This window comes from Anabrus simplex, chromosome 1 (genome assembly GCF_040414725.1).
Source record: "Anabrus simplex isolate iqAnaSimp1 chromosome 1, ASM4041472v1, whole genome shotgun sequence".
In the NCBI taxonomy this organism is placed as follows: domain Eukaryota; kingdom Metazoa; phylum Arthropoda; class Insecta; order Orthoptera; family Tettigoniidae; genus Anabrus; species Anabrus simplex.
This window is the reverse complement of record NC_090265.1, coordinates 1127258947-1127547304: the sequence shown is the minus strand read 5'-3', so window position 1 is coordinate 1127547304 and position 288358 is coordinate 1127258947. Positions and strand designations below refer to the sequence as shown.

General features: G+C 39.8%; 1 protein-coding gene across 1 annotated transcript; it reads right to left on the bottom strand.

Moving 5' to 3' along the window:
- Nucleotides 1-76044: 76044 nt before the first annotated feature.
- Toll-6 (Toll-like receptor 6) lies at nt 76045-262830 on the bottom strand. The gene is made up of 2 exons (XM_067150600.2): nt 258867-262830; nt 76045-76406 (listed from the first exon to the last, which is right to left on the bottom strand). Exon 1 carries the CDS (start codon nt 262751-262753, stop codon nt 258884-258886), a length of 3870 nt encoding a protein of 1289 aa, XP_067006701.2. The 5' UTR covers nt 262754-262830; the 3' UTR covers nt 76045-76406; nt 258867-258883.
- Between the last annotated feature and the right edge of the window lie 25528 nt (nt 262831-288358).

Here is a 288358-nt window from a genome sequence, read left to right as displayed (position 1 = left end):
ATAGCCGAATATTTGCCCCAATTTGTCTCCTTGAATTCCAACTTTATCTTCATATTATGATCTTTTCTACTTTCAAAGACACCACTAAAACTTATTCGTTTACTAATGTAATTACACGCCATCTCCCCTCTTACAGCTCGGAACATACCACTTAGTCGAGCAGCTCGTCTCCTTTCTCCTAAGTCTTCCCAGCCCAAACTTTGCGACATTTTTGTAACGCTACTCTGTTGTCGGAAATCTCTCAGAACAAATCGATCTGCTTTTCTTTGACATTATTCCAGTTCTAGAATCAAGTAATCCTGGTGAGGGAACCATACACTGGAACCATACTCTAGTTGAGGTCTTACCAGAGACTTATATGCCATCTCCTTTACATTCTTACTACAACCTTTTAACACCCTCATAACCATGTGCAGAGATCTGTACCCTTTAATTACAATCCCATTTATGTGATTACCCCAATGAAGATCTTTCCTTATATTAACACCTAGTACTTACAGTGATCCCCATAAGGAACTTTCACCCCATCAACGCAGTAATTAAAACTGAGAGGACATTTCCTATTTGTGAAACTCACAACCTGACTTTTAATGCCGTTTATCATCATACCATTGCCTACTGCCCATCTCACAACATTATCGAAGTCATTTTGCAGTTGCTCACAATCTTGTAACTGATTTACTAATCTATATAGAATGACATTATCTGTAAAAGGCCCTATCTCTGATTCCACTTCTTTACTCTATCATTTATATTATATATATAATTTATATACTCTAATTCCCTGAGATCTATTTTCTAGAAATATAGCAAGCCATTCAGACACTCTTTTGTCTAGTCCAATTGCTTTACGTCCCACTAACACCTTTTACGGTTTTCGGAGACGCCGAGGTGCCGGAATATAGTCCCTGGGAGTAAATCTACCGACTCGAAGCTGACAGATTTGAGCACCTTCAAATACCACCGGACTGAGCCAGGATCGAAATCGAAGAATCCATTCTGTTTTTCCCCTGATTAGGATTTCTTTTTTTGTTTTTGAAAATTGCTTTAGGTCGCACCGACACGGATAGGTCTTATGAAGATGATAGGACAGGAAAAGAGCTAGGAATGAGAAGAAGTGGCCGTGGCCTTATTTAAGGTACAGCCCCAGCATTTGTTTGGTGTTAAAATAGGACACCACGAAAAACAATCATGAGGGCTACTGACAGTAGGATTCGAACCCACTATCCCCCGAATACTGGATACTGGCCGCACTTCAGCGACTGCAGCCAGATAGCTCGGTTTGATTAAGCTTAAAAGTAGAGGGCTGCCAAATTGTACTTCTTAAAACAATTTTAACGACCATTTCACAGTGTGAACAACCATACTACAAGATTTAAGAGCATAATGAAGTCATTAGACGATGGTGATGGTTGTTACAAGGGGAAGAGTAAATGTGATAATCAGCCGCTGTTTTAATGAACAATACAAGCTCATTTTAATACTTCTATGCTTAATTTTATCTGGTTCTGCGTTTAAAAGAAATATATCAGTCCCGTCAACTAAATATATTTCTATAAGTTAAACAATCAGAACAATATAAACAAAACTGTACTAAAATTACCATCGAAATACACTAAATAAATTCACCAAATAAATTAGAAATATATTGAGTACGCCAGAGAAATATTTTCACCTACGCCGAAGTACTTTCTCAGCACTGGTCTTGTATACCTGCTACATGAAAGGGGAAACAATGGTATAAGGTGAATATTTCCATCTTTACTCCTAGATCTGTCTTGTAAATTTTCTCACTGTTTACTGTTATAGGTCTCCATGGTTTTTTGCAAGCGTATAAGAACCAAATTTTACTAGATGTAATGATTTTTTTCGGCAGCCCCATTATCCAATCAAACGGTGTCTTCTGGTATGTGCTAAAGAAATTTTCATTGATCTTTCACAGTCTTATCCTTCGCTTTGACAATATGAAAGTGACTGAGGTATGAGTGATAGTAGTAATGCTATTCTTTACCCAGCAACTTCCTCCTATGAATGATGTGAAAATGTTGCTCATAGGCTCGGTTGGTGCATGCATTTCATTGACCTTGGCAGAGTGGTGTATAATAGCAACTTATGGTTTATTGAGGAGAGCAACGGGAAACTACCTCACCTCTAACTTTCCTAGTGCGCCTCTTCGGTGATGCCTCGGTCACCTATGACAGCTAATGGTGAGGATCCAACCAGCCTTCGGACAGAGGCCTGAACGATGTTATTCTTCTTCTTCTCCTTATTATTATTATTATTATTATTATTATTATTATTATTATTATTATTATTATTATTATTATTATTATTATTATAGCTACGAGCCAACTATACAATTTTACAGGAAAGAAATACCAACCCGATTATGTGAAAGTATAGGTCTAATGGTTGGAGCTCGTGGTAATTTAGAAATTCTTGTGAAAGGAGATAACTTCTGTAAGGAATTTCGTCTATTCATGAAGAGCACTGAGAAGTTAGAAATCGCTGCCACTCGAGGATGTGTAACCAAATTAATAACTCACTTCTTCAGACTGACATAATTCTGATCTTGTTGTTGTTTGTCTTAACGGAACCTAGTAGGCTAATGTGGGGAAGTTACTGATTCAATCAATAAAATATTGTTATTATTTACTTCCGGAGGGGCTGCCTGGCCGAGGCGGTAATGGCGTGCTCGGTTCACCCGGAAGGACGTGGGTTCGAATCCCCGTCGAGAAGTCGTAAAATTTATGAAACGAGATTTCCAATTCCGGACATGCATATGGCCCTGAGGTTCACTCAGCCTATACCAAAAAAATTACTATCTTAATTCCTGGGGGTAAAGGCGGCCGGAAGTAGAACTAACCACTCTACCTCATCAAGTGCCGAGGTTTTGGATAGGAAGCCTTTACCTTCCACCCCTCCAAGGGCCTTCATGGCCTGTACGGAGATGACTTTGCTTTGGTTTGTTTTGCTTATTATTTACTTACATGTTTGTGAACATCTGAGGTCACTTTCTTGATGATTAGTGCTATTATAATGGCTGTAATTACTTATGACTGCGGAACGATTATATTTAACACAAACGTTGCTGTACTATTTTTGTTTTCTAGGACAGTCGTTGCAATTATCTGTAGTTCATCACTAACACTGGCTTCGCTATTCAAATTTTCCTTACTGAAATTCCTCGTAAAGCAACAGAGAAGCTTGGTTATTCTTTCCAACACAAATTTGACACTCGATAACACATATTCATTAGAAAGTGAGAATTGAGTATTCAGTTTACTTTTTAGGTACATTCATCCTTTATTCGACGCGTTCGTGAGGTCTTGATTATCACATGCATGAGAGCATACCATCCCTTTTTGTACCAGAGGCTTTAATTTACCTCAAACTGCGGTATTAAATTAAATAAACTTTCACAGTTTATATTAAAGTAGCACGCGGTACCTTGTTCAGGCAGGCTGTATGGATTGTTGTGCGTGCTTCCATTCTCCCAGGGGTAAAGAGCGTATACACGATCCGTTCCAACAGAGTAAAAATATATCAACACAACACGAAGTACATTAATGAGGCGAATGGATGATACACCTAACTATGGATAGTGCTGGTGCGCCGTGCAAAGTTATTGGTAAAACCTAACCTATAGGGGGAGAGATTGATTAAATAAGTATTAAATCGTCCGACCTGCAATGACAGTGACTATTCGGGACCTGAATACCGTCAAGGTTACAACTTAATTGAATTGAAAAGGGTGCACAGCTGTGAGCATGCACCCGGGAGATAGTGGATTTGAATCCCATTGTTGGCAGCCTTGAAGTTGATTTTCCGTTGTTTCCCATTTTCTCACCAGGCAAATGCTTGGGCTGTACCTTAGTTAAGGCCCCAGCCGCTTCCTTCCAACTCTTAGGCCTTCCCTATCCCATCGTGGCCATATGACCTATCTGTGTCGGTGTGACGTAAAGCCAATAGCAATAAGTAGACCTATCTGTGTCGGTGCGACGTAAAACAAATTGTAAAATAACACGTCAGAAAGTGGAAAATATATTAATAATTAATGCTGTTATTGCCTTCCTTTTTCGTAGGCGGATGGGTGAATAATGTGAATCACGTTCTAAGGTATAGATGGAAATGAGTCATGTGTATAGAGTCCCTTAGAATTTGTATTACTATTTTTTATTTCGTAGAATGGAATTTTCGATGCATAATTAGAACAAATCTCAGCAAATAAATCAAATAATTTTGCTAACTTTTATATAACAAATAGGACTATTAGAAAATTAAAGGATACATATAATAGGATAAACACAATAGCAGGTGATTGTGGAAATAGGAAGCAAGAAAAAGAGGAGACAAATCTAAACGTGTTTCGAGGTCACAGCTGAAAGTTTCAACGTTAAATATATGCCATGTGATATGTATTGTCAATATGAAATACCTAGTCAGTGTGGGTTTGATTATTTTCATTGATATTTATTTATTAATTTAAACAAATTTATACATCTTCAAGCCTGTGAGTACTAAATCACTTTTCACCACTGGAGAAGTATCTGGGTCTACGTCAGAGCGGGAATCGCCTCGTGACTTTCAGGCACCTTAATTTGAGACGCTCCAGAAAAGCCTTTTCATGCTATACATGTGTATGTTTTAAACATTTGGAAATACGTCTTCCAACACATTGAGGTCATTTATGTCCATATATTGCGAGATTTTAGAAAACAAAGAATATTTCAATATTTCTTTGCACAAAAAATTGTATCAAATTTTTACTATTTGAATTATTTTTGCTGTATACATGTAGAACTCACTGAGACAAATCAAAGGTACCTCACACGACGACGCGCTACCCCGCCGGAATCCAGAGCTACACTAATCGTTAGCCATACTGCATGGTGATCTTAGTACCACAATATTGTAGCACTATTGCATTACCCGATGATGTTATACGGAAGTCAGACTCTTGTCACTGGATACAAGAGCCTTCCTCTTTAAATTGAGGAATCGAACACTGTCATCATATATGTATTTCATATTCGTTTAACATTCACCGGATCAAGTACAGTTCCGAAACTACAGACGTATTGTACAAGAAAATGAAAAGGGCAACCTCCACATCTTCATATAGTGTCCTCCTGAAGTATAAGGGAGAGTAAAATGAAAGCCGAAGACCCGCCTTAACACACATTCCGCGCGAAAGATGGGAGCACGTTGTTACGTATCGATACTGCCATCGCTGTGGTAGGAGAACTGCTTAGTGACAACTGACAGATGCACGCAGTTGTTAAGTTATGTCTTTGTTGGTGAGTGGACTGGTCTAGTGTGTTGGTCCAGCTGTATAAATGGAAGCAAGCAAAGTAGAGCAGAGAAGTATGGTTCGTTTCCTGGTGCCTGACGGTGCTGAAGTACGCGAAATTGATCGTCGCCTGTCTACCGTGTATGGCGAACACTGCATGTCCATGACGAGTGTGCACGGGTGGCATAGGAGATTCCTAGAATGACGAACACCACTTCTCCTATACTTCCAATCAGCGATTTGGTTGGGAAACCCTTCAACAACCTCCGTACAGCCTGGATCTTTCACCTTGTGATTTTCACGTTTTCGACACCTTAAATAATACATTCGTCGACGTCGGATTCCTTCAGACGAGTAAATTCAAGAGTGGGTATGGTTGTGGATCCGTCAGCGACCTACCTCTTTCTACAAAACTGGAACTGATCGTCTCGTCTCCCAGTGGGATAAACGTATTAACAATTTGGTAATTACTTTTGAATAAAACCATTGCATGATCACGTTGTAGTGGGTATTCGGTTTTCCTTTCTTGCTCCTTATAATTAGGCTCTCTTCTCATCAAACCCAGTCACTCTACATACATTTCCTTTCAGCCCACGAAAAGCTTCTCAGTTTCATCAGGAGGGTGACCTTCGACAGACTGCATCACTGATTTTGACTGATCGCCAGTATTGGTATGGGGAGTGTAGGACAAGAAGACGACTGGATAAACAACGGAAAAGGGAAGACTGAAGATCTATTAAGATATCCTCTCAGTGGGTGTTGAAGTCCATCGTACCGGGTGAGTTGGCCGCGCGGTTAGGGGCACGCAGCTGTAAGCTTGCATCCAGAAGATAATGGGTTCGAACCCCACTGTCGGGCAGCCCTGAAGATGGTTTACCGTGGTTTCCCATTTTCACACCAGGCAAATGCAGGGGCTGTACCTTAGTGAAGGCCACGGCCGATTCCTTCCCATTCCTAGGTCTTTCCTATCCCATCGTCGCCATAAGACCTATCTGTGTCCGTGCGACGTAAAGCAAATAACAAAAAAAGAAATCCACCGTACTGCTGAAGCTGGGAAGCAGAAACGCTCTCGGCTGGGGTTAAAAGGAAATGGATGCGGGAGAAAGCATTGATGGGAAGAGGGTATACCTTTTTTAAGACGGCAGTATGTTATGAAGATGTGGTGATTTCCTTTATTCCTTTTTGTTTTCATGTCTGTCGTTGCCTCCTGTTCCTGGTTTCCTTTTCCCACACTGAACTGTCAATGTGTTTATCCAGTCAGTAGCGTGTGCCCGCGGCTTCGCCCACGTTTATTAATTCAAACGCGTTAGATGTTTCTAATCAAATGCAAAATAATAATAATAATAATAATAATAATAATAATAATAATAATAATAATAATAATAATACGGTTTTCGGAAACGCCGAGGTGCGGTAATTTTGTCCCGCAGATGTTCTTTTACGTGCCAGTAAATCTACCGACACGAGTCTGAAGTATTTGAGCACCTTCAAATACCACCGGACTGAGCCAGGATTGAACCTGCCAAGTTGGGATCAGAAAGCCAGCGCCTCGACCGTCTGAGCCACTCAGCCCGGCAAATGCAAAAGAAAAACTATATTTATGAACATACATCGTTTTCACTTTTAATATTGGTCGTTTTCTATTATTTTTACATTTCACCCCCTCCTTTAGGGATGCTAGGGGTTTCTCGCGCCTGCAGTAATTTTTTCCAGATAGTAAGTTATATGTGTGCGCGTCGGCCTCTCACCGCTGGATACCGTGGTTCAAATCCCGGTGACTCCATGTGAGATTTGTGCTGGACAAACCGTAGGCGGGACAGGTTTTTCTCCGGGTACTCCGGTTTTCCCTGTCATCTTTCATTCCAGCAACACTCTCCATTATCATTTCATAGCATTTTTATCACTCATTAATATAAATCACTTTGGGAGTGGCGACCCTATTGTAATAACAGCCTATATATGTTTCATTCATTACATCCCTGACCCGGTCAATGACTGGAAACCAGGTTGTAGGTTTTCATTTTCAGTAAGTTATATGTGTATCTACTTTGGTTGAGAGGTATGCAGAAACATACACGCACATTCACCCGTAAACTGTGTCATTTTCTACATGTTCTTTCTTCGCACCTTCTTACCCTGTATGCCATAGGGACTGAACCTGGACTTTTTATTTTTCTATACTGCATGCAGAAGAAGAAGAAGAAGAAGAAGAAGAAGAAGAATTTCAGAAACACATCATAATCTCCAAATACTGATGGTTATGCAACCCACTGATCAGACTGGTCATGCAGTTTACTTACCTTCCACTATTTTATTTTTTCTCACTCTTCTCACCTCCCCACCCCCCCCCCCCCCCATGCGGAACTACCCTTCACATTTTGTTCAAATCACTTCATGAAGCCTCCCAGGAGTAATAAGAACAAATTGTGGAATTTTCAGCCTGATCGCTCCAATAGGTTTTGAGTCCATTCGAGACATACACAAACATTAATTTTTATATGCTATCAACCTCTTCTTTCTCCTATAGGCCTAAATCTATTCTCTCGACGAGTGCACTAGGACAATCGATATATGAAAAAATCGTGTTCATTTCTTTCAATTTCAATTCTGTTTCAATAGGGATAATGCAAGACAAGAACTTATTCTATATCAATCCCCTTGATAAGCACGAATACTTCCCCAGCCATGTCACAATTTGGATATATGATTTGATAAATTGCCTTTGTAGCTGTTGTTGCTGATGATCAAGATTACCATTAATTATTATTTTTTTAACCGCTGGGGCCATCGAGGACCACATTAAGTCTTGTTACATTTGGCAGTGAACTTTGATTTCTTCTGAGCTCAGAATTCCCTATTCTTTCTGAGTTGGCCTGCTTGCGTCCAAGGGACACCGTGCCTTCTTTTCGGTTGTTCTTCTCGGTTTAGCCCGTTCGTCACGAACTTTTTTCTGAAAAGACCTCTGTCAAAGGCGTCTTCTGATTTAATCTGTAGCACATGAAGGTCTTCTTTGGTGTTTATAAACCTGGCTTTATTATTATTGTTATTGTTATTGTTATTATTATTATTATTATTATTATTATTATTATTATTATTATTATTATTATTATTATTATTATTATGATTATTATTACTGGCCGCGCGATCTAGCGGTAGTGTGCTTAGAGGCTCCGGGTTCAAATCGCAGCCTGGTTAGGGAATTTTACCTGGATTTATGGGCTAGTGGGAGGTCCACTCAGCCTACGTGATTATGATCTCACGGTGAGATAGCTGCGCTGGTCTAGAAAGTCCAGAATAACATCCCGAAGGGATCCGTGACATTGACCACGCGGTACCTAATCTGCAGGTCTTCGGGCCCAGCAGCGGAGTCACTATATCGTCCTACGCCCATTATGGCTGCAACGTTACGGGTTCTCGGCTGGGCAGAGTTTATTCTCCTTACTTGGGAATGCTGGGGCTGTACCTTAATTCAGGCCACGGCCACTTCCTTCCCACTCCTAGGCCTTCCCTCGCCCATCGTCACCATAAGACCTACCTGTGTCGGTTGCGACGTATAGCAAAATAGCAAAAATAGCCTTACTTGGATACTGGGTATTTTTTTCGGTCTCAGTGCAAATACACACACAATTGCAGACACCATCGCAATGTCTCGACATAGGGTTGGCGTTCGGAAGGGCATCAAGGCCAAGTCAGCATCATGTGCGAGGTATTTCGCAACCACGACCCCACTCCGTTGTGAGTAAAGTGGCGGAAGAAACGAACATCATCTTTTTTTATATGTGTTTAGAGAAAATATAAAGTAATCACTTCAGTAATGTATCTATGATGCCAGGAGAGAAATTATTCCTCTTACAAATTACCATAGTCTTTTCGTCGTTTGCTATGATTTTGTTATATGCCCATCATACGTAGTATACAGTTATATCATTCTCCGTCGTGTTTCGTTAGTAATAAGCCTTTCTTCTTTCTCTTCTTAGAAAATTTATTTACATATAGCTACTGCAACCATCAGGCCGTCAGATTTATTTTCACTCGTACGAATTGTTCCATCTCAACCTACTAAGATGACTTTTTTCCCTTGATTTCGATTTCAAAACCTTTTCTAACCAAGAAATCCCCCGACACTGGAATCCCCGTGCTTTTAATGCAGATTATTCGAGTAGTACTTGTTATACTTCCTATCCCTCCTCCTCTTCAGATATAGCCGCAGAATCAAGTTGTATTTATCTTCTATAGTATATTGCTTACTGAGTGGCACAGCTGGTAAAGCGAAGACTTACTTACAGCGTAGCAACTCAGCGGATTTTCCGCTAAATTTGGCGGAATTTTATATGAAACAGCGGATAAAATTTCCTTTTAGCGGACAGCGGAATTTTTTACGGATTTTTAAACCTCTGTTAACAGAGTTAAGCGGTAACAATATCATATTATATCGTAAGAAGACACAGTAATAACCCTCTTTGTCAAAACTTTGGAGAATCAATAAATAATTCCGGTCGTGTAGACCATATCGCCAGAAGAATTATTCCGAGATACTACGGTGATATTTTGACAGTAGGTATTAGTATATATAAATTTGATTAAACATATCTTGGCTATAACAACAATGAAATCTGTGATGAAAATGAAAAGAACTTTCGCAATGTATACCAGAAAATCTCCTTATCTGCCTTTCTGGTGAGCTACAAAGTTGACGTTTGCCTGCTCTGAAAGAGATAGGATTTTGGTCTAATGCTGTTGTTGAAGGAGCTCTCAGCCAGTTGTATTAGGTAAAAAATCTTGAATGCCTACCGCTATTGCTTACCATACGAGCAGGATTGAAACAAGTGAACAAGAGTTGCAGTGATCAAAAATTGGCATTAGATATTTGCAAAAGGCATGATACCATGGCTTCATATGAAACTATCAAGAGAGGAGAAGATGATGAAACACTGTACAAATACTTGTGAGTAACGAGTTAATTTCCTCTATAAAAAGCCGGTAGATGCTATTTTGATTTCTTTCGAAATTTAGTGGAATATAGCGGATTTTTAATGAAAATTATCAGACACAATATTTTTTGTGTTGGCAACTGCTTACTGAGCCTAAATTCGATCACGACATAAATTGCGGCATTCGAAGGTACTCAGGTACGCTAGCCTCGTGTTGGTTGATTTACATTACAGAAGAAATATATAGACTAAAGGTTTCATCGCCGCACTAACACAGGTAGGTTTTCGGCAATGTTAGGATAAGACAGGAAAGGAGTTATCGTAGTCTTAATTAAGATTCAGTCCAAGCATTGAATGGTGTGGAGATGGGTCTATGCTAGGTATGTATCTGATACCTTCTTTATATTCGGTACTTATTTTCTTTCGACTTGGTGTTTATAATCAGGTGTAACCTTCCTTCGGTTTTAGTTCTAGGCTTCCTAGTAATTTTGTATATTTAAAATGTATTGCTATACAAGTAAATGTACCCGTGCTTCGCTGCGATATTCGACATTGTATACGGTTATCGAAGTAAATTACTGTACATGCAATGAATAAGATATTTTTAAACTGCATGCCTCTTAGCGTTATTCAGAAAGAGCAGGGGGAGATTCCCATACGTTGTTTCCAATGTAAGGTCTGAGTTGCGGAGTTGTAATGATAACGACTGGCTTACTTGCCTACCGCCATTCACAATCGAGTAGGAAACCTTTTATTGTAATGGGAGGCCCCATTACCTACTGCGCCGTCACAATCGATTTGGAAAGTTTTCGTTACAACGGCAGGCGAATTTTTCTACTTCCAGAGAGTTTACATCTGAGGAGTTTTTATTATAACAGCAGGCACCTAACTTACTGCCAGTCAAAATTGAGTTGTGCTGTTATCGTTTTAATGTCAGGCCCCTTTTCGTAATGGCACCACACCGCGTTAGTAAGCTTCTATTACAGTAGCAGGGCAACTATGCCTAATGCCAGCGACAGTTCAGATGGGTAAATTTGTTTATAATCGCAGACACACTTGCGTACTCCCAAACACATAATTACAGAGCAAATGCAACACCAAGAAGGAGTGGTCAGAACTTTATGCCAATTGCAGGGTAGACTGACGTCACTGAGGTATGCTCATGATGTGAAATGCGCCGCTGTGCTGCGCACGTAGCGAACGATAAATGGGACACGGCGTTGGCGAATGGCCCACTTCGTACCGTGATTTCTCAGCCGAAAGTCATTGTAGAACGTGTTGTCGTGTGCCACAGGACACGTGTATAGCTAAGAATGCCAGGCCGCCGTCAACGGAGGCATTTCCAGCAGACAGACAACTTTACGAGGGGTATGGTGATCGGGCTGAGAAGGGCAGGTTGGTCGCTTCGTCAAATTGCAGCCGATACCCATAGGGATGTGTCCACGGTGCAGCGCCTGTGGCGAAGATGGTTGGCGCAGGGACATGTGGCACGTGCGAGGGGTCCAGGCGCAGCCCGAGTGACGTCAGCACGCGAGGATCGAGCCCCGCACGCCACGTCAACCGCCATTCTTCAGCATGTGCAAGACACACTGGCTGTTCCAATATCGACCAGAACAATTTCCCGTCGATTGGTTGAAGGAGGCCTGCACTCCCGGCGTCCGCTCAGAAGACTACCATTGACTCCACAGCATAGGCGTGCACGCCTGGCATGGTGCCGGGCTAGAGCGATTTGGATGAGGGAATGGCGGAACGTCGTGTTCTCCGATGAGTCACGCTTCTGTTCTGTCAGTGATAGTCACCGCAGACGAGTGTGGCGTCGGCGTGGAGAAAGGTCAAATCCGGCAGTAACTGTGGAGCGCCCTACCGCTAGACAACGCGGCATCATGGTTTGGGGAGCTATTGCGTATGATTCCACGTCACCTCTAGTGCGTATTCAAGGCACGTTAAATGCCCACCGCTACGTGCAGCATGTGCTGCGGCCGGTGGCACTCCCGTACCTTCAGGGGCTGCCCAATGCTCTGTTTCAGCAGGATAATGCCCGCCCACACACTGCTCGCATCTCCCAACAGGCTCTACGAGGTGTACAGATGCTTCCGTGGCCAGCGTACTCTCCGGATCTCTCACCAATCGAACACGTGTGGGATCTCATTGGACGCCGTTTGCAAACTCTGCCCAGCCTCGTACGGACGACCAACTGTGGCAAATGGTTGACAGAGAATGGAGAACCATCCCTCAGGACACCATCCGCACTCTTATTGACTCTGTACCTCGACGTGTTTCTGCGTGCATCGCCGCTCGCGGTGGTCCTACATCCTACTGAGTCGATGCCGTGCGCATTGTGTAACCTGCATATCGGTTTGAAATAAACATCAATTATTCGTCCGTGCCGTCTCTGTTTTTTCCCCAACTTTCATCCCTTTCGAACCACTCCTCCTTGGTGTTGCATTGTCACTGTCAGTCAGTGTATATGAATGCCTAGCTAAAAACATTCCGAGCCACTTGGCAGTGCAGGCGCGCAGCTGTGATCATACATCCTGTAGATAAAAGGTTCGAACCCCACTGTCGGTAGCACAGAAGGTTGTTTTACATGTTTTCCCAGTTACACACCAGGCAAATTAATTAAGGCCACGGTCGCTTTCTTCCTATTCCTACTCTATTGCCGCCATAAAGCCTATCTGTGTCGGTGCGACGTAAAACAACTTCTAAACAAGCTAAAAAGTAAGTAGACATTTTCTTCATTATTTGAGCTATAGTTTAGTTTGTTCCAAATTTGCCCTATATATATATTTCTTTTCATGATTGCAGGCACTATAGTAGTAGTTTTCATTTTTAAAGTTCTACTGTAATATCTTGAAGTCATTCGAGTTTGACACTTGTATATAATGCACATGTCCAGTGTATAAAGTCCCTTACAATGGATTTTTCTCGTTGGAACATTTCTCGAATACATTTGAAAAAATACGGTATTATTACACTGTATTATTATTAAGCGTATGGAAGTTACATAATATTATTATACAATATTATACAAAAAAACTGCAAAGAATACATGGTACTAAGTTGGGAACAATTACACATGGATATCTAAATTATTTATCCACTGCACTAGGGATACTGAGACATCAGCAAAGTCTTTCCTGTCTCCACCATAAGCACGCAGAGGGCATTCGTCCTTTATATGATGCATGGTTTGGACCAATGCACCACAATCACACGCTGGAGAGTCCCTGAAGCCCCACTGGTGAAGGGAGAATGCAGACCTTCCACAATTTTAGTGCGAATGTTTCACTGTGACAGCGTTAGATCTCTCTATGTCTGTATGTCATAAACTATGCTGTTCTACAGCGCCATGGGTTATGATTGCCTAAAAGCGTCTTGAGGGGGTGATTTTTAAAATCTATATATTGCGAGATCGAAATGTTACCCCTTTTGAGTGAATTCGAGAGGTGTAACAAGCGGTGCAATACTGCTATGTAGGAAATCAAACTTTTCTCGGGTCCGCATGACGTAAAGCACTCTGCTCTTTATCCTGAAATTTACCTGACAATAGTCGTTGGTCAAGTCCATACAGGTTCCAGTGCACTATTAATATAAGGTCTAAGCCTCAGATTCCTACCCCATCCTTGCAGAAACATATCGATGGCCTAGAATGAAAACCTCGTATCTCACAAAGTTCTTCATATCCAATATTTCCCTCAAGACTGGTTACGCCTCCCAGACACACATGAATATGCAGTCCATCAGAGCGATGTTCGTTGTGTTCTTTATTCCTATGCTGACGTGTGAAGGAAAATGAACCTTACCGTACCGTGCTATAGGAAAGTATGTCTGCGTGACATATTTACTAACTCCTAGAGTATAATTTTCATAAGGTTCATTTTCCTTTACTCATATGCATAGGAAAATAAACCCAACGAACATTGTTCTGATGGACTGCATATCCAAATGTGGCTGGGAGGCGTGACCAGTCTTAAGGGAAATATTGGATAGGAAGAACTTTTTGAGATACGAGGTATTCATTCTAGGCCATCTATATGTTAAGTGTTGACGTTAGACACTTAATGAGGAAAATGTATTCTAACTTGCAACTATTATTCAACCATTTATGTTAAAGTTATACGATTTCATTAGAGAAAATTAAGTACGTTAATATTTAGAAACTTTTGATCATAATTAGTAGCACATAATTACTAATTTTCATATTTATTTATTTATTTATTTATTTATTTATTTATTTATTTATTTATTTATTTATTTATTTATTTATGCATTTATTTTATCACGAGAAATAGGTAAATTTTCACTTCTACTGCCAGCAGATGAATAAACAAACCAGGCTGAGTAGTTCAAGCAGTAGTACGCTGAAGTCAAGTTGGTGTATTCTATTCCGGTTCAGTCCGGCGGTATTTGAAGGTGCTCAAATACGCAAACCTCGTATCGGTAGATTTACTAGCATGCAAAAGAAAACCTGTGGGACAAAATTCCAGTAACTGTAGGTCTCCAGAAACCAGAAATGCAGTTTTATTTGCAAGCTGTTTTGCGTCGCACCGACACAGGTAGGTCTTATTGCGACGATGGGACAGGAAAGGGCTAGGAAAGGGAAGGAAGCGGCCATGGCCTGAATTAAGGTACCTAGTGTGAAAATGGGAAACCACGTAAAACCATCTTCAGGGCCGCCGACAGTGGGGTTCGAACCCACTATCTCCCGAATACTGGATACTGGGTACACTTAAGCGACTGCAGCAATCAAGCTCGGTATAAATGCAGTTAAGGACCCGTAAATCCAATGACATTATTATTATTATTATTATTATTATTATTATTATTATTATTATTGATAATATTTGTTGCTTAAATGGCTCTAACATCTCGGTCATCGGCTGTTAATAATAAGATTTTTTAAATTGCATTAAACTTATGTTACATTATATATTATACATATATTAAATTGTATTGTATTGTATTATATTTATTTATTTATTTATTTATTTATTTATTTATTTATTTATTTATTTATTTATTTATTTATTTATTTATTTATTTATTTATTTATTTATTGTGCTTCAGACAGGTACAAACCTAATGATGTGAAACACATATACATATACATATACCATTACATTAGATAGTAAAAGTAAGTAAGATATGAGCGATGCCATGAACAGTATGGAAGTATCATTCAAATCTTCGGCTGAAAGTGCCTTCGGTGAGCTTGTCAGACTAATTAGGTAATAGTATAATCTGGCTCAGTAAGGAAAGCAATGGGAAACTATGTTTCTCCTCATTTCCCAAGTAATCTTCATCAATGATACGTAGGCTGTCTGTGATAGCTAATTTTTTAGATGTTTGGCATCCAATCGACCTTCGGGCGTTATTTCAGTATACGTACATTCATCAGTCAGTGAGTTATTCATCACTGCAGAGAAGACGGATATTCAATCACTTTGTAACTCGAGATGCGAAATAAACTTTTGTGCGTTTAATCACGTGAGTAGGGCACAGACACTGAGAAATTTGCTACATTATGTAGTTTATACCTTGTGAGACCAATCTGAGCGATAGGGAGTACTACAAACTCTGTAACAAGCTCTGATTCTCTCTCCGTCTCTCTCCCGTACCAATCATGTCCCCAGGAGAAGTTCCACTGAACTAAGTCCGCCCTAATGTAGCTGATATACAAAGCCAACTCCCGTGTCGTTCTCATAGTGTTTCCAATCCTCCAGAGTTTGTGTTAGGTGATGTTCGAAATAACGAGATATCAGTTAAGGGTGAACTCTGTCGGAATGAGTTTTATTTAGCTCGTCTAGAATATTGTAGGCATGTCATTCGTACAGTCAATCACAGAATTAAGGTACTAGTGTTGAATGCTATTCTAATCAGAAAATTAACGAAATTATCAGCCGTTTTTAATATGACACACGAATAATTTTGGCCCTTCGAAGAATGAGCGTATTAATGTGGGAAATTTAATGGAAATTTAAGCTTCCTGTAGATTCCATTTTAATACACGGGAAAACTGAATATCCTTATAGGCCTCACATTATCCAATGTCTACAAGAATGTAATTTGTAAGTATAACTCAGGAACACAATTTCACCAATTAAAACCTTCATAATATATTTCTCAGCATATAAACAGTCGTAAAAGCAATTTACTAGTTTTATCTACTCATGATTACTAGACTAGAACAACTGTACAATCCACCACATATCTCTAGTAATGTATAATAGAATGTAAATTACCATGTTGTGTTATTTATTAATTCATTAGTTCATCACTGAATTTTAAAGTGAAATGAAATGTAATTCTATCACTTATGTATATGCAACTGTAGAACGTATTCATTATTATTGTTTGTTTATTACTAGTATTAATAAAACATTACTACGTAAAGCTGTACAGTGATTCAGAGGCTACATATAATGCAATAAACAACAGGTACAGTATGAACCAGATAGTTGCTGACGTAAGGGCCTTGACTAAAAAAAATTATCTACGTTTTTCTGTCCTGGGTTCGTGGACACACGGGGTCTACCGGAAATGAAAAGGTACATTTCTAAGCAGAACAAGCTGCAAAATCTACGTTGGGATTTTCGGACAACAAAGCTCCATTATGTTCCTCGAAGAGGAAGATTAAAGGATATACTGTACCAGTCACAATCGTAGCTTATGAGAACGAAAGGATACTTGGCTTAATGTATATTTATTCATGCAATACGCACGGACGAGCTGACAGCTGGTAGCCAGGCTGTCCCATTGAAGCAAGCACGCCGTAATTTGGTCGACTGGTCAAGAACACATGGGCTACGTCACAGCGGTATGCTAACGTCATGCGAGAATAATGGAAAAGGGGGTGTCAGAATTATAGAAATATCCTTGTTCTCGTAAAAGGGAACAAATCAAAGTTAATCTGCAATGTCGAACAATATTAACTCTAATCGGGAGATTACATCATTTAACCAGACGTAACGAGAGGTGTAATGTTAAGGAGATGAGATGGAACGAATATTCTGAAACAGTTTTTGATAGCATAAATTCGTCTTTTCTACAACATCTGGAAACTTCGAATACGTCTACATAATCTTATGGACTTTGTCTTTAAGTGCCTTATGAGTTCGTATTCCAAATTCGAGTTAGAATTTTATTCTACGATTTCGTGAGGATTACTTCCTTACAAACCTCATTTGGGAAGCTCTCACTAATACATTTTCTAAAGTCAAATTCATGGGAGAACTTTCGGCTACTTTTGAGATCAAAATTGGTGTCCGACAGGGTGACGGACTGTCCCCCGTACTGTTCAATTGTGCCTTGGAGAAGGTATTTATAGAATGGGATAAGACAAACAGTGGTGGAATTCGATTGGGATCGGTAAACGAGGATATCAAGATCAAATGTTTAGCTATCGCAGACGGCATGGCCTTACTGGCTGAGACGTGGGAGGAAGCCAAGGAGCAGTCCTTTGAATTGCTGAAGCAAGCGGATAAGATGGGTCTAAAAATCGGCTTTGGAAAGACCAAAATATTATAACCAATATTAAGAATCCTCCAAAATATTTGAAAGTGGGAGGAACAAAAATTTGAGATCGTCGCGGATTTGAAATACCTTGGTGAAGAAGAAAGTAATGGAATATCGACGAACCAAAATATAAACAGCCTTCCAGCTTACGAAAGACACCTATAACAATTCCAAGATCAGATATTATAATACAGTAGTCAAGCCTGAAGCCCTTAATGCTGCAGAAACACTGTCTAAAACCACATATGGCCCAATGGAAAAGTTGGAGATAAAGGAAGGGAAGATACTACGAAAAATTCTAGGCCCGAAATTCCACAATAACGAACTTTCACACATCAGCAATGAAACCCTGTATAGAAAAATAGAAAGGATTTCCGATACAATAAGGAAAAGGAGAATTGACTTCAATGATCACATCCTAAGAATGGACCCAAAAAGGATAACTAAAAGAATCTTCGACTATTTCTCCTATAAAAAAACCAAGCCGAATTGGTTTAAGGAAACTGAGAAGGACCTACGAGAATTCGAAATTACTGACGGGATGCTTGTAGATGGAACCGTGAAGAAAACAACCAAAGATAAAATAAAGAGGTTTCAGGACAGGGTGAAGCCCAAACGACTACACAGAATTTCAGAAGAACAGAGGAAGGCAAGATCTGAAAGGATGAAAAAGTGATAGGAGAACAGGAAAACACCACTCACTAAACATTTATTGATCTACTAGCAAATGTACCCGTGCTTCGCTACGGTATTCTGCATTGTATACGAATATCGAAGTAAATACTGTACATGCAGTAAATAAGATTGTTTTAAAATAGCATGTCTCTTAGCGATATCCGAGAAACAGCATGGAGAGGTCCCCATACGTTGTTTCCAATGTAATGTGCTTGTTACGGATTTGTGATGATAATGACAGACTCACTTGCCTACTGCCATTCACAATCGACGTATAATTGCAGGCCCCATTGTCTACTGCGCGATCACAATCGATTTGGGGAGTTTCCGTTAAAAATGGCAGCCCCCTTTCCTACTTCCAGACATATTACAAATTGAGGAGTTTTTATTATAATGGCAGGAAACTTCCCTACAACCAGTCAAAATTGAGTTGTGCAGTTATCATTATAATGACAGGCCCATTTTCTAACTGCCAGCCAGCTTACTGCCAGTCACACCAAGTTGGTGAGTTTCCATCAAAATAGCAGGCCAGTATGCCTAATGCCAGTCACATTTTAGATGCGTATATCTGTTTATAACTGCGAGAACGCTTGCCTACAGCCAAACACAATCGGGTAAGGGGAGTATTGAACAAAACTGTATGCTCCCTTGCCTTCTGCAAGTTAAATTGAGAAGTGAATTATTCATTACAATGGTAGGCCTGCCTTATTAATGCCAGTTACACAGGAATTTGAGAAGGACCCCATTCCTACTGCCAGTCAAAGTCGGTGTGGGGAGTACTGATTACAATAGCAGACACACCCTTTCTCGATCGCTACAAAATAGACATCATTGAATATATATAGTTCGACATACGAAAGTATGTGCTTGTTTACAATATTGCAGACCGTCATTTACAGATTAACTGCTGCTAAACGGTACATCATATCGAGAAAGGAATGTACCATAAGACGCCGGATTTAGCAGCCTGAATTACTGGTCTTATGATATCTCATCTATTCGTGGGTCAGATTGAGTTAGAAACGTTGAATAGGGTAAAATTTGTGTAAGATTATCTCACATTGCATTGCTTTTCGGATAATTAAGTGACAGCTACATACATAGCATTTGGCTCATATATGGCTACTGGTGGACCAATTTTCGTGTTGAGTTTGATGATTCTATCTTTCCTATAAGTGATGGAAGGTATTAATTATGTATGTGAAAAGTCCAAATTTACTTAACATCGAGAAATAGAGAAAAATCAAACGTATAAGGGATAGAAATACGACAAAATGCCGTAAGACCAAGGTTGTAGATAACTCCAAATTGAACGGGGATTGTGCCATCCTTTATGTGATAATACTTCCCGAAGGTCTGCACCATCATTAAAATTGCCTCCATATTTCGATATTTTTCGGGATAAAAAGGGAGAAATTTAAAGATCTTGGAAGTGTTCCGTCCGTTACAGGCTAAAACGTATAATTTTGCCAAATTTCAATATCCTTCTTCGACTGGCAGATTATGCCGCAATCTGGGTTTTCGGTGAGGAGTGTAAAAATTAGGACTTTCAATAAACTAAACCAAAAAATATGCAGATGGACATTATTACCCCTTAAACGTGTAGCTGTACGAAAATTTCGACCAAACAGACAATGTACAGGCACACAGTCGTTACGATTTTACTTACATAGATAGATAAGGAACCTGCTCCACGTACAACACCTTTTGGGCTATATCCGCTGGACTTAACCTGAAAAACGGACCGTTTATGATATCTCCCTTATTAATTCTCCTGTCGAAAAAATGCTCATGAAAAAAGTTTTAGAGATGGAATTCCATCACGTTTGGTCGATTTCCAGTCAGATTGATCTTGTACTGTATACATTGTGTAAGAGTAAAATCACCATTTCGGTTCCCTATAAACCGCCAGTCCATTCCGGGAACATGAAATGTCATTGACGATTAACACCTACAGTTGGACAGGTGGATGTTAATGTAAGGTTTGACTCAAATATCTTCAGTAGTTTTCAAGTTGTAAAAAATACGCTTTACACGCACCCGCTCTTGAGTTATGTCCGGTGGGACTTATACCGGAAAACGTGTCCGTTAATGATATCTCCTTTATTAATCCTAGTATTGAAATGATGAACATGAGGAAAAAGGCTTAGAAATTAATTTCCATTAAGGCAGGTAAATTTACATTAAGTTTGGTTGTGAATATTTAGTGGGAATGCAAAATCACGGTTTCGGTTTCGTATAATCCCCCAGTCAGTTCAGGGATTTAGAAACATTATTTGCCCTGAAACCTACCAAAGGACAGGTGGATTCTAAATATCAAGTTTGGTGGAAATATATCCAGCAGTTTCCAAGTTATAGACAAACAGACAGACACCAAAACTGATTATCTGCAGATGGTCATTATTACACCTGAAACGGATAACTGTACGGAAATTTCGCCAAAATTGTCAATGTACAGACACACACTAGAAGTGCAGACCTTTATTTCGATAGTTACTACTTTGAAACTGTGCGACGTATCTACAAACGGACTTTACCATCAGACGCCCCTTTCAGTGCTCTACATGGTTGGTCCTATGACATCTTCTCGTATCTCCTATATTTATGGGTTAGGTTGAGTTAGAGTCATTGAAGGGTGAAATTTTGTACAGTTTTCACATACTACTTCATATTTTTGATACTCATGTGACAGCTAGAATCATAAAATTTGGCTATAACATGGCCAATGGTCATGTCAATGTGCGTGCCGAATGTCATGATTCTACCTTTCCCATAAGTGTGCCAAATGATAACATATACGGGTAAAAGTACAAAACCAACTTGAAATCGAGAAATACAGCTGTATTTAACGTATTAGTGATAGAAATATGACGAAAAGTCATAGAACAAAAGTTGTAGATCTCTCCAAAATGAAACTCCATTTGCTTTCTGACTTGTGATACGACTTACTGATTAGCCACCAATTACCCCCGAAACGAAGGTCCGCACCGTCGTTAAAACTGCATCCATATTTCGGAATTTTCCTGGGCCAAAAGTTATACATTTGCATAGCTTAGAATATTTCCTCAAAGAAAAGAGTGTCCAACATTCGGGATTAGCACTCGCATACATACGTGGTAATTAAGGAAGAAAATAATATAGTTTAGTACATTGAAATTAATAGAAAATGGTTTATAACTGAGGACATCCGGATGACGACAAATATGTAAATACCAAGTGAATGTATTGGAAAATCAAATGCTCCTCAATAAATCATGTCGGTGTGAGTTATGGATATAAGAAAGCGGTAATCGGAGAGAAATTTAGGCGCAGGGATTCTTAGGTAATCAGATAAGAAGATGAATATTTGTGTTATTACTTAAGCTATTCGAGGACGGTTATAACCTCCAATGATATTCCGCCAATATCCAGCAGAATGGCCGATTGACGACTCTCTTGCTTTCTACCCAACTAACAACCACGAATTTAAAGGAATGATGAGGAAAATGGCAATACGTTACTTCCCTGCTGGCAAGCAGTCAGAGACGTTGCCATGGTAACCCATATATTCGTTGTCGGTCTGTCGGTCACTCAATGCAGAGCATGGTATCGGCAGAAAATAGTAAATTTCTCCGTCATTTGAAGAGTAAGGTAAATTATGAACATAACAAAAGTTGTTTGTAATGAAGAGACCTTTCACATACGGTCCACAGAGTTTAGAGAAAATCAATAGTATAAGAGAAAATGGAGGAAAACCGTTGTGGTTTTCCTATAATACCCCCGTCTTTTCAAAGATTTTAAAATGATATGCAGATTGAAACCTTCCCCGGGATGAGTACACTCTAAATATGAAGTTTGGTTGAGATCTATCCAGCCGTTTCGACGTGATGGTAGAACAGACAAACAGACAAATAAACAAACAAACACGAAAAGTAAAAACCACCGATTCGGTCTTGAGTTGACCTAAACGGGATAGATATTTAAAAATTTGGCAAAACAAAAGGAATTACAGACAGGGGACCCCCTACAACTTTATTTATAAGATTGTACTCCAAAGTGGGTGAAACGGACAACAATAATAATAATAATAATAATAATAATAATAATAATAATAATAATAATAATAATAATAATAATAATAATAATAATAATAATATATTCGGATGCTGACAGTAAAGCAATTAAATTGGAATATCGATTGAAGCTGAGACGTACCCTAACCATTTAAATAAGATCGTAACATTGATTTTATTCCTTGGCAGCCCGCTTGATATTTATATTTTCTGAGTACTTTCTCATGAGATAGGGAATAATAATCAGAAGGTAATGGCCAAGTAAAGTAGGACGGGATAATTAAACAGACGTTGTTGAGAGTTAAAATGTGTTGTAAGATGATTGTTGAAATGCGAAGGATGCACAACTCGACTGAAGTGATATGGAATGGAATTCATGCACGAATTGTGTGCATGAGTGGACTAATTGCAATGGTGGATTAAATTATAACCCCTTGGTAGCCACTAGGGTACACGTTGGTCTTCTATGATAATAATAAATTAATTTAAATGAACTCAACAACAATTAAATAAGATATGTATGCTGTGAGTAAGTATTGGTTTGGCACGATTGAGTGTATGTTATTTGAATATACCCCCATTGTACGTGGTGATGACGGAGTGATTTACGTCTGAAACTAGCTGATGTACCCGTGCTTCGCTACGGGGTTCTCAGGAAGACTGTCTTTTTGGTTTTCCTCCCTGAAGACGTTAGTGGGAATGTAGCAATTAAAAGAAATGTTATCATATAAAATACTCGATCAAATGAAAGCCACACATTTTCTCACTTTTAACGAATTCTACTACGGTGCCGATCTAACAGTCCAAAGTTCCAGTGCTGGAATGACTAGACCGCAGACAGCCGTGAACACTCCTCTTCCATTATTCAGTTAAATATGTACACTGCTCATTCCAATCAATGTCTCAGAGTAGGGATTGAATATTTCGAATGCTATGATGAACCAGTTTGTTACGTATCAGTATCAGAAAATTTATGAAGCAGAGGAACGACATGCTAAAGTAGTAAGTTATCTAAATCCCCAGCTACTTCCCGTCCATATTCAGGAGGCTGTTATACTCAGTACGGCCGGGCGAGTTGGCCGTACGGTTAGGGGCCCGCAGCTGTGAGATTGCATCCGGGAGGTAGTGGGTTCGAACCCCACTGTCGACAACCCTGAAGATGGTTTTCCGTGGTCTCCCATTTTCACACCAGGCTGTAAAGTAATTAAGGCCAGAGCCGCTTCCTTCCAACTCCTAGCCCTTTCCTATCCCATCATCACCATGAGTCCTATCTGTGGAGGAGCGACATAAAGCAAATTTTTAAAAAATCTCGGTATACAGCAGTAATCCCATTTATCGGAGATGAGCGGCAACAGAGACACAAAGCACATCATAACAAACAATGGTCAATGTAATGTTATTGTTGATCAATATTATGAGCTTTCTCTATTGGAGGCCTTCATATTCAGTTTTCTTCCGACTGTAATATTAGGGCGTTTTATAAAATTAATTATAGCGTAGACTGTAGTTCCTTATTCCTCGATTTTACATTCCGATTTTCATTAAATTCTGTTTACCCATTTCCTCGTGGCGGCGCTGATATGGACATAGCAACAAAAATCCAAATTTATAAATACCTCCGTTATTATAACCGGTACAGTAAAAATTTATAAGACATAAATGATCGGAAATTTAATAATATATACTTTAGTTACATACTATTCGTCAATAGGGCCGCTAATAAAACAAATATTTGATAATTCAATTTTAGGTCTTCCCCTAAACTGCCATTTTACTCAACATGAGTAAAATTATTTTCGGCCTTGGTTGCAGCGACTTATTCTTCGACCTTGCATACCGATTTTCATTAATATAGGACAAAAATAACAAATATTTCAGAATTAAATTTTAGGCCTTCCCCTAAACTACCATTTTTCTCAGCGTGAATAAGATTACTTATGTCCTAGTTTGTAGCGACTTATTCCCGGACTTTACATACCGAATTTTCATTAAGATAGGACCACTACTAAAATAAATATTTGAGAATTAATTTTTAGGCCTTCGCCTAAACTACCATTCTTCTCAGTGTGAAAAATATTGTATATGGCCTAGATTGTAGCGACTTATTTTAGGACTTTACATACCGATTTTCATTCATATAAGACTAATAATAACATACATATTTAATAATTAAATTTTAGACCTTCCTTGAACTACCATTTTACTCAGCGTGAATAAGATTAGTTATTGCCTAGATTGTAGCGACTTATTCCGGGACTTTACATGCCGCTTTTCATTGAATTCTCTTCAGTCGTTTTCTGATGATGCGTGTACATACATACATACATACATACAGACAGACAGACAGACACACAGACACACAGACAGACAGAAATTGAGGAAAATATAAAAAGTACATTTCCATTGTTGAGCAATGTACACACAAAACTCTTTATTTTTTAGATATGAGATTTTTTCGTCTCAGTCTTTGTTTTGATCCCTTAATAGGAGTTGCGTGTGTTGTCATTGTAGGGTCGTCTACATAATCTGAGGGCTCATCGTCTAAAAATAAGGAATCAATAATAATAAACCTAGATAACAATAAATTAATTCCGTAATGAAACCCTTACCTGATATGATGGTCTGGTTGTGATGTGGTTTGAAATCTTGGGAACATAATTTTGCGTTTATTCACATTTGGATTTTCGGAACTCTGTGCGTGTTCACGTAAGGAGAGATTCTGATCATGTTGAACCCAGCACTATGAATTGTGATGGATTATGCTCTAATATTCCCAACAAATGGTTTAATGCAGTAGATACAATTTTGTTTGATCATGAACTAGATTGAATACATTCGAGCGAGGTCTCAGAAAGGAAGGAATAATGCAATGAATCTTATCAAAATAGAATTTGATTAAAATGAAGGATAGTAAATAATAGAGGGAGGGTCGAATAATTGGAAAACCTGATACAGAATAGAGATGAAAATGTATTGTAAAGAAATTGAGCCATAGGGATATGATATTCACAGTTCCAGTTGACTTACTGATATGAGAGAGAAAATCTCGTATTAAAAATAAATGATACAACTAATGTTAAAGGATAAGTGTCGGGTTAAAATGTGACTTAAATTGACGATAGGATTAAACGTTGCCTATAATTAGTTGATGCCGGCCCCGTGGTGTAGGGGTAGCGTGCCTGCCTCTTACCCGGAGGCCCCGGGTTCGATTCCGGACCAGGTCAGGGATTTTTACCTGGACCTGAGGGCTGGTTCGAGGTACACTCAGCCTACGTGATTAGAATTGAGGAGCTATCTGACGGTGAGATGGCGGCCCCGGTCTAGAAAGCCAAGAATAACGGCCGAGGGGATTCGTCATGCTGACCACACGACACCTCGTAATCTGCAGGCCTTCGGGCTGAGCAGCGGTCGCTTGGTAGGCCAAGGCCCTTAAAGGGCTGTAGTTCCATGCGGTTTGATTTTTTCTATAATTAGTTGAGAAGTAGATATGGTAACTTATGACATAAGAGGAACTTAACTGAGGAACTAAAAAAAAAACTTTCGTAACGAAATACTCTCTAAAATTGGGAGTAAAGGACGGAAAGTTTAATTTAGGCTACTAAACTTAAAAAAATAGAGCCTAAATCAATTAAATAATTACAGATGTAAATGGAATATTTTGGGTATAAAATATACAGTAGGATAGGTATTAAAACATAGAAATAAAAATAATAATATAATTTCTTAAAGGGTGTAAACATAATAATAAGGAGGTATATGTGTTGAATTCCACATGGTTCAATGCATTACTGAGTAAGTGGGATGCTCAGTTGCTCAGGAAATAAAGTGTCAATTGAAACAAAAGAAGTTACATTGAGGAGTAGCATTGTTAATTGAGAGATGGTAGAATTTTCACTAATGCTGAAATGTTTTGTGGATATGCAGTCATTACGATTAGCCTGGAAGAAGAGTATAAGTTAACAATGAACTTTTCTGATTTATGTATGAATCCCAGTGAAGTTCAAAAGTTGATAGTATTTGTAAATTTTTTCTCTTTCGAGAGTAAAATTTTCAAAATTTAATTCATGAGAATGATGTCAAATCTTCTTTCCGTTCAATAAATGTTCACTTTCTTTGTCTATGTGTGAAGTTCTTGTGCTAGCCGTCACCTATCCTGCCACCAATGCCCCAGTAAAATTTAAATTTTATTAAATGTCCCAATACAGCACGTTTTCGGCATTTTCGAACATTACACCCTTGGAACTCTTGTGCAGCCGGCTGAGTGACCCCGCAAAATGGGAAAATAGTATTTCGCAGTGGAATGATATCTGGACCGCTACGTCGAAAGGATCCGTTACGAGAGAATGATCTTCTTCTGAAATCCAGCATCGACTCCAATGTAAAAATCGTATACCGAAATTTGTGCTTACTCATTTCCTATCTGGTCAGGTTTAATTTAAGTCATACTTCGAGCGATTTAAGATTGAGACTGCAGATGGTTACTCTTGCTTTTGTAGATCATCTGAAACTGTGCATCATCTTCTATTTGTCTGTCCTCTTTTTGGAAGAGCAAGAGTTACTCTAGAATGACATTTAAACTCGTGGAACAATGAACTGGCTAAACCTCTGTACTCTATGTTTAAAAGACGGTGTTGTTATTCTCATGTTCACACATTCATTCATTACATCTTCAGTAAGGTTTCACGATATTACTCTATGTGTGTAAATATTGTATATTCAGATTTGTTCATCTATAACGCTAATATACCATGTAAAACAGGGTTCTTTTCTGTATGGGAAATTCAATAATGATAATAATACTACTACAATGAAGGGTATTATTAATTGTTATGATACCGAGCTCGGTAGCTGCATCGCTGCAGCGAAAATTGAAAAGAAATCCTTTTACAATTCATTCGTAATGTACTTGAGGAAAGATACAACATTTCATTCATCTGAGAAGAAAAACCTCAAATAATTTTAAAGTGCCTGTTTTAATCAGTTCTTATTATTATTATTATTATTATTATTATTATTATTATTATTATTATTATTATTATTATTATTATTATTATTATTATTATTATTATTATTATTATCCGCGGCCTTTGTGGAGAACACTCTGCTAAATACATCGGAAGTCTCCTCGTCTCGTGGTTCCTTAATCCGTAATTTCCTTGGTATATCTTGTATTTTGATTCTATGACGTATGAAAGTGTTTTGTTGTAATGCAACATTTATGAACACCAATGTTGTTTCATCGATCATATCGTACGGAGTAAATGTACGGTAATTTATTTAAAATTGTCCATCAAGAATAATTGAGCACGATAATTAAAATCCAGATCAACTATAAACATATTTCGTTAGGTAACAACTAGGTTGTGTCTGAGCGTATAGAGAAACATTTCTCTGAACAAAAGCTATAATGCAATTCAGGAAAAGGAGATCTTGCAATTCTTGCAATGGTTGAAACAGAAAAGAACGTTTTACTATTCATTTAATAGAGGTGCAATGATCTACATCAGGGCCTCTCAAACGCCCAAAATCTCACGCGTGCAGAGCGAGGCGCAAGAGCTCCGTGCACTGTGCATCGGTGCCGCTCGGTGCCGCTCGGTATGGCTCGGATCAACGCTTCGTTTCTGGGCTACTCGGCTATGCTCGGCTCTACTCGGCTATACTCGGCTCAACTCAGCCCGGATTTGGAGCGCTACGGCGCAAGTGGGGGAGGGGGAGACAGGCGGAGCGAGCAAGACAGGCGTGGGGAAAGAGAGAGTTAGCGCTATTGCTCCAAATCGAGGAGTGGGGGTCTGCACTCTGGTCAACCAAGCGAAGTCATCTTTTGCACCGTGCACAGTGTATGCACCACGCGCATGCACCCTGAGAGGCCCTGATCTACATCATGTGACACTAATTAAGTACTGAGTCAACTGGCTAAGTTCCATCTGCCCCAAAGGTAAAGAAACATGCCGGATTCCTTGATAGGTTACACGCCTTCCTAATGCCCTGAAGAAATCTCAACAGCACCAGCATTTAAGCCCGTGAACATATACAAGATCGACGTGTAACGATCTAACTCAGTGAAAGAATAATTTACGAACCTCTCTGAAACTTCTTGTAAATGAAGAAGTCTGGACTTCACTGTCACTAGATACAGAAGGTATCAAGCAAGTACAATAATTCGAACTTATGTCAACTTGTACATGAGTTCAGTTGTATGTGAGCCTCAGAGCCCAGCGGTACGGGTGAGTAGAGACCCAAGTTGCCAGAGCCGTGACCGACTTCTTGTGGTTTGTGTGCACGGCCTTTGTTGTGCAAAACAGTACTTTGATGTAATAACGCACAGGCAGACCGAGGACTGAATAAAGTTATAGAGTGTCCCTGGTCACAGACCGAATGTACATACAAAACAAGCCGCAAACAAGGTCATATTGGTGTTTCTATAATACGTGGTCAACTTCCAATAGTGCGAGGCAATCTAGTCTATCCTCTTCATCATGACAGCATGTTAATTGTCACATTCCTAGTCTCTGAAAATCGTATATCAACAATCTGTATCGTGTAACTTCCAAAATAATGTCCATTTAGGAAGTTATTGGGAATAGAGATGAGAGTGATTCTCAGATTTTTTACGAACTACGCAGGGAATTTCAGGAAAAACGATCTTCCAATTTCCCTGGAATTCTCTAGCCTGTAAAATCTCACTACATTTTCCTATATTTCTATTCTCCTTCCATACTATTCCAATGAAGGATTGCAAAATCTGACGTAATAATTTTCGTAGATATGATAATTTTTGGTTTTTACATTCTTTCTTAGTTCGTTTATCATCCAGGGATGGTTTTCCCTTCAGACTCAGCGAGGGATCCCAACTCTACCGCCTCATGACCAGTGACCTGGACCGTGATACAACTGTGAAGGAGTCTCAGGACCTCGTCTATGGGTCCCCACCTACTATGAGTTACAGTGGCCTTGCGGGGATGGGAAGATTGTAAGGAAGAGGGAAGTAGGCGGCCTTAAGTTACATACTATCCCTTCATTTGTTTGGATAAAAATTGGGAAACCACAGAGAATCACTTCGAGGATGGCTGAGAGGGGAACCTAACCCCTCCACTCAGTTGACCTCCCGAGGCTGAGTGGCCCCCGTTCCAGTAATCATACCACATTTAAAATTTCGTAACAGAGCCGGATATCGAATCCGAGCCTCCGAGGTACAAGCTAATCACATTAACAACTACACCACAGAGGTGGACTTTTTGGTTTTTGCCGTGTCAAATAAGAAAATTCCGCAGAAATGCATTGGTCCGGCTACTTGGCGGAATGGTCAGCGTAGTCACCTTCAGTTCAGATGGACCTGGGTTCTATTCGCGGAGGGTCGGTGTAGGTGTAGTGTGCCTGCCTCTTACCCGGAGGCCCCTTGTTCTATTCACGGCCAACTCAGGAAATTTTACCTGGATCCGAGGGCTGGTTCGAGGTAAAATCAGCCTACGTGATTACAATTGAGGAGCCATCTGACGGCGATATGGAGGCCCAGGTCTAGAAAGCCCATAATAACGGCCGAGAGGACACAAGACACCTCATAATCTACAGGATTTCGGACTGGCTAGCGGTCGCTTGGTAGGCCTTGGTCCTTCGGAGCTGTTGTGCCACGGGGTTTGACTTATTAGAAATTATTAGAAATTCCGCGAAATGTAAAGAATTTTGATAGTTTTTTGTTTATTTGACTCAGCAATATCTACAGTATTAGTACGGGCCGTCGAAGTCTCAATCTAAATAATTTTAGTAATTTAATTATTTTTATACTGTGAATAGAAATTGCATAACCTGGTTCCAGTCAGGTGCTTCAGCAACTTTTGAGCTGTTATTTGCACAATTTTATCTTCCAACATATCGAGTACTTTCTCAAACTCGAAAGTTTGAAGAACACATCAATTGTAACAGGTTGAAGAATTTTATTTCACAAACTTCTACTCTGTTTTTAAATTCCTTATCTAGTAAGAGTTATTTACTATTAAATTAGTAAATATATGTTAGCAGGTCTACAGTAGACTTACCTAGTACGGATCATAAGGATATTTCCATCCGGAACACTCTCTTTTTTATCTCCGTCCCTTCCAACTCCATCGGATTCAACGTTATTCCCTACATTCTCAACACTCAGACCATATCTATTTTGTAATATTAAATAGAAGCATAAACTTGACTATCACCTAGATATATTCCAAGAGAATTCAGATAAGGTGTTAAAAATAATTAGTGTGCAGTCATTTTTCACCATCTTGACCTACAATGACCTGCTGTGGACATGGACATTCTCACTGTTTTCGATTTAAACGGTTGTTATTAACTAATATTTATACTCGAGTATTGTGTGTGTTGTATTATATTATCAAAATGTAGGTTCGTTAATCCATCTGCTGGCAGTAAAAGTGAAAATTTCAAAGTAACTTTATCTTTTAACTAACTCACTCAATAAATTAATTAATTAATTAATTAATTAATTAATTAATTAAATAAGAGTGTGCTGCAAATTTTGAATGCTAGTTTATAAATGCTAATACTTAACTACTTCATTTTCTCTAATGAGGGATATATCATTTTAAATATAAATATTTGAATACCAGTCGGAAGTTCGAAGCATTCTTGGTTTAGTGCTTACAGTGAACACTGACACATGCAGAGGATGGGATAGAAAGCTGAAGACCATGGCATTAATTAAGATGGCTTGTGTGAAAACGAGAAACCACTGAAAACCATCTTCACTGCCGCAGACGGTGGGGCTGGAATACACCACCTTCGATGAAAGCTTACAGCTGTCCGACCTGCACAGACGAAGACAAGTGCCTTGGGACAATGTGGTCATTAGTTCCGTGAATGATGATAGTGAATCTGACTGCAGTTTCAAGGAACTACGCATGTAAAGTATTGAACTCATGACCTTTGAGTGATAAGTAGGCAGAGTCCTAAATTCATTACATGAGGCCCCATATAAATTACAAGTCATGAGCTCTAGCTGCACTTTTTATCTCTGATCAGAGACGGCATTTGGAGAAACAGGTGGTGATTCTCATTCTCACGCTAGAGGAATTGCGTCACCCGCACGTGTAGAATGTGCAGGGATACGGAGGAACTATTTTTCTAATATAATTACATTTTAGGAAGAATTAGGGACGAAACTGCCGTAGTAACCGTCAGGAAATCGTAAGTGAAACAATTTGGTTGTTAATGGCAAAGACTTTAGACCACTAAAGAGCTCCAGAAGGAAGATTGTCGAAAGACGCGCCAATTAGTTTGAACTCTGTTACATCAACGAATATATAGTGCCTAGCTAATGAAGTAATTTAACAACTCAGTTGGTTAAGAGGAACCCTTAAAAGTTCAACATCAACACCGTTACTAAATTAACCAATTATGTGTTATGTCGTGATCAGCCATAATTACATTTCTATGGGGAAAAAAGTGAATGTAAATTTTTGGCGGTAAATGCAGATGGCATGGGTGTGGGAGTAAATGTTATAAAAGAACGATGCGCCATTTTTCAATCTCGCATTGTGTTCAGTGTATTTGAAGCGACCGCACGCTGCTCAGAATAACATTAAAAATCGGTTGTGCAGACTAAGTCCTGCAAAGAAGGGAAAGCAATTTGGTCAAAAGTAGCTATTGAACGTCATCTCCAAGTGGAAAGAGATCGCCAGTAAAATTAAGGGTATTTCCATGTGAAACCGTCATGTGATTTTACGTCCAGGCAATAGACGGTCATTATGATGCCGAAGACCTGCAGTTAAATTAGCTAGTATCATTCGTCTAACTCTATTGCGTGTGCGGATCGGTGATTTGATGAATGTGTTCGGTTCTTGGGGAAGAGAAAGTGTGAAGGGCAGTTTTTGTTTATGTCATTGTTCTCAGGTGAATGATGTTAAAAGTAAACAAAAAAGAGAGAATACGTTTGTAAAGCCACTATCTGTCGAGATGTCTAGATAAAGAATGAGAGAGGCGCGTGGTCCTGTTTTGATGGGAGATGACGTACGACTAGAGGTATGTAAATTACATTTGTTATAAAGTGCATTTATTTATTTCATGATCTCACCAGTTTAATTGTGTAAATGTGACGCAATTTGCTCACCTTTTTATTTCGTAAAAATGTCAGAGAAATACGCCAGAAGATCATTTGTTTTATGTTTCTTGGATAGTCGGAAAGTCGCGAAAGTAGCGTGTGAATTGTTGTACAGTATTAAATTTGATAGTTGTAAAACGAATATACTGTCTAGAGAAAAAGTATCATTACCGTACGTTTATTTTCTATATTTGTTGTTTGTCAAAGTCAAGACACTAATTTATCAAAAAATTATGTTCAATGTAAAGATGAATTTCCTGTAAGTGTAATCCGTGGTTTACCATTTAGAGCGAGTGCGCGGTAATGATGGAATGTCAGCGGGTGCAGAAGGCACACCGTCGGCGCTGTAAAATTTGCCGAGGGAAGTTACGAGGCGAGACCGGTGTAATTTGTTAAAGGAGAATGCTATTCCAAAAGTCTATTAAAATCTGTGTGGTATTGATAAGAGGAAAATAACGGTAAAAAAGTTTGTAAGTCGAGTTGTGAGTTTCGGTTTAGAAATATTGTGTTGTCAATCTCAGATATGCGAGGAGGAATGTGGATCAGGTTGTTGAAATCCTATATTTTTGAAGAGACTGTATGCCGGGATTTTCACTGTAGGGAAGCCGAGGAATTACTTCGCGTAATGTAATGATATGGGAATAGGGTCAGTCGATAGTTAGGATTCCACGTGAAACCGTAGGACCGTGATGGATCAGAATATTTCAAGTTACGTTTAAAAATATCTTCGCATATACTATGCGGGTCAAGAATTTATGCGAATTGCCAACGTGACGAGGTTTTCATTTGACGCAGGTCAAGATAACATGTGTGTTTTTATTAAGAGATATCTAGGAAGGGTTGTGCTCCCGTTATTCAAGCCAGCTGTTAGGCAGTAGAGCCAGCTTATTCTTAGAAAGAAACTGTAACTCAGATTTGTCATCTGTAGTAAATGTTTGGAATTAGATTTCGTTATTTTAGAAGATAGTCGTTTTAATAGAAACTTGAATTCATTATCGAAGTGACGGAAATGACACGATGGTGCGTAATGTTGGAAATAACCATTATCAGGATGTCAAAATTTGAGAATCGGTGGTGATGTTGTTTGGTGTTGTTGAGAGTTGTCCAAAGATATGCGATTATTTTATTTGAACGTCACGATAGCTTGTAAATCCATAGAGTTCGTGATGAATTATAGTATTGTTGTTGTTGTTTTTTCCCAAGGCAAAATGTAGGTTCCTCTGATATGAGGTCATGCTTGTGGAGCACATGGGGTGCACTAGTCCATCCACCCTAGATTTGGGTAAGGTGCGTTACGGCCCTAGAGTCTCATCGATTTGAAATCATATCGAAGGAGGTGCCGGAATTAGTCCAAGGGACAACCATAGGCGTTATAAGAGATTTGGCATAGGTTGTTTAAATTTGCGTTGTGTGTAAATTTATGCAGATTATAGGATGTAAGATTAGGATTATCCGAGCTAGTCTCATAATTATTATTAGTGTTATAATGTAAACTTGTTGAGTGACGTCATAAATAAATAAGTAGTACTGGTAATTATGACAATGTATTCCGCTTTTTAGCTGCGGTGAAGAAAACTTTGAGAATAAACAATATTGGATCAATATTTTCTTCAAAATAATGTTTCTGATAAACAGATCAGAGTGATAACAATTAAATAGTTAAGGAGTTTAAAGAAACCATTCGTCCGGGATAGATAAAATTTGTTGTTAATTAGGATTATGAGATAATTCATTTATTAATTTAATTCAGTGGAATCGTATTTTGAGAATTAGATTAAAACCAAGTGACTAACTTGAAAATGTGTTCTGGAATCTTTGTTTTATAAGCTGGGAAATTTCAACTTATTACCGTAACGATAAATGGGACATGTCCGATGGCAAGGAACTTTACTGCTACAAGTGTTGTGAGCATTTGTTGTTGTTGTAGTTTCGATTTTGATTTGTTGAGCATCAGATGTGCTTGGAATTTATTAATGTGAAAACCTTGGTCATCAACTATTGTAACTTAATTGTGTTCAGCCTTCAGCTAAGAAGTTTGGATGGTCATGAGGTCATCAATCTTAGTTAATTAGATTAGAGCCATCTGCCATTATAGCATCATTTTCCTTGCGGTTAGCATCCACAATGACTTTAACGTAAATCATTAAGATGGTTGTCAGTCCAGGTCAGTCACATCAATTCAATTAAAGGTCCATGCCGTACAACCACTGTGTGGCATACACCGATTGGACTGCCTTAATTATACCAAGAGTCCAGAGCTCGGGTCCTCACGAATCATTATGGTGGTACATGTAGTCTCACATGGAAACCGATCTTAGGGATCCCCAGACTTTCTTTATTTCATTCTTAAATTAAGACGGTGGTTTCTAACAAGGATGTCCCTCGGGCAGTTGAATTAGAGTCTCCAAAACCAGCGTCTCCCTTCTTCGTTATTATTGTTTTTTACGGACGAGTTTGAGTTCATAATTTAAAGGTGATAAAATATCACAAGGTTCTTCGATTTCAATTATATTATAAATAAAATATCCATTTCTTTTAAATGGAGTCCTCTCACTGTATAAAATAGTTTACCGAGCTCGATAGCTGCAGTCGCTTAAGTGCTGCCAGTATCCAGTATTCGGTAGATAGTAGGTTCGAACCCCACTGTCGGCAGCCCTGAAAATGGTTTTCCGTGTTTTCCCATTTTCACACCAGGCAAATGCTGGGCTGTACCTTAATTAAGGGCACGGCCGCTTTCTTCCCACTCCTGGCCCTTGCCTGTCCCATCGTCGCCATAAGACGTATCTATGTTGGTGCGACGTAAAGTAACTAGCAGTATAAAGTAGTTTAAATAACTGAAACCCGCCTCTTATCTAAGCAAGTGACGATGAACCCATAGACGACCCAAGAGAAAGATCTCATGCCGATTTGCTGATAGGTAAGGAAGGTATACATCCTACGAAGGACCTTAAAGGGTTCAGTATGCCTCGTTACCTGTGTGTCGACAGCTCTGTCGAGAATCGGAGTTGGAATCCTGCATTCCAAACATCAGGACGCTGGCCTTTCAGCCGTGAAATAGAACTTTGACTTTATGATGTGCAAGTAAATATTTCTTTGCAGTATTTCTATCATTCTTAGCAATTTCTGATTATTTAAGAAGATGGAAAAATATTGTTTGTTGATGAACTAAATTGGGATTTCTCGACCTTCTAAAGATTGTAAGCAGCGTGAAATACAATGACTTTTATAAATTAATTAATATATTCTCTGATTATGCCAGTAAAAGTAGACTAGCTTTCTATGATGATGTGGCAACACTGTCTCCCAACGTAGTGACAACCACGTTTTCACCTTTTGGCTAAACAAGAAAGTCCGTCGCGCCTGGCTGACAGAAACTGAAAAGGATATCGTCGTTGTGAGTAAAAAAACCGCTATGTGATAATATTTCAGTTTGGAACTTTGAATAGAAATTTCTGTAATCTGAGGTTCAATATTGCATGAAATATGTTAACGAAATTTCGTTCTGTGTTATGCATGTGCTGCGGGTCAGTATTTCTTCCCTTACTGTAGCATTGCCACCGAACGATATTTCGAGGCGCAACGACGATAGAACAGAGCTGGGTATGACTGACTTAGACAGGCTGAGAGACAGATGCTGAAAAAAAAGTGTCCTTAGTTTCCAGGAAAAACCTGATCATAATAAGGAATGGAGCTACACCGGGGTATATGCGACAATATTGGACAAAACTAGAAGCCCAATTGTTGAAAAAGCACGGTCCATGTAAGTCTCATTCGAAAGAAGATTGAACATGTATTAATAAGATCCTTGGGCTTGAAAGTTACTCAGAATTTCAGCGACACCCGTGAGAAGTCACTTTTAGTTACACGTATATTATAGTATGATTCAGTTAAACGTGATAGCTTTTTCTTTTGGAGGTATTTCGCAATTTTTTTTAGAAGGAAACCATTTGTTGTCGCTGCCGACCCAGTTAATAGAACTTAGAAGATTTTCAGTCTGTCGAAACACGAAATGCAACATTTAGAACATTATAACATGCACATTTCTGCTTATAAATACCCAGTGTGATATTTACTCTCTCGACAGATTGAAAATCTGATAAGTTCTAATTCATAAGTGACAAGCTATGAGTCTAAATATAATGTTAGTGTGTAGCCTCCGGATAGGCTCAGTGCAGGTCTTTCGAGTTGACGCCGTATAGGCCATTTGCATGGCTGTGAGGATGTGGCCCTATCTAAGACAACTCTGAATACTGAAGACGGCATGAACGCCCAGGCCCCGAGCCATGAATATTAAAATTCTGAGCTGGCTGGAAGTCGAACCCTTGAAGCAAAGGCTAACCATTTAGCCACGGAGTCAAGCAAGTCACTAAATGCTATATTATAATGAATGAATATCAACGCCATTAAACAGGTTTGTACAAGAAAGTTTGAACTGAAAAAGGAACTAATGAGCGTTCGTACTATCGAACACTTTTTACTCGCAAGATGAGAACACCACGTGCCACTTAAAGAACGCCATGGTTTTCACCAGCACCAGGTAAAGGACACCTGAAATAGACATGTGAAATAAGAAGCCAAATGTTAGGGAGGGAAATTAGTTTTCGTTTAAATAAATTGCTCCGTCAGTTATACAACCAAATATTGTGAAACAACATTTTCAATAGTTTTACAACTTTTCTGACTGAAAGTCATTTGCAAGCAAATTAATCAGAACTCCCCGTTTAGAAATAATTCATTAAACGTTCGATCGGAAATCTCCTTGGTCATACTGCAAGAGGGCTCCAAGCACAGAAAGTGCCTTATGCTGAGACCACGAGACAGTAGTTTAATTACATTAGTGGACAACCCCTTCGTCTGAGTGAGCGCTCTAACCGCCATGTCCACTTTGCTGATTATTTCCACCAATTTCTTCCCTCGACCTTCCTTTAAACATTTACGAAGCGCGGACCTGCGTGGTGACAATTAGAATAAAGTAACCCTAGCTCTCTCAAATCATGTGTTTTACAATTAATTGATGCTGTCCTTGGATTTAACTGGACATACATTTCACATAGGAGAAACCTTGTGTGAATACAGTGGGAAATTCCAGAAATGACGGTTGATTTTAAAACGAATCAACGAAGACCTATGGAAAAATCAAATCACCATAAGAATGTTATGAAAATGGATGAAGGTTACTATTAATGCAATTCTGAGGAAGTAATGAAAGTTGTTTCCATAGAGGCTCAGTTGTAATCCGGATAGTAAAACGATCGTAAACCACACAATGTGAATTCCACAAAGTATAAATTCAAGAAAGCCAAGTGTTTTCCAGAGGACAAAATATTTTAATCATTCCAGCCAGAAAAAAACAAGAAACAAACCCTATGGTGCAACAACCCTGAAGGGCCATGGAGTATGAATCGACCACTGCTCAGTCCGAAGGCCTGCAGATAATGATGTGTCATGTGGTCAGTACGACGAATCTTCTCCGCCGATAATCTTGGCTTTCTGGATCGGGGCGGCCATCTCGCCGTCAGACATCTCCTCAATTGTTATCACGTAGGCTGAGCGGACCTCGAACGAACCCTAAGATCCAGGTCAAAATTCCTGACCTGGCCGTGAATCAAATCCGGGTACTCCGGGTAAGAGGCAGACACCTTACAGCTACACTGTGGGGCTGGCCTACTCCAGATACATTGTGCACAATTACGCACATCGATTTAGAATCTTATATTTGGCTTTAGAAATCGTTCAGGGACCTCTGCGCCTCAGATAGTAAAATGTTTACACTAGTGCAGCCATCTACACTGTATAATACGAAACATGTTGAAGAAAACATGGCTGGTCATCAGTCAGCCAGTCAAGGTAAGGGTAGCAATTTTAGTGATTTAATAACATACAAAATCATTCAGTTTGGAGTTACTGATTGTTTGTGGTATCTATTGTCTATAATCGTAATATGAAATATTATCACATAAATACTAAAACTCAACCTGAATAATTGATAACTATACAAATCAAGATTATGGATCTCCCATTATACTGTTCAGAAAAATAATACTTTATAAGGAACCCATAATTCTACCTTGCTAAAAAAGTTGCATCTACAAGATGGAGTGCAACCATATTTTTATTGCAAGCTCATCTCGGGTTCTGAGGCGTGAAAACTCACAGCGGGGTGCGGCCCACCAATTCGAACGAGGTCGGAACATTTCGGCAGACCTCGGGTAATTAATGTTGGAATTCTGGATAATAACCCAAATTATGAGAGATTTCGGCACTGTCATTAACAGAGAAATAAGTAATTAACAACGTTGGGAAATATTTGATGAAGCTTAAGTCCATAGGGTGCAAATATATTTTATTAGGCCTTTGGCATCCATAATGGAATAATAGTGCGCACGTGTCAAGGATATGCAGTCAAATTGCGCCGCAAACCTAATGCACGAAATTATTTAATTACGTCCGTTAAAGTAACGGAAAAATCAGCAAACAATGCTATCACGACTGGAAAAATAGGTGGAATCTCTGGAGTGAGTCTCGAAGAAATCGGTCCAGTGGTCTTCAATCCGAATTATTGCACCGCAGTACATAACGCCAAGCAGAGTGTCCCTAGAAAATGTTTTAATAGTCCCTCCTCAACCAGGAGAGTCAGTCGTCATTCTATCTTCCGAGAGTGAGAAACCTACATCAGGCAACATAAGAAGAAGACTTAAAGTGGGTGAAATGAACTTGTAGAATCTCTAACGCCAGTTTAGCTTGAGGGATGAATATTTTACCATGTAGTAAATGGTGATCGAAGACTAAATTAGCTATATGAAACATCGTTGGTACGACATCTACTACGGTCTGGGAAGAAAATTATAAGTTTAATAACTATACGATTCCTGAACTTCTCATACGGAGACAGCAGATAGTTTTTGTGAATTATTGTGGACAATGATATTTTTTTGTAATCGGTAAGGGAGGACGATAGTCTGGCTGAGATAATTTTTTGTCTCACGGTCAATCACACCCGTGAACATCTGGTTAGAAGGGAGTTGGGATGATTCCACAAACAGCATTAGTTGAGTTCTTGATATTAAGCGAGGAGGTTTAGCTGTTATTTGCGTATAGAATAATTTATGGTAACGTGTTGTGCTTCTAGCTAAGTGTAAAGTTTGTGTATGAATAAGGTAATATTTAATTGAAGAATGTATCCTACAATTATTAAGGGCTAAGTTGGAGTTGGCTGGCATAAAATGAAGCTGAGATAACTCCATGCCAAACGACTACACTTACAGGTCTGTCTAATTTAAACATTATGTTTTGTAGTTAGAGATGTAAATGATTGTCCCTCTAAATTAATTAATAAACCAGAACATCGCGTTGTATAAGTGGCGTTTGTAATCAAGTATATTGCGATGATGATGAAGTGTCTTGTCTTCATTCTAGTGCGGAGGCGAATTGTCTACTAATTATATCAGCGCACGAAGACTTTAAAATGAGTTTAAATTTATTTAAAAAATAAAAGTGAAGTTAAATGTTGCAATGAAAATCAATGAAATAATATTCGGGCCAGTAAAAGTTACAGTAATGATAACGATAAAATAACCGTTATGAGTTTGGTAAAGTCAAATAACAATATATCCAATAAAAATAATAATAACAATAAAAATATTCACGTCAGGATAAAATTGAGATGATAAATTATGTGTTCAGCAGTAATGTCAAGCGAGGTTTGCAGCTTATTTCAAAATCCAGTGAAGTATGATAAAGTTAGCAAATTTTGTGACATCGTGTATTTGTGATACAGAAAATCAATGTATGCTATATTTCTCCTCAGGTCAGGCAAATTTTCGAGAAGTTAAATGTGTGATCATTATAAAGTTGGTTGGTCATGGGATCGCTTGTATTTAAAAAGTTTCAAACAAGTAGAAAATTGATTGTAATGGAAATTAAATAATGTGAGAATAATTTGAAAGATGTTAAAGGCAGAGTAAGCCTGTATTTCATGAGTATTTGATGAGGATGCCGAGGATAAGACGTCCTGTATTTCGACGAAGAAGAATTTTTGTGACAAGGTGTATAAGTTGAGGTGTACTATTTCTGAGACAGGCTGTATAAGACGAGCGATGACCTGTAGCAATCCAGAACGGTTTATGAATTCCAAAGGTTGTAAAATCCATATGAGTTTTCAGAGCATAATTTGAACGCAGTTACAATGCATAACGTGAGTGAATATTTAACGAAAATTTTTATATTTGTCTTTCAAAGAATGAGAATGAAGTGTAAATTTTGTGGACAGTAAAATCCAGAATAAATAATAAAAGTACAGGCAAAAACTAGAAACGAGTATTTATAAAGTACTATACGTAAGTCCTGAATCGGCAAGATTGTTCCTCAGAATTGCCACTGAGTGTTAATTATCGCTGTTAAAAGCTTTCTTGCATGCCTTTCTTTACTTTATTCGTCGCACATCAGTTTTAAAAGTATTATACGGCACTCAACGTCTACTAACACAACAAATACCACCAGAAACCTTCTTCAATGCATGCAAAACTGTTACTTATAAATTTACTAGACGGCTACAATGAGTCATGTGAATGAGTTAATAGTTCTATGGACTGATTATTGAATGATATCTATCCTTTCATACATAGCATCGTCTGCTTGAATTCACTATATATATTTTTAAATTTTCTAAAACTCAGGTATTTGTCTGTATAGTATTCCGATGTATTCTCAAAATTCCATCCTCGCCTAACACCTGACATCTCAATTTGTGGGTTAAACCTCACTTTCGGACCTTGTAATTACTTTTGACCCACAATTTCTATTTTTCAATATAGGTTCAGCTTTCAGTTTCTTTAATGCTATTTATCAAGGGACAAAGTATCATTAAAAACTCGATCGATATCTAAGCGTTGAGGAACGAAGTAGTAATTTACTTCTTTGTATATTTGCATACGCTGCAATAAAGACTAGATGAACACCTATTCTGATAACTTCATTTTATTAATACTTCTTTCTGGCTTCTTCTCAATCATTTGGAGTCCGTATATCTTGTTTATTTCGACCTGTCAATGGCCGGATGTCCTTTCTGACGCCAGCTGTACATGAGTGGACATATAAATATACACTATTGTATGTTTCTGTAGTGTGACGTGCTGTATGTATATGAATAGCTATGTAATAAGTCAAACAAAAATTCCGAGTTTTAAGACTAGGGAATTAACTAGACGTGGATAAACGGGAATCGAACCTATGACCGTCTGAACTGTACTTCCGCTACACTAGCCATTCAATCAAATAGGTGAACCCCGTCAACAGTGACCACCAAACAAGAGTTTACGGCAAGGTCAAGCGACGTACACATAGCGAGGTGACGGGAACGACACAGTTTCCCCCCTGAAAACTGTCGATCCTACCCGCTGGCGGCAGTCGCTGTTCTCTTCAACATATTAAAAATTTTAGACATGTATTGGCCGGCGAGCGGATAGCTTTCCTCCGCTTTATCAGTATTACTAGAGGAACATTGGCAGAAACATAACGGGAGGTTTGTTCCGCTCAGATTCAAAAAGTCCGGTCCTGAAAAATTCGAGCAAACGTCCTCTGCCCTGACGGCACATACATGGCTAAGATTTTTATTATGTATACGACGACGAACATATCAATGCAACCTATAAGGGTATTAACTTCAAAGGATGTCAAATTGGACGTTAAGATGGTAGATTCCTAGTGGCAACAACAATACAAGCAGTGACAAGGTACATTTTATCAGTGGCTGACTCAGCTAATGGATCCATCCAGGGTGATGATACACGTTGTAAGAGTGTAAAGGATGGGAGAAATGAGTGGACAACTCAAGAGTGTTTCTAAATATCTTCCATGTCTTACGTGTTTGGTACAACAAGCATTATTATACAAGAACAGCAAAGTGTACATATAGTGACTAGTATTGAGGTTAAATAGGAAAATGCTCAATGTTAATGTGATGAGATGTTGTATCTTGAGACTTGGATAAGGTAGATTTTGATGTAAATACGCTGACGAAGGGAGTTAAGGCTCCCGAGGCATGTACCTATAAATTATTCAAATACTAATAATATATTGACAGGGCGGACCAAACAATCACCCCTTGTACATTATTATTATTACGAGTCAATACCGACCAATTAAGGACCGATATGGTCAAGTTTGTCGACTAGTCCAGGCATGTCAAACAGTGCCCGCAGTAAGAAATCGCACGGCCTAGAAATGACTTCGCACGCGTGCGAGCAGAACTTCTCCTCAGGAGGTGGGAGAGAGGACAGTTGAACTGACAGTACGTTCGCTCACAGCAGGGATGATTAAACCATACCTCTTCGTACATGCAAGCACAGAAATGGTGTCCCGACGTAAACAATCAACACTGCCCCACTCCAGTACTGGAAAGGAGGAGAGTGAGTGAAGGGGTAGTGTTGAAGGCCACTTCAGTACCGAAAAGAAAGGGAAGGGAATGAACGGGTAGTGCTGAAGGCATAGTGTGTGTATTGCTGTACATCCTCCACAGTGCCCATTTCAATCACAACAGCCTTGTAGCGGGCTGTCTCCCTGTAGCAATGCGTTAAGCGAGGAGGTGGGGCGGATACAATGCTTTGTTTATATCGGGACACCATTTCTGTGCTCGGGTGTACCACATGAAACTAAAGGACGATGGGAGACGAGAGTGTTAAGGGGAAGAGTTACGGTAGATTTGACCCGGAACGGTCGCACTGTTTCTTAAGGCGCAAACATGAAGGAGAAGGTCAGTGTGTACAAATCATGTCGCCTGCAAAATGTTCAATGTTAGGCGTCATTATGAGCTGTATCATGCACATCAGTACGGGACATTAGGTTTCAGGACCTTGATATTATGAAAGGAAAGCTGCAGCTCTTTCCCGTACCGTTTATTATTCAACAGGAAGACGCACCCCAGAATTTACAACTGGAACTTACAGAGTTAATACGTGACTCGCTGCTGAAGGAAGAGTACAAAGAAAGGGAAATTACTGACTTCTACCCAACACTTGTCCCATTATGCTTCCCAGAACTCCGAAAGTTTGCGGAATTAATTACAGATGTGAACAGTTATTTTCCAGGATGAAGATCAACAAATCTCGATACAGATCTCGGCGAACAGACTCGATGCAGTAATGAAAATAGTGTCCGCCAGCAACATCAAGCCTAACATTGACAGAATTATTGCAAGCAAACGTCAGCAGGGCTCAGGATAAGGGTGAACATAAAGGGATCGCTTTTAGGCAACTTACATTTTATTTTCACAGGAAGCAAAACCACAATGCCCAGGGTGTAGGCAAGAATTCCCCGGAATGCTTTTATGTTACTGCACTACACCTCTGTTTGTAAACGAGAATGTTCTTAATGTATAAAGTTAATATATCTTGAACATGTCAGAATTTAATTATTCGCTTAATATTTGGTGTGTAGGAATTTTGTAGCCTACAATCCTATTATCTTTTTATATATCAATAATGTATTTATAATGTAAATTAACAACTTACGATGCCTTATTAATTACATTGGTGAAGGACAGCAGTCATTTAGAAGTAGCGCACTCATTAGCAATGAAGAAAGGAATATTGTGAACCCCTAACGATTCTCCTTCGAATTTCTCCTTCGAATCAGCGTGTGCAACGCACGTGAGTAAAGACACCTTGCACGCAACTCGTCTGGCGTGCACTTGACCCTGACATGGCTGGCCAAGCCACTAGGCTCCCGCCTCGAGCATGCCACTTTCGATTTTCGATGACTTCGGCTGGGACTCTGTATAGGACTAGCATGTGTTGACATGAAGAACATCTGGTCATACAACATCAGCCGTGTTCTGAACGGAACCTGGTTGCCCCGTTGATCTTACACACCACAAAATATGAAGTTTTAAAAAAAAGTCACCGGCAATAGTACCAAGTAGTCTGTTAGAATTCAGTGTGTTTATTTTATGTTTCATGCACAGTAATGGGCGTTTCTACACCAGGTTTCTCAAATGTATATTGCAAGCAGCCATTACCAAAGAGTAAATAGCATTTACATCCACAACAATGCCTAAACAGGACTTGTTATGCAGTCCACGGTCATTTATATTTTACCCAGTGAATTATTTTATTCTTACTTAGATAACAAAAAAGCGGCTATTTAGGTGATAAAACCTAATGTTACTACCGTCGTTTATTCATGCAAAACGGTGAAAATTCAATGTAGCAAAAGAGACCAACTCACATTGAATTTTGTCTGGCCGCATTCCATTTTAAAACATTTAAAAAAGTGTGTTACGTGGATAAAATTAACGCCATCGTTGTGGTATTGTGGTGGTGCTGTAGTTAATTCTTGCATTTTGTTTTGTATGTTGGTGGGAATCACGTATGAAGTCTGACGATCCATTATCACATTTGCACACGCGAGTAAGTTTTGTGCTGACCCCGATTTTAGCCGTCACGTATCACGGGTGAGAGAGAGGAGTGGGGGTAGAGTTGGTGGGAGAGGAGGAGGAGGAGGAGGCAGTAGCACAGACATCGATACATGGAGCACGTACTGTGTAATGTGACACCGCTGACCTCCACGCTAAAAGTACGTGTTCGGAATGGGAAGCATCATACTGCATGTTTGGTCCTGCAAAGTGCATCTTAACTGCTGCATGAGGACTTGCCTTGGATTGTGGAACGAAGATCTATCCACAAACTGTAGCTGTTTCGCGTTTTGAAATTTTTTGCCATGCATCCAAGACATCGAATGGAACAAACGAAGAGAGCCTTTGTTTATGCTCTATCACTTTCTGGAAAAAACCTGTGATAAAATTCATAGTATCGAAAGGATCACTTGTCATTTGACACTTTGATTCCTATTGCGCCACTATTGTACGATTTCTGTGTACACACTTGCATCTGTCTTCCCTGAACAACCTGTCTTATTCAGTCCCTGTTCTCTCCAAACTCGAGTGAATGTTTTACCTGTATTATACGAGTTTTGACGTACTCTCTCGTTTTTATCTTCGCTATACGACCTTCCTTCCTCAAATTAGAACATGTGAGAAACAGTGATCCCTGATTTCAAAACTGGTAGATGTGGCGGGTCGGGAAACGTGATGTAGAATGTTATTGCTAGTGATTTAAAACGTAGAAGATTTTCGGGGAAGCAGGGTTAGGAAAGGGCTAGAATTGTGAAGGAAGTGGCCGTAATCTTATTTGAAGACTAGCAAGATACCTGTGCTTCGCTTCGGTATTATAATGAAATTTATAATTTAATGCTTAACGTTTTATACATAATCCGCCGAAATTCGCGATCTAACTAGTTTTTTGAGAGAATCCGCCAAAATTCGTGATCTGACTCGTTTTCTGAGAGATTACGGCAAAGTTCTTCCAATTTTTCAATATTTCTGTCCAGCAATCGATTTCGTACTTCCCGGGCTAGGTCCAGGTATTCCACCCGGCCAGTTGGTTCCCTAAATATTTGCCATCTTTTCCTATAAGCATTTTTAATATGGATCAAATCGTTGAGGAGATCCGGCGTGGTGTCGTCTTGGGTGCCTTGGCGGCACTGAACCCGCGGCCGGACTGCAATCGTAGTCATTAACCGGTCAGGATCCGTTTCCAGCGCGGTCCGCACATTTTGACGACGGTCCAGAACATTATTATTATTATTATTATTATTATTATTATTATTATTATTATTATTATTATTATTATTATTGATGGTCTGGAACCCAAAGTAAGATGCAAAATCGCTACTTGGCGGTAAATTACATCCTCTGCCATTGTCATTGCTGAAAATGTGACCAGCACCCATCGTCGCGCGTGGGCAAGTGCGCGAGATTTCTGGCGACACGAATGATATACTTCCGTGCATTATTGACCTTATTATAGAGGTGAACAATTGTTTCAAGGTCAATGTCATTCCTATCGTTTATTTCAATGTGTTTAAAGTTTTATATGCCAGTAGAATCTACTCTAATCTAACTTTATGTTCTCCAAAGGAAAATATGGTTCTTGAAAACGAACCCAGGAAAGATTAATAATCATCAGTTTATGATTATAATAAGTACATTATGAACAGTAAAATCAATTGGTCTCAACTCCTATTTCACCCCACCGCCGTTAAGTCGATTTAGCCCCCCGCCCCCCCCCCCCCCCAAAAGGGGTATTTCCTTATGTTTAAAGGAGATTTCAAATACCAATGTTTACGTCTGTTACCTTCAGTTCTGAGATATAAGTATCCCCATAAAAAGAATTCACTTTTTCACTTCCTTTCACATTTTCCCCTTAAGTGAATTTCCCGTTAAAAATACTTGTTTCCTTATCAGTAAAAGATCTTCTAAATACCAATTATCACGACCCTAACATTTTCAGGTTTTGAGATATGTGTCCTCATAAGACGGAATTTAACACTTTTCCACCCCCGCCCGAATATGATCCAATTACCAATTTTCACGTCTGTAACAACGTTATTTTTATTAGATGTAAGTATCCTCATACAATTTATTCAATTAATTTTTCAATCCTTTCATCCGCCCCCACTTCATTGGATTTTCCGAGAATACGTGTTTCTTTAATTTTAAAGCAGATTCCAAATACCAATTTTCACGACTGCAAAATCTTTCGTTTTTGAGATAATAGTATCCTCATACAAATAATTTGATTAATTTTTCAATTTCCCCCCCCCCTCCTTTTAGGTGGATTTCCGAAACCAAAAAATACGTATTCCTTTATTTTTAAAGGTAATTCCAAATACCAAATTTCACGTCTGTAAAATCTTCAGCTTTTGAGATATCAGTATCCTAATTAAAATAATTCAACCCCATTTTCAGTTACTATTACCCCTCCACCCAAGTGGTTTTCCAGAAAACAAACAATACATGTTTCTTTATTTTCAATAGAAATAAAAATACTATTTTTCGATTCCATAACATGTTAACTTTTTGAGATATGCTGTAGAAAAATGCTCATTTTAAAATTTCACCCCCCTTTTAGTTCCCCTTAATTGGAGTTTCCAAAAACAAATCACCTATGTTTCTTTACTTTTACAGGAGATTCCAAATACCAGTTTTTACGTCTGTAATATTTTACGTTTTTGAGGTATACTGTAGATATAGTCTTTCTAAAAATTCACCCCACTTTCCCACTCCTGTTAACCCTCATTAATTGGATTTTCCAAAAAAAAAAAGTACGTGTTTCTTTATCTTCAAAGGAGATCCCAAATACCAGTTTTCAGGTCTTTAATATCCTCTGTTTCTGAGATATAAGTATCCTCATTTAAGCCATTGAACTCCTTTTTCACCCCTTCTATTGAGATTTTCGGAAAACAAAAAAATACGTGTTTATTTTTAAATGAGATTCTAAATACCAATTTTTACATCTGTACACATAAAAGTTTTGAGATATATATACACTCATTTTAAAAATTCATCCTCTCTTTTTAACAACCCCCCCCCCCATTAATTGGATTTCCAAAACGTGTTTCTTTATTTTCTAAGGAGATCCCAAATACCAGTTTTCAGGTCTGTAATATCTTCAGTTTCTGAGATATAAGTGTCCTCATTAAAGGTATTCAACCCATTTTTCACCCTTTTCACCCTTCCTATTGGGATTTTACTAAAACAAAAAAAAATACGTGTTTCTTTATCTTTAAAGGAGATCCCAAATACCAACTTTCAGGTTTGTAATATCTTCAGTTTCTGATATATAAGTATCCTCATTAAAGACATTCAACCCCTTTTTCACCCCCTCCTATTAGGATTTTCCGAAAACAAAAAATACGTATTTCCTTATTTTTAAAGAAGATTCTAAATACCAATTTTTTACATCTGTAAACTATTAAAGTAGCGATGGAATATCCATAAATCCTCTCTTAACGAGCACCTACGTGTTAATATGAATGTAGCCCCAAAATGTCATTTCTTTATGTCCAGCAGTTTGGGCTCGCGATGAAGAGTCAGTCAGTCAGTCAGTCAGTCAGGGCAAGTTACTTTATATATATAGATATCTACTATGTTCGACTTCGATAGTTCAATATTGTCTAGGTTTAATAAGAATGTAATTTTTACGCAAGTTTAATTCGCGGACGAGCTTCGTTTGAATTATTATTTATTACTTAAATAAGGGGAATGGCCGTGCATCATGTTTAGTGTGCATATTGGAAGCAATCTGAGGAATAATTTTATTTCTGAATTTCCTTATTTACTTAAATGTTAATGACAAAAGGATTAAGTAATATAGAGCGATAAATATAGTCTCAAAATACTTCTGTTAGCACGCAAAGTTGGAAAAGAAACGATTCATAAGATGAATCCTACTGGTTGATGTAGACTCTCAAAAAGTACTAGTAATCTTAAACTTTAGGTAAGAGTTGCATTTGAAATTTTCTGTTGTATTTGCAAATCTTTCTGATGGATTGCGGGTACTAGCAAATCGTTCATAATGACTGAAAGCTAACATTTTAGTGCAAAAATTACGTTCCTAAAAACAATTCTAGTGGTCAGTCTTGAGTGGACAGTATGTTTACATTTTTCTTTTTACAAGTTGCTTTACGTAGCACCGGCACAGATAGGTCTTATGGCGACGAGAGGACACGAAAGGGATAGGAGTGGGAAGGAAGGAGCTGTGGCCTTAATTAAGGTACAACCCCTGCATTTGCTCGTGTGAAAATGGGAAACCACGGAAAACCATCTTCAGGGGTGCCGACAGTGGGGTTCGGACCCACTAATTTCCGAATACTGGATACTGGCCGCACTTAAGTGACTCTAGCTATCGAGCTCGGTGACAATATGTTTAGTTGTTTATGTTATCAATCTCAATATCTTCTCTCTGTGTCACCCATGCATATTTTGAAACGTAACGTGTCATATACACCACCATTCATGCGAAAACTACTTGTTCAAAGCCTTATATTCCCAAAAATTGACTATGGTTCAGTCGTATACAACGACTTATCTGAAACTTTGGACATAAACTACAGAGGGTAGAAAACGCATGTGTTCGTTACGTGAAAAATGCCGGGCGCGTGATGAACACATAACACCATATTACATACCTGCAGCTGCAATGGTTGAAACTCCAGGAACGACGGGAAATCTCAGTAGCTGTTGCTATGCACAATTTCTCGAACTGAAGACCCCATACTACCTTTATAAAGCATTTAAACCCATGGAGTTGGTTTATAACAGAGATAATACGCTTACAAATCTCCTTCTTCTTCTCCTTCTTAATCTGTTTACACTCCAGGGTCGGTTTTTCCCTCGGACTCGGCGAGGAATTCCACCTCTATCGCCTCAAGTGCAGTGTTCTGGAGCTTCAGACTCTGGGTTGGGGATACAACTGGGGAGAATGACCAGTAACTCACCGAGGCGGCCTCACCTGCTATGCTGAACAGGGGCCTTGTGGAGGGATGGGAAGATTGGATGGGACAGGCAAGGAAGAGGGAAGGAAGTGGCCGTGGCCTTAAGTTAGGTTCCATCCCAGCATTTGCCTGGAGGAGAAGCATGAAACCACGGAAATCCACTTCGAGGATGGCTGAGGTGGGAATCGAACCTAGCTCTACTCAGTTGACTTCCCGAGGCTGAGTGGACCCCATTCCAGCCCTCGTACCACTTTTCAAATTTCGTGGCAGAGCCGGGAATCGAACCCGGGCCTCCGGTGGTGGCAGCTAATTACGCTAACCACTACATCACAGAGGCGGACGGTTTACAAAACTACCCTTCAAATTCCCCTCGCCGTACCATTAAATTTAACAAATCCTTTGTTTGCACTGCATCACGTATCTGTAACGCCTTTAATCTTCACCGTTTCTCAAATAACACTAACTGCACCCAACTAAAGCAGTTCTTAACACCTATCTTCCTGGAGGAGTACGCAAGGGGATGATCTTCTTGCGTCTAACAACCAGAAATATGTATACAGAGTGTTTCAAAAATAGGGGGCATAATTTCAGGTATGTATTTGTTATATGTAGACAATCAAAATAGTTCATTACAACATGTGTCCGGAAATGCTTCATTTCCGAGTTATGGCCTTCACAACACTGAACTTCACTGGAACGTTCTTCTTCCGTAGGTCATTGTCATTACAGAAGATCTTCAAAATGTCCACCTCCTGCTTGAATACAGACCTCACATCGATGTCTCATTGACTTGGATCGAATGTTTCCTGATCGATGGATAGGTAGAGGTGGCCCGATTGCTTGGTCTCCACGCTCACCTGATCTGAACTCTCTCGTTTTCTACTTGTGGGGCCATTTATCGGTGTATTCGTCTCCGATGGCTGATGTGGAAACCCATCGGAATCGAATTGTGGCATCGTGTGAGGACATACGCAATACTCCTGGAGTTTGGGATCGTGTTCGCAGGTCAATGAGACATCGATGTGAGGTCTGTATTCAAGCAGGAGGTGGACATTTTGAACTTCTTCTGTAATGACAATGACCTGCGGAAGAAAAAACGTTCCGGTGAATTTCAGTGTTGTGAACTCCATAACTCGGAAATGAAGCATTTCCGGACACACGTTGTAATGCACTATTTTGTTTGTCTACATGCAACAAATACATACCTGAAATTATGCCCCCTATTTTTGTAACACCCTGTATATCTAGGTATTTTATTTCTTCGTTTCAGCGTTATATTCCTTAGATTCTTGTAGTCTAAGTTTAATCTTGAATTTAATATTTTAATATTATAAAAATGTAGTTGGTGTGATCATAAACGCGTATTGTATTATACGAAGAAGCTATATAAAGAGGCGTTTCAGCCTCAGTGGCATGTTAATCATCAATAAATTCAATTCAATTCTCTGAATTTGGGAAAATTTAAGCGTTAACGAGGGAACTATATTGTACACGACTGGTTTCGTGTTTATTTCTCTACAGACGCTTTCTGCGCTAATCACGTATTAACTTTTACCATCCTACTGCCTCAGAAGTATAGCGTTTGTTTTTCTTCTGGATGTCGAACCATTCTCGAACTTCCCCAGAGTATAGTGCCGTGCAAGGTAGATATGTATTCGCAATATTGTTTCTGTCTCGGAGGGAACATCTCATATGAAGGGGGGAGGATAGGAGAGATGAGAGGAATGTGCTGAGGGTGGGGTCCTGTGTCTGTTTTAATCGGGTTAATTTCAGAAACTTGCTAAAAGTCGAATGCTATCCCGAACAATTTTCCAAGCTTTTGTGTGTAACTGTTATTGCGCTTGGTGTTTAATATTCAGAAACAAGAAGAGAGTATTATCATGGAAATAGCACAGGAGGGGAGGAAAGGTTATTAACATGCTAAGTAGACCAAATGGTCCTGAGCTTAGGAGAACTTTCATTTTGTTTTGGTCTGTTCGGAATTATTTCCTAATGACTACACAATGTGTAAGATTGTATAGGAATTCAAAAATCAGGGTTAATAAAGTCATGCGTTAACATATAAACCATTATCATCAAAAGTATCAACAATATTGATGCAGACGGGACAAAAAAAGTATCTTAAATTTCAATTAACTTTGAAATGGAGATCGACATTTAAAGAAATCAGTATCTCAGCAGACTCTTGAAGGTCCCAGACGTGCCTCAGCAGATGTGGTACGCAGATACTAGGATGTTCAGTGTGACGTATTGCTTGATCATAGTGACTGGCAAACAGGACATTCCTAATTCAGTAGCCGGGCTGAGTGGCTCAGACGGTTGAGGCGCTGGCCTTCTGACCCCAACTTGGCAGGTTCGATCCTGGCTCAGTCCGGTGGTATTTGAAGGTGCTCAAATACGTCAGCCTCGTGTCGGTAGATTTACTGGCACGTAAAAGAACTCCTGCGGGACTAATTTCCGGCACCTCGGCGTCTCCGAAAACCGTCAAAGAAGTTAGTGGGACGTAAAACAAATACCATTATTTATTACCTAATTCAGTATGTTCTTCTTCTTCTGGTGTTGTCTACTCACGGAAATATGACGACCGTAGTGGATTATATCTCTCCTATGTTCTGTTTCCAGTACCCGAGTTGCACTGTCATGAATGTCGAAGCATTGTTCGAAGTTCGGTGCCTAAGTAATATGTTGTTGTATCAGGTTGCATTTGTCATTTCGGAAGATGTGACCGAACTAGGCTGCTTTCCTTCATTTTGCCAAGTTAAGACATCAGATGATTTTTCGGCACGGCGGAGTACTTTTCATTGGTGACGTGAATTCATAATGGGCAACTGATCTTGCAAACCAAGGTGATAAAATGGTGCTTAGTATGCGCGGGAGGTCAAGTTTTCGTAACATCTTATAGAAAAGTTTACAATCTGGGCTTGTACAACTAAGGAAACACGACCCTGAGGTTCACTCCCCATACACTAGAAAATGTGTACCAAGGTAGTTCCGGGGTGAACTTAGAGCGAGCCCCTCAATCTCACTTAGTGCCGAGGGTACAGATAGTACAAGCATTTACCTTCCGCTCCGATATGGGCTTTTATGAGCTGTACGAAGAAGGCGTCTTTGTAATAAGCGTAAATTAGTTGTTTGTTTGTTCGTTGTTTAAAGAGGCCTAAGGGCTAGTTCATCGGCCGCGTAAATGAGAAAAGTGACGTTCACCTGAACTCAAAAATCCCTAATTAGCATGGCTCGGGCTGGATTATAATTTTAATCTGGTAGAAAATTTCCAGTCTAATATTTTGCTATTTGGATTAACTGCAAAATGTACGCAAGGATGATCATGACATCTGTGGAAGACTAAAATAATGTAATATCAGATAGAATACACTAAAGTGAAACAGTATGTATCACTTCAAAAACATGAGTTGGGTACTCCCTCAATACTCAGTGATAAGTGGAACCAAATATTAAGTGAGTTAAAACAAAGCTCTTGCGGCCACAATAACTTGATATTTAGGACACAGACATGCCAAGCAAGCAAGCAAGCAAACAAGTAAACATATATAGTACAGGGTACTTCCCGTTTTTTACGGTTATTTCGAAGCTCAGGGAACTGATTTCCATTTCGCAACTTTTACATACCTTGATCAGGATTACATTCACGACCACCTCGGGGAGAAGTCAGTAACAATGTGTCTCATCTATCACGTCGCAATCAATTTGTCCGGGTGTTACCTTTCGTCTTTAAACATTATTAATCTTTATCAACAGCAATCTTGCTCTCCATAAATCAGCTCATCAGAAAATATGAACCTGACGTCCATTTCAAAAATTGCACATGTATTGATCGGGATTCGATCTGCGGCTATATTGGCGAGAATTCAGTGACGATGTTAGTCAGATATAACTATTCCTTTAATGCAATTTGTTCGGGGCGTCGACCTAGAGAGATATGATATGACCCTGCATGTAATTGGAATTGCGGTAGTGTAGAGTGTTGAATGCGAGGAAAGGAAGTTAAGGACGGCACAAACACCCAGTCCCCAGGCCAGGGATATTAATCATTTACAATTAAAAGCCCCTGACCGGCCGAGAATCGAACCCGGGGCCGCCGGTGACAGGCGGGCGCGTTGCCCCCTACAACGCGGGGCCGAGCAGTGCGATATGATACTGCTGCCATTTGTATCTAGAGCCAGTGAACTGGTTGTTTGACCCCATAAAAGAATGATTATAATCATTATTATAATCTTATATACAATAACAAGAAGAATTTTATTTTACAAGGGCTGTTTAGGATCATGATTTATTTTTCATACGCTGAAGATAACAGACATGATGCAGCAAAAATGATTGTTCATTCAGGCAGTCACTAGGAAGTTATTCGTATTAAAGAGATGGAAGTTAAGTTAAGAACAGACATGTTGGGTGAAGTCATGCGTATAAATTGGATTATGATAATTCTCACTAGTGGTAGATATGTAGGAGGATATTGACATGGTTTGAAGAACTCATAAGAAGTAGAGGGAAAATATAAAACCAGGCTTTTATGATTTCAGAGTATTCTCTAAAGATTAAAACTTCAGAATTGACGTTTTGTGCTGTCTAGTTGTTTTGTGCTGAAACACACACATCCAGTATTTCAACTTGTCTTTAACATCGATTTATATATACAGAGTGTGATCTCGAAACCTAGTTGTCGATTTACTTGTTTACATATACTTCCTAGTTTAGGGTATTGATATTCGGTACGAATCGCGATTTTCAGCAATTATTTAGTCATTTGTATGATTCATATATTTTTAGTCTTTGTCTCTTTAGTCATGACACGAGGAAAGGTGAACTGTTGAAGACCGTGATGGAAAATAAACCATAGTTGCCTCTGTTTGTTATGGACACGAAGTAATGTAATCATTGCCACGTTAATGCAATTGAAAAGATCAGGGTTCAGATTAAGGCTTTGTTGCTGCAAGGAATAAACGTTTTACAGTTTCCAAAGTAGGGAAACTTATTAGAGAAAGCTTTGTCCAGTATTAGTGCAGATACCTGGACTAAAGTTGTGCAACATACTCAAACAGTGATAGTGGGAAAATGAAAGTGCAGTGGAAAACTTTGTTGAAAATTCAGTAATCCCTTTAGGATCTGGCGATAGTGACGGTGATGTATCATTAGAGGGTTACAGTGACTTTGAGATTACTTCAGTATCCCTTTTGTTGGTTATAATGTTCTACTAGTGGCCAGTCATTAGCTGTAAGTTGTTTCTTTCTTCCTCATTCTCTTTTATTCTTATTACTTAACTTGCTTTACAGTTAGGTGAAGTTATTAAGTGCCTACAATGTACTTTCAGAATGTTACGGGTATGAATTTTGTTTTCAACGTTTTTTCGTAACTCGTTATTTTTTCTCGGTTTCACACTTTACGAGGATTATGAGCTGCGGTCGTATTGCAATGGTAGTTCCAGTAGTAGTAGGGCGCTGGTAACATGGATAAAGCGTTGGCCACATGGTTTGCGAAATGTCAGTTTAGAAGCACAACGGACATAGAAGGAAGAGAAATATTAAAGTCCTTTCTGCAGAAAGAAGCTTGTAGAAACATGGATGCGGCAACCCATTGGTGTAGGAATAGCTTCCTTGCCTCATACTCGAAGGCCTCACGTTCGATTCCCAGTGAGTCCAAGGATTTTAATCCCGAAATGTGGGGTTGGAAGGTTCTTTAACCCAAATTCCTGAGACGATTTGAGGAGCTGGCGGATATGCGGGACAGTAAATCTGGCCAAAAAAAGCCAAATCATATAGCTGAGAATGGTATAATTTTGACCATGTGACACTCCGACATGGAAGCGATCTTGATAGGCAGCAGTCGTCTATACAGAAAACACTTCAGGAGCTGTACTTGCTAAAAGCTTTGTTTGTTTATTTCGTTGGTTGGTTGGTTGGTTGGTTGGTTGGTTGGTTGGTTGGTTGGTTGGTTGGTTGGTTGGTTGGTTGGTTGGTTGGTTGGTTGGTTGGTTGGTTGGTCGGTCGGTCGGTCGGTCGGTCGGTCGGTCGGTCGGTCGGTCGGTCGGTCGGTCGGTCGGTCGGTCGGTCGGTCGGTCGGTCGGTCGGTCGGTCGGTTGTATAGCTCCATAATACTATTTGCTAAAATAACATTGCTATCTATAGTTATAAAATGCAATGTCCTGACTTACTGTCAATCAAAGCCCAGGCAAAACTAATGGACATAAATAAATATTGGTGATACATTTCTATTTCAGTTTAGGTGTTCACTAAGAAAGGGGGTGAAACGTGCGGTGGAAGAAACGTTAAAACTCTGAAATAAAAATATTCATTCTTTTGAAGCAATTCACCGGACAAACATGACGTTTCACTCAGTGGTTTCTCCTATGTACCTTACAATTTAAATAAGAAGGGGTCTTAAAATAATACACATGTAAGGAGTTTTAACTGGGTAATAGGGCCTGACGACAAAAATTACAATTTATCTGAAATAATTTGGCATGCGAGGTTGAAATTTCGCATGATGGTTGCTTCTATGGGTCTCAGAAATAAATTTTAATTAACAAGTGGTCTAAAAAAAAAACCCTAAAGGTTTTGACCGGGAGGGTGAGACCTGAAAATATATTAATATATATGTAATCATTTTGACTTATCCAGACCCCATGGTACAGCAGTCCCGAAGAGCCTGCCAAGCGACTGCTGCTCAGCGCCCGAAGGCCTTGATTACTAGGTGTCGTGTAGTCGGCATGGCGACTCCTCTCTGCTGTTATTCCTGGCATTCTAGACCGAACCGTTTGATTTACAAAGTTTCACATGGTGGTTGCTACTATACGCCTTAGGTATTATATATGAACTGATCTGAAAACAATACACCACTAAAGAGTTTTGACTGGGGTGTGAAGTCTAATGACAAAAATAGTAATTTCTCTGATACCATTTGACACACGAGACTGAAATTTCCCATGATGGTTGCTCTTCTATGTTTTATATTTTTTAAATTAGAAATGGTCTTAAAACAATACATCACTAAGTGGTTTTGAAATGGAGGGTTAAGGCCTGTTGATAAAAATATCCTTTTTTGTGAAATAGTTTTGAAATACGGGCAAGAAATTACACATAATGGTTTCTCCAGTATGCTTCAGATTTAAAATAAGAAGTGGTCTTTAAGCAATTCACCCCAAAGGTGTTTTGACTGCGGGGGGGTGGGGGAGGATGAAACCTCGTGACAAAAATATTTATTCTTCCTTAACCGTAGACAAAATGCCAAATGGTGGTATATATTTTCAATCATAGGCGTGAAACGGGAAATATTTTAAAATAATCAACCCCTAAAGGGTTAAATGGAGTTAGTTCTTGAAATTAAATTGTTCATCCCTTCAAAATCGTTTGATGTAAGAAACTGTCATTCTACAACTAGGTTATTCTTTTATGTCCAAGATCAAATATAATATACTTCAAAATATTTCTCCCTTGAGAGTTTAGACGGGGATTGACGCTGAAACTGGTTCACAAATGAACTTAAATATTTTATAAATGTTGGTCTTCTATGCCCTAGATATTAAATGCATTTTTAAACAGTCTACCCCTAAAACAAAACATTTGAAATTTCACGCATGGGCCGCTTCTACGTCCTAGATGTTAATAAGGTAGTGTTTTAAAACATTCCTGTTCTATGGAATTTAAATGTGTGTTAGGTCCGAAAATTAATATTAATTCCTCCAAACCGCTTTTCGTACGAAACAGTTTACATGCTCAGTCAATAGTGGGCTCCAAACTGTAAATCCTTGAAAGATTACATTCAGGTTAACCCTTGCAACGCACGGGTATCTCGCTAGTAAAATATATGACGTAAATGGATTTGTGTATGACAGAGGAAACAGCATGATGGTAACAATAATGTGACACACGTTGTATATACATACGTTCGCAGAGAAGGAAATTGATTTAGATTCAAAAAATAGCAGGAAGAAACACATATTTTATGAATATACTTCCGGGATTGGGAAATTAAGTTTAACCATATAAAGCATTTACTCCACTAGCAGCAAGTAAAAATGCTGATAAATTAAGTTTATAAGAAGTCAAAATTTGAAGGATTTCTTCTGCCGGGCAAACACCATTTACAGAATGAAAGAAATAGTATTGCGAAACCTGAAATGAATACGGTCGTCCCGACAATCACATTTGAAGGATCACCTGCACAACGCATAGATGTCGGCAAAGGGAAGGAAATTATTTGTGATGACAACCAAACTATTCATTTCAGACGCGTACAATTTACAGGCCATCGTAGTGTCAGGACTGTGTTCTGCGTACTGGTCTTTGGTTCTGTGGGCCCCAAGTTCGATTCCTGGCACAATCGACAATTTTAACTGCATGTGGTTAATTGCTGTGACTCGGATACTATAATCACACTAAGCTACCACCCACCACTGAGACACATGAGAGAGCACACATCCCTTCATATAAGGTTGGCGTTAGGAATGGCATCTGACCGTAAGATCGGACCAAATCCACATCAAGTGCTGACCCCAGAAGTCAAAGATGAAGAAAATATTAACAGGACTCTTTTAATGCACACGAATAACTATCAAAATAATTGGTCTCTCCGAAAAGGCACTACAGGCTTATAAAGAAATTTTTGAATGGCTGCATAATCACCATTATAATGCCTTTAGTTGCTGTTTTTTATTATTATTATTATTATTATTATTATTATTATTATTATTATTATTATTATTATTATTATTATTATAGTATACGTGTTACCTAATTAAACGGAAAAAATTATCCTAAGCCCATAATGGACCGGATTTTAATGTAAGTAAACACGAGGTTTGAGTCCGCCTCTGTGGTGTAGTTGTTGGCATGATTAGCTACCATCCTCGGAGGCCCGGGTTCGATTCCCGGCTCTGCCACGATGTACGCGGGCTGGAACAGGGTACACTCAGCCTCAAGAGGTCAACTGAGTAGATAGGGGTTCGATTCCCTCCTCAGCTATCCAGGAATTGTTTTTCCGAGGTTTCCCAGTTATCCTCTAGGCAAATGCTGATATGGTACCTAACTTGAGGCCACGGCCGCTTCCTTCCCTTTTCCTTGTCTATCCTTTCCAGTCTTTCTATCCCCCACAAGGCCCCTGTAAACATATCAGGTGAGGACACCTGGGCGAGGTTCTGGTCCTGCTCCCCAGTTGTATACCCCCGACCCGAAGTTTTACGCTCCAGGACACTGACCTTAAGGCGGTAGAGATGGCATCCTTCTCTGAGTCCGAGGGAAAACCAACCCTGGAGGGTAAACTGATTAAAAAAGAAAGAAACACGAGATTTGAAAGTTAAGCGTTATGATATATACTGAAATATTTAACGAAAGTGAACACCATCAGATGACACAAATAAATCAAATCAAATAATCACTTTGTAAAATATAAGATACATTGATGGTAAATTTATAACAATCCTTGGAAATAGAAACAGGTTGAATAGTTGAAACTCTAAATGTAGGGCTACCTTATAACTATTTAATCAAATATTCATTCTCAGCACAATTTACCGTTTTAAATCCATCTGTATAGAATATTTATACATAATTTCCGGTGTCATTTTATATTTCTTATGTGATTTGTGAAAATAATTATGGGTATCCACTTCATGGTATGAAATGTGTCATCCTTTATTCAATAATGCTCTTTTTCCTTCAGTTCTTATTACTTAACTCCCTGTCATACCTTCAAAACTATGATCGACCGATTGTAAAATGGATCTCATTCTCACTGTTAACAAGTCGACATATAATCTGTACCTGATAGCTAAATCGACGTAAGTCACATTTTTTGAAACTTAGAGCCACAAAACGTAAGTCCACTGTCATTTTATTTTGATGGAAATAAATTAATAATTAAACATTTCGAGTGTAAATTATGTTGATGAATATCTTCAGTGATCAAAATTACACAAAATTTATCAAGAACAATTATGAACATTTATTGGTTAAGTCATAAAGCAGTAAAAATGCTCTTCAACTGACGTTTTTTCTCTCTCCTGTAAAATAACTAAGATGTGACTTACGTTAGTTTAGCTTTCACAGTATAGAATTATAGTAGTAAGAGTGACTATTTCACATTCATTTGCTATACTGCATATTTAAAAAAAAGAACAAACTTTAAATTCCATTCCACATTCCCTTTGTTCGTAAGTGTATTTAGGACCCATAGCTATTATTATTATTATTATTATTATTATTATTATTATTATTATTATTATTATTATTACCGGGCGAGTTGGCCGTGCACGTAGAGGCGCGCGGCTGTGAGCTTGCATCCGGGAGATAGTAGGTTCGAATCCCACTATCGGCAGTCCTGAAAATGGTTATCCGTGGTTTCCCATTTTCACACCAGGCAAATGCTGTACCTTAATTAAGGCCACAGCCGCTTCCTTCCAACTCCTAGGCCTTTTCTATCCCATCGTCGCCATAAGACCTATCTGTGTCGGTGCGACGTAAAGCCCCTAGCAAAAAATATTATTATTATTATTATTATTATTATTATTATTATTATTATTATTATTATTATTATTATTATTATTATTATTATTATTATTATTATTATTATTAAGTTCACTTCTTGTGCATAAGGATATTAAGAGCTCTGTCGACTGTCTCTGAAATGGATCTTTTTTATTCTGCACGTCTCACTGTAACAACACATGGAATTTTATTACATTCAACACAGCCAACGGTCGGTAGAAGGCAAAGCTTACATTTATCCATCACATTAAGTTAGGAGACAAGTTTTTAGACTAGAGTTTAGAACAGGATCACTTCGTCTGTCAAAACAAACGTTTCACCAGGACTTTCTTCCCACACAATTTCGTCCTAATTTTCTCAGAACTGTCTCTAGTTTAACGTAATTTAAATTGTGATTCATGTTCTCTTTTCATTGGACGACAAATAAGCTACATGGCTGCAGTCAGACGTAATTAAAGAATTAAAGCGACGATGAGAAAAACAAAACACGACGGGTCGTATTACGGAGGATAACATGCGAAAGAACTTGAACATCTCGTTACATGTTGCACCATTTATATAACCGTCCTATCAACATGAAGTGGAGAGTGGAATTTCTAAGTAAAGTGATTCAACGACACAAATGGAATGAAAATGTGTTGAACTGTTGCGAAGATAATAATAATAATAATAATAATAATAATAATAATAATAATAATAATAATAATAATAATAATAATAATAATAAAAAGAAGAACATCGTATATATATTTTCATTACTGCCTTTCAGGGTTCAGTCTGCAAGGCGCTGTAAATTAACTAACCATCTTCCCAGTTCTCTATTTGCAACTAGCTATGTTTCTTCGTTTAGTTCCACGCACTTTACCGTCAAATCATTCTGAGTCTGATCTTCGTTGTCTTGTTCTCCCTCTTCTCATACAGTCTATGGCCAAGTCCATTTTTCTCCTAGTTAACCTGTCCATTCAGCACACATGACCCAACCACCGAAGCCGCTTTATGCTCACATCTTCATTAGTCGAGTTTATCTCCTAGTTACGACCACAATAATGCAGTTGTATCCACCAATTGTACCACCAGTCATTCTCGCTACTTTTATGTCTGTGAGCTTCCATTCGGGAGATAGTGGCTTCGAGCCCTACTGTCGGCAGCCCTGAAGACGGTTTTCCGTAGTTTCCCATTTTTACACCAGACGAATGCTGGGGGCTGTACCTTAATTAAGGCCATGGCCGCTTCCTTCCCACTCCTAACCCTATTCCTTCGTCGCCAAAAGACAATAATAATAATGCTGTTTGCTTTACGTCCCACTTACTACTTTTACGGCTTCTGGAGACGCCGAGGTGCCGATATTTAGTCCTGCAGGAGTTCTTTCAAGTGCCAGTAAATCTACCGACACGAGGCTGTCGTATTTGAGCACCTTCAAATATCACCGGACTGAGCCAGGATCGAACCTGCCAAGTTGGGGTCAGAAGATCAACGCCTCAACCGTCTGAGCCACTCAGCCCGGCGCCAAAAGACATATCCTTGTCGGTGCGACATAAAGAAAATCGTGACATTCATGTCTGTTATCTGTAATTTCTAACTTATGAATAAGATATCTTGAACCTAACCAGCTTTCATCCATGTGCAGAAAAGGCAATCTGGAAACTGTCCAACGTAAATATAAGAAGAAGAAGAAGAAGAAGAAGAAGAAGATGATGATGATGATGATGAAAAACGTCCGGTTCCTCTGCTTAGTGGTCAGCTTGAAGGCTTTCGATTCCGACGGTTCCCAGGTACCATTATTTTCTCTCTCGGAGAATTTGGCGCATCTTGTTAATTCTTCTGGTGCGAGGGTAAGGTGTTTATGCTTGTCTTAACACAGCTCTTCATTTATACACAACTGTCCACCACAGAAACCTGTAAACGACGTAGACTACATCCCACCACATAGCGCTGGAGTCAGCGGAGGGTGGAATATCCGGCCGTAACACCGCACCAAATCCACATTTGGGTCACAGATCACACCTGTCATCCCACCAGGGTATGAGAAAAGCTTCATATTATTATTATTATTATTATTATTATTATTGGACCCCCTGTGGCTCATATATTTAGATGTCATTCTTTCGTCTTTGCAACCTAGGATCAAATCTCGGTGAGTCTAATGGAAATATTTCCATAAAATGAAATGTCGTATGGCTTTTAGTGCCGGGAGATCCCAGGACGGGTTCGGCTCGCCAGGTGCAGGTGTTTTGATTTGACTCCCGTAGGGGACCTGCGCGTCGTGATGAGGATGAAATGATGATGAAGACAACACATACATCCAGCCCCCATGCCAGGGAAATTAACCCATGATGGTTAAAATTCCCGACCCTGCCGGGAATCGAACACAGGACCCCTGTGACCAAAGGCCAGCACGCTAACCATTTAGCCATAGAGCCGGACAATATTTCCATATAAACAATGATTTAACATCATTTTTAATTTCTTAATATAATGTCCTGTTGTTTAATATTTTTATGAAATTTACTATTTCCCTTAAACTTAAATCTAGGGGACGCAATATATAATTATCCACGCGAAAAAGCGACACTCTGGAAAGAGCTCATGTTGTTGAAGGATTATCCTCGCGTTTTATTGATGATAACGGAGATGGTGAAGGCATGGCCGGTTCACCTCGAAGGTCTTAGGCACAGTTGAAAAATTTGGACGTAAGATATACTACTTCTGGCGAAACAATGGACCTGCTGTTCACTAAGAAGTGAGAACCGTGTTAATTCCAAAGAGCAAATTGTTTCTTTCAATACATGGTGCCGAAGTTGGAAATTTTAACCTTTACCTTTCACTCCTCCAAGGTCCTTCAGGGATATTGGGAGATGACATTTCTTCACTTTACCGATGGTAATAATTAAAGCCACCATGATGGGGAACTGTCGACTTTCGAACATAGAACGGTAGGATGTCTTGTATTGTTGAATAAACCCCTTTTTTAAGATCCTCGCGGGAAATTCCTGTCAAGTAAGGAAGTGCCTCCATGCAAAATTGAAGATTCGATGCCCTTCTTCTATTTGATATACTTTCGTCTGCGAGAGGAGTACAGCAAAGAAGACACTACGTACTGTATTTTATCACAGGATAAAATGGTAATTTCAAATACACTGAGAATTCATTTTATACTAGAGTTATTTTTCTAGAACATACTTTATTATCATTTGAAAATGATATAACTTTTGGAAGGTATGATCCATCGAGGTACTCATTATGAAATTCCGATTGTAATGATTCTTAGAATACTCATTATTTCCACATAATTGCAGAGAACGTCATCCTATACTTCTATAGTCTCATATAGCGTTAGGGAAAAGTTCAACAGTTGGTCAAAGCCATCAATTTCTGTAAAGTGCAATATTTTCCCTCTGACTCCGTAGACAAGCTGTTCAATTGTCCATTGCCGATATTCGTGGGTCCATGCACTTCGTTGAGCTCTGTGTTAAGGTGTCAGCAAAGGGACACGAGTTGGTCGTCGGCTGGTGAAGCCTATGCTGTGCAGTTGTCTTCTTACAGTCCTGGTAGAAATGGGTTCCCGACTCCCGACATTCAACTGGGCAGTGATCTGACTCTCAGAAGCCCGTCGAGTATGATTCTGCAGAGGCGACGTGATGTCTTCCCCGTGCGGCGGTTTACGCGTGTGGTAACATTCCCTCTGCGATGTTGAAGAACCACCCTTGACACTGTTGACCGCGCAAACACGAATTCGCGTGTAATCTCCGCAATGCTATGACCCATGCGTCGTGCGGCGATGATCATCCCACGTTCAAAGTCGGTTAACTCGCAACGTGCTGCCATCTTCACGACAATGGTGTCTGTGACAGAATGCTCAGTTACGCCGCAGCTAGCCGTAACTCTCAGGGGTCATACACGGCACATTTTCTAAAGTGTTACCCCTTACCGTGACTTCTGGCCACTCAGTGTAATGTCTCCCATAAATATTCATGGCCCTAATTTTAACCTTATTATATTCATTCAACGGTCTGGTATAACATCGTCATTTTCAACCTATATAAATTTTGTCTAATGATTTCTGTCTTTGTAGAGTCCAATAGATCGATGTATGTGTAATTAACGGTGATATAAAGCGGCTGTGTATTTCTAAAGGATAACACCGGGAGTTTATTTGGACTCAAAAATGGAAAGACATCACTTCGATGTTATGCATTATGACATGGACTGTTATTAAGACAGGAAGCTGCAGATTGTGGTTTTGCGGTTCGAGACGGTTGACTGAACGAAGATCACTCATCTGAAGAAATGGACTCAATCCCACTCATCGCAAGCCATGCGGCGTAAATATTGCTGTAAAATATGGGTTTAATATTTCTATACGTTGTTTCACTGTTTGATTTTTTTTTAATGTTAGCTCCAGCGGTATCCCCTGTTACACAGTACATTACCTTCAATTTTATTACAGGAGTGGTGTTCTCCTTCAAGTATGTGGGTCATATTCAACTAACTTCAGACGGAAGTAACCGACTAATGTGAGTTATAGAAGCTGGTCCTCGAGGTACTTTTCTAGATGGGATGTCAAACTGTAAGATTATTAAGGGGGCATACGATAATTCTGACACAGGTACTGTGTACTATATTCGGTCGTACGATAATTTTGAAAACTGTTGATATCATCCATGCTTTCTCATTGTACGATATTTTCTCGTACGCTTATTGTAGTCAGGAGGTCGATAAATATCATGAACTAGACTTTATGAGCATAATTCTACAGCATATCAATCCACGGCTGCAGCGATTGTACTCACGGAGCACAGACTTCAATGATACTGCGAAGCATACCGAAGCTTCCGGTAGAATGGATTCGAACCCGTGAAGGTACTAGCTATAAAGTCTCGTCAAGCACATGTTAGGGAAATTCTTCTTTTAAGATGAATTCAGAAATTTATCGTTTGGTCCTGGCACATCGCTTAGTTTTGGACTTTTACGTGGTAGTTGAGTAGGTAATCGTAACAGTGTCGTAATGGGTTTCTCTGTTTACGTAATTTTGTGAGTTATGTTTGAGATATTGAAGCACTGTCAAATCCTCTCCTCTACAGCACTAAGAATGTTACCAACTATTCGATACCAGAACAACGACATGTAGAGTCTATGAATTACAGAAGGATATTCGGGACATTGCTTCAGTGTATGAAACATTGTCGCATGTTACAAGATAGATATCGTACTCTGTATACCAGTGATCACCAATTTGAACCCGTACTGCGGATATTCGCCCTCCAAACCGGCCAAACAATGAATTAAAATATTTTTAGTAAATTAAGAAGGAATGTATTGAATTATATAAAAGTTACAATTAAATAGACTGTAGCAGTATCGTTATAATGATCACTGATTCACCAATTGTTCAAAAATCAGTAACATAGCACTGGTTTAAAAAAATAAGTCATTACGTCCTTATTACTCAAAACCAAATGCGTCATTGAAACAGAAACAGTTTATAACAGCATTGAAGGAACCCAGAAACCCATTCAGTTCCGAGAAGATGTGGATTTGAAAAATAAATTTAGAAATGTACTCTCAGTCATTATCGAGGAACAACTTAGGTATAAATAATGTCTGTAAAGAACTGCATAGCCTCAGAAATTGGTTCTGAAGTTTTGCATGCTTTTCAGTTGAATATAGAGTACTATTTTTATCTTCCATTTTGAAGACGAATGTTATAAATATAACTAATTAAGATCACGATTAGCTAATAAACAGCTGCTGAAAATAGCATTTACATTTAGTACGTGTTGAAGAGATGTTATGTACAGAACAAAAATGACCAACGATACACCAGTGGGATTCGAACCCACAACCTCATTCCTTTTATCATTAATAACATTTATATGAACAATCTACATCAGTGTTAAAAACACGATTCTGTATCTCGTTAGTAGTTAAAATATGTTTAGTAAAATTTATGTAATTAATTGTTATACATTTTATTGAATAGCCCACCCCCAACATTTAATACCTCAGCTTCATTTAATAATTATAAAATGAAACTCCATGAAATCTAGGTCGTGCCATCCATTATAGACTTTCAATTTTGTATGTGAAAGAGAAGCAAAGCAACAAATCTTCTTGCAGTTTATCTCGTTTTGAGTCCCATTCGGTGTGTATGAAATGGAATGTAATACTCTTGTGATTCGATTTTCACGCATAACTGTACAGCCGGTACCTTATCATCGCGGGATCAGTCGTGTAACAATCCAGGCTTGCTCCTTTCATAATTCTTCGTTGGTATACTAACATCGCATATTGCATATTTTTAAAATCGTGAAGTTAGGTAATCCTTAATTCCTTTCAAGAATATTTTATGCACACACTGATGCGAGGTTTGTAAGCAAAGCAATCTCCTTACATCCATTGAGACCCTTGGAGGTGTGCACAGTAAAGGATTCCATTAACCATAACATGATAATTAAGTGGAATGAAGTGATTAGCACCACGCCCGACACATTTGTACTCAGAAATTTACCTAGTGCTCAATTTTTATGTAGGCTGAACGAACCCTAGGTCTGTTTGCTTCTCCAGAAGCGGAAACAAGGTTTCTACAATTTTCGACCTTGGGGGAAATCGAACCCACGTCCCTCGCGTTAGCCAAGCATGCCTTTAAGGCCTTGGACAGGTAACCCCTTATGCTAGGATAAGTCTTTTCACTTTAAAAAGGCAACCATTGCCATGAATTAGTGATTTGTGGCATTTTAGGTTATCAACTGATTGCATTTCGTCGCTGCCGGGACAAAACCTCCTATGTGAAATATTTTAGCTTAGAACTTTGGCCGGTAAGGTTCTGTCATCTAAGGTGCAATATTGCGTGAATATTGTCATGGCATTCTCGCTCTTCATAATGTATGTGCTGCGGGTTAGTATATCTCCAAAAATATTATCACATAGGAGGTCTTGTCCCGGCAACGACGATTTTTTACCTACAGTAGAACTGATACGTTGATCCTCGCACTTCTCTTTGAAATTATAATAAAGCTTCAGGCTTCAACTGTAATATCGTCTTACCTCTTACTTTCTCTCCCTACCTCTACTAATTCTTACTGGAATCCTTCCTGAACGTTCCATTTATTCTCCATTCAGAAGTGTTCATAATGGCCTCTTGGAAGAGAGCACCACAAAATTGTGCCCTTATAAAAAAGAGGTGGAAAATAACATGTAGAGTTTATGAATTACAGAAGGAAATTCGGGACGTTGCTTTAGTGTATGAAACCGATTACGACTTCCTTAGTGCTAATAATATGTCTCCTCTCCCTCTCTCTCTCTACCAAACATTATTTCTGATTTAGTTCTCATTTGTAATGTACACATAACGACATCATTTTATATTCAACGGGACAGGGAGAGGACAGTACACCTTATTTTTATTTGGTTGGAGTCCCATAAAGTAAGGTTTTCGATGACGTTGGGATAGGAAAGGGATAGTAAAGGTAAAGAAGAGTCCGTGGCAATAAACGAGGTACAACAACAACAAACCGTTTGCTCTATTCTGAGAAATGGTAATCTCCGAGAAGAATATTGTGTAATATTCTCCATCTCTTGCGGTTCTCAGCCAGATATATTGCACCAAATAAATTCAACATTTTTGATTATGTTGAACCAGCGAGTGCGAACCAGCCCACATCTTTCCTCTCGTGAACATTTTCGAGGATGATTAGTTTTTCTACACTATCTTTCGAATGTCACATAGCGGCTGAAAAAAATTGTAAAAATCTTTGTCCACAGTTGGATAATAATCAGATTCTGATGTTGACCTGTTTAACAACGGGGTGAACCCATGATTCCTTAAAATTTTCCTTCTGATTTCAAACGAGTCGAATTCCCTGTAAGAGTCTGCTTTGGAATAACAATAAACAAAGTACTTATTAGACACTTGGTGTTGATGGAGTTGATCTCAGTGGATTTTTTTTCTCGTGGGCAGCTTTACGTGTCCCTTTCGAGTGTAACATCAAAACAAATGGTTCGTATTCATTACTGGCGAAAAACTATTAGAGTCGTAAACAAAGAAATCTTATAATTCCTTGGTTAAAAGTAGCCTAACCCACTGTCGGAAGCCCTCAAGATGGCTTACGTGATCTCCCATTTTCACACCAGGCAAATGCTGGGGCTGTATCTTAATTAAGGCCGCGGCCGCTTCCTTTCCACTCCTGGCCTTTTTCTGTCCCATCGTCGCCATAAGACCTATCTGTGTCGGTAAAACAACTTGTAAAAAGTAGTCTAGCGCCTTAAATTCATAACTGCTCTCGTACGAAACCGGAGCGGGTAGCTAGTCAGTTATAAATGATGGAGCTAGAAATAGGCCGATCCTTTAAGGGTAATTTCCGTGATAAGCTGAATGCTGCAGTTAGGATATGTTTGATTTTCTTTATATAAATAGTGAATTAAATTCAGTTTAATGATGGTGATAAAGGTGGTGTGGCAGTTGAAATGATGATAGGAACAAACCGTTGAACTTGCTATTTTGATCCCGAGTCACCTAGGAGAGATTAAGGTTATGCAGTTTTCCCAGAATTGTTTATCAGGTGGGAGTATCCGTGGTCGTTCTTCTTGTTCTCATTTCGATTATTTTCTTTCGTACGCGGTGTGAGTGAAGAGTGATAGTGTATTCATATCAAATTTTGACGACCAGTTATGACGGATCGTGACTTTTAAAAACACTAGACACCGGAAAACTGGGTGACGCTAGTGAGATCTATAACTACAGATATCCAGCACAAAGAACACTGAGATTTTGATACTAGTAGACACTCCAACCTTTTGAGCACATGATAGGTCCCTTAACACCCCTTCCCATCCCACACATACTTCTTATTTTGAATTTTTAAATTTCCTGCGCATGTCTTTAACTGGGCATACCCAATACAACTTTGCTGTTCTCAAAATAAATTTATTCTGTAATTCAAAATACCTCAGTTAAACCAGATTTAACCTGAGTAGCTTGAAAATTTGCACAAATGTGCACTAATATGTTGCGCTTAATTTATATAATCCATTCTTAAAAGTGTTCAAACCTTTCAAAAATATCTTTGATTAACTCAAAGAAAAATGAATTGCTCACTGTGATGACACTTTTTTTTATATATTTACGTCTCACCGACGCAGATACAGTGGGTCTTATGGGGGTGATGAAACAGGAAACCGCTAAGAGTCGGAAAGAAGTGACTGTAGCCTTAATTAAAGTAGAGCCCCAGCATCTTCCTCGTGTGATGATGTGAAAACACAGAAAACCGTCTTCAGGGCTGCCGACAATGGGGTTCGAATGCGAGCTGACAGCAACGTGATCCAAACCGCACAGCCATTTGCTTGGTATGTCACTCAGTAACAACAAATTAGTTAAAATTTAAGTTGTTAATTATTAATAGACGTAGTATTTCAAAGTACTTCTAACCTTCCTAGGTTTAACAGCCAAGTTTGAAATCAGAAAACAAGAAATGGGGCACCTGGAACATTTTGAACCAAGACAACACTTTAAGAAAAATCCTTCTAAACTGAAACCAAATTTGGTGTTAATATTTTTTTCATGGTAGCACCGTTACACACAGGTCCCATGACGAGTATGGGCTAGGACTGGGAAGGAAGCGATTGTGGTGCGAAAATGGGAAACCATGGAAAACCATCTTCAGTGCAGACGTCAGTTGGGATCTGATCTACTAATTGTTGAATGTTAGCAGCTGACAGCTATGCGACTTTAAGCACGTAGCCAACATGCTCGGTTTAATAAAGTTAAAATTGAGAAAGATAGAAAATTCAGATGAGTGTCCCTTAAGACGTTGTAAAGGCTCCTTGATAGACTTATGATCCCTTTACATCGTTCAAAACGGCATTACGTTTCTTGTCCTATTTGAATCTGGATGAAAATTGTGAGTTTTCCTATCCTCATTTTAACTGTTCGGCTCCAATTTATCACGGCCTGTTACTGCTGGACGGCTCCACGACTAAGTGGCTAGCATTCTTGTCTTGGGCTCAAGGTGTTCGATGTTCGATTCCTGGCAGGGTCGGAGATTTTAACCTTAATTGGTTAATTCGTATGGCTCGGGGGTCGGGTGTTTGGAAGGTCTTCAACATTAGAAATTGCCTTAAGGTAGGGCCCCATCCTCGCAAACAACAAAAGATGGTTACACATTCGTACTTCCTAACACAATAACTACCCCCCCACTAACATCACAACACAGACATGCAGGTCGCCTATATAGCGTCCACTAGCAAAGTACCTCTACCTGATCTCTCCGAGGGCCATACGATATTATTATTATTATTATTAATATTATTATTATTATTATTATTATTATTATTATTATTATTATTATTATTATTATTGGATGTTTTTTGCGTATATCCCGTATACAGAGTATTATGTCATTCGGAGGACGCATATGTCATATACAGAACACTCGCAGAGCACCAGAACGAGTTTTATACTTCAATAAGGAAGAATCTGGAAAGATACCGTTACCACCAATATTTTCCATCATAATTTTAAAGTAAAGAAAAATAACACATTGTACCGGACGAGGAAGCAACTCTGAAGGTGAGAGTAATCAAGTGGTTTAAGGCTATAATCAAATATGCTATAAATTCCTCAACTGCACAGGGACAGATAAATTCACATCTCGTTGACCGGTATTCTCAGATAATGTGTAGGTGTAACAATTCGCATCAATACTGAGTGACTAAAGTGGAGAATACCAACAAGAGTACTATGTGATAGCAAACTGCCCATCAAAGTTAAGAAATATACTCGGGTGTGGTTAGATTCGCAATGCCCTATGGATCGGGATGCTGACTAATGAAGAAACAACAGGCACGAAAATACTTGTTGCAGAAATGAGAATGTTGCGCTGGGCTTTAGTTTCACTAGGAACTTGGATCTTCTAGACGTACTAGTAATCGTAAATAAAATCAATCAATCAATCAATCAATCAATCAATCAATCAATCAATCAATCAATCGAACGGTAGATCAAAACCGAACTCCATTCAGGGCAGCCGCCGAGGTGACAGATTTCCTATCTGTTGTTTACCTAGTTTTTTTTTTAATACTGCAATTGCAGAGAATTTGGAAATTTATTGAACATCTCCCTTGGTATATTATTCCAATCCCTAACCCTCTACTTATAAACGGATATTCGCCCCAATTTGCCCTCTTTAATCCCAACTTTATCTTTATATTGTGATCGTCCCCACTTAAAAAAAAACCTCTCAGACTTATTCGTCTACAAATGTCATTCCACGCCATCACTCCACTGACATCTCGGAACATACCACCTGTAGTCTAGAAGATCATCTCCTTTCTCCGTCCGACTCGTTGGCTGAACGGCCAGCGTACTGGCCTTCGGTTCAGATGGTCCCGGGTTCGATTCCCGGCCGGGTCGGGGATTTTAACCTTAATTGGTAAATTCCAATGGCACTGGGGCTGGGTGTGTGTGCTGTCTTCATCATCATTTCATCCTCATCACGACGCGCAGGTCACCTACGGGTGTCAAATAGAAAGACCTGCACCAGGCGAGCCGAACCCCTCCTGGGATATCCCGGCACTAAAAGCCATACGACATTTCATTTCATCTCCTTTCTCCCAAGTCTTCCCAGCCCATACCTTGAAATATTTTCGTAACGGTACTGTTTTGTTGGAAGTCACCCACAAAAATCGAGCTGTTTCTCTTTGGATTTTTTTTTTCAGATCTTGAATCAAGTACTCCTGGTGAGGGTCCTATACACTGGAACCATACTCTCGTTGGGGTCTTACCAGAAACTTATATGCCCTGTCCTTTACATTCCTACAACAAACCCTACAAACCCTCATAACAAAATGCAGAGATGTGTAGCCTACTCTTTAATTACAGTACAATATTTACAATACCACAATGAACATCATTCCAAATATTAACACCTAGGTACTTACAGTGATCCCCATGAGGAACTTTCACACCATCGACGCAGTAATTATAACCGAGAGGACTTTTCCTATTAGTGACACAACCTGAATTTTAATCCCATTTATCATCATACCATTAACTACTGTCCATCTCACAACATTGTCGAGGTTTTTTTCTGCAGTTGCTCACAATCTTGTAACATATTTATTACTCTATACAACAGAACATCATCTGCAAAAGGCTTTGTCTCTGATTTCAGTTATTTTCTCGTATCATTTATATATATAAGATAACGTAAACGTCCAATATTACTGCCTTGAGAAATTCCCCTGTTAATGATTACAAAATTAGGTAATGATTTACCTAGTTTAATTCTCTGGGTTCTCTTTCCCAGAAATATAACCACCCATTCTGTAAACCAATTATTTAATTCGATGTCCATTTCTCCTGTTCTTTGGATTTATATTCAAAGAATCTCCCGAGCGATTTGGCTGCTGGGTTGCTGTAAGCTTGTATTTCGGAGGTAGTGGGTTCCAGTACTACTGTTGGCATCCCTGAAGATAGTTTTTATGACTACCCATTTTGACACTAGGCAAAACTACTTGTTGCAGGTAATACATTGACGTGACGTCAAATAAAGGGCAAAAAGGGGAAATGCAAATGTAGATAAAAATAGATCTCTATGTGAATCAGTGAATCACGGGTTTGAAGCCGATGAAATTATTATTATTATTATTATTATTATTATTATTATTATTATTATTATTATTATTATTAATGATGTTGTTGTTGTAAGAATTGAAGGGGTTCTTGTGATTTACTTTACCATATTTCCTTGTCTGGCCGTCCATACCGTAATATTTCCTTTATGGAAGTACCTTATCTCACTACTTACCCGTATGGTGATATGCTCAGGCCTCTGCATAATTATTTGAAATCTTGGAAGGTTTAATGTTGAAGATCTCCATTACACATGGTTGTAGAATCTGGGTACTTCTTGTTCTAAAAACCAGGAGACTTACACACAACGATGACTTCAGGTCAGCAGAACTATCTCATGCTCTTCATCAGATACACCTTAAAATTACAACCAGTACCAAAACAATCAATCGTCTAATCATTAGCGTGAACCAATTTTTACTCGTTAAATTATTAGCAGTCTCCATATAGGCCACAATGATCCTCTGGAGGAGTGGTAGGTAAATGCTCTCTTCATCCCTAACCTTGTCACTGTAGGTGTTATACAGTACACCTTTATTTCAAAGAATTAATTCGATCTCTTTTTCGTTGTAGGCTAATTGAACCTCAGGATCAAATTGCTCTCCAGAAATGTAAGCCTTGCTTCCAAATTTCTCTACTCCCTGTTGGGGAACTGAATACATGCACGCCTTTGACACCCGGACTAGACATCTTTCTATTTGAATTATCTGTAATATTAAAACAAATCTCTCTCCTCTACAGAAGCAGGAGCTATATTTATTTTTATTTAGATATTCTTAATAGCATGGAAACGTTGTTCTTCCAGATGTGGCTTTCATGTAGTATTATTTACTCCACTCGGATTCTTTCAGCTATTCGACCATATCAGGAATGGAATGAATGAAGCCCCTATCTAGCTGCGAGGATGAGAATGGTTCCGGCTGCCGAAGCCTGTCGCACTCCTCTGGGGCAATGATTAATTACTGATAGATAAAATGAAAATAATGATATTGGAAAGTTTTGCTGGTATGAAAGATGTCAGGTAAAACCGGAGTACCAGAAGAAAAGCCTGCAGCGCCTCTGCTTTGTCTAGAACAAATTTCACATGGAGTGAGCTAGATTTGAACCACGGAACCCAGTAGTGAGAGACCTCTGCATTAACAATCACTTTTAACCCTTTGAATTGTTTATATATGTCCAAAATGTATGGGTAAGTGGTATGGGTAGTGCTGGCTAGTGATATGCAGAGCACGACCAGTGCGTCTGATTGTTATGAAAAGTATTGCTCACAGGGTTAGTTGTGCTGCAATAGTACTTCCTGGCCCAATGAGGAAAGCAGCTACAAAATACCTCACTCCTCATCTTGTCTAGTACGCCTCATTTTGGCCCTCCCATAGTAAGTTGCGCTTTCCCTATTTTCGAATAGCCTTAGGTGGTGATATTTGAGGCTCCAACCAGCCCCTGGGTTGATGACCTGACAGACAGTCAAGAATGTATTTCATAAATCCTTCTGTATGTATACTGTATGAAGTCATTCCCTTTGAGTGCTATCTTCGTTCGTTGGAGTAGAAAATATCTATGACAATGCCCACCTAAACATGCTCAAACAACAAAATTAATTCATCTTTTTAATCTATATATGCCCTTGCTATCAATATACTCTCATACTTGACTCATTTAGAAGCCAGTAATTTTTTGTGTTGCTTATTTAGATTTAATTTAATAATAGCAAGGTCTCTCAGTCAATCAACGCAAGAATATCTATGGTTAAGTGTTCAATTTAAAAATATATACATATGCCATGAAATTAATTATGTCGATTGTTTAGAGTGCGGATACGATATTAACATGAAGGATATCGATGGCCTAGAATGAAAACCTCGTATCTCACAAAGTTCTTCATATCCAATATTTCCCTCAAGACTGGTTACGCCTCCCAGACACACATGAATATGCAGTCCATCAGAGCGATGTTCGTTGTGTTCTTTATTCCTATGCTGACGTGTGAAGGAAAATGAACCTTACCGTACCGTGCTATAGGAAAGTATGTCTGCGTGACATATTTACTAACTCCTAGAGTATAATTTTCATAAGGTTCATTTTCCTTTACTCATATGCATAGGAAAATAAACCCAACGAACATTGTTCTGATGGACTGCATATCCAAATGTGGCTGGGAGGCGTGACCAGTCTTAAGGGAAATATTGGATAGGAAGAACTTTTTGAGATACGAGGTATTCATTCTAGGCCATCGATATGATACGAAGGCAAAGATTACATTAAAAAACAAACAATGATAAGCACCAAGGAAGAAGAGAATACATATTAGATGATGCACACTTCCTGACACAAAACTGTATGGAAGAATCAGCATCAAACTTTGAATACCTCGTCCTCTACTTTTGTCTATAATAACAAAGCATTTCTTATCTTACTCCTTATCCAATACGCCCTCTCGAAATAAACTTGCGTTGTTCTATCATGTAAGGAAATTCCGAAGCAGTGTTTGCGGTCATTTAAACTCGTTATAAAATGATAGAAGTATACATTTTTATTGATGAAGTGTATATAAACCTCCGTGTGTTAGCTAACCAAGATATCTACTACTTGGGAACTAGATATTTTCAATCGATCACCTTTTGTGTCAGGAAATGTACAATAACGTAAGGTTACAGTGTACATAGTCTGTTCTCTCCGAGGTGCTTATCATTTAGTGTTATTTATTTAATCCCCCGCAATCTTTTGTGTATATTATTAAAGTTTCATATGAGTATTCTATACAATTTATATGATTAAAATCAGGTTTTATTTCTACTTAATTTAAATTTTAACATATTTTAAAATCGATGACCAGCACAATTTTATTTTAAAATTCACCATGTGTTGGTCGCCTGAAATGGCTAAATTATTTCATGTATATTTTTACACAAAAAGTAACAAAAAATAACATAAGTAATGAAAACTGTGGGTAAAAGGCTGTCTAAAAGGAAAGGGGGTTCACAAACATAAAGGAACGCACAGAAATAAAAGACAAATATTCGTGTAGAACAACTGACTGGTATATTTGGTATATATATAAATATGATAAATAAATTACAGGAATGGTACATATTTATTATTTTATTAACATCACAATTTTTTCGATATTTTTCTTTACCCTAGTAGGAATCAAAAGTTCGTATGATCCTTGATAGAGTAGTGAAGAAGATAACTGTCTTTACCCTACTGTTTTCACTTCACAGATTTTTCAACGTTTTTATTTCTTTAATTAAATGAGATCTAAAAGATATATTATACATAGGAACAAGTTTGTAGTGTTTCTAATTTTTATTTATAGATTTTAATTTGACTTAAAATGAAACCTTCACAGAATTCCCGGAACGGACGTCGACTCCAGCCATAAGCTGCCCCTGTAACAAACATACGGATACGTTACACTTGAATCTGCTCGTTTTTTTAACTTTCTACCTAAGAAAGAGAGAGAAAGAAAGAAGGAGGAAAAATGAGAGAGTGCGCAAAGCTTGAAAGTGATGCGTAGGTGGGAAAATTTCAGAAGTGGGACAGAATTATTGAGAATGTTCTTAATGAGAGAATGAAGTCGTCAATTTCCAAAGTTGTTCAAGGGTATTTATTGTTTCGAAATGCTGATTATTATTGTATCGAATGGCGTACTGTTACCGAAACTTTGAACGACTTTGCAGTGGATTACTGTGGGACTGAATCAATGATAGTGTGCTGTGTAATGTATTTCTCATTCAATTTTCAGATGACGCCAACTCCTTAGATTTCTCAGATTTATAGTCTCCAAGTAGAAGGAAACGTAGATTATTCCAAGGCATCACTTCAAAACTTAGACTGTTCTATTATTATTATTATTTCTGAATCCGTCGAAATTCCCACATTGAGTTAATTCATTTCGCTACGTAATCATGTCGATATATCTAACGTCAAGAATTGAAATTTTGAAGCTTGGGGCGTGTATTGTTTATTCCGTTTTGTGTTGGCGAGCGCTGGGACCAGATATTAATCCTTGATCATGGTGACATTTTGACAGTACACTATTTCCGCTTTTCCTCACTCATAGAAAAATACTAGAAACGTCCTCCATTTCGAATTCGAAGTATTATTATTATTATTATTATTATTATTATTATTATTATTATTATTATTATTATTATTATTATTATTGATATTTTTATGTAAATATCTGTGGTATGAATCTGTTTCTTAGTACGCTATATATACTTCCGTGCTGAGTGCTGTGTTCCAGAGATTTTATGAATGAGTGAGAATTCTTGAGCAAGCGGATTAAAGAATGCTGCTGTAGGGTAAATCTTGACAAAACACATTCTGTTCACCACAGCTCATACATAGTCAAGGAAAATCTGTGGTCTAAACGCTTAGCAATTTTTTTCATATTCGTATATTATATTATTTCAACATCCTGTTTCACTTTCAGTTACTATGACAGATTCTAATCAATCAGGGAAACAATTTTGTTCATATATTAATTCATTTGTAAACTTATTGTCACGTACGACTTCTAAAAAGTACTATTTCTGACGGAAAAATATCAATATAATTTATATTTGGTCATTACAGAATTGAAAATATGATACTCTTGACCACAGAGCGTACAATTAACAGTATGCAAGTCTGTTATTCTGAGGAAGTCGATAGCTGACATATTGGCAGTCAGTGACCCAGAGAGTTTGAATGTAAAAATTAAAATTATTTACTTCCACGATAATAAGAACGATAGATTTCTCGACAAATTCAGTTAAGAGAAAACACTGCACGACTGCTGTGGAAGCCATTTAACACAGCAGAAATCCGCATGATGAAGCATCTGTGAAGTAATATCGCCACAGCCTCTAATTCGATTTAAAGCGTACCGAATTTTCAATCATTCATAATCACAATGAAGACAGATAGAAAAGATAATTCCTGCCAAGGGAAAGGAGGAAAGTAAAAAAAAAAAATACATGAATATAAAGAACATAAACAAAATAATTCAAACATAAAGGCAAAAATCAAATAAACATGAAATAATTAAAAATAACAATCTTCACAAGTTTGTCACAAAAACAGAAGTACAACTTCGCGTCCTTTTGTTTGCATTCTTTCAAAGAATTATCAAAACATGAATAATAATCGTTCAGATTATGTCAGAGACCTCACCATACGTATTTGTCTTAATATCAATGGTTAATTACAAAATCATTCCATATTACACTGACACATCTGTATTTACGTTTTCAACATATAAGAAAGAAATACACCAATATAGAATCACATAACTAAGAAAACCATGCAAACATAAAACATATTTAAAAATCAGATTAAACAATCTTAAACAATTTAACAGTTTTTAATTTTTACTATATATTGAGGGTTTTTTTCAATGTTTAAATTTCATTGGAGTAGTAAACAAGAATATACCGTCGCTTCGGGAGCAATACTACGTATCTCACAACGCACTTCCTATCCATTATTTTCCTTAAGACCGGACACGCCTTCCAGCCGGCAGCGACGAAATGCTGCTGTATCTCTCGACAAAACTCATTCTGTTCACCACAGTTTACATATAGTCAAGGAAAATGTGTGGTCTAAACGCTTAGCTATAACTTTTTTTATCCATATTCGTATATTATATTATTTCAACTTTCTGTTTCACTTTCACTTACCATGACAGGTCCTAATACATCAGGGAAACGATTTTGTTCATGTTTAAATTTATTTGTAAACTTACTGTCACGTACAACTTCTAAAAATACTATTTCTGAGGTAAAACAACAATATGATTGAAATATTGCCTAAATGCGTCATGGCAACATACATCACAACATTACGATGAGGTAAGGTTCATTTTCCTTTAGACGTTCGCATAGGAAAATGAACACAACGAAAACTTTTCTAATGGAATGCATATCCATATGTGGCTGGAAGGCGTGACCAGGAAATCCATTGTCAGATACGCGGTATTGTTTCCGCAGCGATGATATTATGTACTTAGTTTATTTGCACTCATCACGTAAGGTGCAGGTTAGAAACGTTTACGTAATATAATGATATATTTTACAAACATCACTTTTGGATAAAGAAACAAGATGTGTTTAATCGGTATTGTTTAAAACAAAAAAGATCATGATAAGAAGAAGGAGAAGAAGGATAAGAAGAAGAAGAAGAAGAAGAAGAAGAATCTTCCCCTTTCAATATATTCAGAGAATGACAAAAACGTTAGGTAACGTTCGAAGAAATAAATTTAATAATAATAATGCTACTTGCTTTACGTCCCACTATCAACTTTTACGGTTTTCGGAGACGCCGAAGTGCCGGAATTTTGTCCCGCAGGAGTTCTTTTACGTGCCAGTAAATCTACCGACAAGAGGCTGACATATATTTGAGCACCTTCAAATATCACTGGAGTGAGCCAGGATCGAACCTGCCAAGCTGCGGTCAGAAGGCCAGCGCCTCAACCGTCTGAGCCACTCAGCCCGGCAGAAATAAAATTAGTAAATAGAATGAATGCTCATGGATTTCCGTTACCTGTATTAATAAACATTTCTAGTTTCAAAAAAGAACTCGAAAAGTGAAAATGTGTTGTACATTTTTTTAATTTCAACATATTCTACAAAACCAGGTTACTTAAAGAACAGAGATTTCAGCACTAACAGAAATCGTAAACACATAACTTTGTTTAAGACGTAAAAGAATAGACCATTAAGGCTCTTGGTTTTCCGAGATGACTGCTGTCCATCCAGATGACCTGTATATATTAGTGTCGCATAATCAGCCTGACGACATCCTCAGATATATTGCTAGGTTTTGGCGACAGGGTCCACTCTCACATGACAGCTTCTCAGTTGGTTTCACGAGGCTGAGTGAAGCTCCTGAGCCCTTTTCCAGCCCGTAAGTCCAGAATATACCTTTGCTGGCAGGACCTAGTGTTTACAGTGCACTATGTCTTCTGGCATGGGCTAGAGCAATTTTGTTACTTTCATTGATCTGTCTCTGTCTTACCCTTGGCTTGGACAATATGAAAGTGACTGAGGTATGAGCGATGGTAGTAATGCCATTCCTCGTGCAGCCAGTCCCTGCTATGGATGGTGTGAAAATGTCGCTCATAGGATCGGTTGGTGCATGCATTTCGGTGGGCTTGGCAGACTGATATGTAATAGCAACTTGGGGCTCGGTGAGGAAAGCAACGGGGAACTACCTTACTCCTCATTTCCCTAGCATGCCTCTTCAGTGATGCCTAGGCCATCTATGACAGCTGATGGCAGAGCTGTTAAGGATCCAACCAGCCTTATGGCTGAAGACTGAACATACATACAAGTCCAGAATCAAAACATTTGAACTGGCAGGAATCGAAACCACGTTTTCTGGGTAAGAGGTAGGTTGATGATTTCGTGTGGCTATTTCTAGCCGGGTGCAACTCTTGTAAGGCAGACTCTCCGATGAGATTGGGTGGCATCTGCCATGTGTAGGTAACTGTATATTATTGTAGTGGAGGAGAGTGTTATGTGTGGTGTGAGAGTTGCAGGGATGTTGGGGACAGCACAAAGTCCCAGTCCCCGAGCCAAGGAAATTATTTTAAATTTAGAATCTCCGATCCGGACCCTGGATCGAAGAGCACTGCGCTGACCATTCATCCAAGGAGCCGGATAGAGGCTGGTTATCATCATCACCATCATCATCTGTTTACCCTCCAGGTTCGGTTTTTCCCTCGGACTCAGCGAGGGATCCCACCTCTACCGCCTCAAGGGCAGTGTCCTGGAGCTTCAGACTCTTGGTCGGGGGATACAACTGGGGAGAATGACCAGGCGGCCTCACCTGCTATGCTGAACAGGGTCCTTGTGGAGGGATGGGAAGATTGGAAGGGATAGGCAAGGAAGAGGGAAGGAAGCGGCCGTGGCCTTAACTTAGGTACCATCCCGGCATTCGCCTGGAGGAGAAGTGGGAAACCAGTATGGCTGAGGTGGGAATCGAACCCACCTCTACTCAGTTGACCTCCCGAGGCTGAGTGGACCCCGTTCCATCCCTCGTACCACTTTTCAAATTTCGTGGCAGAGCCGGGAATCGAACCCGGGCCTCCGGGGGTGGCAGCTAATCACGCTAACCACTACACCACAGAGGCGGACTAGAGGCTGGTTATACGAGCATATATTAGTTTTCTGGTATAAACTGCTTTATCAAGCAGTCAAACCGTTCATAACGCATTTTTTTCTTAGGTCTATACCAAGCGAAGTGGATAATTTGTCAGAGTTTAAAGTCCATAAAGGAAGCATAATAATCCCTCATAGTAGATGTGACAAGTGTTTAATATAAAGGGTTAGGTCAGAGTGCTCGAGCTTACGCCTCTCACAGGTTTATCACCGAAACCATAGGAGGTTGACTGAGGCTATGTATCAAGAAGACTGCCCAGCATGAGAAGTGCATTAGTTTAGACTTATTTGTATCTTGTTAGAGGACAGGAATACTTAATTACTACGACAGTGGAAGGGTTAACCGCCACTTATGTGCGTGAGGTCCCGAATACTGATTGCCCCCTTTCATACCTGAAAAAAAATTAGAATTCCTTTCTTACGAAATAATATCGCTTGAATGACTCATACATTCACCGTCTATCAAAAATAATGTCCTTTTGAATTTCCAATTTTTATTGACCATAAATGTCCTAGAAGGTAATAATTTTTGGTCCCTACATAGATGGTAATGTGAGGGACGGGGTAGTAATGGACGTGTTTATTTGTCTGGACATCGAGAAAGTTTGGGAGATAAACGCATCAATATACATTTTTAAAGCATCCTTAGTATTCACTACACCACCTTAACTCCTAGAAGCTGCCTAAGCTTCATACTTCATCGTCCAGCTCACAGAATATAGTATTATAGATAAGGCTCTAGAGGAGAGATTCTCTTAAAGTTGTCATGATCCTGAGATGAAAGAGAGAAAATATTGTAACTCCCCTAGGGAATTGAATACATCGCTCTTCGAATGGTTGCGCTTACCGGTTTCGCAAGGATAGCCAAAACACGAGAGGTACACTCAGTTCAAAATGTTATATCGTCGTTGTTCGGGCAAAAGGTTATATCCAACAATGCTCTTCTTATCCATTATTTTCCTTAATACTTGTCACGCCTCCCAACCACATATGGATATGCATTCCATCAGAACAATTTTCGTTGTGTTCATTTTCGTATGCTAATTTGTAAAGGAAAATGAATCTTAAGTGCATCGTACTGCAGGGTTGAGTAAATAAGTCATGTAAACACACATTCCTAGAGTGCAGTACAGTAAGGTTCATTTTCCTTTATACGTAAACAAAGGAAAATGAACACAACGAATATTGTTCTGATGGCTTAAAAATCCATATGTGGCTGGGAGGCGTGACCCGTCTTAAGGGAAATAATGGATGGGAAGAGCATTCTGAGATATAACCTTTTGCCCGAACAGCGACGATATATTCGTGTTTGATCAAACATTAAATCCCTAGTAATGTAATAAATGGAGATTGGATGTTTGTGTAACTAAAACTTCCGAATGATTTTTTGGTGTTGAATTAAATGACACACACCATCAGAGTATGACTTGGAATAACATAGGATACTCGCTATCATGCTGTATTTTAAGGAGCCCATGCAGAGAAAGAAAATGAGAAACAAGTTGGAGGAAAATATTCCGTCCACATACATTGCAGTAGCTAAATACTGTCGTATGCCACCATCAATGCAGACGAAAAGATGTTGTCTAATTCCTTAAAAGTTGTACCATACCCGACGTTCCATGTACTTTTTATTGTTCAATTCTTTCCGGTTCCATGGCTAAATGGTTAACGTGCTGGCCTTTTGTCACAGGGGTCCCGGGTTCGATTCTCGGCAGGGTCCGGAATTTTAACCATAATTGGTTAATTTTGCTGGCACGGGGGCTGGGTGTATGTGTCATCTTCATCTTCATTTTATCCTCATCACGACGCCTACGGGCGTCGAATCAAATGACCTGCATCTGGCGAACCGAACTTGTCTTCGGACACTCCCGGCACTAAAAGCCAGTCGCCATTTAATTTCATTTCGTATATTTCTTGAGTTATCCCACAACTTTCTTATGGTGGAAATAGCACCTTTTGAACAGACACTCATAGTCGTTGTGGGGTTCTTTCTAATGTAAAATTGCACATTTCTACAAACGATTAACTTCAAGTAGTTGCCGCTAGTAACATTATGTTATGATGTTTGGTCACAACGTTGGTATGTGCAGTGATGTTCAAATGTGCTCACTAATACGTTGCCTTATGCGTCGAACAATTCATTGAAAATTCCCATCTTCATTTTGGTACTGACAGAAGATGTACGGAGACACATTTCGTCCCAATGGACACTTAGGTATTACACTTGTATTCAGATTCTACATTGGCTGAATGGTCAACATTGAGGGCCTCAGTTCAGAGAGCCCCGGGTTCGATTCCCGTCTCCGATTAATTCTTCTAGCCCGGGGACTGGGTGTTTGTGTTTGTTCCAACAATTTCCTCTTCATATTCACACAACGCACTACACTACCAACCACCACAGAAACACGTAATAGTGATTACATCTCTCCATATAGGGCTGGCGTCAGGAAGGGCATCCGGTCGTAAAACAGGTCAAAATTAACATGTGCGACACAGTTCGCACCCGCGACCCCTAGGTGTGGGAAAAGCGATAGAAAAAGAAGAAGAAGAAGACTTGTATTCAGAGTCTAATATAATTAATTTCTGTATTGTGTTTTCCGGTTATTTTCAACGTTGCGAGCAAGCGTCATAAATGTTACTGATATTACTAACAACTACTTGAAAAAACTTGTTTGATCAAGAACTCTGCAGCTAATTTCAGCGACCATATTTGAGCTTTCCTACCAATTTTCAAGCAATTCGGAGCGTTCCAACACAAATTCGTCCTTCGTAGTTCAGAAGTGCTGTCACATACCAGTCTACCAAGTAGTCCTTCTTCTTCTTCTTCTTCTTCATCTTCATGGTCATTTGTTTTAATTTATTGGCTTCTGCACTAGGTGGATTTAGCCAAGTTTTACGGCTGGATGCCCCTCCTGACGCCAGCCTTATGGGGAGGGATGCATTCAATACGTCGTGTTTCTGTGGTGGTTGGTACTTTGTAGTGGTTTATGTAGATGAGAAGATGTGTATTAAGCCGAATACAAACACTCAGTACACGAGACAAATAAATTAACTACACATAGTTAGAATCCCCGGCCCGGCCAGGAATCGAACCCGGGGCCCACTGAATCAAAGACCAGTGCTGACCATTCCCTAAGGAGCCGGACTTCACACTACAAAGTCCACTGAAACTTATACACCAATCGCTTCTAAAAGCCATATGTTCACACCATTCATCACAGGCATTGACTGCGTAACGGATTGCATTGCTAACATTGCTTCTACCTCAGTCACTTCCATATTTTCAAAACCAAATATCAGTCTGAGAAATTTGAACTTTGTCGTCTTACGAAAACTTCGCTCCGCGTCCTCAGAAGTTAATAATAAATCTGACAATAGTGGTCGGTCCTGGTTCACTGACAGAGCGCACCATAGTCTTCACGAAACGTTAAGTTTACTTCGTTTCACACGGAGTAAAGTCAAAAGAATATCATATCTGATACTTTTCTCCACACTTGTTTTAGCTCATACCAAACGTTTATATTTATGTCACTGCAGGTGAATCTGGTCAAAAAATCAGTCAAATGATTATAATTGTATAAATTATGTCGTAGGAATATTTCTATAAAATAAATATTTTATTATTTTGTTATTGTTTTGCTATTTTAACAGGGGATGTCTGGTCAAGGTGTTAAAGGCTAGCTCGGTATACCCGCGAGGAAGTGGGTTCGATTCCCCATCAGGAAGTAAAAAATTTAACGAGATTTCCACTTCCGGAGTGTACATTTGCGATTCATTCAGTCTATGCCAAAAATGAGTAGCAGATTAATTCCTGGGGAGAAAGGCGGCCGGGCACAGGCCTAACCAGTCTACCCTTTCAAGTGCCAAAGTTACGGAGAGTGGAAGCCTTTACCTTCCACCTCTCCAGGGGCCTTCATTGCCTGTACGGAGATGACTTTGCTTTTGCTTTTGCTTTATTGTTATTTTAAAACTCCTCCTTTCCTGTTGAAATTCTAGTAATTTTGCTGAATATGCTGTTTTTCAAGGACTGCCTACTCGAGGTAGAAAAGGCGTCCTGGGATTCACTCGGTAAGACATGTTCGATTCTTCGACAGGAAACGAAAAATTCGCAAATGGGATTTCCAGTTAATAAAGGCAAATAGCCCTAAGGTTCTCTCAGCACACACTAAAAATATCAGGTTCATTACTGCGAGCAAAGGTTACCGGTCATAGAGCAATCCCCTCCACCTCATCCCAAGGATTAGGTAGAGGAATCTTCTAGTGGCCTTCATGGATTTACTATTATGTTCCTCACATCTGATAATAAACTTCGAGTAAATACCACAAGTTTTTGGCTAGCAATCATATAAATTTAAGATTAAAAAAAGACTTGACAAATCTCTTATTTTTGAGTGCATTTCTGTACGGAAGTAGGAATTGTATCCTATCAAAACAAGATGTTAAACGGATTGAAGCCTACAAAATAAGGATTAGGAGGAGAAAGCAAAAATTGGGTGGGTGGCAAAGAAATCGAATAAAGATATTTTGGAGAAGATTGTAGAAAGACAAAGACAAGGTAAGGATGAATACATTGAGAAAAAAGAAAATATTAATTTATTGGATACATCATCAGACAAGACCTTGACAAATATTTGAAGATATTAACAAATTTTAAATTATGAACGGGTAAAGAGGACAGCAAACAACAGAGGAGACTAGTTGTAGTGACAAGGTAGACTTGTTGATGATGAGGATGATGATAATGATAATGAGCGCAAAGTGAAATCAATAATGTTAGTTCGTTTAAACTGAAGGATTTTCTTATCTGAATTAAATCGCAAACTGTCAACAAATTAAAGTACGGCTTTGGTCTGTTTTAAAGAATAGACTACACCAATTACGCTAATTTCCCTATCCCGGAATTTCTCTTTCATCAAAGAACACAGGGCAATGGATAAACGTCTGCAGAAGATAAAAGAACGGAAAGCCTTTAATCGAGATCTGCCTCTCTCAATATATCGATTCCTTCTTAATCCCGAGAGGCGTACAGAAAGCAGAGAAACTCGACCGCACCCCCTAACCAATCACTAGATGGGCCGATAAAGAAGTACTCTGCTCAACATACAAGGCAGCGAATAACAAAAGTAGGATTTTAATGGTGGACGTGTGAGGTCAGACTTTGAGGTTTAACAAAGACAGTTTGTGGTTAGAAGTAGGACGCCCGAGGGAGTGCGCTGCAGTTTATAAGCCAAGCTTCTAAATCAGTCACAATGTTGCGTGCGTATGTCCGCGCCAACTTCCTTCCATAAGTCTACCCTGCTTCTTTTTTAAAAAATGGCCACCCCCAACTGTCTTGACCACACAGACCGGAGGGAGGAGGAATTAAATATTTAGTACCACAGCTGCCCGCCTCATTCGGTGATTTGTTATCTGTCCTGGCTAACCATTCGTCCCGACCGAGCAAGACGCGTTTCTGCGGCGTAGTGTTATGTTCTAAGTTGTACATTCCAAGACAAAATTAACGATAGAATGGAAATGTTCCTTCTCTCCACGGAACATATATCGAAATGTTAGACTGGGCAATAAATTAACCTCATAATTTATACAACATACGTAGTTATGAATATTGAAAACATACACCTTACGTTTTTCAATCAGGCCAGCGAAAGGTGTTGTTCAACTGAAAAGTACACTATTCTCAATTTTAACTAATACCCACGGATAATATGAATCCTGAAAGACCTAATTGATTGTAATTTGTGTAATATTAATTCATTAACAAAGTTAATTCGTTTTCCCAGAGCGTTGCACTCTACGGTCGGTTTTTGATAGGGAGAGTATACGTGTCACTTGTCTAGATAGTAACTGTTTACGTCATGTTTCTTGACGTTGTTCTTAAGGAATCCATCCGAATCGTAACAAGTTATCCAAAACAATACTGATCCAGACGATTTATCCATTGATTGTTACAACTCATATGAAAATCAAAGTGGTCAGAGAAATGGAAAGGAAGGAGATACTAGGCATACATTGTATTCTACAATCATTAAATTACTTATTCTCAACGTAGATCAAGGAGGAGACTTATTCAAATATACATTCCATTGGAAATCTTGCCTGATGTCCATCGTAAATCATCACACATTACGAAGTAGGACACATAGTTTTAAATTAAAGATAAGCTTGTGAATGGACGCTACCTACCATGCAGTAACTAGAAAACTCTGAGCCAGTCTAGTACAAAGAGATAAAATGTAGAAGTTACATAGTGAAATGTGGTTACACTGAAGGAAGAAGGTGTGACTGCAATGAAATAGAGAGCGCGAAACATCTACCACAGTGTTCTGGTGTGGATGTCATCTGTACGAGTCATGGTGTAGAAATAAGGCAAAGCACACATAAGAATAAAAAATTCCAGACGACGAGTAGCCATTTGTAGCAAATACAGGTTCTATGAATTTAGAAGGTAATACATACCCATTTTTAATCTCCCAACTTACAAACGAACTTTTGTTCATTTCTTCGCGTTATGTAAATGATCAGACCTACTTATATAATAAGAAGGAATTTTTAGCTTTCTCCTCCTTAGCTTGCGCCTCCTAGCAACATATTGATATGTAGTTCATCAGAACAATTTTCCTCGTGTTCATTTTTCTATGAGCATGTGTAAAGGAAAATGAACCTTAAATACGTTATATTTCACACCAGGCAAATGCTGAGGCTGTACCTTAATTAAGGCCACGGCCGCTTCTTTACCATTCCTAGGCCTTTCCTGTCACATCGTCGCCATAAGACCTATCTGTGTCGGTGCGACGTAAATCAACTAACAAAAAAAAGTACGCTGTACTGTAGGAGTGCGTAAATACGTCCCCAAACATACATTCCTATAGTACGGTACGACAAGGTGCATTTTCCTTTACACCGCAACATAGGAAAATGAGCCCAACGAAAATTGTTCTGATGGACTGTGTATCCTTATGTGGCTAGGAGGCCTGACCAGTCTTAAGGGAAATAATGGCTAGGAAGAGCATTGGGAGGTACATTTTTAATAAGCCAACGATATATAGGTATCTGGTGATTCCTGTATGAGCGTACAAATCACTGAATTTTGTGACGACAGAGTGTTCATTTTACACGTATGACGATGTTACTGTACTAGGGTATGCATTGTTCAGTTGGCGATACATTTCGTATCAAAGCAAATTTCACAATATGTCGCTTTTTTCATTTGCGATTACGATATTGGTACCGTCCAAAACGTCCATTCACTTCACATCTATTGTAACTTGGAGCTTTAATAATAATAATAATAATAATAATAATAATAATAATAATAATAATAATAATAATAATAATAATAATAATAATAATAATAATAATAATAATAATAATAATACATTCAGGAATGTTCTGTGAGATCACATGAGGACATTCATACGTATTGGAAATAAAATCAGTTACTACAATTATTACTGCCAAGGTTATTCACAAAATGTATATATCCGTTTGTTCCATCACATGACATTGTAATTTCCGTAGTAGAGTTGTGTACGGTCACGGGAAATGCCTTCTGTTCGCCATGCGCAACGCACTACGTGTGGGTTGGTTGTTGTTCCAAATAATACAGACTTCGTTGATCACAGGAAGAGGAAACTCTAGCTATATTTAGAAAATATGATAATAGCGTGGACTGGGAGCATAAACTCATTAAAATTTGAACAATCTACGCACCTTACACCGAAATACTTCACATAATATGTTCAATCATATTCCATTTTCAATACCTGTTGGGGTTTACTAACTCGTTTACTTCAATACCTTTTAATAAATATATTCAAAAGGTACAGCGTATAACAAACTCGAACAAGTTACCAAATATTAACGTTTCTCTAATATTTTTAGATATTTTAGTTTCGTCATGGTCGTACTAGAAGCATTTCCTGCTTGATTTCAGTTTGAGGCATGAACAAATTCAGAATAGCTTATATGAATGGTAATTTACTCGTTCTTACTCTGTTGTGCTGTAATATTTTAAAGAATAGTGGAAATGTCTTAAAACGAATGGTGTATGGGAAGAAGTGTGATATATTCGAGTAATAATAATAAAGGCGTATGGCCTCCGGAGAAGCTTGGTGCAGGTCTTTTTCTAGTAGACGCCCTATTAGGCGACCTGCATGTCTGTGAAGATGAGGGCCCTACCTAGGAGGATTTGTAATGTTGAATACGCTACACACACCCAGCCCCCGATCCATTGGAATAACCAATTAAGGTTAAAATCCGCGATCCGGCCGGGAATCGAACCCGGGACCCTCTGAACCGAAGGCCAGTACGCTGACCATTCAGCCAACGAGTCGGACTGTTCTGCTGTGTTACAGGAGTAATGCGCATTTTGTATACTCTTTACCATGAACTTACATATCCGAACGAGTACCTTATAGCCTAAGGGTCAAGCAGCTTTAAACTAGCTTCTGGAAACGGGCAAACTTGATGACAATTTTCCGTCGTTTACACATTTTACACAAAGAAAATGCTGGGACTGTACTTCAATAATGGCCGCAGTTGCTTCCTTTACAAGCCTATCCCATCCCCGTAAACCTGCATGAGCTGGTGCGACATTAAACCGTCAACAAAATGCAAAAGTAAACGTTTTATACTGACGTATTATTTTTAAAGAATGGAAAGAAATCTTCATGAAAGTCGATGGAATAAGGAAATTAAAGGCTTCCACTTCTTGTACTTAGCCTCGGCACCACTAAATTGAAAGGAGTGATCGGCTCTACTCCGGCCGTCTTTGTGCCCCAAGAAAGATTAATTCCTATTGTAGGGTTAGTGAACCCCAGAGCCATTTTAGTTCTTCAGAAGTTTTAAGTTCATTCGTCAATGTTTCAACTCGGTGGACGGCAAACCTACTTACATCCTTCTGTGTGAATAAACTTGTTTTTTAAATGCTATTTGTTCTGGGCGTCGACCCGTGTGGATCTTTTTCCCCTACTGGCACCATATTGTATGAAGCTGCGTGTAATTGGAATGGCGGTAGTGTGGAATGTTGTGTGTGAGGAAAGGAAGATTATGGACGTCACAGCACCCGTCTTCAGGACAGGGATATTAGTCATTACAATTAAAACCTCCTGATTCAGCCAGGAATCGAACCCGGGGCCGCCGGGTGACAGGTGGACGCGATGCCCCCTACACCGCGAGGCTGGACTGAATAAACCACACTCGAACTTTCTTGAATTGGAGCTACGTTTATGTCATGAAATGTCGTAATTATTACATCTTTTTGTTTCATAGTATTCATTGCCTTTGCTAGTATTTTCTGGTCAACAACTAAGATAATATACACGTCATGAGCATTGCATTCTCTTTTAAATATTTTATTGTATAGAGTACAGTTCAGTGAGGTGTGGCTGCGAGTAAATAAAAAGGTTGATTTCACCCTCTCTGTTTCAATACTTTTATGTATTAAACAAAGTGGAAGAAAGTTTGATAAAAATGCCACTTAGAGAAAATGAATTGACAAGCTGCAATAGGACTCTTTGAAAAATAAATGTAGATAATTAAACGGAAATCAATGAACAGAGAGTGTATCGACAATTCTCTCATGAAGATAGACTACATGTAATTGCTTTGTAACTAAGGTCATCATTTCTGTTTCTTGCTGCTGTAGTTGGTGCATCCTTTTTAAAGTCATTTACACATGCGTGCATTTGTTTGTCGATTGTTTGGTTAGCATATATATCTGCTATACTTATAGTAAACATTTAGTTCACGGACTGGTTTAGATGACTTAACTAACCCAGTATTTTCCGGAAATGAGTTTCGAATAATCTGATCTGAAGATCCGAACCTGGGATCTCCGAACGGTGCAACTGATTAGGTAGGTTCACAGCAGGATTTAAAATGCCTGTGTAGTAGAGTTATCTGACGAATAATTATTTTGTGGTTCATGGCTATGAGATGACGAAATACATGTTCATTCATTTACGTATTATTAGCTCTGTGAGTTTAGTTCCTTAAAATTTAAGGTAAATCAATAATAATGATTAATAATTAGTAAATAGAGGCGCGCGGCTGTGAGCTTGCATCCGGGAGATAGTAGGTTCGAATCCCACTATCGGCAGCCCTGAAGATGGTTTTCCGTGGTTTCCCATTTTCACACCAGGCAAATGCTGGGGCTGTACCTTAATTAAGGCCACGGCCGCTTCCTTCCAACTCCTAGCCCTTTCCTGTCCCATCGTCGCCATAAGACCTATCTGTGTCGGTGCGACGTAAAGCCCCTAGCAAAAAAAAAAATTAATTAGTAACTTCCGTCCCTACATGAAACGGCCTTAACATACGGCAGGATAGTCAAAATTTTGTGTCACGGGTGTTCTTTATCGTTCTGGAAACCAATAAAATGGAGTTGTCGCATTTAAATATCGTCGTTGCCGGGACAAAACCTCCTATGAGAAAAATTTTAGCTTAGAACTTTGGCCGGTAAGGTTCTGTCATCTAAGGTGCAATATTGTGTGCATATTGTCAAGGCATTCTCGCTCTTCATGATGTATGTGCTGCGGGTCAGTATATCTCCAAAAATATTATCACATAGGAGGTTTGGTCCCGGCAACGACGATATCCTTAAATGCCCCGCCCCCCCCCCCTTCTCAGCTGGAATTGCATTCACAAGCTTAAGTACAATACCCGTGACTATCCGACTGTGTCAATGAAGGGCAAGTATTTTCTAAGTTACCGGTGAGCAATAACGGATAGGACGAATTGAATTTCTTGTCTGTGCGTTTTGTTATGAAAATGATAATATCTTTAAATTTTCTTGCAAATTCCAACGTAGGGTGTTGTGTATATGGATTTAAAGGCTTTGGAGGAGAGATCTAACGAATTTGGTTTCAGAATAATCAAAATTTCCACTGCCATTGTCTTTGAACTTAATATCTGAGAATCTAGTGATGAATTTTGACATCCACGCGAGCGCGCGCGCGCGTGTGTGTGTTTAATATGTTTCTCAGCCTCAGCTTTCGTTATGGCTACAGAGAAATACTTCAGGTTTAATACATTCCTTGTCATGGCACAAGAGAAAGCAAGTTCCTCTTCACTCTCACGAGGCTGGACGACCTTCCAGAGAACAACACGGAATTTTAATTTTTGAGCAGATCTAGTAATCGAACTCAAAAGAAGTCTAGTACTATAACCTTTATACTATGGAGGTGGCTAGAATTTTAACTAGGGACAGCTTCCTGGTATACAATTAATCATAGTGACCGTCATTTAGTAACAATCGTGAGGATGAATATCATTCGTTAAGTATAAAATATAAATGTTTGTATATGTATGGTAGTAAATGCACGAAGAACGATTCATTAGCAAATGCTTTAACGAGCAAATTCTATTTTAATGTATTATTGATTGATCTATCAAATATGAACAGTATCGGTGAACAATTTTATAGTATGTGAGAAATTTATAGGTGTAAATGAACTATACATTTATATATTGTAAATAGCACAAATACGAAATTCACTAGATCATTTCCACTAAATAAGCGGTAATTTACCAATAGGTAGGGAGAAATTAAGCTCCAAATTTTGGAAATATAAATTGATTAGTTCTTCGTCCCCACAGTGGGGGTGGCCTGAACGTGTATGGGTAGTCACGTGCTGTTTTGGACAAGATAAGAGGAAATGGTGTGGCCCCCTACAGCAAGCATATTCCAGCTCGTAATGCCGGATCATTGGTCTTTGCCCAAGCTGGGGATACTGAATACGTTGTCAACGTCCAAGGCACTTGGTTACTATTATATTACAGCATTTTAAGATCGGTCAAATCACTAAGTAAATAATTAGGAAGAGTTGTCATTCACTTAATAATTGAAAACACTGTTGTCTACTGTGGATATATTTTGACGGTAAAAATATATAGAAATTTGCAGCTAAGAATGCACTCTCCAGTCGGCATGTTAGTTATATTGTCACCAACATCTTCAGGTGACATATTTTTCACTCGGTGATACGTTTAATTGGAATACTGGGTAATCCTACCTATAAAGTAATCGGAAAGATGGGCACCGTCGCATTTCGAATACTTGAGGCTCATCATAAATGGAGTCCGAATCGTTGGCTGAATGGTAAGCGTACTGGTCTTCGGTTCAAGGTGTCCCTGGTTCGATTCCCGGCCGGGTCGGGGATTTTAACCTTAATTGGTTAATTCCAATGGCCCGGGGGCTGGGCATTTGTGCTGACCCCAACATCCCTGCTGCAACTCACACACCACACATAACACGCAGTTACCTACATATGGCAGATGCCGCCCACCCTCATCGGAGGGTCTGCCTTACAAGGGCTGCACTCGGCTAGAAATAGCCACATGAAATTATATCATAAATGGAAGTAGGTCAGAGTTCTTTTCAATTGACTACAGATCTATTATTGTGAATTTATAGGAGTAAACTTCTGTTCATTTTTATATAAATACCGTGATCGTTTGCCACTGATTTTTCTAAATACAGTGGAACCTCGATATCTCGATTCACCTCGGGAGCTAAACTTTATTTCGAGCTCGAACCCACTATCTCCCGATTACTGGATACTGGCCGCACTTAAGCGACTGCAGCTATCGAGCTCGGTATAGTATATATTAACAAACTCGTATTTTACGGCATCGCTTTAATTATGACCCTTATTAAAGTAACATGTTTAGAAGATAGAATACAGTAGATAGAGTAGTGAAACAAGAAACATACCTCCGTTAACACATTTCGAAAAATAATCGTTAGTCTCTTCTGCTTTTTACTGTACACCTTCTTTACACTGCCTGCTGTCATTTCTTGATGGATACAGTACTTTTGCATCCATCTCTTAGCACAGGCTAGAGTAAAGTTTAGCTTCCACCGAAGTCCCAGTCAACATCCATGGCTGTGACAATATGGAAGTTGCTGGGGTGTGAGTAGTGCTGAGTAATGACATTCATAGCATGTCTAGTGCATCTGAGTGTTACGAAGAGTGCTGCTCATAGGGTCAGTCGTGCTGCAATAGTACTTTCTGACCCAATGAGGAAAGTAATGGCAAACTACCTCACTCCTCATCGTGCCTAGTACGCCCCATTTTGGTGCTGCCATTGGTTTTTGGGGTTTCCTTATAACACCATAACCTTTGGTGGTGCTATTTAAGGATCCAACCAGCCTCTCGGCTGATGACCTAACAGACAGACCTTCTTTACCTCCACATACATTTCAACAACATTTATTTCTGAGAGAAACCCTGTCCTTTATATTCGACTGACTCTGTATGTTGGTTCAAAACCACGCAGTCAACGCGGTTGCTTTCGTATGTGACCGGTAATTAATTCACATTCAATTCGCCGATTTTCCGATCACTAGAAGTTTGTTTTTCGGTTCCCGTCGTATTAGCTTCCGGCATAACTGTAACCCTTTCTTTACTTGTTAACTGTTGCTCAGAAACTATGAATGCTGAATTCAAAAGTCAGTTTTGTACAAATTTCGAGTTACAAAGTATTTTTTGTTTCAAGGAAGGAAACGTTTGCTTCGAAAAACCGAGAAATTCGTGTACTTCGAGATACTGAAAATTCGAGTATTGGAGGTTCGAGATATCGAGGTTCAACTGTATAGCCCTCTTTGTGGATCAGTGTCGTTCACCAAATCCCAATATCGCGGGTTCAAACCCAACAGAAAAAATTGAATTTCTAGAGGGTGCAGAAGAGTCCATTCGACACTTCGTGCCGTACGATGTCGGCATGTAAAAGATCTCTGTTGACTCATTTAGTATTTATCAGACAAAATTAATTAAAAGCTACACATAGATCACCCAACAGAAATCCGTACTACCTGGTGGAGTAAAACGGTGCGACAAAATTGACTTAAATGGCGTCGAATTAAAATCACTGCACACGGTAGCTTGATTGAGTTCATGTTGCCTCCGGAGAAGCCCGGTGCAGGCCTTTCTATTCGACGCCCATAAGCCACCTGCGTGTCTGGATGTGCGAGATAATAGTAATAAAGAAGTATGGTGAGGGTGAAGTCTGGTGTCAGCACATAGCCTATTGTTGTCGAATAACACCAAGGGAGTTTTCTCAAGGTTAACACTCAAGTCTCAAGGCTTAATGTCTCCAGCCGACAGACTAATCATCATTAACAGCGTCTTATGCCCTCACTGCACATCAACAGACCTGCTCCGTGGCTAAATGATTAGCGTGCTGGCCTTTGGTCACAGGGGTCCCGGGTTCAATTCACGGCAGGGTAAGGAATTTTAAACATAATATTGGTTAATTCTCCTGGCACGGGTCCTGGGTGTATGTGTCGTCTTAGTCATCATTTCATCCTCATCACGACGCGCAGGTCGCCTACGGGTGTTAAATCAAAGACCTGCATCTGGCAAGCCGAACTTGTTCTCGGACACTCACTTCACTAAAAGCCATAGCCATTTCATTTCATTTCCACCTGAAAACTGAGGAGAGATCTGGAATTCACTCCAGGCTTTTGGCACGCAACATAGTGATTCGGAACTTTATACCACCATCTCTCGTACTCCACCAACCAAAACTGTGATAGTGATTTTTTTCCTTCAAGAAGGCTCCAACCCGCTAACCACGGTGTCAGGCCATAAAGACTCATGCCTCGACGATCATGGCCACCAGTGTTTTAGCGTATATCTTTTCTTTGGCTTGTTACGTCCTCAAAGTTTCCACAGTAAGATCTTTCGTACTCTTTGGATGGTTGTTTTTCTTGGCTTCTTTCTCTGAATATCACCTTAAAGTAGACAACGGCCTAAGTCTAAATCTTCGCTGGGGATAACATTTACATCCTGAACCAATCCCCAGATGTATTTACAGGTCAATGCTCTAAAACTGTACCTTCTTTTCCAATCCAACTATGACGTGTTATTTTGTGGCAATGTTTCTTCCCTAACCAACCGTTACTCATCATCAAGTAATTTTTCAAACGAATATCGAGGAGTTATTTATCTTTTACACTGTTGTCTACTACAGTCTCACATATATATACTTGTAGTAGATGCATATACTTGTAGTAGATGATAATATGCACATAATATATTTCTTCTTCTTCTTCTTCTTCTTCTTCTTCTTCTTCTGCTTCTTAATCTGTTTATCCTCCAGGTTCGGTTTTTCCCTCGGACTCAGCGAGGGATCCCACCTCTATCGCCTCAATGGCAGTGTCCAGGAGTTTCAGACTTTGGGTCGGGGGATACAACACGGGAGAATGACCACTACCTGCCCAGGCTGCCTCACCTGCTATGCTGAACAGGGGCCTTGTGCAGGGATGGGAAGATTGGATAGGATAGGCAAGGAAGAGGGAAGGAAGCGGCCGCGGCCTTAAGTTAGGAACCATCCCGGCATTTGCCTGGAGGAGAAGTGGGAAACTACGGAAAACCACTTCCAGGATGGCTGAGGTGGGAATCGAATCCACCTCTACTCAGTTGACCTCCCGAGGCTGAGTGGACCCCGTTCCAGCACTCGTACCACATTTCAAATTTCGTGGCAGAGCCGGGAATCGAACCCGGGCCTCCGGGGGTGGCAGCTAATCACGCTAACCACTACACCACAGAGGCGGACACATAATATATTTCACCATACCATAATATGGCAATAAGTTTGATGATTCCCTTACTGAAAATCCCGACCTGGCACAGGAAATGTCATACGATTATTATTATTATTATTATTATTATTATTATTATTATTATTATTATTATTATTATTATTATTATTAATTGAATATAGATTATTCTATATGAGAACTAGCGCTGCAGATAGCTGAAAATAAGGGAATGGAAGACACAGTAAAAGATGGTTTTGGTATGAAACCGAGCTGTAGCAGGGAAATAAATATTATTTCAACTCCATCATTATATATAATATTCTAGCGATCACAATAAGTTTTGAATCAGTATTGTTTAGCTTTCTTTTCTTCCTCATGAGAGAAGGTATTTTTTCTAACGTGTCATTTGGAAGATGTTGGTACATTCTAGACGTAAGACATCTTGACAATGGAATAATAATGATTCAGGAACAGGTTGATGATTCTTTCAACCTCTATCCCCTTTTGTGTTTTTATCTATTCCAGATCTTGGACAGTATTTTCAAAACGTTAACATTCTCTTCAAAAATATGGTTCAAATTGTAACTATTCTTTCCAGTAGGTTACAAATAATGGGCGAATCTATATTGCGAAATTTTTCTAATCACATTATTTCGGGTAGGAAATAACCATTCATGAAAAAATTATCTGTATATCAGACCACGAGAAAATAACCCTCGTTTATCGTCAAATATTACCGTATAATGTTGAAATTACTGTAGAACGAAAGGAAAATGAAAATTTTAAGGATGATAAATTACAGATGAGTATATTGGTATGTTCAGAGAAATTGTTATATAATCCCTACCCTGTCTGGTGTCTGTGAAGTAGACAACTCCTTCACTCTATTTAAGGAACATAATAAATACCACTGACGACAAGAGTAAGACAGAGTTAAGGCAGGAGCTGTAAAACATTTGATCCCCCACTAAGAGGAAGGAGACACACAAAGAAACGACTAATTGCGACTTCTCTCTGCGGTTTCCATGGTAACGCACCTAGTAGCAGCCTTCCCTGTGCATGTGAATGCTGTTCGGTAAGATACATATGGGTGTTTGCGAATAGAAATAGATGTTGCATGCTTTAAGACAGAGGTATCTTTCGATATTAATAGGAACAGAAGCCAAGAAATATTTCAGAGCAACGGCAGTTAATTAAATGTATCGACTTGAGAATAAAACATGAATATTTATGGCGGAATAAAATTTCGTCTAGAAACACCAGTAATTTTCAATCCGTAGTTCATTCGCGTATGTCGAGAGTAGAAGAAATCGGGAATTTGTATTACAGCAATACATACATAAATACTTCGGCTATTGTCTTAGAATGAATATTTCTCCACTGAAGACTGTGTTGAGCTGCATGGTCGCAGGAATATATTTTATCAATCGAATGTCTAAAATAAAATGTAATCAAATATTTTGTTAGTTGGCGCACTGGCGCCTCACTGGGGCACCACAGAATAACACCAAATCGTCAGTTTTGTGTGTTAAGTTTCCAAACTAATAAAATAGCATGCGATATCTAGCAGTCCTCATGAAGCCGAATATCTCAACTTATAGACCTTACTTGGTATGCTTTTTTTTTTTTTTGTAAATAAGTAGCTGTCAATTTCGCGAGATTTTCAGATTTTAAATCAATCGAATTTGTCCTGATTAATCATTTTGCAAAGATAGTTGATTTTTAAAGGTATTTCTGCTTTTTAATGGGCTGGATTTCATTGGACAGTAATCGCTGTGAGAATTAAATAAGGGAGGCGTGCCGTCAGAGTCCATGTTTTGAAAGAGCATAAACATTACAAATATAATGACAGTTCAATCAATCACTACTGATCTACGTTTAGGGCAGTCGCCTAGGTGGCAGATTCCCTATCTGTTGCTTTCCTATCCTTTTCTTAAAGGATTGCAAAGAAATTGGAAATTGATTGAACATCTCCCTTGGTAAGTTAATTCCAGATATTTGAACTTTGGTTCTACATCAACAGCAAATTAATGTTGAAAAAATGGACATTGTTAGAGGCTCAACCGTTCCTTGTTTTGTGAAAACTACGATTAGTTGAATTTGTTCACTGGTTCACTTGTTCACTGTAGGTTTATTACACTTGTTATAGTGTTAAACAAGCGTGTCATGAACTTTTATCTAATTTAACCCATCGCAGTACAAAACTGTACGTATTAAATATGTTTTCATCGAGTGTGCAACCCGAATACCCCGACTTAGCAAGGATTATGTGAACTGAAAATGTCTGGGAACCTATGCTCTAAGTAAGCTTTATTGATTCTTTATTAATATCAAAATTAGTAAGCAAATATGCAGTGTTACCTTACTGTTGATATCGAGTTCATTTCTACGGATTTTATTGACATCATTTAAATGTGGTATCTGTGTTGTCTCATATTACATTCAAAATGTTCCCCATAAAAATCATATTTAAGAATATCATTGAAAGTTATTCAGAAGTATTTTATGGTATGTATTCATACGTACGATATACTGCACCCCTTGCTGTGAATCTTACAGTAGATTCTGAAATGTTCTTAGTAATGGATTATGTCTTAGAGATTGATATGTACATGCAATATATTTACTTAGACATATACACACAACACAAGTTCATAAAAGTCAAATGAGGAATTTTTAAAAAATGGCATGTCACTAAAGACGTACTAGAGTCTGTACTTACAAACTTGATATTAGTCAAATGTGCCATATGTTTCAAATTTGCGTGACGTGAAATACGTTCTTAGTAAATCTAAATGTAGTTTTATAATGTTTATGACAGCTACTTATCATCAAACATTCGACGGATATTCAGCAATTGCATTAGTTACAATCAACACGTCAAAAACGAGGCCATAAAAGCCAACAAATATGGTTGAGGATGCCGTTACGCTGACCTCGAGTCATCGGAGCACTCCAATATCTGAAGGCCATCTGGTTGAGCAGCAGTCACCCTGGAAGTCCAAGGCCTTAAGTGGACAGTATGTGCTACGGGATTGTTTTTTATTAGTAGATGTGGTTGCTGCTTCAAAATGCACACTGTAATGATTAATACAGTATTTTACAGGATAGTTTCGTAATACAACTAATAGACCAACTGTCTGTGGAAGTACAAATTAAACGGAGAATACAATCTAGGAAGATTCATAAAAGAAATATAGGGAAATATCAGAACAAGTTCAGCACCTTAAAGGCAATTTCAGACGCCATGGTGTTCGTTTAAATGAATTCAGGGAATCTTTTAATTACAATGGAACTGATGTAGCTCTAGAGATAGCTTTCCTTGGTTTCCCATGTTCACAACAAAAAACTGCTGGGACTGGACCTTAATTATCGACACAGTGGCTTCCTTCCTAATCATATCCCATCGTTTCCATAAGACCTGTCTATGTCGGTTCGACGTAAAACAAATTGTAAAATTACGATAAGTGTTTGTTTTCCTTTCTAAATGTTAAAAATACTATACTATACTATACGATACTATGCCAGTCTCTGAATACACTACTGAATTGTTCATATCGTCATTGTCATTGAAACACCGTATGAACATTATAACCTCTGTAATTAATGCTTTGCCGTCCCCGTGGTGTAGGGGTAGCGTGCCTGCCTCTTACCCGGAGGCCGCGGGTTCAATTCCTGGCCAGGTCAGGGATTTTTACCTGGACCTGAGGGCTGTTTCGAGGTCCACTCAGCCTACGTGATTATAATTGAGTAGCTATCTGACGTTGAAATAGCGGCCTGGATCTAGAAAGCCAAGAATTAACGGCCGAGAGGATTCGTCGTGCTGACCACACGACATCTCGTAACCTGCAGGCCTTCGGGCTGAACACCGGTTGCTTGGTGGGCCAAGACGCTTCAAGGGCTGTAGTGCCCTGCGGTTTGGTTTGGTTTGGTTTTTAGTTGATGCTTTTGTGATGAACATCTGCCAATCGAAACAAAAACTGTGTATTACCATGTATGGTTTTGTAGCATTAACTTATTATAATTGGTGATGATGACGATGATAATAATATTTAATGGAGCGTGAGTGGACTGTAATTGTTAGATACAGCAAATACATTAAATGTATGTATGGGAGTTAAAAGGAAGTAGGAGTAATTATGATGGGTACATATTCGAATCATGCAGAAAATGACAATACATTTACGAGCTTGTGATTTTCATAATCACGATTATGGTTTTAATGGCTGTTGGTATGTTACTATTGTCACTATTACACATAGCTTGTTCTTTTGTGTTGTTTTGACACATGCCGAAATCCACTGGGGGAGGAAAATGTTATCTATTTGAGTTTGATATTTGTGACTCCATATACAGTACCTACTGCATGTTGTTCAATAAGCAGGCTTGTTTTGGAAACTGATATATCGGAACTTCTGCAGCGTTTATAATGTAATAGGCCCATCCTCTCTTCCTATCGCAGTCTGGTAGCGTTAGCGCGCCAGGTTTTGTAAAGATACAAGGCAACAATAGGCGATTGTGCGGCTATGTTTGGATACCTCCATGTGTTTGTACTGCATGACGTCGTGCGGTTAACCCTGTTGAATGATAATAGCGACCCATGTGTGTCATCGTAGTGAGCACGGCTGGTTCAACTACTTTGTGGGGGCAAGTTATAATCCAACAGCTTCGCCATATTTTTGCACGTCATTTTAAATGTACAGAGATTGGAACTTACTTTCTTTATCCTTTTACTATCTTTTAAAAGTTCTATACACTTATTTATTACTATTCTTTTTCTTGTCCTTCAATTTTTGAAGTAAATTTGAATCGACTGTTTTCTAGTTGCTTTTTTTTTTTTTTGCTAGAGGCTTTACGTCGCACCGACACAGATAAGTCTTATGGCGACGATGGGATAGGAAAGGCCTAGGAGTTGGAAGGAAGCGGCCGTGGCCTTAATTAAGGTACAGCCCCAGCATTTGCCTGGTGTGAAAATGGGAAACCACGGAAAACCATCTTCAGGTCTGCCGATAGTGGGATTCGAACCTACTATCTCCCGGATTTTCTAGTTGCTCTCCTTCAGTGCATCCTATATTGGACCTTAGCAGAATCAGCATTAGGTCGCTGTAGAATGGAGCGCAGGAAATCCGCTGCAAAGAATCTGACACAATTGCGTTATATCCACGAAAAGTTGGAAGAAAACAAGCGAGACTCCAGGAAGGAAGCGGTAGCAAAATTTAGACTCGAGACAGGACTCTATTTCCTTGCTTTGCATTTTAGAAGAATCAGCATTTATCAGGCCAGTCAGTCCTTACTGCACCGGATTATCGATTCCATATTGGAGTTCGAACATTGCCATGAACTTTACAACTATCAACGAAGGCTCAGAAACTTCAGCAAGTTCGTCTGGGATCCCGTACCTATAATGATGATATGACTTCTACATACTCACCATAGAAGGAACAACAAGCAACAACTGTTCGATATTCTTCAAAATTCTAGCTCCCCATCTTAGTTCTGGTCCCCCCTTTGGTTCGTCTCAGCTCGGTGAATCACATACTGCTCTGTCTTCTTTCAATATTATCAAGCCACCTGAGTCGGCTTTCTTTTAATTTTTCACAGAGATTGACAACTAACGCCATTTTGTATTTTGTTTACTTCAGAGTGCATAGTAGCAATCTCAAATCAACAAAGTTTATATTCTGTCCATCTTTCTTTGTCGCACGACATTAGGAGTCACATAGAGTAGTTCACGGGTGTCAAACCCTGCCCGCCATAAGCACAGTGCCCGTGCTAGAAATACCTGGCCTTCTGAACCCAATTTGGCAGGTTCGATCCTGGGTCACTGCGATGGTATTAGAAGGTGCTCAAATGCGTCAGCCTTATGACGGTAGAGTTACCGTCACGTAAAAGAACTCCTGCGGGACTAAATTCCGGCACCTCGGCGTCTCAAAACGTAAAAGTAGTTAATAGAACGTAAAGCCAATAGCATTATTATTGTCTTTTCTTGCATGACATTTGTTTGTTACACCCTGTACTGAAGAAGGTATGGTCTACAGGAGACCAAAAGCCAATGACGAATTTCGAAAATGCCGAATGGAGCCAATAGCAAAATAAAGCAAAGTCATCTTCGTACAGGCCATGAAGGCAGGTGAAAACTAAAGGCTTTCACTATCCGTAACCTCGGCACATGATGGGGTAGAGTGGTTAGCACTACCCCCGGCCACCTTTGTCCCCAGGAATTAACCTGGTACTCATTTCTGTTGTTGGCTGAGCGAACCTCAGGGACATGTGCACCTCCTGATGGGGAAATCTCGTCTCTTCCTGACGGGGAATCGAACCCACGTCTTTCCAGATGAACCGAGCACGGCTTTACCCCCTCGGCCAGGCAGCCCCTAATGGAGATAATACTATCACGATATGTAACTCCAGAATTATAATTATGTTTCCTAAATCTTTCTGCTCTGTTGGTACGTACTCGACTCATTACAATGGCAGGTTATTAACTGATCATAAAATAAAGATCATGACAGTCAACAAGCAGAAAATCACCAACGCTTTTTTAATCCACATCACACTGGGCCGATGAGCTCGATGTTAGGCCCCTTTAAACAACAAACATCATCATCAATCCACATCACATACGAGTGTTAAGGTATTAGCCCCAGTTAAGAATTGCTGGTAAATCTAAAACGTAAGTTGAACATGGAAGCTTGAAATTTTCTTCACCAAATGAAAACAAAAAATTATTCATGCAGTAAAATTCTTAACTGGGCCTAATAGCTTAACACTCGTATGTGATGTGGATTGCCATATTGGAATATATATACGATTTTCCACGATTTTACGCTAAGCTTTTAACATTCAAAGACCGAACATTACTGCCTACTGGCCATGGGTACGTATTGCAAGGTGCAAGTATACCGTAGGTCGGTAATGTCTTTGAGGTTGAGCCAGAGGGACTCCTGAAGCCTGTGGTAATATGATGGGGAGGGCCCACGTAAAATAAATGGTGGTTGGTTCGCGTGGATGTTGACGGGGTGGAAGCAGTACCTTTGGCTGTAGGGCTGTTTTGTCTTATGTTATGTAAAAAAAAAAAAAAAAAAAAACAAGGCATCACTGGGATATGTGTTTAATTGACTGTACAGTTGAAGGTGTGCCGTAAAACTACATCTGTCTATAATATTTATCCATTTACACAGGTGAAAAGTTATTTGTTGCCTAATGGCAACAGTATGCAGTAGAGGGTTAACATTTATTTGGCATTTGCAGATGTAGGCAACGTGACCTAATTTCGAGATAAGAACATAATTATGCTTGCTTAAGTTTTGTATTAATATTTTGAAATCTAGTATTAAAACATATCATCAGATTACTCCCAGTTGTCCGACTCGTTGGCTGAATGGTCAGCGTACTGGCCTTCGGTTCAGAGGGTCCCGGGTTCGATTCCCGGCCGAGTCGGGGATTTTAATCGCTTATGATTAATTCTTCTGGCTCGGGGACTGGGTGTATATGTCCGTCCCAACACTCTCCTCATCATATTCAGACAACACACTACACTACCAACCACCACAGAAACACGCAATAGTGCTTACATCCCTCCATAGAGGGTTGGCGTCAGGAAGGGCATCCGGCCGTAAAACAAGGCCAAATCCACTTGTGTGACGCAGTTCGCACCCGCGACCCCACAGGTGTGGGAAAAAGCGGCAGGAAAAGAAGAAGAAGAAGAAGAAGAATTACTCCCAGTTAATTATGGGGTCGTTGGCTACTTGTACTTAATCAAACCCACCTGGCTTCTTTCTTTGTGGGTTAAGGTAAAAGTTTCATCTGTGTGAAAAGCTAGCAGGTAACCTACTACGCTGACTGAGTATTATCCGTTATAAATTCAGTATTTAACTGTATATACATTTATAATAATATTTAAATATGTTCTACTAAACTGGAATTCGACTCGGTAGCCACTGTTTAGCCCTACCCATATCCGTACCATCTAAAACTCGAGGATTAACACAACTCGTACGTTCCCAATAGACCGGTGGCAAGTTCCACTGCCATGTTTACGAGCATCCTCCCTCTTCCAAATAAAGGGGATTCACATTTATGCATTCGAAAACAAAACTGGAAAAGCTCGAAACAAGTGACACTGATGTGAGGTCTTGCCCTAGGCTTAGTAGCGTCTCTACACCGGGGAAGGGTTTAAAGTCGTCCTATAGACTTACGTTATAAATTCCTCGATGTGTAACCAAGAGAGGAGGATATTATACACACTAATTTCACAATAGATCTACTTGAACAACTCAAAACAATTTAATTTGCACAGACTATTAATATACGATTCTGACTTTCAAAAACAAATAAATGTTAAATGTTAACGTTTCCTCAATTTTATTATGTACTGTATTAGTACCGAATACGGTATTCAATAGCCAATAGCCGGTATTTAACAGCCACATTCATACTTTTCACCAACATCGTGCACTTGCTTGGAAGCCACTAGTATACAGAAAATAAAATTTCTTGGCCAGGGATTGACCTAACCTACAAACAGAAGATTATTTTCACATTTTTCAAGACATGTTGACTGAACCCTTAATTCATTCATTCGTATTCCACGGTTTTATTAATTTTATCATAACTCCCCCGTTCATCAACTGTAAAAATGGTGCATTTTGGTTCTTTGCCATCCTTTGTTATGTGACAAAGTGAAATAATTAATATCACTCTGATAGTAAAAGTAGGACAGCGCTGCAAATACAGAGATTAATAAAACGTTTAGTATGCACGTAATTCGGCTCCTTGACTGAAAGGTCAGGCCTTTGTTTCAGAGGGACCTGGTTTCGATTCCCAGCTGCAGCTGAGATTTTAACTACATCTGGTTAATTTCTGTTGGTCAGGAATTGGGTGTTTATGTTTGCCTCAATACACATTTTCAGAAAGACTAATGAGCAATTGAATTAGAGGTACCTGGTTAGTAGCGTGTGGCACTTCCTTTCACCCTGATGACCGTGGCGATGTAGTGAAATATGGATTCCACAAGACTCTACAAGCCTTGAGGAGCCATAATCACTGTACAGTCTCCCTTAATGCACGGAGATTTTTCGGAGCAGGACTGAGGGCGCATACATCCCTCTTGACAGCATCCTGCTCTATAGTATTGAGGTCGGGTAATCTTGAGGGCCAGGAAGGAACACTCATGTCCTTACAGTGTTCGTCCAACCAACTGGCCACGATCCTGGAACGATACACCGCTACAATTTATTGCGGTAACTGCTGGAGGATAACCACTAGGCTGACATCATCTGACTGAAAATGCCTGTATCGTTTGCTGACGAGAGACGCTTCTCAATATATCAGGGGTTCCCTTTCATCCCGTATGAATGGTCCACGTACTCTTTACATATACCAAGCCCATCTAATCACCACATTCAAATGCTCATCAGTGTATACACACAACACTAGCAACCACCACAGAAACATGCAGTAGTTAATTCATGGTCTCTATATTAAACCCAGACCGTCCAGCGGCGTTTTACTCTCGGAGACCTAAGCAGCTGTACGGGAGGCGAGTGCATAGTGCACGTGTTCGACCTAGCAAGCATGAGTCGCCAGTCTGAATCTCAGCTGTTAACATTGAAACACCGTATTTTCGCATGTAAAAGTACGAGTCTGCTCGACGGGTACGTGATGTATTTGTTCACCAATTTCCTGGTGAAGTACCACCTTCAGAAGCACGGATTCACGTAAGTGTAAATAAATTTGAAACTACTGTGTCAGTGCTCAATAAGAAACATGCGCGCACATGAACAGTGTTAACAGAGGAAGAGCTAGATGGCATTGGTGCAAATCTTGATCAGTCACCCAATAAATCACTCACAAAATTAGCACAACAAGTAGGGGTTCCTTCTGCACACAGAGCCCAGTGCTTAAAACCTGCTGATCCAGCCACAAGAGTGAGATATTGTGAATACCATCTTGCATCACTGAATAATCGTTTATTCGACACACAGCTTGTGTTATTTTCGGATGAGACCTGGTTTCATCTTAAAAGACGTGTGAACTCTCGCTATTGGTGTGCAGAAAATGTTTTTGAAGTCCCTCATTATGAAGGATGACACTTCTAGCATCTTTTATAAGGTAATATTTCGTATAAGATTGTATACACGCTTAAAGCAGGGTGACCGCGCGCGACGCAAGTTGGGGTCGGGCAGGTGCTGTAGAGCAGAATACAAACACAGTGCACTCGGTCTGGGTGTATAGGAGAGACTCTGTACATCCAGCCACATAGGGTTGGCGTCAAGGAGGGCATCAGGGCCTAGAAACAAAGGGCACCGAGCTCGATAGCTGCAGTCGCTTAAGTGCGGCCAGTATCCAGTAATCGGGAGATAGTGGGTTCGAGCCCCACTGTCGGCAGCCCTGAAGATGGTTTTCCGTGGATTCCCATTTTCACACCAGGCAAATGCCGGGGCTGTACCTTAATTAAGGCCACGGCTCTTCCCATTCCTAGGCCTTTCCTATCCCATCGTCGCCATAAGACATATCTGTGTCGGTGCGACGTAAAGCAAATAGCCAAAATAAAAAAATAAAAAAGGGCCAAGTCTACATGTGGTGGAGGAGTCTTAGCGTTATACATATATATATCTATATATATATACATCAAATGTTATGCCGTTCTGTGAATTAACTAAGCATCTCCACCATCCTCTATTTGCAACTAGGCCCGTGGCCTCGTTCAGTTTCTCTACTCTTATTATTAAATCAATAAAATCTGAGTCTACCCATTGTCATCTTGGTCTCCCTCTGCTTCTCTTTGCCTCCACTCACCTCACGTGAACAGCCATCGAAGTCAGTTTAAACATTATCTCCTCATTCGTTTATCCATTTATCTCTTCACCCCGAGCACCCTCCTGTCATTGTTCCCTCCCGTTTGTACCAACAATCACTCTCACTACCTTCATGAGTTAATTCTCAATAACCCCGCAATGACCGAAATATAATGTCGTATCGAATGCAATAGAAATTAATATTATACTCAGTGGTCAAATCAAATCGATATGGTTAGAAGGTAATTCTCAAAAGTCATCTACACGGTGGCGCACGAATAGCTGACACATTTGAAAAGAAAATATAAAATGCAACTTATGTACTATGTTGTTCAAATTTCGTGCACACCTTCCCTGTTTCATGGAAATAACTGTAGAGGTGACACTGCTGCCTTGTCTCCGAATGCCTGAATTCCAGTGAGCTTTCTACCATGGCCAACCACGGCCGACTATCCGTTCAGCAGCGCGCCAAGAGAGTAATCTTTCATTGCGAATCGAAAAGTGTTACGGCGTCACAAATAAAATTTCGAACTGAATTTCAGGTGGACACGAGCAAGGAACACCATCCTTCGCTTATACAGAAACTTTGAAGAACAAGGCAGTGTGAAGGAAAAAAAGCGACCACGTGCACCAGGAGTTCGGTTTCCTGAAAACATCGCTGCACTGAGGGTCGCCATGCAGCCCACACCAGTCAACACGGCGAACTTCAAGAGAAAGTGGAATATCACGCTGTTCAGTTCAAAGAATGTTACACGGTGACCTTCAATTGTACATGTACAAAATGACTGTTCTACACAATCTAACAGATCTTCACAGGCAGAAGAGATTGGAGTACGCATTATGGACTCAAGATAATGATCAAGTACTGTTTAACACTTGGCTCTCTGATGAAGCCTATTTTCAACTCAACAGGGCAGTTAATAAAGTAAATGTGCGATTTTGGGCTACAGAAAAACCAGACAAGACCTCAAAGCTGCATGGAAGTGCGTGCTCAGTTTGTGGTGCTCTGCATTGAAATTCATGAAGACCTGTGCCGCAAAGTCGTCAGAAACATGCGTACTCGTCTCGAAGGGGTTGTTGGCAACAGTGGAGGCCAGACTGAACATGCGATATAGTGAAGAGTATTTCCAGGGTCCAAGCTACCTGTGTCTAAAATTTCATTAGTGTTCGGTGAAAAATAAAGTTGTTATTCTAAAAGTAAATGTGTCAACTATTCGTGCGCCACCCTGTAAATAACCTACTCGTGGTTACTTACAACCAAAGTAAGTGTACACCCCCACTTTCCCCTGCATACTCCTTACGTGAGTGAATTTGTTTCCATGAAAGGGTGGTTCCCCAGTAGTCAAACTACATAGTAACCGAAGCAGAATTCCTTGACATACGTTAGCTCTTCCCCTGTCGTGCAGAATGGCCCATATAATTGCTTTGGACGGTACAATAGGCTAGTCGGATGTGGATCATTACAGCGTCTTGATGCTGAACCATCTGCAGTTGAGCGCAATAAAAAATGTTGCATTTTAATGTATCGTGCACCGTGTGTTAATAATGGACATACAGTAAAGAACCCCCTCGAGTCATAAACAATGATGAATGTACTCCGGGAGGGTTAGTACAAGCACGTTCTAGAGTTCCGGCTAGTACAGAAAGTCAATCTGAGAGACTAGTTTAGATTCGCGTTAAACTCAATGTCTGAAAGTTACATCTAAGCGGAGCGGTACAGAAACCATACGGGCTAATATCAGCGTGTCGACAGTATGCGTGAAAAGAAAAGAAATATATCCCTTCATTGAAGGAGAACATGATCGTGAAAATTCTACACATTAATCAAGTATATCCAGTGTATATCCTAATTATTTCACTCATTTTATTATGCACTTTTAATTCATTAAATGTAATCTATTACGGGTTTCTTGCAGTATCGATATTACGCAAAACCATTATAAAGGCTTATATTTTTGTATGTTTCATGTTTCCCGTCAACTTTTAAAAATAAATCTTTTGTCATTATCCTTCTGTAGGCTTAAAATTATGCCTGCAAATACAGTTGAATGTTAATCTCAAAATAGTCTACCCAGGACTGGTAAGCAGCTCTTCACTGTATCTTGGGTCGTACTAACAGAAAAACGCTGAAATATGTTTCAGTAAATGCAACTTAATTGTAAGTGATAGGAGAGCATGGATGACCAAAGTATTCAGAAATGTTCTATGATTTTCATATTCATGACTTAATTTAAGTTCATAATTTATGTTAATTTTGTATTAATATCAATGTGTTTTTCTATGTCATGCTTCAGCCTATATAAGTTTGGAATAAATGTACTATTTTAATATACCAAATTCATTTTATTTTGCTGTTATTAGCTTTACGTCCTACTAACTACGTTTACGGTCTTGGGAGCATTTTTATTTTACCACTAGCTCTATGAAAATGTTATTTTAGTTTCACATCAATATTATCAATAGAAATTAACTATTTATCATATTGACTCAAATTTGTCTTCTTCAAATCGCTAAACAACACTAAACTTCTTTTAACAAACGCTACAAAATAGCACATGTACAAATCCAATTGCTAAATTTCTTATATAATAAAGCTAAAAATCACCACCCCTCTATATATGTAGTAAACATAGAGCGTTCTCAAATTCACCGAGTTTAATATCTTATATGTATGTGTAAATTACTTATATACTACGAATTAATCTCCTACCGCATTTATAAGTAATTATACATGCATGACTACCCATTTGTCCTGTTTCCTGATACGGGGTCCTTGATTAGGTGAGATGAAATTATAGGGCATATATTTACGGCCGGATGCCCCTCCAGACGTCAACCTTAGTCGAGGACCTAATGATGAGGAAATGAATGACGGTGAATGAAAAATGGGTAAAGAGGTGGAAGGAATCAGCTGTGGTCTGTGAATAATATGGTTCGGTCTAAGAAAAGGCCATCTTGCCTTAACGTTGCCGGAATAAATACATATTTTGTATTTATTTCACGTCGCACCGATACAGATAGGTCTTATTTCAACGATGGAATAGGGCTAGGAGTAAGAAGGAAGCGGCCCTGCCCTTAATTAAAGTATAACCCGAGCAGTTGTCTGCTGTAAAAATGAGAAACCAAGAAAAACCATATTCAGGGCTGCCAACTGAGGGGCTCGAAACCCCTCTCTCCCGGATACAAACTCAATGCTAGGCGGATAACCGCACGGCCAACTCACCCGGAGAATAAATAAACCATAACTCAATTAATCACTCATAGCGGTTGAGGCGCAGGCCTTCTGACCCCAACTTGGTAGGTTCGATCCTGGCTCAGTCCGGTGGAATTTGAAGGTGCTCAAATACGTCAGCCTCGTGTCGGTAGATTTACTGGCTCGTAAAAGAACTCCTGCGGGATCTCGGCGTCTCCGAAACCGTAAAAGAGTAGTTAGGGGAATATAAAGCAAATAGCATTATTATTAATAGTCACTCAAAGAAGATGTTTAAATGCTACACATTTCATTAAATTAGAGTACCGGTCAGAAGGTTAAGACCGCAATATAAAATGACAAAGATTAGTGGCGATGACCTCAAGGCGTTAAGTAATCGTGGTCTGACACGGGGGTAAGGCGGTAAGCCATCAGTATGTTGGCTGGTGGGATGGGAGACGTGGTGATATACAATGTCTAATCAATAGATTACGTGCCGAAACCCTGGTTTCAATTCCAAACCTCTGCATAGAGTTCATAAGGAGTGAGGGTTTATGACGCTGTTGATGGTGATTCGTCCGTCGCATGGAAACTTTAAGCATTGAGCAGACCTATTGGTATTATTCGACAGGTTTACGTTATTTGCCGACAGGGGCTTCATCCTCTTTCTGCATCATTATCATCATCATTCATCTCATGCCTAGACGTGCATGGGCGTCAAATAAACAGACCTGCAACAGGTGAGCCGAACCTGTTCTTCAACACTCCGGCACTAAAGGCCATACACTAAATAAATAAAATATATAGAATCCTTAATATCCTAATTTACCAACAACTTATGTCTATAAATAAAAACCCAACGATCTCGTTAAGAAATCACGATAATGGATCACCTCGGCGTCAAGGTTCTAGGTGACATTTCATGTTATTCGAATGTGGCCTTTAACTTGTGACTAGTACTGTACTCACAATGTTAGTATCAGGTCTCATGTCGGACGCACATTTATAAATACGAATGTCTGTCTCCTGTATAAACTGTCCAAGCTCTTTGAACGATTTTTCTTCTTTCCATTTCCACTGCCTTTTTCCATTTTTATTTTGGTGGGATTGCAGACTGTTTTTATTAATGTTATTATTATTATTATTATTATTATTATTATTATTATTATTATTATTATTCCTGGAATTTTTAGCAATTTCTTGGAGTCACCACCTTATAAGTGTTTGGCTGAGTTTTACTTCCGAGTGGGAATCCTGACGCCAACCCTATGTGGAGGATTGTTTTCACTATTGCCTGTGCCTGTGGAGATTGGTAGTGTGAAATGTTCTTTGTAGATGGGTATTAAAACGAACACAAATACCCAGTGCTCTAACAGGAGGAATGAACTATGACGAGTTAAAATCCTTATCCCGATCGAGAATCAAAACCCCGGGCCCTCTAAACCAAATCCCACTACACTGACCACTCAGCCAAGGAACCGGATCACGTTCCTTCAGCTTATACCAGATTTTTCTATGGTCACTGGATCTAACCAGGCTAATTTTGGTTGTGGCCAGGAGCTGGTTGCCCTAGTTGACGCCACGTGTTGTCGCTGTTTGTTTTCTTTAGTTGACAATTCCAACCTGGGATCGACCAGGATTCGAAATTCTGCTCTCTGGGTGGGAAGTCAGCAGATAAGCCACTGTGCTAATCGCATCCGTCCTACGTCCCTCCATCCACATTATACCTTGTATAGACACCCAAAAATAAGCGCATGGTATCGTGTGATTTTTATGTCTTACTTTTAATTTTTACCTATAGTCCGCCTCCGTAGCGTAACGGTTAGTGTTATTAGCTGCCGTCCTCGGGGGCCCGGGTTCGATTCCCGGTACTGCCAGGAATTTAAGAATGGCAGGAGGGCTGGTCTGTGGTTGAAATGGTACATGCAGCTCACCTCCAAAGGGGGTGTGCCTGAAAAGAGCTGCACCACTTCAGGATGAGGACACGAGTTTATTGTCCGACTCGTTGGCTGAATGGTCAGCGTACTGGCCTTCGGTTCAGAGGGTCCCGGGTTCGATTCCCGGCCGGGTCGGGGATTTTAACCTTAATTGGTTAATTCCAATGGCCCGGCGGCTGGGTGTTTGTGCTGTCCCCAACATTCCTGCAACTCACACACCACACAAAACACTATCCTCCACCACAATAACACGCAGTTACCTACAAATGGCAGATGCCGCCCACCCTCATCGGAGGGTCTGCCTTACAAGGGCTGCACTCGGCTAGAAATAGCCACACGAAATGAATAATTATTACCTATAGATACAAACCCAGTGCATACCCACAACACACGTTATATTGTTTCTGAGAAAAGTGCATCAGCGAGGAACCTGATATACTACTGTGTACTTTTTTTTTCATTATAATTCCGCCATCGGCGTTAGCGATTTCTCACCGGGCGAGTTAGCCGTGCGGTTAGGGGTTCGCACCTGTGAACTTGCATCCGGGAGATAGTGGGTTCGAACCACACTGTCGGCAGCCCTGAAGATGGTTTTGCGTGGTTTCCCATTTTCGCACCAGGCAAATGCTGGGGCTGTACCTTAATTAAGGCCATGGCCACTTCCTTCCAACTCCTAGACCTTTCCTATCCCATCGTCGCCACAAGATCTATCTGTGTCGCGGTGTGAGGTAAAGTAAACTGTAAAGAAAAAAGCAGTTTCTCAATAACAACATAATATTTGGTGGTGCTATTTCGAGATCTGACCAGCCTCCGAGCGGAAGATTTATCGAATAACTCATTACACTGTTATCAGTTTATACAGCAACAACAAAGTCAAAAGGCAAAAGGTCACCTCCGTACAGGCCATGAAGGCCCTTGGAGTGGTGGAAGGTAAAGGCTTCCACTATCCGTAACCTCGGCACTTGATGGGGTTGAGTGGATAGCTCTACGCAGAGCGACAACAAACTGATAGCCAATGGGTATCACGCCATGCCTCCTTCTACGGAGATACAGTGTGTTGTCATACGGTTCTATTGTATTTTAATCCCAAGGTGAATTTTATTCTTGTCATGAAAGATGAAGTCTCATTGTTTGTTTCACCTCCACCTCACGCCATGCACGTCTCAAATACAATGATTATTATCTATAGTAAAGAATTCCTTTTCATTAACATTCAGACAGTATCTATGGATAGGTTCCGTTTTTCCACTGTAGCTGAACAGATCAGCTACTCACGGTTTTATAGCACAGTAAAAGAGTGACTTACGAGAGGAAACTCTTAATTCCGGCGGCATTAAACACATACAGTTACAAATAACAGCCATTAAAAGACAACTTTCATGGCGAATCACGATAAATCCTCTCCTTTTTGTAGCTGTCTTGTCAAGAAGTTCACTTCATATCGCATCAATCGTCACTTAGCGCCACAGAACAAACACCGAAAAATGTATCATTCTCTGAAGAAAGAGAACACTTTAAGCAGCTAATATTATCTGTGGAGCATCACAACGTCATTGCTAATGAAACGCCCAGGTTAATCATATCATATGTCCATGTTTCTTTCTTTGATCCAGACTTTTTAACACAGTTGTCAATTTAGTGAAAACATTGGGGATAAAAGCACAAAAGACCCATACAGCACACTAAGAGTTCCTGTCAATATGACTGCTGCCTTGGCAGAAGGCTGGCAGAATTAGCTAATAATAATAATAATAATAATAATAATAATAATAATAATAATAATAATAATAATAATAATAATAATATGTCATTGCTGGCGAGATGTAGTGTTTTCAGTGCACTATGTCTTCTGGTATGGGCTATATCAAATTTGTTACTTTCATTGAACTGTCTCAGTCTCATCCTTGGCTTTGACAGTATGAAAGTGACTGAGGTATGAGTGATGCTAGTAATACTATTGCTTATGCAGCCAGTCCCTGTTATGAATGGTGTGAAAATATCGCTTATAGAGTCGGTTAGTGCATGCATTTCATTGGGCTTGGCAGACTGGTATGTAATAGCAGCGGCTGGCTCGGTGAGGAAAGCAACGGGAAACTACATCATTCCTCATTTTCCTAGTACGCCTCTTCACTGACGCCTAGGCTATTTATGACAGCTGTTGGCGGAGCTGCAGAGGATCAAACCAGCCTTCGGGCTGAATACCCAACATACAATAATAATAATAATAATAATAATAATAATAATAATAATAATAATAATAATAATAATTTCATTTCCCTAAAAGACGTCAAGATGTTGGAATTTGGTCCAGTAGGAGTTCCTTTGGCCGGCCCCGTAGTGTAGAGGTAGCGTGCCTGCCTCTCGCCCAGAGGCCACGGGTTAGATTCCCGGCCAGGTCAGTGATTTTTATTTCGACCTGGGGGCTGGTTCGTGGTCTACTCAGCCTACGTGATTAGAACTGAGGAGCTATCTGACGGTGAGATGGCGGCCCCACTCTCGAAAGCTTAGAATAACGGCCGAGAGGATGCGTCGTGCTGACCACACGACCCCTCGTAATCTGCAGGCCTTCGGACTGAGCAGCGGTCGCTGGGCAGCCCAAGTAACTTTCAAGGGCGTTAAGTGCCGTGGGGTTTGGTTGGGTTTAGGAGTTCCTTTGCTTGTTCGTGAATCTATCAGCGCAAGCCCGCTAGCCACCCTGCCCGGCTTGATATTGAGGTTGAATGCGGTCAGCGTTAGCGTTAACGTTAGGCCCTCAGTTGGTCGCGTGAGGTTGAGTGAACCTCATTCCAACACTCAGCTAAGAAATAAAATCGTTTGAAGATCCAGTAATTGAATTCAACCTCTTCATTAGTCCGTAACTACTACATCCTACACCTCCCCTCATCTGTTTGTCATATTCATACCTTGGTCTACCCGTGCCGTTTTCAGCGCCTACACTTCTCTCTCAAGAACTAACTGAACAAGACCTACGTGTCTTAAAATGTGCCCTATTATCCTGTCTCTTCTTCTAGTCAAATTTTGGCAAATCGTTCTCCTCTCAGCAAATTCGAATCAGTATCTCTTTATCTGTGATTCGATCTACCCATCTCACCTAATAGTGTTGACTTCTCGTTAAACAAAATGTTAATAACCAGTTCAAGAAAATGATATCCTGTCTAATATTTATTTAAACGCAGAAAAAAGTGGGTGAGGGGAAAGGTTCTGAAACATGAAATAAAACGAAGAAGGTTGTAAAATGTAGTAATGTAGTAAATCCCACAAAAAGTTGCAAAATGTGCAAAAAAAATTGTATTTCTCTTCCCCAAGTTCATACATTGACCTAGCTGTATAAAAATAACTATACCACGCGAGTTGGCCTTGCGGTTAGGGGCGCGCAGCTGTGAACTTGCAACCGGGAGATAGTGGGTTCGAATCCCACTGTCGGCAACCCTGCAGATGGTTTTCCGTAGTTTCCCATTTTCACACCAGGAAAATGCCGGGGCTGTACCTTAATTAATGTCATAGTCGCTTCCTTCCCACTCCTAGGCCTTTCCTTCCCCATCATCGTCATAAGACCTATCTGTGTCGGTACGACGTCAAGCAAAAGAGAAAAAAAAAACTTAAAACCCTTTCACTACTCATCCCTGCATGAAACCTTCTTCTACTGCTTCACAGACTAAGGACGGATTTTTCTGCACCACTCTAAGCCACGTCGCGCTTGCATTCTTGCAATCAGTGACTACAGGGCAGCAGAACGACCGTGTAAACCGAGTTCACTCTCAACGGATCGTTCTGTCACTAATCTCCAATGGATGTCATCTGCAATAGTTGACAAGGTTATCTGACAATTGGTTCGTACGGAGTATTTTAATGCTGATATAGAAATGTTCGGATTTCAAGCTGTTGTTACGGTGTCGGAAGCATGATATTGTCCAAATTGTTTTCTTAAACACCTGTGTCCATTGTGCCATAGACCAAAACTAGTAGTCCGAGCCCGAACTAGGAACAACAAGCCTCCTTTAGAGTTTGGTTGTTCCTAGCAGTTAATTTCTTAGGCTTGCCAGAGCGATGATTGGATTTAGTGTTTCCCTCACGTTTCCACTTCAAATTAGCATCGCTAATAGTAGACCTGGACACATGTTACTCCCGTGAAATTTCTCTGAAAGAATGCCCTAACTCACTCACTTCCCTACGTTGACACATTCTGACAGAAAACACGTGTATGATGTTGACGCACTGCACTTTCGTACCCTCGGTTACACAGCAGGACGTCACACGGAGCGCGTTCCGTCGGGTGTCCGGAGACACTTCGCTAAATAGTGCAGGTTCGTCGTATGTTCAGCAGCTACTGCCGCACCACCTCGTGAAAAGGTACGTCCGCTTTCTAGATCGAATGGGTTTTGATACCCAGCTAAGCGTAATGACCTTCCATCACTGGCACAATAACAGATCGATGTCGCTTGCAATACCTGGATCTGTTTCATTTCTCTCTGTAAGACGTATTGTAAGCCAAAACTTTGCCTTCGACACTGCCCATCCAGTTTTTCTTGCGGCTTAATATCGCACCAACTCAGTAAGGATTTTCGGTCACGGTGGGATAGGAAAAGAGTAACTAGACTGGTAAGGAAGAAACTGTGGTCTTAATTAAGGTACAGACCCAGAATTTGCCTCGTGTGAAAATGGAATAGCACGGAAAACTATCTTCAGATTTCCTGACAGTGGAGTTCGAACCCATCAACTCCCGAATTCAAGAACACAGTTACATGACCCGAACTCGTCGGTATAGTATTATTATCATTATTATGAACATTTATTAGGTTTTCTAATTTTTTGTGCATTATATTTTATCTTTGGAAACATTTGTTAATTTTAACCGTTAACTGGAAGTAAACCAAAGGAATTTGTTCCGGCATTTCTATGTTACTCAATATAAATCTCAAACTAATTAACTAAATAAAACAAAAAGAAGCCTTCAAGGTTTACCTAAATTAATTCCAATACAGACCTGCATTTCAGAGCACAACAAAACCCACAACATTCTCAGATATCCTACAGACCACCCAAAAGTCGATACTGTTCTTGAAGGAGTGTTATTTAATTAATTATAGCCTATTATAATAAGAGTAAACGTGATAAAATTCACGTGCCACATCAAGGGTTGAAGTCTCGAGAAATGGAAACGTGCCAATTGGCGAAGTCCATAGCAGTGAGAAATGAATGAGCATGGAAGAATAATTCCAACAAAAATGAAGAAAAAGGGACTTCGGACACTTGAGAAAAATTTCACAACCTCCACTTCAGGATGTGAAAATAAAACAAAAAAATCATTGATTGAATGGCTGAAGGTCGTCATATAATCTCATGTTCACTGGAGATTTCTCATCCAATTGGATGTGCAAAGCACTTGATCATACGCTAAGGACTGTGCATCAAGTAACGCGTCAATCTGCAACACATCAGCATAATTAAATATAACTAAATTCCCACATCGGCACACGTTGGTGATGCCTATTTCACAAAACCCATAGGTTAAGATTGTGTTGATAATAATAATAATAATAATAATAATAATAATAATAATAATAATAATAATAATAATAATAATACCGGGCGAATTGGCCGTGCGGTTATGGGCGCGCAGGTGTGAGCTTGCATCCGGGAGATAGTGGGTTCGAAAAACCCTGTCGACACCCCTGAAAATGGTTTTCCGTGGTTTCCAATTTTAACACCAGGCTAATGCTGGGGCTGTACATCAATCAAGACCACGGCCGCTTCCTTCCCACTTCTAGTCCCTTCCTCTCACATCGTCGTCATAAGACCGATCTGTGTCGCTGCGACGTAAAGCAAACTGTAATAATAATAATAATAATAATAATAATAATAATAATAATAATAATAATAATAATAATAATAATGATTGTAACATACAGTAGATAGATTTCATGCCACTCTATGATATGAAAACCTTTAATTCTAAGTAACTACTCTCTCATACATCCACTCTAATTACTTTGTCATATTCATACCTTGGTATACTGTACCTTACAGTTCTGGAATCCTACACTTCCTTAAAATAGCTAACAGATTATGCCCTGGGTGCCTGAAGACAAGTCGTATAAATCTATATCTTCTTGTCAAATATTATCTAATCATTTTCCTCTCACCAGTTTCATTCAATACATCACCATTCGAGATCCGATCTCTCCACCTCACTGCCAGTATTCTTTTCTAATACCAAATTTCAAAAGCTTATATGCTCGTTATTTCTGTACCAGTTTACTACTATGTTTCTTTTTCAAACAGTTCTACGTTTCCGGATTCATATTTCCCCACAGCATCTGACTTTATTGGACAGCATGCCGGTACCTTTGGTTTCGATTTATTTATTTATTTATTTATTTATTTATTTATTTATTTATTTATTTATTTATTTATCTTCATCTTGCACTCTTTCTCCAAGACTGTGCACCTATCATTCAGCAATTTCTTATACTGATCCAAATAAAACATCAGTATCATCAGTAAACATCAGAGTTATGATTTCCTCTCTTTAAACAGCGATTCCTTTTCCAAATGTCCCTTTGATTTCTTTTACTGCCTGAATAATAATAATAGCCTGGCTTCTTGGGTGAATGGTCAGTGCAGAGTCATTCGGCTCAGAGCGACCCGGGATCGACTCACCACCGGGTCGGGACTTTTAACTACGTTTGGTCAATTCCTCTGGCTTGGGGACTGGGTGTTTATTATTGTCTTAATACTTATCATCATTCATACACAATATATAACACTACTAACTACCACAGAAACAAGCAATAGTGAATACAGCCCTCCACATGAGGCATATGTCAGAAAGGGCATCGGGAAGTAAAACTAGGTTTAATCCAGATTATCCAACTGCTCACGATCTTCACAGACGCAGGTGTGTTGGATTATTTGTCCACAAAGGCACCGAGTTATCTCATTTTAAAATGCTCTAAATGTCATGGACGTTAGTCGGGCTTGAATTCGCTATCATGCGAAAAGAATAACCGAAGCGCCGCTGAGATTGGGGAATAAGGTACCTGCCAGTATAGTGATTTATTTTGTGATGGTTTTCTCTCACAATGTGAAAAACTGCGTCGGAATTCGATTGTCCAACCTTGAACTTAGAAACTGAGAGCCTAACCGACTAACGGACGTCATATGACACACATTCTAGGACACGATGAAAATGTCCGAGATATTCCTAGCCCGTAGATGAAACAACAATTAAACTATATTTAAGAATTTTACTTGGATGAGAGCTGGTAAGAATAGTATTTCAGAATCAAAGGCATGCGAGCAGGTTCTTTCACAAATTCCTTCACTGATCCCATAGCTAACGAGATGTTGGAAATAAAAGCCGTTTCTTTTGTTGTAGCCTGCACGATAGGGTACAGATCACCTCGCACCGCCACTCCGCTAACGAGGAGAGCGAAAGGTTATCACTTGCTGAATTATTTCAAAGGAAAATACAATGCGCTCCATAATCCGGATAAGTCGCACGACTGAGGCTCCAGTCACGATCACGACACCCCACCAAGCTACCACCAGGGCTACGATAAATATTTACTGGGGAAAGGTGCATGTTTTGTGTTAGAGAGAAAATATTGTTGCGAGTCTCTATACACAACACATATACATACTGCCTATAGAGTAGGGCACACCAAGCAGCAGAAAGGCGTTCCACCGACCTCAGAAACGCATCATTGAGTGAAATGCTGGGTTTTTTACTAAGCGTGTGCGGTCCTTGACCACTTTATACAGTGTATGATCCACCTTAATAACCCGAGGGCCATCCCTTGATGTGTGCAGTCCTAACTATCCGACGGACATCTCTTTAACAATATATACAGGACATGATCCGTCCTCATTATACGTGGGACATAACCTGAACATTACATAGGCCCTACGGCGCATGATCAATCCTAACTATCCGAGGGACATCGATTTAACACTACATACAGTGTATGATCAACCCAAATATCCGAAGGTCATCAAGTAAACACTATTACAGTGTGTATGATTCATCATAATTGTCCGAGGGACATAACTCTATCGAATGAAGAACGGACAGATTTTTCATTACTAATTAATATAAATTAATATTTGCCTACACCATCTGACTTTCTTGAAAATTAGCCATGAACAAATCAGAAACCATCAATCCATCATGGTCCTGAAGCTTGTAAATACGAATATACATATACAATTCAACGTATCTTCGAGTACCTGTGAAGTTCGATTACTGAAAAACCCTTGACCGTTAAAATTAAACCCCCTCACGTAAGAAATCCACTTACTGGAGCGACACCAACAATAATCCATGCGTTCCATGCTGCTGCCGGTCGCGGTGTATTAATGCGGGTCAAACGTGAATTTCCACCTCTTAGAAGATGGTACTTGCCATCGGCGGTATCGATAGCTAGACGTTTTAAATAATTATATATAAGAGTATGCATTTTAATCTAAAATATCGGTGTATAAGTAGTGCATAACAAAAATAACTTATTTAGCTTACATGATGAGATATTTTGTCCCGACCCGAGATAAACTTCAAGATAAGTTTGAAAAGTGGAGGAAATACCTGGAAGAAATAGGAATAAGGATCAGCAGAGTGAAAATAGAATTAATGTGTATGAAGGAGCATAAGATGTACATATTAACGTGCAGGAAGGAGATCTACCACTGGCCAGGATGTTTAAATATCTGGGTCCATACGCACTGTTCAAAGTGATAGAGGACTGGAGGCTGAAATACAGTACAGGGTAAATAATGGGTGGATGAACTGGAAGAAATTGAGTGGAATTCTGAGTGATACGAAGGTCAGCTGCAGGATGAAAGGAAAACTCTACTATTCTGTGATGAGGCCGCCAATGCTCCATAGTGCAGAAACTTCGCCGATCACAAAAGCCCAAGAGAGGAAGATGGAAGTGGCAGAAATGAGAATGCTAAGGTGGGTGAATGGAATTACAAGAAAGCATAGAATAAGGTATGATTACATCAGAGGAACAGTGAGAGTGGAACCGATAGGAAAAGTTCGTGAAAGTAGGCTAAAATGGTATGGGCATGTGCAGAGAAGAGGGAAGGAATACGTGAGGTGTAACGGACTCGTCACATCACCGGCATCTACCTCAACGAAATTCGCCATGCACATAACCCCTATCTTTCTATTACTGATATGGACTCGCCTTCATTACGAGAACACGCCGTACTCTGCAACTGGGACTCAAATACCTCATCGAAAATATTTATTGAAAATCACATACTTTGTACGGACTTCAGCTCTATCCATCTTCACTATCTGCTGTCAACTGACTACCTTCTTGCCTTCTGACGTCATACGATACTATTTTGTTTGCTGCGCATGCTCCCGTAACATCTGGAATATTCCCAATGTATTTCTCCTCAGTTATTTCCCCTCTACTCTACCATATAAAAACCAGGCTTTTCTCCATATTAACTGAGATGGACTTTAGCCTGTGTGGAGGGTGGAACACTAAACGTCGTCTCCGTCATTAGGGACCTGTGCACATGAGTGTCTTTTCTGTGCCAGCATCACGAACATCGAGATGAGGTATGACAAACTTTTCTATTGTTTCCTGTAAATTTTGAGCTTCAGAAGAAACTTTCCTTTGGAAATCTAAATTGGGAGCGTGGCATTTCCTAACCAAGTTCTTACCTTCTTTCAATCTACGTATTGTCTCTAGTCATGAACTCAAGTGCGACTCTCTCTGTCTCGAGCTGTGCGTGTTCTATATCTTGTGCTTCGCGAGCCCTACATACGCCTAAGCGTGAACAGTGCTTTGTATTCATGCGTATAATTGTGTATATTAGAATGAGACTGTCTTGCAACATCTTCCTTGGATAATCGTGATTTCGGCCTGGTTGATGACCTTACTTAACATGAACTCATACTGTCACTGACTGGTAACTGATGCAGTTCCGATTTATGTATAGACTTCACTTCGGAGACATTGTATTGTATCCTGAGCTTGTAATTAAGTAATTTTGTTTGCATTTCTTGCTACTCTTAACTTCTCGATAGGTAGGCATATTTTCCTTTCTCCTGCTTCTTCCTTTCCTGCTTCTTTCTTCCTTATCTACTTTCTTTCTTTCTTGTAGGTTTTATCTTGTATCATGTTCCGTATTTTCAGGTTAATGGTTGGGAAGGTACCACATTTGTATAGTTTCCTGTACTTTTGTGAAAATTTGTAAAGAATATGAATTGTTTTAATACATTTGTCTTCAAACTTTATTATGCTTTTCTCTTGTTTTTTTGTTGTTGTTGTTTTCACCTATCACATTCCTAATTTAACTTGGCCCTCTCTGTTATTCTATGGTCATATACACCGTTTCCACTGCGCTATTTCGTTGGTTGGGCAAGAATGAAATCTATCTTGGTACTTCGAAACTACCATTATTACCACGGCTTCTATTTATCCATCTGACATAACTGGATGGTGTGTTTTCTAGGAACATACTCATCTTGAAACTTCTCGGTGCTATGAATTATGGGGATCTTTCCTTGTTATTATTATTATTATTATTATTATTATTATTATTATTATTATTATTATTATTATTATTATTATTATTACCATTACAGGGGAAATGATCTGGAAATATAGAAATTTATGGAAGATAACAATCCAACAAAGCAACGCTGAAACTACGTGACGTGGGAAAAGGCTGAGACAAAGGAGAACGACGTATTTTGTGGTCTCATGGGCCGCATGTGGCCAGAGGACAGTCAACTGAATAGGCCTGTTGTATACAGTGTATTATTCATGCCATCATCTGAACACTGTAGAGAGTACATCATCCACCTTATTTACCCGGTCATCAAGGGAACGCGCTACATACAATGTGCACTATATCCTTATTATCTGAAGGCCATTACGTAAACACTATATAGGCCTATAATATTCCATCCTAATGATCCGAAGGTCGTCATTTCATCATTATATACATAAAAATGTATGATATTTTTCCGCAGATCTTTGAGTGAACTTTGTGCGCATATCTGATCTACTCTTATTATCCGAGGGTCATCGCTCCAACAGTGTATGTAGGCCTATACACTGTACTGTATATGCTGTAGCCTTGTTATCTACAGACCACTTCTCCAAGGACTGTACTCGCAGTCGTGTGTTGTGTCCGGTCCTACAAAGAGACATTGTCTGCCCACGCTACGCCCCACTGCAGGCCACCAGCCAGACAGCTTAGAATAATTGTGGGCTATTAATTTAGCAACAGGGTTGTACACTGCGCTCTGCGTTTCTCATCCAAAAACGCTTTATATTCCATTGTAGATATTGAGAAACAAAATATATCGCTGAAGCCGTAACTTTCCATGTATTTATCTGCAACGTGGATATTACTTCATCTTAGAAAAATTCAACTAATTTTGTATTACTGATCTCATTCTCATTCAATCTTCCCTGAAACCTATCTCCATGGCCTAGTTATCTAATATAAAGGAATAATTACCACCACAATGGTAGAGCGAAATGGAACTTCAGAATGATTTCCCCAGTACCTAACATTAAATGACTAGGGCTATGGCACCATCATCCATGACATCCGGCATTGGAGATGAAGTACAATGCAGTCATGAACATAAAATATTCACATAAGGTAACTGTGGTTAGCATTGTTACTTGACTGTCTTTTATATCTGAGGGAAATACCCCGATGGAAGAAAATTTTCAGTAGGTACTCATTCTGACAAATGGTTCGGTCAATTGGAAACCACTTGAAAGGGACAGGACAATTATTGGAAATCTCCTGCTACAAGGAACTGTAGTTTGGATACCGACTCATCAAGCGATATTCATCTATTATTATTATTGCTACTATTATTATAATCCCCGTGACGTGACGTGACCTAGGGGAAGCATATTTGTCTCTTACCTGGAGGACTTGCTTTGGTTTTCAGGCCAGTCCAGGTTTTTTAAAATTTCTGTACTGAGGGTTGGAACGGGATTCACTCAACCTCTTCAAACCATCCGACGAGCTGTCGGATATAGGAGGTAGCGGATGCGGTCTTGGAAGCCAAGCAATACTGCTGAGGATGCCCGGAATTATTATTATTATTATTATTATTATTATTATTATTATTATTATTATTATTATTATTATTACTATATAATCATCATCATCAGCATCAGCATCATCAGCATCATCTGTTTACCCTCCAGGTTCGGCTTTTCCCTCGGACTCAGCGAGGGATCCCTCCTCTACCACCTCAAGGGCAGTGTCCTGGAGCTTCAGACTCTTGGTCTGGGGATACAACTGGGGAGTATGACCAATACCAGAACACTCGCCCAGGCGGCCTCACCTGCTTTGGTGAACAGGGGCCTTGTAGGGGGATGGGAAGATTGGAAGGGATAGGCAAGGATGAGGGAAGGAAGCGGCCGTGGCCTTAAGTTAGGTACCATCCCGGCATTCGCCTCGAGGTGAAGTGGGAAACCACGGAAAACCACTTCCAGGATGGCTGAGGTGGGAATCGAACCCACCTCTACTCAGTTGACCTCCCGAGGCTGAGTGGACCCCGTTCCAGCCCTCGTACCACTTTTCAAATTTCGTGGCAGAGCCGGGAATCGAACCCGGACCTCCGGGGGTGGCAGCTAATCACGCTAACCACTACACCACAGAGGCAGCTATCATCATCATAACACTTCTTATTATAAAAATAACCCTGAAGATTGTAGTAAACAAATAGATGTTACTTATTTAATCAAATATTTCTCCCTAGTCACGAAGAGCTCACAACTTACGTCGTTACCACGGGACATCAACCTAATTTGGAATTACTTTCTCTAACATTTAACAGCCTTTTTTCTTTCATACCGTGAGACCCTATTTGTATAACCCGCGTTCTCACCCTAAAGCGATGGGATCAGGTTAAAAGGGCCTCGAAAAACTTTCATCTTTTTTCTTAATGATACAACTCTTTCTTTTCGTGAGAGAGACCACGACGCTTCCGTTTTCTTAATTTACAATTAGAAAGTGTTAATATCGTATTAGTTTTTCTCTTTAAATCGCGACATCTCCTACAATGTACTGCACCTCTAGTAACGAAGTTTGCAGGCAGATTCTCAATGGCTTCACCACGGACGGTAGTGAAGTATACCCACCCCTCACCTCAAACTTGCGGCTAGTTTCTGGCGCTCCTATTCCACCATTAATAGGTCCATTAGGGAGATTTAGCAGCCAACGTAATATTACAAGATCACGATATCAATTAATTAATATCCTTAAAAAGCAGCTTGCTGCAGCATTGTTTGAAACGTCCTACGCGCGCTGAAATAACTCAAGTCGACTGGAGGATGCGGTTTCTCTGGATTATAATACAATAATGTATTCAGAGCGAATTATCCTCGCCGAGCTAAGTGATATATTTAGTACAGTTCTGGGTTTCTGGGCCCAAGATGGCAGATTCGATTCCAGTTCAGTCCGATGGTATTTGGAAGTGCTCTAATACACCATCCTTGCGTGGTAACGCAAAGCAAAGCAAACCAAAGCAAATCGCTTCCATACAGGGTATGAAGGCATATAAATGAGTGGAAGGTAAAGACTTCCACTAACCATAACTCCGACATTCACTAATTCAGATATATTAGTCACCACCATGCCCGTGCGCTATAGCTCCAGGAATTAACTTGGTACTTATTTTTGGTGTTTTTTAAATGCTTTTGTTCGGGGCGTCGACCTATGAAGATGTTTTGCCCCTACTTGCACCATATGTGAGGAATCTGCGTGTATTATGTAAATGGTGGAAGTGTTGAATGTGGGGAAAGGAACGTTAAGGATGACACAAACACCCAGTCCCCATGGATATTGATCATTTACAATTAAAATACGCTGACCTGACCGGGAATCGAACCCGGGGCCGCCGGGTGGCTGGCGGACACATTGCCCCTACACCGCGGGGCCGGACAATTGTTGGTGTAGACTGAACGAATCTCATGGTCAAGTGCCTCCACAGAAGTGTAAATATCGTTCCTAAATCACTCTCCATTTTCTTCAGGTCAATTGCCTTTACCGTCACGACTATAAAGACCTTAGGGGGAACTCCTAAGGAACACATTACTGGCATTTCGGAGTCTTTTCTTATTGTTTTTATAGTTTTTGCCAGTGGTTCAAAATTGTAACAACACGTCACATGTCTTCAGCAACACAAGAACGGGAATGAGCCAAGAAAGGAAAGTAGCAGAGTAGCCTAAATTAAGGTATATCTGCAGCATTAGCCTGGTGTGAAAATGGGAAACCGTAAGAAAGATTTTAAGGGTGTCGACAATGCAGTTCGAACCCGTCACTTCCCGAATACAATTTTACCGTTGTGTGACCAGAACCGCTAAGGTAACTTTCACTGTGTCTCTGTCTCTCCAGAAACCGTAGAAGCAGCCAACAGGTCGTAAAAAAACAAACCATAAAATTAAAATTATATAATTTACATACTAATAATGTATAAATTGTAATGTCTGATTTTCTTTTCTGCTCAGAAGTAAATCTCTGATGGGTATATAGTGGTTTTTAAAGTGAAAAGGGCTTCACGCACGTATCATTCTTGAACATTAGGATTATCATCCTTAGATTGCATATAGGGATGGATATTGTCCGAAATCGACTCAGCAACATCGCCATGAAGGTTAAACAAATGGCATTCTTAATATGGAAACTTATGCACGCTCGAAAATTTCACAGTTTAGGTTAATCCACATGCAACACATGGGGTTTCATACTATCTTATTTTATTATTTTGATCTCCTATTTAACTGGATTTATTCGTAATTGTGGCAGTTTCAGATCAAAAACAAGCCACTATCCCATTTGACCTGAGAGTAATAAATAATGAGCCACGGTAGAATTTTTTAAAGAATTATCATCATCATCATCATCATCATCATCATCATCATCTGTTTACCCTCCAGCGAGGGATCCCACCTCTACCGCCTCAAGGGCAGTGTCCTGGAGCTTCAGACTCTTGGTCGGGGGATACAACTGGGGAGTATGACCAGTACCTCGCCCAGGCGGCCTCACCTGCTACGGTGAACAGGGGCCTTGTAGGGGAATGGGAAGATTGGAAGGGATAGGCAAGGAATAGGGAAGGAAGCGGCCGTGGCCTTAAGTTAGGTAGCATCCCGGCATTTGCCTGGAGGAGAAGTGGGAAACCACTTCCAGAACGACTGAGGTGGGAATCGAACCCACTTGTACTCAGTTGACCTCCCGAGGCTGAGTGGACCCCGTTCCAGCCCTCGTACCACTTTTCAAATTTCGTGGCAGAGCCGGGAATCGAACCCGGACCTCCGGGGGTGGCAGCTAATCACCCTAACCACTATACCACAGAGGTGGCACTTAAAGAATTATGCTCTCTTAAATGCAGGCATTTATAATCTGTTGATTTTGCTCAGTTTTCTGGATCGTAAATGAATGCATTTTATGAGCTCTTAGCGTTTCCGCGGACGTCATATTAAAAAAGGACGCTGAGTTGAATGAAATACCTACACGAATATGTGTCGTTATTTCTATATCGCGAATGAATGTCGTTTTGCGATGGCATGTTAATTAATATAAAAGTCACTGATTTCTCTGATGATCATGTTTGACATTCACAGAAATATAATTCTCATTGACAGAAAGGAAGGATGGCTGGATGATAATTATGATGAAGATTGTTGGTTTAAGGAGCCTCTCACTGTGGTTTTTGAGGATGACGAGAAGGAAACAAGAAACACCAAAGAAACAAAAAAAGAAGTGAATCATAGTTCTGTGGTTGTAGTAAATGCTGTTTTAAGTGGCGAAACTACGTGATTTTCAACCTGTATCTTGAAGTAAACAGGAAGCAGGAGAGGCACGGAGGGATGGGAAACAACCTGGAGACCATTCTAAAGTCAATGGACTAAAGCTCATAATAATAATAATAATAATAATAATAATAATAATAATAATAATAATAATAATAATAATAATAATAATAATAATAATAATACCGAGCTCGATAGCTGCAGTCGCTTAAGTGCGGTCAGTGTCCAGTAATCGGGAGATAGTGGGTTCGAGCCCCACTGTCGGCAGCCATGAAGATGGTTTTCCATGGTTTCCCATTTTTACACCAGGCAAATGCCGGGGCTCTACCTTAATTAACGTCAAGGCCATTTCCTTCCACTTACTAGGCCTTTCCTATCCCATCGTCGCCATAAGACATATCTGTGTCCGTGCGACGTAAAGCAAAATAGGATAATAATAATAATAATAATAATAATAATAATAATAATAATAATAATAATAATAATAATAATAATAATAATAGGATGACCTAATGCAGGGCCATTTAGGTAAACCGCTTATGTTTCTTCGTTCCGGTTGTGTTGACTGTGTTAACCAAGCGGCTCTATTGGACCGTTCCTAAACTGAGTTAATTCAGTCGGATACGCCGGGAGTGCTCCACAAGGGTCAGTGTGAAGACAAACATACTTTTTCTAAGAAATATATGCCGTTTTATTGTATTTAATAAATAAATAAATAATAAATAAATTGTTTTTATAGGCCTACACATATTTTCAGTCTCAACTTTTGGTTCATTTTGTAAATCGGGAGGGTAAGAGGACAATAAGTACCGTGCCAATATGTTCCACTAAGCACTGGCCTATTGTTTTCTTGGAGGAAATAAAAGAAAAGCCATGAGGGAGTTTCAGTCTGGAGTGTCGTTCAAAGTTTCATTGGTGGGGAATCTGTCCATGCATATAAAAAAATGATAACATTCCTATTTAGACTGTGCATTATTTAATAATCGAAACTAGATAGTTACATGTGCCACTAGTCCGAGTATTGAATCCAAGACATAGCTGTACCCATCAAAAGTTGATTCCTTCTCAGGATTTCCTATGAATACTCCAGTCTTGTACGGTAACTCATTTCGCATCCTGGGAGAAGTTTTCCAATCCTAGCTCTATGTCATTATTATTATTATTATTGGCATATCAGATATCACCATATCTTTGCGACGAAGTTCAATAGCCCAAATTAGAACGAGTCGTACCAGTAATAAGACATGAGCTGCTATCTTTTACAGTTTCTCGATCGTGGCGCAGTTCTAGACTTGCAGGTAGATTTTAAATTGTGACTTCTACAGAAAACGAATCTGAATTCTTCAATGAGCAGTCCATCACTGCATCCATTGGGCCAAGCAGGAGATTAATCTTCATGTTTATAGTCTCAAAAATTAATCTGCAGCTACATAAATTAAAAGGGTATCATGTCTGAAAGAATGACAATCCCGTTCAAGATAAAGTCGTGTTCTCTAACTCCAAACCAAATCTGGAAATTAAACACGTAATTTGTACTCGGCGTTCCTCCCCTATCTTGCGGCTGACACTTGAAGATTGTTGGGAACTAACTTAATTAAAGTTAGGTTTTTTTTACTCTCGCTACTGACATCCACCAATACTTCGATTCAACCAAATAAAACAAAGAAACTAATTCCTTCTTCTTTTTTTACCTTGTCTTGTATCTCGACGAGAGATTAAGACGTTTCTCTGGAAGATATCGAGCTGTAATTGCAACGAAGGCGTTTTAGTCCTTTTGTGCGACAAGATAAAAGTCTCTAAGAAACTAAGAAGACATCGTGGAGACGGTCTTCCGGTATTTTCATACGAAGATACTTCATGCTACATACTTCATACTTTATACTTCATGCTACAAAGCAAAAGGCTTTTGATAAGGTAGAACACAGAAGACTACTGACAAAAATGAGAAAAACGGGATTAGACAAATAAGTGGCTGAATGGGAGACTACATTTCCAGAAAAATAGAACTCAGTTTCACGGAGAATACTGGCGACTATTGGAACGATTAATCATAAAATCTTTTGCATTAACGAACTAAGTTAATTACAGGTTTCAATCTTTGAAGTATTTCATCACTTGGCACTTTACTGTGGTCACAATAGAAGCAATAATAATACGACTTCAAATTCCATATGTCAGATTTAATCTCAAAATTAGGAATCACTAGGTGTTTATATTTAAAAATGCACTGCAAATATAAAGCAAGATATAAAAGTTAATATTGCATAATGTTTATAAAAACTACTTTACATTATACATGTGTTTTTGTTTGGGTCATTAGTCCATAGACTGGTTTGATACAGGTTCCATGGCACCCTATCCTATGCAAATCTCTTTTCCTTTTCTACGTAAATATTTTTTTCTGCAAGCGGTTTAACTTTGCATAACACATCGAAGATTTTCGGTGAAGAAAGGTTGGGAAAGGACAAGTTTTGGGAAAGTAGCAGCCGTGGCCTTAATTAAGGAACAGCCCCAGCATTAGCCTGGTGTGAAAATGGGAAACCACAGAAAACCATCTTCTGGCTTGCCGACGGTGGGATTCTGACCCACCATCTCGCGTATGCAAGTTCAGAGCTACGCGACCCTAACCGCACGGCCAGCTCACTCCCACATCCTACATCAGCTCTAACCTGTTTGTCATATACACGCTTTGGTATATCCCTACCGTTCTTATCGCCGACACTTCCCCCCTAAAACTAACTGTGTAAGTCCCGGGTGTCTTAAGGTTTGTCCTGTCATTCTGACTCTTCTTCTGGTCAAAGTTCTCCAAATAGTTGGCCACTCACCAATTCGATTGAATACACCTTCATTCGTGATTCGGTCTACCAGCTAAACTTCAGCATTCTTCTGTAACCGCACATAACAAAAGCTTTTCTTCTCTTCTCTTTCCTTTTTTTTTCGTGTGGCTATTTCTAGCCGAGTGCAGCCCTTGTAAGGCAGACCCTCCGGTGAGGGTGGGCGGCATCTGCCATGTGTAGGTAACTGCGTGTTATTGTGGTGGAGGATAGTGTTATGTGCGGTATGTGAGTTGCAGGGATGTTGGAGATAGCACAAACACACAGCTCCCGAGCCATTGGAATTAACCAATGAAGGATAAAATTCCCGACCCGGCCGGGAATCGAACCCGGGACCATCTGAACCGAAGGCCAGGACGCTGACCATTCAGCCATCGAGTCGGACTCTTTCTTCATGAGCTAGTTATTGACCATGTTGCACTTCCATACAGTGCCATAGGGCCTACTCGAGACGAAAGTCTTCAAAAACATTTTTCTAATTTCTATGTCAATGTTCTTAGTGATAATTATATTTTTCATAAGAAGGGCCTTTCTTTCTTGTACTAGTCTGAAATGTATTTCTTCCTTACTTCTGCCTACATCTGGCGAGCCAAGTAACTGTATTCATTTAATTCCTTTAAGATTTCCTTTCCTAATCTAACATTTCCTGCATCACCTGACGTCGTTCGACTGCACTCCATTAATTTTGTTTTTGATTTATTTACTTTCGTCTTGCACTCCTTCTCCAAGACCATTCAACAATTTCTCCAGACCTTCTGGAGACTCAAATAAAATAATAATACCATTGGAAGATCTCGGAGTTTTGAATTCCTCCCTTTGGATTATGTATGATTCTCTTCCCACATTCCTCTTTGACATACTTTACCGAATGTTCTAAACAAACATCGAAAAGGAGACGAGACAAACTTCAACCTTGTCTTACTTCGTTTTGGATTGCTGCTTCTTTTTTCAAAGTCCTCGATTCGGACGAAAATATTTTCAAAGTAAAATTTTTTAATGTTAAAGGTTGTTCACATCTGACAAAACAGTAGAAGCATTTTTTAAAATGGGACTAGGTCTAACTTTATAGGCCGCAAGATTTTTCAAATCTGAGAAAACAATAGCTGCATTCTTTTTAAACATGTGACTAGGTCTAACTTTGCGCTGGTTTCTCAGCGTCCATGGATCTACTGACCTCTGTTGTATATATTTGTGCGAGTCTATACGGCAGGCACACCTTGAGATTGAGGTACCATTTTTAGAAGCCCCAGCCGGCGCCAACAATGAATCTTTTAGCACTCATTTGTATTACTTTAGGCTTGTTATGATAATACCGTATGCATGCGGGGTGTATTGAAACAGTACTCCAATTGTGTCCGACTCCATGGCTAAATGGTTAGCGTGCTGGCCTTTGGTCACAGGGGTCCCGGGTTCGATTCCCGGCAGGGTCGGGAATTTTAACCTTAATTGGTTAATTTCGATGGCGCGGGGGCTGGGTGTATGTGTCGTCTTCATCATCATTTCATCGCCATCACGACGCGCAGGTCGCCTACGGGAGTCAAATCAAAAGACCTGCATCTGGCGAGCCGAAGTTGTCCTCGGACACTCCCGGCACTCAAAGCCATACGCCATTTCATTTTTACTCCAATTGTACAGTCGGATATTTTGAGACTCGTTGTCGAGGTAGCAAACTGGCTTGTCAAACTACCCTCTGGATTTCGGATATTTTGAGACTCGGATATTTTGAGACGACGCGGCTTGGAGGATTGGAAAGTGAAGGCCTTCTAATCCCCGTAACCTTGAAAATTAGTGGAATAGGATCCTCAGCTGTATGCCCTACAGCCTTTGCCTCCAGGAACTAACCGGGAACTCATTTGTGGGGTAGACTGAGTGAACTTCAGGGCCATTTACCTCTGCACAAGTGAAACTATTCATAGACTACTGTTCCTTTCGGTTAATGGAACCCTCTTCTTTCCAGGTGAATCAAGCACGCATATACCGCCTTGGCTGGGGAACTCTCTAACAGACATTTAATGTTGTTTAAGCAATTTATTTTACGCAAATGCCAGTGAGTTGTTATTTCCAGCAATCCGTCCTTTCACTGCCATCATAATATTTTACGATTAACACTGGAAAACTGGAGTCTCCATAATTCCCTACCTCGTGCGTGCCCGACTCCAAGTTCTCTGTCTCCATACTATCGCGCTGATTTCTTCAATTTGGCTATTGTACCATAAATCTAATCTAAGTGCTTTTATCGGAAAATATTTATTAGATTATATAACTTGATTAATTAAATCTGATGCAATATTGGAGTTTGAACTTGCTTACTAAACAATCCACACACAGTAACGCTGTAACTTTTTCACTGTGCTGCTCTGTAAATTAAATGCGCATTTTCATTGTTGTTTCATGGCAGAGTAAAGAAAGAAAATAAATTTTGTAGCAGCAGCTTGAAGTTTGCAACAAAAACGATTAATTGTACAAGAGTTAAAACGTCACAGTGGGAAAATCTCAAAGAATTGTAAGGCTTAGGTTGCAAATAATGAACGTAAAAAAATCTCGCCTTTGCCCGTAGCTTCTCTCAAGTATGTTCAGGAAGTGCTGAGGCCATATTCTATGACTATGACGAAAGAGTCAATAAAATGGCATGAAGTTAATCACGAAAGAGGCTAAAGGAAAGAGAGGATGTCAGCAAGAGTGGTGTATACAAAGCAGGCAGACTGCGGCCTACCCAGTTTGCTAACAAATCATTCAGTTAGAAGAGTACGCTAATAACCAAAAGGGAATGATGTTTGAAAATATCACCTAGCACCAATCTGTACGTGTGACAAAAATTAATATGCAGAGAATTGAATTTTCTTGTGATACACAATTTTTGAGGTAACCACCCTGTCGTTAACCTCAATACGAAGGCGTGCTGGTAGAGTGAATATAAAATTCCCCATAGACTGACTGTCTTAGCATCTGTCTTGCCTGCACTCCTCTAAGTTAAGATGGACACAGATGTTCCGTTTAGCTGTCAGACTTATGATGGGCTTTCGTGAGTCGTTCAAGGAATAAAATGTTAGAGAATTTTTAATTTACACTGCTGCAGCATTAGCTTTGACATCAAAAGCTAAAAAGGAAAGGGGTTGATCGAAATAAGAAAAAGCTTGGTTACCTACACGAGATAAACTTTCGCATGAAAATTTAATGAAAGATTAAATTCCTGAACGTTGTGACTTACTGTACACAATTAGATGAGGATGTGCAGTAAAAATGTACCACCTATTCACACCTTCTTCATTTGGTAGCATCCCAAATCGGAACAAGTGGCAGTGCATTGAGACGTTCAATAAACACCACATGAGTGACTCAGTGTCACACTTCGTTTCCTAGCCACCGAAACAAGTTACGAACATCTAAAATTGTCCGTTGCAATTTCAGCCCAGTCTTTTCCTGAAACTTGCACTCCAATATACTGTAAAGCGTCTTATCTGTCATCTTAGAACTCAGCAGACAAATTGGACGCCAAGATGCACTTTCAATGGGGCCCTTAAGCTTCTGAAGACACCATACACGCTTCAATTTGCTCACAGAAAAATCAGCCGCCGACAGATTTACTTCCAGCCAAGTCTAAGACACTACGGGGATGATAATTCTACCCCACACGGTCCGCCTTGCCTTTTCTTCTTAGAACTGTACAGACAATATGGTGCCCTTTTGCTTCTGAACGAGCTAGAGCTGTACGCCTTGTCTTCGAACATAACCAGCTGTTCTGCTGAATAAGCACGCCCTCAACCCGTCTGTCTGCTTGCACGTCGTTGGGCGACTTAGTTACTAAATCCCTTCGGTGGTGATATCCCGAAAACTCTTCATCGAAATGGTTCCCATAAACGACATATTCATCGTCATTAAACTTGTTTACCTAAGAAAACCCGTGGTAAAACAGCACATTGGGGCTTCCATTTGCCATGACGAATGGTGCCCAGTCAAATGGCCTGCAGGAAGTGGAGTGCCACATGGTCTGCGTAATAGTATCCTCAGACACACTGCTTGGATTACTTTTCCAGATCCGCTGTCTTCGTATCAATAACTCTTCAGCTGACATCATGAGGCTTAGTGAATGCTGTTTCAGACCTCAGTCCAGAATAAAAATCCTTGGATGGCCTGGAATCGAAACAGGGGTCTCGGAGTTGGAGGTGGACACGCTACTCCTACATCACGGGAGTGGATGTACTGTTCTACGAGGTAGAATATCTTTATTGCCACATATTTTTGTGATAATCATGTCAATATTCTGTAACCGGCAAACATCGAAACCGTAGAACTCTTATTGTGAGCTATCTTTTGGAGATAACCATATGCTTCCGTCTACAATGTTTAGATCTAGTTTAGGTGTAAAAATAGTTTCCTTACCGTTCCTGATTTTATAGGAGGAGGCCAAACGATCCTTTTGCCGACTTGATCTACATTTGATTTTACTCAATGTGCCTCGGTTGAGTAAAATGTATGATATGTATTCTAGTATTTAATAAATCAACTAACTGCACGCTAAATTTTATTGAAATATCTGTAGCATTTTTCCAGTTACGGGGGACTCCTTTACCGTTTCATTATATGTATAGAAGGCGTGAGCAGTACTTGCAGTACTTTGGACTAGAACTTCAAAGTTAGTACATACAGTATGTTGTGAAATCACGTATATTGACACCACCGGCTCCCACTTGAATCCTCCTCAGAGTTAAGACAAATAGGCTACAGTAAACATGTATAAATATGGTATCCTTCGAAAGCAGTTAATGGGACGTGAGAAAAATGACATTATTATTATTATTATTATTATTATTATTATTATTATTATTATTATTATTATTATTATTATTATTATTATTATTATTATTATTATTATTATAGCATTGTCTTTACGTCTCATAGGTGTTTTTTCATTCCAGTAAATCTACCGATACGAGACTGGCGTATTTTAGCACCTTCAAATAATGCCGGAATTAGGCGCAATCGAAACTTTCAATATGGGCTCGAAACATAGCCTTTACCCTCTGAGTTAGTCATTTCAGATTTTTGGTTCTTCTTCAGCTTCCTTTTAATAATAATAATAATAATAATAATAATAATAATAATAATAATAATAATAATAATGCCTGTCCATGAACTACAAGCTGGAGAAGCTAGAGGTCCTGGAAAGAAGAGTCCTCAGAAAAATTATGGGAGTTGTCCAAACTGAAAGCGGATGAAAACTTGGGAGTAACATAGATGTTTACCAGAAGGTGGAAAGAATCTCAGAGACCATGAAGAAAAGGAGGCTGGCGTTTCTTTTACATCCATACAGAATGAACGCAAACAGACTTACCAAACATATATTTAATTACTTCTGGAGAAAAAAGACCTCTACAGCATGGATTAAGGAATCGAAGAAGGATATGGAAAGTTTAAGTATCTTGGAAGACCAGCTGTTAGAAAGGAATACGTTTAGGAACACACTGACGAATTTGGAAGGTGTTCAAGCCGCAGGAAGAACTAGGAAGACCGAAAGAGCCTGTACAGATGAATAACGGAAGCAAGCCAAGAGTATTGGACACAGAGAAAACTCCGCACGAAGAGAAAGAAATGAAGTTGTAGCGTGATCCTTAGTGGTCCATTCGCTTGTAACAAATAATAATAATAATAATGATAATAATAATAATAATAATAATAATAATAATAATAATAATAATAATAATAATAATAATAATAATAGGAGTTATAACAGTATGGAACACTAGGACTGCGATGGTTGTTCAGGGATAGGAATTACCAAAATGTTCTTAGGATGAATATGGCGAGGAGAAGAAAGATAATAAGTTGATATAGAGACTCAGTCCATCTGTGAAATATGAATTAACATGCTCTTTTAATATATTAAGATGAATCCAGTTATATCATACAGAATACAGTCGATATCTCAAAAGGCACCTGCTGCACTAAACAAACCTCCTGCTATAAACAAGAGTGAATACATAAAAATTAAAAACACCGAAGGCAGTTTTCAGCTGTGAACAATAGATCTACGTCAATCGTTTAGAAATTCTAACATCTGCCCTATTCTGACCATTCTCCTAAACATGTCCTAAAGGTGAAAAAAGGGGGGAAGTAGAGGTTTATCCATGTTTTGTTATGTTTACGTACAAATAAATGGAGTTCAAATTTTGGGATTCTACATTAGGTGATCAATCAAGTTGGTGACGTTAAGCGCTCGCTACCCAACCCCTGTCTCCCTTCCCCTCCAGCAACAGACAAAAGTGAGCTTGGAGGAGAAGGTACGCCAATCCGAAAGATAACTAAACCATTTTTCTTGGAAAGCTATTTCCTGTTTGTGACAGTTTAGGTGCATCGAAAACGTTGATCCCTCTCCTGCTTCTGGCCTCTGAATGATGACGACCAAGGATTTTTTTTCATGGATTACAGGCTAACATCCACGAGTCAACTTTGTCGTTCGTCGAGTGCGTGGGTGGGAGACATGATGGGAGAACAATATTCCTATTGTAATTATGTTTGGGTGGAGCATTTGTTACGCCCTCCTTGAACTTATCAAGCAAATTAGAAAAGATTTGAAATGTACGGGTGAATGCATCCAGTCAAACAAAGTGTTTGGTGAAGTTAAAAATATCTTGCAAGTCTTAATGGATTAACATTGCGGAAAAATCACTCATATTTCCTCACGACAAAAGAAAACGTCCTTGCCTGTTATTATTAGTCGTAGTTTTTTATTATTAATGAAATAAAACCTTGCTGAAGGAAACACAATTACACAAGTTACACAACTGCAAAGTCTAGATGCATTTCTGTTCAGGTATAGTGTTTTCTGGAATGGCCTAGACGAATTTGATGCTTTAGTCTCATCCTCAGCTATGGAATAAAATGTAAGTAGCAGATCAAAGCTTGAATATGATAAACAGTTAAGAGTAGATGTAGGATGCAGTAATTACTTACAAATGATTAGTTTAGCACAAGATGGGATGGCATGAACCGCTTCATCAAGCCAGTCTATGGACTGATGACCCGAACAACAATTTTAGAAACATTTCACTTGCCGTGGTGGTTAACCGATCAGGAGACGGACTGTTGTCTATGTATTATTATTATTATTATTATTATTATTATTATTATTATTATTATTATTGGAGCCTCCGTGGCTCAGGCGAAAGCGCGCCGGCCTCTCGCCGCTGGGTTCCGTGGTTCAAATCCCGGTCACTCCATGGGAGATTTGTGCTGGACAAAGTGGAGGTGGGACATGATTTTCTCCGTGTACTGTACTCCGGTTTTCCCTGTCATCCTTCATTCCAGAAACACTCTCCAATATCATTTCATTCATTTCATCTGTCAGTCATTAGTCATTGCTCCAGAGGAGGGCGACAGGCTTCGGTAACCGGCAAAATGCCTATCCTCGCCGCTTGAAGGGGATTCATTCATTCCATTCCTGACCCGGTTGAATGACTGGAAACAGGCTGAGGATTATTATTATTATTATTATTATTATTATTATTATTATTATTATTATGGTACATATGAGGCTAAAAAACTTTGATGTTCTTCCAAAAATTGTAATTTCTCACCGAAAATTATCTCAATACACGATACCATTTCAATCGTTCGTCCAAAATGTAACATGCACCTAGAACATCAAAACTGGTCATTGGAGTGCTAATCAATTCTTCCAGTAAAATTGGCCGTGATATTTACTGTTGTGATTTAAAGTGCCTTTCATATGAGACGGAATGAAACGATTTTAATCTGGCGCCAGAATAAATAAGTCCTCAATCATAATCAATCACAATTAGTCAATAAATTTAACAGATTCCTGTGCTAGTGGCTCCTGTTCTGTCCACATCATTCACGTCCTCCCTCCCTGGCCTCTCACCATAAATACCACTTCCATACTTTTTAAATGTTCTCCTACAACGTGTTTTAGAAGCTAATGAATAGTAATGGGCCCTATAGGTATTTGAAGTCTCCTATAAAATCCATCATTTACCCGTTCCGTTGAAGCTTCTCTGTGTGAACGAGCTACGAGTACACACACAGTGCCGGATATTTCCACCGTGAATAATTTAGTAGCTCACTGGCAAATATTAGAGGACAGAGTTTGAACCTCGGAAATTCATCACACGTAATAAATTATTCACGCTAGTATAAAGGTGGAAGTTCATCATCATGTAAGCAAGTAGACAGTTAAGAAGAAGAATTTTCGATGTTCCTGGAAATATCAAAGTTATATATTCTTTAAGAGTAGTAAAGGGGCCTATTTAAGACACTGTACCATCTTTTCAATTTTTCAATATAAAAACCAATAATTAAATTAATTAAATTTATATATAAAAATAGCTAGGGCAGGGATGGCGAACCTATGCCACGCGTGTCATTAGGTGACACGCGAACACGATTTTGGTGGCACGCCGCCTGCACATATTAAAACATTTATGTACGTTTTGTGCTATAGACTATAAATATATTGTGCATCGTATAGTCATAGTGTTTTAGGTTTAAGAAATAAATTCCGAAAATCTAAATTCTAGTTCCATTCGAACGTGCATTATGGCAACACTACAACACTGATGGGTCCGGAAGTCGCCGACGAGCCATTCGCTCACCCACATCAGTGAATTAGTGAAGTTTGGCTTGGGTGTGGTTGCCAGCATCGAGTAATTATTCTTAGCGAGTAACTGTTCATTGTTGTGAACTTTGTAAGACAAATAGTTGCCAAGAAATTGTCCCAATTTCGAGATTTGGAGAAGGTATCGCACTTTATTTCAAAATTTCATATTGCAGAAATGAGTTTTTTTTTAGTGGTTGGTTATTGATAGTTTAGAAATGGAGTTGACTGAATTTTAAGAAAGCATATATGCGTGGAAAAGTTCGTACAACTTGATAAAGCATTAGCGAAAATCAAGTGTGCTGTTTATGGTGAATACTCTCTGCAGAAACCGGAGAACTTAATACTTGAACAGTGAGACAGCCTCCCACAAAAGTTTTCGGCCATGAAGAAACTTGTTACAGCGCTACTTAGTTTGTTTGGGTCATCATACGCCTACAAGTAGCTATTTTCTAAAATGAACGTTGTGAAGACAAGTTATGAAACTAACATAAATGACATAGCTACTAAGTACTTTTGAGGTATTGGGAAAATACGACCATGAAACATGCAATCACATGTATTTGGTATTTTACAATATAACATATTGTGAAACAAAATTTGGAATTAGAGATGGAAGACGATAATGGCGGTGCTGAGTGGGGGCGGGGGTTGTATCCATTACAAACGAAAATAACAAGTGGCACAGTAGACAGTTGAGAATAATAATCCAGACCTAAAATTGCACATTAGTTGGGAAAGTTTCGCCATCCCTGAGCTAGAGAGACGGAATGCACATGACTTATAATATTTTTTTAAGTATAGGGGCCCTTTTAAGACGGTGGCCATTTTTTCCAATTTTACAATATAAAAACCAATAATTAAATTTATACATAGAATAGCCTTTTAGGACACTGGCCATTTTCAATACATAAGCATAAAATGTACAATTTTATACAGAATGGACATACACACTAATAATCACATTCTTGAAACATTTCCAAATACCTTCAATCCACTTCCGTTTCAAATACCATCAACTCATTCACAATTTCAGCTACTACCAAACTCATCACCATTTCTGTTTCTACCAATCTTATTCACCATCTCAGCTCTCACCAACTCATTCTCTATTTCAGCTACCTCCAATTTCATTCACTATTTCAGCTACAATCAACTCATTCTCTATTTCAGCTACCTCCAATTTCATACACTATTTCAGCTACCATCAACTCATTTACCATTTCAGCTACCTCCAATTTCATACACTATTTCAGCTACCATCAACTCATTTACCATTTTAGCTACCTCCACTCTCATTCTCCATTTCAGCTACCTCCAATCTCATTCACTATTTCAGCTACCATCAACTCATTTACCATTTCAGCTACCATCATCATTTCAGCTACTCACAATCTCATTCTCTATTTCAGCTACTTAGAATTTCATTCACCATTTCAGCTACCATCAACTCATTTACCATTTCAGCTAACTCCAATCTCATTCTCAATTTCAGCTACTATCAACTCATTTACTATTTCAGCTGCCATCAACGCATTCACCATTTCAGCTGCCATCATATTTGCCATATCAGCCACCATCAACTCATTTTCCAATTCAGCTAACATCAATCTCATTCATCATTTCAGCTACCACCAATTTTATCTCACCTTCTAATTACAATCTGTGAGCAAATTTGGCTATAATAATTTCGTGTGGCTACTTATAGCCGAGTGCAGCCCTTGTGAGCCAGACCCTCCGATGAGGGTGGGCGACATCTGCCAAGTGTAGGTAACTGAGTTTTATAGTGGTGGAGGATAGTGTTATGTGTGGTGTGTGAGTTTCAGGGATGTTGGGGACAGCACAAACACCCAGCCCCCGGGCCACTGGAAGTAACCAATGAAAGCTAAAATCCCCGACCCGGCCGCGAATTGAAACCGGGACCCTCTGAACCGAAGACCAGTAGGCTGACCATTCCGCCAACGAGTCAGACATTTGGCTATTTAAAGTGCGTTACAACTTCATGAAAAATATTTTAGCTAGGTTTTGAGAGGAATAATATATTACAGTCAGTTACGATCAAAGAAATGAAGTGAAATGTATGGCTTTTAGTGCCTGGATATCCCAGGACGGGTTCGTCTCTCCAGGTGCAGGTCTTTCTATTTGACTCCCGTAGGCGACCTGCACGTCGTGATGAGGATGAAATGATGATGAAGACAACACATACACCCAGCCCCCGTGCCATTGGAATTAACCAATTAAGGTTAAAATCCCAGACCCGGCCGTAAATCGAACCCGGGACCCTCTGAACCGAAGGCCAGTACGCTGACCGTTCAGCCAACGAGTCGGTCACGATCAAAGAACATTTTTACAGACTGATTTCTATTGTTATAAATAGGAGCTGAAAGTTTAAGCTCTGCTACATCTTTTGAACGTTGTATGTAAAAGTGGTATACAGTACCGAGACAGGGAGTTCGAATGGGAGAAATGAAAGGAATGATTGGTATAGTTAATTGTAGGAGATTAGAATCTTTAGGGGAAGATGATGTACTTACTGTGGAATACATAAAACAAATAAATTATAGAGGAAAAGATAGGTACATATTTTACATCGAAGGCAGTGATTTCAGATTTGTTTCAAATTATTGGTTTGAGAAGGAAATGCTAGATAAGAAGGTCGATTTGGATTATATTTTCAAAATCAAATTAGGTAAACCCAAGACTACGCCATCCAAACATAAAGGGAGACAAGTGATTTTTCAGGAGTGCCCAGAAAATTATAACTGCGAGAACGAAACTGAAAATTTAAACGATGCTGCTGAGAGCAACACAAATGATCTTGGAAGTATGACAAGTATAGATGAAGAGAGGGTAAAGCTTCCTGTACTGAAACCGGGAAACCAACTAATCATCGAAGGAAAACGAGAAAGTCAAAATCAAAACGAGGAAATAAAAACATGTGAAACTTTCAGTCTGTCTGAAACGTCTGGACACGCTCTGATCTATTTTAAGGACTATAAATCGGCTCACAAGACATGAATGCGAAAATTATGGACTTGTACTTTGACAATTAACGGCATTATCAAGATACCAGAAAAAAACTAAACGATTTACTGGACAAGGAGAACCAAATAGAATGTTCGGATGTAATTCTTTTAAAAGATGGCTGCACAGAAATTACAGTTTACAATAAAGAAAAGGACGCGTTCGTGTCCCTACAAGATCTTCCTGAACGTGCAAAAACAAAATATATAAACAGACTTGTGAAGGCTATTAATAAGTGTTATTCAGATGACGGGGAGAGTGAAAGTACAGGCGAAGAAAGTGAACATGAAACTAAGGAAGTTTATCATAATTTAAAACATGGAAAAGAAGATAACAGTGAGTTACCTCAAAATAAATTATGTACAGAAGAAGATACTCTAGAAGGAAGTAAAATTGCGAGTGGTTTCCATCACCGCCAAAAAGTATGGATTCAGAATGACTGTGATCCAGTATCGAACACACGACACTAGGATTTCTCAAGTTCTTAAAAATAAAAGTGACCGTACTTAAGGATTTTAAATATTATTCCAGATTTTGCTCAGTTGACTTTCTGAGCTTCTTTGCAGCGGATTCACTGGAAATTATTATACTCGAGAGCATACAATTTACTTGGAGATGTACCGAGCTGAGGAAGATATTGAACTCAACTCCATTATCGCAGTGAAATGCTTGGTCAAAGCTAGCTGACTCAATGACCTAATTTATATATATTGCTGACTTCAAGCAACTTATTGGGCACCATAATGCGTCAATTTCGAAGAAAAACATGGTGCAAACACGTGAAATCCCCACCATGTATGATTAAGATGTCCTATATAAAGCGAGCCATCAAGAGCCCTCATTACCAACTTGTGCGGTAGTGGTGACAGACCTTCCATCGTGGACAGATCCTTCCCACAAATTTTGAAAATGTAACTCCGGCACAACAAGACTGCGGCCGGACGAAGTCGTTACAATAATAACGAATTGACGTTAATTAGCGACTCCAAAAATTGAAAAAATAAAATTATAAAAATTCAGATTAAAAAATACTCAAAACAATAATTTTAAAAATGTAAGAAATTTTACCCACAAGTTGAATGAGAACCCTTGATTGCACTCACCTTTTAACTGCTGAGCAAATAAATTTTCACTTGTAGATCTTGTCTTCAAAGATGTTCTAGTAGTCTTTTGTCAGCAAAAAGCAGAGTAGAGCAGAAGCGGGAAACAGGAACACAGCACACTCGAACACAGCACAGCCCACCGGGACAGCAAGATGGTCATGAGAAGACAGAAACACCCCAAGAGAAGATGGTACCGAAAGCAGGAACACATATGTTTTTCGATCATTCTAGTCCAACTCCAACACTGCAATCCAATTCCAACTCATTCTCCAGTCCATTCTAAGCAGCCGAATTTGGTAGTCGGCTCCAAAAGGTGTAGAAACTGTAACTTAATTTAATTTAAGACAGTTTTTCTGGCTTTCAGAGTTTTTGAGCAAAATCTGCATTAATATTTAAAATCACTGAGCCCGATAGCTGCAGTCGCTTAAGTGCGGCCAGTATCCAGTATTCGGGAGATAGTGGGTTCGAACCCCACTGTCGGCAGCCCTGAAGATATTTTTCCGTGGTTTCCCATTTTCACACCAGGCAAATGCTGGGGCTGTACCTTAATTAAGGCCACGGCCGCTTCCTTCCCAGTCCTAGCCCTTTCCTGTCCCATCGTCGCCATAAGACATATCTGTGTCGGTAAGACGTAAAGCAAATAGCAAAAAACAAAATCCTCAAGTACGGTCACTTTTATTTTTAAGAACTTGAGAAATCCTAGTGTCGTGTGTTCGATAATGGATCACAGTCATTCTAAATCCATACTTTTTGGCGGTGTTGGAAACCACTCCCAATTTTACTTCCTTCTAGAGTATCTTCTTCTGTACATAATTTATTTTGAGGTAACTCATTGTTATCTTCTTTTCCATGTTTTAAAGTATGATAAACTTCCTTAATTTCATGTTCACTTTCTTCGCCTGTACTTTCACTCTCCCCGTCATCTGAATAACACTTATTAATAGCCTTCACAAGTCTGTTTATATATTTTGTTTTTGCACGTTCAGGAAGATCTTGTAGGGACACAAACGCGTCCTTTTCTTTATTGTAAACTGTAATTTCTATGCAGCCAACGTTTAAAATAATTACATCCAAAGATTCTATTTGGTTCTCCTTGTCCAGTAAATCGTTTAGTTTTTCTCTGGTATCTTGGTATAAGGACTATAAATCGGCTCACAAGACATGAATGCGAAAATTATGGACTTGTACTTTGACAATTAACGGCATTAGCTCCCATTTATAACAATAGAAATCAGTCTGTAAATGTTCTTTGATCGTAACTGACTGTAATTTATTATTCCTCTCAATACCTAGCTAAAATATTTTTCATGAAGTTGTAACTCACTTTAAACAGCCAAATTTGCTCACAGATTGTAATTAGAAGGTGAGACAAAATTGGTGGTAGCTGAAATGATAAAAATAATAATAATAATTTCGTATGGGTATTTCTAGCCGAGTGCAGCCCTTGTAAGGCAGACCCTCCGATGAGGGTGGGCGGCATCTGCCATGTGTAGGTAACTGCGTGTTATTGTGGTGGAGGATAGTGTTATGTGTGGTGTGTGAGTTGCAGGGATGTTGAGGACAGCACAAACACCCAGCCCCCGGGCCACTGGAATTAACCAATGAAGGTTAAAATCCCCGACCCGCCCGGGAATCGAACCCGGGACCCTCTGAACCGAAGGCCAGTACGCTGACCATTCAGCCAACGAGTCGGACAGCTGAAATGATGAATGAGATTGATCGTAGCTGAAATGGAAAATGAGTTGATGGTGGCTGATATGGCAAATGAGTTAATGGTAGCTGAAATGTTGAATGAGTTGATGGCAGCTGAAATGATAAATGAGTTGATAGTAGCTGACATGGAGAATTAGATTGGAGGTAGCTGAAATGGTAAATGAGTTGATGGTAGCTGAAATGGTGAATGAAATTCTAAGTAGCTGAAATAGAGAATGAGATTGTAAGTAGCTGAAATGAAATGATGGTAGCTGAAATGGTAAATGATTTGATGGTAGCTGAAATAGTGAATGAGATTGTAAGTGGCTGAAATGATGACGATAGCTGAAATGGTAAATGATTTGATGGTAGCTGAAATAGTGAATGAGATTGGAGGTAGTTGAAATGGAGATTGAGATTGGAGGTAGGTGAAAGGGAGAATGAGATTTGAGGTAGGTGAAATGGTAAATGAGTTGATGGTAGCTGAAATATTAAATGAGCTGATGGTAGCTGAAATGGAGAATGAGATTAGAGGTACCTGAAGTAGAGAATGAGATTTGAGGTAGCTGAAATGGGGAATGAGTTGATGGTAGCTGAAATAGTAAAAGAGTTTACGGTAGCTGCAATAGTGAATGAGATTGTAGGTAGCTCAAATGGAGAATGAGAATGGAGGTAGCTGAAATAGAGAATGAGACTTGAGGTAGCTGAAATGGTAAATGAGTTGATGGTAGCTGAAATAGTGAATGATATTTGAGGTAGCTGAAATGGTAAATGAGTTGATGGTAGCTGAAGTAGTAAATGAGTTGATGGTAGCTGAAATGGAGAATGAGTTGATGGTAGTTGAAATGGGGAATGAGTTGATGGTAGCTGAAATAGTAAATGAGTTGATGGTAGCTGAAATGGAGAATGAGATTGGAGGTAGCTGAAATAGTGAATGATATTGGAGGTGGCTGAAACGGTAAATGAGTTGATGGTAGCTAAAATAGTGAATGAAATTGGAGGTAGCTGAAATGGGGAGTGAGTTGATGGTAGCTGAAATGGTAAATGAGTTGATGGTAGCTGAAAAGGAGAATGAGTTGGTGGGAGCTGAGATGATGAATAAGATTGGTAGAAATGGTGATGAGTTTGGTAGTAGCTGAAATTGTGAATGAGTTGATGGTATTTGAAATGGAAGTGGATTGAAGGTAATTGTAGAATGTGATGATTAGTGTGTATGTCCATTCTGTATAAGATTGTACATTTTCTGCTTATATATTGAAAATGGCCAGTGTCCTAAAAGGCTATTTTTATATATAAATTTAAATATTGTTTTTTATTGAAAAATTGGAAAAATGGCCAATGTCCTAAAAGGGCCCCTCTCCTAAAAAAATAATTACAAGTCGTGTGCATTCCGTCTCCCTAGCTAATTTCTTATACAAATTTAAATTTAATTATTGGTTTTTTATATTGAAAAATTGAAAAACAATGGCCCAGTGTCTTAAATGGAATTCAAGGAATTCTCCTTATACTTAAATAGCTGTAAGACCCGTTATTGGGTTACTGAACAAGTCGCAAGTCGCAACCGTAGAGTTAGCAGGGAAAGTTCTGAAAAAGTATATTACTTAAAAGCGAATATCTCCGTTATCATACGATAAAAGCTCACGTAATACAAAAAATCGGAAGTTGTATTTTTTACAACTTGTATTATTTATAGTTTTTGGATACATATTACATCGATACACCGCGTGTTATCTTGTCGTTATTTTCAAGAGAGAATCGGCACTCTAGGAACCACTTTTCTGAGATTGCTTTTTAGCACTTAAATCAACATCCTAGGTTATGACGATTCGCGTATTACTAAAAAGGTTTAATATACTGTATGTTATATCATTTTTTGCTGTTCGTTCAGTATTTCAATTAACCAGTCGAGTAATTAATTGCAATCTCCCATTTATTTACTGATGTATGTGCTCAAATATTCTGGCAATCTGTCGTCCATTTATTCTCTCACTCACAAGCAAATGCATGTGGCATTTCCTTTAAATTATGTTCTCCTTGTGTACAGTACAATATAAAGTTTAGATAGTTTTATATATAGACGCGCGCGTGTGTGTGTGTGTGTGTGTGTGCGTGTGAGTCATTTTTAGTACCTCTTATGTAAACCTACAATAATTGGCTTTAAGACAATTTTTTCAATATTGAGTGAATTTCGTGTTGCTGATTAGGAAGTCATGATTAATTGTTACTTTTGATAATATTTACTCTTACACTGAAATGAAATGGCGTATGGCTTTTAGTGCCGGGAGTGTCCGAGGACAAGTTCGACTCGCCAGACACCCGTACGAGACCTGCGCGTCGTGGTGAAGATGATGAAATGATGATGAAAACGACACATACATCCAGCCCCCGTGCCAATACAATTAACCAATTGTGGTTAAAATTCACGACCCTGCTGGGAGTCGAACCCGGAACCCCTGTGAACAAAGGCAAGCACGCTAACCATTTAGCCATGGAGACGGACACTCTTACATTATTTTTCACATATACGTCACGTCAAAGAATGAAAAAAAAAAAAAGGAGAGAGAAGAGATTGAACACAAGAAGGTATGTGACATTATAGGAAGCAATTCTTACACAAATCAAATATTTTTAACATCATACGATAACTTAGGCAATTATAGGGTTAATTAGGCCCGAATGCTTCAATTTTTCTAGTGCTATCCCTTTCCTTTTGTAGAGTAGGGTACTTGAAATCATAGCTCATATAGGGCAATGCTGAACAGGTATTGACGCTACATTTTACAAAAGCTCATTTGGAGCAACAAAGTGGGGGTCGGGGGGTGTAACTCCAAAATTCACAAAAGATCGCCATATTCCGTGTGCGCAGGAAATATGTTGTGGCATTTATGGTACAACTTCACTGGAAAATTATAGTAATACGAGTTATAGAAACTTGCCTAGCTCTTGTGGGGCAAGAGGGGAGTGAACATTTGCCTGATTCAAGGGGAGAATACAATCCCAGTGATGACACAGGAAGTAAATCTTCACATGAATATATAAATATGACTCCTCGAAGTGGTTGAAAAATATTTTAAATTTCCATATTGTGAGAAAAGGAATGTGAGGAACGCGAAACGTGTGGTTGGTGAAGAGTAGAAAGGAATTACTAAGAAACCTGCCAAACACTACAAATGTAGAAGAGGCCTGATCAAGAAATAATTTGTGTAATAATAATAAGATGAAATGGTGACATAATTAAATACGTTTCTGCTTGTTGTTTGCTCGTTGTTTCAAGGGGCCTAACAACTAGGTCATCGGCCCTAAATACTTTTCACGATTGGGACCAAGAGAGAGGAAACTTAATTTGATTGTTGTGTTAAAAGCAGTGATGTTAACTGGGATAAAACTCCATACACTAATCAAAAAGGGCCGTTTGTAAGTAAGAATTTAAAGGTACAAATTTAGAACTTCTCCTGGCTGGTATGAGTTTTTGTCTCTCCTGAAAAATTTAGTAAAATGTATTTCCCCCACTCTCGCATCAAACCCTTGAAGTGTTCAAAATTGATTAACGCCATCTTAAGAAACTTTTTAAATTAATAGTGCATTTATTTCCTGCAATTTGTCTAACTTACTTAAACATAATAATACTCTACACGCAACAGTCATGCTGTGCAAGTGCTAGTACTCCACATTTACGCCCATCCCATTAAGTGGATATAAATCCTGGCGCGTTCTCTGGAGCTTTAAGGATGTAGTCTGTAGCCGACTTTATTATTTGTGTAAGTTTTCACAGGTTGAAGGTAATATATTACATTCCCAATTGAAAATGTTGATTTAGGGTACCGCAAGATTTTATTGCAGCCATTAAAGACGCTTCTGACATTTATGTCATGAATTTATGAAACAGAGCAAGCAGTTCCTGACAAGGCCCCCGTTCCAAGAGTGAGGTAAGAAAGTTCCTCCTGAACTCGGCTGACACATCGTGTGACGTCAAAACAGCTCCAAGCTCTCCTCTTTTCTTACTTTTTCTCCTACCCCCTTAAGAACAAACATGACATAGTTTTGCAGTTTAGAACTTCTATGGAGCCAAATATTAATATGGAAGACTAGACACCCTTTAAGCACACGCTTCATGAATAGCATTTAAGCTCTGCAGGAATAGCTTTAAGTAGGTCTGGTTCTACACCGGTGTCTTCGGGTCTTATTCTCGACATTATCAGGTAATTTTCCGTGTCAAGACTTCTCAATATAAGTTTCAAGTTTGATGACTGCTTCGGCACCGTACAACCGAAAAATCCTTAGCCCCGTGAAATGTACTCAGAAGTTGTCTGAAATGGACCCGGTCACAAAGCCAATAAATAGGACTGAATAGGTCGTCTCACTGACCATGTGCTTCTTCCATATCTGTAGACCATCCGGCTTGGCAGCAGTCGTCTTGGCAAACAAAGGTTTTTAATGAGCTTTCAGTTGTCACATGTAATAAATAGCAGTCACTAAGGAGGAAGATATACAAACGCTATGATGTGACTGTCAAACTCCATAGGCCTATTAAATTATTGTAAACTTTAATGATAAAATTTAAAATAAACGTAAATAAACGACTTGAATATTCTTTATCAATCTTTTGACGGTCCACCCGATATTATTTCAATGTTAATCAAATGCAGGTAGACAACAGAGTTGTCTATTATTCCACTAAGCCTATAGGCGATACAGTATAGACATTTTATAACAGTAAAGTGTTATATCACTAGCGTCAGATCATAGACACAACAACATTAGATTCCAATAAATATATTTTATATCATGTTCATATTTTAAAAATACACTGTAAGTCACAGAAATTCGTGCGAATGACTCTACGTATGGTCAGTCTCTCTAATACACACAACTGATAAATGCACTTTTATGAAAGGATTTCCCTAACATGCTGGTAGCGAAAGCTGTACCAAACAAAGGACAATATTTTTGTTTGAGTGGCTAAGTAAATATTGCTGTGTTTTCAGTGCTAAACCGGAGAAGAAAGCAACTGTAATTGAACATTTCACTGTTTAACGAACTGTTCTACAAACGCCCGTATCACAGATCAATATAATTAAATGCGCATGCTCTATACTAATGAACTAATTTCATTAAAGTGCTCTTCAATTGTTTTTCATTGTACGTTAATTTGAGACTCAAAAACATTGTTCGTTAGAGAGTGATTCAATTTCCAAAATTACCCGTAAGATGAATGACAATCTTTCCATGGAGTAAAACAGTCATTTTCGCTCTCGCAAATACGTACGCAAAAATGTAAAATACATTTTCTTTTCCACAGTCTTCTCTTAAAACTACTGCGAGTTCACGAATTGAAAGATGCCCGACACTTGTTAGCATAAAATTGTCACTATTGGGTGTAATGGGACGGTCTAGATTAGTGCTTTCTAAACTTTGTGACGCGACACACCTGACTGTCATCTGAAGGTTTATGGGATGTCGCGAACTCTCTAATGCATGTATGCTATTAGTTTTGGCTACTAACTAGTGGTAGATGATACTCCTGAAATGCTATTTGCTTTACGTCGTACCGACACAGATAGGTCTTATGGCGACGATTGGGTAGGAAAGGCCTAGGAGTGGGAAGGAAGCGGCCGTGGCGTTAATTAAGGTACAGTCCCAGAATTTGTCTGGTATGAAAATGGGAAACCACGGGAAACCATCTTCAGGGCTCCCGACAGTGGGACAGGGGGACAGCTGCGCGACTCCTGAAATGAAGAAAGAAGTTAGATAGTAGCTGGTCACCTGCCTTGACATTTTTTTCTTCTTCAGATTTTCTGCATATAACTAAGCGGGCTTTTGTAGTTTTATTGCATTTTTCGGTCACATATTCTTTTGAAGCAAGACTTTCTTTTACGACCGCTGTCAAAATAATGTGGCAGTTTAAACTCACTGGATGAAGAAATCCGAGTGAATTTATCCCCTATTTGCCCAACCTTAAAATAAATTGGTAAGACTCACCAAGCACACGGTGACCCACTAAGCTACTAAAAGTAAGAGTGAAAATAACATGCAAGGTGACGACTCAGGCCTATCCAACTACGCCGATACAGCATGTTTACAAAATGTACAACCTCGCGTCTCGCACATTGTTCATGACGGTCCTATAGATTTTCAAATGTGTTGATGAACCCAGGTTGTTATCTTCTCTTGTAATTCGGAACATGCGGAAAAAATCCGTTTACCGGTCAGATGACCCACCCACGAATGTTTTCGAATTACGTGTGAAAATGTCGTCATGTTCTATGTCCTTGCGGCAATCTGTGATCAACATGTTTGACGATCTACAGGATCCTACCGACACAGTTAGCTACATATTGCCGTCGTCACCTTGATGTTCAGAGCATGTTTGCAATTCAGTACTGTTGGTTTTCGTTTGAAAGATGGTGCTCACATTTTATACTTTCAGAAGACCAGTCTTTATGAAAAAATACTTCTATACAGGGCTAAATAGGTCTGAATGTGTTAAAACAATAATTTCTTCCATCCAATGTGAAAGGCTTGTCATACTAGACTATATTTCCTTCCATTTTCTGTAAAATGAACTACGTTAGGTTATTAAAATACAATACTCCAAGCATAGGAATGTGTTGCATCTGCCGTACTCGCACGAGGTAGAAGCACGTGAATATTGTCGATCATTGCTGGAGAAGAATATACTTATTTCTTATATTTAAACCTGGTGACAAGAAAAGTTACCGGTCCCGCGGTGTAGGTGTAGCGTGCCTGCCCGGAGGCCCCGTGTTCGATTCCCGGCCAGGACATCTGGGGGCTGGTACGAGGTCCACTCATCCTATGTGATTACAATTGAGGAGCCATCCGACGGTGAGATAGCGGCCAAGGTCTCGACGACCGTGAGGATTCGTCGTGTTGACCACATGACACCTCGTAATCTGCTAGCCTTCGGGCTGAGCAGTGGTTGCTTGGTAGGCCCTGGCCCTTCGGGGCTGTTGCGCCATGGCGTTTTGTTTGGTTTGGTTTATGGACAAGGAAATATTTATCACATTCGAGACTTATGCAAAATAACCTTACGAAGTGGATAAAAAACGGGAAATACGTGCCTACCATTTCATATTACATGGATAAGTACAAGTGAGAATATATCGAGGTTACAAGGCCCATACTGGGAGCGACAGGAACTATTCCAAAACTGCTGGTCACAACGATGGGACGCTTCAGTGTACGGAATGATACCAAAGTTAACTGATACTTTCGGCACACTGAAGGCTTCAATTACTGTTTTACGACTTCATTTCTATTCCTGGCAGTAGTGAAACGTTAGTGTTTTCATTTTAATCTTAAAATCTTCATGAACTTGTAACCAAATCAAATACGCCTACGTATTTTGTTCATATTCTGAAACACTGATTTATTGATATTAGGCCTACATGTAGTTTTTGGCAAACACAAGTGTTTGAGAAAGAATCAATTAGTAATAAGAAATCTCTCGAATAAATATATATGATGACCTCACCACGATAATTATTATGCAACCAATCTTTTGAAATAGATCTGAGTATGTATACTAAACAAGCTGCTTTGCACCTTTCATTGACGCGCTAGTTTTGTAATTACAGCCGTAATACCATCTAGTGGAGATGAGTGGTAGAAGAAGCGACAGGGTGCGCTTCAACTAATAACAATAATCAGTCATTTACTGCTATTATTGATACGTTTTAGAGGATTAGGATATACCATTTTAATACATTTTCTTCCACCTTGGCGGTATTAGGGCGCATACAATTTCAATACTCTCTTTTTCCTTTTCTCCCTCCTCGTTCGTTCATGCTTGTTTCCTCTTCGATTATTCATACAATAATGCTGAATGGGTAATAAAAGTGCATTACGTCATACGCTGTGGAGAGAGAGGAAAATATTAAATGATTTTACAATAATATGGCCAATTACTATCGGTGGTCAGATCATGTGATTGCACACAGTTAAATTCACCGTGACCTATATCATAGCTGAAATGCATCCCGCAGCAAATAATGATGGACAAATAGAAAAATAATCTGTACCTTCCATTATCGTGTTACGCTGATGCATTCCAAACTCATCACAACTGACAGTGGCGGTTTGTGGCAAGGTTAAAGGGTCAAGTCCGTAAGGAACATACTAGATGAACTTGTGTGAATGAGATGGCTTAGACAATAAGGTGACGTGTTAAAAATTGAGGGCTTACCTAAGAGTCCAATAGACTCAGCTATATTTCTCTGTAGAAGTATGGAAGGTTTCAGTGGTGGCAGCTAACAAGAGGTCGTTGAGGGGCTGATTCATTTATACCGTACATACTTGGAGAAAGAACGCTTAAGATCATACTCAGGGCTTGAATTAGGGGTAGGCTGACTAGATTGCAGTCTACGGGCTCAAACTACAACGTGGTCCGCATCACATAAAAATACTTTTTTTGTGTTGAAAATATTCTCAAGTTAAACATGTTAAAGTAACAGCATTAATTATTTTTAATTGTAAATATCAGGTCCGCCTCTGTGGTATAGTGGTTAGTGTGATTAGCTGCCACCTCCGAAGGCTCGGATTCGATTCCCGGCTCTGCCACGAAATTTGAAAAAGTGGTACGAGGGCTGGAACGGGGTCCACTCAGCCTCGGGAGATCAACTGAGTAGGGGGGGGAGGGGAGTTCTATTCCCACCTCAGGCATCCTGGAAGTGGTTTTCCGTGGTTTCCCACTTCTCCTCCAGACAAATGCCGGGATGGCACCTAACATAAGGCCACGGCCGCTTCCTTCCCTCTCTCTTGTCTATCCCTTCCAATCTTGCCATCCCCCGCAAGGCTCCTGTTCAGCATAGCAGGTGAGGCCGCCTGGGCGAGGTACTGGTCATCCTCCCCAGTTGTATCCCAGACCCAGAGTCTGAAGCTCCGGGACCATGCTCTTGAGGCGGTAGAGGTGGGATCCTTCGCTGAGTCCGAGGGAAAACCCAATCCTGGAGGGTAAACAGATTAAAAAGAAGAAGAAGAAGAAGAAATATCAGGCTATGTATATTAAAACGTTTCAGTCTTTGGCACGTGTAATAAATCATCTATTCCTCATTGTACCAGTAACGAATTATCATTCCTACCATATCGTTATTATGCAAACAAACCAAACACAGTACAAACCTAAACTGACTGACGAACTGTTCAGATTTATTAAAGTATTCATTAACTGTTCTAGAAATTCATGTCCTACAGTTTTAGCACTGGAATGGAGAACGGACTCGAAAGCCCCCCGCGATGAATGTAGGTCGATCTTCAACCTTACGCAGTCCCCCATCGGATTCCATCTTCTGCGGTGTTTGTGGGTCTCACTAAACAGAGCACGTTCTGGGAAAGGAAGAAAAGGCCTTGCGAAGCATTCTAGCCTTCTTCATTTTGCGACTGCTCGGAAGAATTCCAAACAGTGCGACTCAAGGATTCTCGACTATCGACGACCTTCTGACAGCGTTAGCAACGACTATTCAATAGCTGCATCCTAGACATCCTAGTTTAGTTCACGTTTACCATCTGTTCATATATCTATATTTTGCTTCATTTCAGTTTATTTTTCACTTTTTTGTATTGTACATCCCACTGCTTTCTTCAGCTTATCCCCGCTATTTCTGAAGCCACGCAGAAACATTTTGGTCCAGGTCGGGGTTTTACGGCCGTATGCCCTTCCTGACACCACGTGAATTTTGAGATGAAAAAGTCAACACAGAATCCACTGGGTTTCGAACCACAGGCTTCCGCCTGGGAACCCAGCAGCAAAGCCGATAAGAAAATCACGCCCCCTTTTCTGTATTGTACGTAACTATCTTCATTTCTATATTTTGGTTTATCATTCACTTTTTATTTTTACTTCACTTTTAAACTATTCAGTTTGTTAGTCCGGCTCAATGGCTAAATGATTAGCGTGCTGGACTTTGGTCACAGGGGTCCCGGGTTCGATTCACGGTGGGGTCGGGAATTTTAACCATAATTGGTTAATTTCGCTGACACGGGGACTGGGTATATGTGCCGTCTTCATCCTCATCACGACGCGCAAATCACCTACGGACGTCCAATCGAAAGACCTGCACCTGGCGAGCCGAACATGTCCTCGGACACTGCCGGCACTGAAAACCATAAGCCATTTCAATGTTTTTCATTCATTTTGTTTCCATCATATTCTTTTTTCCTAAATTTTTGCGCGGTTTAACTTATATCAGAAGGTGAGTAAATAAGCACTCACATTTGAAACATATCACCTTAAATTTTTTAGTATTACGTTTTATATCTTAGAAGCTGAAAATGATTAACTAACGACCAACAACTTTAAGCCATTTTTAATAAAATACTAATGAAGACAGAATACTGCCAGAATATACGGATGGGGTGAGGGCCCACACACTCTAAATTCGGCTCTGATCATTGCAGCCCATAACAAAAGTGTGTAATTTTGGTATGTGTTTAACGTTGCACTAACATATAGGGGTTTTTCGACAAATTACGCCTATATCAGATTCTGATGGTGATTGGGATGAAATACCGAGAAGGAAGTGTTATCGATTATTAATTAAACTACTGTCAAGAACCAATGTCTGTGAAAAAGTAGCAAGTGTTGAGAAAGGAATGAGGCAGAGCTACACTTTGTCTCCCCCAATTTTAATATAGTGAATAGACGTGAATCATGGACGAATTCGGGAAAGCGATCGCAGTTCAAGTTGAGGAATTTTTATTTACCTTATTGTTATTTCAGCTCAATCAGCAGAAGATCTGAAGAAATGAATAAATGGTATGGGAACGGTCTAGGAGAAGGAGAAGAAGATAAAAATAATTCTACAACAGATATAACAGAATGCAGTCGAAGTCAGGTGAAGCAGAAAATAAGAACAATAATTGTGTGTAGTATCTCTTTTCATCTCTTAGAGGTGACATCCAGAAAGAACAGCATCTAATCCTCCTTAGATGGTCATGTTACGAATGTAAAAAGGCAATCAATTGAGTCTGAAGTCTTTACCTTTCCCCTAAAATGAATGTTAAGAACTACCAACAACTGATTCGTTTTCCCATTAAGTTAATCATCACCCCACAGCAAAGTAAGATGTGTTTATTTTTTTAATTATTTAATTTTTTCAAGAATACTTCCTCCAGTACTGGTCGCATACAAAATATCTCCAGCCATTGCTTATAGGGCATGTACTGTGTGACATGGGTGTCATTTGGCCGTGATGAATGAAAGCGCATTGCAGTGAGCTAACCCTTATACATCTCACGTACGAGTGACGGTAATTGATAAATTGATGGCTCCATGGTTATGTATCGTTCCCCAGACGAGGATCTGATTTACTTTCTAATCACATTTACTCAGCATCTATCAAAATATGTCATCAGCATTTCACATAATTTGAACAGATTTAGAGTTGCATTGCAGTATTAGATGGCTGATATCCCGTGAGTTTGCGATGGATGATTTTAGAGGTCAGAAAATCTCCTTACAACCCATGCGATCGACTGACATTTCTTGAAACGATTTGCATCATCTTCAGAAATGAATAGAATTACTAATATTTATAAATCGTACAGCATCAGCAAATGGCCGAGGTAACCCAATAAACCTAACTTTATTAGGCCCTTTGCGAATCTGAATATATCCTTAAACTTTCCGCTCCAGCGATGTGAGAAGACCCACCCCACATGAAACACATTAATCAACCTTAATACACTTAAAATTCTTATTTACCTATGATATCAATACTACCTGTAATTTTAAAGATAAAGGCAATATTTACATTTCTTTTCTTAACAAAGTATATTATTATTTATTATCTATGTTAATACATTTCATTACCACACCTTTTCATACCATTTGCATAACGCTTCTGCTCGTTTGTTGTTAAAATAATGTATAAGGCTTTCCTAGCGCATACATGCTCATCGAATCCTGTGTGGAGTAACAAAGGAGGGCTCACTTTTCCCCACCCAGTCCCCTCCACTACTATCACCAGTCAATCCTTCTCTCTCTCTCTCTCTCTCTCTGAGATGCTAGAATTGGTCCCTTATCTTTTGCATACGCACTTGTCAAAACTGTGCAAGTTATATACATATCATTTTAGGTCCTTCATTGGTGCTATAAGGATGATATCCTCAACTACGTAAGGTGGTGACTATATGTTCTTGTAGTGTAAACAATCAAACGAATACATGTTTAAATCTTCAAGGTTTAAAAGCAATTTTGATATCGATTTGATGTGGAAATAGGCAGCATTCTGTTTAACAAATATATAGGTCTTCCAACTTCAGAGCTTACAATCCAAAGAAATTTATTTAAATTCTCCAAACGCCATTTATTTAAACCTACAGCTGTACTATACATGACAGCATTAACTATTGTGTATAATATTTCTGATCTTTCTTTTCTTTTTTTCTTTTTTTTTTTTTTTTTTTTGCTTATGTATTTCCTTATACGCATTAATTGCAATTCAACAACACAAAATCAAAACACTTTTTTAAAATTAATTTCGTGTGGCTATTTCTAGCCGAGTGCAGCCCTTGTAAGGCAGACCCCCCGATGAGAGTGGGCAGCATCTGCCATGTGTAGGTAACTGCGTATTATTGTGGTGGAGGATAGTGTTATGTGTGGTGTGTGAGTTGCAGGGATGTTGGGGACAGCACAAACACACAGACCCCGAACCATTGGAATTAACCAATGAAGGTTAAAATCCCGACCCGGCCGGGAATCGAAACCGGGACCCGCTGAACGGAAGGCCAGTACGCTGACCATTCATCCAAGAAACCGGATTGGAACATGGAGGATATGAAGAAGGAAAACTCCGTAGCACTTCTGTCCGCCATTATGTGGCCGTAGTGTAAGTATTTTCCGGCCGTTGCCTCTCTGGCCGTACGCACAATGGCTGAGCTCAGACTGTACATGATATATTGTCCGAGTGTCACTCACGGGGCGAAGCGTTGTAAAAGGGCCTCCCCACACTACATAACACTACTCCTTCTGCTTCTTCTCCTCTCTTCCAAATTGCTGAGGCTTTCCTAGGGCGGTACATGCTGATCGAGTCCTGTGTGCAGTCACAAAGGAGGGTTCACCTTTTCCCCTCCCATCCCCACCTATACCCTAATAGTCAGTCCTCTTTTTTCCTCCCTCTCTCTTTCTCACTCTGAGAAGCTAGAACTGGTCGACCAATTTTTTTATACGTATAACAGCTGCCTATCTTAACAATGCATACACGGGCTGATCAAATGGAGCTGCAGTTAAGACGAGCAAAAATGAAAGGAAAGTTAACACGCCTGTGTGCGTTGGTATATCATATTGTGAGTGTAAGAGAAGCAACAATGAAAAGTCTTTTACATACAGTATATCCACTAATATGTGATGTTTGCTACATACTCAGTGAACAAAGCATGACACTGTTTTTATTCAAAACTATACTAAATTTACCTATTATATAATAATTATACTGAACAGACGTAGTTCATAGAGATACACATTCCATAGGTAGACTGTGTAGCACTGGCCTTCTGAGCTACCTATAGTTGATGGTTTCTATCCAAACTCAGTTTAGTAATATTTGAAGATGCTCGAATATATCAGCATTGTGCCGGTAGATTTACTGGCACGTGACGGAAACCTGAGGGACAAAATTCCGGCACCTTAGCGTCTCTGAAAATCGTAAAATAAGTTAGTGGAATGTAACATCAAGAACATTATTATTATTATTATTATTATTATTATTATTATTATTATTATTATTATTATTATTATTATTTGATACTTGTCTAACGTCGCACTAACACATCGAAGATTTTAGGATGGGACCAGGAAGGTATTGCCCGCGTCCTAGCAGTATTATTATTATTATTATTATTATTATTATTATTATTATTATTATTATTATTATTAACTACTCACACACACCACACATAACACTATCCTCCACCACAATAACACGCAGTTACCTACACATGGCAGATGCCGCCCACCCTCATCGGAGGGTCTGCCTTACAAGGGCTGCACTCGGCTAGAAATAGCCACACGAAATTAATAATAATTATTAACTCATTTCAGAAGTGATGGAAAACAATCTGTGCCTCTAGTCTAATATACCCAGAGTGGAGAGAAATACGCCGGTGCACTTCAGAGGTCACTGTAAATATAACGAAAATGGGAAGCTCCTCTGTTTTTCGGAGTTTTCGTAACAATGAAATGGAACTGAAGTAGCAAAAATGATGTTTCAAATTAAATGCGTCTCCACAGTTGAAACAATTCTATAACAAAAATGCGTCTCCACTGTTGAAAAAATTACATGGCAAATTAATTATATTAAGAGGTAGGTACTTGTTCCGCCAATCTATAAACTAGGACTTGACATATCAGTTCAAAAATCGGTTAAAGACCGAGCATGCTCTTAAGTTTCATTGACGGCTGGATCAAACCCAAGGAACAAAAATCCAATGACTAACCTACTGCGCCCCTATGGTCACATTTTTGTCATTTCATGTTGCATTTCTTGATTTTATTTTTCATCGCCATCCTCCCATGTCTGTATGGGATTGGCAGGACAATCTATGTCAAAACCAGAATGTACCTCCTGCAGCCTCACTCTGGTTCTGGAAAAAATACCTCCCACAGTCCCCAGGATTCGAACCCAGATTACTCTGTTTGGGGTGTCACGTGGCTATTCCACTGCACCAGCGTTACCCTCATAATAATAATAATAATAATAATAATAATAATAATAATAATAATAATAATAAAATAATAATAATAATAATAATAATAATAATAATAATAATAATAATAATAATAATAATAAAGTAAACCTTTCCAGATCTGCGTAGCGTAGTTGGATAGTTGCTCACTTGCGATGTGATTTCTTTAGAAGTCATGACGTGAAGTGTTGTCTAGTTCATCCCCTTAAATTAATGACCACTCACAACAATTACTAAGATCAGGAGCGGAATTTGTCACAACCGCGTGTAGCGACGCGCCCCTTTCAAGTCACAGTGCCGATCGAACGGACTCAAGCGAGTCCCGAATCCGCGACCTTCGAGACAAGAGATTGAGAGTATTGATCTAGAGCTTATATGAACATATAACAAAAAGCAAAGCAAAGACCGTTGAAGGGGTGGAAGGTAAAAGCTTTCACTATCCGTAACCTCGGCACTAGATGGGGTGGAGTGGTTAGCTCTACGCCCAGCCGCCTTTGCCCGCGAGAATTAACCTGGTACTCATTTCTGGTGTAGGCTGAGTGAACCTCAGGGCCATGTGCACCTCCGGAAGTGGAAATCTCGTTTCTCAAATGTTTACGACTTCCTGATGGGGATACGAACCCATATCCTTCCCAGCGAACCGAGCACACCTTTACCGCCTCGGCCAGGCAGCCCCTACGAACGTATAACGGTGGCAAGAAATTATAGTGCTTCGAATGTTTGAGTGATAATTTTATTAAGTGGAAATTTCTAAGTATTCAAGGCATAACATGAAGAAAGTTGGTGCAACACGAAGCCAGTGCATGTGTAATGTTGTGAAATAGCCGACAACACGGCGTCAGTGTAAAAACAGAAGTGCAGTAGGAAGTCCTGAGGGTATTTCGAGAAGCTAGTGGAAGGAAATATCGCGCAGATTTCGACGCAGTAGAAAGCCACTTGTTCGAGTAGATTCTATGATAATCCCCCATCAGTTAGTGGGAGAAACACGTGAGCTAATCAGACTTAAACACAACAGATCTCTGGAAGAATAGAGGGTAAATGTTCTAGAAGCCTCGAACTGGGAATATAGGCAGAAGTTCTTCGTGAGACTGGAGAGAAACTATCCAAGTACCGTGCAAGTAGAGTGTATGGCTCTGAGCCATAGTAGGGAGAAACAATAAAGTGAGCCGCAAAATAAGTTGAGCCAAATCAGTCAGATATTGCGAAGGATGCGCAAAGCAGGAAGAGAGTACTGTTTGCGCAAATTAGCAATCAGTAGCGAAGGGAATTTGACTAGACTGAATAACAACGGTGTTTGGAGGTGCCGGGTTTGAGTTCTGGGTTTGTAGGTCCCTTCAACTAACCAATGCCACACGCAAGGCGACTACGGCGTCACGGAGAGAGAAGAATCAAGAAAGAAGTCAGACGCAGACGGAAGGAGAAGCCTTCGAACACAAGCTAAGTAATCACCAAGCTTCGCTAAATTTAGTATTACTGTCTTGAAGAGTGTAGAGAAACTGGGTAGACGAGGACTTGAAAGAGTCCACCTCTAACCAAGAGCTATAAATACATTTGTACAAAGATGAAGTCTTAGTAATTTATATGTACTTGTACTGTGTGCTATATTTAAGTTAATACAGGTGATGGAAAATGTATGTGTTAGGAAGTTGATCTTGTTACTTCTAAGAGTAAGCTCCCGAAAATTCCGAACCCAGTCCTCAGTCTGTCAAATCCTTAGGATCACGACAAATTCACTCCGTAACCGTCACGGATTGAAGAATTTACTATCTAGCATTAAATTCGTTCGTTAAAATCTTACTTGAGCAAATACGTATGAAATGCATATTGGCGTTGTCATCTACAGTAAATATTAAAAGAGTTTTTTAAAAACAGCTTTGGCAAATCCGTCCGTCCGTTCCATTGGACCGATCTGCTTCATTTTTGTTTTATTCACTCCGCAATTACCTGCCGGTGAATCATGAGATACTGATAGGTCTCTAAGTTTAGCCAACTTTGAGTAAGCATAAAATCAAATCAATAAATGATCACCCCAATAATTGCAGGTGAAGGCTCGCCCTAACCCGCAATACATTCGCTACTTAGCAGGTTGATAAGTGACTAAGACTGATATGTGTGATTTTCATCCTTAGGAATGTCATTGCATGCAGCCATGTTTGATCACTGCCTGTCAAGCCAGAGAGTACACACTTTCTCTGACCACGGAAGAATACTATCCCCTGCTAGAAACTCTTTGATTTGCTAACGTTTAATAGGTTCCAAGTACTATACGCGAACCTTTTCTTGAGCCCTGAGCTCCCTAGTGCTGAATCGGTAGACCTCGGTTACCTTCGACATCCATATTGACAACCTTTGAAACACAAACTATGAATCGCTTATGCATCGCTGTGCGACATCTGGCGTACACCTTACGAACTAGTACTGTTGTTGTTTACACAGCAAAGCCAAACTATATAATTCATGCTAGGAACAAGATTCGCATCGAGAAATGTTATATAATGTTAAATGCGTGACACAGTTGTTGGCGTAATATAATAAAAGTTTAGAAAATTAATATCGATCGATCATATTATCGAATCAATTCAGATTTCATTTCCATCCAGTTGGCAGTACAACCGGAACCAGTAGCACTCCCTCCTTACTCCGATCCCCGTAAAAATCGGGCTCAAGAAAAGGTTCGCGTATAGTATATCCAACGGATGGCACAGCATTCCTAATAACTTACGTGCTGCTAAGAGATAAAAGTTTACGTTCAAACAGACCCCATCATTACATACGCCTTAGGTATTTTCTGGGAGCACATGGCGAAGGATAACCTGCCTACACTAGAAAGAGCGAAGGTCATGTATCTTAAAAATGTTCTCTGCCTGGCAAAAAACGTCCCTTCGAAAATAACCTATGAGCTCTCAAGACAGCCATTCTATATAGAAGAACTGCGATTAAAAATACCATTGCCTTCTATGAAACAATTCAAAGCTTTACATCAAGAACTGCAGGATAAAAAATGCGAATATATGGATAGATTTTTACTAAACAGACGGCATGGTGACGCCAGAATGGATGAATTCTGACTACGAACTGCAGCATACCATAACGCACGTCTTATTAGATTTTCATAAAAAACATGGCAGGCAGAACAATATGAATAAGTGAGGCATATCAAGACGAGTTATCTGATCTATTTATAACGTATGTTGTGGAGCTGCACTGTCCTCTATTATTATTATTATTAGTTATCATCTACAAAATTATCCTCTTCTTAGAAAGTAGATATGATCTAAAATCCTTGCATTTTCACCCTTAATTGCAGGAGATGAGACAGTTCCCAAGTGTGGGCAAAATTGATAGTGTAACTTACGGATGAGACAACAAATCAAGAGCTCCAGGATCACATGGAGCAGTTAATCTAGTTGTTTCACCACTTTATCCACGCCATCATCAGTGTCATCATTATATGACCGCGCCGCAGGCAGATCACCCAAAGGACATGAATGAATTCGCCTGAATTGCACTACGTACATGCAAATGGAAACTATTTTTCTAAACTCTTAAAAGTTACCGCTATAAACAGAGTGTTGTGGAAGGCAAGATGCATTAAGGCGGACCTTGCACGGGAGTAAGGCCTAGAAAGAACTGTAGTAGCATTGACTATGTTGATGATAAACAAACAAATCCAAATTAAAGCAAATTTACCTCTGTAATATTGCTCATGCTTTTTAACAGTATGCAGAATATTTTATTGATTCACTGTTCTGGTTTCTTATGTAGTCCTAATCGCCAAAATCATCTCGCTCTTGATACGTGTGTAAACTACGTTTAATTTAGACCCATAATCTGGTTCTCTTTTACCTTGCTCAAAAATTCACCTGTGTGACTTCGCCACATTCAAGGTTGAATAGGCGAGGTGTGATTTACGGAAACCAATAATTTCTCCTTTAATACAAAATTTACAACTATTTTGCCATTATATCGGATAAATAGTTTCGAACATTGTGTTTGAAAGACCCATGTACACAGTCTGCGAGTGTACATCTAGGAACATGCTTATTGTTCATCCTGTACAGTGGGATGTCCCCCACAGTTAAGCTCCCTGTCCCTTTTCAAGCCAGCGAGCCAGTTTCGAACAATTCACCAGCTTAGCGGCACATTATAGCCATTGCGAAGGGCAAAAGCAAGCCAAGTATAGCTCCCCTACTTCGGTAAAAGACACACTGCTGGGTGGTGATTACTTGAAGATTTAACTTTATATATAGGTCAAGAGAAAATAATAACTAGAAAGCAACATATTTCACCAGCTCCCTTCTCACACTGTGTCTGTGTGTTTATTATTATCACTGTGTACATTCGATGCAAATCCCTAAGTAAACAAGGAACGGACGTTAATCCCTCTCCCTACAAGCTTAGTTTGCGCCCCACATACCGTCACATAAGCTACTAGATCGAAAATTAATAAAAGTCCACTTTCTTTCGTTTAACAACTGTCCAGATTTTATCCGGTGGTGTTGACTTGAAATAAAAAGAACATTCAGGGCATAAACTACATTATTTTTACCGTAAAGTAACTGATCCATCGACCTTCCAGAGATTCTAATGTGGAACAACAACGATAATTTCATGATATCATAAAGGCATACAAAATATTGAAAGTTTAAAATCGTTATAACTATATATGTCTTATATTTATTTCCGTTGAAGGCCGAATGTCATGTGCCTTTTATGAAGCGGAAGTCGAGTTTCTAAATTCCTCTGATTCCTGGCAGGGAACTGAACAAAACCCATGTCCTTATGAGCAACCCATAAACAATTTCGCCTCGTCGATTAATAAGGCTTGGGCATGTAGTAGTTATTTAATTAGTAGGGGTCGAAAGTGAAGTTTTACTTACGAGTTGAGATGTTTTGAATTTCGTAACGTTGTGAAACACTTTCGTCCGTGTAACGTCCAACATTTTAATTCATACCACAGTATGTTAAATTTAATTTAATTTAAATAACCTTAAGTTAATCACATTAACTTCAGTTCAGGGCCACCATTCAAACAGTGGATACCATTCATGAGAGAATCGATGTCCTTCAAGAATCAGTCGAGAGGTATAATGACTCGCCCACATGGCGCAGTGTAGCCATCTTTAAGTTTATCAGTAATATTAAAAAAGAAAGGTTTCTGATGATATGTCTTTTATTTTGGTAAAAGTTGAGTGTGGTATCCGACTCCTTGGCTCGATGGTCAGTGCCATGGCCTTCGGTTCAGAAGCCGCTGGGTTCGACTGTTCTCCGTGTTTTAACCGTGTTCGGCTAATTTCTCTAGCACGGGAGCTGGGTACTTATTTTCGTCTTAATACTAATCTTCATTTTAATACGACACATTATATTACATATTACATAGGATTGGAGGAGCCTCCGTGGCTCAGACGGCAGCGCGTCGGCCTCTCACCGCTGGATACCGTGGTTCAAATCCGGTCACTCCATGTGAGATTTGTGCTGGACAAAGCGGAGGCGGGACAGGTTTTTCTCCGGGCACTCCGGTTTTCCCTGTCATCTTTCATTCCAGCAACACTCTCCATTATCATTTCATAGCATTTATCACTCATTAATAAATCACCTTGGGAGTGGCGGCCCCATTGTACTAACAGCCTATATATGTTTCATTCATTACATCCCTGACCCGGTCAAAGACTGGAAAACAGGTTGTAGGTTTTCATTACATAGGATTGGAATATGGGCTAAATTCTTATATAGGGCCGGTCCAATGTAACTGGAGAAAAAGAAGAAGAAGAAGTTGAGTGCGATATGTAATTACAATGTCGAAAAGGTCAATTTTACGCATTTTTTGAAGAACGTAAACATTTGAAATTCGAAATACTGTTATATACCCATACGACTGTTAGCCTTGCTGGAGGCCGCTTCGATATTTCCGGTAAGTGATGAATGAGTCACGCCGGTGACAAGTGCCGGCCTCTCCTTGTATTGTGCTTTTGTATGGTGTCTGTGTGGACATTCTGGAAGGCGATACAAAGAATATCCCCATTCCAGTCGAGCCCCGAAGATTCTAGTACTCCGTCACCAGAGACTTTAAAGGAGGCTAGCCGCTAACAGTGTAGGGTTCTTGGAGATGAGATATGAGTGTTGGCACTGTGTCGCCGTGGTATTGGAGCAGTTGTTGCAATTATTATCGTTGAGTGTGTCGTGGTGATGTTGGAAAGTACTATAGCTGAATTGGTGCTGGGTTATTGTCGAAAGATACGTGTTAAGCAATTCAGTATATGAAGCAGTCATGTGAATTGATTTTTGACCCATTATCCCCTTCTGGAGTCGAGTCAAGTGTACACATGTCGAGCTGCGAGCTGATGAACAGACTTTTGTTCGAACCCAACTACAGGGAACTATTAAGCGAAGAGACTGGTGCGTGTCTAGCGAAGTGAAACGCAAGAGCTGTCAATTAAGATTATGGAAGGGTCACCCATTCCAGGCAAATATCAGCAAGCCAGTGACCTACATCTAATTAGTGAACTGTTGTCAATAATTTTCAAGCATAATTATGTGTGTTATATGTATATACTAAATAGGTCATCCTAAATTAACTTAGATCAATAAAACATACAGTGTTTTAAATTCGAAACAATACTATGATATACAAAATATTTTAGCTTTGTCGGTAATTGGTTTCGGGCTTATGAATTCAAATATGTTTCTGAGGTGATATTACAATGTTTTAGAAAAAGGAAACAAACAGGTGCATTCTGGAGATAGTGGAAGATAGTCGGCAGCCCTGAAGATTGTTTTCCATGGTTTCCCATCTTCACACCTGGCAAATGATGGGGCTGTTCCTTAATTAAGGCCACGCCGCTTCCTTCCAACTCTCAGCCCTTTCCTATCCCATCGTCGCCATGAGACCTATCTCTGTCGCTGCGACGTAAAGCAAACTGTACAAAAAGAAGAAAAAAAGCAGGGAAGGCAAGAATCCAGAAGGCGGTATTGGCATACCAATCAATAAAAGGATTATTATAACAAGAAATCTATCAGCTTGAGGACAAAACTATGACTTTATAACGTAGTGATCAAGCCGAACGTTGTATCTAGCAAGCAAGGAGTTACTTGAACAAATGGAAAAGAACAGGAAGATCTTGTGGATTATTCTAGGACCTAGATATATTGATGGAAAACGATTACTAAGCCAGAAACCGAGGGAACTGTGAAATTACCGAAAAGAAACGAGCTGTATTTTAAGAACAACTTCTTAGAATGAGTGAACATTGAGGGGCAAAGAGACGAAAAGCTTATCCCCAGGTGACTCACTGAAATGGTGAAATTGGACATAAGAGAGGGAGATATCCACGAAAGAAACTATTGCAATTGAGAGTAGTCAGAGTTTCATTTAATTTGTTTGTTTTATAACAAACAATCTAAATTCAATATTATATAACTTTATGTAATTAAATATGGCATTATCATTCATCTTGCTCTAAAGGCCACTCTGTGTCAATGCGATCATGTTTCCCTTCTTTCCTCATTTTTCCTTCAGTTCTTGACAGTTCTTGCACCTTAATACGAATGTTATTTCATCCACCATCATTTTTATTGGTTTCCCTCTGGATTTTCCGAAAAATCTTACCGTCTATCATGTTTGGTATCGAATGAGCAAAAAGTTATATCTTCGTTTCTCTGAATTGTATTTACACATACAATTTGCGTATAAGAAGAAGAAAGATTGAAGGATTGCTGGCAGAACATCCAAACCAATGAATGAATAACATGAATTAAAATTCACTATGCTGAAAGTGTTACGCTGTGGTCGATAGTGTCCCGCATATAAGAGAAGCTGTCTTTATTTCATAGTTTTCTTCACGTTTACAGTATTTTAGAAAACCGGTATTATTTTCCGAGGATAACACCTAAGATTTTGTACCGCGTAATTTCATTCACGTCTAGAGTCAGTATGAGCATGAAGTTACTGCGCAGAACACTTTATTAGTAACCACGTTAACGATATGTAATAAATCACTTAATATATGACAAGCATAGCACATAAAGGACATACCAACACTTCCGGTGGAGTCCGATAGCATCATGTTTTAAGTACAATCATATCTCAAGAGACGTTGCTCGGTTTTCTCGGAAATTTAAGGGCATCAATGGAATTCTTAATGAAGTATGGAAGGAATAATAGTCTGCCCGAGAGCTACAGAAATAATTTGAATTATTATCATGAATTGTTCATTGTCGCACATCACCAAGAAGTTCACAATTTGTGAGCATGAATGGTCATTAAAGGGTCTCTAGCTGATTCTAATATTGCTTCCACTCACTTGTCCCGGGCTCCTGACTCTCCCGTATCAGATTCAACCTCACTTGGTAAACTTTTGCTCTTTTCCGAACTTGACTCTACAACGTTTGTGTGTTTAGGAAACCTTTCATTTACACGTCTTCCATCTCCCTCCAATTCTTTACCCGTTACCTTCATTATTTGAAATGTCTAACCTTAACATCTGCCTACTTCTCCAAAAATTAAATGGAAATGACTATTTCCTCGTGGTGTAGGGATAGCGTGATGCCTCTTACCCGGAGGCCTTGGGCTCATTTCTCAGCTTGTCCAGGGGTATTAATCCTCAACGAAAGGCTGGAAAGCGGTCCACTCAACGTTATGACACCAATTATTGAGAAGCTTCCTAATGCGCAAGGCAATGGATTGACGCGAAAGCCAAGCCATACGGTTGAGGATGTCGGTTCGCTGACCAATGACACTCAGTAGCTGCAGGCCATCTGGCTAGGCAGTAGTCATATAGACAGGTCTGAGTTCTTAATGGACTATTGCGCCACAGGTTTGTTTTATTTCTCCTCAAGGGAAGCTAGAATATCCTGTCTCACCACTGTTAAATTGCTCCGTTCATCTCTGAAACTTGTCCAATACGAACTCTGAAACGTTTAAATCCGCCCTTCGTATATATTATTTCACTAGACTAGAATTAAATGACATATATGGTTAAAATTGAAACTTTCATTCGCATAGAGCTTTTCTGAGGAGAACTAACAGTCTATTATACAAATGTGTCAGAATCAGATGGTAAAACTATTTTTCGATTTTGGTCGAATGGCTTTTTTTAACTGCTGTAAATAACTGATACATACCATGTTGATACCATCCACTCCGCAGTTTGTGCAATGTATGTACATGCCGGCACCACGGCCTAGGGGTTACGTGCCTTCCTCCTACCCGAAGGTTTCGCGTTCGACTCCCGGTCAGTTTTCGGGTTTTTACCTGGATCAGAGTGCTCGTTCGAGGTCCATTGAGCCTACGTGAGAACAATTGAGGAATTATTTGACGATGAGATAGCGGCCTCAGTCTAAAAATCCAAGAATAACTTTCGAGGGAATTCATCGCGCTGACTGCGCGTCACCTCGTTATCTGCTAGCCGTCGGGCTGGGAAGCGGCCGCTTGGTAGGAAAAGTCACGTCACAGCTGTAGCACCGTGGTTTTTTAATTTTATTTTAACGTGAAAATGCTTGATGCTAGGAACTACGAGCGAAGAAATTCCTAACGAATACTCATACAAGGAAAACTGAATTACGAACAAAGTACTTTAGTCTAGGCGGCTATATTTATTATGAAAATAATACGCACGTAAGGAATGACGAGAGCATTCAAAAAATGGAGAAATATTTAACTATGAATTCCTAATCTCAAAAATCATATAGCAGACATCATCACTGGTTTCTCACTAAGGTGGTCACGGCTCAATTTTTTTAATTTTTTTTTTCTTTACGTCGCACCGACACAGATAGGTCTTATGGCGACAATGAGGCAGGAAGGGGCTGGGAGTGGGAAGGAAGTGGCCGTGGCCTTAATTAAGGTACAGCCCCAGCATTTGCCTGGTGTGAAAATGGGAAACCACGGAAAACCATCTTCAGGGCTGCCGACAGTGGGACGGCTCAAATTACCACCAGTGCATGTGGGATTAAGAAAAATAAAAGACACGTCCCTTTCATTCGTATCCCATGCAAAACTGGATGGCGAGTTGGCTGCGCGGTTGGGATCACGTACGTGTGAGTTTATATTCGGTAGATTGTGGGATCGAATCTCACCATAACACCGGTAGCCATGGAGATGACTTTTCTTAATTTGTGGTCAAGGACGTTCCATGTGTTTCTGCAACATTTAAAACCCAAGCAAAAAAAGAGAGACTGGAAGTCCTATAACTCTGATCATGGGATCAAGTCTTTTCAGACTAGAACTTGGTTCGCCTACTTCAAAACCATTGTCCTGGATTGAGCGTTTTAACAGTTGATCAGTTTAATCATAAAATACTTTTTTTTTTCCTTTCTGTAGAATGCAAAACTAGAAATATGAAATTTATAGATGTTAAGAGTTCCAACATTCCTTAATCACCACCACCAACTCATATTTCTCCACTACAAGTTTAATGCCCTGAACGGACTCCATTCCGCCAGAGTTCCCCACATTATCCGACGCTGCACGCGCTGTGCTGTGTTCAGCCATGAGAAGTTAATTTTGAAGGGTACTGTACCGAATCGCACTAAGCGCTACTGCGACAGACGACACTATGTACTGCATCATGTCAGCATACCAAAAATGCAATTTTCTGCTCCGTCTAGCCACATGTCACAAACTGTGCTCCACGTTTCTCTCCCTCTGCGTGCCCCAACCCTCATTTCTCTAAACCACCACAACATCCACCCTTCCCAACTTCTATTACAAAAAGGAAGGAGAAAAGAGAAGTTTTGACGAGGGAAATAGCTATAAGATAAAATTTAAATTAGCGGAGATACTCCCAAGTATGGCATCTCCACGTTATATCGTATAAAAACATGGATGTGCAGAGGGTTCATTTATTCCGCAGGGATACCATTACTTGCACAGTTCGTATGAGCAAACAGAACACAGTGAACTCTTCGTTACGGGAGACATACTGTAAGATTATTAACACCTAATACTGACAGGCCTACTTTGATTTATGTACTTCCTCCGTCTGTCTCCGTCTTCTGCCCTCCATCGGCGTGTCTTTGTCTTTGAAACGGCCTGTTTTCATCCGATAGAATACAATGTTCACGGTTATGAAAGCCAAATACACTGAATATGTCGCGAGACTGACTACGTGGCAGGCTGTCTGGTTGGGCAGCAGTCTTCTTGGTAAACCATACACTGCTGCACCATAGGCTTCTTAGTTATTATTTGACCGGGCGAGTTGGCCGTGCAGTTAGAGTCGCACAGCTGTGAACTTGCATCCGGGAGAGAGTGGGTTCGAATCCTACTATCGTCAGCCCTGAAGATGGTTTTCCGTGGTTTCCCATTTTCACCCCAGGCAAATGCTGGGGCTGTACCGCAATTAAGGCCACGGCCACATCGTTCCCACTCCTAGACCTTTCCTATACCATCGTCGCCATAAGACCTATCTGTGTCGGTGTGACGTAAAGCAAATAGCAAAAAACAATTATTTGCAATATAATGTTGCGTACTGTTTCTGAGATGTATTTAATAAAAATCCACAACCTGTTTCCAGACATTCCACCGGATCAGGAAGGAAAGGAATGAAGCCGAACCATGTCGAACTCGTCTGGGGCAATAATTAACGAACGACACAGGAAATAATATGATATTCTGGCATGAAAGATGACAGGGGAAACCAGACTACCAAGAGAAAAATCTGTACCGCCTCCACTTTGTCCCGCACAAGTCCCACATAAAGTGACCAGGATTTGAACCTCGAAACCAACGGTCAGAGGTCGGTGCGCTGCCACCTCAGCCACGGACGCTATTCGTGTAGTTAAATCCAGTTGTAAATTCTAGTCTCGTGCAATCGAATAATGGTTCGCTTATCTTTTCTCGGGATTTCTTATTACTTTAATTTAATTTACTTTTGTATGTTGAAATGATCTAACAAAATTATAAATAGATCGGCATTTTTGTATGTAGGAAAGAAGAAATATGTCCTTGCGAAAACAAAATTACTTCTCCTTCTTCAACAGTTTGTATCTAGGGTATTTTTACCTTCGCTACTTCAGGGAAGATGGCTTTACAATGACTATGTGCATCATTCCTGTCCGCATCTTTTTCCAGTTTTTTCAGGGGGCGTAACCAAGGGGGGGATGATTACTGCTGTTTAGAACCCCCGCACTATGGAAATCTTACAAAAATAAAATAAATATAAACTGACAATAAACACAAAACTCAATAAATTTTCGGAGAGAGATAATTGTAGAGCCTCGAAAGTTTTAGTTTGTAAACTGAACCTACCATTCACTGTATAACTATTGACCTTGATCGTACTGTTCTTGTTCTATGTTTTAATGTAAGATTTTGTAGTGTGCTGCAAACTGCATATCAATAAAATTCACTTACATCAGTGTCCTTATAATGAAAAGTCATGAATGCGCGCACCACACAAGCACCTTTATTGTCTTCTGTCGTCACTGTGTAGCTGTAACCCCCACATCGGCCGAGCCTGGATAGGTTATTTGTTTTTTGTTTTTTCCGCAATTACCTTCAAGTTACTGCATAATTATACTGTCCTTTCCGGTTTGTTTCTCGCCCTGTTTAACAGGTCATATATGGACAGATAGTAACATGAATGGGAACATATAATAGGATAAAGACAATGCCAGATAAGCTTTGTAAGATGGAACAATTAGAAAGGAGGCAAAGAAAAAATAAAAACACACAGGGACAATCTCTACGTCCTCAAATAGAAGGGCTCTATCCTCATCAATTCCCATCCTTCTACATTCACTTCTTAGCCCCACAAAGAGCTCGTATCTATTTGCCAGCTTCCTCATGAGTGCGGGCTTCAACACTGCCTAAGCGACCATCTTGACGGATAAGTTAACAAGATAACAAGTTAACAATCCCGAGTGGTTTCCCATTTTCATACCAGACAAATACTGGGGCTGTGCCTTAATTAAGGCCTTGGCCGCTACCTTCCCAATCCTAGTCCTTTCTCATCCTTCCGTCACCTAAAACATTCGATGTGTTAGTGCAAGTAGCAAAAGTAGTACAAGTAGGAAAAATTAGCAGATAATTCAAATTAATTTTCAGTTCTACTTTTATTTCTATACATGAACTATGTGCAATAACTTTTTAAGCGCTAGTCCTGATTAACTCCTTGGCTGAAGGATAAACATTGAGGCTTTCAGATCAGAGGGTTCCAGGTTCAATTCACGGTCGGGTTGGGCATTTTAATAGCGCTATTATTTCTTCTACCTTGAGGACTGTGTTTTTGTTTGTCCCAACACTCTTCTCGTCATATTGAGATAAAACCCAACACTGCCAACCACCAAATAAACACGCAATAGTGAGTACATCCATCCATATAGGGATGGCGTCAGGGAGGGAATACGGCCGTAAAACGGAGCCAAATTTACATGTTCGACACAGTTCGCACCCATGACTTCATAGGTAAGGTAAGAACTGTAGAAGTGTCCTGACTAACAATATTAGCCACATAATCGTCCCCATTTGCGATGACCAACATCAGCACTGTTATCAATCTACTTCTCTCTAGAGTCCTTAGTTGTAAATGTATCCGCAGAATTTCTCATCCATGGGAAAGGGCACCAAAGTTTTAAGACGCATCTTGTATTGTTGTTAATTAATTTATAATTCCACCCATAAAGAGAGGCAATGTCCTCGACTAACACGCGTAAACGGTGAGAACATGTTCCCAAGCAAGAGATACGTAGCCTAGATTTTATTGTGAGAATAGCTGCTGTAAATCTGAAAACCTCAAGGTCGAAGTTAACTATTGTGTTGAGGCATCGCTGTTTTAACACCACCAACCACGAAAACAAAATTTTCGTTTTTTAATCCTGATTACAGTAAAGTTTAAGACTGCCATATAAAATGATATAAATTACACAATAATAGAATAATTACCCAAGAACTTATAAATAAATAAATAAATAAATAAATAAATAAATAAATAAATAAAACAGCCGGAGATCTGGTTAAGAAATCACCACAATGGTTCCGCATATCATTGTGGCTCTTGTTATTAATAACGTTTTGTTTCCTCACTGTGCAACTAACACACGATTTATTCATACTTCAACGTTGTGTTATACCACTGTGAGACTATAACAATTGTTGATTCTCACTCAGTAAGTAGCTTTATTATTACGGTGAGAAGAGGGAATATAGCCGATTTGAGCTAAGCTTTAGAATGTATAAAAGCATAAAGAAAACCCGAAGTAGAATATTTTTAAATCTCAGATAGAGGCTCTTCTAGTACCACACCTGATAAAATTCCTTGATGACAATACTTGCGAAAATTTACAGCACAAAATACGTCCTTATTCTTCATCCTGGCCTTTTTCCCAGTTAAACCTCAGCAAGCGTCGTGACATTTGTGGAACATAACCGGTGTTGTGAGGTGCAGGGGACCGCACAATGCTGAAAACGTTTTCATTTTCTGAAGATTGTCATTAGATCAACAGTGCTGTATTTAGTTATTATTCATTCTAGTCATGTTTTACAATTTACGATGAAATTAGTCCGCAGGGTAGTTATTAATAGCTGTTTGATGTAGCTAAAATTTACTTCATTGAAGTATGTCAGAAAATTCTAATGAACTGCTTAAAGATATATAAAACGTTCCAATCTATATCAATATTCCAGTGTTCACTTCGTATGTAATCAAATCAGTACCACCATTGTCGGAATCCTTTACACAACTGGTGAATTCATCCAATATCCAATATCACATCTTTAAATAAAGAACTGCCCATACACTCTCTCATGGTCCGGATTTAGCCGAAGGTATAACTTCAAAACGATTTTCATTTAACAGTAAAGAGAGTCGCACCAGAACAGAAAATCTACGTAACTGGCATTGTTAGGTCTAGCGGAGCACTCACTCGAATTACATAGTACAACCACAGTAGTATACTAGTCGAGAAGTTCTGAAAGGAGGAAGTTTTATCCATTTGACAACTGGGGCGCCACCGGCACCTCTAGCGGCAAGCAACAGGCAGCTTGATAGCAGGCAAACAGGGAACGTACTATCACAGTCAGAAATGGTCACAACTTCTGAACCATTCATTCAAATTGTGTACCCACAAGATTATTTCCATCCTCATAAAACAGAGGAGGAAGTCAAACAGTTTATTTTGATAAGAGTCCGTGAATAATATTTAATTTTAAGGAGTTATTCTTTTTCTTACCGCGGACTATAACATAAAATCGCTTCTAGAGGGCAACCGGTTGGAAAGAGGTAAAAACCATCGCCGACTTCTTTGTAGTGCTTGCTATGTTCTGCAGGGCGTACGCGTACACTTGGGGTCTAGCGTTGACGATTGAGGCAGTATATTCCAAGAAAGCGAGGGAGCGACCGACTTGCTCTTCTCTCCTTCTTCGTGTTTACTGTATATCGGATCAGGGATACTGTATTATTTCATGAGCTTCGAAATATATCCAGAAATATAAGTTATTAACTCATAATAATGTTATTAGTTTTATGTCCCACTAACTACTGTTATGTCCAGGCTGATGTATTTCAGCACCTTCACCACCCGACTGTCCGGCTCCATGGCTAAGTGGTTAGTGTGCTGGCCTTTGGCCACATGGGCCCTGGGTCCGATTCCCGGCAGGGTCGGGAATTTTAACCATCATTGGTTAATTTAGCTGGCACGGGGGCTGGGTGTATGTGTCGTCTTCATCACCATTTCATACTCATCACGGCGTGCATGTCGCCTACGGGAGTCAAATCAAAAGACATGTCCTCGGACACTCTCGGCACTAAAAGCCATACAACGTTTTTACTACCGGACTGAACCAGGACCGAACCTGCCATGCTGAGCTCTGAAGGCCAGTGCTCTACCATGTGAGCTACTCAGCCCGGCTATTAGCACATAACAATAATTAGTATAGACAAATATAATTGTCATTCATTCATACCGTACGAACTGGATATTCAAGAGTTCAATATCCTTAACACAAAGTTCATCAATAGCAAGCATTGCTGAAGAGGAAGTATTGTTATGCTGTCACAGTTGCTTAGGCTTACCTCTCTGGATTTTTAAGAAATCTAAAGAAAGACAATCCTGGTGAATTCTTCTGGTTATTGGAGCAATTTATAGCACAACACGCTTTTCTGTACTTTATTGACTGCATTTTAATCAGCACAGCTGTAGCCTAGACGAGCATGAACGTATAGCGTTTCTTCTTGCTTGCCGCTTGTAGTGCTGTAGTAGCCAATAATTAAAAACATCATATAGAGCTTTGTGATTGGTATGGTACAGTACAACTATGTATATTTCGAGTTTATCGTGACAGCTGTCCAAAGGTAACCGAGTACCTTGAACGTACGGGTCTGCCAAGACCATTGCACGAAAGCAATAGCCCAGAGCAAGCAAACAAAATTGGGGGACGTCCCAGGGACCTCACTACGCTTGCTAAGGGTTTTAATTGGGGTCGGCACTTGGTGTGGATTTGACAAAGTTTTGCGGCCGGATACCATTCCGAGCACCAACCTTATGTGGAGGGATGTATTGACTATTGCGTATTTCTATGGTGATTGGTTGTGTGGTGTGTTGTAAGACGAACACAGAAACTCAGTCCCTGAGCCAGAGGAATTAATATTATTCAGCTAAAATACCCGACGCGGCCGGGGATCGTATCCGGTACCCTCTGCACCGAACGTCAGTACGCTGACCATTTAGTGAAGGAGCCGGACGCAGCACAGAACGCATTACTTCTCTAAAAGTGGCAATATTTAGGAATTAGTAACTCCTACAATACTAGGCCAAACTCGATGAAATGAAATCCAGCGAAATTTAGTAAATTGGGTACAACTGCCCAGAGAAAACATTCACTGAGTTTCTACGTGGAATTCCATGATAGTCCAAAGTATTATTAAGCTTCTTTACCACTACTGTGCTGTGATACCTGGCACAATTAAGGGTTTACGCAGGTAAATTAAGATTGAATACCTCCTTGATATACTTTTCAGGTGAAAAGTCTACCCTAGAATTTACCGGATTTCGAACCCTCGCCGTCTAAGTAGAAAGTCAGCAGTAAATCACGCCCTCACTAACTACCGTAACTAAATTGTTGAAATAGTATTACGGGCAATTCTCAACTGAACGAGAATATAGTGATGTGGAGATAAGGCCCATATCTTGGTGAATGAACCATCAACGATATGGTTATTATTGCACCATCCCTCGCAACTTGTGAAATGGGCAACATGCTGTGAGGCGCAGTAGAGTGGAACTCATCCGTATCAGCGCTCGGTGAGACTTGGAAAAAGCATAGTGTCTCTAATACAATGTTATTAAAACGAAATTGTGTACACAATTACAGCTCTAGAAATCTCTAAAATATTTCATATATGTTAAATAATATGCGTGGTAATAACAACTTACCCACTTAATGGCTGTCACTATAAATCTACGGAAATGTCTAAAGAAGCAAACGACGGGCCATGGCTTACGTGCACTAAAAAAGAAAAAAAAAAGACTGTCCCTCCACTATTTCGAGTTCTATTCAGATTCGTGACGGATTTCTTACAATTTGTCAAAACTACGTTCTATCCATGGCTCACTAACCGAGGTGGTAAGGGCGTGCTTGGTATATTGGGACAGAGTGAGATGGCTGGGTGGTTCGGGCAGTGTCGCTATTAGCTTGCCTTCAGGAGATGGTCAGTTCGAAGGTGGTTTTCCGTGGTTTCCCCATTTCACACAATGCAAATACTGGGTATATACCATAATTAAGACCACGGTCTATTCTTCCCCAGTTCTAGCCTTGACCTGTCCCATCATCACCATCACACCTGTCCCAGTACGACGTAAAGCGAACAGAAAATAACAGTAGTAGGTTCACTCAGAAGAAGCCAAATATCATGTTGTTTCACATATACAAGCTGAGGATCTAGGGGTAAATACTCTGACGAAATATGAAATGGCGTATGGCTTTTAGTGCCGCGAGTGTCCGAGGACAATTTCGGCTCAATACTTTGAAAATTTATAATATTGATAATCGTATGGTCTCAGCTACCGTGTTCCAGATATTGTAATTTGATGACATTTAGACTAACTGCATGTCAATTTCGACGTTCCATTTCGCAGAGAAACTGGGCTCTGTGGGCGATTTATGGCTGAGTTTCAATTAATTTTGTTCAATTGCAAACACCAGATCTATTACATGACAAAATCGTACGACACGGAGTGCCGAATAGGCTTTTCCCGCCTTTCAAAAGTCGGACTACCTCTGCAGGGTTTGGAGCTGCGATTTTGGGATCCGCAAGTCAGCTCTCTACCATTGATCTACAAAGAGAGCTACCACTTTCATGAAGAGCGGAAAAGTACAGGGAGAGGCAGCGAAAACTTACCGGAACTTTAGCCCGTGTTGTCACGCAGGTAGACTGGGGAGAAGCTTGCTTTTTTTCTCGAGTATCGGGGATAGCGTGTGCGGTCAGCCAGCTCAGCGAGCACGGTTAGCGGTAAGTATACGGAATGAATATTTCATTTACGAGTGCAGTTCTTGTTGAGTGCACGTTATCAGCGTCTATAGCAGTGGCGTCGCGTGCATAAAATATTTGGGTGTTCACACAGACCAGATAGTAAATTTAAAAAGCTATGTGAAAGTTGCCACTCAGTCGTAAAAACGTTAACGGCTGCCAACTTAGTCTATATTGAGTTGTCAATAGTATTATAATCCGGCTCCATGGCTAAATCGTTAGGGTGCTGGCCTTTGGTCACAGGGGCCCAGGGTTCGATTCCCGACAGGGTCGGGAATATTAACCATCATTGGTTAATTTCTCTGGCACGGGGACTGGGTCTATGTGTCGTCTTCATCATCATTTCATCCTGCACCTGGCGAGCCGAACATGTCCTCGGACACTCCCGGCACTAAAAGCCATACGCCATTTCGTTTTCAATAGTATTATAGAATAAACGGATATGAATATAAATATGAAGTTAACACCGAAATTTAAATATAATTTACATACCGGTAATGTTTCTGTAAAACAAACCCTCCCTCCACTTCAACAAATATATACTCCCATTCTACTGAAGGTTTGCCAACATGGTTGTAGGAACTGTAATTAACTATCAAGTACACAAACTGAAAGTACACACTTATTTTGTTAGCAAACATTTAGCTAAAAGCCCCTTTTGTTCGTTAAACAATTATTATGCTTCATCTGCGACTGAGAACCACTTGGTAGCAGCCCTCGCCCTGTGCCTTACCCACTGCCACGGACTACGCGATACATGCTGCCATCTTTGGGATTTGAAAAGAATTTTAGGAGAGGTCATTGGAAGCGGACCACCGAGAGAAGAGTGATCACTAGACCTGAGATTTTAGGCTCTAAAAAAATTAGTTTTAGGCACCTAAAATAGGCTTTTAAAACAAGTAAGTAGGCGTTTAAAAGAGAAAATAGGCACTTAAAATATGTTTTTAAAATGTGTGGATAGGCAGGAAATAGACTTTAAAATATTACAATATACACTTAAACTGTAACGTACTTTAACAAATGTGGTATCCCTATTCTTAACCGAAATAACTGCAAAATTAAGAGAGAATAAAAATGACACTTATCAAAAACATTATAAAAAGTCATGGGTCAAAAACAATTTATGGATTATATGATATATCATTATCAGTACTGATCTAAAACATTAAACGGTGTAAACGCGAATGGAGTATGTGTTTATTATTTGTGAGGAACATTCCTACTGTACTTTCAATCGTAGTGTGCTTCACAGTATATAACAATAATCTTCTCCAAATTTTCCACAGTCAGGCTGTGTCTTTTGGCTCTTAAAATCATTTTGAAAGCAGAAAAAGAGCGCTCCACGCTCACAGATGTTAGAGGGGCATAGGAAAATTTACCTACATTTTCAATTCAATTTCACTTAGTAATTCTACCGTTTCCCCATCCATTACCTGATGTACCCTTTTCAGCACTGAATAACCTGGGTTCTTCTGCAGTACACTAGACCACTTGTCTCTTATTTTGTCCCCTACCTTGCACCTAGCACTTGTATGTTATTCTCAGCTTCCTCAATTACAGAAAATTGCTGTTTGAGACCGTTTCCTTTTTCCTCCATTTTTGTAATGGTGACTGGAAGAAATGAAACATTTGCCTGAATATACGCAATGTCTCTCTGAACACTGGAACAATCATTTAACAGCTCTTTGACAGACAACACACATGCAGAGTAGTCCGTTAAAGGCAAACTGTCTATCACAGTCTTGATTTCCTCAAGATGTTCTGCATAATACAGGGCAGCTTCCATCCAGGAACCCCAACGGGTGATGATTGGCTGTGGAGGAAGGGGAATAGAGGGGAGTTTATCTCGAAAGATGGCTATTCTTGATGGAGCCTTACAGAACACTTTCTTCATTGTTGAAATGAGAGTATTTACTGCAGGAAACTCGGCCCTAACTGTTTCTGCGAGTCTATGCAAGGCATGGGCCATGCAAGTAACATGAATTAAAGAAGGATAGAAAGTTTTGAGGAGAGGTGCAATGGCAATCGTGTAGGAAGCAGCATCGGAGACAAGGGGGAGGACTTTAGAATCATCAACACTCCCAGGATACAACAATTGCAACCCCTTGTTGAAGAAGTATGCAAAGCTTTGACTATTGACTTTCTCAATCTGTTTAGAGCAAAGAAGGTGAGAGGTAGATGCCTGATTGGGTTCCAGTTTTCCTACTATAAGTTTAGCAATGTACCTGACCATAGAGTCGGTGGTTTTGTCCACACACAATCATATGCAAGACTCCCCAATATCATCCCTGATTGACAAAATGACCTCATTGTAACAAATATCTAAGCAGTTTTTCTTTAATATAGATGCTGATGGGATGTGCTGCTTGGTGTATTTCTGTAAAAAATCTCTGAAAACCGGATGATGCACAGCATTCCAGGGGTTATTTGCTGCAACTAGGGCTCTACACATATCAGCATAGAAACCATTATGGGTTGTAGGAGATATAGTTTGTGTGAGCAGAGTCTGTCTAATGTTACTTTTCATGGCTGCTTTCGCTTTGTGACTGGCAGTATCTGCATGCTGCTGAAGGTGGCATTTTTTCTCATGTGAAATCTAAAACACATTCCTTTGGCGACAGTTGTCTAGGAAGAGCACATTTCTGTGAAAAACCCACGCTCTGCTCTTCTGCTCGTTCCAGGGATGTCCAGTGTGTGATTGTAAAAATTACAGAAGTTGAATTTTATTTTAAATGTAGAAAATAAGCATTTTTAGGCACTAAAATAGTAAAATAGGCTCTAAAGGTCCAAATAGGCATTTTAGGGCACTATAAAGCTCTATTAATGTAAGGGATTTATCATGAAACGACAACATATTTTTAAAAAATCATGTTATTTCGTAAGGAACGAAATAGGCATTTGCCTTAAAATCCCAGGTCTAGTGATCACACAAGAGATTGTGCTCATATTTGCTATAACTACAGCATTGCCCCTTCAAGCTCTAGATATGCAATACGCCCAACTTTGTTGTTAAAAACGGGGTTGTGATCAGCTGGTTTGGCGCGTGATTCAGATGGAAACGGAAAGTGAATCGGCACTTGTAATCTCGTAAATACGTTCTCAGCGTTCTCAGCGTTCTCGTCATACAATATCGTACAAATTTCAACTGTTTGGGATTACCAAGGTGTTCACGAGACTCCTTAACACGAGACGCCCCTCGTCTTTAGTATTGCATTCTTCATTTATGTTAGCTATCTGTACAGTAACGTGCAGTATTGGACAATGCGTATTTCAAGCTGATACATTTCTCGTAAAGAAGAAATCATTGCGGTATAAATGTCTGCATCGTTTCCATTGCGCTGCAATGCCTTCTAGGTGACACGTAACGACGTTTCTAGTACAGGGTCTGCTTTAAACAAAAAGACAGCACCGCAGAATATGGCATTAACCGAGAAGAAGCTTCCCTATATGGAAGACAGAAGGGGTATCAGCCCAAGGAAATCTCCAACCGATTGGCGCAGAAATGTGTTATTTCACAAATTCGGCTTTAAGGGGCTTATGCTTACGAAGGCCCAGTAGTTCACTACTAACACCACGGGACCCTGCTGTCCGCGTAAATTTCTGTCGGTGGAAGCTATAATTTGTCCATGATGGTATTGTTGATACTTTTTTTAATTGTAACGTATGAAGCTTGTTTCAGTTAAAATAGGTATGATGTGAATTCTTATAATTCAAGGTACTGTACTGGAACACGCGTGTCATTCCTCACGTAGTTCATAAAATTCATTTTCACGATCAGTCGGTGTTTGGCGTGGCATTACTGCACCCAGAACAATTGTCCTTATTATATTTTATGACACTGTTTACCCGGAAGGTTAATGCAAAACATAGTGCAGTCATTTTTTAAAATGTTACCTGATGAAGAATAGCAGTATGCCAAATTACAGAATGAAAACATCATTGCCCGTACATCTCTTCAGTCAATGAATATATTGTAACAGGTGTTCCATGAACAAATAATCAGTCGTGAACTTTGATCCCTCATTCCTCTGACTTAATGGTCTGTGGTTTTTATTTGTACGGAACTTCAAAACAGAAAGTGTACAAGAACAATCCACGTAATTTTGAAGCCCTGGAGGATGAAGTCAAACGACTGATTCGAGAAATTTCAGAATTCTTTTTATGCCAATGCAAAGATCCTATCGAGACCAATAGACAGTTTCAAGAGCTTCTTTGATGAAGGGTAAGACTGTTTTACTTGTGCTAGCTGTTTAACTTCTCATCTACACATCGGACGTTTTCGGCGACGCAAGGGTGGGAAAGGGCTAGGATTGCGAAGGAAGCGGTCGTGGTCTTAATTAAAGTATATCCAGAGCACGGATAACCCTGCACAGGGTTGGGATTCTAAACCTACCATCTCCCGCATGTAACCTCCCTGCTATGCGCCCCTAACCCTACGGCCAAATTGCTCGGTAAGGTAAAATCTCAACCAGTTTAATACTTCTTTTAAATAATTCTTAACTAATAATTTAAGCCCACCGTAAGTAAACTGAATGCTCCATACGCGCTGCTGCAACTTACCTGTGAGTCTAGCAATAGATTACAGACGTCCACTGCATAGCGCGGTAACTTTTCGCTGCCTCTGCCTGTCTTAGCCTCTCGATGTACTGTATTCTTCAAGTATGTTGAAGTAAGAAAGATTAAAGGGAAAGAAGGCGCCCTGAAAATAATAATCCACAGTCTGATTCCAGTCATTTGACCAGATCAAGAATGGAATGAATGAACCCCATCTAGCGGTGAGGATAGGAATTATGCCGGCTGCCGAAGCCTGTCGCACTCCTCCGGGACAATGATTAATGATTGACAGATGAAATTAAATGATATGGGAGAGCTTTTCTGGAATGAAAGATGACAAGGAAAACCGGAGCACAAAGAGAAAAACCTCCCCCGCCTGCACTTTGTCCAGTACACAAATTTCACATGGAGTGACCGGGATTTGAGCCACGGAACCCAACGGTGAGAGGCCGGCATGCTGCAGCCTGAGCCACGGAGGCTTGGGAAAGAAGGGACCCTAATTTTCCAAAAAGCATAATAATTATTTTATACACATCTGTTGTGTAGTGGTTAGTGTGATTAGCTGCCACACCCGGAGGCCCGGGTTCGATTCCCGGCTCTGCCACGAAATTTGAAAAGTGGTACGAGGGCTGGAACGGGGTCCACTCAGCCTCGGGAGGTCAACTGAGTAGAGGTGGGTTCGATTCCCACCTCAACCACCCTGGAAGTGCTTTTCCGTGGTTTCCCACTTCTCCTCCAGGCAAATGCCGGGATGGTACCTAATTCAAGGCCACGACCGCTTACTTCCCTCTTCCTTGTCTATCCCTTCCAATCTTCCCATCCCCCCGCAAGGCCCCTGTTCAGCATAGCAGGTGAGGCAGCCTGGGCGAGGTACTTGTCATCCTCCCCAATTGTATCCCCGACCCAGAGTCTGAAGCTCCAGGACACTGCCCTTGAGGCGGTAGAGTTGGAATTCCTCGCCGAGTCCGAGGGAAAAGCCGACCCTGGAGGATAACCCGATTAAGAAGAAGAATAAGAAGTTTATGGACACAAATAATTTACATAAAGGACAGACTGGAAAATCACAATAATTCTCTGTTATTGGAACTAAAGCCCTAAACGATATCTGTACGTTTTCTACTAATGCTGGAAAGATCAAACCCAGTATATTTCTTAATATCAGCACGACGTGCTTGTGCCGACATTCAGTATATTTTAAGAAATGCAGTTTTTCTTCAACTACTTTCCTCACATTTACCATAGGAGGTGTCGCAGGTGCGAACTGCGACACATGTGGATTTGGCCCTGTTTTACGACCGGATGCCTTTCCTCGCTCCAGCCCTGTGTGGAGGTACGTTGTTACGTGCTTCTTTGGTTGTTAGTAGTGTAGTGTCTGCCTCCATAGCTAAATGGTTAGCGTGCTGGACATTGGTCACAGGGTCACGAGTTCGAGTCCCGGCAGGGTTCGGAATTTTAACCATAATTGTTTAATTCCGCTGGTAGGGAGGCTGGGCGTATGTGTCGTCTTCATCATCATTTCATCCTCATCGCGACGCGCAGGTCGCCTACGGGATTCAATTCAAAAGACCTTCACTTGGCAAGCCGAACTTGTCCTCAGACATTCCAGGCAATAAAGTCCATACGCTATTTCACTTCAGTAGTGTGGTGCGTTGCTTAAAGATGAAAAAAAAAAAAACGTTTATTAAAAGAAAGAAAGAAAGTCAAACACCTATTCCCTGAGATAGAAGTATTAACCAAAGGTTGATAAATTCCCCCACCCAGCCAGGATATGAACCGGGAAATCTATGAACCAAAGACCGAGACATTGACCACTCAGCCAAGGAGTCGGTCTTCCTAAGATTTATAATAATGCTACCGGTTTTACGTCCCATTAACTACTTTTGTAGTTTGCCAATGTATCTGAAATTTTGTTCGCGAAGAGTTCATTTAGCGCCGGTAAACCTACCAACACGAGACAATCGTAATACAGCAACTTCAATTACCACCAGATTGAGCTGGGATTGAACCCGCCAACATGGGCGAGCAACCCAGCCTGACACAAAAAAATGTGCAAAGGACTGTGTACAAAAGTATACTTTTAGATCTCCTCTTTAGTCAATGGAATTGTGCTGATATCATGACAAAAGTGTTACATGATTTGACCTATTGGCTGTGCATTTCGTGTGCGAATTCACGCTTCCAATCACATGTGTTTGATTAAATCCCACACCACTAGATTCTCTGCTGAATATTTGAAGCGATCTGTCTTGTTAGCTGTTTGTTCAGTAATTCAACGTATCGTTGTTGAACATCGGTTCAATCAGAAGTTTCGCCCGGCCGGAATACAACGCTCAACTTCCTGAATAAATAGTTGTTCCGATTAGAAGGCCTTCCTGGCCCAGCGATCCAGGGTGTCAATTAACTGAAGCAAGGGTTCCATGATACATCGTGTGCTCCTGTATCAAGGTAATTTGGAGGTGCCCTTAAGACTTTTTAAAGCTGGGCGTAGCTTGGACGAAGTTACTGCTGAGCTGATGGTTAGAGCCCGATAATTGGGAGCGTTAAATTTAAATTATTTGCCTAATAATATTGAAGGTGCCTGAATTGTATCCACTGTGCTTAACCTCAGTATTAAATTGAATATATTGCCTGACATAGTATATTCCATAGTCAAATGCCAGTACTAGTACTGCCAATTATTGCTTAGTTACCGTCAATTATAATTTACTGAGAGGATGAAAAAGAAAATCAAGAAATTTCACAGTGTAGTAAAACTACCGTAATATTATAGGACTGTGTATTCGCTCTAAGAATAGTTATGTGATTATTTATGTTAAATATTCTTATGTAACAACTTCTTAGTCCTTACTAGTGACCTACCATGGCTTCGCAAGGGAGTAAAATTATTTTGAATTTATGATGATAAGCCTTGTAAGATTTCTTCGTAGACAACGAAAGCTGCTTTACTTCCTGATGTGACTTCGGTTTATGTATGTATTTCAGTGCAAAGTTCTTTCCAAGGCCATGTTTGTTAATTAAAGTACAGCCCCAGCATTTGCCTTGTGTGGAAAGGGGAAACCATGCAAAACCCCTTCCGGGGCTGCCAACGATGGGATTTGCACCCATCCGATATTTAAACAATCCCTACGCTTTCACTAACACGACGACAGTAAGATTATTAAAGTAAATTAACAATTAGGGCCTAGGCCTATTTTGGTGAATATTACACAATCTCAAAATGAAATGAAAATCCACAGCCTGTTTCTAGTCATCTGACCAGGTCAGGAATGGATTGAATGAAGCCCCTATCTAGCGGCGAGCATAGGAATTGTGCCGGCTACCGAAGCCTGTCGATCTCTTCTGGGCCAATGATGAATGACTGACAGATGAAATGAAATGAAAGGATATTGAAGTGTGTTGCTGGAATAAAAGATGACGGAGAAAACCGGAGTACAAGGAGAAAAACCTGTGCTGCCTCATCTTTGTCCAGCACATATGCCACATGAAGTGACTGGGATTTGAACCACGGAAGCAACAGGTAAATGGCTGGCGCGCTGCCACTTGAGCCACAGAGGCTCTAAATTAATCTCAAAATATGGTTTCCAATTTTAAATGTAGATTTTTTCTGCAAACGACAATATAGAAATACTTATTGAGAGCTACTTTTATGGGCAGGTGGACACAGCCACGGACTTTGTTTTAGAGCTTATTATGTTGAATATTTCTTACACAGTTACCTGCGGTCTCTCATATTTTCATTTAATACTGATCTGCATTGAAGGCTGTCACCCTGGTGGCACATTCCCACCTCACCACTGGCAGGCCGGAGCATACCGCGTAGTCGAGCAGCTCATCTGACTCCGAAGTCTTCCCAACCAAAAGATACTAATATTTTCGTGAACTACTCGTTTATCTGAAATCATCCAGAATACATCGAGCTGCTTTTCTTTGGATCTTTTCCAGTTCTCGAACCAAGAAATCCTGGTGAGGGTCACATACTCTGGAAGTATACTCTAATTCGTGTCTAATCAGTGACTTATATGCCCTCTCCTTTACATCCTGACTGCAACCCTTAAATACCCTGATAACCATGTGAAGAGATCTAAACTTTATTGACAACCTCGTTAATGTGATTGCCCCAGTTAAGACCTTTCCTTTTATTAACACCTATCGTTGATGGGTTTAGGCAATGTTAGCGAAAGAAGCGCTCGTACAGCTGTTCTCTCTTTGACTTCCTTCAGTAAAATCACCACAGCTCGGCTCCTTACTCTTGTAGATTAATGTTTCGTAAGCCTAAACCTTCCTCTATAAATGCTCTATACAACGCTCAAAACCGCATCAAAATCCATTCGGTGGTTTTTGAGATTATCCCGCACAAACGCTGACTTCCACCCACCGGGGACTTTATTTTGACATAAATACGTCTTACCCAATCGGGACGCTGGTTTGGAAAGTTGAGCGAGATTGAGATAGGGAAGTATTAAATTTGTGAACCTCTCACAGTAAAGTTACATATGTGAACTGTAAGAGTTTACACGTCCGCTAACAAGGACAGTTCTCGAAAATACTGAAGGGCGCGATGAGGAATCAAGGTATTTCTGGAGGTTTCAGTTACTACAAAAGACACGTTTAAAGAAGTATAATATCGACACGCTGACAACTGTGAGACGACATTTCAAAAACAAGAGAAGGAGAATAATAATAATATGAAACAAAAGGAAAGTGAAAAGTTTGTCAATATTGACGTATATGACACATTCACAGCAGCAGGATTTTGAGAATCGACAATTATAAGAAAGAGTTGGTCGTGGTGATTTCAAATGTATGCCACTTCCAAGTGCTGAACTGAACAAACTCCATAAAGACAGAAAGTAAAGTCGGCGAGATGACATCGCCCGACCGCGTATAGATGTTATACCTGTGCAGGCTTTGCCGACAGTCATTCGCCAATGGATACAAACATTGATATGCGTTTCAGTGATGAGTGTATAGACATCGACAACTCCGTTCACACGACAAATTCACGTTAAAAATGCGACTTGTGTCCAGACACAGCCTACCCTAACTTGTTATGTAGTGCTTATAAGAACACTTACAGCATGCATTCTCAAACTCGTAATACAGTTCTGTGTCCAAGGACAATAGAAGAATAGAGCTCCAATCCCACATAGAACCATTTACAGCTCAGTGAACTGTCTCTTTTTGGACAGGTGGAAAATGAGGGAGAAGGGGAGTGAATTGCAGTTTATACCTACCCTAAACGTTCCTCAAACAACGAATTGAAAACGTGTTTTTCTAATTCCGAAGGGCCAACAACCTCACTCCCCTCTCTCTCTTTCTCTCTCTCTCTCTTTGTCTGCAAAAAGTGCTACCCTGTGAGTATACAGTTTCCAAGAAGATTGGCCGATTCTGACAGGTCTAATTTTCGCAACTGTAACTTTTTTGATATCAACCGTCATTGACAATGACAACTCTTCCGGTGAAAATAAAAACGATGACCGCCACACGTTGCACCTTCCGAACTAACCAGGACGTACCGCGTCTATCAAGTGAGACTGCAGATTACGTCGAAGTCGATATGTTGCCGGGTAGAAATAACCTGTGCCTGAACCACGTGCTTTCAATTGTGCGTTCTGATTATCTATAAAATTACAACACTAAGTGAATTGCCTACATTGGACCCCTCGTGTAGCCGTAAGCGTTCATTTTGGAGGTTTTGGATTCGAATCCTATCGTCAGTATTCATGAACTGCGTTTCCATGGTTTCCTGTTTTCGCACCCGGCAAATGCTGCGGCTGTTTCTTAATTAAGGCTACGGTCCCATCCTTCCATCCTACCCCGTTAATCATGCCATCGACGTCGACAAAACCGCTTTATGTCAGCACGACGTCAAATCGCTAGGAAGAATATAACGTCGTTGGTAGAGTGAAACCGTGTCGATAGATAGTTCTGTAATTCATGGTGAGTTGATAACTAAACGTTGATAATTTCACTACGATTCTGACTCCAAAAGTAACAGAGGGCTTCGCAACATCGGTTTAAACCGAGTAAGGTAGGAATTTCATTGAACAAATTATTCTACTCTTTTTGATTGTAGTAAAAATGTACTCTAGTACATATTCAGCACACTGTTTACGTAATGATGATGTGTTTATAGGAAAATCTTAATACAAAATCACAGTTGAAATTTGCGATACAGAGTAAAAAAACTCAACTGCTATGAAAATCGCAACCCTCGACTATCCAGTGTAGCCAACAATAGTCCAAACTGAAAAATAAAAAGTGGAATTTACCAACCTCTTAGGTATAGGTGTAAGCTAAGTAGTTACAACAGATGCAAATTTTGAACTTCTGACTTCACTTTTGTGCTGGTTTGATTTCCTTCCTAAGCTATGAGATAACTTTAACTAAGATAGACATACGTACATCACTTAGTACACAAAAATAAGGGCTTACAAATATGTAGCAGCTCTTCAAACACTCTGCTTACTACAAAACTTGTACCGAGCTCGATAGCTGCAGTCGCTTAAGAGCGGCCAGTAGTCAGTATTCGGGAGATAGTGGGTTCGAACCCCACTGTCGACAGCCCTGAAGATGGTTTTCCGTGGTTTCCCATTTTCACACCAGGCAAATACTGGGGCTTCCTTCCCATTCCTAGCCCTTTCCTGTCCCATCGTCGTCATAAGCAACTTGCAAAACAAAAAACAAAAACAAAAATTCTGTTCAACCACTGACATCCCCAACAGTGTTTCTATTACATATTGCAGCAAAACTGTAGAAACTTATGGAAAGTTCGAACACAGTCTTGGAGGAAGAGAATAAGTTGAAAATACATCCAAAAACAAAATAATGGAATGCAGTCGAATAAAATCGGGAAATGCAGGAGATTAGATGAGATAATGGGCTGTTAAAGGAAGAAGGTAAATAACTAGCGCAGAAAAATAGGACCTTTTGAAATAAAGTGTTAGAGAAGAATGATGAAAGTGAAATGGGAAGATCAGATCACAAATGTGTTGGTGTGTATATCGAGCTGGTGAGAGGTGACCGATTTGGCAAAAGAAGAGACAGATTGATAGAATAGATCTTGGGATAACATGGACTTACTCAGTTATATTTAGAGGAAAAATAACGGTTGGGGTATATTAAGTCATGTATATGACAGACATATTGGAGTAGATGTAGGTTTTATTTACGTGGAAATAGAAATGGGTTTACGCACCACTACTTATGTTTACTGTTTTCAGAGCCTAAGAGATGCAGGAATTTTGTCTCACAGAAGTTCTTCGAAGCACTGGTAAAGCTACCGACAAGAGAATGGCGTGTTTGAGCCAGGTTCGAATCCGCCAACGTAGATTCAGCAGACCATTACTTTACAGTCTGAGCCACTCAATCTGTAACTCTCATTCTGATCAGTGATTGTGGGATCTTTATTAAAATTATTCCATATTTTGAGTACTACTATTACTACTGCTCATTTCGTACCCTAAAGGAGTACGGCGGGCCTCCTAGATGGTGACGTCCTTTCCCAGGCCAGGAGATGTGTTGCAGTGATTTGAGGTACGGAGAAGGTGAGAGGAGAGCAGCTGAACCCTATAAAGGGACTGTCCCGGGAGGCGAATGAAAAACCAAAGGAAAACTATTCTCAGGACAGCCGACGGTGGAGCCAGCCTCCCGAATGTAGAGCAGTAAAGCCGTGGCCATTGTTAGTCGAAGCTAATCTGCTTGGTATCCTTAGACCAGCAGTCCTAACAAAGATGTAAGGCTACAACTTAATACACTGAGGTGGTTCCATTATCAGGTAATGAAATTGAATATTATTGATTGTATTCATTACTGTTGTATTGTAAAGTAGTGTACCATTATGCATGCGTAGTTACACTTCTAAGAGACTATAAAACGGTACATTGAACAGCTCTATTTATTATATGGCGTTGAAGCGTGGGCATTAAAAACAAGGACTAATAATAATAATTTCCTGTGGCTATTTCTATTCGAGTGCAGCCCAGGTAAGGGAGACACTCCGATGAGGGTGGGCGGCATCTGCCATTTGTAGGTAACTGCGTGTTATTGTGGTGGAGGATAGTGTTGTGCGTGGTGTGTGAGTTGTAGGGATGTTGGAGACAGCACAAACATCTAGCTCCCGGACCAAAGAAGGTTAAAAATCCTCGACCCCGCCGGGAATTGAACTCGAAACCCTCTGAACCGAAGGCCAGTACGCTGACCATTCAGCCAACGAGTCGGGAAACAAGGACTGAAGCCTTGAGATGTCTGTCCGAAAATACTTCGTATTCTTTGGCCAGACCATATTACTATCCATGAAGTCCTCTAAGCAGAAGTCATGAAAGTGAACGGGAGGAGAAAGTTAGATTACTTCAGCCACATAATGATGGAAAATTAAGGCAGCCGTTCTTCAGTTCATCGCAGATGGGAACGTAGATGGGAAAAGGAGACCGCGTCAAAAGAAGAATCCCTTAGCTTTGCTAATGTGAGAAGGTGGTTCAGTCTCATTTCCAAGTAACTCCTCTACAAAGAAAAGGGGCAACCTGACCGGGGTGGTAAAGAGGTGCTCGGTTCACCGTGGATTTGATTCCCCGTCAAGAAATCGAATAATCCGGGAGATAGTGGGTTCAAATCCCACTGTCGGCAGCCCTGAAAATGGTTTGCCATGGTATTCCATTTTCACACCAGGCAAATGCTGGGGCTGTACCTTAATTAAGGCCACGGCCGCTTCCTTCCAACTCCTAGGTCTTTCCTATCCCATCGTCGCTATAAGGCCTTTATGTGTCAGCGCGACGTAAAGACACTAGTAAAAAAAACGAATAACACTGAGGCTCGTGGTCCTAGAATCGGGTAAATTTCTGGGTACATAGGTGGCTGGACATAGATCTAACCACTCCACTTAGTGGCGAGATTACGGGTAGTGGAAGCCTTTAACATTCACTTCCCCAAAAGTCATTCGATGCCTGTATGAAAAGACTAAGCTTACTTTTTTCTTTTTCTACTCTCAGAAATGTCACTTGCCCTGTTGATAAACGACTACTGGAACAGATAACGAAGAAGTACGTGCATTTGTCAAACTTTACTGCATAATATCGCCTGTCATTTCAGTTATGTTGCTTAGTATGATTCCGGCCAACATATGCTACTGACGGCATGAGTTTTATAATATTAATGAAGATTGTAATTAAGCCAATTAAAAGGGACAGAGCTATAGTATGCGATTTATACAAAGGGCTATTAATATTAGTCCTACGCTATAAGGTAACCTTTCTCTTCCAGAACTGCTTTCTGGTGTCCTAATCAGCTTTGTATTTCATTTCAGCACGAGTTAAGAAAGACTTCACCTCTTTCATATCAGTGGACGTAATGAGAAAAGTAGATTCCATTGTAAATTAATTTCAGGAAGAGAATTTAAAAGCCGTATTTTCCTTTTATCTAAGAGTTCATTATTGTGGAAGGTAAAGAATTTCGCTTATCTTGCTAATAAAATAGCTTTGTTCTTGATCTTTTACAATGAACTTTTTAATATCTCTCTATCAAGAAGAATTATTGTTGTCGTTAGCAGGTGGAACTTAATTACAACACACAGTGTTAATAAATTAAAATGTCTCCGATGTGTTAGTTAGGGAACTAACTTTTACTTCTTGCATTAAATACAGTACTTCAATTAAAATAAAATTCATCATCGACACTTCCTTTTTCCCTTGATGAGAAGAGAAATGTTAGGCCTCCTTTCAGATATACTAATGTTCGGTAATAATAATAATAATAATAATAATAATAATAATAATAATAATAATAATAATAATAATAATAATAATAATAATTAAATATTGTACCGTACTGTAGGAGTGTGTAATTTCATGACGTATTTACGCACAGTTACAGTGTAAATCCTTTAAGGCTCATTTTCCTTCAAAAACGAGCACAAGAAAATGAACACAAGGAACGTTGTTCTGATGGACTGCATATCAACGTGTGGCTGGGAGGCGTGACCAGCCTTAAGGAAGATAATATTGATAGGAAGAGCACTATGGGATACGAGGTATTGCTCGCACAGCGACGTTATTATTTATTTTAATCATCTTATACTCTGATGTTAAAAGTTTTAAATTATTGTGCAGTGCACTACTTTGGTAATAGCGGCAAGAAACTAAGGTACTGATCCAGTGTAATGTGATTGGAAAAAAAAAAACTTTTTAAGGCGTGTACTGTTACAATATTTGTTACTACTTTGCAGCGTTACTGGCAATCAATTCACGGACTGCTGCGGAGTAACAATTGTTGCAGTAAGCATATATTATTCTGATGATCATTCTCAAAATGAATCATAATTCCAATTTTGCATTAATTTTGCGAATTTAGCCGCATCTTCCCTACTGATTTTGAAGTCCTAATAATTTGTATTGTACGATGTGAAGGTGATAATCAACATAACACCACATTAATGCTCCCACAGTGTTCCCTATAGCAAAACCTGAATTGAAAAGTAACTCTTGTACATTCTGATTTTTCAGTATCATACATTATATCATCAACGTGTCGTATTAAGGTTGGTAATCAACAATCAAACGCAGATGGCACGAGTAGATTTATTCATTGTCACGGTATTCCACTTATGCAATTTTATTGAGATTTTAAAACTTGTACATTTATACCAGCTAAAGTACCCGTTTTCCGAACGGATTTATGAGCAAGTATTAAATTGTTTTTTACAACATGCTTTACATCGCACCGACATAGATAGGTCTTATGGCGACAATGGGACAGGAAAGGACTAGGAGTGAGAAGGAAGCGGCCGTGGTCTCAATTAAGGTAAAGCCCGAGCATTTGCCTGGTGTGAAAATCCGAAACCACGGAAAAGCATCTTCAGGGCTGCCGACAGTGGGATTCGAACTCACGATCTCGAATGCAAACTCATAGCTGCGCGCCCCTAACCGCACGGCCTCCTCGCTCGGTAAAGTGGTTAAATTAAGGTGGCCCGTAAGTGTAGTGTATGTGTATCTCTAACACGCTATTGTAATCAATATTTACGACCTTCTCATCGGGTACATAAATATACAGTTTATGCCCCTCGACTCTCGGCAGCACGCCATGTAAAGCTGGCCGTGACAGAAGCACTAGTTACAGTAATGACGCAAAATGAAATGCGAATTATAAACCCACTAAATAGGAATCTTAAACATAGAAAATACTAAAAAATAAGAAACACGGAATATACGTATAATACGATGATGACAATGAAAATGGCTGAATAAATAAACTACAGCCATCCATAATAAATTAAGGCATCTCCCTCCCCCTCCGAGGGGGGGGGGTAATTCATTGAACGGTACTGATACCGGTGGAAATTTAATCGCTCCTCTCCCAGTCTATTTAGAATGGGCTGAGTGGTGCTTTTAATAAAAAGGGGATGCAATAATTTTAAGATAATAATGGAAAGTAACCAGTAAAGAAGGAATAGAGAGCAGTTGTTTTAGAGAGGTAGATGAAATTGAAACGGAAGAATAGTTGAGTTTAAGTTTATTAGATTTATTAGTGAATTAATTATATTGTGGAATAACTTATGGTTCAGTACTCTATATCGCAGGGGTGGCCACTAACCTTAATTTTGGGAACCGCAAATTTAGGAGACAAAACTGGGAGCATGTTTAGAAAATGGTTTATAAAATGAAGATGCTTTTTCGTTTTATACTTTTATTACTTTTGAGAAGTGCTTTCTTGAGTGATCATTTTTGCTGTTAGTTTTTTGAAATCTGGCTGATAATTGGTAAGCCCAGTTCGCACAAATTAACTTAAATGTTCATCAGTTAGTTAAGATCGATATTTAGATTTAATAAATTTAAGCGTTGAGTACAGTGATTCACACACACATGTAGTCCAAAAGATTGAGATAAGTCTCTCAGTACACTCTTTTGTTAGTGGGTATTTTTCTTCTGGAGCATTCTTCCAAATGTCTATGGTAGAAACGCCACTTCGTTTGAGTCCTTTTACCCTTCGTCCTCTGGCATTTCTAGTAGCTCCAACTCTACAGCTGCTGTATCCTTTGTTATTGGTGATGAAACAGGACAGCCATCGCCCACATCATCAACAGAAAACGATTTTGCAGGAATGAAAATGAAGGTTTGATTGATCTCAAATCATTAAATAACATTAAGCCGCACATCGCTACTACTGACTCCCACCGGCCGCGAGATGTTGTTAGTTTCCATTAGTTATATAAATTAATTTTACTCTAAGCTTGGTGTCAAGAGCCGCATGCGGCTCGCGAGCCTCGTTTTGGCCAGCTCTGCTAAATCGTATTTCCAGACAGCATGGCTGACACGGGTTATGATTTAGTGCGGCGGTATGTGATATGCGGTATGTCAGTATAGTTTTGTTATGGCTTAATTTTTTTATGCTTTTTACTTTCATATTTGATATTATTGAACCATTTATTCAAGCCTGTATTTTACTATGTTTTAGGTAAAATGGACAATTAAAGAGAACAAAAACGACTGCAAAGGCTACTTGAAACTGTTTTCGCTTATTCTGACGAAGAGGACGTGCTGGAAGTTCGAAAAGAGAATTCGGAAAGTGAACAAGAATTGGATCCTGATGAGGATGCAGAATCCTTGCGACGACACTAATATCACGGAGGTGAAGACTCTTACTTTTTTTACGGAAAGACGAATATCGTAATGCACCTTCCAGGTGTCAGAGGATCAGTTAATGGAAAACTGATCCTCTCGATATTTGGAGACATTTATTTGATCGGGAAATAATTGAAGTTATTGTAAAGTTTAGAAACCAACACATTACCACTGACGCAAAAGGAAAATATAATCAAGAATATCATGTTCATGAGGTCGACTGTAATGAAATAGAAGCTCTCTTAGGCCTTCTCATTTTGAGTGGAGTAAAGAAGTCCAATAGGTTATATTTGGAATAATTCTTCTACGCAGGAGAAACTCCCCAGAAATATTTCGTCTGGTTATGTCTTAGCAACGCTTCTCTTTCCTACTCAGTCACATACATTTTGATGGTATTGAGACCAGGCAGCAGAGGCTACTTTGAGGTAGACTGGCTCCAATTCGCGATCTTTTCGAATTATTTGTTCACAGATGTATACAATATTTCAGCTTGAGTCAGTGCGTTACAATAATTGATGAAATGCTATTAGGTTTTAGGGGAAAGGCTGCCTTCTGGCAGTACATAGCTTCGAAACCTAATAAATACGGCATTAAGGTATATGCCTTGTGTGATGCAAAGCTATTTTACACTTCAAAAACGGAAGTCTACGTAGGAAAACAGCCAGAAGGATCACATTATGCTGTAAGTAATAACCCTAATGGAGATAATACAGCCTATTTTCGGTACGAGAAGGAACGTTACAGTGGACAACTGGTTCACCAGCGTTGAACTCTGTGAAAAGTTGACCAGTCAGTACAAACTCACGCTGCTAGGCGCCCTCAGGGAAAACAAACGCCAGCTTCCTCCTCAATTCACACAAGCACAGTCCAGATCTACCGCATCCAACATCATTGGATTTCGTGAGGAGTGCACTCTTCCGTAATATATTCCTAACAAGAGAAAGAACGTGTTAGTAATTTCATCGATGCACGATGATGACTTCGTCGATGAAGAAACAGGGAAATCCGATATGATTCTGGACTACAATAAAACTAAATATGGTGTCGATGTCGTAGACCAGCTCTCTGCAAATTATGATGTGGCCAGAAATACAAGACGTTGGCCTATGGTAGTATTTTATTCTCTGATAAACATGCTGGCCACATTTCTGTCCGGCCCATCTGACGTATAACTGGCCCCTGTGGCCGGTATGTTTTGGCAGAGACATGGAGTTATTGCAGGGTATCATCATTTTATAATCTTGGGTTCATTCACAGTTATATGTGTCCACTTTAATGTTTTTGGTGAGATCTTATATTTCGGTTCATTATGGTAATGATTGATTCCTCTACCATATACGCCAACAAATCATTACAAATTAACAACTTGACATCATAACCTATATTTTCAGGTTCACGCGGCAAATGTTAATGCCAGGCGTCCACAAGACAATTCATATTCACTCTCCTTACAATCACGGGAAACATATGACAAATTATCAGGGTATAATTCATGTATAATATCACCAGGAGTCAATCCACTGTTTTTGTTTACCGGCGCTGCCATTTTTGTTTACTAGCATTGATGGATACACGGAAGATATTCGAAGGCAAAAACAAATGCCACTGAAGCACTAAAACGGGCAAAACCAGTACTAAAAGAAGCGGAGATTTTCTACCATTTAGGTACATCAACGATAATCTCCAAATAGTTCCTCAATAACCGTTAGATGGCATCAGAAGACAGACTTGCACCAACACGTATTCATACGTGATCGGCTGCAGAGCACCATGCTTGGAAATACGTATTGATACGTGAGCGGACAGCATTGTGTTAAACAGTCAAATTGTAATAAGCCAGAATGCACCAACCCAGAATGTAGTAGCGCGAAAATTTTTCACAGGGTTAGGAATGAGCCTTTTACAAAGCAACCTTCGCTCTCACGTGGCGAGGATTGTTGTCGTCTGCAAGCTTGAAAGGGTACAAGATGGTAAGCCTGTACTTATGTTTGGACGATGTCAAACGTGTAGCCTACTTGAACCAAAATACCGTTGTAGAAAGTGCAAGAAGTTCATGTGCCTAGAGCACATAGAAGTGTTATGCAATGACTATGAGTGAATGTGCAATATTTATGGAGATCTTACTTCATAATCCACAGGCTCATACGAGATTTATTATGTGCCACATTTCCAAAACTGAAACAACATAGAGTATGATATATTTGAATCACAGTATTGTTTTGTTGTTCTTGCTATTTAAATAATTTGATTTTACTTGGGATTCCCTTTAGATTTCTTCCTTTGTTGTTAATGTTATCTTTATTGGTCTGATTGTACGTGTACTTGGAATTATGTTTTCTTACTGTTTGAATAAATACATTCTGTATGACATCTCATCTATTCTCACAATTCACAATTTAATTTTTTTAAATACCCCGTCTTAGTGGCCGGCCACACGAATTATGTTTAATATTTCTACACACTTACGCAGGGTTAAACTTAAAGTACCATATTGTAGGAATGTATGCTTCTGGGACGTCTTTACGCACTCCTACAGTTTACTAATTTAAGGTTAATTTTACTTTACACTCTCGCATGGGAAAGTGAACACTAGGAACATTGTTTTGATATGTAGCTGAGAGGCGTGTCAAGTCGTAAGGAAAATAATGGATAGGAAGAGCATTTTGACATACGAGGTAATGTTTCTTCACCGAAGATTGTTATTACCGAAGTAAAACGAAGTTAAATAGCAGATTATGTTTAACCTGAGTTTCAAACGATAATCGGAGAAAGTAAATTCGAATTTTCAATGTTATTCTACTGAAAATGTTCTCTATCTTTCCAAAAAAAATTGGGAGCCCACTCTATAGGGGGCCGTTGGGTTCGCCTTTACCTTCAATGGTCCTGGTTGTGGATGCAGGAAATTAGATGGGAAATAACATGTAAGGAATATTCAACTGAGACATTTCAAGTATTGGCGAATGGGCACCAAAGGACATCGGTATCGATTACTCTCAAGTTTTCGATCAAGAGGTGATCTTACAAACAGTATGATTATCTCGTAGACGCGTAGATATTATCTCCCGAGAAAATTACCCAGAAATACTTATACATGTAAAGAATATTCAGTCTTATTCTTCTGCCTGTCTTTTTCTCAATTACCTGAGGTCAGCACTTTGTATGGAGTAAGTCTTTACAGCCGGATGCCTTTCCTAATGCCAACACTAAGTGAAGGGACGTAGTGTTTCTGTGGTGGTTTGCTGTTCTGTATGTAAATAAAAATGAGTACCAAGACGAACGCAAGTACCCAGACCCCGTAATAGAAAAATTAACTATACGCAGTTAAATTTCCCCGCCCTAGACGGGAATCGAAACCGAAGCCTTCTGACTCGAAAGCCAGTACGCTGGCAATTCAGCGAAGGAGCTGGACTTAGAAAACATCCTGTGACTTCATTGTATAATCTTGTATACATCCCTATTGCATGCCATTGCACCTGACTGAGATGCCCTTAACAATTGTTTGGATAGAGAACAATTGAAATTACGCTTTGGGAAACAATTGCTTTATCGTTGATAATTTTTATAATTTTACGTGAAGGTTTCAATTTAAATAGAACATCTCATGTTTATTTATCGAACATAATGTAAAATATATTTTAAATTGTCCATCTATGGGCTATATACATTACTTTCCGTAAATATTTATTCCCTTATAAAATATCCAGTGATTTTGATCTCTACATTTTCCTGATTCCACGTCAGTTTGAAGTCCTTACCACTGCTTTGGAGATGAATAATCTGAAATTACATTTTTCAAAACAACTGCTCTTTGTTCGTTTTAATAATTGGCTTGGAGTATTGCGTCGTTATAATTGGTGGAAAAACACGTCTCATATATTATTTATCAAATATTCATCATAATATATATATTTTAAATTACTCCTCTCTAGACTATATATAGCATTTATATTTTTTAGGTACCGTAATAAATTAAATTTCATGGTAATGCAAATAGATTTTAGGAAATGAAATGAGGCTATTTTGAGAATGTACGAGTATTAAATTGAAGCCACGTTTCTCGTAGGCACGCTCGTATTTGATAGATAAAAGTAATAATAATAATAATAATAATAATAATAATAATAATAATAATAATAATAATAATAATAATAATAATAATAATAATAATAATAATAATAATAATAATAATAATAATAATAATAGGCATCAACTCGAAAGACCTATACCAGGACTCTCTGGAGACCATTCGCCATTATTTTTATGCCGACATTGTAGATGCAGGGTTAAATGGACATTTTTCCACTTTTAAGGTGTTTGTACTCACAATCTTGGGATCCAGAGGCCAACACTCCTCCACAGGGGAAGCGATGATAATAATAATAATAATAATAATAATAATAATAATAATAATAATAATAATAATAATAATAATAATAATAATAATAACAATAATAATCATAGAGCCTCCGTGGCTCAGGCGGTAGTGCACCGGCCTGTCACCGCTAGATATCGTGGTTCAAATCCCGGTCACTCCATGTGATATTTGTGCTGGACAAAGTGGAGGCGAGACAGGTTTTTCTCCGCGTACTCCGGTTTTCCCTGTCATCTTTCATTCCAGCAACACTCTCCATTAACATTTCATTTCATCTGCCGTTCATTAATCATGCCTCAGAGGAGTGCGACAGGCCTCGGCAGCCGGCACAATTCCTATCCTCGTTGCAAGTTCGGGGCTTCATTCATACCATCCCTGACCCGGTCATTGACTGGAAAAGAGGTTGTAGGTTTTTACAATAATAATAATAAGAAGAAGAAGAAGAAGAAGAAGAAGAAGAAGAAGAAGACCTCAACGACATCTACAGCGGAGAAGGTGGACTTCGGTATGGTGCAGATGGCGGAAGAGGCAGCCCTACACTCAGCGATTAATATGAGTGCAAAAGAGCCAGCCGGTCAATGGTTTTTAGGGCGGAAGAGGAAGATTCCCAACGGCTTGGAGGGTGGAAGAACCAACTCCAGGTCTTACAAACTTGGTTTTACTCCTGGACAGAGCATTGTTTTGTCACACAAGTGCTATCTCACATAACTACCATGATGGATGAAAAACGTTTGCAAATTAATACGCCAGCCAGTAAAATCCGGGGCCATCTCGTTGGTCTTAGGGCACATGATTCTGAGGGCCCTAACCCATCATGCTTGGATCAATTGTACGGTCCATCACGCCGTAAACTGAGGACGAAACAGAAACACTTCTTTGGAACACTCAATGTAAACACTCTTCTGAAGACAGATAAACAAATGGAACTAATAAAAGTACTTGAAAAATATCAGATAAAACTATTAGCCGTCCAGGAAACAAATGAAATGGCAGTAGCAGATAATTTCAGGTTACTAAAGGGAAAACCTGCCATTAAAGTTAAGAAAGTTAAGAAATCCGAGAAAACCAAAAACACGATGGTAATACTTGGTACAGCCTTCTCTGTTCACCACTCAATAGTAGAATTCATCGTGGATTTCAGATTTCCATCTCCACGACTGTCTATACCGACCTTAAATAGCGGCAACAAACTCTATACTGAGTTCCATGCCCTTGCTCCTATTAATGACGACAGCAAAAAGAATCCCCAGAAAGTAAACGAGCTCTGGTCTCAACATGAAGAAGAAATATCCATAACTACAGACATTCACAACAAAATTCGAAAGGGCGATTTTAATGCCCAGCTAGGAAAAGAAAAGAAGTACAGAAAGGTTATAAATAAATACCCAGCTCACCGTAGGACTAACAAGAACGGTGAAAGGTGTGAATCTGTGAATCTTTCAACATGAAAGTAATGTCCACACAGTTCAAGAGGACCCCAAAGCAGATGATGACATGATGGTCACACAACCCTCTGCTAGGAGAGTTCCAAATTGACCATGTTGCAACCAACAACCCCAGAGAAATAATGAATGTTGGAGTAGAACGAGGAGACCACTATGTGACTAGGATCAAAATGAAATTCACTTCTAACAACACCACGAAGAAAACGTTCAGGATAAAAATTACAGAATTGAAGAACTGAAAATAAACCAAGATATAATAGAAAACTACCAGAAAAAAGTGGATTTATTGAACTCATATAAATGGGATGAAATGGCTCGAAAAATCCAAGAAGCTGCAAAACATACAATATTTTTCGCTAAGAGGAAAAAGCATTCATGGTGGAATGATGAGTGTGAAGCTGTTCTAAAGAAACGTTCCGAGGCATGGAATATATGGAATTCCACCAAAGAGAATTCTGATGGGTTCAGAACTCAAAGGAAATTGACGGCCAAAGTTTACAGAAAGGCCAAATTTGAAAGGGATCATTAAAGGGATATTTAAGAAAACTGTACGAAGAGCAACCTAAGAATATTCTATAAGTCCTTCAAATAAAAAAATAGAAAATATTATTCACACACTATCTGCTTCAATAATGATTCCATTAAATGTATTCTGAACAACAAACAAAAATTATGAACATTTGGTCAAATACTCTAAAGTATTATTGAACTGTGAACCTCCAAAGAATTATATGCCCTTCCAAGAACCCCAATCCAAACTTTTCGACTAAGCTCCATCATGCAAAGGGGAAATAAAAGAAATAACTAAGAACCTCACAAACAACAAAACATCCGATGAAGATTCAATCGTGGCGGAACTCCTAAAATAGTCAGGGGAGAAAGTATTAGAACAGTTAGTGAGACTCTTCCAAAGATTTGGGAAACGGAAAAGGTACCCGATGAATGAAAGTGTGCTATCATTCACCCATTACATTAAAAAGGAGACAAAACTAATGTTAACAAATATAGAGGCAGATCACTCCAGTTAGTCGCATACAAAATATTGTCTAAAGAGCTCCAGAACAGAATAGAGAATCACATAGATCAAGAGTTGGAAGAATACCAAGCAGGATTCAAGAAAGGACGGTCCTGTGCGGAGCAGATATTTACCATCAAGACTTTAATCAAAACTAATACTTTAGTATCAACCAAGAAGGTAATTATGACATTTGTACATTTCAAAAAGTCATATGACTCTGTCGACAGGGACACACTGATAAAAGTGCTGAAAGAATTTGGAATTGATGACAAGACAACTAATATAATACAACAGTCATTAACAAACACACGGTCAAAAGTAAAATTCCTAGGAGAGCTGTCAGAACCGTTTGAAATCAAGGCAGATGTGAAGCAAGGAGATGGCCCCTCCCCAGTCCTTTTAAACTGTGTCTTGGAGAAGGTGATAAGGGAATGGTGAAAAGAAACGAGTCAGTAAAATATCCCGAATGGAATCAAGATAGGACACAAAAAGACTGAACTTAAATTTGAATGTCTTGCATTTGCAGACGACTTAGTGTTATTTGCTGAAAATCTAGAGACTGCCAATACACAGATAAGGGTTTTGCAAGAAACAGCAGAAAAGGCAGGACTTCAAATGTCCTTTGAGAAAACTAACTGCATGAGCATAGATCCCGAAGAATCAACATGGACAATGAAGACCAAGTACAGTATGATGACATAAAAATAGTCCAAAAATTCAAATATCTAGGGGAGATTCTGACTCCTAACAACAATGAGAAGGCAGCTAACGAAGAAAGAGCAAAGAAGATGGAGATTGCATTCAGACTATGCCAGGAAACTAATAAGTTCAAATCAGTCTACTTTCAAAAATATTCTTCTAAAAGTACAACATAACATTAAGAACAAAAACAAAACATAAATTTGAAATAATTGATTATAAAATTTAACTCTATAAATTGACTCTCTCGCCGTAATCATTAATGCACAAATTCAAAATCTTAATAAAATAAGTCCATAAGATAAAATATCACCCCCAAAGCAATAACTTAAATTACCAAAATCGACAGATAAGATACAACCCATCAAAAATATAAAAGTTATAAAATATATAAAGACTGAACCACCCATCAATAATCAATTAAAAACATAGAGGGATTAAAAATACAATTATAAATATAAACTTTAACATTGTAAAACTCTAAATGTTTGAAACAAATCATTAGCATGAGTTCGAATTATAGAAACCAACACAGATAATCCTAAAGCCCCCTCACGAACAGAGAATGTCAAAAAATACTAAAATACAATAAATTCCAAACTCAACAATATAGAGAATAAATGTTTACGCTTAGAACAAAAAGTTCACACTCCTATTAAAAATATTAGAATCAAGATAACTTATATTTATTACCATTGTTTTAGTAGTTTAATAAAAAACACTGGTCTTGTAAACCAATATTAATATATTTCTTCTAAAACTCAGAGGAAAGAAAAATTCTTCTCACTAATCCCCAAAATTAATATTTTACACTAAACTACCCTCTGAATCATAAATTTAAGAATCCTTGTCTTTAATCTTAATAGCCTAATTTTTATACAAGCTAATCACCCTCTTGCTATAACCCTTATTATCATTGTACAAACATGTATTATCTCTATAACTGTTGGATTAATATCCTCCTCCTTCTGATTTTCTTACATCCTATTTTTGATTTTCCTAGGGGGTATCAAGCCAAACTCAGACACTGTAATACCGTGGTGAAACCTGAATGCCTCTATGCAGAAGAGACAATTGCCAGAAAGGGAATCACCAAAGTTTTCAGACCGTCAAACGAAAATTTGAAAGAGACCAATTAAGGGATATTGAAGAAAACTTAAAGAAGAATAATACAAGCAACTTATATAAGACCTTCAAATCAAAAAGAAAATATTCTTCACCCACTATCTGAGGAAACTTTTGGGACCCAAGAAAGCAACATGATGTGAGTTTACCTTCAGTTTGAGATCAAATCAAGAGCTGTATGAAAAATTCGAAAATATTTCAACCTCGGTAAGAAAAAGGCGACTGACTTTCTATGGACACCTGAGAAGAATCGGACGTGAACGTCTAGCAAATAAGATCCTCATCTTCCAGGAAAGAAGAAAGACCCACGTACCATGGCTGAAAGAATTTCATCAGGATCTTAAAATATGTGGCATTGAGGAGGGAGATATTACAAACAGAACATTCTTCAGAAGGAAAATTGCGGAGGTGACGGATATGTTCGTAGAGAAACCCAGGAGAACAAGAACGGTGTTCTCGGACGTGGAAGGAGCAAAAGCGAGCCAGAGAATGAACGAGTATTGGCGTAAAAGGAAAGAAAATCAACAGTCAAGGAAGTTGTGTAATCGTAACCCATAGGAGGTTGAAACGATCCTAAATAAAATAATAATAATTGCATGGCTCAGCGACCGACCTCCAGACACACTGAGTGGTGCTATCTAGGCGGCATTTAGATTTTTCTGCCTTTCTAGCGACGAACATGGATCTCTATAGTACAGGTACAACGACTGAGTTAATGTAATTTTGTTGGGGGACGCTAAGTGTGCCACCGAAAGTCATTAACATGCCAACAACAATGACAGGAAACGCTAATATATTTGACCACCATTCAACAATTGGCCACCTAGGGCAGGATAGAACCCGCGAGGTACCTATTTCTACAATTAGTGATCAAAGAAGGTGACGATACATTTTTAAAATATTCACACTCTCACTTGTCGTCGCTTCAAAATAATTTTCAAGAACCCTCTGTAACAAGCGGATGCACTGTTCTATTTTCGTTGCGGCAGGATGTATCAGGTAATTATAATCGTATGCTGATGCAAGTAGCTTCTATCTCATAATGCCCCCACTGCCCCCGTCACAGTAGCACCCTCCTACACTGATAACATCTGCTCTCCTGTGCCCCTGTTCTGCCGGATGTTCGAGCCACCCAAACCACGCGATAATTCAATCCCCACCGAGAGAGTTGGCTGCATGTTCCAGCCCGTGTAGCTGTTAAACTGCTTTCGATAGATGGTGGATTTGAACCGCACTGTTAGGAGTCCTGAAGAGGATTTTTCGTGGTTTTCAATTTTCACACTTGGTATGTTAAGGCCACGGTCACTTCCTTCCCAACCAATTACAATTTGATCCCGTATATTCGCTGCCACAGTGTTTAACAGCAGTCTAATTAACAGTGTATTACTTTTGAATTTCCAGAGAAATGTAAAAATATATTTATGAATCTCGTGACAGTGTGGTGAAGCCAGTTAAGAGCACTTTTTTAAATTTCAAATTTGCCTTATATCGCCCCGACACAGATAGGTCTTATGGCGAGGATAGAATAGGAAAAGACTGGGAGTCTTTCAAAAGAAAATGGGTTGTTGAACCAAACATGTGTGCAATTGTCTTCCGACAGCAAAAGGAGTGGCTAAGATTTATACAGTACAGAAACATTTCCTAAAAATGACTGAAGTATTGACGTTGCGGCAGGATGTATGAGGTAATTATAATCGTATGCTGATGCAAGCAGCTTCTATCTCACAATGCCCCCACTTCCCCCGTCACAGTAGCACCCTCGGTTCAGAGGGTCACGGGTTCGAATCCCGGCCGGGTCGGGGATTTTAACCTTCATTGGTTAATTCTAATGGCCCGGGGGCTAGGTGTTTGTGCTGTCCCCAACATCCCTGCAACTCACATACCACACATAACACTATCCTCCACCACAGTAACACGCAGTTACCTACACATGGCAGATGCCGCCCACCCTCGTCGGAGGGTCTGCCTTACAAGGGCTGCACTCGGCTAGAAATAGCCACACGAAATTATTATTATACTGGAGTATTGGACTCCGCTGTACATAAAATGGTATAGTATTACTGAGATGGGCCTCAGTTACTACCTCTTCTGCCGTTTTTGCATTATGCACAGAAAATTGTTGTAAGATGTTGCGCAAGATAGGGCTAAGAGACATTTAATTTCTGCCTGATTACATATTGCCGAGGGAAAAGAGGGGCAGCTGTACCACCCGGCATAATGTCTCTCACTGGCAAACATTCCCGTACGACAATAATAATAATAATAATAATAATAATAATAATAATAATAATAATAATACGCCCTCGGTTACCGAGCACAAGCATTTTCATTGGATGTTATTTAGAAAGCCGTAAACATTTCCACCTTCCTTTTCACATTCCTAGATGTCGATAAAAGCAAGACTGTATTGGACAAATTATTGCCAAAAACTTTAATTTCGATGTGTAAACAATATGTCACCAAGGATCTTTTATATGCTGACAATGATCGTTCGATACAGAATGTCGAGTGGTCCCTTTCTCGCCCTTAAAATAGTCCACTTCCTTGAGATAAGGAGGCCGACACTTTATTAATTAACACGGCGACGTCTCTTAACACCAACAGCGGTTAACATATTATTCTTCTTGTTTTGTATAGGCCAGCTAAGGACCACGCCATTCAACTATTACATTTTGGAATGGGCTTTGATGTTTGCCCAGTAGTTGCGCATCCTCAGGCTATGTTGCTCCTTCCTCTCCTTTGTCCAAAGGCGCCAGTCTTCTTCGTTGGTAGTCTGTCCTGGAACTCGTTATGTTTAAGTATCTTCCTGAGTGTTGTCCGATCCTTTAAGTTTCCTTCTGTTATTCCCAGTTCCTGTAGATCTTTATCCACTTCCATCAGCCATGGTGACTTGGTCTTTCTATTTTGCCAGTAGCTGAGAATCCGGTTGGTCAACCTGGTCGGATGCATCCTATAGATGTGCTAGACGTCTCTTCCTTGCTACATTCGTTATTCCTTCACAGTACTTGTAGAGCTCTTGGTTAGGCCGTCTTCTATAACTGTCACCTTCCTTGACTGGCCCCAGTATCTTCCTCATTAACTTTCTTTCCCGGATTTCAAGTTTTTCCATAAATCCCTTCCTATTGAGTGTTAAACATTCTGAAGTATATTAGGCTACAGGGCGGATGACTGTTCGGTAGTGCTTCATCTTAATATTACGAGAGAGACTTTTTATTATAGGTATTCTTCGTCAGTCGGTAGGCCATTTCAAGCCTGTTAACTCGAGTTGACAAAGCTGTTCCTTCAGTGAGATAAGATTCCAGGTTAACATTATTATTATTATTATTATTATTATTATTATTATTATTATTATTATTATTATTATTATTATTGTCTGACTCGTTGGCTGAATGGTCAGCGTACTTCGGTTCAGAGGGTCCCGGGTTCGATTACCGACCGGGTCGGGGATTTTAATAGCTTCTGATTAATTCTCCTGGCTCGGTGACTGGGTGTTTGTGCCCGTCCCAATACTTTCCTCTTCATATTCAAACAACACACTACACTACCAACCCCCACAGAAACACTCAATAGTGATTAGATTCCCCCATGTAGGGTTGGCGTTAGGAAGAGCATCCGGCCGTAAAACAGGGTCAAATCTTCATGTGCGACGCAGTTCGCACTACTCGATGCCACAGGTGTGGGAAAAGCGGTAGGAAAAGAGAAAGAAGAAGAATATTATTATTATCATTTTCCTTTATAAAATTCCCCTCTCTTTTCATATACGTAGGATGGTCTGTGAAACCGCGTTCAGCGGAAAAATTAAAATGCAGTGAACAGAACCAGGAAAACAGCTTTCAATTAGGAGTGATCACCCTGAAACATGACAAAATTTTCGAAGGAAGCTTCTAATATACAAGCCATACCCGGCGAGTTGGCTGTGCGGTTTGGGTCGCGCAGCTGTGAGCTTGGATCCAGGAGATAGTCGGCAGCCTTGAAGATGGTTTTCCGTAATTTCTCATTTTCACACCAGGCAAAATCTTAATTAAGGACTTAAGTAAGGCTACGGCCGCTTCCTTCCCACTCCTAGGCCTTTCCTCTCCCATCGTCGCCATTAGACCTATCTGTGTCCGTGCGACGTAAAGCAAATACCAAAAAAAAAAAAAAAATTAAGCCCGGCTGAGTGGCTCAGACGGTTGAGGCGCTCGCCTTCTGACTCCAACTCGGTAGGTTCAACCCTGGCTCAGACCGGTGGTATCTGAAGGCGTTCAGATACGTCAGCCTCGTATCGGTAGATTTATTGCCACGTAAAAGAACACCTGCGGAATTAAATGACACCACGTCGGCGTCTATGAAAACCGTAAATGTAGTTAGTGTGATGTGAAGCCAATAAAATTATTATTATTCAAGGAGATCACGCAAGAACACACGAAGATGCAGATTATTAATTAGAGAAGCATACTGCAGAAATACAAAATATATACTTTTTTAACGCAGGGAATATTTAACACCTGAAGATGAAAGTTCAAACCCGTAAAATCATTACAGCTTGTTTGACAGTGAATTTGTGAGGAAATGCCAGAAAATAGCCGCCGGAATCCTACGTCCAATTCAGCTGCAAATGTTGGAGTCTGACAGCCTTTCACGTAGCACTGTAACTCATAGCAATATCTATGTAAAGAGCAGTGTTCAGTGAAGGAGCTCGTTACGCACAAAGTGGTTACAGGATGTCACAAATCAGCTTATTTTAACTCATTTCTGGGGCTTCGCACACAGTATTTAATAATGATATAGTGATTAATAGCCAATCCAAATGAAGCATACAAGGAGGACGTGTACAGGCATTATTTTTCAAAAAATCAGATTACGAAATCTCACCTGAAGAATTCCGTTCCAATATTATTCTCCATTACTCAACCTGCTGCCGCCAAATCTCACAGTACATCAGTGTGAAATTCAGTCACCTTAAATTTCGTTTTTAGTATGCTAGGTAGCAGACATTGTCGCGATTGTCAGAAAGAGAAACATCGGTGTGGTTATTGATCCAACAATAAGGTTTGAGAGTAAAAGTTCACAGACCAAAGAAGTTGATTCTGAAAAGAAGAGACACTACGAACCCTGTTTTAAGTACTTTGAAGAAAAGTATCACATACCCGCCAGTTGCTGGAAAGTGATTGGGTTACTCTTCGGTGCGCCAGGATCTGTCACAAAATTTTCAATGAATCTCTTCCTTCGTTTTGGTATCCCCGTTTCGTATCAAAAAGATATTTGTTTAGATGTTTTACGAGATTCATTGGAAATGGTAAATCATCATTTCTGGGGCTTCGCACACAGTGTTAAATAAAAATAAAGTTATCCTGATCGGGGATAGCTGTAGGGCTACAACAGGGGAAATTCAAAATTATATATCAATATAAATAAAATTGTAGGGGCCCTCTGTCTGTAAGTTCTTTTGTTTTGCCAATTTTTCAGATATTTATCCGTTTTAGGTCAACTCAAGACCGAATCGGTGGTTTTTACTTTTCGTGTCTGTCTGTTTGTCTGTTCCACCATTACATCGAAACGGCTGGATAGCTCTCAACCAAACTTCATATTTAGAGCATACTCATCCCGGGGAAGGTTTCGATAAGCATATCGATGGCCTAGAATGAATACCTCGTATCTCAAAAAGTTCTTCCTATCCAATATTTCCCTTAAGACTGATCACGCCTCCCAGCCACATTTGGATATGCATTCCATCAGAACAATGTTCGTTGGGTTTATTTTCCTATTCAGATGAGTAAAGGAAAATGAACCTTATGAAAATTATACTCTAGGAGTTAGTAAATATGTCACGCAGACATACTTTCCTATAGCACGGTACGGTAAGGTTCATTTTCCTTCACACGTCAGCATAGGAATAAAGAACTCAACGAACATTGTTCTGATGGACTGCTTATTCATGTGTGGCTGGGAGGCGTAACCAGTCTTGAGGGAAATATTGGATATGAAGAACTTTGTGAGATACGAGGTTTTCATTCTAGGCCATCGATATCATTTTAAAATCTTTGAATAGACGGGGGCTTTATAGGAAAACCAGAACGGTTTTCCTCCTTTTCTCTTATACTATTGATTTTCTGTAAACTCCGTGGACCTTACGTGAAACGTCTCTTCATTATAAACAACTTTCGTTATGTTCATAATTTACCTTACTCTTCACATGACGGAGAAATTTGCTATTTTCTGCTGGTACCATGCTCTGCATTGAGTGACCTACAGGTTACCATGGCAACGTCTCTGACTGCTTGCCAGCAGGGAAGTAACCTATTGCCATTTTCCTCATCATGCTTTTAAATTCGTGATTGTTCCTTGGGTAGAATGCAAGAGAGGCGTCAATCGGCCTATCTGCGGGATATTCGCGGAATATCGTTGGAGGTTATAACCGCCCTCGAATAGATTAAGTAATAACACAATTAGTCATCTTCTTATCTGTTTATCTAAGAATCACTGCGCCTAAATTTCTCCTCTGTTACCGCTTTATTATATCCATAACTCACACCAGCATAATTTATTGAGGGACAGTTGATTTTCCAATACATTCACTTGGAATTTTCATATTTGTCGTTATTCAGTTGTCCTGATTTATAATCCATTTTACATTAATTTCAACATTCTTAACTGTATTATTTTCTTCCTTAATTACTCCGTATGTACGCGAGTGCTATAATCTACTGGATATATTTCCACCAAACTTCATATTTAGAATCCAACTGTCCTTGGTTAGGTATTAGGGCAAATATTGTTTCTAAATCCCTGAAATGACTAGGGCTTTATACGAAATCGAAACCGTGATTTTGCACTCCCACAAAATATACACAACCAAACTTAATGGAAATCTGCCTGCCTTAATGGAAATTAATTTCTAAACTTTTTTCTCATGTGCATCATTTCGATACGAGGATTAATGAAGGAGATATCATTAACGGACCGTTTTTCCGTACAAGTCTCATCGGACTTAAATCAAGAGCGGGTGCGTGTAAAGCGTATTTTTTACAACTTGAAAGCTAGTGAAGATATTCGAACCAAACTTTATATTTAGCATCCACCTGTCCAAAGGTAGGATTTAAAAGTCGATAACATTTCATTTTCCCGGAATGGACTGGTGGTTTATAGGGAACCAAAATAGTGATTTTACTCTTCCACAATATATACAGTACAAGACCAACCTGACTGGAAATCGACCAAACGTGATGGAAGTCCATCTCTAAAACTTTTTTCTTCATGTGCATTTTTTCGTCAGGAAGGTTAATAAGGGAGATATCATAAATGGTGAGTTTTGTAGGTTAAGTTCAGCGGACATAGCCCAAAAGGTGTTGTACGTAGAAGAGATTCCTTATCTATCTACATAAATAAAATCGTAGCGACTGTGTGCTCTACATTGACTATTTTGGCGAAATTTTCGCACAGCTACCCATTTAAGGAGTAATAATGACCATCTGCATATCTTTTTGGTTTAGTTTCCTGAAGGTCATAATTTTTACCCACCTCGCCCAAAATCCAGATTGCAGCATAATCTGCCAGGAGAAAAAGAAAATGGAAATTTGACAAAATTATAGTTTTAGCCTGTAACGGACGGAAAAGTTCCAAGATCTTTAAATTTTTCACTTTTGATCCCCGAAGAATATCAAAATATGGAGGCAATTTTAATGGTGGCCAGAGCTTCCGGAAGTCCTATCACATAACGGATTGCACAATCTCCGTTCGATTTGGAATGACCTACAACCTTTACGTCCGATTTTCTCTATTAATCGACGTTAATTTGGACTTTTCACACGCATAATTCATACTTTCAATCACTTATAGGAAATATAGAATCATCAAACTCTTCACGAAAATTGGCCCACCCAGTAGCCATATGTGAGCCAAATGCTATGTACGTAGCTGTCACATAATTATCCGAAAGGTAATGCATGTGAGATAATCTTACAAAAACTTTACCCTCTTCAACGTTTCTAAATCTGACCCAAGAATAGATGAGATATCATAGGACCAGCCATTTAGAACACTAAATCCGGCGTCTTATGGTACAATCTTTTGTCGATATGACGTACGTTTAGCAGCAGTTAATCTCTAAATGAAGGTCTGCAATATTGTAAACACGCATATATTTTCGTATGTCGATCTGTATACATATTCACTGATGTCGATTTGTAGCGATCGAGAAAGGGTGTGTCTGCTATTGTAATCAGTACTCCCCACATCGACTTTGACTAGCAGTAGGAATGGGGTCCTTCTCCAACTCCTGCGTAACTGGCATTAGTAAGGAAGACCTACCATTGTGATGAATAGTTCACTTCTTGATTTGACTTGCAGAAGACAAGGGAGCATGCAGTTTTGTTTAAAACTCCCCTATCCGATTGTGTTTGGCAGTAGGCAAGGGTGCCCGCAATTATAATCAAATGTCCTCATCTAAAATGTGACTGGCATTAAGCATAGTGGCGTGGTATTTTGATGGAAACTCACCAACTTGGTGTGACTGGCAGTAAGCTAGCTGGCAGTAGGAAAAGGGGCATGGCATTATAATGATAACTGCACAACTCAATTTCGACTGATAGTACGGTAGTTGCCTGTCATTATAATTAAAACTCATCAACTGTTATCTGTCTGGAAGTGGGAGAGGGGGCTGTCATTGTAACGAAAACTCCCCAAATCGATTGTGACCGCGCAGTAGGCAATGGGGCCTGCAATTATTTAAACTTCCCAACTCGATTGTGAATGGCAGTAGGCATATGAGCCTGCCGTTATATCACAAATCCGTAACAAACACTTTCCATTGGAAACAGCGTATGGAGACCTCCCCATGCTGTTTCTCGGATAACGCTGAGAGACATGCAATTTTAAAAACAATCTTATTTACTGCATGTACAGTATTTACTTCGATATTCGAATACAATGTAGAATGCCGCAGCGAAGCACGGGTACATTTGCTAGTATATATATATAAGCTCATTTTATCCTAAGATAAATAGTGCGAAAGTTATTACCTGTTTGATGCTGTTACCGTACGGTACCCCGTGTTCTAGGGCAGCTGTCCCTTGTGGATTCTCTCTCTTAACTTTCCACTGGCGTATTGTGTACAACCGTGACCTCCGGTTCGAAACTCATCGGCTTGTCATCAAGTGTTAAGTTACCTGGCTGCTTTACAGTCCCAAATGATGGACATTAACGGCTCCGTGAATGAACCGACTTAAGTCCTTGGATGAAATGTGGATGTATCTTAGAATGTTCAAGATCGCAATGAGGAGGTGCTCCATCGTGCCGGGAAATTACGTGAGTTTTAACCCTCGCAAAACTCAGGAAAACAGGCTATTTGGGTCACATCTGCAGAAATAACAAATACATCCTGATCATAGAAGGAAATGTGGATGTAGATGGAGAAGATTATCCTGGACGCAGAACCTTAAACAGTGGTTCGACATTCGTTATATGGCAAATCTGATACGGGAGAAACAAAATAAGAAAACTTACTCCATGATGGTCCACAAACTTTTGCGAGGAAACGGCACCGCAAAGAGATGAAAAGAATCGTATTTGTCTTATTTTCTAAATGTATGTCTACAATTTCATTTTTTCATCAACTTACCCTCAAACCTCAGGTATAGCTGCCGTAAGACAAGAGAAACAAATGTGTAGGCCTAGTGAAATTTTGGTTGAACACAAAATTGCTACTTTTGTGTTAATTTAGAAATGTATTTTTCAACTTACTATGTTAATAAGCTTTCACTGAACGAAACTTTACACTAACATTAGTTTCTTCCATTTACGTACACGCGATACGCCGAACTTGGGAGAATTTGAATGCACGTTTTATACTCTAATGTACCGTCATGAGATTTCTGACTTGTATTTTATATAAATCTGGCAATAGCGCTTATTCTTGAGTCGTATATCATATATTCGCTAATCCTCTTTTCTTATTTCTCTTGGTTCTTATATACAGTGCATACGTGAGCTTGATAACCGGCTCGTAGAGGAGGAAAGGAAAGTCATCTTTCTTCCGCAAGGGTTGAGGGGAATGCCTCCTTATCGCTTTATACCAGCTTCAAGCCCCATCATTAGCACCACGGCTACACTGCGGATAGACCGGGCTCGAGTTAGAGGCAAGAAAATACCCCGACCCTCTTTCCTCCTTGTCACGTAGATGGTGTGGAGATTATATCGGCGAGTATTAACTAGAGGGAGCGTTCGCTACTTCTATCCTGGGAGTTAGAGCGCATCGTTAAATCTACAGAGATCTGTTCACTTTTGAACGGTGCTTCTTAAGCCTAGAGTAGGCTGAAGTACGAAGCTCATACTTTCACAAATTATCCGCCACACTAGGATAGCTAACAGCTTATTTCAGCACCTTTATCATCAAGGTAAACGAAATGGTCAACGACATAATATACGTGGTAAGTTTATGTTGACGAAGTGCCCTAGATTCAAATCCCGTTGGCTTCGTCACACTACGACATACAGGCTTTCAGCCACGATAGTCGCACCGTCACAGAAAGGTCTTATGGCGACGATGGGATAGGAATGGTCTAGGAGTTACAAGGAAGTGGTCCTGGCCTTAATTGCGGTACGGACCCAGAATTTGCCTCGTGAGAAAATGGGAAACCACGACAAACCATCGTCAGGGCTGCCGTCGGTAAGGTTCGAACCCGCCAAATACTGAATGCGAGCTTCGGATATACGACCCGTAGTGTACTGCCAAGTCGGTCGGTGTGTCAGGAATAGCGTCCGGCCTCATATCCCCAGCGCTACGCAGGTCTGTACATCAACATGGGAAGGAGACAATGAAAATAACAAGAAATATAAATGGTTGAGACCGAATAATAATAATAATAATAATAATAATAATAATAATAATAATAATAATCAAACGATGTCTTCAGGAAACAAGGAAACAACAATGCAAATGCGACAATATGATAAAATCCGGTTAGAAAATATAGGACAACTTCAAGAAAAACAACACTAGAGAATTCTACGAAACTTTTAAAGAATAACTACAATACCAACCTCCAAGTTTCTGTTTTAAAAGAGAGTACGCTACATTATCATTGAGTAACAAGGAAAATTGCCACCTTTTGGCCAATTACTTCGAAACCCTTCTAAACTGCGAGGAACCACTGGAAAGGCTGAATTTCGAGAAGCAAGCGCAGATGAATCTACATTAAAAACCACCGAGTCTCATGGACATAAAGAAAATCATCAATGAACTCAAAAAGAATCAAACGCCAGGAGAAGATGGGATAGTAGCTGAAATGTAGAATAGCCTAAATTATTGGAGGAGATAGGGCAACGGAAAAATTACACCGTCTAATCTGTGATATCTTGGAAAGTAAAAAGTCCCTAAGTATTGGAAATGCGCCCTTATAGACCCACTCCATAAGAAAGGAGACCGCACCGACCAAAACAACTATCGAGGAATTTAGTTGTTACCCATTTCTTACAAAGTATTGTCCAAGGCGCTACTAAATATAGTAGAAGAACAGCTAGATCATCCAGTAGGTGAATATCAAGGGGGCTATAGAAAGGGAAGATCCTGTGTATCCTGAGAACTAGAGCTATACAAGGGAAAAATACAGTGGTTGTGTTCGTAGACTTCAAAAAAAGCTTATGACTCCATCGACCGGAAAACACTCTTCAATGTTTTGGAATAATTTGGAATTTAGGATAAAAGAAGGGCAATTATAACTCAAACACTGGCGGAAACGACCTCCAAAGTTAAATTTCATGAGGAATTTCCAAAATCATTTCACATGAAGACAGGCAAGGCGACGGATTATCCTCCGATTTTGTTTAACATTGTCTTGGAAAAAGTAATGAGAAGTTGGAGGAAAACCATAAAAGAAGAAGGGATAGAAGGAATCTATTTAGGTACAAAGAAGCAAACTGTGAAGGTGGATTGCTTAGGATTCGCTGATGACATGGCATTGTTAGGAGGAGATGAAGAATAAGCCCAAATAATGCTTGAAAAATTACATGAAATCGCAGAAAAAGCAGGACTCTGGATCTCATATGAAAAGCCAGAGTACATAGAAGACAAACATAATAAAGAAAAGCATCTGGAAACAAAGTATGGGAAAAGTCAAGAGGTCAGATAAATTCAAATATCTTGGTGAATGGATCCAGCCTAATGGGACTGATAAAGACGTACTGTAAATAACGGAAGGGCCAGAAATATGGAGTTAGCTTATAGATTAGTACAGAATAGATACAATGAAAGAACGATGTCTTACAGAGAAAAGATTAGACACCCTGTATCTACCACACTTATAAAGCCAGAGGGACCATACATTTCAGAATGTCTGATATTGAACAAAAAAGGGGAAATGGATGAGCTAGAGAAGAAAAATAAAAATCTTTAGAATGATCTTAGGAACCGAAAAAAAGAAAGGATGGTACATGGGGAAAGAGGAGAAATGAAGATCTACACTGACAGACAGAGAAGATCACAGACACCATGCGTAAGAGGAGACTGGAGTTTTATGGGCACCTCACAAGAATGAACGAGAGTCGACCAACAAAGCGAATCTTTAACTACATCATCAAATTAAAAGCAACTACTAAATGGGTAGAGGAAACAAGAAAGGACACGGAGGAAGTTGGCATCAATCCAAAAGAAATATTTAATAGAGTTGTGTTTCATAGATAAATTCAAGGGGTTCCAGAAAAACAATATGAAAATTCCAGGAAGATGTGGTCAGTGGAGAGGAAGCCGAACCACTGCGAAATATCCTGCTCCGTGGCTAAATGGTTAGCGTGCTGGCCTTTGGTTCAAGGGGCCCCCGGTTTGATTTCGGACCGGGTCGGGGATTTTAACCTTAATTGGTTATTTCCACTAGCTCGGGGACTGGGCATGTGTGTCACCCTTAAATAGAAAATAAAGGGATAAACGAGTAAATAATGTCCGCCTCTGTGGTGTAGTGGTTAGAGTGATTAGCTGCCACCCACGGAGGCCTCGGGAGGTCAACTGAGTAGAGGTGGGTTCGATTCCCACTTCATCCATCCTGGAAGTGGTTTTCCGTGGTTTCCCACTTCTCTCCCAGGCAAATGCCGGGATGGTACCTAATTCCACGTCCGCTTCCTTCCCTCTTCCTTGTCTAACCCTTCCAATCTTTCCATCCCCCGCGAGGCCCCTGTTCAGAATAGAAAGTGAAGCCACTTGGGCGAGGTACTGGTCATCCTCCCCAGTTGTATCCCCCGACCTAGAGTCCGAAGCATTAGAACACTGCCCTTGAGGCGATAGAGGTGGGATCCCTCGCAGATTCCGACGGGAAAACCGGCCCTGGAGGGTAAACAGATTACGATACGACGAAACGATACGAGTAAATAATAAAAAGAGAAAAATATACAGAGAGTGAAACACACCCTATAGGGGGGACAAGTCAGACTGTAAAGAAATAAACAGAAATAAACAAACATTAAACAAAAAATAAATTAAAATGATGAAGAAGTTCTGGGACAAGAAAAATGATTAATCAGCAAGTCAATTATTTACCGTTGTCCAAAGAAGGCCAAAAGAGAAGAAAGAAAAGAAAAGATAATAATAATAATAATAATAATAATAATAATAATAATAATAATAATAGTAGTAGTAGTTGAATGGTCAAGGGAAAACAGGTAAGTGAACATTTTGTCGTAATCGAGTTAGCGGTGATATAGAGGGAGGGCATCGAACCACCTTAGTTCAGTTTACTACATTTCGAACTTAAGTTTTTTTTTTTTTTTTTTTTTTTTTTTTTAGAATTCGCTTTACATCGCCTCGACACAGAGAGGTCTTATGGCGACAATGAGATAGAAAAGGGCTAGGAGTGGGAAGGAAGCGGTCGTGGCCTTAATGAAGGTGCAGCCCCAGCATTTACCTGGTGTGAACTTGGGAAACCACGGAAACCATCTTCAGGGCTGCCGACAATGAGATTCAAACCCACTATCTCCCGGATGCAAGCTTACAGCTGCGCGCCCCTAACCGCACGACCAACTCGCCCGGTCTTAAGTTATTCAAAGCATACGATTTGGTAACTTTTTGTTTATACAGTATGGGTCTTACTAATAAAAAGTCCTTATACCGTTGTTTAACTCTTGTTTAGTTATACAGTGAATAAACCCTGTATAAGCGTTTTACATTTTTCTTACTAATAAACGAGGTATTCGCATTGTATTACTACACAGCACGTATACACTCATTCCAAGGAGTAGGAATCTCTTCCTGAAGTTCACTGACGTATTTCGCACGTTCACCGCCTTTATGATCGCTTATGCTGGTTATCTACGAGCAAAACTTTCCGGAAAGTCGCACAGTAGCACGGCATATCGAAAAGGCAGTGGCAACACTAAGTGAGACAGCTGGAAATTCGCTTATACTGATATCAACATTTCTTCAGCTTGCTTGTGTAATGAACGCAAAAAAAAAAAAAAAGAAATGGAATGGCTTAAGAAAAGATCAATAGCTCCTAACTGGGATAGTACGGAAAACGTAAGCAAGTGTAATTGAATCGGCGAGTTGAAAAGGGTACACATTCCGAAATCCTTACTTTTCAGGATAAAGGAAAACCTGTTTTGTAGCTAAACGAAAGTTTAGATCAAAAAACTTTCTATTAGGCATTTATACATCATATTTCTACGTATTCAACTACAAAGTATGGAAATCATATTACGTACGGTTTTCAAGTTATACCATTTTTTATGTCGAGGAATATGTCCCTTTTTATACTCAAATTTGAGAAAGATCTAAGATCTTTGTAGGGGCAGATAATGTATAATAAACTCGCAATTTAAAGTCTATTAAGCAGTAACACCTTATTACACAAACATACGCCCAACCATCATTTCTTTTATAGTTATTCATTGTCATTCCGTGAGACAGCTGGAAATTGACTTGTATTGATATCAACATTTCTTCAGCTTGCTTGTGTAATGGACGCTAAAAAAAGAAATGGAAAAGCTTAAGAAAATATCAAAAGCTCATAACTGGGGTAGTACGGAAAACGTAAGCAATTGTAATTGAATCGGCGAGTTGAAAAGGGTACACATTCCAAAATCCTTACTTTTCAGGAGAAAGGAAAACGTGTTTTGTAGCTAAACGAAAGGTTAGATCAAAAATGTTTCTATTAGGCATTTATACATCACATTTCTACGTATTCAACTACAAAGTATGGAAATCATATTACGTATGGTTTTCAAGATATGCCACTTTTTATCTCGAGGAATATGTCCCCTTGTGTACGGTAGGTACTCAATTAAGAAAGATCTTTGTAGGGGCAGATAGTGTATAATAAACTCGCAATATCAAAGGTCTATTAAGCTGTAACACATTTTTACACAAAAATACGCCCAGCCATCATTTCTTTTATAGTTATTCATTGTCATTCCGTCTCTTTAAAGTGTTTTACTTTACGAAGATGTCTAGCTTCCATAACCTCTGAATGTTTAAAATACCGTGAAGATCAGCAACGTTATCGTCATTCTTTCAACGTGTGTTCAATGTTAAATGGATAAGTCGAATAATTTACAACGATTATATTACTGTCGACAATAAATACCACGAAAATAAACTGCTCACTCGTTTCTTTTTTTCCGCTACACGCCGCTATACAACGCTTGTACAAGGGTCCTGGACTGTATAAGCAATTCAGTGAATAACTATAACAGATGTATACACAGGAGGCTTATACACGGTTTATTAGTAACGAATTTCGCGTAAACGGTGTATAAACCTTGTATAAAAGTTATACACCGTTTATTAGTAAGACGGTATCTCTATCTGTCTTAATCTGTTTACCCTCCAGGGTTGGCTTTTCCCTCGGACTCAGCGAGGGATCCCACCTCTACCGCCTCAAGGGCAGTGCCCTGGAGCATCAGACTCTAGGTCGGGGGATAAAACTGAGGAGGAGGACGACCAGTGCCTCGCCCAGGTGGCCTCACCTGCTATGCTGAACAGGGGCCTTGTGGGGGGATGGGAAGATTGGAAGGGATATACAAGGAAAGGGGAAGGAAGCGGCCGTGGCCTTAGGTACCATCCCGGCATTTGCTTGGAGGAGAAGTGGGAATCCACGGAAAACCACTTCCAGGATGGCTGAGGTGGGAATCGAACCCACCTCTACTCAGTTGACTTCCCGAGGCTGAGTGGACCCCGTTCCAGCCCTCGTACCACTTTTCAAATTTCGTGGCAGAGCCGGGAATCGAACCCGGGCCTCCGGGGGTGGCAGCTAATCACACTAACCACTACACCACAGAGGCGGGCGTTTATACAGTAACGTCTTGAATGAAGCTTTGAATGAAGTTAACTTACCTGCCTTGTTATACGTCTTACTAATTACTTGTAGGGTTTCAGAGACACCGAGAAGCCAGAATTATTTCCGCAGGAGTTTCTTTACTTGGCAGTGAAGCTACCGTCACGAGGCTCTTTCAGATACCATCAAACTGAACTGATAAATTAAGTGGAACACAATACAGAAAAAAGTAGCCATAGAACAGTGAGAAACAACACATGTGTAGAATGATGCTGTGCTTGTTATTATTAAGAATAACTGTGATCCCTACCGCGTAACAACCTATTGTAAATGAACAACACTTAATCAAGAACAGATAGAGGGAACATTTGTTGAATTTTATTGAATGGGGAATTTCTTATTCACATAATCAGAGTGAAAACATGTGTTAAGTTAGCTTGGAGAAATTTCATAGACGTTGTAGTAGGCTTACAGATTATTCATTACTTCTTACGTGTCTTATAAGGGGCTATGGTAGCCTAGTGGTATCGTAACTGGCTTCACAACAAGGCAGGTGTGGTTCAAAGCCCAGCTATTGCATTTTTTAAATAATTTCGGCTTTTGGTCTTATCGACCATGCAGCCAACTACAACTTAGTGCGTTTTTATTATTAACTGTGAATTGACTCTACGAATGGAAGTTGTACATTTGAGACGAACACAAAGACCCAGCCATCCCACCAGAAAAATTAAACTGGAGAAGCCGGGAATCGAATCCCCGCCCAAACTGAAGGCGACTACCCTGACCATTCATCCAGCCAGTAGGATGCTACAATTCGCGACTTGCCTGTTCCATTCATATATTCCCCGGCAGTATCCTTCACTGCTGAGATAATGCCATAAACGGAGTCAGACCTCGTGGTGCGCGAGGGAATGATAAGATGTGACGACTGCAATGCTATCTGCCTTGATGTTAGTGACCTACGCAGTAACAGACCGCGTCACACGTTGATGGTCCTGATACGTACCACTGCACTGACTGGTTAGTTCATGGTTATCGGGCAGATGTTATCAGTGTGAGGAAGGGGACAAGGGCGTGAGGCAATTGTGGGAGAGGGACCAGCATCCCTTATATAACAGGCAGGGAATATAACTCTCTGATTGTAAACGTAATTGCTGTTGCTGCTGCTGCTGCTGCGTGGGTACAGTAACGTAAAAAAGAAAAGTGTTCAGTTGCCAGCCAAATCGAATTAGCATCTGTAACGCTTGCTCCATGGCACACGGAACTATTGCGTGTGATATGCTTTAGGAAATCGATACGAGACTGCGGATAAGAGCGTTTTAAGCTTCGTTTACGGGTGATGTAATGAAGTGAAATATCTACGATGGATATTGTGCTAGAAGCCCTGACTTATAACTGTGGTATTTCCCGGTGAATCAGACAGAGATAGAAAATCACACTTCGGTAGACTATCGCCCTTCGGATCCAAATATCACAGGTTCCATCCTGGTAGACGTAGTCGGATTTTTGAAGGGTGGAAAAAAGTTCGTTCGGCAATTGGTGTGATGATTAGACTACACGTAAAAGACCTCCGATTACACATTTGGTTTTTACTCGATATAATGAATTAAAACTTAGTCATACTGCAGATCATTCAACGTATATCTGTTTTCCTGTCATTTAGAAGAGGAACACGGAACGTCAAAACTGACACACAGGCAGCCTGTAGGTGTTTTCTTGATCGATGTAAAATTTCCAAATCTGTCCCTTGGCACAACTGTTTAGCTTACTAGGTAGCTAACGACATTTGAGTCAAGATTAGTGCTTTTGGATGTTATGAAAGGTGCAACTATTGCAATAGCGTTTTCTGGCCCAGAGAAGAAAGCAATGGAAAATGACCTCACACCTCATCCTAACCTCGTATGCCTCATTACTGCACCACTATCGGTTTGGGGGGGGGGTCGTAAAATTCCTGCACACGGTAGCAGAGACCATACGATTATTATTATTATTATTATTATTATTATTATTATTATTATTATTATTATTATTATTATTATTAAAAATATTCAAAATTCGCCCCATGGAAAGGCAAGAATAGAACCTTATTTCAAGCAGTAGCGGCGATTAGTGGGGTGAGGCGGGGGGGGGGGGCGGTCCCCCCTTTTTGTGGAGAAAACATTACATTTGTATTCCATTTTAGCTGTCTGAAACAAGGAATTATAGGGGTTATCAAAACAAGCAATTGGTACAAGCCCTGTTGTCTTATCAGCTAACTAGCTGATGTACCCGTGCTTAGCTACGGGATTCTCAGGACTGTTTTTGTGGTTTTCCTAATTGCAGTCAACTTAGGCCATTACAAAAACGTCAGTAGCAATATAGCAATTAAAAGCAATGTTATCATATAAAATACTCGATCAAATGAAAAACCGCACATTTTCTCACTTTTAACGAACAGTACTACGGTGCCGAAATAACAGTCCAAAGTTCCAGCCCAGAAATAACTAGGCCGCAGACAGCCGTGAACACTTCTCTGCCATTGTTCCGTTAAATATGCACACTGCTCATTCCAATCAGTGCCTCAGAGTAGGGATTGAATAGCTCGAATGCTGTGATCAACCAGTGTGTTGCGTACCAGTAGTATCAGAAAATTAATGAACCAGAGAAATGACATGCTAAAGAAGAAAGTTATCTAACTCCCCAGCTACTTCCAGCCAATATTCAAGCAGGTTGTTATACTTGGTACGACCTAGCGAGCTGGCCGTGCGGCGAGGGGCGCGCAGCTGTGAGCTTGCATTCGGGAAGTGGTGGGTTCGAACCCCATTGTCGGCAGCCCAGAAGATGGTTTCCGTGGTCTCCTATTTTCACACCAGGCAAATGCTGGGGCTGTACCGTAATTAAGGCGAGGGCCGCTTCCTTCCCACTCCTAGTCGTTTCCTATCCCATCGTCGCTATAAGACCTATCTATGTCGGTGAGACGTAAAGAAATTTAAAAAAATACTTGATATACAGCAGTAATCCCATCTATCGGAGATGAGTGGCAAGACAAAGAACCTAACAACAAACAGTGGTCAGTTATTGTTGATCAATGTTATGAGCTTTATCCATTGTAGGTCTTCACATTTAGTTTTCTTGTGTTCACATTTAGTTTTCTTTCCACTCTCTGATATTAGGGTGTCTTACAAAATTATTTATAGCGTAGGCTGTAGTTCCTTATTTCCCGACTTTACATACCGATTTTCATTAAATTCTGTTTGCCCATTTTCTCACCACTCGGCGCTGACATGGACTTTGCAACAAAAATCCAAATTCAGAAATATCTCAATTATTATAGCCGGTACGGTAAAAATGATCGGAAACCTATCTACAGTATATACAGTATATAAAATAAGTTTTTTCTGTACATTTCTCAGAATTTAAAAAGGATGGTATTTGTGTAAGGGTCGTGTCCGCAAGAAAATGCACTTTTTAATTTTCCGTAATTTATCTCTGTCTGTCTGTCTGTCTGTCTGTCTGTCTGTCTGTCTGTCTGTCTGTCTGTCTGTCTGTCTGTCTGTCTGTCTGTCTGTCTGTCTGTCTGTCTGTCTGTCTGTCTGTCTGTCTGTCTGTCTGTCTGAGAACTAAATTTTAGGCCTTCCCATAAACTACCATTTTACTCAGCATGAAAATTATTTATGGCCTAGATTGTAACGACTTATTCCCCGACTCTTCATAATTTTCATTAACGTAAGACCACTAATAACAAATATTTGAGAATTAAATTTTAGAGCTTCCCCTAAACTACTATTTCTATCACTGTGAATAAGATTATTTTCAGCCTATATTGTAGAGACTTATTCCCGGACTTTACATACCGACTTTCATTAAGATAGGACCACTAATAACATAAATATTGGAGAATTAAATTTTAGGCCTTCACCTAAGCTACCGTTTCTCTCAGCGTAAATAAGATTATTTATGGCCTAGATTGTAGCGGCTTAATCCTGGACTTTACATACCGATTTTCATTAAATTCTCTTCAGCCGTTTTCTCTTGATGCGTGTACATACTGTACATACACACATACATACAGACAGAGAGACAGAAATTACAGAAAGTTAAAAGTGCCTTTCCCAGTTACTGTTGACACGACCGATACAGAAATACTATCATTTTTTAAATTCTGAGCAATGTACAGACAAAACTCTTATTTTATATATATAGATTATTTACTTTATTTTCCTTTATTATTAACAAAATTATTAGTGGAAATACGCAAAAAAAAAAAAATGTCGTTCATTTGGCTAACAGATTTGTATAGCGCCACAGTAAGTAGTGGTGACTTTGCAGGAAGGTTAGCAGGGTTTTTTTTTTGTTGCCAAAGTCATGGACACTGAGGTATGATCCTATGATTATATCCTCTTTGCGTATGATTCACCTGCTTGCCGCGCACATTCGTTAGTTTGGCAGTCTCTTTAGTGTCTGTTAGTTTCTTTTAGTTTCTAAGTTTGTATTCAAATATTAAATGATTTTTAACTGTATAATCACGCCATACTTCTATTTAACTGTAATACATGTGTATTTATCGTTCATTTGGTGAAAATGTTGTTGTATAGTATTAAATCAAAATCTCAAATAAATATTATCACCACAGTTAAGTTTGTAGGCCGTCAGCCTTCGCCTCTCTGTCGAAATTCTGTTTTGTAGAATTTTGTTATGTTTTTATGTACATACACCCCATCCTCCCGACCCCGACATATCCGATACCCGGGTACTTTGTACATTTACATATTTTTTGCCCCCCTACTTCTAATTCCCAATTGTCGCTACTGATTTCAAGTACTGGGCTATCAAACCATTTTGCTGGCGAGATATAGTGTTCACAGTGCACTATGTCTTCTGGTATGGGCTAGAATAAATGTGTTACTTTCATTGCCCTGTCTCAGTCTCATCCTTGGCTTTAACAATATGAAAGTTGCTTACTTGTTGTTTTAAGGGGCGTAACATCGAAGGTTATCGGCTCCAATATGAAAGTGACCGAGGTATGTGCGATGCTAGTAATACCATTTCTTATGCAGCCAGTCCGTGTGATGAACAGTGTGAAAATATCGCTAATATGGTCGGTTGGTGTGTCCATTTCAGTGGGTTTGGTAGAGTGATATGTAATAGCAACTTCTGGCTCGATGAAGAGAGCATCGGGAAGCTACCTCACTCCTCATTTCCCTAGTATGCCCCTTTAGTGACACCTAGGCTATCTATGGCAGCTTTTGGCGGAGCTGTGGAGCATCAAACCAGCCTTCCGACTGAGCACTCCACAAAAGCATGTATACAGTCCGCGAAACTTTTAGTTGAGGAGTAAGGAGGGAGCTACCCCAGTTCCGGTAATAGCCTACTGACCACTGAATGAAAATGAAATCGGAATTGAATCGATAGTGTGATCGATCGATATGAATTTTCTAAACCTTTATTACAGTATATTAAGCCAACAACTACTGTATGTTGCACACACACACACACATACCATTTCTCGACGCGAATCTTGTTCCCAGCATGAATTCTCAGAAATATCACCTTGGCTCTGCTGTGTAAACAACAACTGTACTAGTAGTTTCGCGTGTACATCATTTAGGCAACAAATCCTACTACAGAGACACACAGAGGGCTGAGTGACTCAGACGGTAGAGCACTGGCCTTCTGTGCCCAAATTAATGAGTGTGATCCCAGAAACTAAAAATGGTCCATGGTCAGCCTCGTTCGGTAGATTTACTCGCTCATAAATTAACTTCTGTATGACTAAATTTCGGCATCTTGGCATCACAGAAAACTGAAAAAGTATTTAGTTGGATGAGCGAAGGAGTTGGTTGCGGGGTTCGTGCCGTATAGCTGTTAGCTTTCATAGAGGATATTATGGTTTCGAACCCGAGTATCGGCAGTCTAGAGCCCTAGAAGATGGTTTTCCATGTCTGCCATTTTCACACGAAACATTTGCGGGATGGACTTTAATTAAGCTCACGGTCGCTTCCTTCCAAGTCCTTGTTCTTTACCATATAATGTCGCCAAACGACCTTTTGGAGTTCGTGCGCTTTTAAACTACTAACAAGAAGGATAACAATAATAATAGTAATAATAATAATAATAATAATAATAATAATAATAATAATAATAATAATAATAATAATAATAATAATAATAATAATAGCAATAACCGCACGACCTCAGCTTTAATACAGAGTTGGAGACCTTCTGAAAGATGCTATCTTGTCGACCTGCCCAGAAATGTCGACATTTCGATTGTTCTGCTATTTGGTAAACCTAATATCGCATCGTACCGTACCGGCGCTGTTGGAGGAGTACTAGAGGACGTCAGGTAGAACAAATAAAAGCAAGAGGCCTAACACAACTAAGTGTAGGCAATATCTGACTCAGCTAGGTGCCTTGTGATTACCATTCCACACTCCCACGCTGGGGGATCCTGTTATGATTTGACCTATTGCTTATTATTTATTATACATTCTATTGTCAGATATGAATATTTTCGTACTGTTGTTATAAATACATACTTCCTTCAGCTTATCCCAGCTATTTCCTGGTTCGCTGGAGTAACTCAATTTTTCGTTTTGGCCAGAGCTGTTGGGCCGCTTACACTTCCTGACACCACGTGATTTTTGGAATGAAGGAGATTGTAATTCATTGAAGGAATGATTATGCACTCTTGAAATAATGGATTTCGAGAAAATCCTCGTAGCAATTTGCGCGGTTCACGACCGGGATTCGAACCCCATCCTTCCAGCTTGGAAGCCCAACAAAGCCCCTGAGTTAATCATGCCTTCCCCCCAAAAGAAATTAACACAATTTTAATAATGTAAATTCAAACATACGACGGCCTAGTTCTGATACCACGTGTTTTTTTTTTCCTAGTTGCTTTACGTCGCACCGACACAGATAGGTCTTATGGCGACGATGGGATAGGAAAGGGCTAGGAATTGGAAGGAAGCGGCCGTGGCCTTAATTAAGGTACAGCCCCAGCATTTGCCTGGTGTGAAAATGGGAAACCACGAAAAACCATTTTCAGGGCTGCCAACAGTGGGGTTCGAACCTACTATCTCCCGAATACTGGATACTGGCCGCACTTACGCGACTGCAGCTATCGAGCTCGGTGATACCACGTTTCTGACAATGTTGTTTCTGTACATTATTTCCTTAGGTCTGGTCACGCCTCCCAGTCACATATGGATATCCGGTCCATCACAACAATTTTGGTTGTGTTCATTTTTCTGTGCTGGTGTGTAAAGGAAAATGAACCTTACCGTACAGTACTGTAGAAATGTTGTTTATATGATGTATTTACACACTCCTACAGAATAATGTATTTAAGGTTCATTTTAATTTACACGCTGGCAAAGGGAAATTAACATGACAATTGTTTTTTTTTTTTTGTTAGTGGCTTTACGTCGTACCGACACAGATAGGTCTTATGGCGACGATGGGATAGAAAAGGCCTAGGAGTTGGAAGGAAGCGGTCGTGGCCTTAATTAAGGTACAGTCCCAGCATTTTCCTGGTGTTAAAATGGAAAACCATTGAAACCATTTCTAGGGCTGCCGACAGTGGGTTTCAAACCCATTATCTACAGAATGCAAGCTCACAGTTACAGCGACCCTAACCGCACGGCTAAATTGATCGGTATAATCATCATCATCATCACTATCATCTTCACGCTTGTGCTACACCTGTCACAATTTCATTTTAGCATCTTTCATCTGATGTTATGAAACTGTCTTGATAAGCAAACGATTTTACTAGTTACAACTTGTCACCATCTAAATAGATGACAGCCTTTTGACTTAAATTACAGGTACATTTCATTACTTTGATTTTCTTCTTATTAATTTTTATATTATAAACTTATCTCACATGAACGTTCAATAGTTCCAACGACTTGCTTACTAAATGATGAAAATGAGAGCGTAATGCTAAATTAGGTATTATTATTATTATTATTATTATTATTATTATTATTATTATTATTATTATTATTATTACTAAGACCATTGTAAATTGTAAGAACTGCTAATTAATACTTAATAGGGAAAGGTTAAAAACCATTTTTTATTTCAATTCAGGAAGGTATATATCCAATTCATGCGGTTATAATAATACTGATTGAGCAGGATGTACCTTTGTTGTGATCAATGTACATTCGTTATTGAGGCTATAATCTTCATTAGAAGCAGGATCGTGTTCTCATCTACTTTCTAAAAACTGGAAACCTCCATTTTTCCCCAACATTGCCTCGATGATTTATATTAAACCGGTTCGTGATACATGGAACATAGCAAAAAGAGTCCGGGTTACGCAGTGGACTTCACTAAACTCAACAAAGGAAGCGTGTCGACGGCCTAGTTCTAATACCACGTACCTGATAATGCTAATCTTATCCACTATTATCCTTAAGACTGGTCACGCCTCCCAATCACATATGAATATACAATCCATCAGAACATTTTGTTGTACCGGGCGAGCTGGCCGCATCCTTCCAAATTTTAAATATATTAAATATTATTTGGCCGCTTCCTTCCCACTCTTAAACCTATCCCATCCTCGCCATAGGACCTATCCGTGTCGATGCGACGTAAAGCAAGTTGTAAATAAAATGAAATCTTCTTCTTATTCTTTTCCTACCGCTTTTCCCACACCTGTGGGGTCGCGGGTGCGATCTGTGTCGCACATGTGGATTTGGCCTGTTTTACGGCCGGATGCCCTTCCTGACGCCAACCCTATATGGAGGGTTGTAATCACTATTGAGTGTTTCTGTGGTGGTTGGTAGTGTAGTGTGTTGTGTGAATATGAAGAGTAGAGTGTTGGGACGGACACAAACACCCAGTCCCCGAGCCAGAAGAATTAATCAGAAGCGATTAAAATCCCCGACCCGGCCGGGAATCGAACCCGGGACGCTCTGAACCGAAGGTCAGTACGCTGACCATTCAGCCAACGAGTCGGACTGTAAATAAAATGAAATAATAAAAAATAAAAAAACGATGATGCGCATATCTAACCAGTGATCCAAATGTTTCCTAATTAAAGCTATTGAACCTTTCAAAGCATTTCCCATGCCTATCATCAGCCCCGAACCTCGACATTCCTTCCGATGCCCTACCTTCCTGAGATGAGGAATTCTGTCTAAATATTTACGTCACTGAAATTAGTCGTCTTCCTTAGTTTAGTTCATTTATATTACATTATTTAAGTGGTCTCCTTACCGTATTCTATATCTTGAAGAAACTAATTTTTCAGCATCTGCCGATCTAACAGAATTTTTCATTATTTACCCTTTGAAACAAGATATTACTGACTTCCGGTTGCTATAACAACGAACCAGATAACCATGAAAAAATGTGTTCCTCTTTCTTGAACACTCGATATCATAAATACTGCCTGGGTAACGTTGTCTTCAAACTTTAATAAATGAAACTCTATTCCCCTGGGCCATGTAAAAGAATATGAAGCGCTAAAATAAATTTGCATGCATTTAAACTCTGTTTGAAGACTTCTTCTACTCTTCCACCCCTCTGTTAAAGAGAGTGAAAAGGAGGAAATCCTTTCTTACCACTCCGGAGCTGCGATTCAATCCGAGAAAATCCCTTGCTCTAAGTGTTAATGCAAACTTCGCATTCGACGGGAAATAAGTATTGCGTATATGCAACTTAACTTACATTTGTTTGCACTTCTCTGTTAGACTCTCTGCCGTAATTCTAATGAGCCCTGTTTACTAAGACGACTGTTGCTTATTCAGATAGTCTGCAGGTAATGGAGTGCAACGTGGTCAGCGTAAGGCCATCCTCAGTTGTACGACTTGACTTTCGTGACCGTGTACACTGATTTTCATAACAGACAGCACCTTAGTTGGTCTTATAAGGCTAAGTAAACACTTTTCTAGTTATCAGTCCAGAATAACATCCCTTGCACTGGTTGGGAATCGAATTCGGGGCCTGCCGGTAGGCGCCAAGGGAGCTATCCGTACATCACGGTGTAGAAAAAAGAAGGCAAAGTAACCTCCGTACAGACCTTAAAGGTCTTTGGAAGGGTGAAAGGCAAAGGCTTCCACTATCCGTAACCTTGGCCGCCTTTGCAATGAGGAATTAACCTGGTACTCATTTTTGGGGTAGGCTGAATGAACCTTAGGACCATGTGCTCCTCCGGAAGTGGAAATCTCGCTTCTTAAATGTTTCGACTTACGGGGAATCGAACCCACGTCCTTCCGGGTGAAGTGACCGCGCCTCTACCGCCTCGGCCAGGCAGCCCATAAATCACATGTATTGACATTATTATTATTATTATTATTATTATTATTATTATTATTATTATTATTATTATTATTATTATTATTATTATTATACCGCTTTCCCCACATATATGGGATCGCGGGTGCGAACTGTGTCGCCATGTGGATTTGGCCCTGTTTTACAGCTAGATGCTCTTTCTGACGCCAACCCTATATGGAGGGATGCAATCACTATTGCATGTTTCTGTGGTGATTGGTAGTGCAGTGCGTCGTCTAAATATGAAGAGGAAAGTGTTTGGACAGACATAAACACCCAGTCCCCGAGCCAGACGAATTCATCACATGTGATTAAAATCTCCGACTCGGTCGGGAATCGAACCCGGGACCCTCTGAGCCGAAAACCTCAATACTGACCATTCAACCAGTGAGTTCGACTATTATTATTATTATTATTATTATTATTATTATTATTATTATTATTATTATTATTATTATTTCCTAATCCCTTTACCCTCCAGGGTTGGTTTTTCCCTCGGACTCAGCCTCAAGGGCAGTGTCCTGGAGCGTGAGACTTTGGGTTGATGAATACAACTGGGGAGGAGGACTAGTACCACGCCCAGGCAGCCTCACCTGATATGCTGAATAGGAACTTGTGAGGGGAGGAGGGAAGGGAAGATTGGAAGGGATAGACAAGGTAAAGTGAAGGAAGCGGCCGTGGCCTTAAGTCAGGTACCATCCCGGCATTATCCTGGAGGAGAATTGGGAAACCACGGAAAACTACTTCAAGGATGGCTGAATTGGGAATCGAATTCCTCTCTACTCAGTTGAGCTCCCGATGCTGAGTGGACCCCCTTCCAGCCCTCGTACCACTTTTCAAATTTCGTGGCAGAGTCGGGAATCGAATCCGGGCCTCCGTTGGTTGGCAGCTAATCACACCAACCACTACAGCACAGAGGCGGTCATTATTAGTATTCATTATTATTACATATAGAAATGAATTGTTTAAGCCCACGTCCTTCCGTTGATTCGCCGCGGCTAAGCAGATCCTAGCAACTTTATGCGGATATTTATCTGGTACCGAGGTACCATCCAAGATGAAGTTGGTTATGGTATGAGGTATGAGATATGAGATAATACTTGTTTATTCGGTTTCTTGAGGATTAGAGCGGGAAAAGGTTTTATTAGTAACTCCGGTCCTGCGACTTAGGGATAGAGAGTCTGTCTCTTTCCGGGAGACCTTTGCTTCGATTCCCATACAGGTTCAGGGACTTTTACGTGGAACTGAGGGCTGATTAGAGGTCTACTCAGCCTATGTGACAACAGCTGAGTAGTTACCTGGCGATGAGATACAGTAGTGAGCACACTCTAGAAAGCCAAGAACAACGGCCAAGAGATTCGCTGCGCTGACCACTCGTCACCTTTTAATTTGCAGGCTTTCGAGCTGAGCAGCAGTCGCTTGGTAAGTCAAGGCCTAGTTTTTTAGATTTAGTTTTTAAATAACTAAATGTTCTTTGATTTCAACAACACATCTCGTTATTATTAATGCACCAGCACAGAAAAAAACATCGAGGTTAGCTGATAGATTTCACACGAGGCTGATGAAATAGATGGCCCTTTTTCTTACAGTAACGAAAAGGTAAAAGGATTTCTGGTATTATAACTTTCCTTTTAAAAAATGCGAATACAACTGATATAAATCATGCACTTGTATTTCTTCTTCTTTACATGCAATTAGTATCTAGTTAAGTGATAAATTAAACGGAATCCCATTGCCTTGTGCAAAATTATATCTCCCAGTTACACTATGAGGAAGCGCACGCTATTTAGCTGGATCAAGAAGTGACGTGCGTGATAATTACAGAGATTTCTCTAACACTGGAACATATAAGTTGTTAGCTGGAGGAGTACATTCGTTAATCAGACTCAATTGCAGAATATAATACCCTGTATTAAGGTAATAACAGCGGTGTCCTCGGAAAAAAAGCAAGAATAATAACCATTCAGGAGAACTACATTAACGCATGATTGATTTCCTCGAGTTCTTGTTATCATAATACACATTAAATAACTTGCAAGGTACTATTTTTTTCTAACATTATATATGATGGGTTCTCATTGATACTAATGCGAACGTAACTAATTGTCTCGAAGCCTCGTATATCAGTAATCCGGAGATTTTGTAATCAATCGTGATAAAAATCGCTTTTTAGTTATGATAAGTAGTTTCAATTTAATAACGGTGAATGGTTGCCCATAATGGACTCTAGTTAAGTGAAGTCAATGCCCAGAGCGAACGTAGCGGGAGGAAAGTGAACAATAATGAGAAAACTTGCCAAGGACCTGTTGGGTTGTTACAAATGGTATATGATTAGAACTGGAAAGATGCTTATGTTTCCGTTGTCAGACCATTGTCCTTGATGCTTCCGAAGTATGTTGCAGAACGTTTGAATTACAGTATGTTTAACGGTGCCCCATCTTTCTAATTTCCATTGCAAAGATGATCACGTAGTCAAATTCTAGCCTACGACTGCGTATACACGCATTTTGGAGTAACAAAGTGAGAATAATTTCACAATAGTTATATTCGAGGCGTACACTTCAAGTGATTATTATTATGGATTTCTTTGGAGATAGGGACGTGACAGATATCAGCTCAATGAACCACGTTTAATGATTTGCATTGTCTACATAGGTATACTAGAGCTAAGATTATAATTCTCAGGGCTCAAAATTAAGTGGTTGGTATTTTTGTCATCATCCTTGGATTCCAAGGATTTTAGGAGGCGGTGGACCTGGTAATAATAGTCAAACATTACGGTCAAGTATTTTGTCACTCTAATCATGTGACACTCCATTCCAGACACCATCTGAGTTGTTAGCAATAGTATTGACAAGAATTCAAAGCAATACCAGACTCAGCAAATGGCCCTATGGTCGCCAACCCGTCCTCCAGAGACGAGAGCACTAAGGCCTTCATTTTAATTCGTCTTACGACAGACAGGGAATCCAGTTGATATATTTTACAGTCTACGTGCCACGTGATTTCGCTTGATGCTACCGCCTTCTCAAGTAAAGCTAACCGATCCTATCTCCGGACAGGCAACGAAAGCCACTGGGGGAGTAGAAGCAGTGAAAGAATTAGTAGTTTCCTAAACCTGATGATGTCTCTTTGTTATGAAAGTACTCTACTTCCTTCTGTGGATGGATCAGGAGGACTAAGGCAACCTCTGTGTCCCAAGATCCCCTCTTCATCTAGCACGGGAAATCGCTTTTGAAAAAACAAAAATAAAATCCACTCGGTACGTTGTCAGCACCTACAGAAACTGCGGTCAATCGGTTTTGATTATTATTATTATTATTATTATTATTATTATTATTATTATTATTATTATTAAGTTATTATAAACAATGTACTGTAAGTAGACAATTAGACTCAAAAAAGATAAAAAGTATGGCTGAAAATTAAATATGTATTTTTATTCCAGACTGGACCTGAAAAAAGATAAAATTTTGGAAAATGTAAGTGATAAAGTAATTTATATGCTACATTATGTAATATACATTCGCTTAGTATACTGTAGATATTTCTGTAATAATATGAATAGCCCAATAATTCGAGGAACTGCTGTTCTTGGTACCGAATATGCTGGCTTCGTTGTACAAGCTTGAATTCGGAAGTTTCTGGGTTCGATCCCTGCAGTTGGTAGCCATGAAGATGGTTTTCCTTGCTTTTCCATGTTCACACTACGCAATTAATTACGGGCCGTAGCCGCTTCCTACCTACTCATAGACCTTTCCTGTGTTATTATCGCCGAAAACCTGAGTTACCGTAGTGTCAATGGCAAAGTGAATTTTCTTGCAACCAAATAAAATAAATCAATGCTTTCTAACAGATTCACAATTAGGTTAAGAATCTGAAGAGATCTGTATGAAAACCAAATACATAGATAAACAAAAATACATTTCCCGGGTCAGTGAATTTTATAGTTGCACATCAAATGTGCATTGTATAAAAAATTAACGTATGTGACCGATGGTAATAGACAATATGAGATATTAAGTTAATAAACTATCATTTGTGGGGAAAATTATCGGATATATCGTTGGGTCATTACAGGCACATTTTAATATATTGGAAACCGTTATTAATTAGAATGCATTTTAATGCTCTAGTAACCATACATAATGTCATATTTCCCAATATAATTACACGTGTGAATACTATACAATTAACATAATATCAAATTTTCATGCAGAGGCTAATGACTCACATTATAACTAATGGATAGTTCTAATACTCAGCACGTTGTGCATTAAAACGTTCTGTATTTATATGCAGCACTTGTGTAACAAACAGCGAAAGATGCATATCTGAAGGAAATTACAATTTTTTGTTAAAATTCTTCCTTCCAATTAATGATAAAATATAACTAGATACATATAACATTGGACGTTAATACTACCGCGCTCGATAGCTGCAGTCGCTTAGGTGCGGCCAGTACCCAGTATTCGGGAGATAGTGGGTTCGAACCCCACTGTCGGCACCCCCAAAGATGGTTTTCCGTAGTTTCCCATTTTCAAACCAGGCAAATCCTGGCTGGGGCTGTAACTTAGTTAAGGCCACGGCCACTTCCTTCTCACTCCTAGTCCTTTCTTCTCCCACGTCGCCATAAGACCTGTCTGTGTCGGTGCGACGTAAAGCAACTCATGCAAATGAACCATGTTTAATGATTTGCATTGAATTTGAAAATCTTCAAATACCACCGGAATTATTGTTATTTGTTTTTACGTCCCTCTAACTACCTATTTATGGTTTTCAGAGACGTCGAAGTGACGGAATTTAGTCTCGTAGGAGTTCTTTTGCGTGCCATTTACTCTACCGACACGAGGCTGACGTATTTGAGCGTCTTCAAATACCACCTGACTGAGTCAGGTTCGAACCTGCCAAGTTGGGGTCAGAAGGCCACCGCCTCAACCGTTTGAGCCACTCAGCCGGGCAAAATACCACCGGACTAAGCCTCTATCGAACCCGCCAATTTGCGACCTGAAAATCCGCCCTCTTCCGTTTGAACCATTCATTCCACTCTCTGCTGAGAGTAGACTATCCAAAAACCAAACCCCATCGCGCAACAGCCTCGAAGGGTCTTAGCCTACCAAGCAACCGCTGCTCAGCCAGAAGACCTGCGGATTACGAGGTGTCGTGTGGTTGGCTTGGGATAGGAAAGGGCTAGGAGTTGGAAGGAAGCGGCCGTGGCTTTAAGTAAGGTACAGCCCCAGCATTTGCCTGGTGTGAAAATGGGAAACCACGGAAAACCATCTTCAGGACTGCCGACAGTGTGATTCGAACCCACTATCTCCCAGATGCAAGCTCACAGCCACGCGCCCATAACCGCATGGCCAAGTCGCCCGGTAGTTGGGGTGGGGTTGGACCGCACCGATTCCAACGACACTTGGTAGGGTCACTTGGTAGGGTGATCAATTAAGACATCATAAACTTAATAATAACAGTCATTCTAGCACAAAATTCATATTGAGATACTTTAAAACAGTTTTTTTTTTTTTTTTTTTTTTTTTTTTTTTTTTTTTTTTTTTGCTGCAGTGTTGAATTGGACCTGGTAGATTTAGAATGGTCTGAGGGCACCAATTAAAGGTAAAAAATTTGCCCGTGGAGGGATTTAAACAACGAGCTCCAGCTGATAGGATTGCGCCATAGCAAGTACGCTCCGGTAACACTGGGTGAAACCTACGGTGTATTTGTGTTTGATGTTGATTTATTGCCCTGGCCCTCAAATCGGTCTTAAGTCTCGTGTAGATTTAGCAACACCGCCTCACAAAGCCCATTGGAATTCGCCCGCGAAGCGATTTGATTGGCTAACTTCAGTAGCTGTCCGAATCGTTGGCTGAATGGTCAGCGTACTGGTTTTCGGTTCAGGGTTCGATTCCTGGGCGGGTCGGGGATTTTAACCTTCATTGGTTATTTCCATTGGCTCGGGGACTGGGTATTTTTCTGTCCTCAACGTCCCTGCAACTCACACACCACAGATAACACTATCCTCCACCACAATAACATGCAGTTATCTACACATGAGTGATGCTACCCAACCTCACTGGAGGGTCTGCCTTGCAAGGGACGCACTCGTCTAGAAATAGCCACGCGAAATTATTACTTCAGTAGCTAAATAAATGACAACGGCACGAGATATCGAAATTTTCAAATTATTTATCAGTATTATCAACTCTCTAACTCTCATATACCCAGTTTACGTTGTTTCTGTCCAACCTGTATTATCATTTCCTTTGGCTATTGCTAACCTGGCGCTGCCTTTTTAAGGCAGTCTGTCCGGTGAGGGTGAGCGGCGGCTGCTCTAATTTGAAAACTGCGTTTTAGTGTGGTCGAGGATAGTGTGGTACGTAGTGGTTTTGGGGACGGTATTAACACAAAGTCCCCCAGGCAAGATAATTAACCGTTTACGATTAAAATCTCTTTACTTTCCCAGGATTCAATCTCGGAGCCCCTAAGAACGAAGGCCATGACACAAAACACTTAGCTATGAAGCCAAACACTGAGAAGGATGATCAATTACGACATCACAACATAGCTGCACGCCTGTCAATGTTATTCACAGCATGAAACAATGTGTGATTCTTAACAGGAATCTGCCATTTGTGTTAATAACGTATCACATTAGGAGCACGCATGTGCAGACAAATGACCAAGACTTCATAGTACACAATACTTTAGCTTCCATTATGATCGACACAGAAGCAGTAAAACCACAGGCTAATACTTGCGTATGTTGATATACTGTACATATTAGTAAAATAGGTGTCCGGCTCCATGGCTAAATGGTTAGCGCGCTGGCATAGGATTGCGTGAATACCTCATGAGAATATTCATTCCTGCAGTACGGTACAGTCTGGTTCATATTCCTTTACACATTAGCAAAGGAAAATTCATCCAGCGAACATTATTCTGCTGGACTGCATATCCATATGTGGCTGGGAGAAGAACATTGTGGGAAACTAGGTACTGCTCGCGCAGTGACGATGTTAACAAGCAGTACTAAAAATTGTGTTATTTTGCATTGCACTAAAAGTTATTATATACTGTAATAAGAATAGAGAGGTACGGAAAAGAAGCAACAAACTAGAAAGGAGTGAGGCAATGCTACAGTTTGTTGCGTCCCTTCATTGTTTATGTAGAACAGACAGTAAAGGAAACCAAAGAAAATCTGGAAAAATGAATCACAATCCAAGAAGAGGAAGTGAAAACTTTTCCGATGATATTTGTTACTTTATCTGAGTCTGCAGAAGATATGAAGAAATTGCTGAATGGTATGAACACAGTCTGGAAGAAGTACAAGATGAGAATAAAGAAATCTAAACTAAAAGTAATGAAGTGCAGTCGTACGAAGTCAGGTGATGCAGGAAATATTACATTAAGGAAGGAAGTATTAAATGAAACTGATGCATATTTCTACTTGGGTAATAAAATAACTGACGATGGAAGTAATATGGTGCACATAAAATGTAGGCTAACACAAGCAACGAAGGTCTTTCTGGTTTTTTAAGACTTTTGTCTGGAGCGCGGCATTATATGGAAGTGAAAAATGAACAAAAACTAGCTCAAAAAGAAAGAAAAAGGAAAAAGTAAGGAAAGAAAGATAACAGAAGATTTTGAAATGTGGTGTTACAGAAGAATGCTTAAGATGGTGTAGAGTAGACCAAATCATGAATGAAGAGATGTTGAATCGAATTGGTAAGAGGAGAACAATTTGACGAAATTTGGCCAGAAGATGAGATGGACTTGTTCCGTTCGTTTTTGAGGGAAGTGTAGGTTGTATGAACGGTAAGGATAGAGGCAGGGCTTCTCAGGGTGCATGCACTGTGGACGGTGCAAAATACGACTTCGCTTGGTTGACCAGAGTGCAGAACCCAAACTCCTCGATTTGGAGCAATAACGCTGTCTCTCTCTTTCCTCACGCCTGTCTCGCTCGCTCCGCTTGTCTCCCTCTTCGTCACTTGCTCCGTAGCGCTCCAAATCCGAGCCAAGTTGAGCCGAGTTGAGCCGAGTTGAGCCGAGCTTAGCCGAGTAGCCCAGAGACGAAGCATTGGTCCGAGCCGAGCCGAGTGGGACCGATGCACTGTGCACAGGAACTCTACAATATAGTAGTTATGTAGAAATTACTTCATCCAGGATAGGGTGGCATTGAGACCTGCATCAAACCAGTTTATGGACTGATGACACGAACAACGAATATTTCATATTCAATTTTATTTCACCTATTATATGAACAATTGTGTGTCCTTAGTTGTTAAATATTTGTTAAGAAGGTGCATGTTGGAATAAAGCGAGTTGTTTTGTCTCATTTCGACATCAGGTAATTGCCAGGGCTGGTTCTCACTCCAACGTTGCCGGAAAAGGTGTAGTAGTGTGCTAGTGCGATGTTAAACTACAAGCAAAGGAAAACATATTGGGTTTACGCGTGTGTTCTTTTATATTCTGAGTAAATAAACATTGAAAGCATCATTGGTCCCTCACGATATTGCCGTAGTTGATTCAGTGTATGTAAATGGAATATTCTACTTTTGTCATATGAACCTGGTACATGTGTAAGTAGCAGATGTGGTTTGTAATCAAGATTTAAAAGAATCTATGGAACATTGTGGCGTGATAGCTGAGTGGCACTGACATCTATTTCTCCCAAAAGTGGTCGTGGTTCGAATCATGTGGGATTTTAAAATGAAAATTGCACGTTGCGGGGGTTTGAGTTCCATGTAGAACCGGAGGTCCTGAGGTTGTGATCATTATGTCAACAATCATGTGAAAGTACAAATAATTTCAAGCTTGCATGGTTTGTGTGAGTGAGTGTAATTATATGTATGTATGAACCAAAGCCCATGGCGCAACAGCCCCGAAGGTCCATGGCTTACCAAGCGACTGCTGTTCAGCCCGAAGGCTAACAGATTATGAGTTGTCGTGTGGTCAGCACGACGAATCCTCTCGGCCGTTATTCTTGGCTTTCGAAGCTGGGACCGTCATCTCATCGTCAGATAGCTCCCCAATTGTAATCAGGTAGGCTGAGTGGACCTCGAATCAGCCCCCAGATCTAGGTGAAAATCTCTTACCAGGCCGGGAATCGAACCCGGGGCCTTTGTCTAAGAGGCAGGTACGCTACCCCTACACCGCGGAACCGGCCTTTGTGTGTGTATGACTGAGTTCAAATATTTGGGATTGAAGTAATGCGAAAACCCGTTCACGTTAATTACATATATTATTCTAGTGTTTTTCTGGTGACATTACCTCAATATTGGACCCCAGTGAGCAACACATAATCTTCACAGACGTCGTCTTCATCATCATCATCATCATCATCATCATCATCATCATCATCATCATCATCATCATCATTTTCTTTACCTTACCTAATATTTTTGCAATAGTGGTCATCAAATATAACGGTAGTTACATGGATATTGCCTTTCCTGTTGAAGGGTATATAGGATTCTGAGCACAAATGGTCGGGTTCAGCCCTATTGAGTCCGGTGATATTTAAAGGTGCTCACACCTCGCGTCGGTAAATTTCCTGGCACGCAAAAGAACTCCTGCGTGAGTAATAATTTACTACGTTGCAAATATTACGTTTTAATGGGGGATTTATAGCTTTTCAATTGATCAACTCGTGATAAGTTTCCTACATAACCAGAAGACATGAGGAAGAGGTATTCTCTCCTATGTACAAACTATAAAAGAGTTAAATATGTGATTTCCTATTCTTTTCTGTGTAAGAAAGGGTGTTTGTAATATTAGTTTTCTTTCTTTTCTTTTAATTGATTATAAATTTTGTAATACGACTATGCAAGTGAATTTGAAAGGTTATTAAATAACTCAGAGATGTGTGATTATTAAATCAGTGAAAACATATTTTAAAATTGGTAGAGGTTATTGCACTGTAGCAGACGACTCGTGTTAGTTCAATTATTCATTGAAAATAGTTTCTCAAAAAATATTCTCTACGTAATTTTGAGTTATCCGTAGTTAAAACTAATCCACTTCTACTACGTAGAAATCAAGTCTAAGTATGCATCACTGAAGAATATAGTTTCTAAACAAGCTCGTTACGTCACTAACTGAAAGATTACTTTAGTGCGTGAAAGGTATTTACATGACCGGACTTGGTTTATCTGTAATATTAATTCGGAATGAAGCCGGCTAGTGACTTAATCTACTTATCACATTCCGAACAGCGCTTTCGAGGCAGTGCGCCAAGTTGCCAACTACGGCTGAGAGATGCATTACAGTTAAGTTCAACCCTCAGTGTTCTAGACCAGAAACATCAATATCTGCGCGGTCAACCAACATGATAAAGGAATTTGCGATTTGTCCTATGATTAAAACAGCCGGGCTGAGTGGCTCAGACGTTGAGGCGCTGGCCTTCTGGCCACAACTTGGCAGGTTCGATCCTAGCTCAGTCCGGCTGTATTTGAAGGTGCTCAAATACGTCAGCCTCGTGTCGGTAGATATACTGACATGTAAAAGAACTCCTGCGGGACTAAATTCCGGCATCTCGGCGTCTCCGAAAACACTAAAAAGTAGTTAGTGGGACGTAAATCAAATAACATTATTATTATGATTAAAACATACACTTTGTCAATGGTTCATAATGTCTCTGTTTCTTATTTTTATCTTGGTGGGCTCTTGGTTAGGGAAAACTGCGAAGAAAGGTTGTACTAGAACACGTAAATGGTCTCTGGATTCTCGCCTTGGCGGCCGAGGTTCGAACCGCGACCAGTGAATTTAAGATTTTTGAAATGAAAAGTCACGTCCTTGTAATTCATATTCCACATACAACTGGAAGTCACGTGGCTATTGTCTTACTATCAACGATCACGTAAAGCTACAAGCTTTTCTATTTTTGAAATTTGAACTGAAGTTCTCCAGTAAGGTCTTGCCCCCAAAAAATCGTTAATAATGTTATTTTTTAGTTTAAGGCCAACTAACTACGTGTTTATTATTTTCGGAGAAGCCGTGGTGCTGGAATTTAGTTCCCCAGGAGTTATCTTAGGTGCCAGTAAACCTTCCGACACGATGCTAACATATTTGAGCACCTTCAAATACCACCGAACTGAGCCAGGGTAGAAACTGCCAAGTTAGGGTCAAAAGGCCAACGCCTCAATCGTTTGAGTCAATCATCCCGGCGCCTAAAACGAAAAAAAAAAATATATCCTGGGACATGTTTTGCAGTTATGGAATCCTGTACTTCCACTTCTTACCACTTTCACCTCTGATTATTCTTTTCTGAGAAGTCATTCTTAGTCAATTTATGAGAGTGCCCGTAGTTCACGTGTTTTGCACTGTGTTCCTATGCTGATATGAGAACAGAACTAGGTTTTGGAGCTTGCAAATTAAAATAATGTAACATTAGAATATTTTCTTCGAGAGCGAAGCAGATAGGTTAGAAATTAAACCGTTCCATTCCTGTTTTACAAATTCTAAACACATACACTGCGGAGGCTGCTATGCAGGTATTGGGACTAATCACATTACGTAAGTTATATGACAAGATGATCGTGTAACAAATCATGATGAACTGGCACTTGTCCTAGTTTGATTAAATAAACGAACAACAGGTCTCAAATTGGATGTGACATTTCTTTCTCGATATTTATGGCGTGTGTCTCCGAAGATGTGTAGGTCTTTCCAGTTGACGCCGTAGAGGCGATTTGTATGTCTATGACGGTGGAACTCTACCTAAGAAGAATTCTAATGGTGAAGACGGCGCACACACCCACCCTCGAGCCATCGTAATTAATGAAGAAGTTTCTCCTAAAATCCTGATACATATTCCTCTATGACACAAAGTACTGTGAATATTAATCGACATTCCCATTTATCTTTCGGAACAATCTAGAACCATGCCACTGGGCTGAGTGATTTGGACGATACCATCGCTGGCCTTCTGAGTCAGGGGTTCGATTCCGGCTCAGACCAGTGATTGTTAAAGGTGCTCAAATACGTCAGCCTCGTGTCGGTGGATTTACCAGCACGTATACTAACTCATATGGGGCAAAATTCGAATACTTCGGTGTCTCCAACAAACTTAACAGTAGTTAGTGGGACGTATTGTAGAAGCATGCTGATGGAGATGTGACAGCAAATAACAATACTGACAATGCTCAGTAAGAGGTTCAGATCTTTTCTCTACCCTTTATATTATCTTACACTACAAATATTTAAATCCTTTAACCTAAGCATCTCGGCAACTTAGATATTGAAATGTGTGATGTAATGTAATTCAGTGCCGCAGTCTAGCCTCATTTTGCTCAAAGTCACGCATCGGCTCGGTAGACAGCAAAAACTTCATTACGACTATGTCTTACCTGATTGCATGGTCTCTCCTGCAAAAACTATTACCGCTTCATTTATGTTAGAAGCTACCTGTATTTAACCAGCAAAGTATGAATTAAATGCTCTTGGCGTCATTCAGTTGAGCTCACTCGAGAAGGAGTCCGGCTCTATGGCTAAATGGTTAGCGTGCTGGCCACTGGTCCAGGCAGTCCCGGGTTTGATTCCCGACCGGGTCTGGAAGTGTAACCTTCATTGATTTATTCCGATGTAGGCCCTACAGATCGCCTATATAGTGTCAACTAGAAAGTGATTCGCTAAGCTTGTTCGGAGGACACACGCCATAAATACTCGAGAAAGAAATGCCATATCCAATTTGAGAGTAAGAACGACATTAGCTTGTATTCGGGAGATGGTGGGTTCCGAAACCCCACCATCGGCAGCCTTGATGATGTTTTCCGTGGCTTCCATTTTCAAACCAGGCAAATGCTGAGGGTTTATCTTAAGGGCATGGTCGTTTCTTCCATATTCTCAGACATTTCCTATCCCATCGTCGCCAAATGACCTAGGAAGGAATGAGAAAAGGAAATAAGGAAGACCGAGCTCGATAGCTGCAGTCGCTTAAGTGCGGCCGGTATCCAGTAATCGGGAGATAGTGGGTTTGAGCCCCACTGTCGGGAGCCCTGAAGATGGTTTTCCGTGGTTTCCCATTTTCACACCAGGCAAATGCCGGGGCTGTACCTTAATTAAGGCCACGGCCGCTTTCTTTCACTTCCTAGACCTTTCCTATTCCATCGTCGCCATAAGACATATCTGTGTCGGTGCGACGTTAAGCAAAATAGCAAAAAACAAAAAAACAAAAAAAAAAGATATAAGGCTGGAAGACAGTGAGAAGGAAGAACGTTGATGGTTTTCCGTGGTTTCCCATTTTCACACCAGGCAAATGCCGGGGCTGTACCTTAATTAAGGCCACGGCCGCTTCCTTCCAATTCCTAGGCCTTTTCTATCCCATCGTCGCCATACCTATCTGTGTCGGTGCGACGTAAAGCAAATAGCAAAAAAAAAAAAATTACGTTCACTCACAAAGAATATTACAATAGTAATAATAATAATAATAATAATAATAATAATAATAATAATAATAATAATAATAATAATAATAATAATAAGTAATTTCGTGTGGCTATTTCTGCCTTGTAAAGCAGTCCCTGCGACCAGGGTGGGTGGCATCTGCCGTGTATAGAAAAATGCTTTTGATTGTGTTACACGATAGTGTTGTGTGTGGTGTGTGAGTTTCAGGGATGTTGGGGGACAGTACAAACACCTAGTCCTCGAGCCAAGGGAATTAACCATTTAAGGTTAAAATCTCCAATCCGGCTGGGAATCGACTCCGCGGCCCTCTGAACCGAAAAGCACTACGGTGATCATTGAACCAAAGAGCCGTATAACGCTCAAACAATAAGAGCGGCCAGTAATAGCTGGAAAAGCAAATGTCATCAGTGGAATGTAAACTCATTCGAAACAAATGGATAATTGGAAACTGACATGAAAATTCGTCCGCTTTAGGAAATTGTGCCGTATAATGACGAGGTAAACTCGTCCGGCTGCTAAAAGGTACCTCGATCATCTTCCTTCCCATTTTATACAGGCTTAGTTTTAATGCAGTTGTAGGCCTATTTGCTAACAGAAATACTTCCTTTCGGTTGGTTAGTATGTGCTAAATTCAAGTATGAACTTCTCACGATACGGGAAAAGATTGGTAGTAAATTTCTCCTAGCATTGTGCATACTTTGCTTAATGCAGGAGAAATCTTGAGTCGCAGTCCTCCCGTCGGTACGTTTACCAGTTCGCTTCGCAACACTTTCATCGACCTTACAAACATATTCTCCACTGCTTTCTAATTCAATATTGCCGATAATACCCCTTATTTGAATTCTGTTTAGTCAGGGGTGGTGTGTTTAAGCGCAATACTCTTCCAACGTACTCTTTTGTGGTCTCCAAGTGTATGTGACATTTGCAATTGAATCTATACGTAATCTATTCTTTCACCACTTGATAACCGAATGACAAAAATACTTGTAATAATCCATTATCATTTCATTCGTCACCATAACCTCTGCGTATACACGACACTGTTGCTACTCATCCGGCCACTAGGAATGTTGTTTGTTATTCGTTTCGCAGACGAGCTTACATGTTGTAAAAAAAAAGTACCTGATCTTTGAAATATGGTGCGTGCTCTGTGTTTCGGACGTGTTTACTTGTTCCCAGATCTCCTAACCTTAGCAAGATTGACCCAATCTACTCCGGAAAAGAACAAGAGTTGATCTTGTGAGGCTGGACAAGAAAGGCGAAAGAGAATAACAGGGTGCTAGTAAGTGGAATCAATTCAGGCACAGCTGGAGGCTTCGTGATCGCTACATCTGCCTACGTCGATAACATTCATACTTCTGTTATTTTAGGGAAGTTATAATCAGCGTTTGTTGTGTTAATTTGTAGCGAATGTTATTATTTGAACTTGCCCTAAAGCATACTCTAGACGTCATTCCGTTATTGACAAATTGTAGATAAACCTCTGTGTATTAACAATTGCGCAGAAGAAACCTCTATGATACGGTGCTCCTTCCTTTCGAGCGTGCTTGTACTTGGCTGGTCACTTTTCGTGCCAGGAAGTGTACCTAGAATATCTAAATACGGAATCATTCCCTATTTGCTGACCTATTTATCTTCTTCCCATTAAGCATTAAGCTGTTTTTCGACGCAGAATTTCCCATTTAAAGGTTTAAAACGGTCTCCAGTCAAACTTAACCACCAGTCTTTGGACACGGTACAACGTTTCTCACTTAGCTGGAGTGCGATAATCTCTTTCCCTGCGTTCTTTATTCATTAACGGAGAACAGAGAGCACATGAAGGAAACTGACCCGCGATAAATGTTGACGCTTTTTCCATTTAGTTATTTCAATTGGCTGTGCTGTCACTGATATCTTTAAGGGAGCATGTGTGGCCAAGGTTCGAATCCTGGATTTTGTAAACAAAACGTCACAGTGCTGTGGATGGGATAACTCGTAAAACTGACTATGAGTATGATATCAGGAGTATCGTAAAACTAAATGCAGGTTGCTTTATTTTTGGGAAAGAACTTAGGAACCTACCATATGACTGATATCTTTCGATTGAAGTTAAACATCTTCGTGACAGAGTATCATTTTTGCTTTCACGACATAGAATGACTGACTTCAATAATATACTGTGGCGCGATTACAGCCAAAAACTGCTTTTTACGTGAATATTTCCGTATTTCGCGAGGTTGTATAGTTAAAGAGGATAAAATCTAGTTGTGGCTGTTGCTTATATAGATGACTACTTCTAGTTAAATGAAGAATCGGAGTTCAAATGTTCATCATACCGGCAGTATCCTTGAGTTGTAGCTCCGTCAATAGACCAATGGTGGAGGGTCAGCCTCCGAATCGCCAGATCACAAGTTCGAACCTATCAGATGTAGTCGGATTTTTGAAGGGCGGAAAAGAAAGTTCTCGGAATTACATGTCATACAACTTCGGCTCGTAACGGTTCTCTGGCTACGTTATTTGGTGTTTACCGAATGAAATCAATTAGGACTTAGCAATTCATTCATTGTATAACAGAGCGCCAAATGCTGCCCGTAGTTGAAGTATATTATTATTATTATTATTATTATTATTATTATTATTATTATTATTACTATTATTATTATTATTATTATTATTATTATTATTATTATTATTATTCGATTATGGACTACGCCGATTGTATCTTCGGGTTCTGAAATACGACTACTCCATGTCGTTGTCTTCTGGCTCTTTAATGAACCCCTATGGGATAAAATTCGTAGAGCCCGACATTTTTTAAAGTCTATAATAATTGATTGAGTATTAAGCGCACAACATTAGTATTACATTCTTATAAAAAAATAGCAAAATGTATGACCCTTTATTACACTATTGTGGCCAAGAACGAACCAATAATATCACCACTAAAGTAGTATCCACAATCGTTGCTATACAAACGCTTCTAACATAGTTTTGCTGTCCAGATCCACACGACAAATTATGATCACTGCAATATAAAGGCTATAAAATTGCTCAGTGTTCATTTCACGTGTCTTATAGAATCGTTAAACGATCGAACATACATTCACGATGCGAGTGGAACAAAGTGGATCCGCTTGTAGAGCGGGTAACAGAAAGCCATCTAATAAATTGTGGTCAGCAGAATGTGCCTATTACAGATACTGTTGAATCGCATATTTGCTTTCCCAAATCTGGAGGTACACACATGTAATTACCAGAAGTACAGTAACCGAATTATTTGTTTGTTTTCCCTCCTGGCGAAAGCTACTTTCTGAACACAGTTGTATATCTGACTATTTTTTTTAAATTACAAATAGTATAACTTTATATGGATGTAACTTATGAAGCATTTAAATTATATCTCACGACAGTTCAGCGAGTTTCTCCTTGAATGCACTAGTTGGACACTCGACCGATGTTAACTCCGGAAGTTTTGCCGCTGTTTCCCACGAGTGTTGGCCCGAAAGTAGAATGTGTCTGCACCCTTTTAACTAAAGCAAATTAACTTTAATTGCGTACAGTTGCACCGTAATGAACTAAGAAGCGGTTTCATTTTAAAAGAATCCTAACGCATATTAGAAAAAGGAATCCAACGGATTGACTACCATATGTCTTGAACTAGAATGAGTACCGTGTGATATGTACAGTATTATCGAAATACAATGCCGCCTCCATAGCGTAACGGCTTGTGTTGTTAGCTGCCGTCCTCGGGGGCCCGGGTTCGATTCGCGGTACTGCCACACTGCTGGTGTATGTTTGAAATGCAGCTCACCTCCAATGGGGGTGTGACTGAAAAGAGCTGCTCCACCTCGGAGTGAGGACACGAGTTTACCTACTTTATCGAAATAAAGTAACAAGTCAGTCTGGGTTTGAAATCTTATAGTTGACCCTTTGTTTGTTAAATGTAAACAAACTTGGGGCAGTAGATGTGCTCGGCGGGGACTTCAATTAGCACGGAACTTGCCTCACAACGCTCGTCGCCTTAATTTGAGACGTTCCCGGTAAGTCTTTTGACTCTCGATATTTGTGATTTTGGACTTGTTTCCTTGTAGAATTCACAAGTACAAACTAAACAATACCTGCACGACGTGCTACCACGCTGGAGTCCAGAGCTACACTAATTGTTAGCTGTATGGCTGGCCGATTTTAATACCTCAGAATGGCGGCGTCATACTGGCGTCAGACTCTTGTTGCTAGGTTCATTGGTTCTTCCTTCCTACAATTAGATCCTGAACACTGTCGTTTCACGAGTTGTCTAGAAATTGTTTTCGAATTACAAACTTCCGTGCATTTCCTAACGCCTATCTGCCCATGTACGGTGCCAAAATTGTAGATGTAGTATACGTCAAATATAAAAATAATGAATGATTTAACGCAGTGCAGATATGCTCCATAATACGACTAATATTGTCTGGATAAGTTCAAATGTGTAAGCTCAATACTGGTAATACTCAGTTGAAATTAAATGTCACGGAAAGAGCACTTCAGCCCCTTAGTTTTGGTGCTCATACCACGAGCGTGTAGTCTTAACCTTACGTATTTAATGTATGAGAATGAGGTCCTTTCATGATTACTAACGTAGGCCTATACATCTACTAATGTGTTACTTATTATTTAGGGTCTACTACAGGGTCTAGTGTTTTGTACCGTTAACATCGAAAAAGGGCAAATTCAAATATTACTTCAATAAGTAAAGATCTTCCTTTCTTTCTTTCTTTCTTTCTTTCTTAATCCGTTCCCCGTCCCTCGGACTCAGTGAGGGATCCCACCTATACCGCCTCAAAGGCAGTGTCCTGGAGCGTAAGTCTTGGGTCGGGGGGATAAAACTGAGAAGTAGGACCAGTACCTCGCCCAGGCAGCATCACCTGCTACACTGAACAGGGGCCTTGTGCGGGGAGTGGGGATAGGAGAGGAAGAGGAAAAGAAGCGGCCGTGGCCTTACGTTAGGTACCATCCCAGCCTTGGGCAGAAGTGGGGAAATCACGTCGAGGATGGCTGAGGAGGGAATCGAACTCCCCTCCCCTCACTACTCAGTTGACCTCCCAAGGCTGAGTGGACCCCATTCTAGTCCTCGTATCACTTTTCAGATTTCGTGACAGAGTAGGGAATCGAACCCTGGCCTACGGGGATAGCAGCTATTCACACTAATCACTACACCACAGAGGCAGAAAAGATGTAAAAACAGGGGTAAAATTTCAAGAATGGGTTCCTCATAAAAACAATAGAAAATATATTATATTAACACAGTTAAAGAAAGGCTCAACTTCGGAATTATCGGAAAGTCAGGCACATTCAAGAACTGTTATATATTAAAAACATTATACATTCTTTTAACATTCCCTTAAATGAAATCTACAAAATAAACATCATACAAATCTCCATCCGTAGATTAGAAGTGAGGTGTCGGTCGACTGGTCCGAAGATCGTGGGTTAAAGGCAGGTTGAAATAGTAAAAAAATGTAGTACAACTCGTTTGAAAAATATACGTGGTGACACGTTCAGTGTATACCCAACAGAATTAATTGAAACTCAGCAGTAGACAGTCCATAATTGTACTATTCATCTCGCGTGCGGAAAAGTAAAATGGAACTTCGAACAGTCTGAATGGCGTCAAATCATATTTTCAGCGTATTGTAGCTGTGGCCATATCATGGTGGTTGTTTGATTTTGTTGTAATTAGGCTATTAGCATCAGATAAAGTTACGAAGAAGTAAGAAGCATCTTCTACCTTTACGTCACTGCTGATATTGTGTGTATAGCCATGAAACCTTTCAGTTTTGCCTGAAATTTTTACCATACGAACGTAACATGTAATTTCATCTCCCACGCATTAGCCGCATTTTGAACCACATTCGCCTCCGTGAAATGCCAGTGACGGTACCAATTGGCTAGCAAGTCCCTTACCGGCTACGAAGCCACTGTGACCTCATGCAAACAAAAGAGCCAGGATAGTTTCTTCTTCTTCTTGATCTGTTTACCCTCCAGGGTCTGTTTTTCCCGTGGACTCAGCGAGGGATCCCACCTATACCACCTCAAGGACAGTGTCCTGGAGCTTCAGACTCTGGTTCGGGGATACAACTAGGAAGGATGACCAGTACCTCGCCCAGGCGGCCTCACCTGCTATACTGAACAGGGGGCTGTGGGGGGATGGGAAGATTGGAAGTGATAGGCAAGGAAGAGGGAAGGAAGCGGCCGTGGCCTTAAGTTAGGTACCATCCCGGCATTTGTCTGGAGGAGAAGTGGGAAACCGCGGATAACAACTTCCAGGATGGCTGAAATAACCTCTACTCAGCTGGCCTCCCGAGGCTGAGTGGACCCCGTTCCAGCCCTCGTACCACTTTTCAAATTTCGTGGCAGTGCCAGGAATCGAACCCGGGCCTCCGGGGGTAGCAGCTAATCACACTAACCACTACACCACAGAGGAGGACCAGGAGAGTTTAATAAAATATACACAGTAGTTTGCAGGGTTTCAGTAGACGTTTTATTGTTGTTTAATAAATAAATAAATAAATAAATAAATAAATAAATAAATAAATAAATAAATAAATAAATAATGTTATTGCTTTTACGTCCCACTAACTACTTTGGACGGTTTTCGGAGACGCCGAGGTGCCAGAATTTAGTCTCGCAGGAGTTCTTTTGCGTGCCAGTAAATCTACTGACACGAGGTTGACGCAGTTGAGCACCTTAAAATACCATCGGACTGAGCCAGAATCGAACCTGCCACGTTGCGTTCAGAAGGCCAGCGCATCAACCGTCTGAGCCACTCAGCCCGGCGCGCTTGTTGTTTAACCTATTACCTGTGACACATAAAAGACATCTGAAACATTCTAAATCTTCTCAGTTTATAGAAATTAAGTCAAGGTACCGTATAACTAAATGCAGTAAACATTAGTTTATCTCAAACAAGTGTAAGCAGTACAGTACGCAACTGTTCTTAATTTCAACTGATTAAGCAAATAAGCAAGTTTGTAGTTGTACTGAACAGTTGATATCGTGATCATAACTACGAGAATCTGGACCATAGAAACATTATTCCAAAAATACAACATGCATTGGCCAGGATTCGAACAATGGACGCCTTGTCGAGAAGCAAGTGACTATTAATATGCCACTCGGCTACCACAGCCGCACGTTCGATCGATTTTGTCTGTCTGTCTGTCTGTCTGTCTGTCAGATCATCATTTTAGAGGTTGGTTGGATCCTCAAATAGCATCGCCAAAGGTTGTACGGTTTTTGGAAAACCGCAGAAAGCAATGGCAGTGCAAAAATGAGACTTTCTAGACAAGGTGAGGAGTGAGATAGTCTGCCATTTCTTTCCTCCGTGAACGCTATGAGGAACAATTTTCATAACAATCACACTCACACCCCAGCAGCTTCCATAATGCCATAGCCATGGATGTCCGACTCGTTGGCTGAACGGTCAGCGTACTGGCCTTCGGTTCAGAGGGTCCCGGGTTCGATTCCCGCCCGGGTCAGGGATTTTAACCTTAATTGGTTAATTCCTACGGCACGGGGGCTGGGTGTATGTGTTGTCTTCATCATCATTTCATCCTCATCACGACGCGCAGGTCGCCTACGGGCGTCAAATAGAAAGACCTGCACCTGGCGAGCCGAACCCGTCCTGGGATATCCCGGCACTAAAAGCCATACGACATTTCATAGCCATGGATGAGAGTGGGTCTTCGGTGGAAGCTACACTTTGTTCTGGACTGTGCCAAGAGATAAATACAAAAGTATTGCATCCATCAAGAAATGGCAACAGGCGGATTCGATCCATCTGCATCAAGGATATCATCTTCAGAGAGAGTAATTTTAGCTTAGTAATTTGTAGGCCTACAGTTAAAGCTGCCTAATCGAGGAAGTGAAAGGATGATCAATTCATACGGAAGGGTGTGAATTTGATTTCCCTTCGGGAAATTAAAAAAATTAGAAACAAGATTCCCTCCTCTACTACAAAAATGAGTAGGCTACTGGGGTAATTCATAGGTGGTGGTGATTATTATTTTAAGAGGAAGTGGCCTACAACTAGGCACCCGTCCTCTGATAACACTAATCGTTGGGAAAAGATGAAAGGGGTCCGACATTTCGAAAAATGAAGGTATCGGCTAAAGAAAGACAAGGGCTACGAAGGGCGTGAAAATAAAAGACTTCGTAAGTCTCGAATGCTCTAATAACGTTCACCAAGTTACGTAGGATGCGATAGATGAAAGTGAGGAACCTGACACAAGTAAGTAGAAACAATACCAGGACTCAGCTAAGGGGCCCATGGTCGCCAGGTTAAGAGCTCCTGAGGCCTCTTTTAGCCGATTCTTACGACAGTCAGGCGATACCGTAGGTGTTATTCTACCGCATTCACCAAAACCAAAACAAACCCCATGGCGCAACAGGGCCTTAGCCTATCACACGGCCGCTGCTCAGCCCGAAGGCCGACAGATTACGAGATGTCGTGTGGTCAGCACGGCGATTCCTCTCGGCCATTATTCTTGTCTTTCTAGACCGTGGCCGCTATCTCACCGTCAGATAGCTCCTCAATTGTAATCACGTAGGATGAATGGACCTCGAACCAGCCCTCAGATGCAGGTAAAAATCCCTGACCTAGCCGGTAATCGAATCCGGGGCCTCCGGGAAAGGGGCAGCCACGCTACCACTACACCGAAGGGCTGGCTACCACACCCACCCACAGGGGCAATTCATAGGGGCAGAGGTGGCCGGTCATAGCGGTAACAATTCTCTGCTACGTACATAGAGCCAAGATTAAGGACGGTGGAAGTCTTCGCCTTCTACTCCTCCAAGGGCCTTAATGGCCTGCACGGAAACGGTTTTTGCTTCAGAGGTTGTAGATATTTGAGATGAGGGTGAATATTTAATTCCATAGTGTAAGATCTGCATGAGTGAATAATTGCTGTAAACAGAAAGCAGAGGATTCCACTTGAGAAATACTCCCTAATTGATCACAATTTGTCTAGAAATAACATATTCCAACTCTCGGAGTTCCTTAAATTAACAACCAATGCTCCTTACCTCTTTTCCTTCCATTCTTCATGCATATTCGTTTAATTATGTATTCGCTATGGCTGTAAGTAATAAGCAATGCTGTAATATCTTTATGTCTTAGTACGCTTAGCACAGTTCGGAAACAACAACGATAAACAACGTAAAGCTCAATTACACGGATGAGATGGCCGATTATGACTGTCAGTTTATAAGTGACTTACGATGAATAATATTTTATGGTGGTTAAGAAATTGGATGCTCAACACTGTACTTTAAGTGTCGTATAAACGTTTTCTCTCTCTCTCTCTCTCTCTCTCGTTCTCCTCAACCTGATGGTTGGTGGGTCCTCATCCAACGACCTTCTTGGGATAAGTTGGAGATAGCTTTCATGGGACTTACCGCTAAAAGTAGCCCTGGAACTTTCCCCATCAAACTTACTCAAGCTACGTACCTTGATCAGTGTTTTTCTCTTCCGATTCCGTCTACTACATAGTTTTGCGAGGTCTAGGCAGGTATATATTCTTCCTCACCTTTCAAAATAATAATTTAGTGTCGTTGATTTAACGTCTTGGTTTTCGGAGGTGCCGAATATTTTTTCAGGAGTTCTTTTGTGAGGAGGTAATTCAACAGGTACCAGACTGGTGTATTTGAGCATCTACAAATACCCCTTAACTTAGCTGGGATTAAAACTACAAACATGGGCTCAGGAAGCAAGTGCTGTACGGTCAGAGCTACTCAGTCTGACTATCAAGACTCCTTACTTTCCTTACGTGATAATATCTTGCGACGGTGAGTCGAACTCGGGAAACATTATATAGACGTTAATACTGAATTTTCAATAAAAAAAATTACCAGTGAAATACAAAAGGAAAATTGAACTTCGAATGTGATTTATCTATCAATGTTGTGCCCTTTTGACACGCATATTGGGTGCAATTTAGAACCAGTTCTTATTACTTTCCTTTATTTTATTTTTATTTTATTTTCCTAGTGGTTAATTTTCCACTTATACAGGATTTAGGCTACTCTGGGTGGGTTAGGAGGCAGAAAGATAGTGGTCGTGCCTATAATTGAGGTACAGCCTTGGCATTTGCCCGGTATAAAAATAGGAAACCATAGAAAACTAATAATCATGATGGATGCCAATGATAGAATTTTAGCTCGCATCACCCTAATGCAGGCTTACGTGTACATAGTCTACAAACTCAATCGGTGTAAGAGTAGTTTCTCGAAGGCCATTAAATAATTCTTAATGGAAATTTTCTAAACGTTCCTGGGTAAATTAAAAATGCCATCTCAGTACAGGCCTCGAAAGGTCCTACTGTCCACGCTCTACTACTGACCACCTTTTCCCTCAGGAAATCACGCGGTGCTCAATTTTTGTGCAGGTAAAGTGAATCTCAGGACCATATGCCTTTCCAGAATTGGACATTTCTTTTATGTTTTTCGACTTACTAACAGGAAATCGAACTCACGTCCCCGGTTAAACCGGCCAAGTTTCACTGCCACGGCTAGGCGGGGATCAAACGGTGGTGGTCGATAGCCGTATTATAGCCGCGGCCACAAGAATGTTAGGAATCACAATTACTAAATGTAAATTCTGTGGTGGAAACAACGGAGGTGAGGCAGATTTTGTCTGGCTTTTTTTTACACTACACAAACTAACCACATTAATTCATTTTAGAATATTTGACAGACTCGTCAGCCCTTACTTTCCTACATCTTAACGCTAGGTGGGATTTCATTTCTTCACCCGGTATAAGATTTAAAACACGTTAAGTAGATTTTCATGATTATTATTAATAATCTTACAGTCCAGAGTCTGCCTTTGCCAAAAAAGCGTCTTATTAAGGAAATTTCGACCTGTGCAAACTTGTTTCACGTATTCAACATTCAAAATTTGTTTGTACTAGTGAATGAATGAATGAATACTATGCCATTAATGCCTGAAGTGAGACTTACTAGTACTTGTTTTATTTATGAGAATACGTTAGGCTAAACGAGAAACTGTTAAAAATTCGTAACACTTCAGTAATGAATACCTTATGGAATACAGTCCTCTGATAACAAAATCTACGTTATCGAAGAATTGAAGCAGTATGTTTTATATAGCAATAATTAATATAACTTGCGAATTTTCGTTAGTATTTGATTCCAGAAAATGTACATATCGACGGCGCAGAATGCAAACCTTCTATATCAATTTTTGACATATTTGTATTAAGACAAGGCAGTAAATGAGCACTGAATCTTTTCCACACACAACCTTCGCAATTTTTTTTACAAATAGTTTTAACTCCCATGTCATAGGACATGACTTTAAATTGATTATTTTTTGTTGTTTCTAGAAAACTGAACGATTTTCACATAGAAGGTTGGAATTCTAAACCATCGCATACTCTTGCCTGAGTACCAGAAACGCCGAAGAGTACAGGTGGTATCCTGTAAACAGCGTTTTATGCACACAAACGTCCAGGGCACACTACACACAAATTCGTCTAGAATATTTGCACATTTCCGTTATTCACTTGAAGAAAGTCCAATAGGTTTATTACGTCTTTTTTACAAATATTCAGAGGAAAAATGAACCAGTATCTCAGTATCATTAATCGATTTTAATAATTTGTTTGAGTTAAACTGATCGGTATTCGAATATTCGTTTCGCCTGTTGTGCAGATTAATATCAAGAGTCAAGAATTCCTATTTTTTTATTTATTTCGTCACTGTATTTCGAGAACGGTTTCAGTATTATTAGACATTTTGATGTAAGTTCATCTTACTATGTAAATCATTTATATTTAGCAGGCCGTCTATCGCTATTTTAAATCAAAAGTGTTCAATTAAAATGCTAACATTTTGTATTCTATAAAACATTATTTCAGTGATGGTTCAAAATCAGCCAGTGTACATCATTAAAGTAAATATTTCATTACATGTTTTGAGGGCTGATATTTGCTATTTTAACTGCCATGATAAATTCCTGAAAGAAAATGGATTGGATTGAACCACAAGTCCTTGCTTGATCCACTGATAAGAACCAACCATCCACAACGCAACAAAACTGCGTGTTCTTACATTAGCACCACTTTAATCATTGATTGACGAATATTGATTTAGTATGATTAATATTACAGTATTATTTGCTTAAATGTTACGTACATGGAGTGAATTTCTATATTTTACAAAATAATGTAGCCTAAATTTCTTACATGTATTATAAAACTGAAGTATCGTATGGCAAGTTGTTTTCCTAAGTACCTGCACTTATGAGAGGGACGCGGTGAACTTCTCTTGAGTACAAATGTATTACACAGCGATTTAAAAAATAGTACTAGCCATAATTTGTCAAGAAAACGGAGTGTACGAAACTCCATTTATTTCAGTAATACTATTGTGACTTATATGATTTATACAGGTTGTCTGAACTTTGGAAAGTTGTTTAATAAAATCTCTATGGGTGGTAATGTTAATAATGCTATTCTTAAAACTGTATGCATACAAACATCTACTTAAAACGACGAACATGACGTTGAAATTGCAGTCTACTGTAAGCATAAACATACATAAATATATTTAGTGATTTATTTCATTGATTTTAAAAACTCGCCCCGTTCTATTTTAAACAAACTCCGATCGTGTAACAGGTAGTGATTCAGTACGTATGGAAGAAATTATACAGCTTTTACAACTTGATATTCCGGTCTCCTCGAACACTACTTCTTTCAAGCTGAACTTTTTAAAATATCGAATTCTTTAACAACCGCTTGTTTCATTGCATTGCATTTAGTAAAGAAAGTAACAATTCCATTCTGACAAGCAGTGTGGAAACCGTAAACAGTTTAGAGGAGTTATATGCGTTGAAACTGACAGATCCTATTTAATGCTCTTGACACCTATCGTAAAACACTGTGGTTATAAAGAAGAGCTATTTATAACTTAGCCAGGACTTTGCGTTTGCGACACATTCCTCAAATGAGCTGGACAAGTGAACTTTCATTTCCTTAAATAATTTACAATGTTATAATTTGGTAACATATCTAATAAGATAATATAAATTACCTACCTGTACGTATTACAGCATCTTATTTCTTTTAGGATAAGCACGTCTGATTTACAGATATATCAGACGATATAATTTTCTGATAAATTTTACATCAACAAACCCAGAAGTATACGCTTATTCTCGTTGAAGTTGATATAAACAATATTTTTATATATACATAAACATAGCAACCTGTTGGAAAAGCGATTTAGTTACCTTCTCAGATCATTTTCTTTGGAAATTATTCTCTTGATGTGACTACGCTAAAGACTAACGATAGTGACATTTAACTAGTTATGACGAAAACATGTTCTGAATGTGGTGGTGATGGTTTTCTGATAACTGTCGGGTTTAATAGTGGGGTACATAATTTTATATAATTTCCTATTTAGTAGTTTTCACAAAGTGGAATTATAAGCTGAGCATTCGTGATAAATGAGTAGTCTCTACGCCAATTATTATTTATGGTACGGAAATATTATTAATGGACTTCCTAAATATGTAATTTAATTTACTATCCTCGTTCATAGTCCTAAATAGTGAAACGTTTTAATAGTAACAACGTCTACACATTTAATATCTGAGCGGCGATATCTGACAATCACTCAGTATAATAAATATATCAACAAGTACCATGTCTAATGTCACAATGGATTGCTAAAATAACAATGGGAAAAATTCTATCCTGAATTTTGACGTTCTTGGTTGCATGATTCCGGTTTGTATTATCCTGCACTTTCATGAATTCTTAAGGATGCACAATTACTTGTCATGGTACGATGATTAGATATAGGCACTAATACTTGGAAGGTTTGTTAATGTTTACAAATTTACCCAATATTCACAAACTGCGATTATAAATCGGCAATCGAAATTGTTCTCAAACAGTTACTAGAGATAATGCTCATATTAGAAGATAACTAATGATATTCATTTAATTTACAAACCTCTTTGATGATCTTAAATTTGAGGAATTTACCTTTCAGTTTCCATTACCCTTCATATAAAATTTTATCGTAGAAACAAAATTGTTTATCGGTAGAAACATAAAAATCTCTGAAACTTTTGTTAACTCTGGAAAATGACTTCATTAAAATGTCGTTCGAACATCAGTTATTTCACCTTTAAAACCTAACTGCACTGCACTTCAGTGGTGCATGGATACAATGCATGCTGTGTTGTGTGAATCAGCTGATCGCTTACCTGCGGCGAAATAAGCGCTACGCCCATAGCGGCTGCGGTGTCCTCCTAGACGAGTCTCCGCCGTTCTGCAGGTTGTTGTGGTTGAGGAAGGGCGGCAGCAATTTGCTCGGGGGCGGCTGGGGCGGCAGCGGAAGTGGAGGTGGTTGACTCCTGTCGAAAGATACGGGTGGTCCTGTGTTCGTTCCCGAGAACACATTTATTCCTGATCGTGGATGGTGATTATGTCTCACTGAACTTCTATTGCTCCCACTACAAGACACTTTCTTCACATCAGGCATAGCAAATCTTAGTTTTTGCCAAAATAAACGATCACCCCATTCGATACAAGTATTTGTTTTTAAGTATAATCTTAGATCAGGATCCAAGTCACGTTGTGGTAACTCTCCTAACACGATAATGATAAGCCTACGGCGACGATCTTTCAATACTTCATGTAATGCTGACTTGAATTCGAACCGACACCATTCAGAATGCAGAAAGTTTTTCGATAATACAACGACTGTCCTTCTGGATGACTCTACCGCCTCCACTATAGTATCAGCAACATAAGCGCTGACGTTAAAGTCTCTATAGTGGAGGCAGAGCCTGTAGTTTGGGTCATTTTGCTCCAAACCAGGTGCTAATACTTGACCAACAAAAGCATCGTCTTTCACACTGTAACTCACATACGCGTCAAACAGTCTGTCACGATCCTGTTCCTCTTCAAATGCCGTTGTTTTATAACACATTCTCAGACCACATCTCGAATAGATCCACACTCTAAGTTCACGCCGATAATAAAACGCAGCGCAGACTAGGCCGGCAGAAAGAAGAAACACACAAAGTGTGACTAACAGTAGTGGGAGATAATCGTTTATGACTTGGCTTTCCACAATAGCCGTAGATCCACCGGTGAAAGCTGCACATGAAGTTGTGTTGAAGTCCGCAAGAGGGGGTCCTACAGCGTTAGTGATATTATTAAATACACACACGATCTTGTTAGCGTCCACAACCTTCACGTAGTTGCCCTGTAGCCACGTTCTGAAGCGGTGGAGATATTGACAGTCACATGACCATTGATTATCACTCAAACCAATCTCTACCAAATAGGGGTTAGATGAAAATTGCCATACAGGAAATGTAACCAACCTATTACCATCAATCCGTAGCACTTCGAGCTGTTCAAGATGTGTGAACGTGCGGTTATCAATTCTGTGAATTAGATTATGTTGTAAATAAAGTTCTCTTAAATTTTCCAGGCTTTGAAGTTCGAACCCATGCAGTTCTCTTATGCGATTGTTTTCTAAATGGAGGACGGTTAACCTTCGCAACCCACTGAAGGTATGATTATATATCGCAGCGATATTTGAATTGTTGGCATATAATACTTTTAGATTTTTTCGACCTATAAAGGAGTGGCTTGAAAGTTCACCAAAACTGTTTCCGTCTAGATATACCTCCGTAGCATCCATTGGGATACGGCTGGGCATTTTTGAATATTCTACTCCTGAACACTCCACAATATTGGCTGACCACGACTGGTCATGATAACACGTGCAGTTTGTAGGACATGTCATTTCACAATCACAAGCGTCAAAGTCACAGCAGTGGCAAAGAGCAAAACAGTGGGTTTTATATGTACATAGAAACTGCGAAGATTCAGCTTCTACCAGAGGGATGTACGTTCTATGCCTGTTATACATTAGTTTGCAATAAATACTTTCCAGATCTTTCACGTGCGGATGTTGACGTAAATGGTCGAGTTTATTGATCCTCTGTAACCATTCCATTGTGCAGTCACACTGAAATGGATTACCACCGATATAGAAGTTCGGTAAAGGTCGATCAATATCTACTGGGGTAAGTCGTAAGGCATTCAGGTCCATGCTGACAATCTGGTTAGCATACAGGTCAACTCTAGTCAAATTGGTTTTCTTCACAAAAGTATGGGGATCAACTGTAGTAATCAAGTTATCGTTAAGGAACAATAGTTCAACACTATTAGGGATAGAGTTAGCTGTCACATGAGTTATCTTGTTAAAACTTGCGTCCAGAGTTTGTATGTGTAGTTCAGAGTCTAACATATTACTGTTCTCTAATTCAGGAATAAAGTTTTTGTGAAGGTCAAGCCATTGTAATGAAGAAGGCATAATAGCATAATCAAAATATTCAAGCTGATTATCAGAAATATTTAACCAAAGTAAGCTCTGAACATCAACAAACAGGCCATTAATATCTGTCAAAAAATTAGCATCCAAGCGGATCGCTTGTAGATTTTTATTGGCATCGAAAGTTCCATGTTCTATTTTATTTATTTTATTTCGAGCTAAGTTGAGGATCTGCAGTGATGGCAGGTCATTAAATGCCTTCCTAGTTAAATTTGTCAGTTGATTACCAATTAATCGAAGGCCATATAAATTATTCATTCCTGAAAATCCTGGATCTTCTAAGTCAGAAATAGCATTTTCACCTAAGTCCACTGTACGGAGTAATCGCATATCCTTTAAAGCTAATGGTACCTTAGTGAGGGTGTTGCCGTTGAGGTTCAAGTCTTGAAGGAAGCTGCAGTTTCTGAATGCGTCGGGATGGACTCTCTGAAGTAAGTTGTTGTCCAGGGAGAGAAGGCTGAGCACGTATAGGCCATTCAAGGCGTACGCATCAAGGTACGTGATCTTGTTATAAGACAGAACAAGAGTGTGAAGGTTATTCATTGGAGAGAACGTATCAGAGGGAATTGTCTCTAATTGGTTGTGCTCCAGATTAAGGATCTGTAGAGTATACAGATCTCTGAACAGAGAAGGATCTAATTTTGTAATTCTGTTGTAGGAGAGATTAAGGAGAACAAGCCGAATAAGTCCGGAAAAGGTTTCACTGTTTATCCAAGCACTTGTTAAATGATTCCGTGATAGATCTAGTAAGAGAAGGTGACCTAGATTTGAGAATAGTTCTGGTGCTAGAACACTAATGGAATTGTTCTGAAGATGTATTTCTTTAATTACAGAAGCACAGTCTCGAAATAGTTCTGGTGGTAATGCAACAACTTTGTTGTTTGAAAGATCAAAGATTTGAAGTGATTTAAGCCCTCCAAGGGCTCGATCTGTCACCATAGAGATCTCGTTGTCGCTAAGATACAGTTCTCGAAGACGGCGGAGAGTGCCGAAACCGTTAGTTGGCATAAGTACGAAATGGTTCCAAGAAGCATCTAAGACTTGTATATCGAGGTTACACGGTGAAATTACTGGTGGGTAGGAAGATCTTGGAGGGAGCTGATCAGGTGGTACATGCCCTTCCATTTCTTCTTGGGTGCTTATAAGTGGTTGAGGGGGAGGGGCCTTCTCACGGAATCCTACTTCACTGATATCCTGAAGTCGATTCCAGCTGATATTAAGTGTCACTAAATTTGTTAATGGACAGAAAATATTCTCAGGGAAAGACCAGATATTATTATAGCTTAGATCAAGTCTCTCTAACTGACGAACATGCAGGAAACTATCAGGGGCCAGTTCCAAACTCATAGCGGGCCAGTCTGTATTTCTAGTACGTACCGTTAGATTCCTTAAATCACGAAGTCCCATTAACGTTCCTGAAGGCCAGCGACCAAGTTTACAATTATCCAGTATCAGCTCTCTTAACCGCGTTAGATGGAAAAAACTTCTATCATCTAGCGAACTTCTGGACATTAACAGTTCGTTACACTCTATCCTTAACGACGTGGTGTGTTCAGACGGAATGACGCTGAAATTAGTAGTGTCAAACTCACTGTTAATAGTCCTCAACTTACACATCAACGCTACTTCTTCCCCACCACCACCAACGTTACCGCTACTCGACACAAAACTCTCCCGTATCCACCACTTGCAGTCATCTGGAGCCTCATATCGCAGTGCCGTTGTACCCGGAGCCTGCATGGGACTAGCCGCAGCGGGTTCTGAAGCTGAGGCTATTGCCGGCAGCAAGAACAAACCAGCTACCAGAAAAACATATCCAAGGCGGAAGTCCTCCATGGCTTTCCTCTTAACGTAAAAAACAGGTTTTATAGTGCCTTCACTCCCTCATATGCACAACTATAATTAACTGTCCCATACTTCCACGTCGCAATTATAAAACCGCCTTCCAGATTTCCGTGTTACTGTTCGATCAAGTAGTGTATAAGCAAAATCACAAATAAATGATCAAACGTCTGTAAAATTTCGCATTGAGAAATTGACTGTAAAACACAAGCATTGTGTCTTTTAAGTTCCTGCAAAAGAGCAGACGTAACTGCAGAGCATGAGCAACATTTCACGCCAATAGAAACGTACAAATTACTTTAAGTTCATTTCTAATAATTTTGACGAAATATTTCATTACAGGATTATTAATAATAACACTCGCGTTCGACTGACTTGTTAAAATTTCACACACGCACACATAAAATGTATTATAACATTTCCCGAACCGCGCGCGAACGATGTTCTCCTAAATTTCACACGATTAACTTATCCCCCATTTATCCATTAATTAAGTTAAAATTTTCTTGGAGTTGTTTATTAAATGTATAAAGTTTACGCCAGAAATATATTGGGAGAAATTATGTGGGGGAAGATATTTCACCTTTCTCATTGACACTCACACGATGGGTTGAATGAATGACTTTGACAAGACTCAACAGAGCTTGTTGACGTTCAACGATCGAGCTACCTCGAGCGCCAGTTCGCTACTGAACGCACCGCGGAGCGGCACGGCTTCTCATAGGGCCAGAGCCTCCTGTGCCGTCAGTGCACAAGCTGACACGAGAGTTGCCGACAAAGGTCGAACACTTCCGAGTTAGCGGCAAGGGTGGCAGTGTGAGTGGAAGGGATGACGTTATACTCTGTGAGTGGGGAGGGCTGTGGAATGAGAAGAAGGGGGAGATTTGGGGGCTCACTCAGCGCTCAGGCAGGCAGACTTTTCAAAGGAATCCGTTTGGAATAATGGTACAGTGTTTCAAAGATATTGCTTCAAATGCAGCGAAATACTTTAATTTTCATCAGAACGCAAAATTAAAAGAGTAGAAAAGAAAGTTCATCGTAGCTGATGACATAACTATGTACAAGCAGGACGTACATCGATATCCCAACGAGGCGCAGCGTATGGTGAATACTATTTGTTATGATAAAATAACGACACTCAGTGCTGTGTACTTTCGCACATTTAGAGGAGTTATGGAAAACACACTTCGAAAATTACTGGTTTCTATATAAAATAGCGATTCGAAAGAAGAACGACACTCGATAATAGAAGATAGGTTAGATTCTTACCAACCGGGCGAGTTGGCCGTGCGGTTAGAGGCGCGCGGCTGTGAGCTTGCATCCGGGAGATAGTGGGTTCGAATCCCACTGTTGGCAGCCCTGAAGATGGTTTTCCGTGGTTTCCCATTTTCACACAAGGCAAATGCTGAGGCTGTACCTTAATTAAGACCACGGCCGCTTCCTTCCAACTCCTAGGCCTTTCCTACCCTATCGTCGTCATAAGACTTATCTGTGTCGGAGCGACGTAAAGCCAATAGCACAAAAAAAAAATCTTACCGTCGGCAATGTCCGGCTCCATGGCTAAATGGTTAGCGTGCTGGTCTTTGGTCATAGGGATCCTGGGTTCGATTTCTGGCAGGGTCAGGAATTTTAACCATAATTGGTTAATTCCGCTGGGACGGGGGCTGAGTATATGTGTCCCCTTTCTCATTTCATCCTCATCACGACGCGCAGGTCGCCTACGGAAGTCAATTCAAAAGACCTGTAAATGGCAAGTAGACCTCGTCCCCGGACACTCCTGGCACTAAATGCCATACGCCATATCAGTTTTTATCGTTGGTAGTAGCGGTCCTGAGCTCGATGCAACGCCCCTCAGGGTACTTAATCCTCCTGGCTAGGTAAGGAGGACAGTAGTTCCCACGCGTTGGACAGCTACATACTAGGTACAAACCTTCCTATTACTTATTAGTACATTTGAAAATGCGTTTTTATATTCACGTTTCGTAAATATTTCCTCAGGTGGCATTTCGAAATTCCCTAAAACCTGTATTTTAATGTAGGACGTATTTGTATCAGTTTTGGTAGGCTTATATTTGAAAATATATGTAAATGTGTTGCTTTTGATCACACGATACTTTATGAGACCAGCAGCTGAGTGGTAAACCTAGTAACTCTATATAATGCTCTTGGCAGCAAGATAGGTCTTCAGGGTTAGAGCACAAGGAAGGTGCCAAGTGAAGTAATTTCGCTTTGTTATATTCAATGATATGGCAAAGCTGTCAGTTCATGGGAGCCGTTCAGCAAAGCACGATGTTTTCTCTTTAGTCTTGAGACAGTCGGGCTCTGACAGGAGAGCCCTCAGTAGGATCATAAGGTTTAGAGTTCCCTTTTTAATTTTGGGTATTCATGTTGCTTAGTGAAATAAATATAAGCCACCTAATATCCTTTCTTACATTTGTGTGCCATAAATGATTGATATCGCCAGTTCAAGTAACAAACGTTGTAGGCCTAAGTCATGTTTTAGTCATACTTGCTACATGGTCTACAATAATTATTATTCCAACGAAATTGGATATGAACAGAATGAGTGACTTCATTTTTCGAGTCTTTTTTTTTTTTTTTTGCTATTGGCTTTACGTCGCACCGACACAGACATGTCTTATGGCGACGATGGGACAGGAATGGGATAGGACTGGGAAGGAATCGGCCGTGGCCTTAATTAAGGTACAGCCCCAGCATTTGCCTGGTGTAAAAATGGGAAACCACGAAAAACCATCTTCAGGGCTACCGAATACTGGATACTGGCCGCACTTAAGCGACTGCAGCTACCGAACTCGGATTTTTCGAAACTGAAGAATGATTCGTTTTATATCTTTTTTTTCTATTTGCTTTACGTCGCACCGACACAGATATGTCTTACGGCGACGATGGGATAGGAAAGGCCTAGGAATCGGAAGGAAGCGGCCGTGGCCTTAATTAAGGTACAGCCTGGTGTGAAATTGGGAAACCACGGATCAGGGCTGCCGACAGTGGGGCTCGAACCCACTATCTGCCGATTACTGGATACTGGCCGCACTTAAGCGACTGCAGCTATCGAGCTCGGTCGTTTTATATCAAGTAATATGTGACATCTGATTTGGCTTGAACATATCGCACCATTCTTAGTGGTCAAATAGTACCAACGAAGGTTATGTGGTTGTATAAACCGCAAAGATCGATGCCGGTGTCATAATGACACGTACGAGGCAAGATGAGGAGTGATGTACTTTGCCATTGCTTTCCTCAAATTTGATCTCGAACCCATAACTGGTTGATTTATAGAGCTGTGAGGGTGGACTGGCTGACAAACAGAACCAGTGATGGATCAGCGGGTCTCGTTGACAAATACCTTTTTTTGATAAGTATGATTCTAGTTTGTAATTGTGTCCCTGGTGCAGGTTGAGACCAGTGGCGGTTCATTCATGAAGGGCTTTTGGGCACCGCCCCACTGCCTTTTCAAAAACACTCATCATTTCACTCTGTAACTGATTGCGTAAGCAGATGGACAAATGTAGCGAAGTCGAACTTATGGCGGTGTGCTATTCAGTTATGCAATGCTATTATTATTATTTTGGCTGTAAATATTTCGAGTTATTATTTTCAAAGATATGGCAAAGCTGTCAGTCCGTGGCAGCCGTTCAGCAATGCACGATGTTTTCTCTTTAGTCTTGAGGCACCGGGCGAGTTGGCCGTGTGATTAGGGGCGCGCAGCTGTGAGCTTGCATCCGGGAGTTAGTGGGTTCAAACCCCACTGTCGGCAGCCCTGAAGATGGTTTCTCGTGGTTTCCCATTTTCACACTAAATGCTGGGGCTGTACCTTAATTAAGGCCACGGCCGCTTCCTTTCCATCTCTAGGCCTTTCATATCCCACCGTCGCCATAAGACCTATCTGTGTCGGTGTGACGTAAAGCAACTAGCAAAAAATAGTCTTGAGGCAGTCGGGCTCTGACAGGAGAGCCCTCAGTAGGTTCCTAGAGTTTAGCAAGTATGCGGAGTGCGGGAGGAGCCTGGAAGGATGATAAAAGCTTGTCAAGGGAAGGAAGAGTGCAGGCGGGTGCATGGTCTGTGCGGTAGAGCCCTCAGCAACATCGCGGACCTGTTTGCAATGTACCTAGGCTTTTTGCCTCCGCGTCTTACATTAACTGTTAGAGATTAATTCCAAAAACATTTTACAACGCAATGAATTCCATTTTACTATTTAAACAATTCATTTATATAAAGAAGCTAAAATAAATATTCAAAATGTAAATATAAGGTGACGGCACTATTTGTAGGTTGGTCAAATTGTTAAATACGCCTTTATGCTTGAACATTTGTGCACGACGACAGAAATTCGGGCGTGCACTGTTCATTTGTTTTCGTGAATATCGTTATTATCGCTTGTGATTGTGATCAGTGAAATAGTGCAGTCCTGATTGCAGTAGCTGTTAGCTAGTTAATGTGTTTATATATATATATATGCCATTATGGTGTAGTTAATTAATTGTCCGACTCGTTGGCTGAATGGTCAGCGTACTGGTCTTTGATTCAGAGGGTCCTGGGTTCGATTCCCGGCCGGGTCGGGGATTTTAATCGCTTCTGATTAATTCTTCTGGCTCGGGGACTGGGAGTTCGTGTCCTACCAGCACTGTCCTTTTCATATTCACACGACACACTACATATTCAACCACCACAGAAACACGCTATAGTGATTAGATCCCTCCATTAGGTTTGGCGTCAGGAAGGGCATCCGGCCGTAAAACAGGGCTAAATCCACATGTACCGAGCTCGATAGCTGCAGTCGCTTAAGTGCGGCCAGTATCCAGGAATCGGGAGAGAGTGAGTTCGAGCCCCACTGTCGGCAGCCCTGAAGATGGTTTTCCGTAGTTTCCCATTTCCACACCAGACAAATGCCGGGGCTGTATCTTAATTAAGGCTACGGCCGCTTCCTTCAAATTCCTAGGCCTTTCCTACCCCATCGTCGCCGTAAGACATATCTGTGTCGGTGCGACGTAAAGTAAATAGCAAAAGAAAAAAAATCCTCGTGTGCGATTCAGTTCGCACCCGCGACCTCACAGGTGTGGGAAAAGCTGTAGGAAAATAAGTAGTGTAGTTAATTAATTATTTATTGTTGTAGTGCAACAAGTGATCGTAATAATAATAATCATAATAATAATAATCTATATACCCAAGAGCTGTGTCTCGTCATTGCTTAGAATTTGAAAATAATGGTATTTCTGTATAGGTCATGCCCATAATAACAAGGAAACGCACTTTTTACTTTTCCATAATTTCTGTCTGTCTGTGTGTATGCATGTACACGCATCACGAGAAAACGGCTGAAGAGAATTTAATGAAAATCGGTATGTGAAGTCACGAGATGTGCCACTACAATCTGGGATATAAATAATTTTACTCACGCTGAGTGAAATGGTAGTTTAGGGGAAGGCCTAAAATTGAATTCTCAAATATTTATAGACTATTATTAGTGGTCCTATCGATAAATACTACATAACTAAAGTTATATAGAATTAAATTTCCGATCATTTATGTCATACATTGTTACCGTACCGGCTTTGATAACACAAATATTCATGAATTTGTATTTTTGTTGCCAAGTCCATATCAACGCCGAGCCACGAGAAAATGAGTTAAAAGAATTTAATGAATGTCGGTATATTGGGTCAGGAAATAAGAAACTAAAGTCTAAGTTATAAACAATTTTATTCGCCCTGTACGGAACTGTAGTTTAGGGGAAAGCGCCTAAAATTCAATTTCTAAATACCTATGTTATTGGTCCTAACGAAAAGTACTACATAACAAAAGTTATAGAGAATACAACTTCCGACCATTTATGTTTTATTCAATTTTACCGTACCGACCATGATAAGAGTGGTCTTTCAGAGTCGGAGCAAAAGTATGTAAATGTGAAGGCCTACAATATTGAAAGCGCATAACATTGATCAACAATAACATTACATTGACCATTGTTTGTGGTGATGTTCTTTGTTCTTATGCTACTGCTCTTCTCCGACAGATGGGATTTACTGCTGCGTACCGAGTATAACGGCGTGACTGAATATTGGCGGGAAATAGCTGGGGAGTTAGAAGACTTTCTTCTTCAGCATGTCATTCCTCTGGTTCATATATTTTCTGATACCGTACTGCTGGTGCGTAACTCACTGGTTGATCATAGTATTCCAGCTATTCGATCCCTACTCTGACGCGCTGTTATGAATGAGCAGTGTGTACTCAGGCAGAGGCTCACTTAGCAGCAGCAGTAGTAGTAGTAGTAGTAGTAGTAGTATGACCTGGTTTAGAATTACTATTTAGGCATATTCCAAATTATAGCACCACAATTCACTATATAACTCAAAATTCAACCCTGAAAAGAGCCGTTTCGTAAAAAGAGAATTTTTACTTTTATTAAATTCTACATACATTCATTTTATTCAAAATTAGCATTGAGAGGGGGTTTCTCCTCTGACTTGGAGGAAAAAAATGCATTCAAGTCAGATAGATTTTTCCGCCACTTGAGATTTTCCGACTCCCAGGAAACAGATTAGTAAAAGGGCAGAGTTTTTGCCCTTGGACTCTCCACCATTCGACCTCCCCCCTACTCAGAAAAAGGACTAAGAGTGTTCACGGATCACGGCTGTCTGCGGCTTGGTCTTTTCAGCTCTGGAACTTTGGACTCTTAGATCGGCAGCGTAGTACTCTTCATTAAAAGTGAGAAAATGAGTGGTTTTTCATTTGATCGAGTATTTCATGTGAAATCATTGCTTTTACTCGCGCCAATCCAACTGACGTCATTGTAATGACCTATGTTCATTTCAGTTGGGAAAACCACTAGGCAGTCTTTCTGAGGATGTAAAAAGGCAGGTGGCGAGTGAATGTCTGCCATTATAATGCAATTCCCCAACCTGATTGTGACTGATGGTAGGCAAGCGGGCCTACCATTACAATGAAAATTTCCTAACGCAGTCTTCATATCAGAAAAGATGTTTAGTGATTTCTCCATCCCGTTTCCAGGATAGTGTTAAGAGCTGCGCGATTTAATACAGTCTTGCTCAGAGCGTGTACACTAACTAACCTAGAATTCTGTGTACAATGTAGAATTCCATAGCGAAGCACGGGTACATCAGCTAGTAATAATAATATTATGATGCAGATTTCTGTTCAGCCAGTGTCATCGGATTATTATTATTATTATTATTATTATTATTATTATTATATTTCATCTAACAATATTGTGGTGCTGGTCATTGAAAAGTGGGCCGATTAGGAGGGGGAAGAAATGGGGGCACAGCCCTGCCTAGGTAAATGTCACGGACCGTAGGCTACTGGTTGAGACTTGTATTCCACACCCACATTGTTGTTCAGAGGAACAAGGCAATTACTGGGCAGATCTTGTGCATGATTAGCACATTGTCTTCATCATCATCATCATCTTCATTATTATTATTATTATTATTATTATTATTATTATTATTATTATTATTATTACGATCACTTATTGCATGTAGATGTTATCTAGATTTCCATAGTGTCTGTCCATCTATCAAAAGATTACTTATTCCTTGTCTTAAAATAAGATATCATTTCAGAGTTTTCTTTAATTTATTAGGCGTGCTGGAGAAACCGCAGATAAGATATCTGATCTCAGTAGCAGAAGTCATACCCGGAAAATAAAGCTGTATATCAACACCATTAGGGCGCTCCACTGAATCATCTTGCGCCTCTGTAGAAATAGATTATAAGTCTGTTGACAAGATATACGTGACGAATAGTGTTTGGATTTTCAGGACATGCGATACATTTTCCCCTTCTTCCCATTTTACGTTTTTTCTGTTTCTGTTTTTGGAATTAAGCACGAAGTGCATATTTGTAAGCATATTTCATAGAGCATTTTAGTTGTTGAAGGGCCATGTTTTGATTATATTTTGCACGGAGAAATGTACTTTACATTGGATGTGATGCCCAATTTTGCTTGAGGCATCGAGACGAAACTTGAATCTTGGGCCTCAGAGCTGAGTTGTTGACGCTTATTTTATATCGTCAGAGTTGACGTCACTAGTTTTAGAATAACTTCCTTTAGAATAAAACTTGCAGTAAGGGTATTTAAGTTCACTGTAATTGTCACCCTTTCTTAAAAGACAACCACAAAGGCTTAGGGTCTTTATTCTTATCAGCCTTAGCACTTATAGCTGGTGACCATTTCAGGTCTCCATGGCTAAATGGTTAGCGTGCTGGCCTTTGGTCACACGGGTCCCGGGTTCGATTCCCGGCAGGGTCGGGAATTTTAACCATAATTGGTTAATTCCCCTGCCACGGCGACTGAGTGTATGTGTCGTCGTCTTCATCATCATTTCATCCTCATCACGACGCGCAGGCCGCCTACGGGAGTCAAATCAAAAGACCTGCACCTGGCGAGCCGAAGTCCTCGGACACATCTCGGCACCAAAAGCCATACGCCATTTCATTTTACCAATTCAGATGGTGCTAAATTAGCTCTCTCACTTCACCTTTCATAAACATTTCAGCAGGAACAATTTTTAAGACTTCACGGTCACATTGAAAGTGATAGAGGTGATAAAGGATTCCTGAAGAGAGTGCTTTTTCTGCAAAGTGTGCGAAGTCAAAGTATGTGCTATAAAGCGTCGTAATACCCACCAGCACAGTGACACTGATAGAAACAAAAAATACCGAGATGAATGTGGAATAGGATGTGTATCATTATTTCTTCTATATTTTATTCCAATTACATATTTTGTGCCCGCGGCGACTGTCGGTGCATTCCTAATTTCGATAACTAATACGATTTTCATTTGTTTGCAGGAGTAGCGATGTGGCCTGTGTCCCAATTGTGTAAAACTAAACGTTTGTGGTGCGTGTTACTGTAGTCACGTCCTAGTTCGTAAACAATGAGCAACGGCTGAGTGGCCTGGCAAGTCAGGATACCAATTGCTATGGAATGAGAGAGGCACCTCGGACATATACTGATCGTGATCCCCTTGTGCTCAGGCGGCTAGGATCCACCGATGGACCCTAACCCGTTTGACCTGGCGAGTTGGCCGTCCGGTTAGGGGTGCGCTGCTGTGAGCTTGCATCCGGGAGATAGTGGCTTCGAATCCCACTGTCGCCAGCTCTGAGGATGGTTTTCCGTGGTTTCCCATTTTCACACATGGCAAATGCTGTAGCTGTACCTTAATTAAGGCCACGGCCGCTTCCTTCCCATTCCTGAGCCTTCCCTGTCTCATCGTCGCCATAAGATCGATCTGTGTCGGTGCGACGTAAAGCAACTAGCTACTACATTAGTAGGCTAGTGCCCATTTGCAATTTGAATTGTCATTAATTCATCCATCACCTCCTAAACATATTTTCTGTAGCAAGAGAGAAAATTAAATTAAATGAAAAATGAGACTAATGATTGAAAAAAAAAAGGAATATAAAATTCTGTGTAAGATAAGTAAAATACTGAAAGGAGAAAATTTTGCTGTATTTTAAGAGGAAGACCTCATCCCTTGATGTGGAGAGAAGTTTCTCGATATTTCTCAACGTGGTGTCTGAAAACAGACGATTCTTTACCCCTAATAACTGGCGATGACAGTGGTGATGTAATGCAAAACTAACCGAGTTAAGATTTCCGAAATCCAATTTCTGTAACCCTAGTATGATTAAGCCAATTATGATTCCAGTAATACTCACTTCAATTTCTTTTTCCGAGATGTCCATTGCGGATTTGCTGAATTCATTCTATGTGAAAAAAAAACATTTCATTGTATATTCCGCAATTAACATTTTTAACAAACACTGGATTCCGTTTTTAAAATTATGTTAATCTAAAAATATATAATAACTGAAAGAAGAAGTAATTCACTCATATGTTTTTGCACTGTCATGTTGCATACCACTAGAATTTTGCATTTTAAAACAATTATATTCCTTCATTAAATATGTAATTTAAACTAAAATTATGAATTAATGTTGGTCTTTTAGGTCCATTTAGGTCTATTTTGATCTTTTAGGTCATTTCACTGGTCATGTTTAGACAATATATTGTGCCCTAGAATGCCTTGGTTCCCATCAGGCAAACGCCGAGATCGAACCAAGTGCATTATAGTGATCAATACATCCACCAAAGTGGGGGTGCTTAGCACATAGATTACTTTGCGATGCGTATCCACTCTCAGCAGCTCAGGAGTGCATAATTCAGGGGATCAGGGTATAAACAGGGGCCTAATTAGATTGCAAGGTAAGAGTAGATCCTAGAAAAAAAACTGAAAATTTTGCTGCAATAAGGGATAATAAGGGACAATAAGGGATTTATTACAATAAAATCAATATAGATGAAATACAAATATAAGAGCTGTCCAAATATACATGGGATTAATAAAATATGGAGCCGTCGATAGCCAGAGCAACATAGCGGTCGAGAAAACACCTTCACGAAACCTCATGGCTGTAACAAGCATGTAAAAATAGGGTAAGTAATGGAGTATCAAACGGATATCTGTACAAATACTAGTCTAACGGCATTATTCTAATCCTCTCTATTCTTTGCCACAGTACTCAGAACTCGCCACCTGACTAATATAAACATACATTATACATTGCTCTGACAGAGCATCGATCCCTGGTCCAGCTAAGAGCAAGGCACCTAACATAAACATTAATATAACAGGAACTCAACTACGTCGTCCTATGACCAACACATAAAGGGCTAGTCGTATAAAATGACAAATACAAATGGAAATGCAATCACTACTAGTACCGTAACAAAATGTCGATGTCTCCCTAAAATCAATCAATCAATCAATCAATCAATCAATCAATCAATCAATCAATCAATCAATCAATCAATCAATCAATCAATCAATCAATCAATCAATCAATCAATCAATCAATCAATCAATCCTGATCTGCATTTAGGGCAGTCACCCAGGTGGCAGATTCCCTATCCGTTGCTTTCCTAGCCTTTTCCTAAATGATTTCAAAGAAATTGGAAATTTATTGAACATCTCCCTTGGTAAGTTATACCAACCCCTAACTCCCTGCCCAAGTTTGTCCCCTTGAATTCCAACTTTATCTTCATATTGTGATCTTTCCTACTTTCATAAACGCCATTCAAACTTATTCGTCTACTAATGTCATTCCACGCCATCTCTCCACTGACAGCTGGGAACATACCACTTAGTCGAGCATCTCTTCTTCTTTCTCTCAATTCTTCCCAACCCAAACATTGCAACATTTTTGTAACGCTACTCCTTTGTCGGAAATCACCCAGAACAAATCGAGCTGCTTTTCTTTGGATTTTTTCCAGTTCTTAAATCAGGTAATCCTGGTGAAGGTCCCATACACTGGAAACATACTCTAGTTGGGGTCTTACCAGAGACTTATATGCACTCTCCTTTACATCCTTACTACAACCCCTAAACACCCTCATAACCATGTGCAGAGATCTGTACCCTTTATTTACAATCCCATTTATGTGATTACCCCAATGAAGATCTTTCGTTATACTAACAACTAGATACTTACAATGATCCCCAAAAGGAACTTTCACCCCATCAACGCAGTAATTAAAACTGAGAGGACTTTTCCTATTTGTGAAACTCACAGCCTGACTTTTAACCCCGTTTATCAACATACCATTGCCTGCTGTCCATCTCACAACATTTTCGAGGTCACGTTGCAGTTGCTCACAATCTTGTAACTTATTTATCACTCTATAGAGAATAACAACATCCGCAAAAAGCCTTACCTCCGATTCCACTCCTTTACTCATATCATTTATATATATAAGAAAACATAAAGGTCCGATAATACTGCCTTGAGGAATTCCCCTCTTAATTATTATAGGGTCAGATAAAGCTTCATCTACTCTAATCCTCTGAGATCTATTTTCTAGAAATATAGCAACCCATTCAGTCACTCTTTTGTCTAGTCCAATTGCACTCAATTTTGCCTGTAGTCTCCCATGATCCATCCAATCAAATTCTTTAGACAGGTCAATCGCGATACAGTCCATTTGACCTCCTGAATCCAAGATATCTGCTATATCTTGCTGGAATCCTACAAGTTGAGCTTCAGTGGAATAACCTTTCCTAAAACCGAATTGCCTTTTATCGAACCAGTTATTAATTTCATAAACATGTCTAATATAATCAGAAAGAATGCCTTCCCAAAGCTTACATACAATGCATGTCAAACTTACTGGCCTGTAATTTGAGCTTTATGTCTATCACACTTTCCTTTATACACAGGGGCTACTATAGCAACTCTCCATTCATCTGGTATAGCTCCTCCGACCAAACAATAATCAAATAAGTACTTCAGATACGGTACTATATCCCAACCCATTGTCTTTAGTATATCCCCAGAAATCTGATCAATTCCAGCCGCTTTTCTAGTTTTCAACATTTGTATCATTTGTCATTTGTCATTGTTATCATATGCAAATGTTATTACTTCTTTGGCCTTAGTCTCCTCCTCTATCTCGACATTATCCTTGTAACCAACAATCTTTACATACTGCTGACTGAATACTTCTGCCTTTTGAAGATCCTCACATACACACTCCCCTTGTTCATTAATTATTCCTGGAATGTCCTTCTTGGAACCTGTTTCTGCCTTAAAATACCTATTCATACCCTTCCATTTTTCAATAAAATTCGTATGACTGCCAATTATGCTTGCCATCATGTTATCCTTAGCTGCCTTCTTTGCTAGGCGCGCGGCTGTGAGCTTGCATCCCGGAGATAGTAGGTTCGAATCCCACTATCGGCAGCCCTGAAAATGGTTTTCCGTGGTTTCCCATTTTCACACCAGGCAAATGCTGGGGCTGTACCTTAATTAAGGCCATGGCCGCTTCCTTCCAACTCCTAGGCCTTTTCTATTCCATCGTCGCCATAAGACCTATCTATGTCCGTGCGACGTAAAGCCCTTAGCAAAAAAAAAAATCAATTTTCTAGTAAGTTCCTTCAATTTCTCCTTACTTCCAAAGTCATTTCTAACTCTATTTCTTTCTAGTCTGCACCTCCTTCTTAGTCTCTTTATTTCTCTATTATAATAAGGTGGGCCTTTACCATTCCTTACCACCCTTAATGGTACAAACCTGTTTTCGCATTCCTCAACAATTTCTTTAAACCCATCCCAGAGTCCGTTTACATTTTTATTTACCGTTTTCCACCGATCATAGTTACTTTTTAGAAACTGCCTCATGCCTGCTTTATCAGCTATATTGTACTGCCTAACAGTCATCCTTTAAGACCTTCCTTTCTATCACATTTATTTTTAACTACCACAAAAACAGCTTCATGATCACTAATACCATCTATTACTTCAGTTTCCCTATACAGCTCATCTGGTTTTATCAGCACCACATCCAGGATATTTTCCCCATTGGTTGGTTCCATCACTTTCTGAATCAGCTGTCCTTCCCATATTAACTTATTTGCCATTTGTTGGTCATGCTTCCTGTCGTTCCCATTTCCTTCCCAATTGACATCTAGCAAATTAAGATCTCCCGCTACAATCACATTTCTTTCCATGTCGTTTCCCACATAGCTGACTATCCTATCAAATAATTCCGAATCCGCGTCAGTGCTACCCTTTCCCGATCTGTACACTCCAAATACTGTATATCAAGTTGCCTATTATCTATAGAAATGAGCCTTACACCTAGAATTTCATGTGCCTCATCTTTAACTTTTTCGTAGCTTACAAATTCTTCTTTCACCAGAATGAACACCCCCCTCCCACCATTCCTATCCTATCTCTACGATACACACTCCAGTGTCGTGAGAAAATTTATTCATCCATTATATCATTTCTCAGCTATGATTCAACTCCTATTACAATATCTGGTAAATATATATCTATTAAATTAATTCTATTCCTTTCCTTACAATACTTCTACAGCTCAACACTAACAATTTTATGTCATCCCTACTTGATTTCCAGTTCCCTGTTCCCTTATCACCGCTCCCTAGGCCATCCCATTTCCCTGAATGTACCTCCCTATTACCCTTCCAAACAAATTTCCTAACTTATACGTACCACTGCTGTTTAAAAGAAGGCCATCTGAGCCCAGATCCCTATCTCCTACCCACCCATTAGGATCTACAAATTTCAGTCCCTGTTTCCCATATACCCACTCCATAGTCTCATTTAAATCCCCAATCACCCTTCAGTCAGTATCCCTTCTACACAGTATTCCACTAATAACAATCTCCGCTTTCTTAAACTTCACCCGTGCTGCATTTACCAGATCCCACACATCTCCAAATATGTTAGTACTTATATCAGCTTGCCTTACTTTGTTGGTACCAATGTGAAACACTGCCACCTTCTCCTTCCCCTCCTCCCTCTCTTCTACTTTCCTCAACATCTGCCTCAATCTAATTCCCGAATAACACTCTACCTGGTACCCTTTCCTCCACACCATTTCCCCACGTGTCTAACGATGGAATCCCCCATGACCAGAGCCTCAACCCTACCCACCTCATTTAATCCCCTCCCCTCCTGGTCAGCCCTATCTTTCCTGATAGCTGCAGAAGCTACTTCCTACTCCCTTTTCTCCTTCCTATGACCCTGTTCCACCTGTCTTTTCCTATCCTCTACTCTACATTTTCCTTTCCTACCTTTTCCCTTCCTCCTACTTCCACACATCTCAGCAACAGTCTCCTGTCCCTCATCTTCCCTCTGTTGTTCTACCTGGAGTGACTCGTACCGATTTCGCACAGACACCTGTCCTGAATTCTGATCCTGAATAGAGCCCTTAGCCTGCGATCTCCTTCCCCTTAGAACATTAGACCACCTGTCTTCTACAACTCCTCCCTTTCCTTCCCCTCCCTCTTGTACACTTGACAGACAGCAGTCTGCTTGTACTGCCTCATTCCTGTGTCGTGACGTCACACACCTTCCTCCCTTACTCATTCTCGGCACGTGACAGGGGTAGGCCATATTTTATTTCTATAAATAGCTTCCAGCTGACGGCTGGGAAACTGACTACAGGGTGAATTATACTTTCACTGTCTCTCTCGGAAACTGGCTCACATAGCGCTCTCATAATCATGCATGGGTCACATGCAATCGTATCTATTTCATTATCAATACACCATGATCTCGCTGCTGCCTCCACTGGGCTTATCCATTACAGTACAAATTCGCAATCCACTGCGCTATCATTACTTGGGCATTACCAGGCATATCAAACACATATAACACATTATTAATCTGCGCTAAAGCTTTCTCTACTTCAATTTGCACAGTTAGCTAATTACATAATGCTCATATATCTCAAACATGATGACACGCACCCCTGACACGTTAACCTGAGTAAGTTTAGGGGATAAGACACGATCTCCAATAAATTACATAAGACCTCAAAGATATGTACCTGACGCTGCTCTATCAACAATATCTGACTGCTTGACACCGCCGTCATGTCCACAATGGTCCGATAAGAGAAGTGGAGGCAACAAGTACTCAATCATAATAATTCCGAATGGAAAAGTTATCACACAAACAAAGAGTAAACGACATGCAATCTACAATTAAATTAACTGAGTTCGAGTCCTGGGCATAGTAATACTGTACACAACGATCTACCCTAACATAACTTTACATGTTGGCTGACCGCCAACCTTGTTCCTATCCTGTGGAGTTTAACATTGCATGGTTCTTACAAATTGGAAAGCTCTGACCTGAAATGATCGATGGACATGTCGGAACGGCCCCTCATTGGACAGCTGGAGTTACTGCATCATGACAGGCTTCGACGCTGGTGCCATATACGAGCTGATGACTGGAGACATTCTGGCTGGCGAGAACATTTCCTGCAGCTTGTCAGGTGGTTGGAGGATGTCCCCTTCGGTGTCGTGTTGAGGAGGTGCGCCTGATGTTCCTGGGACGACTCCCGATGCCGTGAGGACTCCTTGTCTTCTTCAGCTCCCGTTACTGCTTCCTCAATATAAATCGGCAGTATCTCGTACTCGGTTGATGTAGGGAAAATTTTCCCCAGATTCAATCGTGCTACGTTATGCAGCTCGAAGATAAAGACGCTCTTCTGTTTGCCGACTTGCAGCGTGACGACCTCGTTCTAGCAGCCGTACAGTCAATGAATGAATCTGACGCGCTCGGCGGTCGTGTATTTATAATCAGGCTGGTGATGGTGTTACCACGCTTGTGTGCGGGACTGGAAGCTTCTCCCGCACAAAGAGTGACAAGTACCTCACTTAACGTATGCACTTATAATTATAGCCGTGTCGCATATCAAATTTTACCGGAAATTATGCAGGTTGCAATTCTCTTTTCAAATCCAGTCCATCTCTTCTGTAGCCAGAGATATTAAATTAATTTCTTCTTCCCTCCAAAGCTCATTCAGCCCGCGAGATTCATAAAGTGGTGCGCGTACAACTCTATTAATAAAGAAGCTTCGCTTGGGTAATAAATTCCTTTTATCTCTGGAATCTTCATAATTATACTGCTGCTATGTTCCCACGAGAAATGCTCCATCTGTACTCTCTTATACACTGACTGACAGAGCAAATGCAACACCAAGAAGGAGTGGTCAGAACTTTATGCCAATTGCAGGGTAGACTGACGTCACTGAGGTATGCTCATGATGTGAAATGCGCCGCTGTGCCGCGCACGTAGGGAACGATAAATGGGACACGGCGTTGGCGAATGGCCCGCTTCGTACCGTAATTTCTCAGCCGACAGTCATTGTAGAACGTGTTGTCCTGTGCCAAAGGACACGTGTATAGCTAAGAATGCCTGGCCGCCGTCAACGGAGGCATTTCCAGCAGACAGACGACTTTACGAGGGGTATGGTGATCGGGCTGAGAAGGGCAGGTTGGTCGCTTCATCAAATCGCAGCCGATACCCATAGGGATGTGTCCACGGTGCAGCGCCTGTGGCGAAGATGGTTGGCGCAGGGACATGTGGCACGTGCGAGGGTCCAGGCGCAGCCCGAGTGACGTCAGCACGCGAGGATCGGCGCATCGGCTGCCAAGCGGTGGCAGCCCCGCACGCCACGTCAACCGCCATTCTTCAGCATGTGCAAGACACCCTGGCTGTTCCAATATCGACCAGAACAATTTCCCGTCGATTGGTTGAAGGAGGCCTACACTCCCGGCGTCCGCTCAGAAGACTACCATTGACTCCACAGCATGGTGCCGGGCTAGAGCGACTTGGATGAGGGAATGTCGGAACGTCGTGTTCTCCGATGAGTCACGCTTCTGTTCTGTCAGTGATAGTCACCGCAGACGAGTGTGGCGTCGGCGTGGAGAAAGATCAAATCCGGCAGTAACTGTGGAGCGCCCTAACGCTAGACAACGCGGCATCATGGTTTGGGGCGCTATTGCGTATGGTTCCACGTCACCTCTAGTGCGTATTCAAGCCACGTTAAATGCCCACCGCTACGTGCAGTATGTGCTGCGGCCGGTGGCACTCCCGTACCTTCAGGTGCTGCCCAATGCTCTGTTTCAGCAGGATAATGCCCGCCCACACACTGCTCGCATCTCTCAACAGGCTCTACGAGGTGTACAGATGCTTCCGTGGCCAGCGTACTCTCCGGATCTCTCACCAATCGAACACGTGTGGGATCTCATTGGACGCCGTTTGCAAACTCTGCCCCAGCCTCGTACGGACGACCAACTGTGGCAAATGGTTGACAGAGAATGGAGAACCATCCCTCAGGACACCATCCGCACTCTTATTGACTCTGTACCTCGACGTGTTTCTGCGTGCATCGCCGCTCGCGGTGGTCCTACATCCTACTGAGTCGATGCCGTGCGCATTGTGTAACCTGCATATCGGTTTGAAATAAACATCAATTATTCGTCCGTGCCGTCTCTGTTTTTTCCCCAACTTTCATCCCTTTCGAACCACTCCTTCTTGGTGTTGCATTTGTTCTGTCAGTCAGTGTATAATCAACTGCCATACAATGACTTTCATGGTGATCTCATGCAATTCCAATATCTAAGGCTAAAATCCAGACTATTTGAACATGAACTAAATGGTTCAATATATGTCTTCTATTTCCTACCCCTAGTTGTAAGATTATAAAATCATCTTGACGGGTGTTAAAAAGGGAAGTGTGAGTGTAGTGTAAGAGTGTTCATCAGGAATACTATTGCATGCAACATCGTTCTGCTAGGCACGTAAATGAGAGAATAATGTTGGTAGATTGGGCACTTGAAGAAATTAGGGCGAGAATTTTCTCGGTGTATTCACTATGCGAGGGTGCAGATGAGGATGAAGTTGACAAGTTTAATGAAGCATTGAGTGACATCGTAATGAGGGTCAACAGCAAGGATAGTATAGGGCTAATGGGCGATTTCAATGCGAGAGTTGGGAATAGAACTGAAGGATATTGGTATACATGGGAAAATATAGAAGCTAACAGGAATAGGAACCGCTTATTCAATTTCTGTGCTAGTATGGGATCAGCATTTACGAAGACATTCTTCAAGCATAAGATTATTCACCGCTACACATCGGAGGGTAGGAGCACCAAATCCATAATAGATTATATCATAACCAACTTTGAATTTAGGAAATCTGTTAGGTTTTTGCGGGTATTGTGGGGGATTTTTTGATGATGCAAACCTATATCTGATCTGTATTGAACTTGGATGACCGAGCTCGATAGCTGCAGTCGCTTAAGTGGGGCCGGTGTCCAGTATTCGGGAGATAGTAGGTTCGAACCCCACTGTCGGCAGCCCTGAAAATGATTTTCCGTGGTTTCCCATTTTCACACCAGGCAAATGCTGGGGCTGTACCTTAATTAAGGCCACGGCCGCTTCCTTCCCACTCCTAGCCCTTCCCTGTCCCATCGTCGCCATAAGACCTATCTGTGTCGGTGCGACGTAAAGCAACTAGCAAAATAAAAAATGAACTTGGATGGAGAAAGTGAAATCTGTCAGGAGAAGAATAAGGGTAGAACATCTCCAGTGCAAAAGTGCATGCATATGGTCAGTGAAAATTTCAAAAAATAGGCAGTAAGCGGTTTATGGAAGGAGAATGTGTGATATACAGCGATCCTGTAGCAGAATAAACAAGGGAGTGCCTAGAAACAACTGTGTGTAAAGATGGGGAAAAGGCAACATTTTGGTGGAATGATGAAGCTTATAAACGCAAAAAGAAGGCGTATCACAAATTGTTCCAAACAAGGACTCATACAGACAGGGAATTTTACGTAGATGAAAGTAATAGAACGAAACAAATAACTGTTGAATCCAAAAAGAAGATTTCGGTATAAACAGTAACGGCTTGGTGAAGTGGGAGGGAAGCTTTCTTTACGGTAATGAAGTATGTCAGAAAGGGAGGAGTAGTGGAAATTAATAGTGTTTTGGGTAAATCAGGTGAACTCATTGCACATCACAGGGTATCACTGGACAAGTGGAAGGAATATTTTGAAAACGTTTTCAATGTAAAAGAAAATATTTCCCGTAACGCCGCCAACAACCGAGCTCATAGGGAGGAGGACCAGGATGTTAGTAAAATTATGCTTGATGAAGTGGAAAAGATGGTAAACAAGCTCAGTTGTCATCAAGAAGCAAGAATACATGAAATCAGACCTGAAATGGTGAAATAAAGTGGGAAGGCAGCGGTAAAATGGCTTCATAGAATAAGTAGCATTGAATTGTAGTAAGGTACCTCTTGAATGGACGGAAGCCGTAGCTGCACTAATCCATTATCAAGGGAGCAAGAAGGATTGCAACAACTATCGAGGTATTACATTAATCAATATACCAGTCAAGGTGTTCACTGGAACTTTGGAAGCGAGGGTGCGATCGCTGGTTTTCAGAGTAAGTTGGATAAAAACCAATGTTGTTTCAGACCACAGAGGGGCTGTCAAGATCAGATTTTCAGTTTGCACAATCTAATTTAAAAATAGTAGACATAAATAGACAGTTATGTTTATGCTTCGTAGATCTAGAGAAAGCATATGACAGTGTACCGAGGGAAAAGTTCACCGTACTGGAGGACTATGCGATTAAGGGTAGATTATTAAAAACAATCAAAGGAATGTATACTGACAGTTGGTCTGCGGTGAGATTTGATGGTAGAATGAATTCCTGGTTTATGGTACTAACAGGTGTTAGACAAGGCTGTGATCTTTCACTTTCGTTGTTAATATTTTACATGGATAATCTACTGAAAACTATAAAAAAGGCAGAGAGGGATTCAGTTAGTTGGAAATGTAGTAAGCAATTTGGACTCTGACGATGACTTGACAGATTGTTCTGAAAACCTGCAGTCTAATATCTTTGAATTTTAAAATATGTGCAATGAATATGACATTAAAATTAGCCTTCCGAAGACTAAAGTGATGTCAATAGGTAAGGAACCTAAGATAATTGAATGTCAGTTTGGGAATACAAAACTGGATGGCTGATGAAGCTGTATGCATAAATTGGCTTCGGAAGTTGGGTCATTTAAGGTGAATGGAGGAGGGTGGGTTACCTAGGAGAATAATGGACTTGGTCATGGGTGGTGAGAAAAGTAAAGGGAGACCAACACGGCGATGGTTAGACTCAGTTTTTAATTATTTAAAAATAAGAGACATAGAACTAAACAAGGCCAAAGAACTGGTTACAAATAGCGGAGCATAGCGACGTTTAGTAAATTCACCAGGACTTGCAGACTAATCACTGACACACATACTTGTCCATAATATATGCATGTATGCATTATTACCGGTAATGAAATGAAATGTTGTATGGCTTTTAGTGCCGGGATATCCCTTGACGGGTTCGGCTCGCCAGGTGCAGGTCTTTCTATTTGACGCCCATAGGCGACCTGCGCGTCGTTATGAGGACGAAATGATGATGAAGACAACACATACACCCAGCCCCGTGCCATTGGAATTAACGATTTAAGGTTAAAATCCCCGTCCCAGCCGGGAATCGAATCCGGGACCCTCTGAACCGAAGGCCAGTACGCTAACCGTTAAGCCAACGAGTCGGACATTACTGGTAATTAAAAATGCTTTCTATACTGGCCGAAGTTTAATGATTGATATTTTTTTGATAAAGACAAGTGGAATTAAGAAAATTAATAAGGAAATTAACTGAAGTAATGTAATAATATTGCACAATGAATTGTGTCTTGAATATAAAAGAATTAGTGATAAAAAAACATTCGTTGGAAGTAGCACGTTTGATCATATTTCGCTATTTTTAGGAGCATTTTTACCTGCATAGTTTGGCGATTTTTAGTTCTAAACATCCGAACCCTAGTGATGAAATGGTAAACAAACCTTTATGTTCCGAGCGCTGAAGTTCATTTTTCGCGTAACCTGTCAGGAAGAAGCGGAGGTATAGTTTCTGTGAATAATTGAATATTTGTGAGGCTCGCCTGTCGGTAGTGGATGACAGGTTGAATCAATGGAGCATTCACTTGTTTATAACGAGCAACGCTTCAGTCAAAAAGGAAACCCTTCTTCGATTGTTGCCAAGAGGCGGGGAGGCCTAACACATAGGCTATTTTATACGTAAAACTAATACTTACGAAACTTTCGTCCACCCTTCAGTGAATATTTTGTCATTAGACGATACACGATAGAAGAAGTTACTACCCAGAGTTAGATCACAACAAATGTTATGCCGTTCATCCATTCCAGATAACCACAGGCGTGTATCCAAGGGAAGGGTGTCCGCTGTCTGTAACTTCATTTATTTTGCTAGTTTTTTATTTATCCGTGTTTGGTCAACTCAAGACTATAACAGTAGATTTTAGCTTTCATGCTTGTTTGTTTGTTTCTTTATTTGTTCTGCCATCACGGAGAAACGACTAAATAGATCTCAACCAAGCTTCATATTTAGAGTCTACTTATCCAGGAGCAGCTTTTTTTATGCATATGATTTTAATATCACTTAGTAGACTGGCGGTTTATAGGAACGCCAAACGAGTTATTTGATGTTTTCTCGTATATTGATTTTCTGTAAAATCATTCATTCATTTTCCTTACTTTTTTGTTGTTGCTTTTTGCTACACACAGATAGGTCTTATGGTGACGATGGGACAGAAAACGCCTAGGAATGGGAAAGAAGCGACCGTGGCCTTAATTAAGGTACAACCCCCCCTCCCAGCATTTGCCTGGTGTGAAAATGGCAAACCACGGAAAACCATCATCAGGGCTGCCGACAATGGGGCTCGAACCCACTATCTCCTGGATGCGAGCTCACAGCTGCGTGCTCCTAACCGCACGGCCAACTCGCCCTGTTCCTTACATTTTAAATAGTTTTTGTTATGTTCATCATTTCGCTTGTTCTTCAAATGACAGATAAATTTATTACTTTCTACGGGTTTCATGCTCTGCAGCCAGTGACTGATACGCTCGCCGATTAACAGTGAATCTGCCAGTTCCCATAGAAACGTCTCTGCTTACCAGCAGGATGTAAAGTAATGCCATTTTCGTTATCATTCCGGTAAAAATCGTGGTTCTTCGTTTCATGGAAGGCAAGAGAAGCGTCACGCTGTCATTTTGAGGGATATATGCATAATACCGTTTGAAGTTAATAATGTTGTCTTCGAATAGTGTAATCGTGGCTGTTAATATATGAACAATGCCGCGGAGTGTAGCCCATTATTTCACACTGTAAGGTGTTTTCTGGCATTTTCTTGGTACTGTATTTTTCCTCTTACTTCCGTTTTATGCTTTAATTTATTACGTATGCCTTTCCTTAAGTAAACAATTAAGTAATAACCCATAAGTCATCTTCTTTCTGAACACTTAACATGCCCTACACCTTTTATTTCTCCTCCAGTACACCGCTTTCATAAGTCCATAACTCATAATGATCAGAATTTAGTGAGAAATATTCCATTTTTCCAATACATCCACATTATATTTACATATTTGTCCTATCCGGCTATCCTTAGATATTATCGTATCTTCAGTTATTTCCCAATTTTTTAACTCTCTTGATTGTTGCCTTAATTTCTCCGTGTGTGTGGGAGTGCTAATCCATAAACCTGTACTCTTCTTTGTTTTTAATGATATTATGCACTATTAAGTTTTTCCTTCGCAGTCTATGATTTCGCTGATCAAATCGCATAACGTGCTATTAACTGGAACTGAGAGACAGTTGAGATATGGTGCATTTTACAATGACCACTAAAAACGAGCTGCCTTAGGAAAATCAACGTTCAAAGCTGAAAAAACACGGATCCACGTCTAGGGTGTCTGAGAATGCTTCTGAACGTGAAGCCGGTTTGAACGTGGGCAGATTTAGGACAACATTTTGGGAACAATGCTGATAGCAGGCCAGGTTTAGCTCACAGATACAGTGTTCATCTATGTTCAGATAGATATACTGACACGAGCCTTGCAGCTTTTCATGAGCCACATACCATAGAACTGAGGCAGGATCAAACCCACGACCTTGAGGAAAGCTTGACAACGCACTATTAACTGACCCATTTAGCACAGCGAGGGCTGCCTGGCCGAGACGGTAGTAAAGGCGTGCTCGGTTCGCCTGGAAGGACAGGGGTTCGAATCCCCGTTAGGAAGTCGTAAAAATTAAGAAACGAGATTTCCACTTCCGGAGGTGCACATGGTCCACTCAGCCTACACCAAAAATGAGTACCCGGTTAATTCCTGGGGGCAAAGGCGGCCGGGCGTAGAGCTAATCACTCTACCCCATCAAGTATCGAGGTTACGGATAGTAGAAGCCTTTACCTTCTACTCCTCCAAAGGCCCTCATGACCTGTATGGAGATGACTTTGCTTTGCTTTATTTAGCACAGCAACACTGCTTCAGGGCGCTAGGCCAGGCTCTCTGTCTACAGACTTAAGCAGATCGCTGCTCCATATTTAGTATGTGATGCTGTTCGTAAGCCAGAGTTCTGCTCTCAGATTATTTCATAGTACCATTTAATTGAAACAATGTTGGATGATTCCAATAAAACTGATAGAGCGGTATAATCATTTATATGAAAAACCCCACTACTGGTGTTAGCAGAAAGATCAGGTAGCTATACGTCGTGAAACGAAATACAGATTGTTGAGCAAAAATAGGAAAAACGGCCAGCTCCGTAACACAGACCAGAGAACATTGATGAAGATCACACGCTCTTAAAAGGAGATAGAACAAGACGTGTAATAGTTAGAAAATTAATCTGAACCTCAACTGAAACTAGATATTTTCCTGTTCCAAAATTAATTGGATCCCAAAGTTGATTCACCAGAATCTCAGATTTCTCAACCAAAATGGAGACATTCCAACTTTGAACATTTCCGTAAGTCTGTGAGACCTGCAATTGTACATTCCAAATTCCTGGCTGCCTACATGTGAAGGAGCTGAAGATGACTAGAAGTCATGCTGGAGTTACAAGAATGTCATTGAGGTCACTAAAACCAGTCATCAACGGACAAAGTAGTCGTGTTGCTGGCGTGGAAGAAATTTAACAAGCGAAGCTTTTCAGAGAACGAAAGACTCCTCCTACGAAAATAACTATCCCTTCCTATTCTTATCAAATTATTTTAAGCCAAGGCGAGATGAACTACTGGCATTTATTTTGTCAACTGACTGATCAGTTCTGGGAAGACAATTTTTCGAAGATAGAGGCTGTACGGTCAGTCTACATAAGAACTCACGAAAAAGGTTTGAGGGATACCTTTACCTAAAACCTATCATACGTCAGGAGCTTTCTTTTCAAGCAGTTTCATCGAACGGCCTTGATACAAACTAGTACTTGAATGGATTCACTATTCTACTCCTGTAAAATTTTCTGATCCTACCTTTCTATTACAAGTAACATGAGTGAATTCAATATATTACATGCGTAAATATTCCTGATCGACTTTTCTATTAAATACAATAAACGTGAAGTGAAAATAAATAATTTAAAACGGTCAGTCACTCAATAATCGTCATAACATTATTTACCGTGTATTTCACTTGAAATCGAAAGCTTTCATGGAATTACTAAACGACGGTCAAACTTTCCGACGAACTCTTTATTTTATGTCTTTTGTTGAGTGACAGATACGAGGTTTGCCTGTACTTTTAACGGACCGAGGTAAGGATACTAACTGCCACCACTGGTAAGGTCATTAGCACTGAACTGTCAGAAAAATGTAAACACACAGTGCTCTCCAACATTTTTTAAAAAAGGCGCATACTTTAGTGAATGGACTATGGGGTGGGGTCTCTTGAAGTGGCACTCGCCATATATGAAATACGAGTGATGTTATAAATGGTATTCGTGTGTGTTGATCAACTAGACATATATGGAGGTGATGGATAATATTCTGATCGGCGTTAGGAGTCATCAATGAGGATGACGTTTCCCCACTTCAGCATCTACATGACATGTTCTAAATGTATATCCATTTCAGCTATGTTGTGTGGAAATGTGTGCCTTCTCATCAATGATGGGTAGTTATGCTGGTTATAATTATAAAATACAGACAAAAATTATATTTATTTTGTTTTGTCCTCCAATCGAAAGTTGTCTAGCACTTTCAAAACTTTTCCTGATAATG

Excerpts from the sequence above, each read along its gene's own strand:
- Toll-6 (XM_067150600.2), bottom strand. The coding sequence starts at position 262,753 with ATGCAGGCTCCGGGTACAACGGCACTGCGATATGAGGCTCCAGATGAC.